The sequence below is a fragment of the Carassius carassius genome, chromosome 32, assembly GCF_963082965.1.
Source record: "Carassius carassius chromosome 32, fCarCar2.1, whole genome shotgun sequence".
Lineage (NCBI taxonomy): Eukaryota > Metazoa > Chordata > Actinopteri > Cypriniformes > Cyprinidae > Carassius > Carassius carassius.
Window position 1 is genome coordinate 2886744 of NC_081786.1, and position 247775 is coordinate 3134518.

Genomic DNA, 247775 nt, shown 5'->3' on the forward strand with positions numbered 1-247775 from the left:
AGCCTTAAGACTGCAAACACTAGCCTGTTTTAACACAGAAGTGCCATGAACTATGTGCTTGGATCTAAAGAGCATCTGTAAATGTTATTACAAGATCTTTGATACAAGCACAGAAGAATGATTAATCAAGTGCAAATGGTTCTGCATTACTGAAATGAAGACAAGAAAAGTTATTTGTTTTTGTGACATTAAGTTGTGAATAATGATTCAATGACATTTAATAATAGTATTTGGTCGGAGAGAAAAGGCTATATATTGGAATATTATATATAGGAAATGTAATTGTATGTCTTCAAACTGAAAGAAAAGAAAATACTGGCGAAAATTTAATTATAATAATTCAGTATTAAATATTCTATCTGTCTGTATACGACATTGCATACATGCATACATACATATGTATATAAAATTTACAAGATTTTTTGTAAATATCTAGAAAATACATATTAGAAAATATAATCATATATACATATACATACATACATACATACATACATCGTAAAAGTATTTAAAATTTAAAATCTGAATACTTACAATTCCCACCACGTAAAAAATAGGATTTACAAAAAAAATCAACTGCTGAATATTAAAAGACTTTGAATGTAGGTTATAAGATATGTGTATAAAGCTGAAAACAGAAACTAAAAGAAAATATATAGTTGTAAAAATAGATTAAAAAATAAGCAATCAATGAATTAGCAGTACGTCACGTCACTTACTTTTCTGTTCAGTCTGGTCTCTTCAGAAGTTCATTTGTTGTAACCTTTTTTAACCCAAAGCCATTGTGATGAACAGAGATGTGCAGGTTCCTTTAGTAAGACATCAGTGAAAGAGTTAAACTAACATTTGCATAATTAATTATTCTAAACTTTATTGCAATGCATTGCTTTAATAAAGTCAATTAACTGAAACAGTCATAGTGGCAGTAAATGCATTCTCTGTCAGAATGAATTCTGTGTAATTTAGCTGTCTCGTTATATTACGTTAAGTATGATATGATGTTTTAATATTTCAGCTGGACTTTAATCACAAGCTTTCTAGTTCTTGCATGCAGATCAAAGGATACATTATTGTTTATAAACTAAGCTAATTTATCAGCACATAAATGCCTTTTTTATATATATAAAGGTAGGGATTTTGTATTAACCATAATCACCGTTTTAACAGCTTGCTTTTTTAATATTACAGAATTTGTGTGAATTTTTTTTCTTATAATTCTAAAAGTTAAATAAAAGCAATGTCCAAACAACTGGCAAATACTCATCTGGTACACGTATCAGTTCTTTATAATATAAATCCATCCGGGAATATAAAGGAACCGAACCGGAACCTCAGTTTCATCTGTTAAGCTTCGTCTCTATTGTTTGCAATATGAATGTAAGATTAAATCACATAATAAATTCATTGAGGCTGAATTAACACATAAGAGCAAAGCTAGAGCTCAAAGAAATCTCTCATGTCACTGGAAATAATTACACCAGCACACGTAAATGAAAAAAAAGAAGAAATAAAAACCCGCCTCACTTATTACCGTCTTTTGAATGAATGTAATTAAAACTAACCACCTGAGCTTAATAGCTCCTAAAAACACAAAGATAATTACAGATTTTGAAAAAACACTTTATACTCAAGATTGAAAGGAAATACACAGGGAATCCACTAACTGCTTGGTAATTACTACTGACATGATGACGTGTTTTAGGATAAATGGACATAGAAATGGACTTGTGAAGAGCCGAGGGTGTTTTTGAGTGACCACACTAAGAGGTCGGACATCAGGTCTGAGCATCACATTCACGTATTTTCAGAGCCAACAGCATATAATGACATCCTGGATAATAATCTGTTGAGACAAGCTAGTGGTGCATTTCTAGAATGGAAATCAGAAGCAAGAATCAGTATACTGTCACTCATACATTTGAACACAATACCACATTCTCAATACTGACAAACACCTGAGCATCTGTGAACATGAATGAAGCCTTAAATCATGTACTGTATGTTGTTGATGAGAGCTGTGTTGTTAAATGATCGAAATTACGATTTGAATAATCCAACACTTCTGATCTTTTGATCCTAATCTCTGTGAAGCAACTGCTCTGGTAACCATTTCAGAGAACATAAAAATCTATTCGTATCATTGCAAAATGAACAGCCATATTAAAGGAATAATTCACCCAAAAAATGAAACTTTGCTGAAAATATACTTACCTCCTGCACATCCAAAATGTAGATGAGTTTGTTTCTCCATCAGAAGGGATTTGGAGGAATCACTTGCTCAGTAATGCATGCTCTGCAGTGAATGGGTGCCGTCAGAATGAGAGTTCAAGCAGCTGATAAAAACATAACAATAATCCACACCACTTAAGTCCACCAGTTAACATCTTGTGGAGCAAAAAGCTGTTTGTAAGAAATAAAACCACCAAGAATTTTAACTTTAAACCATCACTTCTGTCCAAAATACGAGTTCTTAATCCATGATAACATTTTCTCTAGTGTCTCCTCTGAATCAGGAGAGAAACATGCATAGATCAATACTGTTTACAAGTGAAAAGAGGACAACAGGTGATGGGCTTTTTCACTGGAGGAAGAGTTATTTACATTTATCAGACACTTTTATCCAAAGTGTCTTACACTCCATTCAGGCTATAATTATTATTATTTTTTTTTAACCAGTATGTGTGTTTTCTTGGAATTGAACCCATGACCTTTTGCACTGCTAACGCAATGCTCTACCACTGAGCCACAGGAACACTATGTAATAACTATCCGTTATGATGGATTATGGTCTCCTATTTTTGCCAGAAGCAAAATTTTAAATTTTTGTAAGATATTTACTGATGGACTGGAGTGGTGTGGATTATTGTGATGTTTTTATCAGCTGGACTCTCATTCTGACGGCACCCATTCACTTCAGAAGATCCACTGGTGAGCAAGTGATGAAATGCTACATTTGTCAAAATCCACTACAATGAGGAAACAAACTCATTTACGTCTTGTGAGTTAACTCTCGGGCCAATTCACACCACACTGACAGACGCTAACAAACATCAATTGTCATGGCCCTCAAATCTGCTATCTCCATGCATCACCTGTGGGACTGAGCATTTTGACCTGGTTTAGTTTGTCCCTTGTGCACAATAATCCTTGCGATCAGAAGACCCTGGAGTATCAGCAGAATCACTTGATGGAGCATCTGTCTGTCTGTATCCTTCATCTGATGAATATGAAGGGATACTGTCAAACAACCTACCAATCTGAAAGTGAAATTATTTTTATTTATTTTTTCATATTCTGAACAATATGTGGGCATCACAATGACTTTATAACTAGGCAAAGCAAATTTATTTCCAAAGCACTTTTTACAATACACACTATTTCAAAGCAGCTTTATAAAAACTCATGATGATAATAGTTTACATTTTGTGATGACACAAACAATGAAGTAGATTTGCTATATTTTATATATGGTTTTACGTGATGTGAGAATACTCTATATGCAGATGAAGTTGGATGTACTATACAGTATGCAACCTTTAATATATCAGTTGCATATAATATAATTCACATGTTGAATGTGAATAGCTACATATTTTAATGGTTTTGTTTGGTTAAATGAATGCAGATTTAAAGGTGCCATGTGCAAAAATTGAGGTAAAAATATCCAAAAAATGACCTACACGCATCAAAAGAATGAGAAGAAATAAGGGCGATGATGTCATTAAAAAAATGTCAAGTTATAGTGCTGCAGAGATATCAACCTTAATTAGCATTAGCATTACTAGCCCCGGCCCGACAGGTGTCGTAATATCAGTTTCGGCCATGGGAGGCGATATGCGGGCAACATAACCACCAGCCAACCTGCAATACACAAATAACTTGCACGGCTTGTGGGCGTACTTATACCTGATGTCAATCGTGTGGAAAGTACAGCCCACTACTTCATTTCAGTTCAGGGAAGAGAGCGGAAGGATGACTGAAGCCCTTGGCAAGAGACCACCACCCGCTACAGGGAAACACAGGGAATCACAAATCAAATCCGATAAGAAAAGGAGCCGAACCAGAGTAAACATCGGCACTGCTTTCAATCGCTGGAGACAACTGATGGACCTGAAAGAAATGAGGTCCGACACCGAACTTGCAACATTTCTTTTGGATTGGTAAGTTAGATGCTGTTAGTATTTCGCTAGAAGTTTGTTTTATATGTTTGTGTATTTTTTTTTCGGGAAGTTATAACATAGAAATGTATCGAAGGCTGTTCTATAAACGTGCTAATGTTAGCGATGGCTAATCGTAGCTGCGTTTGATAATTAGCTAGCTATAACTTACCCATTTTTTTATATCATAAGTAACCTGCTCTGTCTAGTCTGTTGGTCTCCATGTCCTCTTTGCTTCGTGGTTTTTCTGTACGTGAGAAAATTGATGTGTGGCGTGAAAGCGTGTGAAAAGAGTCAATTGCGTGTGTCTCACGGTGAATGCTTGAGAGTTGGCAGCTCTGGTTACGTTGGTTGGCGCTAGCTTGGTCATCAGCTGTCTGATGTTGACCAATGATGTTGACAGAATGCTGTCTGTCAAATTAATTTAATTCAAATAATGTGTATATACAACTCAATGTAATATGAACAAAACGAATATGAACATATTCACTGGTAAAGGTGAAGGGGAGTAGCTTGAAGATGTCATGTTTCAAAATCACTTGACATCACCCAACGTTCCTCTTGAGGCAAAACGTCCTCTTATAGCAGTGGTTCTCAATTCCAGTCCTCGCGCCCCACTGCTCTGCATATTTTGCACGTTTCTCTTTGTTAACACACCTGATTCAGATAATCAGCTCGTTAGAAATTAACTCCGTGCATGAACTGTGTTCCAATTGTTCATTGCTCCCTACTCTCTGAGCAGGGGAAATCTGTTGAAGTTTACCTCACATCGAAACATTCATTCACTGATTTGTGCTGTGCAGCGTCTTTAAACATGGACAACTGTGACATCATATACCTCTGTAAATCAATACAATTTAAATTCACATCTTGCACACTTCAATGCACTTTGATTGGAACATATAGCTACGTTCGATTCGAACTGGAATCATGGCTGAATATCCTGTGATGTCCACTTCGCAGGGCACTTATGTTCGAATAGAACAAATGTCTGAAGCGCTAAGAGAAACGTTCAAAATGTGCAGAGCAGTGGGGCGCGAGGACAGCAATTGAGAATCGCTGTCTTATAGGCTTCGGCTATGCTCTAGGGTTGCTGTGAAGGTAGGGGCGGAGCATAGAGACTATGCCGTTTCTCGTTTGTTACTCTAGAGTAGACCAATTCACTTTATTGAGGCATACTGCCCTCATCTGGTATGGAATGTGGAGTATGACTTGATTTTTTTGCCAGACATGACAGATGGCACCTTTAATGGATATCACATGTAAATGTGTATCCGACAGTTAACTTGCATATGCAAATTTATAAAAAATTGCATATTTGGTAGATGCTTTTATCTAAAGCAAACTGTAGTCAAGGTATACATTTTACCGTGTGCATTTTTCTGGAAAAATCAAACCCATGACACAGCAGTTACTGTATATATTCACAGAAACTGTACATCTAAATATTTATAATTGACATGTATTTAAAAAAAAATCATACCAATAACATGTGATGCTATCTTAAAGGCAAAATAAAGCAACGTTTAGGTGTTAAGGTGGCATTTTCAGACAGTTTGAGGGTACTTTTTAAAAAAATAATCTGAAAACTGATCAATAAATTAAACATCCATGCTAATTGGGAAGCATTTAAACTTCAAAAATATTCTATCGTTACCTAAATTTGCCTAAAACCCTTGCTGAATGTGAGTATGGTTAATAATTAAAAGTGCATAATATCTAACCAGAAATTATAAGTATATCTCTAAGTGAGTTTTCAAAGCAGAGACCTAATTCAAATCTTAGCAAACAGGAATGATGTCTAAACACATTCTCTGTGCTCTTGAGAGTTTAGACTACGGCTAAATGAAGGGAGCACGACTGTCCCTTTAGAAAACAGCGAGTCGTTTGTTACTGCAGAAATGACCCCTTCGTATATGAAATCATTTATTTTTTCAAATGAAGCAGTCGCAGCGGTTCTAGAGCTGCTCTCACTGCACTCCATTAAGAAACAGTGATCTCAGGTCAAGGCAATCAGTCTGCTTTAACAAAGAGAGCGTCTGAAGGACAAGACGCAGTGACTGTAATCACAGCTCCTCCTCGGGAAATACCACACTAGTTAACAGAAGATGCTTTAAGAGTTTAGGTTTATTGATGAAAATACAATGTATTAAAGCTGAAAATCAGCTAATGACTAATAGGTAGGGCATCACTGATAAAATTATGCTCAGCAAGGTTGCATTTACTTGAAAAATACAATAAAAAAAAAGCAAAAATGTGAAATATTATTCCACTTTGAAATAAGTGGTTTTTATTTAAATAGATTTAAAATGTAATTTATTCCTGTGATCAAATCAGAATTTTCAGCATCATTACTCCAGTCTTCAGTGTCACATGATCTTCAGAAATCATTCTAATATACTGATTTGATGCTCAAGAAGCATTTCTAAGAGTTGTGCTGCTTCATATTTTTTAAGATTCTTTGATCAAAAGACCAAAATGTATTTAAAAGAAGAAACATTTTGATCCTTTGCTTTCACTTTTTATCGGTTTGATGCATATTTGTTGAAGAAAAGTTTTTAAAGAAATTCAAATTGACCGATTATTAATCAAATATGATAGCATATAACATTAAATGAGAAATAAAACAAATCGAATACACAAAATCCATAAAGGTTTGCTTTATGTTTTTAGAACTGACAGACAGTGAGTAGAAATGACACTTCTGTTAAATTCAATTCTGAAATAAACTTATTGACTGGTGCCACTAATCAAAAAATGGCCAATTAGAGTAATTGTTCAGGCCGAAATATCAATGTTTGTAGCAAACAATATACAATTAATGATTCTTGTAAAGCAGTATTGATTCAGTTTATTACAAGGCAAAGGAATATTTATTGGTTTTATTTTGCAAAGCAAGCTGTTAATAAAAACAATCCATAATAAAATGTGACATTCATCAATATTACATTAAAAAAGGCAGTGGCTATTTACACTAAGTGCAAATAGTGACAGATGCTGTTCACACAAAATGTAAATATGAGTTTATTTGAGATCTTAAAAATGTCTGTTCATCATTACATTGTATTATAAAAGACATCATATAAAAAGCACTGGATTACATGACAATGGTTTATTGTTATGCAATCAGCAAGCATGGATATTAGTGCACTTGAGCCTTTGTTAAATCAAGATCATGCTCTCATAACTTGGGATGAACAGGGATAGAAGCTTTCTGGTGAATTTCCTTCAGCCAGGAGATGAGGATTTGATTGAGCTCTGCAGGTCTGAAGAGAGAAGAGGAAGAGGTCTGATCATGTGATATAACCTCAAACAACTGTGCCATTAAAATTATTAGTGATGCTTTCTATTATTATGACTCACGATGAGAGTTAAGAGAGCTGAACAAATCATTAACCTTATAAAGCTCGCTGGATCTAGGCCTCGAAATGATCATCATGGTCAAAACTTTGCTGAAAAACTTTGTCTTTTTTAGCAAGTAAAGGTCTTTTAGTATCATTGTAAAAACATCCACCTTCAGCTTGTGGTTCATGCGTCTTTCCTGCTAAATCTTTACTGATATTTATAAGTAACCATAAGTATAAGTATTGAAAAGTAACCATAAGAATAACTTTTATATTGTAATATTTCAAGATGAACAGTGACCAATTAAAGCCACTTCAGTGTTACTTCAGGATCCTTAGTGTACTAAACTAGTTTTTGTTAAGTTTCAGAATTTCTTTTTTTATATTTTCTGCTTTAATTTTAGCTAAAGATTTATTCGTTTTGTTTTTGACAATTTTATTAGTCTCTTTTAATCTCTACATTGTTAATTTTAGTTTTTGTTATTTTAGTGCTCTGATTTAAAATAAATGACAAAAAAATGTTATATATAAAAGAAAAAAATATATATATAGATAGATAGATAGACAGATAGATAGATATAGATATAATCATTTTGTTATTAATTAATAATAACCCTGACTTAGGTTGGCAATCATAATAATAATAATTATTATTATCATACAAAAATCTAGTTCAAATGTGTCAAATATGATCATCAGGCTTTTCATCATTGCATTATGTTTTGAATAAAATTAAATGTCATTTAACTAAGACATTATCGGCAGATTTAGAGCTACGACTGATATATAATTTTATTTAAGTATCTGCTAGACTCAACATTTAAATATCATCTGCATAGTGTTTCTCAGTTTGAACATATGAATAAAACTCTTCCACCATATTCTCATTAGATCCTACTACTTAAGCCATAAAAGTCTGATTTATCAAGTGCAATACTCAATAAAAATACTGTAGATATGCAAACCTTTTTTGGATTTTGACAAAGTTCAATAAACTAATCTTTAAAAAAAGCTTTTTCTGACTATTGTTGCTTTACATGGTTAGTAAAGCACCTCAGCATGACTCATGATTTGAGGAATCAATCATATCTGGAGCTCAGACACTGCAGAATGAGGCACACACTAAACTTTAATACTTGATTTTTCAAATCCTGTTTGAATCTCATCACATTTAACAAACCCCGGTTAACACTTTTCTTATCTTTTTTACGAAAGGTTGTACCACAAACCAGCTTCACAACAGAAAAACCACTCTGACCCATGTGTAAGTTCAGAGCTGTATAAAAATCTTCCTCACTTAGGGTCTTACAGGGTCATGTCTCGTGTCCTGTCTTGGAAATGAAGCCAGGTGTTTTTTGACAGGTTCAGAATGTCAGCGTCCATCTATTGATTGCTGAAGTTCAGCGGAGGGTGGAGAGGTGATGGAGGTGAAAGGGTCAAGAGACGTTAAAATCATTTACAGCCGCAGGGGTCGTGTTATCGACGCTCGGGTCAGTGCGCAGACTCTGCTAATAACAGAACATTAACCACACGACAAGGACATACTGATGAGCTTCGAGAATCATTTAAATACATTTTTCGTCATGTATTCCAGCACAAACATCTAAACGTTTCTAATTCAGGAAACACTGACCAGTGACATTTTATTAGGATGAATTTAATCTTAAAACAAGAAAAATCTGCCAATGTGGTAAGAAAAATTGTGGTTTTGCTTTTAAATAAGTTTATTTTTTAAAGATGTGTGAGGGTGTGTGTGTGTGTGTGCTCTTGTTTTTGTATCATATCAGGACTCAACTCTGTATAATGACATGGGTATGACACAGGTATTACAAGGAGAGGGTGACTTATGAGGACATAACCCATGTCCCCATTTTTCAAAACGTTTATAAATCATACAGAATGAGTTTTTTTGAGAAAGTAAAAATGCACAAAGTTTTCTGTGAGGGTTAGGGTTAGGTGTAGGGTTGGTGTAGGGCCATAGAATATACAGTTTGTACAGTATAAAAACCATTACGCCTATGGGATGAACCCACTTTTCAGAAAAACAAACGTGTGTGTGTGTGTGTGTGTGTGTATTTAATTTTAGTAAACATGTATACTTCAAAAAAAAAATTGTAAATAAAATTGAGCTTTAGTTAATGATACCAACCCTGACTAGGGTTTACTTAAGTTTACTTAAGATGATTATTTTTATTATTATTTATTTTTATTATTATTGTATATTATTGTTATTGTATTATTGTATATACTCCTCAAATAAATGTAATAGTTTTAGATATATGTGCTGAAAAATAAGACAAAAAAAAAAAAGAGTAAGAAATATATATAATATATATTATATATAGTTTTTTTTTTTTTTTTTTAAATGCAGTGACACTGAGATTTTGGCTGAAAGTTTTACACAGCCAAGTATATGTCAAGTAAATCTGCTGATTTTCTGAGCTGTATCTGAAGCAGCCAGTTTACCAGAATACAGCTCTGAAATGCCCCGTGACCTGAATGGAAAGAGCCGTTGGTGGTGTGAGATATGCATCAGGTGGGTTTGGTTTCCATTTTTATCTTATCTGACAGCATCTGCCAACAGTTTCATGCCATCTTTCACACTTTAAAGAATATGTAAGGTACTCTTCAGACTTCAGCCAACACTGTGGGTCATTCTTAGTAAAGCGGTTTCACAAAAACCAAGTTCATTTTGCAATATGCAAATGAAATGGGCTGTGGACCACTGTGAACAACTACAGTTCCTGGAAAAGCACTGGAAACGGGACACATATTTACAAACAAATGCTAAACTTCCTCTTCTAGTATAATACGCAATCTGTTGATTAGTGGGTGAAATGTGATCTGGATGCCTTCTTGAGCAGATTCTGTGAGATTCCTCCTGCTTTATCAGAAGGGAGTTGTAGTGTTTTTGGGTTGTATTTTTTAAATGCATGTTTTTCTCTGTACGGTGGTTTGACCTTGAGGTGAGCTGGATCTTTCTGTCAGTGTCACATTTCTGTTATTTATGTGATTTGCTGCTTGACCGAGGTGATGGTGTTGCACAATCACTGCCCTGACCCCGGGTTCAATGATCTGAGCAATCCTTCATTTAAAACTGAACGCTCACACCGGTCCTGATGGTAAACGCTCCTCTCTGTAACATGTGCTGCTCTCAAAGGCTTATAAATGACAATGAACAACAGTCTGTCGGGAAATAAGAGTCTGTTGAGTTGACACAAGTATCCTGAACATGCTTTCAATATGATGCAATTCGCTGCTACATTTAAAAGATTTTAACACGTCTGGGTCAATGTCTTTCATCCAAATAAAAAGGGTTTTTTATTTTTTATGTCACAGCATCTCAGAGATACTAAAAACTGTTATATATTTTTATGAAGAAGGAAGATGCACATGTTTTGGAAAATCTAAGACTCAACCATGCATTGTAGGCTGTATTTTACGCAATCTATGAGCATTTAATCCAGCTAACCTGACCTGACATCGTATTAACCTATTTCATTATATCAATTATTACACTCCCCATATAACAACAGTCAAGTTAAGTACTAAAGGTCAGACAGTCCGTCAATTATTTTTTTTCTCCAATTTCCTGGAAACCAAGTGATACCTTGCTGACATTTAAGCAACACCATGTAATTTTAAAGCCATTCAGACATGTAAATTGTCGCTATATGAGTTTTTGATTAAGTTTAATGTCAATATAATGAATCAATCTTCATTCTTTCATGTCCACATCATATATATATATATATATATATATATATATATATATATATATATATATATATATATATATATATATATATATACAATGTCAGCTTATAAGGATGCAAATCATATTAGTTTTTTCCCAATGTCAAAATTAAGTCAACATGGGGTGAATATTAAATAATGTCACTATTTTGGTTTAAGATGTGATATTTTTAAAATAAACGCAAAAAAAGATGAAAAGTTATTTTCTTTCCTAAAATAAAATATTTCAAGTAAAACCTCTTCTTGGGAATATTATTTAACATATTGTTTCCCTGTATTCTTAATTTCACTTTCTAAAGTCTTTTGTTAAAGTGCCTGTTGCCAGTTTCTCAATGACATCATCCTTCACAAAGTGGCATTATCATTTTGGAGGGAAAACATTGGCACAAACATCAGTTTCCAGTGACTCTTACCTCTCCATCTGAGTCCAGTGTCCACACTCCTCGATGTGGCCTCTGGTGAGGTTAGGGACCTTCAGACCGAAACATACAACACCAGTTCACATCAGGTCAGCTTGCATGGACAATGCTATAGTACCACATTACAAACATAATCTCATACTCTGTTTATGTAAAGTATCTGAATAACTGCAATTTACATCTACAGTAATTTAAACTCAAAATTTTAAACTCACAATTGATCAGCTAAACATTTGTAAGGATGCTTTATTCCACCACAGATTACAAAAATTGACTGCAACTTTATATCTCACAAACGTCTGACTTTTTTTATTAGAATCTTGAGACTCAGAATTCTGAGGGGGAAGAAAATGTAATTAAAAAAGTCTTTCACAATTCTGACTCCTCTCAAAATGTTTTTCTCAGAATTATGAGAATTCTCATTAACGTTAATCTGTGTGATAAAAAAGTCACTTTTTTATTCCGCACCGTAAATACGTTTCCATATATCTGTGAGTCTGGGGATGTGAACAACTCAAGTCAAAATCTCCAAGTCGTTATTGTGGTAATTATAACACGAGGTGAATGCAGCATTAACATAATGGAAGAAGAACAGAGTCGTTTCTCACCAGGTTCTCCATCCCTGTGGCAAAGGCTGGCAGAAGAACAGGGTCCTTTCCTGCGGTCACCATTAAAGCTGGCATCATGATCTGTGACGGCAGAAGCACTGCATTGTACTTTCAACTAATCAAATCAGTTCTGACAGTTTTAAGGAACTAACTAATAATGCAACAAGATAAGGTATTTAACATATTCGATTTTTGAAAATAATGTCAAAAGTGTTATTTTAGTATCGGCATGAAATAACATTTAACAGCATCAATTAATTCATCTGCATCAGTATTTTTAAAAAAGTGCAACTGATTTTAAAGAAGAACCAGTTATTGATGTCCATTCCATGTAAAGACACATTTATGAGTGAAGCAGCCAGAGTTACAGCACTTCAGCTGGAGATGGAGGAGCAGATGTTGGGGCAGAGGGAACAGACACCATCTGCTCCGCTCAGGCTGAAGGACTGTGCTAGATGTGCTGTTGAATTGCTGGAATAAGCGACACTTGGGTATTTCTGACAGTGATGGTGTCAGAGAGCGGGAGCGCTGTGAGGACACTTGCCTTGCCCCTCGGCCTGGAACACATCCAATGCCAGTTCCTCTGCCCATTACGATACCAGTTCAGAGGACCCCTGAGACAAAACCAGACCCTCAGTCACAACATGTCATCAATGCACTTTGCATGAGCATGCATTCATTATCAGTGCCTCACGTTTAAAGGCTTAGTTCACATAAACATTCTGTCGTGTCAGACTGTTTATCCTGTGGAAGAACAGACCACAAGAATAGTCCTAATTACTTACAAATTATATTTAAAAGATAGCTTTGTGTGCTGAAAATCTCATTTGCACTTTAATATATTCATCCATCATGTAACACTTTCAATTACATGAAGATTCATCAAAACTATTGATGTAGCATAAAAACATTCTGACCATGTACCTGTGTGATTAAAATAAATGCATGCATTATACACTGTGTGTGTGTGTGTGTGTGCATACAATAAAACAAAATAGATAAATAAAAACACTGTATATTAAATATGAAATAAAAAATGTTAAATACAGAACAGATGCATATGCAAATACTGTACACACACACACAAAAGGATATATATATATATAAATTAAGTAAATTTAATTAAGTAAAATTAAGTAACAAAGTATAAAATCTTAATGGTCCTAATTATTTCATTTAAAAATATATATTTTATCATCATACAAATCATACAGGTTTAAAATGAACATGATGTGTAAATAATGACTTGATGAAATGATGAATAAAAAAAGATTTTTATTTTAGGGTGAACTACTGTTATGAAGAGATTTAACTTTTTTTTTTACATTTCCTTTTTTAAATAAATATTTAAAAGTTTAACAAATATAAAACACTTTTTGAAGAAATATTAAGCCATAGCACAACATGAGTCAGTCCAGCAGGACAGCTGCCTGAAACAACAACCTTTTGGACCTGAAACAACACGGATATCAAGCAGAACTCACACTTAAAATCAGAAGGAAAGGATAGTTTGGTGCGACTTAAAAACTGCACGCCAAAAATGAAAATATTGTTCCAGTAACAACATGTCCTACTTGAGCACATCACGATGCATATGAATGCACAAAAATAAGATGCACTTTTTGCCCATTTGCTCAGTGTACCTGAAGCCGCTCTTGGTGAACTGCTGAACGTAATACTGCAGCGCAGACTCGCTCAGAATAGCACTGCGGGGCGGATCTTCAGGTGACCCCACAAACAATCCACCTGATAAACAAAAGAGCAGCCAAGGAAAACAAAACCATAAGGCCAGCGCAGTCATGCAGTCTTTTGAGGCTCGGAGCACAAACAGTTTGTATCGTTGTTCTCGAGTGTGACTCAAATCCCACATTCATTCATTCTTCAATACAAAACACTGAACTAAATCAGAAGCTGACTACATAAAAGAAGCTATTTGAATTGCTGTTGATCAAATAATAAAAAGCAGAAAAAACTACATTCTTACCTCTCTGGCAGACTCCTGCGGTGCTAGGAAATGATTTCTGCAGATTATAATAAAATGTTTTAGGTGGTTGCCAGTGTTATTTTAGTATTATTTATATACTATTATAGTATTTATTAATATTTTGAATTAGTTGTTTTATATTTTCAGTTTTAAATTTTAATTTAGTTTAAATTTCTTGTAGTTTTTATATATTTTAAAATATTTTTATCTCTAATTTCAATTTCAGGTTTAGGTTTAGTAGTTTTAATAGTTTAACTTAAGTGAAATTAAATAGAAATATTGCCAATGGTGACTAAAATAAATAAATACAAGAAAAATATATACAATGAAATATAACAATGAAACCTAATAATAAAAATATTAATAAATACCATATTTAAATATTTAGATTTAGCTTATATTTTAATTTTTTATTTTATTATGCTTTCACTTATGTTAGTTTTTTTTATTAGTTAATTTCTGTTTATCTGAAGAAATGTTGCCTTTGCAATTAATGAACTGAAAAAAACTAAAATGTAAAAATAAAAGCCAATTCAAAAATATTAATAATTACTATCATTTTAGATTAAAAATATTATTATTATTTAATATTTTGAATTAGCTTTTATTTTTACAAAAATATATATATATTATTATATATTTTTTTTATAAATTTCGTTTTTGTAATTTTAGTAATTACAAAAAGTAATTTTATGTTTTATATTTAGTTTTTTAATTCTGTTTATCTTTCATTTTTATTTCAGTTTCAGTTTATTAATTTTAGTAATTCGTCTTACAAAAAAAATTAACATTTTCTTTGGCAACTAACTGAAATTTAAAAACAAATAAGTTAAAGTCATCTAATATTTCTGCTTTATTTATTTCAATTTACAAAAATGCATTTGCTAATGTATTCTGAGTGTTTTATTTTTTTTAGCACATTACCATCCGATTTCTACTGTGTTTTTTCCATGACAGTCTGGTTATTAAATGTTTTTTTATACAGTCCTTCCTTTATAATAAAAGACTACAAGTCCTTTCCTTTTTAAACGGTGCTGCTATGTAGTAAGCATTAATTATACCTACAAAACTGTGCAGCTGCTTGGGAAAATCTGTGCAATTACTTCTAATCGATCAGACATACGATTTTCTCCTGGTGGACCATACAATTGGCTAAAAAAGTCCCAGAATCAAATATAATGAGGCCAAAATATCACAGAGACTAATCAACCACATTTATAACAACACCAAAATACAAAATACAAAAATACTTGATATTCCCACTGAAATTAAAAATGAAAGTTATTCACAGTTTTCCTTCAAATGACTGTTGTATAAATAATGTGCTCCTTTGTTGGATAAATGGCACAGAAACATGTGAATGCAATTAGTGGCTTGTGTCTCCCCTCCTCATGGTGATTTCCAGATGTTATCAGAAGAAGAGGATTGTGTCTGCCCCATTAAGATGCAGTGTGTGGCTACCAGAGGCTGAGCGATGGCCTGTCGTTTATGTTTCATTAGTTCCGGATGGGAGCCCTTTAAGTTGCCCTCATTAAGATGCTGGGTCATTCAGCACCAACTGCTCACGCCTCGCCTCTATGATCTCCATCAGCGCTGGCTTTTGATGCCGAAGATAAGCAATGTAAATATCTAACAGATAACCGTGTCACTTCAGATGAAGGGAGGATTTTACTCACGGATAAGGTTCCTGCTCTCTCAAAATGTTTGCTAGTGCAACATGAATTATCACTATTTCACTATTTTATTGAATGACATTTTAAAATGCATGCATGATTATGATCTTGAGGAAATCTTGGTCATCAATTAACTTCATAAATACTCACAAGTGACCAAGAACCCCATTTAAAGAATCATTTAATCCTACTGACGCAAAGCTATCATAATGCTTTAGAAAACATTAAATATAGTGCAAATGTCTTATATACCAGAATCCTTTCATGGTGTTTTTCCCATTCTGAGCTTGACAGACAAGGTCAATATGAACTGTCATTGTATGAAAAGAAGAGCTGTTTCTTTCTCAGCTTTGCATCTAACTCTAATGAAATTCAATGAATAAATGTAAAGTTAAACTCAGAAAACTTACAGGATCATTACTTGCATTGAACATCAGTTTGAAGGTTCTGTCAAGGTTTTTCTCCAGTTCAGCCTCTGCAACACCCTGAAACAACAGACAATTATATATATATATATATATATATATATATATATATATATATGTATATATATATATATATTAGGGATGGGACGATAACCGGTTTTATTGATAACCGTGATAAAATGTGCTGAAGGTTAGTAATATCGTTTTAAAAATGAATTATCATTAAAACCGTGTTTGATTATCGCGGTTTTAATAACTCACTATTAAATCATGTCCAGACAGCAACAGTCTGACGCAAGCGCAGCGCACAATGTTTTTTTTGTTTTTTTTCGAGAAAGTCAGTGACTTTTCTATGCTTTTCTATGCTTCTACACTTTTCATTGTAAGGAAGGAAATGCCACAGAATTTAATCTTTCTTTAAATTAAGTGCATAGAGTTGCTTGTTTTATTAGTTGTTTGTTGATTATTAAATATAAAACTTGCTGAAATGTTTTCAGTGTGAGCATCAACTATTTTTGAACACTTTCATCTCGTTTCAACAAAACCGTGATAATATTGATAATCGTGATAATTTTAGTCACTATAATCGTGATATTAAATTTTCATACCGTCCCATCCCTAATATATATATATATACAGTATGTGTGTGTATAAATGGTAATGATAATCACTCACAGGCTTCTGGAAATAGATCTGGTAATCAAAGATCGGCAAGGTCTTGAGTTTCTCCATTGGATTTGTTTTTGGATCCACAGGAAAAATAGGTGTGTTGAGAGACGCCACGGCCCTGCATGTTGAAATAAAATGATTAACATGGGAAGAAAAAGTGTACATTTCTGTGCATGGTGCATAACAGACATCAAACTAAACCAACACACATGACACTCCTGAATCATTTTGTTAATGGTTCTCTCTGAAATGCAATACCTCACTCTCTCAGGATGGAACTGTGCCATGTTCCACACCAGAGAACCGCCCCAGTCATGACCCACCAGAGTGACCTGTGGGATGCCCTGCGAAGCAGAAAGACACAATTATAATCTACAACCAGGAAATTTCATGACATGGGAAATCATATTTCAGTTCAAAATCAAAAGAAATCTCAGAAATATAATACACTGTTTTAGGACTAACATTGTAGATTTTTTTTCATAGTAATAAATGCATGTACTTTCATCATAATTTTTAATTAAGCTCTTATTTTCAATAGTTTTTCCTACAGTATTCAAATTGCTGAAGACAATAAACCAAAAACCAAGGTATAAAACTACCTGAAGTTCACAGGAACATTTCATGACATAGAAATTATATTTCAGTACAAAATCAAAAGAGACCCATGGAAAATAAAACTATATATGTGACCCTGGAGCACAAAAGCAGTCTTAAGTCACTGGGGTATATCTGTAGCAATAGCCAAAAAAAAAAAAAAACCCTGCATGGGTCGAAATTTTTGATATTTCTTTTATGCCAAAAATTTTAAGATATTAAGTAAAGATCATGTTCCGTGAAGATATTTTGTACATTTCATACCGTAACTACATCAAAACTTAATTTTCGATTAATAATATGCATTGTTAAGAATTAATTTGGACAACTTTAAAGGTGATTTTCTCAGTATTTTACTAGATAAAGTACTTTTATCCTTTGCAAAAACCTGTTCCCTTAAGTTACGATCGCCACTCTCACACCAAACATCATGTTCTCATGCGGTGAAATGTATATTTCACGGAACAGTGACAGACAAGACAGAGCAGATTCCTTTTGGTATGAAACAAAGTGATTTTATCATTTTTTCAAAGAAATTTTCAACAGTAAATACCATTTTGTAGCTCGTCGTGACAGATCACTGTAGCATCTCAGTTCAAGTGCATGTGAACCGATCATCTTTCCACATTTACTTAAAGCATGAAATAAACATGAATGAACATCAGAAGGTATCTTGTTTCAACCGTGGAAAGACATCAGTGCACACCATTTTTCAAGTTCAAGTCCACCAAGGTTAATCTATTCTCTTGTCAAATTTGTTCGTCTGACCAATTGACAGATTCTGCCTTATGATTGGTCAGATCGCTTGTCAATCAAACTCCCAGTGAAGGCTCAATTAACATCATTCTAACATCACATAAGATTCTAATGCCTTACACGTCACATTGTAAAATTCTTAATTATGATTGTTGCAAAGAGTTGCAAGGTGAATATATGTAGAATAACTAGAATATGACTAAAAGCATTTCATTTATGATAAATTAATTGCATCAAAGCAGCTTCTACTCTTCTTGGAAAACTTTCCAAAAGACGTTGACCAGAAATACAGTGATTTGTCCTATTCTGATACACGACAATATATATATATATATATATATATATATATATATATATATATATATATATATATATATATATATATATATGAAACTATAAGCCAAAATACTCTAATAATAATCTAGCAAGCAGCATAACTTTTTATATTTACTGTCAGAGGTCATAAAGCATCATATGTTGAAAGTCCATGGCCAGCACCTCAAAATAAATGGGACCAAAGACACTCTGATGTACTTCATGAGGCCTACAGGACGAAATCTCTCTGCACATCACTGACAAAGAAATGAAGCACGCTCATCTAGTCTGGTTAACTTAAGACTGGTCATTACAAATGCATGCATTTTGCATGCATGCATGCAATAAACAAACAAACAAACAAATGCATGCATTTTAGGACAAATGCACTTAACCGTTGCACCACTCTTGTGTTTTATTCCCCTAACCAAATGCAAATCATGTGTTATCTGCACTGCAGAATCTGCTGGTCTAACTGTGGACCAACTAGATATGGATAAACAGAGTTTCAAAAACAGTCCCTTATCTGTTTGAGGTCTCGACGTCTCAGTTCTGTTTCCACACATGGTTTTGTGATGCTTTTAATTAACATGGAAAATAATGTGCAACGCCACCATAACACTTCTGTGTTCACACATTCATTAAAGAATCACAACAGAACAGATTAAACATTTTTATCATACAATCATTTGGCAAGTGATGTAGTTTGTCCTGATAGACTAAAAAGGGTTGGTGTTGGCGCAGTGGATAAGTCACATGCCTTTGGTGTGAGAGACCCGGGTTCGAATCCACTGTGAGACACCAATGTGTCCCTGAGCAAGACACTTAACACCTAGTTGCTCCAGAGGCGTGCGACCTCTGACATATATAGCAATTGTAAGTCGCTTTGGATAAAAGCGTCAGCTAAATGTAAATGTAAAAAGAGCATTGTATTCTTATGAAATGGCTTGAAAAGGGGAAACTTCTCTCATGTTTTAGATAGAATTTAGCTTCAGTACAGTACTACTTTGAGATGTGCAAAAGAGCAGACAGAGATGGGTTGTCTGATAATGAACAAAACTGAAAATGTACAATATGGTTAAAGTGGAGGACCAGTAAATCTTATTACTTTGTTCTTTCTGCAATGCAAAAGCATACAGATGCTCAAAAACTTCTAACATGAACATCATCCGGTTGCAGTATTTTTTAAAGCAAACCTGTTAATAATAAGAGACTGTTCTTGAGTCCCAACTCTAATTATTTCTTACAAGACGGAGGCTAAAATATTAGCAATGCATCTTATGTTTTTCAATATTATGCAATATCATAAATCAGCCGTTCAGAAATCCTGTAATCATGTGCATGTGTGAAAGTAAAAAACTTGTACATACCATTTTATCCAAAAATGTCCCCAGATCCTAAAAAGCCAGGAGAGGGATGACAGAATTGTATGCAATATTAATACATTTTGTTAAAAATATAGATGGATAATTAAATTCACATGGATTAGTTTTAATTACCAGCATGATTTGTTCTTGAGAATACTCCTCAATCTCTGCAGAAAAAGGTGGGAATAAAACAGAGCTTTTTCTATGTTCTGTATCTTTTCACAGGTCAATAATAATACGATTTTTCTAATTATATACAGTATATGTATCAGCTTTAATGTACATATCAAAATAACATGTCAAATGTGTTTGAAAATGTAGTATTAAAAAATGTTTAATTTACAATTTGCAACAAGTGGAAAATGTTTAAATACTCCATTTAATGTCTTTAATAATTTTACAAAGCAAGCTTTTTCTCCACAACAGTTTTCTGTCACTGTTTGAATGCAGTAAAGCATGATGTAGCAGAAAACATCTGGCTCTTGTTTGCATTTTCTTCCATTACCAGTCTTATATGATTAAAACCTTGAAATCAAGATTAGGCTTAAAAATAATGTCTTTAGAATCATTTGAAACTTGAACAAATAACTGTAATCTGACTCAGATACATGGCAATTTTTCTGCTGATTAAAGGATAATACATGAATTCCTATGATAGCCACCTTACAAATGGTTACCAAAAGCAAAAATGCTACAATGCATTATATTTTGTGAGAAGGTTTGATATGCTAGGAGAAATGCTAGGATTTTAGCAGTCCAATATTCATACGAAACAAGTAGTGGCTTTCATTCGTCAAATTTGATGCAGGCCTTGAGGTCATGCTATATTTAATATATATTCAAAATACAGCACAGCCTCTCATAACTTATTGCTGAAAACATGCACTGTCACTCCACACACAGATCATTATATACACTTCAGATCCCATCACAGAAGTGACCTGATGTACATACTAAAGAGCAGTGCTTTTCATTTACATTCTCAGCATGATGCCGCAGCGATAACATGGGAACTGGAGTGCCTGGAATCCGCATTTATTTCAGTTACCTGGAAATTCATGCTGCTTTTAAAGCTAAAGCATGACATTTGAGCAAGCAGCGCACACACACACATTTAAAACATACTCTCTGCAGCAGATTTTAGGATCTCTCACTCATGCATTGACTTAAGTATAATTCACAGACATAGTGGCTATTGAACAGGCTTTAATGCTATTGCCAACTAAGTCAAAGCATCCTGTTCTGCAAACTTATCAATAGTAATGAAAATTACTGTTGGTCATCTTAAAAACGTAGCTGACGTCAAAGGAAAAAAAAACAAGCTGTTCTCAAAAATGTTCCTTTAGTTGAAGTAACCTATTATACATTACTACTTATGCTTATAAGGCAATACAATTTCCAGAAAGAATTTCTTATTTACTGTATCTTTAAGTGTCCTTGATCACAGGATGCAATTAAAAAAAAAACCTTTAACACGTTACCTTGTGAAACTTCCTGCGAAAGACTATGCATTTTTAATCTACAATGAGCAAAAATGAAGTATCCATCTAAAAAACAACCTATGCACTGATTCTGGAGATTGCAGTAGTAGTTGTCATAGGTTAAGAATCTTATGAAACACAACTAAGGGGTTTATATTTTTCACTCTGGGCTTTTTAATCCCAGGTTAAGGCCATTTAAATCCTGTGTTTAGCAATGCTATTTAATTTTTCATTTTGAAAGGGGAATAACACTGCTTTTAACAAGGACAGTATTTAAAGTCATGTTGAAACGCAAGTAGACAGATCGTGTTAGATCTGAGTATAACAAATGTATGGCCTTGACTTGGTTCTATGCATCAGTTGTTGATGAGATTTTAATCATGTTGCCATTGCACTCAAAATTGGAGGCAGATGAACGCAAGAGTTTTGATGACTAAATGACTGAAGATGTCCTTGTTTATCACCAGAGAGAAGTCTAAACATTTTAAATTTTAACATGCACAGATAAATTCTTCACAATAAGATCTCTAGTGTGCGTAGAATATAGCTAGTGTGAACAGATACATTAACACTCAAGTGACTGAAAAAGTGACACCTTTTTGTGCTTTCATGCAAAGAGCCACTCCCCAAAACCTTCACCCTCACTGTTCCTCTCTGGTGGAATGAGCTGTCAACATCCACCCAAAACTGCTGAAATAATCATATCTTTCAGGAAGCAGCTGAAGATCGCTTTTGTAACCACCCCACAATCTCGAACCAAAGCACTTATACCCTCACAAAAAAGTTCTCCTCTTCTCTAGCTTTCTTCCTAATCTATTTGTCAAACATTGTATTGTATATCATGCATATTGTTGGCTTCTTGATGAAGCACGTTTGTTCCTCTTTGCTTCTGTTCCTCTTTAATTCATCGCTTTAGATAAAAGCATGTAAATGTAACGTCAAAGAAAACACAAAGCACTTATAATTATACTGTATATAATTATAACTGACCTGGTGGAGCAGTGGAGTCACCGTAACCTTTCATGTCAAGAGCTAGAACCCTGAATCCAGCATTGGCCAAAGCCGGAATCTGTTGAGAAACAATAAGCAAAAAACAATAACACCTGAAGGATATAGTACTTGAGCGGCGCTTGTGTTCTATGATAGCTTTGCTATGAGGTTGTTAAGATGTTCCGAGTGTTATTAATGCATTGCTACAAGGTTGATAGGATGTTAGGTTAATTCTTACTGACTCAAAGAAATCATCCCAAAGTCTCTATGATAGGCTTTGTTCAAGCCCCTAATCCCAAGTGAGATACATAATAATAATAAGCACTAAAGTGCCACAGAAGAGTAATTTAGAATGCTTAAAAAACTCTTGCATCCCATTTCCAGGTCAAAACAGTTGGGTAAACTTCACTACAATAAATTATTTTTTGCATTTCTATTTGCTCCAATGGCAAATAAAAAAAAAAACATTAAAGTTTATATGACTTTCCAAAAGAGAAAGAACTAAAGAAAGATTGATTATGATGGTCAGAAGACAAAAATATGAGAAATGTGCCCTCACTAGAAACACTCACTCAGCAGCATTAACCAATTTTCCCTAATTTAATACCAAAGTAATAAAACACAGAGTGTTATAATTATACATTAAATATTTTAAAAATGAAACTACAAAAAAAGTTGTTAGATTACATAATAAATCACAGTCTGTGAAAAGGATCCATTCTTCTTTTCATTATCCAAAGCAACTCACATTATCCCAGTTCCCCTGGAGCCGTATCAAAGGTATAACAGTGAATCACTGCTTTTGGCGTTTAAACCCAATACCCGTGGGTTACCAGCCCTGATCTTTGACTACTAAGCTATGAGACTCACTATAATCCCAGTACCTTCAAAGGCCTGTATTCCAGTTGAATCAGATGAAAGATTTGAGGTTCCTCACCTGATACCTCCATGAAAACCAACTCTCAGGGAAGCCATGGCACAGGAGAACAGGCGGTCCGTCTCCAAATTCCACATAGTGGATCCGCACGCCAGGCTGATAAACAGAGAAACACAGTTTTTATGACCCTTGCTAAACATAACAAACTGCCAGTGAACTCTGGCACAATTAAAACAGAGATAAGCATTAGAAATTACCTTAATGTTCACATATCCATGAGAGACATTTTCAGGATCACAAGAGGGTGGCTGGAGATCACCGGTGACCTGTCAAGTTATCCATTAAATGACAAAGGTCATTTATGTTTTTTATGAAAATTATAAGATGACTTATTGTTTTTAACTTCTAAAAACAGTCAATTTAACAGTATTACAGTTACAGTTTTATTATATATATAATAAGGGAACCTGTGCTGTTAACCAATTAACTGTATTTTTACTGTAGACCTTTTGCAGCTTATACTATAAAAAAATTTTTTTACAGTGTATCAATGGAATTACGAGGTTTAGGGTCAGAATTCCTCACCTCTATTTCTGTAAGCTTCTGGATTTCCTTAAGAGCCTCAGTGATGTCCTTGACTTGAACAGCCGTCATTCCCAAACCTTCAGCTGCCTTGATACTTTCTTCATCCACATCCAGCCAGACTGCCTTAAACAAGTCAATTATAAGAGCATTTGGTTACATCCTAAGCTAGCAGGTTTTGAATCCATCTCGTTCCAATTGGAGAGCTTCTGAAATTATTTACTGCTCTTACTTCTTGAGGTTTAAGCGCAAGTTTTTCAAGGGCACTGGTAAAGATGTCTGGCTCTGGGATTCTGACACTGTCATAGCAAGATCTCACAACCAGGTTGAAATGGCTTTCCAAAACGGAGAGAATCCTAGCGACACCATCTCTCTGATCAGTGTCATCCACCCAGATATTGGCCAGGACGCCGGTAGAGATGCCTATAAGGAAAAGTTCAACCAAAAATGTAAATTTGTTGAGAATTTTGTCACCATCAGGGCATCCCAGATCCCAGAAATGAGTTTGTTTCTTCACCGGAAAAAAATAAAAATAGGAGAAATGTAATATTACATTACTTTCTCATCAATGGATGCTCTGCAGTGAATGGGTGCCGTCAGAATGAGAGTCCAAACAGCTGATAAAAACATCATAATAATCCACAAGTAATCCACACCACTCCAGTCCATCAATGAATGTCTTGTGAAACAAAAAGCTGTGTGTTTGTAAGAAACAAAACCATCATTAAGACATTTTTAACTTTAAACTATTGGCTCTGGCTAAAGTATGAGTCTTCTGTCCATAACACTGCTTTCCCCAGTGAAAAAGTCATCTTGTCTGAATCAGGAGAGAAATATGCACAGATCAAAGACAGTTAAAAACAAATATGTTGATGGATTTTGCTGTGAGAGGACATTAGGAGCTGGACTTTTTCACTGGCGGAAGGGTAATTATGAATAATGAACTCACGGCTTTTCAGTTAACAAGACATTAACTGATGGACTGGAGTGATGTGGATTAATTGTGGATTACTGTGATGTTTTTATCAGCTGTTTCGACTCTCATTTTGACGGCACCCATTCACTGCATTTCTCCAAATCTGTTCTGATGAAGAAACAATCCAATCTAAATATTGGATGGCCTAAGAGTGAGTAAAGTTTTAGCAAATTTTCATATTTGGGTGAAATACTTCTTTAAAGCGGTCATTTGATGTGATTTCAATTTTTCCTTTCTCCTTGGAAGGTAACAAGCTCTTGGGGCATAAAGAAGATCTGTAAAGTTGCAAAGACTAAAGTCTTAAATCCAAAGAGATTCTTTTTATCAAGGTTAAGACTCTGCCACACCCCCCTAAAACGCCTCGTTTAAACACGCCCCACATATCTACATCACTATGTGGAAATATTTGCGTAATGCCGCCCAAATGTTCATGCAAAAAAATAATCCATGGTTTCAGTAACACAGTAGTAAGTGTTGAAGCAGTCATGTCAGAGAGATACTGTGTGTATCTAGGAGAAAGCAAAAGCACTTTTTGGCCTCCCAAAGTAGATGCATTTAAGAATCTATAAGGTTACTTACAACAGAACAGCAATGCATTTTATGGACGACCTTTTCGTGAACCTATAGGAGGAGTTTATTCTGACTTTGCTACGACAATCTGGCTACTGTAAGAATGTTTTGCTATTAGTTGAAGTATTTGCTATTGAATGTTCAAATGCTGAGTTTTGCAAGTCGCATGTGTGTGTGTTTGTGTGTGTGTGTGTGTGTGTGTGAGAGAGAGAGAGAGAGAGAGAGAGAGAGAGAGAATAGATTTTTTAAGAGATGAATCAACAATTCAACAGAAAAGGATAAAAATGTTTATTCAAAACCTTGCAAAACAAAAGCAACGTACCATGGCGATGGAGGACAGCTGCAGCATCAAGAACAGGCTTGTTGAATTCTACTTGACCAATGTCACTGAAAAGCTTCTGAGCTGAGAATTGTGCAGGTAAAGAAAGTCCCTGATCAGCTGCAACCTTCTGGCACTCAGCTTCAAGCTCAGGAATCATCTGATATGTGAAACCAGTTATACAAGAGTAAAAATTTTTGTTGCACTGCTGGCATGTCGTGTCATGTCATATGCATGAATACATTTGGTGAAAAAATGAAAATAACCTGAGTTAAGCTGATTTTTCCTTTCTCCAGGCGATACAGTGCATTCTCACTGCCAAGATTTGCAATTACATTCTTTATGAAACCCCTAGAGCAAAATAGTATTGGTAATTAAATATAATAATAAATGAAAAAAAGCTAAGCATACAAAAAAATATATATATAAACAAATGTATTACATTTTTATTTGACATAAAATAGAAATAATAAATATACATTTATGATAAATTATTATTTTTTTATTTTATATAAAACATTTTATATAAAATAAAGTCACATACCTCGAAATACCAGAAGTTTCCTCAAACTTCTGAAAGATCTGGGCAAGGGAGGGTGTAACAGCAACACCCCACAGGCTAAAGAGCACTGCCTTCTTCATTGGAAACTAGTTTTATTTTATTTTATTCAAAACGAAAGTCTGGGCAAAAAGGAAACAAAGGGCAGAAAACATAACACGACTTATAAGTTACTTGCTTGCCACTTCTGCCAGGACAAATACACACAGTACAAAGTTCATTGCGAAATGCAAAAAAAGTTTAACTCGGTGAACTTTTATGTTTACCTGAAGTGCAGATTCTGAATTCTGGACGAAGAAACTGGAAGATCGATGTACTATAGGGCACTCCCCGTTTTATTTGCCTCTGGCGTAAATACCAGGAGTTCTACTTATGACAGAGGAATAGCTAATGAATATTAATCGCATTTTCCTCACGTTCACCAAATACTCGTACCTCATTGGCCGAAAGGCAGACGACAGTAAAGTAAAGGGCGCGATAAACAGATGGCGCGTTTAGAATCCTGCGAGTCAAGCTCCAGGAATGTGGCCAAACTACGTCAACAAGACCTATTTAATATTCATAAGCCAAGCCTTCACTACAGTAGTTTAAAGAACTGAAAAGTCAAGAAAGTTATGTTAATCTCAAACTTTATAAACGTTTGTAAATACTTTATTATTAACAATTATTTAATGTAAAATGCTTTCAGACTGAATAAGCTCTTTTGCACTACAGTCATTATATCTTCAGTGTTTACTTCACTGGTTTGCACTATATCTGCCATGTGCCTTTTGCTGCTCTCCTTATCTTTCTTTTACATGACCTATGTGTACAGTTGTACTTTATTTTATCATCTGTGTTTTTAATGTTCTACTGTTAGTGTTATCTGCATGCACCAAGGGTCTGACAGTAATGCAATTTTAATTATCTGTACTGTCTGAATTGACAATAAAGCAGTCTTGACTTATTTTTTTAACTTGCAATATGACAAGTAAATATAAATGATTATTTAATAATATATAATATATTAAAGAAATATTAATATATAATATTTAAAACATATTCAAATATGATAAAAAGACGTGTATCATAATGCACAAAGCATTATTTAATAAGTAAATAATTAAATGTAAACTATTTTTGTTATTTTATAATATGCATTTTCACAAAACAGTGTTTAGAAAAATATAACATCATAATCATATGAAAAATCTAAAAATAGTTTTTATTTACATTTACATTGGTTTCATTTAGCAGACGCGACTTACAATTGGGGAATAAATCAACAATTCATCTTAAAGAGGCTAATAGACACTTGAAGTGCTTGTAATACCAAGTTTTTAAAGTATTGTTCAAATAAGTACAAGCTAGACTGGGAATTAAGTAAAGAGAAGCAAGATTGCTTGTTGTTGTTGTTTGTTTACATTTTATTTATTTTTTATTATCATTCCACCAGCTAAGAACGGTGAAAGAAAATGTTCTGGTAGTGATTTTGTGCCTCTCTGTGATTGTATTACTAGGCGTCGCACACTAGCGGATCTCAGACTTCTGGAGGGGATGTAGATTCATAATAGTGAATGAAAGTAGGTGGGTGCTGAGCCTGTGGCTGTATACACAAGCACCAATGTCTTGAACTTGTGGTAGCCAGTGCAAGGAGATAAAGAGAGGTGTGACATGGGCTCTTTCTGGCTCATTGAAGACCAGTCGTGCCGCTGCATTATGAATCATTTGTAGAGGTTTGTATCTGGTTAAATAGAGATAGAGCTCTATCATCACTGTCATTAACTGTTTCAGCAGTGGTAGAAGAAACCATGTGTATATTGGGACCAAGTGATGTAGTATATATGGAAAGAGGAGGGAACCTAGAACTGATCCCTGAGGAACCCCGGGGAGCAGTTGGGGGCTCGGTGCCTTGAAAAAAATACATGTAGTACGTAAAAAGTTAAATGATACAATTAAATGTACTAATTTATTTTTCAGTATTTAAATTTATAGACAACAATTATTATTTTATAATATGCCTTTTCACACTGTTAATATGTCTAAAACACTTGAAAATGCTTTAAAAATCATAACAAACGTCATAACAAAAAACGTAATTATTTTATATATTAGAATGTAATATTTATAATATTATAAACAATAAAATATAATAGAAATACGTTTATTATATGTAATGAATAACAAATTATTTACTGTAATAAGCCCTTAATTAATTGTACAGATTTAATTTGCTATGTGATGAATTGTATTCAAAGTAGGCTGTGATTATCGCTGATTGGCTAATTCTAAAACAAATTATGTCATGTAAACATTTATTTATTTATATCTAATAAATAATAATAATTAAAATTTTGAGTATTTGGTACTTTGTAGTACCGAACTGGCTTATTTTACAATGTAAACCCCTCCCACTGATCCTCAATGGAGGCGCACATCATCATCATTGGCTCGTAGTCCGTCAGAGCCGCTCAGTGAGTCTGATGCTGATCCAGAGCAGCACTACCATAACCACTGCATGATCAGCACATACAGCAATCATGACAGAGCGTTTCACACGCTTCTAGACTTCCTTGGATGGACATGGAGCAAAATCATTTCAAATTATTTTTGAAGAATCTGCCGCTGTTCTTCCTTATCGTGGAACACGTTAAACCGGGTAAGTGCACAGTTCTTTTTAATTAGTGAAATAAATGATATTTTATGGAATGATTATTCAGTTCATTTGCGTGTTTCAAATCATATTTGTGAATGAAACACTTACAGTGTCATGCAAAGTATAATTAAAACGTTTTATATCTTAATATCTTAATATCAGTGGAACAGGTAAGATAAATCCATATTAACAACATTTCAACCACGATTTTCCTTCAGAAAATCTACGTGGATCATATTTAATGTTATATCCTATTTTAATATAACATTTCAGTGCTTATTCTTAGGCTACAGTGGGATCTAAAAGTCTCAGATCACATTGTATTAAAGCTCATTAACTGGAACATTCTTAAATCAAGTGAACAGTCTGAAATTACTATTCATTTTAAATTCAAGAATGAAAATAGAAGCATTTTCAAATTTGTTGAGCCCACTCTGACACTCTGTGTTTTTCTGTGTGACTCCTCTCAGCTTTCTAATCTGAAGTTTCAACCCTCTAAGAAAAAAACATCTCAAATCACTGGACAGCTGCATTAATTAGAGCTGACTGCAGTGATTAAGGAACGAATAGTAATGACAGTGAGGAGGCGGCTCTTATTTTACACAGCCATAACTCAGTTAGTGTGAGTGACCTCAGCTGTGAACTATTCAGTCCTGTACATCTTCTAAAGTACATTTCCAAAACATTTATGAGACTCTTTGTAATCAGTTACAGTTCTGAATTAATCAGTTGTCATAGGGGTGTGCAGCGGATCTCTATCAGCAGTGAGTGGGACTTGAAATGGAAGTATGTTGAATTACACAAAAACAAAAATTTATGGAATGATAGCAACACCTTTTTCCAGTGGTGGAATTTTTTTTCTAGCAATTCTGAGGAAAAAATAGGCAGAATTATAATTATAATGGCAAGGAGAAAAGTCATAATTTTAACATTCAAGGTTGCAAGAAAAACAGTCTTACATTTTTATTTATTATTATTATTTATTTTAGGTTGAAACACACTTCGATAAAAATAAATGTTAAATAAAAGCAATTTTTCTTCTTTCTTTTTTTTTCTTTAATTTATTTCATATTGTTTTTTTCCAGAGGGTCTTCGCGTATCAAGTTTTGTCAGGACAATCATCCACAACTTCAAATAAGAGGACTCCATATAAAATAGCTTAGAGAACATGGAAGTTGAAAAAATATATATTAGTTGTTGAAAACTGTTTACAACTTTTACTTTGCCTAATATAAATACAAATCTGAGCAAATTATAAAAAATACATAAATTACAGACCGACTCCATGACTCTAAGACTGAAAAGCATATTGTGTATCATATTGCACAAGGTTTAACATTTATACAGACATATCAAACTGTAGAAGATGCATATGATTTTGTATCTTAATTGTTGCTGAAAGTTGCAATAGCACAGAGTAAAATAAAGTTGCATGATCAAGACCCATCAGAAACTCTCTCTTTGTCTATGAATATCTCGTGCAGCATTATCAGATGGTTGGATCCATGCACACGCAGAAGATAAACTCTTTAAAAAACTCTTCATCGGTTACAATAAGTGGTCCAGACCTGTGCGGAACATCAGTGATGTTGTTATCATCAAATTTGGCCTCTCGATCGCTCAGCTTATTGATGTGGTAAGTTGATATTTTGCATGTTTTTGATGCTTTCCTTGAAAACGTTACAAGAAAGAGTCCTCGGCTAAAACAAGTTTACCAAATAAGCCAGGTTTATTGTTAGTTGATTTGGTTCAAAATAAGCCTGGCTTATTTAGTAAACCTGTTTTATGAAACAGGCCCCAAGTTATAATTGAGTGGGGAAAATGCAATTCAAATACACCAATAAAACCATCATGAGTGCATTCAATCAGGGAAATTAATAATTTATGATTTTTACATGAACATGATTTTTACATTTCTGATGAAAATATAAGTGGTGCTTCAGCTTCAATCACTTCTCCATAAGTCTGTGTGATTTATTCATCTACCAGACCAAAAGTATTTATTTTTGATGCTTATTTCTTACTCTAATTTTCTGCAGGACGAGAAGAATCAAATGATGACAACAAATGTTTGGCTGAAACAGGTGAAGTCTTAATATTTAATATTTTAATTAATAATTTATATTGTGGTCAAAGCCCAACTGATATAATTCATGAACCCTTCAGGGGTGCGTTCTCCGATAACGTTGTCTCTTAGCGCGCTACGAATACTCAAAAGGTACACCTTAACTACAGGTATACCTTTGCTACGTGTGTTCTCCGAACTATACCTTAGGATGTAGCTTAAGGTAAACCTTCTTAAGTTTGACCTTAGCAGTTGCTGTCCATGGTGGAGGCGCTGAATAGGTTGATATCGACGCCTCGATGATCGATTGTGCGCTCTTTCCTTCACAGCGGTATAGGTAAAGTATTGAGAAAACAATGTTCTTTATAAAGAAGCGTTTTAGAAATAGTACAAACTGCATTTATCGGGGCTTATTGAAATACGTACATGCAGAAATAAATATGAGTATGTGTTTATAATTTAGCAAGTGTACAATCCCAAACCCTCACGGCCATAAGTGTGTTAATGTTCTCCACAACGTATGCTGATTATCCACCAGCCGTATCACATTATTGGCGTAAATCGCTCATTTGTGTAATTGGATGATTTCCTCAATAAAAGCGCAAACATGAGAGACATACGACATTCACTATGTCGGGGAAAAAAGTCCGCAAAAAGAGATCGCCCAGCCACACTGAGGTCTTACTCAGCCCATAACCATCCCCAACAACCTCCAGAAAACTCCCAACAGCATAAAAACGAAGAGCCGCCAGCAGCTGAATTTCGGGGCTGAGGGGGTAGCTCCGTCGAGTTTGTCTTGACAAATCTGGGCCAACAAGATGCAAGAGCTGCAGAATTTGCTCCCGTGGCAGGCAAATTTTTTTTACAATGGTCTCTTCTGACATGGTAGTCCGTGGACTAAAATGTTCTCTTATAAAGTAGTTGACATACACTAACTGGCTCCGCGGACGCCGCCGTCTTTGATTTAAAACAAGTACTCGCTGTCTCGCTGCCATAGCTATAAAGTTTGTGTAAACTCATCTTTCTTTATATAGACTCCTAAGCCTTTTCTGTCAAATGGTTCGCCAGCTGATGTGCCTTAGGATAGTAATTAAAAAAGCTAACAACCATTAGTGTATGGAAACTTTATTAATGAAAACACTTCCATACACTGGGTGTAGGCTATAACAACTTAAGTATTTTATGTGTATAATTTTAAAGTAAAGTAAAAATGTAATTTTAATTCTAAATCAGATTTTATATTAAAAGTTCATATAAAATTTTCTATGTGTAATTAAACTGCGATGTAAAAAATCTTTTTGCGTAGTGGTGGCCACTAGCGGTATGAACCGTAAGCAGCGATAAGGTATAGCTAAGAGCGCTCCAGACCAACCTTACGAACGCATGACTTACAGAAGGTATACTTAACTAAGAAGGTTTCGGAAACCACGTATTAACGATAAGGTACTTCTTAAGGTACAACTTAAGAACGACGTAGCGTTAAGGTAGTTTCGGAGAACGCACCCCAGATAATTATATGTGTCCCTGGAGCACAAAAGCAGTCTTAAGTGGCTGGGGTATAATTGTAGCAATAGCCAATAAAAAAAAAAAAAAAAACATTGTATGGGTCAAAATTATCTATTTTTATTTATGCCAAAAATCATTAGGATATTTAGTAAAGATCATGTTCCATTAAGATATTTTGTAAATTTCCTGTCATAAATAAATCAAAACTTCATTTTTGATTAGTATGCATTATTAACTTAATTTGGACAACTTTAAAGGCGATTTTCTCAGTATTTTCATTTGTTGCACCCTCAGATTCCAGATGGAAAGACTATTTCTTCAGCTTTCAGATGATGTATAAATCTCAATTTCACTCAATTCAATGTACACTTAAGACTGGTTTTGTGGTCCAGGGTCACATTTATTGAAAACAAATGCAATAATTATGCTCTATATATTATAAAAAGCCCATTAAATCTCAAGAGTAACTTCAGCGGCACTTACGTATACACCAAATTTAGTTTTATTCCTAACTATATTCGAAAGATTTTTTACAGAGGGTTTTGTACATATGTAATTTACCTGGTTTTATACAACATATTATACATTTGTCATTTGGCTATACCTGTATATAATTATATGGCCAAATGTGACTGTTTGACCTCTGCAGGAATGGAACGATTATAAACTGCGCTGGAATCCATCTGAGTTTGATAATGTGACGTCTATTAGAGTCCCGTCAGAGATGATTTGGGTGCCTGACATTGTTTTATACAATAAGTAAGTATTGATGTAAAAGGTTGTAACACACACAACATATGCAGTAAAACTTGGTCAAGGTGGTCCTGGCAATTTGGACATTAAACTTTCACTTTCACTTTTCACTTTAATCTAACACAGTGTCCTGTTAAAATTATGGCAGAAAGAGGATGGTCCAAGTCCTAATTGCTCTATTAATATCTGCAGGCCATAGATCTGATGCTCTGGTGTTTCTGTAACATTAATATGTCAAATTAAACAGACACAGCGTGAAATAAGATGTTAAGCACTGCTGTAGTTGATTGCAAAAGGTGCATGTTTTAATCTCCTAATGAAATGTTAAATGACTCGACTATTTTGAGAAACACCAGGTCGATCTTTATCTAGGAGGCATATTTGATCTCGACAAATGAGAAATTGAGGTCCTCTTGCATCATCAGATACCCGGAGCAAAAAACTGTAGTGCTGAGATTTAAAGTAATTAATGCAATTGTCATGGTACATCTTCCCCGAGTGATAAATTTTGTAGCCCACATCAAAGACACTTGCTATAATTCATCCATATTTTACAGAAAGCTCTTTTTTAAAAGGTTCATACAGTATGAGATCCAGTTAAAATGTTTGTATTTATTTTTTATAAAAACAAAATTTGCATTAAAAAATACATAATTAAATATTTGATGGTCCTTAGAATTTTGGCTGCTATCACTTTAAGACTTGCATCATTGCTTTTATAAAAAAAAAAATAGAAATGCAACTGCTTAAGTTATGATTCTGACATACAAAGTCATAGTTATGAGAAAAATATTATTATTAGACAAAAGGGTGAAATTATAACAGTCAAAATTATGAGATGAAATCATATTTATGGCATACTAAGTCAAAACTATTAGATAAAAAGTAATTACTACTAAAAAAAAAAGGTAAAAATTATGACATTAAAAAGCTGAAATGAGATAAATTAAAATTATGATTTACTAAATCAGAATTGAGATAGAAAGTCATAACGAGATAAAAAAGACATTAAAGTTTAAATAATTAATTTGAAAATGATTTGTAACGAATTAAACCTTTATAATCATCGGGAAGAAGGAGGCGGGAACCGGCGGACAATCAAATGATATTTTAATGATCAAAATAAACACAAAACAGCGCGTCAGCCCCCCACGGACGACTGACGCACACAAATAAAAATCAATGTTTCAATCAAGCAGCCAATTCCCCTGTGCGCCTCAGCACTAAAAAAGCATTTCCTAAAAAGCAAATTTCTCTAAAAGTGCTTCAGGGGTGCGTCTTTGTAAAGACGACGGATCGTCCTTATAAGGACTTTCGTGTCTTCACGAAAGTCACGGAGGCAGGTCTCGTTCCTCTCAGAGAGCAGGGTGTTCGCATTCTCAACTACTTAGACGATTGGCTGATACTAGCACAGTCTCGAGATCAGTTTTGCGAGCACAGGGATGTGAGCCTGTTAGGCCTTCAAGTCAGCTGGGAAAAGAGCAAACTCTCGCCGTGGCAGAGGATCTCTTTTCTCGGTATGGAGATGGATTCGGTCGAACAGAACAGAGGAACATGCGCGGTCGGTGCTAGCCTGCTTGAATACGTTCAAGAGCAGGACAGCGGTCCCACTTTAACTCTTTCAGAGGCTCCTGGGGCATATGGCGGCTGCGGCGGCACTTACACTGCTCGGCCTATTACTATATGAGACCGCTCCAGCACTGGCTTTATGGCCGAGTCCCGAGGTGGGCGTGGAAGCGCGGCACTCACCAGGTCCAAGTTACACCGGCCTGTCGCCAAACCCTTACTCTGTGGTCAGATCTTGCATTTCTCTGGGCAGGGGTGCCCCTAGAGCAGATCTCCAGGCATGCTGTGGTTTACACGGATGCCTCCACCACCGGCTGGGGGGCCACGTACAACGGGCATGCAGTCTCAGGGGTTTGGACGGGCCCGCAGCTGCAGTGGTACATCAATTGCCTAGAGTTGTTAGCAGCGCACATTGCCTTGGACCATCTCAAAGGTCTCTTACGAGGTAAGCATGTGCTGGTCCGAATGAACAACACTGCGACTGTTGCGTACATCAACCGACAAGGTGGTCTGCGCTCTCGTCGCATGTCGCAACTCGCCCGCCACCTCCTCCTTTGGAGTCAGAAGGTTCTGAGGTCACTTCGTGCCGTTCACATTCCAGGCCTGCTCAGTCGTACAACCAACGAGCTGTCTCAAGCAATGCTCCCGGGAGAATGGCGACTACATCCCCTGATGGTCCAGCTGATTTGGAGGCGGTTCAGAGCCGCTCAGGTAGACCGGTTTGCTTCTCCAGAGACCTCTCACTGCCAGTTGTTCTACTCCCTGACCGAGGGAACTCTCGGCACGGACGTATTGGCACACAGCTGGCCGCGAGACCTACGCAAGTATGCGTTTCCCCCAGTGAGCCTTCTCGCACAGACACTGTGCAAAGTCCAGGAGGACGAGGAGCAAGTCTTGCTAGTAGCGCCATATTGGCCCACGTGGACCTGGTTCCCCGAACTAGTGCTCCTTGCGACAGCCCCTCCTTGGCCAATTCCTCTGACGAAGGATCTACTGAATCAGAGATGGGGCACCATTTGGCACCCGCGTCCAGACCCTTGGAAACTCCATGTCTGGTCCCTGGATAGGACGCGGAGGTTCTAGGTGATCTACCCCAAGAGGTAGCGAACACCATCACTTCGGTAAGAGCACCGTCTACGAGACACACTTACGCCTTGAAGTGGAACCTGTTCGTCGAGTGGTGATCTTCTCGCCGAGAAGACCCCCGAAGATGCCCGATTGTAGTCATGCTGTCCTTTCTGCAGCGAGGGCTGGAGCGAAGGCTGTCTCCTTCCACCCTCAAAGTCCAGGTTGCTGCTATTGCTGCGTACCATGACCGCGTGAATGGGAAGTCTTTGGGTAAGCATGACCTCATCATCAGGTTCCTTAGACTGGCCAGGAGGTTAAATCCATCCCGGCCCCACTGTATACCCTCTTGGGACCTGTCTCTAGAGCTTAAATCACTACAGCAGGGCCCATTCAAGCATTTGCATTCAGTTGAGCTAAAGTCTCTTTCATCGAAAACTATGCTCTTGCTTGCACTGGCCTCCATCAAGAGGGTAGGGGACCTGCATGCATTTTCGGTCGACGATTCATGTCTAGAGTTCGGGCCGGCTGACTCCCAGGTAATCCTGAGGCCACGGCCTGGCTACGTGCCCAAGGTTCCCACTACACCCTTCAAAGACCAAGTGGTGAACCTGCAAGTGCTGCCCCTGGAGGAGGCAGACCCAGCCCTGGCTTTGCTTTGTCCCGTCCGAGTATTAAGGTGCTACGTAGACCGGACACAAAGCTTCAGGAACTCAGACCAGCTCTTTGTCTGTTACGGAGGCCGGTAGAAGGGGAGTGCCATCTCTAAACAGAGGATGGCCCACTGGATTGTGGATTCCATAACCCTGGCTTATCAGGCTCAGGATGTGCCCTGCCCATTCAGGTTGCGAGCTCACTCAACTAGAAGTGTTGCATCCTCCTGGGCGCTGTCTTGTGGAGCCTCGCTGACAGATATTTGTAGAGCTGCGGGCTGGGCAACCCCTAACACGTTCGCTAGGTTCTATAGCCTTCGTGTAGAGCCAGTATCCTCCTGTGTTCTCACCTCAAACGTGTGGTGGCACTGAGAGGCCCCGGTTAGTGTCGGCTTGCTTAAACTGCTCAAGAGTGTCCGTACTGTAGAGCCTGTTGAGATCCTCCATCACCCTAAGCAGCTGGACGCGGTGGAATGTCCGGCGCCAGGCCTTCATGATGTATCCGTTAGAACCATGGAAGGGTGGGTTCCATATTGAGACCTAAGCGGTACTCGTATGTGTATAGTCCACGGTATAGTCTTAGAGCCCGTGTTTCCCCGGCAGACTTCTGCCTTCCCAAGAGGGTTTTTAATCACCTCAAATTTCTCTGTATACTCCTAAACGGATGCTATATGTGTATTTGCCTCCGAGACCTCCTTCCGGAAGGATGGGGTTTCCACAGCGTCCCGGTTCCAAGCGGACCGGGTACGTTTTCCCAGTGTTATCCAATCTCACCCAGTGAGGTAGTGCTTTGACAACGGTGAGTGGAGCTACTTGTTCTGAGCCCCGGCCTACACCTAATAGGGGCGCAGGCAGCCCGCACAGGGCACTGGAAGGGGCAGCACCCATGGCGCTTTGATAGGGATCCCATATTCGTCGGTCACCAACGTGGTGTCGAGAGTGACCGACTGAAAGGGAACGTCTCGGTTACTTATGGTAACCCTCATTCCCTGAAGGAGGGAAAGGAGACGCCACGTCCAGTAGCCATGGCTGCTGTACCGCCGCTGAGCTGTCAGGTCCCCGGCTCGGCTCCTCAGCGAAAAACTGGAATGCATTGCACCTGCTGTTGCCTTATACTCACGCAGTGATCAGCGGCAGCTGGTCACCGACGTGGCGTCTCCGTTCCCTCCTTCAGGGAACGAGGGTTACCATACATAACCGAGACGGTCATAGTTATGAGATAAAAAGTGAATATGCAATAAAAAAACTAAGTCAAAATTCTGACAAAAGGTTGAAATTCTGCTATAGTTATATTTACAATATTGAAAAGTCAAAATGTTTAGTCATAGATATTAGATAAAGACGTTCCTAGAGTGAGATAAAAATTCAACTATGAGATAAAGTCAAACTTATGGCATGTTTCTAAGATTTTATTTTTAACTATGAGACCAAGGGATGAAATTCTGACACTAATTTGATAAAATTATGTTGTGTGAAATTCTGAGTCATAACTATGAGATAAAATTTACACATCATGAGAATAAAAAATTCAATTATAAGATCAAAACAAAAAAATTATGACACTAAGTCATAATTATAAGATAAATTAAATTGTTACATGACTTAATTTATTAGTTTAATAATAATAAAGTAATTAATGACTCGGTAAGTCACAATTATGAGATAAAGTAGATATTAGGGGTGTAAGGATACGCGTATTTGTATTGAACCGTTCGGTACGAGGCTTTCGGTTCGGTACGCGGTACGCATTATGGACCGAACGGTTCGTTGGACTAATTAATTATATTTGGAAAATAAATAAAAAAATTGTGAAATATAATGATATGCGTTCAACAAGGTAGCCCAATAACCCAAACGACGTAACAGGCAACGCCCCTGACACCCCCGAAGAAGAAAAAAACACCAACTTATAAGTTTATGTTAGGCTACTCAGTCAGGCGCTCGCTCACTCAGTACGCGCTGAAGGCTCGTTGCAAAATGGCCAATGCGTTTAACAGACCAGAAATAGAAGATCCTCCAATAACCAACAGGTCTGGTGTTTGGGTGCACTTTGGATTTCCTGTAAGTGAGCGAGCGCCTTTATGGGCCTTTCACACAGGACGCGGTATGCGCGGCGCTGCACTATAAAGCCCATTCATCTCAATTGCTTGCTCCGCGCAAGGACGTTTTGTTGCTGCGTCGACCAAAAGCGCAAGCGCAGCGGTGCGCATCATTTGCGTGCTTGCGCGCACGCCGCGGTCAAAGTTCAAAATAGTTCAACTTTTGCCGCTGCGCTCTGTGACGATTACCAGCGCGACCAATAGGATCCAAAACAAGCACGGAAATCAAAATGAATGAACGGCTAGTACAGTACTGTGTGTGTCAGAATTTCCTGAGCTGTACGATACAAGTTTGAGGTAGTATAGGGACATCGTCAGGAAAGCTGTGTCATGTAGACACATCTCCATTCAAGGAACAACAGACTATGATAGAGCTCCCGCTAAAAGTTTTTAAAACTCCACCTACGCCATAGCGCAGCGCAAATCGCGTTGTATCTGAAGGGCAACGCTGAACCCAGCGGCAAGCGCCGCACATACCGCGTCCTGTGTGAAAGGCCCACTCTGTAGTGGAAAACGTAGGTTTTAAGAACATGCTTAATGTAATTGAGCCCCGTTACAATATTCCTTCACGAGCCCATTTCAGACAGACCGTAATTCCTGCTTTGTTCCAAAAAACATAAGCCCTATAGAGAACCAATTGAGTAAAAACACACTAAATATAAAGAGTTATAGAGTTCCATTTAAAAAGTTACATCTTTGTATTTGTTCATAACTACTACAATAATATAACATTTTCTTTTTTTATAAGGAGCTGTTTTTGTTTTATACATTATGCTGCTAAGAAAACACTATAGAAGATCGGTAAAGGGAAGTCGTGGCCTAATGGTTAGAGAGTCGGACTCCCAATCGAAAGGTTGTGAGTTCGAGTCCCGGGCCGGCAGGAATTGTGGGTGGGGGGAGTGCATGTACAGTTCTCTCTCCACCTTCAATACCACGACTTAGGTGCCCTTGAGCAAGGCATCGAACCCCCAACTGCTCCCCGGGCGCCGCAGCATAAATGGCTGCCCACTGCTCCGGGTGTGTGCTCACAGTGTGTGTGTGTGTATTCACTGCTCTGTGTGCGTGCATTTCGGATGGGTTAAATGCAGAGCACAAATTCTGAGTATGGGTCACCGTACTTGGCTGAATGTCACTTCACTTTCACTTTCACTAAAGAATAGCTCCATCGTTGTTCAATGTAAAAAAAAACCTACTTGGTTAGTTTTAATAAATAAAACATTTTTTAAAAATCAAGGAAATTTATCTCCCAATTTTTTCTTTTTGCTGTATCTAAAACGTACCGAACCGTACCGAACCAAACCGTGACACCAGTGTATCGTATCGAACCGAACCCTGAATTTTGTGAACCGTTACACCCCTAGTAGATATGCATTAAAAAGTTTAAATTATGACAAGCAATTATAAGTGAAAATGAATACAAAAAATGTCAAATTATGAGATATATACATAATTATGATTAAAAGGTAGAAATCATAAGTTGAAACTGAGATAAATGTCAAACCTGACATATAATCAAAAATAGGAAGTTGACAATATACTAAGTGAAAATTCTGAGATGAAAAGACAAAATTGTCAAAAGCTTGCATTTATACCTATTTGTCTCATTTATCACATAACAAAATTACTAAAAGCTAACACTGATTACTGAAAAAATAAAAATACTAAAATAACCTGCTATGCAATGCAATTCTAAGATATAAAGTTGCATGAATGCTAAATAAAATAATAAAATACATTAAAAAATATTTAAAAAAATGAGATAGACATGATTTGTGGAAAACAAGTTGTAGTTCAAAATAACATTTCTAATAATTATCTATTCTTACAATTACCCTTTTAAAAAGTTTAAAGTGGAAATGGGCTGATTAATAAAATGCTAAACCCTTTGGTGTGAATATTATCTCATGTTTCCTCACTAACTACATTGATAGTCTACTATCCTGTTTCAATGCCACTGCCCTCATTACGCTATTCACATGACATTATTCACTTTAGTTTTCCTGCTCTGACCACTTTTGAATCGCACTGTGTGTTTGCTTTTGGACAGGTCAAGGAGGACTGGAAATATGTGGCAATGGTGATTGACCGTATCTTTCTGTGGATGTTCATCATCGTGTGCCTGCTGGGGACGGTCGGCCTCTTCTTACCTCCCTGGATATCAGGAATGATCTGAATGATCGCTTCAAGAGCCGAGATACAGACCGACATCAAGAGCTCCGATAAGGACTTCCCCGATGGAAGCCAAGGCCTTTTCCGGAGACCATTACAAACATTTGTTATATTAAAAAAAGTATTTTTATTGAATCTCTTCCTTTGATGAGAGATACCCGCTCGTTCAGGGATTATTTGAGAATGCGGTTCATTGTTACAAAGCAGGAAACACATGTCACCTCTCGCTGAATGCCTGACATTTACCACTATCAAACTGCGCCCGAGTCCTGTCGTCTCCATGCATAAAGAGCAGGACCGTCAACACCGCAATATGCAAAATTAACCTTTGGGAAAGAGGCAAAGCTTATGTGTCCCTGATGGGTGGCAGTTCAATTCAGTTCACTCTTTAACCTTCATCCAACTGTTCAATGAATCGTAGATTGCATTTTGTGCCGCTTTCAACAGCAATTATCTCTAAGGTCAGAAGGCCACTCCTATTTATTAAAAACTTTCTCAAGTCTTTGAAAACACAATGCTTTCGATATTGCGGAGGTAGTGCAATTATGCAAGTTGGGTCTGTGAACCATATGGGTTGATTACTTTTAAATGGGACCTAAGAGAAAAACGACATTTACTACTTGAAATGACCACTGAACTAAAATAGTGTTTTGCCAAACATGAAAAGAAATTAAAGCCAAAATGTTAGATAACAACTAGAATGAGCCTTTATCTGCTGCAATCAGGAATGAATCCTTACGTTAAAATGCCTCAGTTGTTTACTTAGTAATTAATAAACTGACTGTATCTGACACACATATCCCTTAATAGCTTCAATTTACAGCTGTGTATTAGGTCCTTAAAGGAACACGCCACTATTTTTAAAAATAGGCACATTTTTCAGCTCCACAATAGTTAAACAGTTGTGTTTTACCATTTTCGAATCCATTTTTATTTATTTGAAATGTGCAAATAAATACAAATTATTAAAAAAATAAATAGCCATTTAAACCTTAAAGCTCAAATTTACATTTTCAGAAGAATATTTGATCAAAATGTTAACAGATATTATTAAAATATATGTTAACATATTATAATAAAATATTGGTCAAAATGTGAAGTCTAAATAAATGTTCAAAATATACAGTAGGTCTAATGAAAATATATTGAATTTTTAATATATTTTAATAAAAAAAATTGTTTATAATTTATAGAGACCAATCCAGATTTTGTCTAGCAATTTTGAGTAAAAAAACAATGTGGATTGCGAAATGTTCACTTGCAATTATAAGAAAACAATTCTAAAAACAAGAAATTAAATAGTTAATTCAAACGTATTATCTGATAAATCTGACTTTCTCACAATTAAAGAGTTTATATCTTTCAATTATGACTTTCATAATTTAACAAATCTTTATTTAATAATCCAAACTGACTTGACATGGTATTTCAGTGGTCAAATGGTGAACTCAATGAAATTTCAAAATATATTGAAAACATAGTTTTTTTTAAATGCGCAAGATTCATAATTCATATAGGTTCCGAAAACACAAAGCGTTTAAAATATTTTAGTGATTCTAAATCAGTTGCACTGCATAGAAATACAAATTATATTGATGTTGCATTTATTTTCTATAAAAACATGCTTGTAAAGTTTAGAGAATTAAATAAGTTACTGCTCTGACATGACAAAACTGTATTTATTTCCTCCCACAAACTGTCCTGAGAATAAACATCTTTGAAAACAATTACTAGCAAACACTTGTTAAAAATACATCTGCAAACATTCAATGTCGAAAGCACTGCTTTCATGATCATCCAGAAGCATAAATAAAGCAAGCTAGTTCAGTTCATCCTCCAGCTTTCTCAATGGATGAAACAATCAGGGGTCAGATCTAGGGTGTGCTGGGTTTGGCCACATTGGCTCGCACTCGGGCCTGGTCCACAGCGTCCAGCAGGTTTTTGGAGTCCATGGCCAGTGTGTGAGCGGCCGCCAGCATCTGTTTCTTACACTCGTCCTTCAGAGACGTGACAGCGTTCTGCTGAGCCAGACGCATCTTACTGATCAGCTCGGCCAGATCCTTGTTCAGCAACTTCTGAGTTCCTTCAATCTGACAAACAGAGAGCAACCAGAACAAAACTTCATACTTTCTAATGTATAGAAATAGTCACATCGTTTTCCATCACAGAAAAATTTTTAGAATTCTGACTTTTTATTTCAAATTTTTTTTATCTTGCAATTCTGTAGTGAGAAAAAGTCAGAATTGTGAGATGTTAACGAATGATCTTACAATTCTGAACTTTTTCTTTCTAAAAAGATGTTAACTCACATTTGGAATTCAAAAATGTGGTTATAGCCAGGCATCTATAGCCTACACTACCATTCTTTTACTATAATAAAACCATGGTTAATTTTCTTAAGGCATATCCGTGTATACTTTATGTTCCTTTGTTTTGTTTTTATATCTGGACTGCTTTAATGGTTTGATGTTTTGTACCATTTCATTAAAAAAGAAAGAAAGAAAGAAAGAAAGAAAGAAAGAAAGAAAGAAAGAAAGAAAGAAAGAAAGAAAGAAAGAAAGAAAGAAAAAAGATTCGCTATACATGCTCAGAAGTACCGATCTGAATCAAATGATTCCCGATAAGCACTCTATCTGAAGCCCGATCTAACTGAAATGATTCACAATATGGGCTTTGAAGTCCCGATCTGAATAATAATGAATAAAGCCACACCAAAGTACCGATATGAATCATATAATTCGCAATAAGCACTCTGAAGCCCAATCTACAGTAATTCAAGTGATCAAGTGATACAGGCTTTGAAGTCCCGATCTGAATCAAATGACTCGAGATAAGCGCTCCGAAGTCCTAATCTAATTCAAATAATTAGCAATAAGTCCTTATGAATAAGTGATGACTAAATTCTAAAATGAATGACTCTACTGATCTGGGTTTTAGAAGTGAGTTTGAATCAATCGGAGTAAATGACTCACTCAATTGAATCATTTTGTCTTTTCCTCTGGTTTTCTTTTCGCCCTCAGCCATGTTTACATTAACACTCAGTACTGCTACTCGCTAAGCTAGCTAGTTTAATGAATTTAACTGAAATAATTGCAAAAATTATTTAGTTTACAAATAAAATATCCAGATTTCCATTGCAAAAATAACATCCAACACAAATACGAACACATTCAGGAGATGTAACCAGTTTACTGCTAACTAGTAATTATTGCTAGGGACAATTTAGTCATTTATAAATATTGCTAGAGACATGTCTCTAGTGTCCCTACTAAATTCTACGCCCTTGATTGTCATAATGTATCTCACAATTTGAGAGAATCTTACAATCTAATTGAAATAAAAAGTAACAGTTTCCTTTTTTTGGAAAAAAGCATTGAGAATGTATAGCTCAAGTTGAGTAATTGACAATAGCTTTAGTTTCACGATGTTTTACCTCCGTTCTGATGGACTCGTGTAGAGTCGGGAGGATGTCGTCCACACTGCGGATCAGACTGCGCAACGTTATTCCTACCGACTGCCAAATAAGAGAATAATGAGCTTACTGAACACAGAAACATGACTCAGTACATCAGCATTCAAAGAAATAGAAAGTCATCCTACCTTCACCACAGTGACATACTCTGAGGCTGGTAATGTGTTGACATCATTCTTCAGCTGGACCACGACCTTCACCATCTCCATAACGCTATGGTAGACCATGTCATCCGTGCGGTCCATTTCTGCTGTTGGCGCTGGCTGTGATGGACAAAACAAGTCAGTGTTAACTTTATACATGCAGCAAATCATTGCATTAATGTTCATGCATGGATGTTATTAGAACAAATAATGAGAATCTTTCTTGAATTGTGATTTAAACCATGTATGTGTTGCTGCAGTATTAAGATAATTTTAGCAGTTTTTGTTGATGTAAAGAATTAGCTTTTATTTCTATGCTTTCATTTTTTTGTTGTCTTCAAATAATACTAATGCATTTTCTTAAACTGATTGTTCAAGGTTTGAAACAGATTTATTCTATTTTCATAAATATATTTCATGCATATATTTTTAAACAGAGTTTTTATATTTTAAATTTTCATTTTAAATTTAGTTAATGATTTAGACATTTTGTTTTATCATTATTAAATATTTCTATTTAGCTTTTTTAGTTTTAGTTATTTTATTACTTCAATTTAGACTTATTTCAGTTAGTTGCCAAGATATAATTTCTCATTTTCGTTTTTTAAGTTCAAGTTTTTAATCTAATCTAATTTATATATATATATTAACTGTATTTTAATTAACATTTTTAATATTGAAGTTTTAGTTTTAATTAATGATAACAACACTGGTGCAATATTTTTACTTTTAACAGGCTGTAAATGTACAAATAATTTAAATAATTCAAAGATAATCAAACTTTTTCAGAAGTATTCTTAGCATTTTAATGGCCTTAATTATAACAGACATGAAATAAAAGCTGTTTTTATTATTATTTTTAAAAACTGTTTATAACTGCTATGGGCTTTTTATTACATTTTAAATTATTTTATTATTTATTTCAGTTATATTTGTATTTTTTTAGAACATTAACTTAAATGAAAATGAGAAATTTTGGCAACGAGCTGAATAAAAAGAATAAAAAACATTTATTTCACTTTTATTTCAGTTAGTTTGTTTATTTAAGTTAATTTTTTTATTAAATTATATATATATAACGCTGAACCATGTTGAACTTCTTTTAAAAATAAAAATTCTCTCAATCTAGTCAATACTCAATTGTATTTATTCCCCAAAGGCATTTTTACTCTCCTTCGGTGCTGCTGACCAAATCTACTATTAGCCACTGCACACAGCAGCTCGAAGAAAGGAGATCGCTTTCATTTCAGCTTCACCGAGGCTGAAGTCTGAAGATTGGTGGGGAGAGAGAATCTACTGAGACATTATCAAGGTGTGCTCACAAGGCCCAAAGCTCATCAGGTTTTAGTCACAGAGCTCCGCTTTGATTGCTGCTCGTCTGGAAACATCCAAAGGACGGCTGACACCTTTACTGAGCGGCTTCAAAAAGAGATCAGAAGTGTCTGCCGGCTTTCAGCCCGTCCCTAACCACATTAAAACCACAATTACCTGAGCGGACACCCGCGGCGGCTTCTCTGGAGGAGCCTGGGAAGAAGCTGAGAGAAACGCAGCAAAACACAGTCAAAAGACAGCAGAAGATGATATGAAGTGTTCATTAGGATAACAATGGTTACTGACTGAAATAAGAAAATAATAGTTCAAGAATAGGTGCATCAGTTCCACTGTTGCTTTTGTTAACTACAACCCGAATTCCGGAAAAGTTGGGACGTTTTTTATATTTTAATAAAATGAAAACTAAAAGACTTTCAAATCACACGAGCCAATATTTTATTCACAATAGAACATAGATAACATAGCAAATGTTTAAACTGAGAAAGTTTACAATTTTATGCACAAAATGAGCTCATTTCAATTTTGATTTCTGCTACAGGTCTCAAAATAGTTGGGACGGGGCATGTTTACCATGGTGTAGCATCTCCTTTTCTTTTCAAAACAGTTTGAAGACGTCTGGGCATTGAGGCTATGAGTTGCTGGAGTTTTGCTGTTGGAATTTGGTCCCATTCTTGCCTTATATAGATTTCCAGCTGCTGAAGAGTTCGTGGTCGTCTTTGACGTATTTTTCGTTTAATGATGCGCCAAATGTTCTCTATAGGTGAAAGATCTGGACTGCAGGCAGGCCAGGTTAGCACCCGGACTCTTCTACGACGAAGCCATGCTGTTGTTATAGCTGCAGTATGTGGTTTTGCATTGTCCTGCTGAAATAAACAAGGCCTTCCCTGAAATAGACGTTGTTTGGAGGGAAGCATATGTTGCTCTAAAACCTTTATATACCTTTCAGCATTCACAGAGCTTCCAAAACATGCAAGCTGCCCATACCGTATGCACTTATGCACCCCCATACCATCACAGATGCTGGCTTTTGAACTGAACGCTGATAACATGCTGGAAGGTCTCCCTCCTCTTTAGCCCGGAGGACACGGCGTCCGTGATTTCCAACAAGAATGTCAAATTTGGACTCGTCTGACCATAAAACACTATTCCACTTTGAAATAGTCCATTTTAAATGAGCCTTGGCCCACAGGACACGACGGCGCTTCTGGACCATGTTCACATATGGCTTCCTTTTTGCATGATAGAGCTTTAGTTGGCATCTGCTGATGGCACGGCGGATTGTGTTTACCGACAGTGGTTTCTGAAAGTATTCCTGGGCCCATTTAGTAATGTCATTGACACAATCATGCCGATGAGTGATGCAGTGTCGTCTGAGAGCCCGAAGACCACGGGCATCCAATAAAGGTCTCCGGCCTTGTCCCTTACGCACAGAGATTTCTCCAGTTTCTCTGAATCTTTTGATGATGTTATGCACTGTAGATGATGAGATTTGCAAAGCCTTTGCAATTTGACGTTGAGGAACATTGTTTTTAAAGTTTTCCACAATTTTTTTACGCAGTCTTTCACAGATTGGAGAGCCTCTGCCCATCTTTACTTCTGAGAGACTCTGCTTCTCTAAGACAAAGCTTTTATAGCTAATCATGTTACAGACCTGATATCAATTAACTTAATTAATCACTAGATGTTCTCCCAGCTGAATATTTTCAAAACTGCTTGCTTTTTTAGCCATTTGTTGCCCCCGTGCCAACTTTTTTGAGACCTGTAGCAGGCATTAAATTTTAAATGAGCTAATTAAGTGGATAAAAGTGCAAAATTTCTCAGTTTAAACATTTGCTACGTTATCTATGTTCTATTGTGAATAAAATATTGGCTCATGTGATTTGAAATTCCTTTAGTTTTCATTTTATTAAAATTTAAAAAACGTCCCAACTTTTCCGGAATTCGGGTTGTAAAACTACAATTTTCGGTAAGTGAAATAAAATTAAAATTAAATTAAATGCCACTATTAGAGGAAAAACTAACTTTAAAAACTTAAATTAAAATGAAAAATGTTGTCTTGGCGAGTAAAATAGAAATATTTAAAAGATTAAAAATAAAAAGCTAAATAAAATCTATAACAGTACATAAATATTACTAAAATAATAATCAATGCTAAGAAATAACAGCACACACGTTTTATAGATGTAGGCGAGTAAATGATAACTATTGTAATTTTGGGTTATATCTGTTTATCGATCTGTGTTTATATAGTTTCAGGTAAGTGTGTGTGTTAAAATGAACTGACCTTGGCTTTTCTCATTTTCTGACATCTAAAATAAAAAAGAGAAAAGGATGTTAATGTTGAATAATAATAGTGCATAACAGTGGAAGACAAACGTCAAGATGGTACAAGATTATAAAAATGAGTCTTCTATTTAAATAAAAAATATTTAATACATAGTATTAAAGTATATTTTACCACTTTACCACTTGTGCCATCATTGGCAAATGGATCCTGAAAGAGAAACATAAAGTCAACATGAAATGATGAAACCCATTTTACTTTCATAATGTTAGATATTTCAAGATGAATAAGATAAAATATAAGACAGAAATCCATAGAGACAAGAAAAATAAAAGGAAAGTCATTTCAGTGGAGGAGCAAGTCATTACTTTTTGATCAAAGATTAGAAAGACTAATATTGTCTTCTTCTGAATAACATGCACTGATTAATTAAACATAATATAATCAGCAGCCTGTGAATAATATCAATTTGGACTTTATGTTAACTTTAATCTATTTTTATATAACTGTCTCTTCAAGCTCCAGTCAGCTGAGCAAATGCATTTTAATTGTTACTCTAAACTTAAACTCATTGTAATGATCCCAGCGAGGATTGCACATTGCCACAGTTTTAACGAGAGAGAGATGCTACTGATGACTAACCAGAAGCTTCTCTTCTTTCTCCAGCCACTTGTTGTCCTCCAGCATTTCCTGTTTCTGCCTCCTTAAAGTGTCCTGCATGCACTGCCTCTCCATTTCCCACAGCCTCTGAGCGTCCTCCTTACTGCTGGGCTCCTGGAAACATTGTTCCTTCACATACACACACACACACACACACACACACACGCTGATATGTACTGCGGATGAGGAAAGCAATCATACAAGGAAATAATTTGACCTCGTGAAATAAACTGGAGTTTGGCAGCTTTTGTTCATAAATATGCTAAGTGTAAGTACTCTTAAAATGTATGCATTTACACCTGACAATTGTAGTAAGGAAACTGGGCCAAAAGTTAGTGTTGTTATCGTTAATTAAAACTTATTAAATATTATTTAACTGAAATTAAATGTAATATAGTAAAAAAAAAAAAAAAAACTCGATAAAGGCTATTATAGTAAATAAATAATACTAAAATTACACTGATCAACACACTAAAAAATAAAATTACTAAAATGAATTTAAATTAAAGCTACATATAAATATTTAATAAAAATAACAAAAGTATTAAACTAAAAAAATTTAAATATAAAAATAAAAGCTAATTCAAAATATTAATAAAGACTATAGTAAATAAATTAACTGAAATAACACTGATCAATGCACCATTGATCAATAACAAAGCAAAATTACTCCAATTAATATAAAACTAAACAGACATATTTAATAACATAAAGTTATTAAACGTTCACCTTAAATTAAAATGAAAACTTACAAAAAAAAAAAGTATAATAAATTAAATTGCCCTTTCAGCATTGAAAGGGCCCTTGCATCCGGGGTGACTTTAGGCAAACATTGAACAGTGGACAATATGCTTTTAAAGCGGTCAATATAAGAGGAATATGTGAAAGTCATTTATATGTGTCAAACTTCCAGCTACCAGCCGGTGGCTCTATAATTATAACTGAATAGTGATGTGTATATTTCTTCAGGCCAGGATTTTTATCAAAAATATGAAGTTTAACACGGCAAAGGCCTTTAGAGTAGACTGACCAAATATAATGATGATGTCATTAAATCTCTAGGAGGACTTCAACGAAAGGAAATGAACAAATTTTGTGTTGAACTGTTTAAATCTCTCGGGAAGTTCATTTGACACAATGCCTGAAAATGGCAAAATTGGCACAAAATGCCAATTTTTTGTAGGTATTGGTGTGTTACACGAGTCTACTGATTTTCATGCATGTATATAAAACAGCTCGAGGGGCACTTTATAGGTGGCACTTTTTTGAAGCTATTTTGCCACAACCACTTCTGAGACCCATATCATTTTTGCCACTTCTGTTGCGTGTGAAGTTTCATGAGTTTTCGAGCATCATTATGCCTTCGAAAATTCATTTTGGAGAAATGCATTCAGTGCCCTAAAAACGTGATTCAGAATATTAACAGATACTATATTACAACCCGAATTCCGGAAAAGTTGGGACGTTTTTTAAATTTTAATAAAATGAAAACTAAAGGAATTTCAAATCACATGAGCCAATATTTTATTCACAATAGAACATAGATAACGTAGCAAATGTTTAAACTGAGAAATTTTACACTTTTATCCACTTAATTAGCTCATTTAAAATTTAATGCCTGCTACAGGTCTCAAAAAAGTTGGCACGGGGGCAACAAATGGCTAAAAAAGCAAGCAGTTTTGAAAAGATTCAGCTGGGAGAACATCTAGTGATTAATTAAGTTAATTGATATCAGGTCTGTAACATGATTAGCTATAAAAGCTTTGTCTTAGAGAAGCAGAGTCTCTCAGAAGTAAAGATGGGCAGAGGCTCTCCAATCTGTGAAAGACTGCGTAAAAAAATTGTGGAAAACTTTAAAAACAATGTTCCTCAACGTCAAATTGCAAAGGCTTTGCAAATCTCATCATCTACAGTGCATAACATCATCAAAAGATTCAGAGAAACTGGAGAAATCTCTGTGCGTAAGGGACAAGGCCGGAGACCTTTATTGGATGCCCGTGGTCTTCGGACTCTCAGACGACACTGCATCACTCATCGGCATGATTGTGTCAATGACATTACTAAATGGGCCCAGGAATACTTTCAGAAACCACTGTCGGTAAACACAATCCACCGTGCCATCAGCAGATGCCAACTAAAGCTCTATCATGCAAAAAGGAAGCCATATGTGAACATGGTCCAGAAGCGCCGTCGTGTCCTGTGGGCCAAGGCTCATTTAAAATGGACTATTTCAAAGTGGAATAGTGTTTTATGGTCAGACGAGTCCAAATTTGACATTCTTGTTGGAAATCACGGACGCCGTGTCCTCCGGGCTAAAGAGGAGGGAGACCTTCCAGCATGTTATCAGCGTTCAGTTCAAAAGCCAGCATCTCTGATGGTATGGGGGTGCATAAGTGCATACGGTATGGGCAGCTTGCATGTTTTGGAAGGCTCTGTGAATGCTGAAAGGTATATAAAGGTTTTAGAGCAATATATGCTTTCCTCCAAACAACGTCTATTTCAGGGAAGGCCTTGTTTATTTCAGCAGGACAATGCAAAACCACATACTGCAGCTATAACAACAGCATGGCTTCGTCGTAGAAGAGTCCGGGTGCTAACCTGGCCTGCCTGCAGTCCAGATCTTTCACCTATAGAGAACATTTGGCGCATCATTAAACGAAAAATACGTCAAAGACGACCACGAACTCTTCAGCAGCTGGAAATCTATATAAGGCAAGAATGGGACCAAATTCCAACAGCAAAACTCCAGCAACTCATAGCCTCAATGCCCAGACGTCTTCAAACTGTTTTGAAAAGAAAAGGAGATGCTACACCATGGTAAACATGCCCCGTCCCAACTATTTTGAGACCTGTAGCAGAAATCAAAATTGAAATGAGCTCATTTTGTGCATAAAATTTTAAACTTTCTCAGTTTAAACATTTGCTATGTTATCTATGTTCTATTGTGAATAAAATATTGGCTCATGTGATTTGAAAGTCTTTTAGTTTTCATTTTATTCAAATTTAAAAAACGTCCCAACTTTTCTGGAATTCGGGTTGTAGTATATAAATAATAAATAAATAAAAACTCAGGTCAATGCATCAAGTTTTAGTTGAAGCACTAAAATAAAAAAATGTTATACATATTTAAGCTAAATAGAAATATTTATTCGGGTAATCACTTGCAGTAGCGTTTAAAAAATGTCTTTTCATATACAGCTGTGATCAGCTGTTCCTTCATCTTGGCTGAGCTTTCAATGTTGTTACAGGAAAGGATGAAGCTGATTGGTTGGTTCTTGTCACATGACCCGCGGTGCGCTTGCGGCATTCTGAAACGTTGAAATGCTTTTATCTCGATGCGGCGTGACCACGCCTGGACAAAATTAGAGCGTCTTCATTTGAAATAACGAACTTGAATGTGCATAAGATGCGATATGTGAACGGCCCCTGACCTGTAGATCAACCACTAGTAAACTGATGTACCTTGAATGCAATTTGATAAGAAATCTTTGCAAAATGCATAGATATAAATGCTAATGTAGTAAATCAGAATGTCCCTCTCTCTGAATCATTGCAGGTAGCAAATCAAGGTTCATCGGTGCGTCTTCTGTTATGATAACATTCATAATATATAATTCACGATTTCCTTTCTCAGCCATGAATAGTCTGCAAAGGAAGTGGCTGAAATTCATTCATTGCGAAAGTCTGTTTTCGTCTGTCCACAAGCTGTTGCTGGTGGTTTTGACAGACTGTGATGTAAACTAATGGCTCTTGGCTACTTAAAAGAAAAAACACGAACCCTTTAATGTGTACCCACCCTAACTTCTTGTTTCAACAAGAAATACATCAACACAGGAAATAAAACTCATTAGGTGGTTTTCGACAGTGTTTAGTCTGTGAGTACAATGCATGTTTCATTTTTGGCATTTTAAAGACTTATTTCAAGGAGTAGTTCATTTGCTGAAAATTTACTCCCCCAAGATGTAGATGATTTTGTTTCTTCATCAGAACAGATTTGGAGAAATGTAGCATTCCATCACTTGTTCACCAACAAATCCTCTGCAGTGAATGGGTGCCGTCAGAATGAGAGTCCAAACAGCTGATAAAAACATCACAGTAATCCACTCCGATCCAGTTCATCAGTTAACAGTTGTGCTTGTAAGAAACAAATCCATCATTTAGATGTTTTTAACTTCAACTGGTGCTTCCGGCTGAATATGACTCTTCTATCCATAATATCCATACTATTGTCTCATCTGAATCAGGAGAGAAATCTGTTCACTCTTTACAAGCAAAATCTGCTCTAAACAAATAAGTGGGAGGATTTTGACATGAGAGGACAATGGGAGATGAACTTTTTACTGGAGGAAGCATGGATTATTATAGATATTTTAGCCAAAAGTGACGGATTAAAGATAAAACGCCTTAATGCATTTGTTTCTTACAAACATGCAGCTTTTCACTTCACCAGATGTTAACTGATGGACTGCAGTGGTGTGGATAACTTTTATCATGTGTTTGGACTCTCATTCTGACAGCACCCATTTACTGCAAATGATCAACTGGTGAGCAAGTGATGTAATCCAAACCTGTTCATCTCGGATGCCTTAAGGGTGAGTAAACTGTCAGCAAATGTACATTTTTGGGTGAACTACTCCTTTAAACACACAGGAGCGTGCTTGCAGTAATGTAGGCAGGTGGCTCTCTTACCATACCGCCACGGCGAGGGGACGGCGGCAGGGTCAGCGTGCAGCCGGACACGAGCACAGGGCAAGAGTCTGGTGGCCTGGCAAGAGCTGGCGAACTAAAGCACAGAGACTCGGGCAGCTGGAAAGTTGGGAGTGCAAGCAAGAACACAGACAAACACAGCTAAACCACATGTTAAAACATATTCACACAGTGACATGCATAACATGGCGGTTTTAAACGCAAATGCAGAAAAGCAGGCAGAAACCACAGCTGCTGGAAATGGTGTGACTTGACCTAGATAGACGTGACCAACATGAAGCTGCTGTATAGTTTATAGTTATGGTCTACCAATTTTAATAGCATCACCCACTGAGTAAAATATACTGCTCAGAAATTTGTTTAGGAGACATAATAGAAGTTTTACTTAAATATCAACTTGGGAAAATTTGATGAGAAAAGTTCTACTTATCACTACAAAGAAGCTGCATTTTGTGCAATTAAAACAACTACAGAATTAATAGGAGGAAAAATCACCTGGAGATGTAGACGTGGATTGAGAGTACTAAAACCAGATGGTTTCACTCTTGAAGGCTGTAGATGATGCATGAAGGTGATGCATGAAGATGAACAGAAAAGGAGTGAGTATCATTCATAGTACGAGAATAACAGTGTGAGAAAAAGACAGTCACCTTCGGTGGAGCATCAGTAAATGGGGTTATACTTCTGGAGCGAGTTCTGGTTCGCAGCTCCTCCATCTCCACTTCTTTCTCCATATTATGAACATCACTGTGGGAAGCAAATAGAAAAATCTCATGTTACAGTTTGTATTGTTTTTATTGTTGTCTTTTATGTTTTTTGTATTCTTTAAAAAATATATTTTATATATGTATTAGATTTTTTTTATATGATTTAATTGAATTTATATAGATTGTAGTTTTATTATATATTTAAAACAATTTTTATTTTTATGATTTACCTTTTTTAAATATAAATCTTTCCCAACAATGTCCACTTACAGTGTTAGCCAGTTTGTCTTTATTATTATTATTATTATTATTATATTTATTTTATTTTAAAAATATTTTAGCAGTATTTACATCATTTATTGTTTTAAATATTTTATATTTTTTTATATTTTCATATTTTTTATATTATTTTTCTTACATTTTGATTAAATTTTCCCTATTCACTTTTCTCTCAAAATCCACTTACATTGTTAGTAAGTTTGCATTGTTATTTATTATTATTAATATTTATTTTTTATATATTTTATATTTATATTTTTATTACATTTACATTTTTATTTTATGTTTAATATTTTTAATATTATTAATTTACATTATTTATTTATTTATTTATTAAATCAATTACTTTTTTTTTTAATGTTGGATTATTGTTTACATTTTACATTTTAAAGTTTTAAAGCTATTTTTTCCCCTTAATGTCTGATTACAGTATTAGTCAAGAACATAATTCGGTTTTTAGTAGCGCTGTCAAATGATTAATAGTGATTAATCTCATCCAAAATAAAAGTTTTTGTTTACATAATACATGTGTGCATACTGTACATACAAACACATGCATGCATATATTTAGAAAAATATGTTATGCTTATAAATTAAATATATGTATATCCAATATAAAATATAAGAATATAAATATATAAAAGCATATACATGTAAGTATTTCCAAAATATATACTGTATGTGTGTGTATTTATATATACCTAATAAATATACACAGTACACACACATACCTGTATATTATATAAACAAAAACCTTTATTTTGGATGCAATTAATCGTTTGACTGCACTAGTTTTTAATGGTAAGTTTCTGATGAGTCAACAGGTACTGTTGATGTATACTTTAAGTAATTTGCAGAAAATCCCAATAAACTGTTTTAACAGCTGTTTTTTTAATAAAAGCTCTGTTTTGGGTTACGGTTAGTGCTCTGCTTTGAGCTCTGAAATGCACACTTATGACTCGTTTAATGTTTCAAACTGACAACCCTTTACGTCTTTGATGACTAGGGCAGCAGTGTTGTACCTCAGCTTGCACACGAGCTCTGCGAAGCTGGGTCTCTCGCCGGGGCTGTAGGCCCAGCAGCGGGTCATGAGGGAGTAGAGGGTCGGCGGGCACTGCTCAGGTTTGGGCAGACGGACCCCCTGCTCCAGCTGGTTTATCACATCCTTGTTCTCCAGCCAGAAGAACGGCTGCTGACCTCCACTCATGATCTCCCACATGCACACAGCTGAAAGGAGAAGCACAGGAAACCGCCAAGAATCAGGAACCATAAACTTCTTAAGAAATTCATTGCAAAAAAGTCTCATGGCATTGTGAAAGATGTGGCTCTTCACAGGAATCAAACAGACTCAATCGATCATGATTACAGCTTGAAAAATCCTCATGATTACGTTGATCTGTTGTCCAATGTGGTCAGAACAGTGACTGAGCTTTGAAAAGACTGCATTACACTTTGCAGAAATGACACATGTTTAAATGCATTGATCTCTCGTCGCGCTTCAAACTCACTAACCAAACATCCAGACATCACTCGCCGAGGTAAAGCGTCTGAAGTTGATGGACTCCGGCGCCATCCATTTGATAGGTAATCGACTCACAGAGGCTTCAGAGAGAAAACAAACAGTGTCATGTGACAGCATTAGGCATAATAAAACAGAGTGACATATTAGACTCCAACTGCATGATACGTTTAAACAGACTAGACAGCCTTAGTCATGCCTTTGTAATACTCCTCCTCTTCTATGTATCGGGACAAGCCGAAGTCTCCCAGCTTCACACAGTCTGGTTTGGCAACCAGCACGTTTCTCACAGCGATGTCCCTGATGGAAAAACACTGAACTGAATAACTTGATTATGCACCACTAAAATAGTTTCCTGTTCAACCACAGGCATGAGATACAGATGATTATCAAAAAGGAGAAGTGAAGACACCAACAAGCAAATGCATTTGTGTTATAGAAAGGCAATTTATAATTCTGTGTCCTAAATTTAATATACAGTATGCGTGTATATATTTTGGGTTCAATAAGATGATTCGTTTTTTATTATTTTATTTCTCTACAGGAACAAGATTCCCCATAGCTGAAGAAACACTAGACGTGCAATGCAACATAAGCGGTTGTGCAGCTGCCCCATATAAAGGGCCCCATGTAATTTTCCCTACCTATGACCTTGATTTTTTACCTTCTGCTTTCTGCAAAATTTTTACTCGTGTCTGAAACTCTTCTGAAGCTGAGACAAAGTAAGTGAAAAGTCAAGAGGAAGAGCTGTTTATGAGCAGCCTTTCTGTTTCTTCATACTTTTAGAGATACTGTATAACCAAACCAGACCAAATCCTTAAAATTTCAAACCAAATGGGTAATGATTAGTTATAGCATAAACTGTTGGTCAGAAGGTGAATTGATGTACCTGTGTACCATGTTAATGCCCTCTAGGTAAGCAAGAGCTTTACTGATCTGAAGACTGAACAGGATCAGTGTGACAGAGGTTAATTTGTGCTTGTTCTCCATGAGGTAATTTCCTAGCTGTAGAAAAACAGAGAAACCAGGATAATAACCACAATAAAGTCTGATTAACAATCCTGCATAATGTACTAATATGAGTCGGATTTACCCCTTATTGTGACATAGGCAAGAGTGATTGTTGAAGGAAAAGGTTCATCTAAAAATAATAATAAGCTAATAATGTACTCACCTATCCAAGATGTAGATGAGTTTGTTTCGTCATCAGATTTGAAGAAATGTAGCATTGCATCACTTGGTCACCAATGGATCCTCTGCAGTGAATGGGTGCCATCAGAATGAGAATTCAAACAGCTGATAAAAACCATCATAATAATCCACAAGTGGTGTAATCTAAAACATTGTAGTCCATTTTGACGGCACCCATTCACTGCAGAGGATCCATTGGTGAGCAAGTGATGCAATGCTACATTTCTCCAAATCTGATTGAGAAACAAACTCAGGTACATCTGGGATTGCCTGAGGGTGAGTCATTTAATAGACATTAAAAAAACTGAATTCTTGAGTAGTTTTATCTGAATTTCCTTGCTACCAATTTTCTTGGATATGAACAAACCTGGACAAGCTTGAAATGATTCAAATGAAAGAATCTCACCTCTCCATACTGGTAAAGCTCCATGACAATCCACACGGGATCTTCCTCGATAATTCCTACAAGTCGCACAATGTGCGGATGGTCCAGTTTCTTCATGATCACTGCATGAAAACAGTGATTTTGATCATTCTATTCAGGCATCTATCTGATTCTACAGAGGGAAGGTGAATCATCTTACTAGCTTCACTCATGAACTTCTCCTTCACATCAGCTGAGCAGTCCTTGCATGTCTTTACAGCCACATTCACTCGCTCTCCTGTCTGGAAGAAGACACAAGATTCATCAGCTTGAATAAGTTTCTAGTGATTTCTACTAAATCCTTGTGATCTGTTTCGCTTAATATTTGGGCCTGTAGGTGTGTGACTGAAGCACTAACCTTGTTTTTATAGATCCCATCATGCACCTCGCCAAAGAAACCTTCACCCAGAATCCGTCCGAGGACAATGTCGTTTCGTGAGATGCTGAATCTAGTTGCTGGAAAACAAGTGTTTGAGATAAAAATGACCAATTAATCTGTCTCTTAAAATATTATTTGGTTCTTACTTGGAACTGGTGTATCTTCTGGTATTTCTGCATAAATATCTGAATCTGTGGAGGGGGGGGGACATAGTGGAATAGCATTTAGGATTAACCTATCTTTATATTATAGGCAGTATTTTTGCAATATATATATATTTTTGATTTACATACTTTTGCTTTCCTTGTCAGATCTGGTGTTTTCCATACTGTTTAACAATATAAGATCAGACAAGGTTAATAAGACAGGACAGTTTTAATTATCATATATGAATAAATGTGTGTGTAATAGTTATAATCATAGATTATATTATTACTTTTATATATAATTTTAACATATTAAAACTACTTAAGTACAGAATACTTTTTTTCATCAAATCAGCATATTAGGATGATTTCTGAAGGATCATGTGACACTAAAGACTGGAGTAATGATGTTGAAATTTCAGCTTTGATCAAAGGAATAAATTACACCTTAAACACAGTAAATTAGAAAATTGGAACTTTAGATTTGATATATATATGTATGTGTATATATATATGTATGTATGTATGTATGTATGTATGTATGTAGATATAGAAACATCAGTGCTCACCGGCTGGGTAAAGAAGGTAGAGAGATTCTAGATTCTCTGTCTGGTAAACATAAGCAGTTGTTTGTTATTAGTATGGTGGCAAACACAGCAAACACTGTGTTTCTACACTAGTTATGGTCAAGCACTGATTAGGCAAATCAAAAACTGTTTAAACAGAGGAAGTCCTTGAATTGGTTTCATTAGTGGATAATTAATTGGATTAGTGGATCTCAATTTAAGATACATGATGATGTTGGTTTCATGTCCTAGTAATACAAAATAATAAAACCCACACACCTTTGGCCCGTACTATTAAAGTTGTCTCTTTTCCGTGTTCCAAACGACAGTAACCATCAATTAAATCGGCCATGTTCTCTGCGATGGCCAGAGAGGCTATACTGATGGACAAAGGCTGAAAATGACAACAGGAAGATCAAATCTTTTTAACATGCATAATTATAATCTTCATGAGAAAAGGTAAACTAAACTGACGTTAATTATTAATCAAGCATTAACCTTCTAACGCATACGATCACACCGGTGTGAATAGAACATTCAGTGTGTCACGTCATCAACTGCTGAATTCAAATCTCTCTGGTTACTAACATAACCTTGGTTCCCTGAGATAATGGAACAAGTGTTGTGTATGGGGAAAACTCCTATTTTACTCTGTACTGAAGCCTGATTTGTTCACATTTGTGTAGCTGCACAAACCAATGGCGCTTTAGCCCACCAGAAAGGGTGGAGCCAACCTGTATATAAGACGTCTCGCAGCACCATTCATCAGATCATTCGACTGAAGCGGCAGTCATCACTTGGCACAGCTTACAGCGCGGCTATTGACACAGCACTCATTCCCTTATCACAGGGAACCGAGGTTACGTCAGTAACCGGCACATTCCATTTTGAACGTTAAAGGGATAGTTCACCCAAAAAGGAAAATTATGTCATTAATGACTCACCCTCATGTCGTTCCAAACCCGTAAGACCTCCATTTATCTTCAGAACACAGTTTAAGATATTTTAGATTTAGTCCGAGAGCTTTCTGTCCCTCCATTGAAACTGTGTGTATGGTATACTGTCCATGTCCAGAAAGGTAAGAAAAACATCATCAAAGTAGTCCATGTGACATCAGAGGGTCAGTTAGAATTTGTTGAAGCATCGAAAATACATTTTGGTCCAAAAATAACAAAAACCGACGACTTTATTCAGCATTGTCTTCTCTTCCGTGTCTGTTGTGTGAGAATTCACTGCAGTGTAGTGATATCTGGTTTGTGAACGAATCACTCGATGTAAGCGGATCTTCTTGAACCAGTTCACAAAATCGAACTGAATTGTTTGAAACGGTTCGCGTCTCCAATACGCATTAATCCACAAATGACTTAAGCTGTTAACTTTTTTAATGTGGCTGACACTCCCTCTGAGTTAAAACAAACCAATATCCCGGAGTAATTAATTTACTCAAAACTGTACACTGACTGAACTGCTGTGAAGAGAAAATTGAAGATGAACACCGAGCCGAGCCAGATAACGAACGAACAATTGACTCGTCTTGAACTGGTTCAAGAAGATCCGGTTACATCGGGTGATTCGTTCGCGAACCGGATATCACTACACTGCAGTGAACGTGCTCACAACAGACCCGGAAGAGAAGACAATGCTGAATAAAGTCATAGTTTTTGTTATTTTTGGACCAAAATGTATTTTCGATGCTTCAACAAATTCTAACTGACCTCTTATGTCACATGGACTACTTTGAAGATGTTTTTATTACCTTTCTGGACATGGACAGTATACCGTACACACACTTTCAATGGAGGGACAGAAGGCTCTCAGACTAAATCTAAAAATATCTTAAACTGTAATCTCATAAATGACATAATTTTCCTTTTTGGGTGAACTGTCCCTTTAACTTCACGTTGCGTGTATGGGGAACGCATCCAATTGCAGATAGATGAGCAGATACAGGATCTCCAGCTCTGCGAGCCCAGTCTCGGAGCACTACCAAGGACCCCTAAAAAATTCCAAGCTGGTAGCTGAGAGCTCTAATATAATCCCTTTTCCCAAGGGGAAGAGTGGAACATCAAACAGACAGAACATGCGCCTGCAAACCAGGCATGTCTAAGTTATAAAATCTGGAAAATGTGGATGGCGACGACTAGCTGGTGTCTGGACAGATCTCACTTATAGATAATCTGCTGGACCACGCCCAGGAGGAGGCCATCCCTCTTGTGGAATGGGCCCTCACACCCATAGGGTATTGCAAACCTTATGATGCATAAGCCAGGACTATCACATCAACCATCCACAAAGAAAGTGGCTGCTTTGTTGCTGGTAGTCCTTTATGGTGGCCACCGAAGTAAACGAACAACTGCTCAGACTGCCTAAACAGACTAGAGCGCTCCGGGTATAATCTCTGAAGCCTCACTGGGCAGAGCATGTTTGGACCCTGCTCACCATCCGTAATGGGGAGCACCAAACGGGAGATCACCTGAGCTCTGAATGGACCTTAGGAATGTAACATGTCTTTTCCATGTCATGCCCAAACTCAAGACAGGAGGCAAGGCTGATCTACAATGCTTGCAAGTCCCCACTTGCTTAAACGATGCCAAGGCAAGGGGGAGGGCCCTTTTAAACGATAAGGGCCACAAACTGGCCGAGCTGAGTGACTATAGAAAAGCCCCAAGATGGCACGGTCTGAGGGCGAGGAGTATTATGCCTCTGTGTACCTTTCAGGAACTTGACAATCAGGTCATTCAGGTCATGTCGATTGAATGTCCAGCCTTGAGAGAATGGTTCACTGCGATAGCTGGCACATTTACTTTGAGTGTGGAGGGGGTGCGCCCCTTATCCAGCAGCTCTTGCAAAAAGGTTAGCACGTAGGACACCACATGATATCAGCGCCAAACTGCAGAACAACCATTTAAGGAAGACTGACCATTTTTGGCTGTAAAGCTGTTTTGCAGACAGCGCTCTCGCTTCCAAAAAGGTATTGCTTAATCTCACTGGGAGCTTACATGAAGGCTCCACAGATCCAGACGGGGATGCCAAATCATGCCTTTTGCCTGTGAGAGAAGGAATCAGGGCGATCAGGGGAAATGTGTATAGGTGAGCACTGGGCAATCAGGGGATCTGAGCATCTCACCGTATCGAGAAGTATGCTGGGCAGTGAGAGTTGTCTTCTGAGGCAAAGAGGTCAACCTCTGCCCTGACCAAGATGTGGTGCCCTTTCAAGGCTGAAAGGGAGGTTTTCAGGGCTAAGGAAACTGCCAAAATGTCTAGGCAGTTGATATGCAGGTGTTGCGCCGGGGCTGACCAGGAGGGAAAGGGGAAGCATTTCGCCATATCGGAGTGCTGTTGCAGCCCAGGCTCAGATTTGCATTGGGGCCTGCGATGTATTCTGAGTTTTCGAAAACCTCTCTGCAAACCCGTCCACAGCGGGGCTGAACAGACTCTTCAGTGAGACCGTTAAAGGGTATTTTCTCAGGGTCCCTGATCTCAATGAGGTTCAACCATAGGTGGCACACCAGCACCACCAAAACCAGAACTGTTGCTGTGCGCAGCTATTAGAAAGCCTTCTGGTGTTCTTGGCCAGACTCGTCCATGCTGCAGAGAAGCTTAGCTAGAAACACCTGGAGAACCGCCATTGTATACAGCACCAACACTTGCTGTATCCCTTGTCATCAGTGCCATTAATGGTGATGAGAGCTGCTGCTGTAGAGGGATTTATTCAGGCCAAGTAAGGGGCACACCACGTCTTGGAGACTTACTTTAATGTCTTTTGGGAGGAGAGGATGAATTTACGTGTTGTAAATCCCACAGCACGGATTGAGCCAAGACTTAACATGGCGGTGCCCATCACCCGGTATAGATCAACTAACACTGTCATAATTAAGTATTTAACAGACCAAATACATTTACTTGCACAGATAATTCATAAAATAGTGAGTATGTTTATGAATATAATGGGTCTATGGGTGAGACTTCCAGTTCATTAGCTGATATAGGTAAATAACGAGGAGAATAACAATGTGCAGTAAACTGTAAAACTGTTTGCAGTACAAACCAGTGTGTTTTTTAATTAAGATAACAGATTAAAATAATATGATAGGACACAACAATTGTCAATATTAAGCAGCAAAACAAACTGTTTTGTACAGCTAACAATAGCTGGAAGAAAATGAGACCGGAAGCTAGACCCATAGAATTTACAAATGGTGCGCCAATTTTTATGTCAGGAAAAAGGTGGATACATTCTAAAATAATGGTCGCCTAAAAAAACTCACCCTGTGGGCTCAGGTACAATATTTTAAACTGAATGGGTTAATTTCAAGAAGACGTGTGGATCCATTTACCTGTTTAGCTCCTTCTATATCTATATGTAGCAGCGTCTTTTCATCATTCTCAGGCGTGCATTTAATACTTCGAATTTGTGCAAATGTGGCTAGACAGACTGGCTAATGAGGACATAGCAAGACAAAAAAAAAAAAAAAAAAAAACATGTTAATATACATGAGCATATAACAGGGTTATTATATTTAAGTATATACACACACACACACACACACACACATACAAATATATCTGGTTTCAGCTACACTGAACAAAACTGGTTGTTGAAAACATTTTTTACTCAGAAATAACTAGTAAATCTCACAATTAAATAAAAAAAGAGGCAATAACATTTTAAATGTGACATTTTGATGTGGAAAGATATTTTCTTGAAGATATTTTCTTGTACTTTCATATAAAACATTCTTAGTTTACTGTAGCTTCATGTACTAAAATAACCAACACTAAACCTAGAATAAAAATGAATAAACACTATACAGACATATTAAAAACACTGAAAAAAAAGAAAACTAACAATAAGATTCAAATTAAAATGAAAACAGAATATATAAGAATAAATATTAAAGGGGTCATACAATGCAATTTAAATTTTTCCTTTTTCTTTGGAGTGTTACAAGATCTTGGTGCATAAAGAAGATCTGTAAAGTTGCAAAGACTAAGGTCTCAAATACAAAGAGATATTCTTTATGAAAGTTAAGACTGTCATGCCCCCCTAAAACGGCTCATTCAAACACGCCCCCACATGTCTACATCAATGTGTGGAAATACTTGTGTAATGCCGCCCAAATGTTCAATGTTGGCAAAGAAAGAAGGCGTGGTTTCAGTCAAGGACGTCATTAGGCCTATTTTAGGGGGGCTGAAGCCACACAAAATGTTCCTAAGCCCCCACTAAATGATAAGAACAACAGTCAACAACAATTCGATTTATCAATAACTGTATCCTCATTCATATTTAGACGCAACCAATGAGATATATCCAGCTACAAAAAATAGCCAAAAAGTCGAAAGTTGGACAGAAGTACAGAGTCATTGTGCTATCAAGATGATGCACCGCACCGTCACGTTGAATCGGTGTGAACTGGCAGCTTTCAGAGCGCTGCAAGTAACTGGAGGTACTGCCGCACGAGCGCGAGCTCTCTCTCCCAGCTCTCTGTTCAGCGAGCGCAGAGAGGAGCAGCACTTTCAGCTAAAAAAGACAGCGTTTCAGTCATTATAATATTCATTCCGTCGTCTGACACCAGAAACATTAAAATATAGTAATAAAAACAGTTTTATTGAGAATTTGCCTGCATTAAAATGCAGTACATGAGCACAGGGAGGCAAGACAATGCGACGCACTTACATTATGAATATGCTAATTAGCGTATGACGTCATCTAATGACATTTAGCAACTTTTCAAGCGGGCTTTAGCTACTTTCCATTGAAAGAAGTCGGCAATACCGATACACACGCCAATGGTGAAAGGAAGATTGGTAAATATCGTGATACAGAGTTAAAGGATTGTTTTGTTTTCTTCTAACAATAAGCATTTGTTGGCAGGTCAAGGCACTATGCATAGCCTAAACTAAATTATTGCATTATATTTATTATGACAGCTATATTCTGAGTCTAGGGCTGAGTCAATTATAATCGTGATTAATCGCATCCAAAATAAAAGTTTGTATTTACATAATAAATGTGTGTGTACTCTCACTGTGTATAGTTATATATATATATATATATATATGGTTTCTTTATTTTCATGACTATGAAAATTGTAGAGTCACACTGAAGGCATCAAGGGCTATTTGACCAAGAAGGACATTCACATACACTAATTCACTTTGCACTACATGGTTAATACTTTTTATATATTTTATTATTACTATAATTCTTTTTCTTTCTGTAAATACATATGTGCACTATTTGTAAGCAGCCCAGCTGCAACTGCTTTGGCAATACAAATGTACAGTTTTTGCCATGCCAATAAAGCACACCTAAATTGAAATTGAGTGATGGGGTGCTGCGCCAGATGACCTGGCCTCCACAGTCACCGGACCTGAACCCAATCGAGATGGTTTAGGGGTGAGCTGGACCACAGACAGAAGGCAAAAGGGCCAACAAGTGCTAAGCATCTCTCGGGGAACTCCTTCAAGACTGTTGGAAGACCATTTCAGGTGACTACCTCTTGAAGCTCATCAAGAGAATGCCAAGAGTGTGCAAAGCAGTAATCAAAGCAAAAGGTGGCTACTTTGAAGAACCTAGAATATGGCATATTTTCACACGTTTTTGTTATATATATAATTCCACGTGTTAATTCATAGTTTTGATGCCTTCAGTGTAAATCTACAATTTTCATAGTCATGAAAATAAAGAAAACTCTTTGAATGAGAAGGTGTGCCCAAACTTTTGGTCTGTACTGTATATATATATATATATATATACCCTGGGGGCTAAGCCCCCCCTGTCTTCCAATCCTAGTGACGTCCCTGGTTTCAGTGAAGCAGCCATGTCAGGGAGATGCTGAGTATATCTAGCCAAAAGCACTTTATTTGGCCTTCTGAATGTAGATGCATTTAGGAATCTTTAAGATTATTTACAACAGAAAAATAATGTGTTCTTTGAACATTAAAGCATGTCAACATATTCTGTTACACCAAATACACAAAATAATGATCTTTAAAAAAACATCACATGACCCCTTCAATTCTTAATATTAATAAAAACTATAATGTATCTCAATAGTATTAGTATGCCAGTGATACTAAAATAACACTGCTGCATGATTTGTCACCAACAGCTATTGGCGGATGCAACATTTTTCCATTGTGGTTAATTGACAAAACAGAAGTGGTTATTGAGTGCTGCATTTGAGAGAATAGATCAAGCGGTGCACTTATGTGAGGGGATCTTCTTACCACAGAGCTTTTGTCTGTACGCTGCCGAATACCTTTGGGCCCGATGACCAGATCCACAGAGACGCTCCATCCTTGCTACAGGAGAATATACTGTTACACTGAGCAACAACTGCAGCTTTAACACAACAACTGCTACTTGATAAACATCTGTAGAACACACTTAAACCACATTCATATCAATGTCACACGTTAGATAACAAAATAGCACAGCAACATGCTATCAGTGCTGTAGAAAGATAAAACAAGAAGGAATTTCCAGTAAAACACTTTGTAGAAGACGTTTGTTGGGTTTTATATGGTATAATGGAAAATAAACAGATAAAGAACTGAAAATGAAGATGAAAAGTACTGAAATTGGACTTCATAGTCACTGGAAAAGTTTTTGCTGGATTTAATTGCTAGTTGCTTCTCTTTTAATGCAGTGAGTTTCACACGATTGCATACATGCCCAACGTGCCTAAAGACATTTTGGGACACTGTCCAACCACAACTAGTCCTCACACTTCTTCAGAGAATAAAGAACACCACTGAAGGAAGAGTTCATCCAAAATTACATATTTGCTGAATGGGTGCCATCAAAAACAGCTAAAAACATCACAATAATCCACACGATCCCAGTACATCAGTTTACATCGTATAAAGCGAAAACCTCCATGTTCAAGGAAAAAATCTATTTTTTATTATAGGACAGTATAGAGACAGGAAGCCAAGTGGGAGAGAGAGAGGGGCGGGATTGGGAAAGGTCCTTGAGCCAAAGAATCTACCCACATATATAACTGTTTTGACTTGTAAACGGTGCTTGATCTGTGCAGATTTCTCTCCTGATTCAGAGGAGATTACTTTTTGCTGAAAAAAGCATTTATGGATTTGTTTCTTGCAAACATGCAGCTTTTCATTTTATCAGATGTTAACTGATGGTCTGGAGTGGTGTGGATTATTGTGATGTTTTTATCAGCTGCTTGGACTCTCATTCTGACGGCACCCATTCACTGCAAAAGATCCACTGGTGAGCAAGTGATCCTTAATTTTCTTCAAATCTACAGTATTCCCATGAAACATGCTTTAACATGGCTGTAACTTAAAAACAAGTTGATGAGATCTTACCACCAGCTCACAAGAAAAAACCTCTTCATCAAAACTGGAAAAGATAGATAATGTCTCAAAGAACTTGATGATGCACTGCTCCTCCTTCAGAAACGCATACTGCTGGAATGTTTGCTGGATCAGTTTCCGCAGATGCTTTGGCTGTTTCATACCAGACACATATGAACAATATTTCATCGTTAGTTATCATAAATTACAAAAGCTGTCAGTTTGTATTGGATTGCTATGCTGCTTTATTCTCAAAGAGGTCAAGAAAATGTTTTCACCTTCATACTGTCGATTAATTCTTGAGGAAAGAACAAATCCAGACCAACTTCTTTCCTGAAAGGAGCAGAAATGCCATTGATGCATTGTGTATATTCTTGAGTAAATCTATCTAAAGCACGATACAAACCACTTACTCCAGCAGATCAAAGTTAGATTTTTTCTCCAGGCCGCTGGCATTCATGTCTTTATAAAACCTCCTGTCATTAAAGGAAAAATGAAAGGCATGTAATTAGAACATCATTTTTTAAAGCATTCTGTGTATTGTGTACATACATTTTATCTTGACTTTTATTATCACTTTGTTTGAATTTTATCTTCTTTTACTATCATTATAAATTAGGTTTCCTTTTGAAGAAATCTAAGATGTATTTGAGTTTAATTTTCCGACAGACTTGGAGAAATTTTGCATTGCTCACCAATGGATCCTCTGCAGTGAATGGGTGCCGTCAGAATAAGAGTCCAAACAAACATCACAATAATCTACAAGTAATCTACACAACTCCAGTCCATCAGTTACCATCTTGTGAAGCCAAAAGTTAAGTGTTTGTAAGAAAAAATATAAATGAAGATATTTTTAACTTGTGTATTATAGCGATGTTTTTATCAGATGTTTGGACTCTTATTCTGACGGCACCCATTCACTGCAGAAGATCCACTGGTGAGCAAGTGATGGAATGTTACATTTATCCACAGATCTGTTGTGATAAAAAAATAAACTCATCCACATCTTAGATGGTCTTAAGTAAATTTTCAGTACATTTTTATTTTTAGGTGAATAATGGCATTTTAACTTCATGTGAAGTACTTGGTGCTTACTGTAATGCTTTTTTTTATTATAAAGCAATTTGAGCTGCATTTCTTGGTAGGTGCTATACAAACAAATGTTATTATTATTATCAGTTCATCTTTATAAATATACCTAATCTCCAGACAGCCCAACTGCAGCGCCATCCCTTCACTTACTCTTCTCGCGCTGTGCTGCATATAGTCACTGCGAACCTGCGTAACGATAATAATAACACACCTTCATTCGCCTTTTAGATGTGCAAACCACCATTAACACTTCAGTGCTACATCAAACATCCACAACGCCTCGTTGCAAATGGCGTGACTCACTTTTCTGCGCAGTTTCAGGATATGGAGTGCTTAATGTGAAGAAACACTCTCTATGTGACAGGTACTGACCTGCTGGTAGAAGTAGAGCATTGTAGTTTTGTCATCCTTTAACTTCTCCAGGAAATTAGGAGGAATGTAACGGATCCTCAAGTCATATCTGATCATGACAGCAGAACAAAAACAGGATTAGAAACCTATACAAAATTGTTTTAGAGCACTGTAAAAACCCCATGAACTACAGGGCAAAATATAGTTTAAATGTGATATCATTAAAATGAAAAGGAACAGTAAACGGTAGCATTATTTATTTATTTTTTGATGGGTGCCGACAACTTTTTAGTTACAAACACTGTTCAAAATATCTTTTTTTGATCACAACAAAATAAAGACACTCATACAGGTTTGGAAAAACTTCAGAGTAAGTAAATGATGACAGAATTTAAATTTGGGGGTGATTTATCCCTTTAAATATCAATTTCAAATAGAAAATATATTTTATATTTACATTCAAGTATATTACAAAATGAATTTTGGATAAATGCAAAATGCCTTTTTTAATATATTTTAGACGATATACACTGTCACTGCCTTAGGATGCAGTTTCCTCATCCAAATTAAGATGCACAACTGTCTTTAATTGTTTTTGAGCAGCAAATCAGCTATGAGAATGATTTCTGAAGGATCATGTGACACTGAAGACTGGAGTAATGATGCTGAAAATTCAGCTTTGATCACAGCAATAAATTCCATTTTAGAATATTTGCAAATACAAATAGAATATTAAAATTGCAACAACATTTTGAAATTTTACTGTATTTTCGATTCAATGAATAGAGCCTTAGTGAGCAGAAGAGACTTCATTCAAAAACATAAAAAAATCTTGCAGATTCCAAACTTTTGAACAGTTGTGTTAATATATTTAGACTGAAAATATACTAAAAATGGCCTAAACTTAGATCAAATAAGAGAATAATGAAAATATATTATTGCAAATATAGTTTAAAATTAGCAATACATTTAAAAAATATAGTTTTGCCATGTGGCACACACACACACACACCTCCACTCCGCCTCGACGTGCTGCTGTTCATATTTCTGCTCCACCTCTGCTACGGTGAGGTTGGGGTGCAGCCAGTGAACCTCGTCTGATTTGAGGTGTTTGAGCAGCAGACCGTAGCATTCTGAGAACTTGATGTTAGGACCAAGTCGCCCGCTGTCCAGGATGGACTGAATAATTCTCTGCAAAATGAAATCATCCTTCAAATCAAGCATTTATACATTTGTGGATTTATTTCACCCCAAAAAGAAATAAGAAATTATGTTTAAGACTATACGTTTTAAGCTTTTTTGCATTACTTTAATTTTACCCATCACTGTCATGAAAGGAATGTCTTACTAATGAAAGAAAGACCTTTTGATTTTATTTAACATTCATTATGAAATCAATACAAAAAAGCTTAACTCAAAGTGATCCTTCATTATAACAACAGGAAGTTATGCTGATGATGGGCATGATAATGTGCTTCGTATTGCAGTCATGATTAATGTGTGACAATGCACGTTCTTCTTCTCACCCTGATATTCCAGGAACTTTCACATTTGACCAGTTTGAAGGTTTTGCCCAGGTTGGCGCTGTTGCTGATGAAGCACACTTTGAGGATTTTCACCGGCCCTGTGCATTTATTCTCCACGGCACTGGTGTGTACCTGCGTTGGACTGGGAGGAGGAGGTTTCCATGATAACGTACTGGTGTCACCTGACATCTCTACATAGGCTTTCTGTCATGAGATGGATCTCCTCAACTGACTATTAGCTGTGTGGTGAGATGGAGGAGAAATAATACATTCAAGATCACGCAGGTACATTACGCAGCCAAAAGAAATCAATGAATGATTCAATAATAAACTATGAGAACATGAAAACTTTGAAATCCGGGGATGAATAATTTCCTGATGTGTGACCGTGGACCACAAAACCAGTAATATGAGTCAATTTCGCTGAATAAATAAGTTTCCATAGATGTATGGCTTGTTACGATAGGACAATATTTGGCAAAGATATAACTATTTGAAAAAATGGAATCTGAGGGTGCAATAAATAAATAAATAAATACTGAGAAAATCGCCTTTAAAGTTGTCCAAATTAAGTTCTTATCAATGCATATTACTAATTAAAAATTAGGTGTTGATATTTACAATAGGAAATTAAAAAAATATCTTCAAGGAACATGATCTTTACTTAATATCTTAAAGAAATTTGGGCCTAAAAGAAAATCATATTTGAACCATACAATGTTTGGTTTTTTTTTTTTTGGCTATTGCTACAAATATACCCCAGCAACTTAAGACTGGTTTTGTGCTCCAGGGACAAATATATGTTAATCAAAGTCAGAGAAAATAATCTGGGAATTTTAAACTGGGAAATAATCAAAAATAGTCATTTGAACATTTTTAAAAACAAAGAAATGTTATAAAGTAAAACAAAAAATTAATTTGATGCACAGCAGATTAACATACAGTTAAAAAATATAATAATAATAATAATAATAATAATAATAATAATAATAATAATAATAATGCGGGATTTTATTATTATTATCCTTATTAGACAGTGCTTGGCATTAAAATACAAATACTGTTGTTTTAAAACTGTAAAAAAAATATATGAAAAATCATTATTATTATTCTTGTTGTTATCATTAATAATTATTAGAATTATATAAATCCTAGCGCTGCCTGAAAGTAAGTTTGTCTTAAAAAAAAGCTTAAAACAAATAATAGTAAATAAATTAGTAATAATAATAAACAACCTGCATTCAATTATTATTATTAGAGTCTGTTGATCAAAACAAATAAAATAAAAATAAAAATAAAAAATAAAAAAGATTATAATTATATACATTTATCTGACTGTACGCATAACTGTCTTGGGAACCACTTAAATGTAGCTTTATTCAATACATTCAGAGCTTAAATAATTCATAATAATAATAATAATACAATAGCATTCGGTCACATTTCATACATAAATTCTAATATTACAGACAGCAGTAGTAAAAGCACATGACATTCATGACCAAACACACTGTATTTTAACAAGCCAGCACACAAGAAACTAATGCAACATCCTACCTGAACATACTCCATGACTGATGTGTGAACCACTTTACTCCTGTATTACCATATGATCTGTGTGTCACAGGACAGTCATCACGACAGGCTAAAATAATGACGAGATTCACAGAAATGGTGTCATGCACAAGCAATGGCCTTTTTCAATATCTCCAAGAAAATAGGAAGTGAAATGTAGCTTGGTTAAGCTTCGCTAAGAGAAGCCAACTAGAAAACGTTGACTATACTAAACATTGACTATCAACTACTATATGTCTCTTAAATGCATCGAAACCATCTACCACAACTTTGGTTTCCTGTCATGTGGTAGCAGGTTCAGAGATGTTAAAGAATGTGTTGGAAATAGTGAAGGTGTTAAACATTCACACTTTGCCATGATACAAAATGTTTTGAAGAGCAAATAAGTATTGCTGAAGTTTATTAAACTTCCAAATCAAATCAAATGGCAAAATATTTACCATGTTTTTATGGCATCAGCTCAAATTCATGAATCATGATGACAACGATCATCCGGCAACATCCATATAAACCCACATCACGTAATATCAGACGATGCTTCACATTTTTGACTCTTTCTGCCAACAATGCCATTAAAATAGAGTCAACTGAAAATGGAAACATCTGATGATATTTGCAACACATCAGCATCTACTGAACTTCCTTTTTAATGCTACACTGTGACTGCAAGGTTTGAAATGTTCAGACTTGCTTACAGAAATAAGAAAATGTAAATGTGTCACAGACCTGAGCATGAGCTCCTTCTCGTCTGGTGTTTGTTTAATTCATACGAATCCAAACTGACAGTGTGAGCTGAAGTCCTGACATAAGTGTTTTGGACACACCCCACACATGCCACTGACTTCCTTAAACTTCACACCACTTCATCAGAGCCGCTGCTGCAAAAACACACGCACACACAGATCAGAGAAACTACATTACAAACACTATTTGTGAGGTCCTCCTCCTTTCTTACGAATGTCCTTTAAAGTTGTTTTTTTACTATATTTTTGAGGATATTTTTCTTAATCAATTTCCTCTAAATTTGGTTTTCAACATTTCGCTATATTTGTGATTATATTTTTCATTATGAATGTCCTCAAAAGCTGTTTTTTGACATTTTACTATATTTTTAAGGATATTTTGTCCTCAAAAGTTGGTCATGAACATTTTACTATAATTGTGATATGTTCCATTATGAATGTTCTCAAAAGCATTTTTATGACATTTTACTATATTTTTAAGTATATTTTGTCCTCAAAAGTTGGTCATCAACATTTTACTATAATTGTGATATTTTTCATTATGAATGTCCTCAAAAGCTGTTTTTTGAAATTTTACTATATTTCTAAGGATATTTTGTCCCCAAAAGTTGGTCTTCAACACTTTACCATAATTGTGATGATATTTTTCATTATGAATGTCCTCAAAAGCATTTTTTTTGACATTTTAGTATATTTTTAAGGATATTCTGTCCTCAAAAGTTGGTCTTCAACATTTTACTATAATTGTGAAGATATTGTTTTCTCACGAATGTCATCAAAAGTTAGTTTTCATCATTTTACTATAATTATAAGAATATTTTTATTCACGAATTTCCTCAAAAGTTGGTTTTTAATATTTTAATATAACTGTGATGGTATTTTCTGTCATGAATGTCAAAAGAAGTCGTGAGAATATTTTTCTTCATGAATGTCCTCAAAAGTTGGTTTTCAAACTTTTACTATAATTGTGAAGATATTTTTTCCTCATGAATGTCATCAAAAGTTGTTGTTTTTATCAGTTCACTATATAATTTTAAGAATATTTTTCTTCAGGAATGTCCTCAAACCTGGATTTTCAACATTTCACTATATCTGTGAGGATATTTTTCCTTAGGTGTCCTCAAAAGTTGAATTAATAATTTGACCCCACTAAATGCTATAAAATTCTCTTAAAAACAAAAACAAATTATTTGATTGAAATCCTTAAACTTGTCATGAATGAAGAAAGAAATCAATAAAATAAACATAATATTATTAGTATGTTTATTATATTAATTTTTTCAATGTACATACAGTTCTTGCACAAAACAAAAAATAATCATAATAAAAAAGTGTGGTTTTAAAAATTCTGTCACTTTATATTTTATAATACATGTTTTTTTAATTTTTTTTGTATGAGAACTTATATAATGAGCATAATAATAATATATTTTATTATATGGATTTCCTCTGTTATTATTATTATTTAGCTCAAAAGGTAAATAGCAACAACACTTCTTTTGTATAAAGTAAAAACAAACAAATAAACTCTTATGTTAAAATTTGGTGGTTTTGATCAGAAAAAGTGTCAATGTGTGATAGTGAAACTGTGTTTAGAGGATGTCGATACGGAAGTGTGTTTTACAGCAGAGGGCACTGCTGACGTTCACTGCAGATCTCTTCGCGAATTATAACTTTACATATGGACTTAGTGCTTGGAAACTGAGCTGCTATTTGGAAACAAAAAAGTTTTTAGAGCTGATGGCAGCGTGTGTGTGTGTTTGTGTATGTCATGTGATCATTGGATCCTTCACCTGAAAGATGAAGCATGAATTTTATTCAGAGCTTCATCATCTCTCCTTTCACTTTCTAAAAAGGTAAGTACTTTTCCTTTCTACAGCAGTTTTTTTTTCTAAACCTCAAACACTATATTTAATGGTCAAAAATGGAAGCAGGTTATGAGAGTCTGTTGATTTAAATATCCTTTAAGCTAATAAAAATATCATTTTATAAAATTTGCTCTGATTAGAGTGTTATCAAATAATTCTGCTAATTATATTCCTTCCTGTAATTCAATATTATTGAATATTTTCTATTTTAAACTTCTAATTTGCACTAAACTGCAGTAGTTTGAGTATTTAACTGCAGATGGAAACAGAAGTTTTCAGTTAACAGGTGCAACTTTATGATCAGATAAAATGTTGATGATGAAAACCCCACTGCAAGTAAAAAGTGTTTCATTATTTTGAAGTTGAAGACAAATGTTTTAATTAATGAAGCCTAGTTGTGGAATCTTAGGTAAGAAGTTTAAAAGGTTTGGTGCTGCACAATAAATTGATGTTTAATTCAAATCTTATTGAAAACATTGAAGGACATGACAAGACAGAAAATATCTTTAAATTAATAACACTTGTAGCTAATTGTGAATTTAACAGAGACCTAGTTTGCATATACATAATTCACACATTATAGAAAACGGGTTGCTTACAAAACCATATAATGACCTAATTCTGATTAATACTGGAAAACTCTCATGCATGCAAACACAGTCAGTTCCTGTTTTAATTAATGCCACTTATTTATAACACAAATGGCTCTGACCATATATAAATAAGACCATGCGTGCAAGATTCCTGCGACATCGCATTTGCGATCAGTTACAGATGGATGTGGCGGGTATTTATCTAAAGATTTTATACTTGTATGCATTGTATATTTGTAACCTAGTGGTTTGATATGGAGATTAGGAAGATGGCACAGCAAGTCTTCTGTTCTCTGGACATCAACCAGACTACAAGGAAGCACAAACATAAAAAGAATAATATAAACTTTATATTCAGTTACACATACATGATTTATTCACATTTAAAGCACACAGAATTCTTTAAAGTAAGATTTTTTTTTCTGCGTGTTTTGGCGTAAAAATAAGAGTTGTTTTTGGCTTTGGACTAAAACAAAAAGCAGAAGGGCTTATTGAAAAATGCAGATTCATTCTCTCTTCATTCTTTCTCTTTTCACCAAGATTGTACCCATTTCCCCGGTAACCACAGTAAACAAAGCAGCACAGCACCTGATTTTGCAACTTGCAGTGCTCATATTTAATCAGTTAAACTATAGCCTATTGAAATTTAAGCTATATCATAATTTTTCACCAGAACACCACCACAGTCTTCTCCTAGCGTCCCATCAGTGATTCTTTCCTTCCCGCAGTAGACATCGCTGTTGTAGGTTGCCAAGTTGAGGGGACAAATTGTTTGAAATTTGTATGTGTTGATTGTGCGAGAAGGATGCGTTGCCTCCAAGATCTGGCAACCTTGGAATTTGATGACGTGATCATATAATGAGGTTTGGGCCATACAAATTACGGGAGTTTTACCACAGGCGAATGTAGCAAACATACAAAATATGCCCAGTGGGATTTTTTCTGTAGAAAGATTACAAATATGTGAGAAACGTGCATATTTAAATGGGATGACAGCGGGATCCACAGGTGAGCAAGTGATAGAATGCTACATTTCTCTAAATTTGTTCCCATGAAAAAACAAACTCATCTACATCTTGGATAGCCTGAGGGTGAGTTCATTTCAGCAAATCTTCAGTTTTGCATGAACTATTACTTTAAACGAGACTATGACCTCATATCATAGCATAAATGGCTGCCCACTGCTCCGGGTGTGTGCTCACAGTGTGTGTTCACTGCTCTGTGTGTGTGCATTTCGGATGGGTTAAATGCAGAGCACAAATTCTGAGTATGGGTCACCATACTTGGCTGAATGTCACTTCACTCACTCATACATTCACTTCATATCATTCATTCACTATGAAACTGTTGATGGCAGCAAATCTCTGCTAGTATGCGCTCACCACAGCACACATTCACAGAAACAGTGACCTTTCTTAACATGTGAACAAAGAATTGTGGCCAAGCTGGCAATACATGCTAAAACAAGAATAAGGCAACCATAATTTACATTTACATTTGTTTAGACGCACTGTGCAATATACAACGTACTACAACACTGTCATTATGGACTGCCATTACATCTGAGAGTTCTATGCAAAATTTGACACCGAAAAACTCTCTTTTTTCCTCTTTCACTTTACAGCTAACGAATGTATGAGACAAATAATAGCAGGTTGAGAAAATAGCTTGTGGTTAAACCCCGGAAGTCTCTCGGCTTAAAGAGAAAGATGATATTTCCTGAACTTCCTTGAACCCTCTCAGGCCTTTAGACACTTGCTGTAGCTATGAGAGGACACAGGCATAATTCCTTAGTCAGCAGTATGAACTGAACTTACTTCCTACTTCTGGTTTGCCTTTGAGTTATTGTTTTTTATCCGCGGTTCAGTTTGACTCGTCTATGTTTGTAATGATATCCAGAGCGTCTTATATAGTATTCAGTGCATCTTGATGGGTCAGTTTGAGAAAGCAAACTTTTCTAGAAAAATGCATTTCGGACATAAAGAAATGAGAGGTAAGCATTACTATTTGTCATCATCACACTTTCAATCACAAACATGCATGCAGCATGTGCATCTTCAAAAGATGTCAAGACCAATTTAAACACAGACAGCGAATTGAATTAATAAGTCATACTGTCAGACTACATGGTGTTGCATGCATTGACCTTAGCGGGGTTCCGGATTGATTTTGTAAGCTTTGATATTGTCTAAAGAACTCAACCATTGCGAATACTGACATGGTTACGAGTCTCTGTTGAGCCATATATGTAAGCTGCATTTTCTAAAAATGGTTGTAACTGAAAACACATCACATGGGTTTTTTTATAGCCAACTTTACTGTTATGAATACTAGGTAAGCTGGGTTTACCTCAAGAGTGGATAAAGTTCAGATAGCTCATAAATGCAACCGTTGAGATGCAACTCAACATGTTGCTTAACTAATGTTGAAATGAACAAATAACAGTCATATATGTTAGAAAAAAGATATGATTTTTGTCATCTCATTTGTGCCTAGGCACGCACATGAATTGACGCAATTTTAAATTTAATTCAAAGTATTCTTATATGAAAATGTCTAATTAAAGATGTTGTTCAGTACATATTTTATTTATGCAGATGTCAGGATAAATGTGTAGAGTCACCCATAATTTTATGCTTAGAAAAAGGCAATAACAAATGTCACTTTTGAACTGTAAAAATAATTTGATACTGCTGTTGAATTTTCTTCATCGTGATATATTCCAGTTTGACAGAGAACAAGTTCCAACTGGACTCAAAACTAAAGACTATTTTTTAAACTTGATGATATTAGTGAATCAACTGTTGCAACTACAGTACTCTAATAAATAAAACGGGGGTAAAAAAAATAATTAAAAAAATATATAAAATTAAATAAAATTCAAATTAAAACCTTCATTTGCAAGTGAATATCCTAATTTGGACAAAAGCCTCTGCTAAATGAATAAATGCAAATGTAAATATACTTGGCACTAACTCAAAGGTTGATTAGCTAATCATTAAAAAAACAGATGAGGGTTGAGTTGATGTTGTGCCTCAGTAGCATCATTTTTAGAGATAGTACAGATCTTTGTTTGTTGCTACAAACACAAATTGCTTTTACGTTTATTTCTAAAGGTCTAACAGTTGTCTTGTTCCACTCACTGGTCAGAGTCTGACGGCTTCACACACTCACTAAACAGAGTAAAGCGAAGATGGAAACTTTCGAAACCACAGAGCGCACTTGAGCCTTTGACACAGAGATGCTGTGTTAATCTGATTCAGAGAGGTGAACCAATGATCTGTCTGCAGACTTCTTTCTTTCAAACAACACACTCGATACTTTGCCTTTCTAAAGCACACATGGGTAAAAGTACATGCATTTTTGCATGCTGTTTTGGAAAACACACCTCAGATTGGTAATACTTTAGAGGTGAAAAATGTTTCTGCAAGTACATTTTTAAGGTATTTAAACACCATAGTTTTGCTTTGAGATTTATTCAATTCACCCCGTGATGAATTTATGAGAAAAAGTTTCTACATGAAAATGATTTTTAGGACAGCAGCATCTTTCAAAGAACTTAGATAATGATCAAACTGGCGTCCTATGTTATAGGCAGACCATGTGACAGGAAGTGATAAGATGGTGTCTAAACTTCATATTCTAGATGTGAGAGGAAGCCTCAGACTGAGTCATGGTGTGAATTTACTGTATCCTCTGTGGGTGGAAAAATAAGATATTATTAGTTTGTTAAAGACATTCCTTTCTGTATGAAAAATGAACAAAATAGTCTTAGACATGACCTAGATTTTGGCAAGTGTTTGATTTTTTATTTAATTTTTTTATTGCAATAAACTGTGAACAATTTATTTTAAAGTGAACACAAAATACACATTTCCACTTAAAGGTTTGGGGTTGGTAAGATGTTTTAAATGATTGTGAAGTCTTTTGTGCTCACCAAGGCTGCATTTATTTGATTAAAAATACAGTATTGTCACATGTATGATCTGTTTTGATTTAGTTTTCTGTGTTTCCGTTCTCCTGCCTTGTTTGTTTCCATGGTTTTTGATATAATTAGCCCTTACCTGTTTTAGTTCTCCCAATCAAGTTTCTATTACTTAAGTCTATGTTCCCCTATGTTCCTTTGTAACAGAATAGCAGAACAACAAAGTGAGTAAGATTAGCAGTATTTTTCTTTCTTTCTTGTTTTGTTTTTCCTCTCTCTGGGAATGGCTATCCCAGCAGTTCAACTGTGCCTGGAGCAACAGCACCATTCGCTGGAGGACCATACCAGGGACTTTTTCGATATGACGTGCCTTATGCACTATACGTGTATGCTTTTGTGGAGTTGGTGCTGGAGAATAACAATTCACCATTCACTGTCTGCCCCCCTGAGGAGGATATCCTCCAGTCCCACTCCCAAACCAGAGACCAGAAAATGCCTGAGCCCATTGTGACTGAGCCGATCATCGACAACAGAGCTGGAACCTCGAGCATCGTCTGACCAAGTGTGTGAGCCGGCAACATTGTCCGTTCCTGATGGAGTTTTAGTGGAGATCGAGGGCTTGGGGGGAAGCCCTGCCCACACTCCCACCGCAAAGGGTGAGCTGCAACTGGTCACTGGACCACATTATGAGGAAATTATGGATTGTTTAAAGTGGACATAATAGACTGGATTGGAGGAGTATTACCCTGTTCTCCTGTACCTCTGCTTGTCCCGCCCAGCCCTGAAACTCCTGCTCCATCCTGGACTCCAACTGTCACATGTGTGATCTGTTTTGGTTTAGTTTTCTGTTCTCCTGCATGGTTGTTTCCGTGGACTTTTTTATTTTTATTAATTAGCTCAGTTCTCCCAATTAAGTTTCTATTACTTAAGTCTGTGTTCCCCTATGTCTGCTATCATTTGGATTTGTGTTTGGTTGTGCCCATTCTCTCCTGTGAAATATTAAAATAACTATTTTGCTATACTCCTTTGTGTGCTTTGTTTTGCACACCAACACATAACGAGTATAAAAGGTAATCTCATGAAATATTATTGGAATTTAAAATTACTGTTTTCTATTGTAATATACCATAAAATTGATCAATTCAATGCACCCTTGCTGGATAAAACTATTTGTCTCTTTAAAATATTTTTACCAACCTCAAACATTTGAATGACACCATACATATTGACACAGGTTTAAATGGTGTAGGTTATTCCTAAAAGACAAAAAATTATTGTCTTTGTACATTTTCAGCCAAGTATAACAACTTGTTCTCTCATTTTACAGGAAAAACCTATTCTTGAAATCAGCCGAACAATTTGAGAGACTAAACAACAAATGATGGAAAAAGCATTCAACTCTTTTATAAGTGCCATTCAAACCAGTATGTAACCACGTCGCCTCAAGCTATTAGTTTAACAATAGAGAAGTTTCATTTGAATCTTTCTGAAGATGACAGAAAACTTGTACGAGACGAATCAATTTACAAACCACACCAACGGGACCTATTTGTTCCAGCACAGCCCAAGCACATTGGGTGCACCTCACTATGGTGTACCAAACATAAACTCGATCCAATCATCTCCAATGTCTCCTCGACTCAGCCATGAGTCGCTAACATCTCCTGGCACTCCAGGACATGAACTTTCTCCATTGCTTGAGATGCCAAACAGTGGTGGGACTTGGGAATATAATCAGTTTGGAAGGACATCATCATGGGGTTCTTCTTCTCACGAAGAACTACCAGAGACGTCTCGAATCTATCCGTTTAACATCACGTGTCAGAACATCTCATCAATGACCTGCAAAGACAACGGTAGTATTTCTCATCCTCAAAGGCTAGACTCGTTCTCAAAGGCCTTCCCTACTAAAAACGTTCAACTTCTCTTTGACGATAGCAACAGGACAAATGATAAGCACCCAGAAAATCACATTTCAGGGGTTTTGCACATGCCTCAAAGTCTCCCAGAAGGATCGGACAGGCAACCTTTGGAGTCTCCAGTTTTTAACCCGATGGTCATTCAAGGTCAATGTGATCAGACCGGCTTCCATCCAACAGAAAGCCAAAACTCGATGCACAGCCTTTACCCGAACCATCAACAGTTTCATTATGGATACCAGCAACACAAGCAGAAATTAAACAACATGGAGCAGGTAAACAGGAGCCTCCAAAAACCACAGAGCTCTTGGCATGGCTATCAAAGCCACCCAATGCCATATCCAATGGCCTTGAATCAACAACAAAGAGGGATTTTTGCACACAAAACTTACCTGGACTCTCAAGAACCTGCTCAATCGCCAACCTATGACCACCGTCAAGACTTCAAAGTCCCGGAGCAGCAGATTTTCCATTACCAAGACCAACAACATCTGCGTTCGCTTTCCCAACCCAGCAATCCTTACCTCGCGCAAGATCACGTCCAATCAATCCCTGCAAAGCAAAATAACATGTTTAGCGATGCTCGTCACTCTTCACCCAACACACCGGTGTTCTCGAGTCCCAAAGAAGATCAATCTGGTTTCAACTTCCCCCACCGAAATGAAGACCTCTGCAGTCCGCTCTACCAAAACAAGAGCTCAGGGGTTTGTAAAACTCTTCCACAGATGACTATGAGGGGAGATATTTTTCATCATGTCACTGCACATGCTCCTCAGTGGTCAAAGGTACTGTAATTTTTATTTTATTACTTCATTATAGACTCATTTGCATTTAAGTTAAAAGTTTCTCATGAATACCTTGCAGGCTCCTTCACCAGATTTTCAAGATGAGTCCATTTCACCTCATTTCAGGTTTGACTCCAACCCTACTTGTATCCATTTAGTCAAGATCTAATTTATTTGAATAGAGCATGTTCTAAATACAAATTTCAAAGCAGCTTTACAGAAAGTTGTGATGTCAATGTTGATAATGTCAGTACATTAATGCCTTATCACATTTAGCAGGTTAGAGCTGGGTGATAATATAGTTGAAATTTTGCAGCAAATAAACAAGTATTTTGCTATATAGATAGCCCTACGTGATATATATATATATATATATATATATATATATATATATATATACCCTACTTTATATAAAGAGCTGGATATTAACATAGTTACATTTTGCGACAAAAAGTTGGATATAATATATAAGAAAATGTAAAGGTTGGGTATACTTGTGGTAACACTTTACTTAAAGCCTTTACATATAATGCATTATAAAGTGTTATTAAAGGGTATAATGCATTATAATTATTCATAATGTGCATTGTAATACATTATATCTTGTTTAAGATTACCAATGACCACATTTTAAATTAATAGTATAACAATTGAATTGATAAGTGTTATAACGTGGAACTATGGTCACAATTATTCATGTGATCCTAATGCATTGAAATGTGCATTACAAGGCATAATTAATGCATTTAAACAACTTTTATAATGCATTATGCATAAAGGCTTTAAGTGCTACAGTAATTGTATAATTCATTATTAATTCATCATCTGGTGATATTGAGAAATATGAAAGCTGAGGTCTTGTTACACAATTGTTATTCGATTTATAAAAACTACTATTTGGTCATGTGTAGTATGTTTAAGAAAATACTATTTCAGTTTTTCTGTGTCAAAATTTCACTCATGCTACTTGATACCTTTTGTATTTTTTGTTTTTATTGTTGTAAAATTTACTAGCAGTGTCTGGGTGAAAACTGTTTCTACACCATTTTTTTTAGTGTAATACATAATATCACTAGTCCTCTAGTATGCAAGCAAAGGCAACTGTGGCAAAACCCCCCGAAAAACTCAATGCTCCACTCATATTCTTGATATATAATATAGTATCTGGATTTCTGTAGATTAGAACCAGAGTTGTCGAGAGAGGATGGATCTCATGCAAAGATGAGATGCACTGTTTGCCACAGGGAGTTCAAAAGTCTCCCGGCTCTGAATGGTCACATGCGCTCTCATGGAGGACTGCGGACACACCCCACATCCCTCAAAATGGTATGAACCAGTCATTTTGATCATCAGTGGTTTTTGAAAACTTGCATGCTGATTTGCCCCATTGGTTGGTATTTCTTTCTTTGTTTTAACAGAGAGACGGGCACATTCTGTCTGAGGCTGCTCAAAGCAACCCCATCATCTTACCAGTGTCAGTACCTGTCAAGGACTACCAGACCCCAACCAAACTCCCGCTCAGCCTTCTGTGCCAGCAGAAAAATGAGGAACCGAGCGGTTTAATTAAGACTGGTGCACAGTCACCCCTCCTGTCGGTACGAAACCACCCTTCCTGTGTGAGTTTCTGGCATATAGTTATTTTTAAAACCTGTTGAGAAATTTATAAGCTCGAAAGAATTTATAGACTGCAGATGCTCAAAGTATTTTTTAAATGTAAAACTTCACTCTTATGCTGTCTTTTTGATAAAAAATTACAAGGTTTAATAGGAAATGCATAATTAAAAAGTGCTTCACAAACGGATTTACAAGGTATTTGATACTGCAAATAGTGAAAAATGGGAACATAAAGACTGTCCAATTCGATGTGATCCATATTATTTGTGATCTACACAGTAAAATTATATTTCTCTTCTAAACGTGATTTCTTTGTTTTCAGTTAATGTAAACCTCTAAAAGGAATGAAGTAGGGCGAATGTGAACCAATCAAACATCTGTTAATTGTTTTTGATGTTGGCCGAACTGAAACGGTTTGCTTTGCACAGGATTTAATGGAGAGAGTAGAATGGGTTACACATTATTTTTAAAGTGTCCTTGTTACAGTGTAATTATACATACATTTAAGTACTGAGTAATATTCATTAATTATATGTATTACTATATGGTTAGGTTTAGGATCAGGGTTTGGATTAGGGGTTACTTGCTTATAACAATGCATAAATTGTTGTTATTATAATAGTAGGTACATGTAACAAGTACACCTTTAAACCAAGTGTTAAAGTAAAATGTTAAAATTAACTATTATTTTTAGTATTTCTGAACAAAATGACAACAGGAGTCTTGATAGTGTTTAAAGTTAGAATTTGAAATGTTGGAATTTAGAACCGTTTCAATTACATTGGGTTACCATTGTGGCGAAGAATTGGAGCAGACTTAGCATTTAGCATGCTAAAATGTGCTATGGCTCATTAACAAAACAACTCGATGATATAGAAGTTATGAGAACATATTAAGTTTGTGTTTCTTAAAGGGATAGTTCAATAATAATTTACTCACCCTCCATAGCCAATGACTTTTAAAGTATTTTTTCCCCATACTATTAAAGCCGATGGTTACCAACTTTCCTTTGTCATTTTCATTTTTGGGTGAACTATCCCTTTAACTGATTCATGTTATTCTGACCAATTTTAATGTTAACCTCACCCCCCCACATAACACATTCTAGATAAAGAGATCTGTCTCAGATGGAGGATGTGCACAAAAGCAGGTGAAAAAGAGGTACCGCCACTGTCTGGTCCCGTTGATGATTCCCTCGCCCAGCTCCGGTCAGGAGTCCAGAGGCGCAGTGCTCTTCCGCAGTCAGCTCAAGACGGCAAGCAGCATTGGGGATGACGTGCCGTACACCCCTCCACCCATGCTCAGCCCCGTGCGCCCGGGATCAGGCCTCTTCAACGCCATCAATGGAAGAGCCAAGAGCAGCGGGGTCGAATATGCTGCAGATGGGGCTGGTTAGTTAATGCAGTCAAAGTCCTTGGCATGACAATAGCGAAGATTAAAGAGTTGTTATTACTTAATTATTTTAGATGCATTGTTACAGTAGCTGTATTTTTCTAATTATAATATGCATTATCCATGTTTGTCTATAACAGGTGATTTGGATGACTCTGGTGAGACTGCAAGGGAGAAAGTGGTTAATGTAACACCGTAAGCATTTTAATGTGTTTACAAAAGATATGTCACATGTCAAATGTGTTAGATTTTCTCAAGAAAATGTAAGTGGTGCCCATGATGTGTTGTGGTCTGTTGCTAGGGTGTTGATCATGTAGGTAGTTGTTTATTGGCAAAAAATATGAAATGGAAAAATCTTTTATATTTGGATGCTTTTGTTCTCCCGAGAAAGTTTGCATTTGCATTTGAAAAATGTTGTGTTCTCACAATACTTTTACCAGTGAATGCAGTTTCTCGGAGACAACCAAATTTTTTCCAGCAAATGAAAAAGCTTTGAAACACCATACTCCCTCTCGTTTCATTTTTTAAAAGTGAGTTTATTCACTAAAGTAATATCACACTTCCTCTCAATAAAACCACATGATCTGAAGGTTTCATTTTCACAAGTGTTTCGAAACATAACACTCTTCACCTTAAAGCTACACCAGCAAAACAATGTTATTGCACATCATTTAACTGTCAACTGCTACTTGATTTATTAAATAATTAAATTATATTTAAATATACAATAAATTAATAATCAATAACTGTCTTGATTTCTTTATAGCCGGATAAATGTTGGCGAGGAATTTCAAGCAAAGATCCCAGACATTAAGAGTCAAACCCTCACAGAGGAAGAATCCCATAATGCTGTTCTTTTGTGGTCGCCCACCCAAGACCTGGATGCCCCTGATAACCAGCAGAAAGGTAGCTAAAATCACTTTCAACACAAATAACATTGAGTTAAATGTAGCACCTAGGAGACATGCAGTGATTTTATAATGCAGGAGGTATGATGCAAAGAAAATCATTCTTCAGCCAAGTAATTAAGTTCACTATACACTGGAAAATATGGTTTTTGAAAAATTACTTGAGTACATTTTGAAAGAAAATGCTATTTTATTCTTTCCACTTACAAACTTCATGCTCAATTCAATGTGTAACTCGCAGGTTCTCTTCTGAGTGAAATTTCTTTTAAATTTCTGAATCTATTTTGTTTTCAGTGCAGGCTAACAATGCAACACAAAATAGAAATGTGCCCCATTAATATGATGTGCAAGTTTTTAGAGTCTAAAATACCCATTTTTAAATGTTTAATTTATTTTTGTGCACATGAAGGAAAAAGAAACCACCAATATCTGATTACTGTTGACTTTTTCCCCCTTTCTAGTGGACAATCTTTTGAAAATGGCTTGGTCTAGTGTGCTACCAGGCGGTGGAGCAAACACAGAATATGTCCTGCACTGTCTTTTTGAGTGCAGAGGAGATATTATGGTTAGTATTTTGCATATTATCGCTTCCTGACACTAAAGTTGTTCTATAAAAAGCCTTAAAACAACTATCATGTTCCAGAATACTCTTGAAAAGCTTCTCCTGCCAACACCGCCGAGAAACACATCCAGCCCCAAAACAGACTATCATTATGCAGGTGCGTAACATTTTGGGCCCTCAGAAAATACTATTTTCGTCTCTCTTTTACTGTGGTCTTCTTATATGCAAGTATTCCTTCCTGAGGAAATATATAAAAGAGTACCTATTAAGCGCCAGATTTTGCACAAATCCTCTTTTGGCATTAAACAACTACACTGTCAGGATTTTCTAAAAACGCGCAGCAAAGTTTAGCGCTGAAAGGATATGGAGACAGTCATTTTTGTGGCTGATCTTATCGCATATGCATTTGTGGGAGTTTCTCTTTCAGATCCAAAATTAATGGGAGGAAAGTACTGTATCTAAATGAATCATACAACATGATTTACTAAGGTTTGCGCAAGTCAATTTACTGGTATTTGTCCTATTGTTTCCAGCCCCAAAAAAGACACTATTTTGAGCTGTTCTTGGTAGATTGCATTGGCCATTACAGAACAGATCTGTGTCTTGTCTGTGTTCTTTAATCTGCGTACTGTCAGCCGCAGAACTTTCCACTCCTATAGATGCTCGGTTTGGGCTCTCACGCTATAATTTGACCTGTTTAGTAAATCTGGCCCTAAATACTCGAATTACTGAATGCACCACATCACAGCTTTTCTTCTTCTCTTCTCATCAACTAGGATCAGACAGATGGACGCTTCAGGAAAAACGCCAGCTGAACAAAGCACTTCTAAGTCATCACAAAGATTTCTTTCTTGTCCAGAAAATGGTATTTGTGGTCAGTTAATATTAAAAGGTTTGTGCAGGTTTTATGAAGGTACGTTTAAGACTTTTTTCAAGACCAAGTAAAGATAATTTAAGAAATAAATTGAATGGAACATAATGCACCAATACTGTTTGTTCTCAAAATGTAAATGTCTTGTATTAGCAACACTTCAAAACAAATCTCCATTACTTTATAATTCATTTAACACAGAAATACGGTACCACTTTATTTTAAGGTGTCCTTGTTACATTTTATTACACACAATTAATTGTGCATTATTACTGTACATGCATGTGACCCTAAGCCAAACCCTAACCATTAAGTAATATTACTCAGAACTAAAATGTATAATTATGTTGTAACAAGGACACCTTAAAATAAAGAGTAACCAGAAATACTTTAAGTCTCGAATAGCTCTGCTAATCCACTGGAATATGGAAATAGCTTTTACTAATCACAGAGCACAAAAAGTATTTTTATCTTGTTTTCCAGTGCAAAAGATTCTTATATCAAGAAACATTTACTTGTCAACTAATCATCAAAATATAGCGAGTTGATGATTAAAATAACAAAAATCTGCCAGTGGGATCAGAAAAAACAGCTTATTTCAAAAAATAAACAGAACCCACTGACAGATATTTGTCCTTTTTTAAGCATAAACCCATTTAATTGTTACATTTCCAATATTTCTAACATTGTAAATGTTTCTATATTTAAGGATGTTTAGATATTTGTCTAGGAGAACAAAACAAATATTGAGGAACATATTTTTTTTTTGCCGTAGCATTTGGGTGATGATTTTCTGCTATGAATTTTAAGTCTTAACTTGTGTAAGGAAGAATTTAGACTTTTTAAGACCTGCAGAAACCTTTTATTCATTTAATCTTTTGTTATCCATTAATATATTAGCATTCATTTGCGACCCTGTGGTGTCGTGACTGTGAGAATGTGTTCTTTTATTATTTAGGTCAAGACAAAGTCAGTGTCTCAGTGTGTCGAATACTATTACACATGGAAAAAGCGTTTGCGTTTGGGTACGAGAGTCAGTTCGGCTCTGTCTACACCTGTTCAAGACCCGCGGGTGAGTTACAGCACAGTTTTACTGGTCATACTCATCTAAAGCTCATGTCACCTATTTTGCCAGCCAGTATTTGGACAATTAACACAATTAATCATTGCATTAGAAAAGAAAACATTATTAAAAAAAAAAAAAACACTTAATTTAATGGCAAGACATTCAGGAATTTTTATTGTGATTTATCATTACATTATATTGTGACTTTCAAATATTTTTTCATGCATTGCCTGTATATTTCATGAAATAGGGAGACTGGCTGATAAACACCACCGCAGAATCAAAAAAAGAAGCCAACAGCAAAACCAGGGAGCCTGAAATATCAGAAAACTCCAGTGCCGTGTTTGTCTGTGAAGTGTCAAACTCAGTGAGTATCTGTGAACCGGTGTACATACTGAAACCTCTAGGTGCTTTCTCCACTTCCTGTCATTTACTAGTATGCTCACACCTTTTCTCTCAAATATGCTTTAGACTGCCTCTGCAGTCTTGTCAAATGTGTACTATATTAATCTAGAGAATGTGATTGTGTAGCAATCTGTAGCCTAACAATGTCTTCATTATTAGAAACATATTACAAAAGCCAATGTGACATGTTTCTAATAATGGAGAAGACACTATGATCACTAGGATTCAAACTAAAAAACAAATCTCCTTACATACTGATTTGACAATAATAATCCAAAATGACGTTGTATTATTATTTATTATTTACTCACCTTCAAGCTGTTCCAAATCTGCTTACTTGGACTGGATGTACACTTGTAGTGAACTTAAAATTTTCGAAGTATATTTATATTAACAAAAATTATATTACTAAATTAAATAAAAGACCACATGAGTGTACTTTTAGGGAAACTTTTATAACTATGTTTCTTAACACACTTAAGCATACTTTAAGAATTGCAGTTTACAATAATGTCAAATTAAAAGTTACTTAAAAGTACATTGCAAATTATTATGTTCTAATAATTTTTGTCAATTTATTATAATTTTTAAATTTAGTGCGTAATTAATATTACATGTAAAGTTAATAAATTTTAACTTGAAATTTAAGCATATTTTAATTTACCGTAAGTGCTTGTCAGTAACCATATATTAAAGACTAATGAATTAGTTAGAACAATTACAAAGATGAACTTAAGTCCTAAGTGTGTCAAAAACACTCTTAATTTCAACTAATTGCATTTAATTTAATTTAAACTATAATCAATTTTCATTTATTTTAATTGTAAGAAACATGCCATTAAGTTAACATTATATTTAGTTAACACTCAAATGTATCCTTTTAAAATACATTATTTCAATAACAAGTACTCATTTGGAAGGTATTCTAAGGTGTACTTTTTCATACAACGACTTCTGTCAATCTCCAAAAAACATATCAAAAACACGTTAAAAGCACCAGTTCCAAAAGATAATCTTCAAGGTTTACAATTACAATCTGATCAACTATTATATGGCTTCGGAAGACCAGTGCATGAGTAGCATGGATGTTAAAGGGGTTATATGACGTTGCTAAAAATAACAGTATTTTGTGTATTTGGTGTAATGCAATGTGTTTATGCAGTTAAAGGTTCAAAAAACATTATTTTCCACATAATGTACATTTTTATTTCTCCTCTGCCCTGCCGTTCTGAATTGTGTGGAGTTTTACAAAGATCATCGTTCTGAAAAGCGAGGTGTATGCTGATTGGCCAGCTATCTAGTGCGTTGCGATTGGCTGAATACCTCATGGATGTGACAGAAATGTTATGCCCTTACTATACTGTGATGCCGCGTGTCCCGGAGTGCTGAGACCAAAAACATTAAAACCCATTATAAATTAGCCCTTTTTTGCATCCAGTGGGGACATAATTACCGATTATAATGACTTACACTGTCTTTTTATGTGTTGCGTATCACGCCGCATAAACAAAAAACCATGTCTGCATTTGCGATCTGAGAAACGACAAACAACAAGCTCTACTCTACACTGCTAAAAACTCGCGTTTTAATCATCAGTGGAAAATTCTTTACATATGTAAACACACGTACAGACTGTGAGTCAGAAGCGCCAGACTGTTCATGCAAAGTTGGAATTACCCAACTTTATAGAAATAATCTTAGTGCACAGAACCTGGATCTGTCCACATCCTCTGTAAAATGCACTGCACACATCTGAATATTTGGGTTGAACTGTTCTGGAACAGTGTTGTAAACACAACTTAATCACTGATTACTTGTGTCCTCTTTTCGAAGACCAAACAAAGTAGACACACAGCGTCTCCACGACATGTAGGCGACAGCAACAGCGAGAGTAAAGATGACGCTTTCTTTCATTGCATGAACATTTGGGCAGCGTTATGCAGATCTTCCCACATCGTGATGTAGACGTGTCGGGGCATGTTAGAACGAACCATTTCAGGAGAGCGTGGTTGACTCTTAACTTTTATAAAGAATATCTCTTTGGATTTGAGACTTTAGTCTTTGGAACTTTACAGATCTTCTTTAAGCACCAAGAGCTTGTAACACTCCAAAGAGAAAGGAACAATTGAAATCGCATCATATGACACCTTTAAAATTTAGGGTGTTCCCTTGGTCTTTTTGCAACTTATTAACCACTGTCCTATGGAAAAATGGATTTGGAACAAATAAGTAATAACAGAACTTTTGTTTCTGGGTAAAATGACTATGTTTCTCACAGCAAATGAAAGAAGAAATGTGGACCCAGACCAATCTCCGGCTGCTCTGTAGCTCTCCGGCCGAAAGCAGAACGTCCACGCTGACCCTGCCTTTGGGTTCGGCTTCTGTGAGGAGTTCTCCCTCCAGCACCACCAGCGGAGACACTGATTCAGCCGTCGTCTTTCCCTGCAACGAGTGTGGAAAGTAAGCCACGTCCTGAGTCAAACACAGAAACATATTCTTCATACTGTTATGAATCACAGTGGTTGCGGTCTGATTCACGATTGTCTCGTTTCATAGGGTGTTTTTAAAGGTGAAAAGTCGAAATGCCCACATGAAGACACACCGGCAGCAGGAAGACATTCAGTTGTGGCAGCTGTCAAGGGTTCCTGAGCAAGATCGTGTGATGGCGACACCTGAATCCCATCCCGTTACACCACTAAAACCACCCATGAACATTCATTCTTTAAAATGTGACGTGAAAACATCCATAAATGACATGTGCAGTGAGTCAGTGCAGGAAATGAATTGTCCTCTGAAGACACTTCCTGTCCTGCAGAGTCCTCTGGACTATATTCCAAGTTAGAAGATGAATAAGTAAATTCTTTTTAGACTAGAATTTTCTCCTTCATGTAAATAGCACAGATTTATGTACATTGAAACTAAGGCTAAGGCACAATTTGTGTAAAAAGTATGTAATGTTCTTTGTTTTATCTGAAACTGATATTCTATTATGTATTATCTGGTTTTGTATCTTATTTCTTTTGTAATAAACCACTTTGTTTGTGTGATTATCAAACACTCAAATTCACAACAGATTAAACTCACAATGCAGTCGACTTTAGAAAAAACGCTTTTTGTAAGCGGTGTGACTCTACTCAGCCAACAACGTGTTCTGAATGTTATGAAACTTTACTTCTGAATGTTCAATAGACATTCAAAACATCCAGGATTAAAAACATGTTTTCATGGTTATGAGAACGTTAAAGGGACAACAGTTCACCCAAAATGAAAACGTCATCATTTACTCATCCTCATCTTGTTCCACACTTGTATGAATTATTTTTTTCTGTTGAAGACAAAAGAAGAAACTTTGAAGAATGTTGGTAATTGTATTTTCCATACTATGGAAGTCAATGGCTACCAGCAAGCATTATGGGAATGTTACTTTTTTTAAATTAAGTTGTAAAAAAAAAAAAAAAACTTGGACAAACGTCCAACGAAAAAGAAATAATAACATGAGGATGGAGGAGTGTTTAAATATTATCCTAAATATTGCTTTTTTGATATTATGGGAAATGTATGGGAAATACTTTTTATTTATTAGAAAGTTCATAGTTTATAGGAAACACAGATTTTTTTTGAGTCGGACTACTCATACTTTAGACTGGTGTGTTTTTGAGAGCACACCAAAATTTTATGAAAAATGGTGAATCGATTTTTAATAAATTCATGATGCCAAGAATGGATATGAATCGAAATGTGAGGTTTCCACCACTACAACACAGTTGGGTGCATAAGTGCTTAGTCTACAAGTGCTTCATTTGGGATGCAACTATTATTAATGTTTGAACAAACAAACATTCTAATAAAACTTTGAGAGAACGTCTGCAGAACCTCGTTCCAAACCCATAAAATCTTCGTTCGCCTTCGGAAAACAAATGAAGATATTAAACACGCATTTGCGTTGTTTACATGAAGCGGAAGCAAGCGCATGCATCATAATACTCTTCCTATTCATTGTGTCATTCCAAAGAAGCACAAAATCACTTTCACTTACTTTTTCATTAAATGTTCCCTCCTGGTGGAATGACCTGCACAACTCAATCCAAGCAGCTGAGACCTTAGCCATCTTCAAGAATCGGCTAAAAACACATCTCTTCCATCATCACTTGACCCACGAGCAATCTCTTTTCTAATTCTTTTTACACACACACACACACACACACACACACACACACACATATATATATATATATATATATATATATATATATATAAAACTAGCTCCTTTTAGACTTTTAAATATGACTTTTAGACTATATTAATTTACTAACTGCTTGTTTTCTTTACAAAAAAAAAACGATTAACGACTAGCTTGCTCTATTCTTTTTTTATATTCTACCTGTTGTCTTTTTATTTATTATATAATTAAAGAACACAAACCTTGCTACATGTACTTTTGCATCATTGCTCTTTTGTTGATTTTGATTGCGTCCATTGTCCTCATTTGTAATTCGCTTTTATCCAAAGCGTCTGCTAAATAACTAAATTTAAACGTAACGAGTGACTTTATCTAGTCAAACAACTTTTTTTAAGATTATGGAAACCGGTATGGATGGAACAATATTTTTATTTTCGAAAAGAAATATCTCACACGTTTGTGAACTCGCTGCTCTTGTTTAATGTGCACACTCAAGTACGCATACTGCGTGTTGCAAAAGTAGTATGCTGTCACTGACCATATGCGAGAAAATATGAGATTAACGCAAGATCTAGTTGTTTAACCTGCATAAAAACGATATGCTTGTCAGAAGTGGGATTCGAACCCACGCCTCCAGAGGAGACTGCGACCTGAACGCAGCGCCTTAGACCGCTCGGCCATCCTGACATGCTACAAGCTAATTTTATGCTAGTATGCTAGTAAATCATAACATTTGATGACATTTTGAACATTTGAGCGTATGAATTGTGCTTTAATGCATTGTATCAATGCTACAAACCTTTTCTGACACGATCGTCTTTGATCGCCCCAGTGAAAAGACCGTTAAACCACAGAAGTACACTGCGCCGTAGCATTAGCTATTAGCATGAGACGCTCCGTTAAAAACAAATCAACGTTTAGTAATGTTTTCAGGTACTACGATTCTAAAGATAGATTCCCCTATTTTAGCTGGTCGAATTTATTTCTAGTTCAATGACTGATAAAGTCTTCCTGTGTAGTTTATCAGGTGTTTTTTTTTTGTAAACTAATGTTACCATCGCGTGCCACCCAATGGTCAAACTCGACAGCTGCTTCAGTTCCAACTGAACAGCATGTACCGAACAGTGTTGCCAGATTGGAAATGTCCAAGTATCGTACCAGAAGTTCAAAATTGTCGTATTTGGAAGAAAATTATCGTACACGAGTCAAAAGAGTTATTTATCTATTCTAAACCAACAACATTTTGATATCGACCTGCAAATTACCATAATAGATAACAAGGCTTATTGTTGGACGGAAGCAGTGAGACAAAATACTATCCTTTTATTTTCAGTAACTGTCTGCGACGCGGCGCATATTAAAACATATTAAAATGCTTTTTAAGACTTGCTTAGTCGTGTCCAGTGAAGAAGGAATTTATCTGTTGCTGCGTGGTGCAGTTAACTCCACATCCGAGCCGCTGTCATCGGAATCCTGCGTGTTGCCAGATGTTGAAGGGGTTCTTGCTGTCATGGACCGCAACAGTGCTCGTTGGCTTTAAAGCAGGGCACTCTCCTGCATTCTTAACACACCCTCAGGTGCACACGAACGCATTTAGAGTGTCTGTAATGAGCCGATTTCGTGTATGAGAAAAGAAGCCCTATGTCTGCAACTACCATCATTTAAATTTTCATAAAATTCTGAGATTATCGTACATTACGGGATTTTTTTCATTATTGATCGTACATCGTACAGAGGTAAAAATTATCGTACAAATACGATAATTATCGTACGTCTGGCAACACTGGTACCGAACCACCGTATTCAGTTCCAGAGAGCTAATTTATTTCTGCATTGTATTAGCTACAATATATTAACGAATGCATGTGTATTTAGAGAAAATGAGCACCGTGTGATTATCAGGGTGTTCAGACGAGAACCGTGTAGTGCTGATATTAGTGATGGGTCATGCGCAAAAGATGCGGCTCTGAGAGCCGATGCTTTGTAGTGAATCAGAAGAGCCGGCTCACATCGATTGAGAGCCGGCTCCCAGTTTTTTTCCTTTCGCTGCTTAGCTCAAGGCAGAACTTTGTTTTGATTGGTCAGCAATCGCATCACGGCCAATTAGATGTGAGTATATGAGATCATAACATTATGTAAAAACAGAGAGGGGGTTGAAGTGAAGCGGCACTCCACTGCAAGTTAACGAGTGGTAACAACGTTAATGGAGGGGAGACTGTGTATTGTGGCAACATCGGTTCCTTCAGAGAGAATCTTCTCAAAAACAGAGCAGATAATCACAGAAAAAAGAAATATGATAGGTCCATCAAAGCTGTGGCATCTGATTTTTTTGAATGCCAATCTTCACTGAGGACATTAATACTGTTTGCTTGAGTTTGGTTCTAGTTCTGTAGATTTATTTGCGGTTTTGTTAGTAATTTGTGCAATAAAATGTTTGATTAAAATATTAAACAAAATAATGGTTTTGTAACAAAATAAATGCACAAAATTAGGCAATTATAAGGATTCTCATAAAAACACTGCACATGAAAGGCTTTTCAACACACAAAACATAAATTTTCGCAAAGTTATGGTAAAATAAAGGCCTACAAAAAAATCCTAAATTAAGAGCCATTCAGGAGTCGAAAGTGCCGGCTCTTCTTTGGGAGCTGAGCTAAAAGAGCCGGCTCTCGAACTTCCCATCACTAGCTGATATATGGACCACGTCGAGAAAACACTGAACTAAACAAGGTACAGAGCAAATTATTTGCATTTGCAATCAACATGCTTGATTAATTTACCCCACAGGCCTGTAGAGGATACAGTGTAGACCACAAACATAATATAATGTTGTTGTTTTTTAAACCCAGTGATATTTTAGTATAATTTATATGTGGTATTTTTTTTATTAATATTTTGTGATTTTTAAAGGTTTAAAAACATATGAAATATTTCATACATACCTTAATATTTTATTTTAGTTTACATTTATTTCAAGTAACAGTTGTTTATTTATTTAAAATTGGTTTTAGGTTTGGATTTTAATTATATTATATTCATGAATTTCAGTAGGCCTAAATATTAGACAGTTGTTCCTTCATGTTGCAGAAATGCTGTTCTTAACTGGTAAATTATGTTTTAAATCAGAAAGCTATGGCTTCGGCACAGCCTCCAAACTTCTCCTGGGTGGATCCTGGTAAGGTTGCGGGGCTGGCAATGCCCCGGACGACGGCCCACTATCAGTATCTGCTGAACAACGGCATTAAACATCTGGTGACCCTGAGCGAGCGCAAACCTCCTTACCACGACACCTGTCCAGACCTGACCCTTCACCAAATCAGGATTCACGACTTCTGCGCGCCAACGTTTGATCAGATCAACAGATTCCTGTCCATAGTGGAGGAGGCCAATGCTAGAGGACAGGTAAAACAGGCCATTTAATTATGTTAATTCTATGTTTTTCAAATATTTATTAAAGCTACATAATCGCAGCTTAGAAATATTTTGCTAACTTTTCTGTTATGAAAGTGATTTTTTGTGAATTGTTTAAATATATACATTGAGGAACATTCCATTTGATCATTTTGCAAATATTACGGGAATGTTACTTCTAAACATTTCGAAACTTTTTGAAACAAGCAGTAAAATGTAAAAAATGTTAGACAAATGTCTAACTAAAAGGTTTCAGAAAAAAACAATTCATGAACCATGAATAAATCATGTTTTTGTGTTTAAACAGGAACCAAATTTAAATAATGATGAAGTACATCACAAAAAAAAAACATCTTCCAAACTTTGTTTTTACCTTATTTTAAGTCACTATGGTAAGTTACAGTACTTTTTAGAGTTGTCGGGATGGATTTCCCTGGAAAAAGCTTTTATCATTCATCTTCACATACTGTAATAACATCAGAGCTGATGAATTCATTAAAGAATTATTAATAATTAAAGAAGGCCAGGCTAATACTCAAGGGCGTAGGTTTGATTTTGACATTGGAGGGGACATAACAGCAGACAACAACCTTCTCTTGCATTTATGATTGACTTTTGACCAGTTTTTAATGTCATCTAAAGTCTTTATTTATAGTTATGATAGCTAATATACAGTACTCTAATTCATAACGAGAGCTTTTAATGTTACCATATTCATCAGATAAAAAATACACAATTTTGATTATGTAAAACAAACATTACAGCAGTATTGTTAAGATGTTTTTGTTAGATTGATTGAATACTCAAAACAGAATACAGCAAAATATAATAATTAATTTGTGTGATCACAAAAAAAGTATATGCAGTGAGCATCTTCAACCGACTGAACCTTGAACCGAAAGCAAAAAGTGAATGCCGCTGGCACAAAACCGAATCCCTAAACCAGGTAGTATTTGGTCTGTTTGCCTTTAAATAGTTATATATATATATATATAGAAATATATATTATAGTTTACATCGTTATTAGATGTAAGAACAGCTATCATTCTGATGTAACATTTGTAACCTTATTTTAAAACTACTGACTTTAAAAACAACAGCAAATAACACGAGACGACATCACAATATAGTAAGGGGTGTAACCTTTCCGTCACACGCTTGATGCATTCGGCCAATCACAATGCACAAAATAGCTGGCCAATCAGAGCACACCTCGCTTTTTCAGAACGATGAGCTTTGTAAAAATAAACATGTTTCAGCAAAGACGGGGCATAGAGGAGAAACAATCATGTATATTATGTGGGAAATAATGTGTTTTTTAACCTTGAACCACATAAAAACATTGCATTACACCAAATACACAAAATATTGTTATTTTTAGAAACGTCATATAACCCCTTTAAGCATGTGTATGCTGAAGTGTTTGTCTTCGGCAGGCTGTTGCGGTGCACTGTTTGCATGGTTTTGGGCGGACGGGTACGATGCTGGCCTGTTACCTGGTGAAGAGCAGGAAAATCACTGGAATCGATGCCATTAATGAGATAAGAAGCATACGCCGAGGGTCCATTGAAACCAGAGAGCAGGAACAAATGGTGGTGCAGTTTTATCAACAAAATAAGGTGTAAAATAAAGCAATAAAAGCTCTAATCAGCCGTGGTTTATAGAGAATTTATAACTTAAAACCCCCTTAGCTGTTATAAATTCACTGTAAACCACAGCTTCACTGGGTTTATAGCTTTTAAAAAACGGTTATTCCATATACGTAGTAAGGTTTCACAGAATAAAAACCAAGCAATAGAGAATTATTTATTTCCAATGTTTGATTTTATTTTTGAAGACTTATAAGTTGCTATCACCTAAATATCTGTTAAAGTCACTACAACAATCCTATTTCCAACATAGATTAATTCCTAAAGTATATTTTTTATGACGCTATGTGAAAAATACTGGTGAATTCAGATAAAGTGGGTCATCTGTAGTCACAGAAATGAAAAAGTGGCCCAGTTACCTCATGAGGGTATAGAAACAAATCATGAAATATTAAACCTTGTTTATCCTTTAAGACACTATTGTCTGAAAGATTTGGAGTCTCTGAGGCTCGCCTTTTCATCAGGACACTTTGACTTTACTTGAAGTGACCATTGCCAAAGAAAACAGCTGCTGACGCTCCTTAAAGGACAGATTCTCTGGGGATCGTCGAGTTTTGAAACTTTTGTGATCTACTTCACTGGAAGAATATGGATACAAAAACACCTGATTACAATTAAATACTACAAGTTTCTCTAAACATCCAGTATGTGAAATGGGAAAAAAAATTATCACAAAGGCTATATTAGAAGAATGGTCCTTTTTAAATTATGATGAATTTTGGTGCATTCCGTTCTCGAGATCAAAATTCCAACACCATCATATATTATTTTGTATAACTTATGAGTAATAATTAAAAGCAAACACCAACATACATTAAGACAAAAGTGAGCAATTTAATAAGACTAGGTTCTATGATAATATAATATTAATATTGCAGCATTCCTGCAGCATCGAACAAAGGAGACAAATGAAGGTTTTTGACTGGTGCCTTCAATTTTTTATATATACAGTATGTATATAAACATAAATTATCAAAATATTAGAATATATAATTCATTACAGGATTTATTGTCCATTATTTATTAGCTAATGTTTGTGCTTCATAATTGCTTATGTAGTTAAATTGAGCTGAAAAGCCATTAAAATACCATTTAATATAAATAAAGTATAGGCTGAAGGAAAAATTTGATGATAAACCCATTCATAGTTGAGACTTACCCAGAACAGAGCTTCTCGGATGACGTTTTGTCATATCCTGTAGATTCACATTTGACTCCATCTGCAGTTCAATAAACCAACATTAGACAAACTGATCAGGCCTGAGATGATATTAATCAGCGATTGATTATGAAATATCATCCAGTACCTTTCAAACCGGCTTCTTTAGTAAAGTGGCTTTCCTTTTGCTGGTAAGCGGGGGTTTCAGTGTTTTCACAGTTCTGCTAGAATGACAAAATGATTTATAAAAGCATGCATACAAGTGATCATTGTGATGTTTCAGTGCACACTCAACAACTCACCACTACATCACTTCCTGTCTGAAACCACTTCTGTCCTGTCCCCGAATCACTGTCATAATCATCATCCTCTTCACCATTCTGCTGGAACTCCTCCAGTCTCTTCTGGAACTGCAGCTCTAGAGAGAGTCTGCGCAGACGTTCACTCTCCTCTATGCTGTGCTGCACTTTAGTCTGCAGCTGTTGTACTTCCTGCTGCAGTAGGTCTGCAGTCTGTTGCTTATCTTGAGCATCCCGCTTCCACGAATCTCCAACAGAGAGCTTTTTGATTTTATCGGGCCCTTTGTGATGAGGGTTCGCGCTTAGACGAGAGGCTGAGTTATTCTGCAATGCCTGCACAGTTGATTGGAAGACAACAGTTTTTTTCTTGCAAGCCTGCTGTGGTCTTTGAGATGGTGATGCATTGCTCTGATGGCGATGGTGTGCTGGAGACATCATTTGGGTCTCCTCAGGCTGGCGGAATGTGCTGAATGAAAGACTGTTGGGTGGTGTGTATGGGACGTCCATTCGTTTCGGCTGTGATAGAGGCACGGACTGGGCTGTTGTCGGGATCTTCCAGAGTCCCAGGCTGGATAAACTGGAATCCATTGGGCTTATGGTTGCAATGCTGTTCCATTTGCTCAGATCTGACTGCTTCTTCAAATACCTCGGTCTGCCCACTAGAGGACCTCCTTTCTCTTCACTCCAGAGATTGTCTTGAGAAAGTGCTTGTTTCTACAGTAAAAAGAAAATGGATAAAGCCACTTCAATATCTAATTTATATATTTTTTATATAAAATGTGATCTTAGTCTTATCCTAGACTAAAATAATAGAAATCTGTCAGGATCTTAATGCTCCATGGGGCCTGTAATGAATACATTTATAGTCAATAAGCTGTTATATAATTTCATTTCATGTAGTTAATTCACTTGAAACTATTATTATAGTCAATCTGTTGGCAAAAAATATACATTTGGTATGTTTTTGTATATATCCCTTTACTACCATTTCCAGATTTTAAGGGCCAGTAACAGTTCACAAGCTTTTTTCTGTCAAGACTATGTTTGTGTCTATACAGAAACCTTGAGTAATATTCAGTGGAGTAAAATGTGTGACAGCTAACCCCGGCTTCCCCTATTTGGTGATTGTGCTTTCAAACAAACTCATGCAAAGCTTATGGAAGCATAAATATCAAACACAGCAATACAACAGACAGAACAAAGATGCAACACACAAATACCATGAAGTTGCTCTTTTGCAGATCCCTGGAGAATGGAGCAATACGTGGAGGATGTTCGGTAGTTTTTGTTGTTTTATTGCCGTGCGGTTTTGATGTTGGCAGGGTCAGATATTCTCTGTGAAAAGTCTCTGCATTTGAAAGAGTGTTTCTTTGTTTCCCCTGGGGTGACAAGTGAAATAATGAGGTCAATAGTTAAAAAAAAAAACATGGGAATGTTCATCTTAATAAACAAACAAAAAAGTTTACTTACAGAATCCGTGAGATTTTCAATGGAGAAGGATAATGTCTTCTTTTCAGGAGCAACCGAATCAACAGGCATTTCCTGGTTATCTGATGAAGATTGAATGAAAAAGATCTTAACAAACCAAAAACAAACAGAAAACGAAGTGTGAATATAAACACTCACATGCCAGGTTGGGATTGGAACGATAATCCAGTTTCTGCCTGAGCCATTTCTGGTTTTGTTTCGTGTTCACTCTGCTGATTGTGTGCTGGTTTCTAAAGGTTTCTAATGGTCTTGATGGACCAGAAACAGATGCTTCGGCACTGTCATTAAGATCAGAGACACTGGACTTCTGCTTGGATGGTCCACAGTTATCATGATCTAACAAATGTGCAACAAGCACGCATATGATCAAAGCCATAGCTTATATATTGGCTATACAAATATTGAGTGAACTGAAGTATTTCAAAAGGTTCACACTGCAAAATAGGATTTTCATTCTCAGTACTTTGTCTTGTTTTGCAGCACAAATACCTAAACATTCTAAAATCTGAATACATTACCTTGAGAAGCTAAATGACTTAAGTAAATGATATTAAGCTTTGTTTTCCAAAAATATATCAAAATGAAACGAATTTGAGCTTAAAACAAGAAAAAAAAATTATGTAATTAATGACTCACCCTCATGTCGTTCCAAACCCGTGAGACCTCCGTTCATCTTCAGAACACAGTTTAAGATATTTTAGATTTACCCCCGGTTTCAGAGACAAGGCTTAAGCCTAGTCCTAGACTAAAATGTAAATCAGTTGAAAGAAACTGACACTGATTGATCTTTAAAACATCTCAGTGCCTTTGTTTTGTCTTAAGATGGACACCAGTAATGCTATTTTCTATGGTATGTTTATAAAAATTATTTAAACGTCTTTATTGAACTATGGCTTAATCCTGGTTTAGGCTAGAAGAGAAGAGAAGAGAAGACAATGCTGAATAAAGTCATAGTTTTTGTTATTTTTGGACCAAAATGTATTTTCAATGCGTCAATATATTCTGACTGACCCTCTGATGTCACATGGACTACTTTGATGATGTTTTTCTTACCTTTCTGGACATGGACAGTAGACCGTACACACAGCTTCAATGGAGGGACTGAGAGCTCTCGGACTAAATCTAAAATATCTTAAACTGTGTCCCGAAGATGAACGAGGTCTCATGGGTCATTAATGACATAATTTTAATATTTGGGTGAACTAACCCTTTAATTTCACTTAATTTTGATCAATTTTTCAGAAAAAAAAGACTTAATATCTTGCAAGACTAAATACGTGCAATGCATATATTATAATGTTGTGTGCTCAGCATTCACTACCTTTACATGTTGTTTGTGGCGACTGGGTAAATACTCCCTCAAAACCATAATATACGGCTGCTGACTTGACAATTTCCAGTGACACAACCGAGCCAGTGTGCATCATTACCTCGGCAGCCCTGAATAGGATCAGTAAAATCAGTTTTACTTCCAAACGTGCAACAGATCTAGCCATGCTCAAAAACACTAAATGACTAAATTATATTAAGATGATTTCACCTTTCCTGTGACACTCCCACAAGGCTTTTGCCATCCACACTCAGTAACTGATCTCCTGGATTCAGTCTGCCATCCTTCATCAAAACACAACAGTGTTTATATAATATGATGCAAACAGGCACATTATAACAGACTTTTCTTAATGATACTGACCTCATTTGCTGCTCCTCCCTGGACAACAGATTTGATAAAAATGCCAAGTTTATCCTGTCCTGCCCTCTGAGAGATATAATAAATAAATTTGATTACAGACAATTGCAAAATAAGTTCTGAAATTGTATTATAAAAGGACACTAACACTTTATAACAAGATCTAATTTGTTACTAAGCTAACATAAACTAAAAATGAGAGCTATATTTCTTGCAGCATGTATTCATCTTTGCTAATGTATTTGATTGATAGTTGGCAGTGCATGAAACAATATTAAAACAACTATTATTTGTTTATATTTAAATGCTGAAATTCACATAAACTAAGACTACTGAATGCTGTAGAAGTATTCTTTAGTGTAAATTCATGTTAACTAATGTAAATAAACGCACCTTGGCTGCTACAATGCTCACTCCCATTCCACCGTGCAAAGGTTTCTTTAGAGTTATTTTCATTGGTTCAGGTTTCTATATAGACAAAATAAAATTACAGTTGTGTTCAGTGTTAAAACATGTCTGCTTAAATATAATGAGTGTATAGAGAGGATGAACTCAGTAGAGCTTTAATAGTAAAATGAACCAGATGTGCCTTGGCTGTTTTATGGGAATGAATAACTTTAATCTGTAAATTACCAACTTACCCAAGTTGAACCCTTTGGGGAGTGATCGGATTGGATAAAGAAAATAGTCCATGTCCCAACACAGTTGGAATGGGGAATTAATTTACAGAGACCTAGAGAATTACAGATACATGTGTCTTTAACTATTGATTTTAAGTCTATATATTGACTTTGCACTATCAAAAGAAGAACAGATAATGCACCTTTGTACCTTTGCGACAGATGGGTTCTAAAAACTCCTGAAATCCCTTAGGAATGCCACGCATGGAATCACTTGAATATCCATCCTCAGGCAACAGGAAAGGCAAGTGAAGGTCCAGTTCTTCTTCCAATCGGATCTCTCCACCCTCTCCTCTCAGAACATCTGTTGTGTTTTCTGCTAAAGCAGCTACACGCTCTATCAGTGCCTATGAATGAAAAACACTAAGTAGACTGCATCTTTCGGCATCTTTTTTTTAAATGATTTTCTTCCTCAGTATTATTGACATTTTACAGCACAAATATCTAAACATTCTTATATCAAGATACAGTTAGTTATGAAACTATAGGATAGTGTTAAGTCTTGTTCTCTGAAAAATGAATCAAAATGAAGTGAGTTAAATGAGAATAAAATATCTGCCAATGGGGAAAGAAAATAAAATTGATTAAAAGCGAAAACAAGTATATATATATATATATATATATATATATATATATATATACATTTTTTATTTTCTTTTTTTTAAGGCAAAATGCTCTTGATTTTTATACATTTTTTAGAAAACAAGACATTATCTTAAGTCAATTTGTTTCTGAAGTTAATGTATGTAGATTCAAGAATGTTTAGATATTTGTAATGGAAAATAAGACAAAAACAGTCTAAACATTCTCAAATCAAGATACATTTATACAGTAAAAAAAAATTAATGTGTTTTTAAATTAATGTGTTTTAATGTGTTTATAATTTTTAAGCCAAAAACAAGAAAAAAGTTTAAACTCACTTAAGTTATCTTCATTAATTCATTTCCTTTCAGTTTAATGCTTATTTATTTTATGGACAAAAGGCATTAAAAATATTAAGTTGGTGGGAAACAATTTTATTTTTTGGAGCATAGTTTTCCATCCATCATATTGTTTTCTTGTTTTAAACTCAATTTGATACATGTGTCATTTTGCTTGTTATTTTTAAGCATCTTTATGTAAGAATATTTAGATTTAGATAGATTTGTACTGGATGATAAGAAAAAAATAATAATTTGTAGCCGTTTTGATTTTGGTGAGCATTCATTTTTTTCATGCACTTACGGCTGAAAAGTGGGGTTGATTTGGGCTGTAGGGATGTTTGCTCATCAGTGCTCTCAGCTGTAGTGAGTTCAGCTTGTAGCATGTGGACTGAATCACCTGGGCGTCGCGTGTAGAGGAAGAGGTCATGGTTAGAAGCATCGTCGCCTGAAGGGAGCAACATTTTTAAGGAAATAACCACGGATGAGTCAAATCTTTTGATGTTGATAAATATCTAAATAATATTGTTCAAAACAGCAGTTACATCATTTTGCATGCTGTATTCCTTATCATCTTTCTAAAAACACTACCTGGATTATACGACTGAGATGGCAGTCAACGGCCAGCTCCAGCCCTTGTCTTTCTGCCCAGGCCTCCACGTGCATCAGACGCTGCTGTAGAGTTTTGCCCCAGTAATTCGAGCACAGCCTGGATCCTGGCACGGTGAGTCGGTTCAAGATCCAGGCCCCCATGAAGTGAAAGAGCTGAGAAAAAAGCTGGATGCTCAGAGCAGGGTTGACCCGACACCTTCGGAGCAAACTCATGGTCTTCATGAAAGTGTTCAAGACGCCTTCTAAGAAACAAATTCAAAACAGATTCTTAATTTGCAACACTACACACATCACCATCTTTAATCCAGATGTTTTATCATCTGAAGCAACTTAAAGGAATAGTTCATGCAAAAATGAACATTTACTCATTTATTTAGTTTCTTTGTGGAAACAGATTTGGAGAAATGTACAGTAGCATTACATCACTTACATCACAATAATCCACAATTAATACACACCATACACTTGTGACAGCTGCATATTTGTTAGACAAAATCCATAACTGCATTTAACTTTAAATCATTGCTTTTATAAAAATATAAGAACATAACCTATAATAATGTGGAAAATGTGGATAAAGTCTATCTCCAACACAACCGATTTAGACTATTTTCACTTGTAAACAATGGGAAACAATGTTATTTTTCTGACCCAATAGCATATTATATATATATGTTATTAATTATTATTTTATGAATTTAATTTGGATGCATCTTTCAGAAAACAAGACCTGATATCTTGTCATTTTGCATTATGTTTAGATATTTGTACTGGAAAACATGACAAAAATACTGAGTATAAATATAAATATATTTTGGCAGTTAATGCTGATGTAATGAAACAATTTCTTTTCACATGCCATTGAATTCAGGTAAATCTGAATTTGATGTAGTAGATCATTAAAATGCATTCAAAATACCCCATAGCAGTCAATTTGAACCGTTGTACAAAAACACTGAAAACTATTTATTATTACTAAACACTTTACCTATTTCTTTTTCCTGAGCCATTTCTTTTTTTACATCAGCAAAGAATGCAGGTAATTGATTTTCAAGATCAACCTGAAGCCGATGTGACAGGTACCTGAGGAAACATTAACGCCTGATTAAACCCTCAAAATACATCGCCCTTCCTGCAAACATCACAATGCAATCATGCTTTTATCATACCTGAAAGCCTGCTGCACAAGTTGAGTGAGAGTATTTTGAGCCTGGAGCGTGATGGCACACAGATCCCTGTCCCGTCTGATGAAGTTCAGGAGCTCAGATGTGTTGGCCATCCAGAAGGCAAGAGCCACTGCGATGTTCCTCTGTTTCTAAATGGGAAGGAAATTATCAAGGACTTAACTTGTGACTTCCAGGCCAAAAAAAATATCAAATTTCGAGGTCAGGGAGTATATCACATTTTTCTTATTACAGTCTTCAATCTACCTGAATGACGCCTTGAATCAAGTGCACAATCTTGTCAAATATCTCGCAGACCTTCTGTTCAGACTGCAGAGGTTTATGGCTGGTTAAAAATCGCCCAACCAGATAAAACACATAAGCAGGCGAGAGCTTAAAGTGAATCGTAGAGCTGTTAATGTCATTTATCACAGCAAGCAAGAAAGACTCCTCATCTGAAATCAAAGACAAAATGTAAATTACCTTAGAGCAGAGAGAACTGTATAATTGTGCTGACTGAAAGATTTTATTAAGCCAGGATCAACAACTGTACCTTTTTCCTTTAAAGAAATGCTGAGTGGGAGATTCCAATTTACTTCCAAGTAGTCTTGTGTCAGCCTTTAGTCAGGAGAAAAAATATACTTTTATAATAAACTTTTATTCTACCATCAAGACATTATACTTTTAAAAATATACTATTTACTAAATATTATATAAAAAATATATGTTATTGATATACTTACTTAATGTTGCTTTGTATTGCATGCAAGATTTTGAAACAAATTTTTGGAAAGCATATGCCAAATTTTGCCCAAAAAAGCAGTCAACTATGAATGTGTTAATTAATTATGATTTTATATGACCTTCAACTACTACAGTAAATGAACAAGTGACAAATTACCTGTATTGTAATTTACAATACAATAAAAATGTCACTTTAAAGGGTTAGTTCACCCCAGCACATCTTCCAGATCCCACAGTCAGCGGAAGTGAGAAAAATAAACAAATAGTGTTTATTACATTTGAAATCCGGATATTTATCTTACAAAAATGCTTGGATTCGCTACGGGGGCCTTTATTCATTGAGGGTCATTTTATTACAGATGCACGCACTTTATTTCACGTCTTCTGAACCGTTGACAACAAACACCTGCTTATTGCTCATTGAAAGGCTTGGAAGAGCAAGGACAATATATAATATAACTTCGATTGGATTATTCTGAAAGAGGAAAGTCACATACACTTAGGATGCTTTGAGGGTGAGTAGAAGATGGACCAATTTTCCAAAATTCTCAGGTGAACTAACTCTTTAGTATGCTGTTATATTATGTTTTATTACATGCAGACACTTAATTTTTTATGATTAATTTACATACTTTTATGTAAAGAACTCTGAATTAAATACATTGTGTATGAAATGTGCTATATAAATAAACTTGCCTTACCATGCCTTAATATAGATTTTTTTAAAGATACAGTATTTCTGGTATTATGGTTTTTTGAGAATCTTTTTTTTTCCTTGACATTTGTGTTTTGTGTATATATATATTTGAATTTTTATTTAAATATACCAGCAAGAGTTCCCAACCAATTCATTCACATTGAAGTAAAAACAAAGGCTAAGACATTTTCACTGGTGCCTACATAGCATGTGCTATAATATTTGCATACTCAAACATTAGATGTCTGACTTTCTTTTTAAAAATTGACTAGTGGTTTAAGTCACAATAAACCCTTTAGGGTTCTATATAGCATTACATTTAATTTTAACAGTTCTCCACTGTTACGTCCCAGGACATATATGTGGGAGTGTCCTCTAGTGGGATTCCTCTTGTTTCATATCCCGGACGAGCCCCCAGTTTATTACATACCTGCACCACTTTCTTTGTTACTCCTTCCCAACCCTAGACTGAGAAGGTATGGGATACCACCTCAAAAACCTCTCTTTAATAAATAAATCTTTCATCACAGGCTTCTGGGCACAAAAATCTCTTTTAGGTTAAGATTGTCTTTCTATGTCCATTAAAAAAAAGTGATTACCTACCTGTTTGCTTTACTGTCAGAGACACTGTGACTGCTAGAAACGTTTTTCGTCTTTTTACTTTTCTTCTCTTTTTTTGATAATGTCCTCTTGAAATGTTCAATTACTCCAACTTTTTCCTTATTTTCCACACAGCCATCCTAAAAAAAATTTTTTAGTTCACTCCAAAATTATTTTATTTAACTTACTTGATTTAGTAGAATGATAGGGATGTCACACACATGTAAAGTTACACAACCGTCATTCCTCAAGACAAATCTGCCATCTGTGTCTTTATTCCAGTTGAGTTGAACCACCAAGGGCTTTTCTGAAAGGTCCAGTTTTCTTTCTTCTAAATGGCAAAAACACAGAACATTAAGTCATTTATGACAAGGACTGAGAACAGAAGTGTGTCTTCAACCACAAGTTTAATTCAGTCCTGCTCTCACCTTGATTTTTTAAGACCTCATACAATGAGTATGAGAAAGGCAGAGAGGTCCCATCATGTTGAAACTTCTCCACCAGCGTTTCAATGACCTCTTGTGTGGTTGAAACACTTGAGATACAAATGCATTTTGTGGCACAGTTCCCTGAAATATGGTCTTGGAGGTGGAAACGAATAACTCCATGAAATACAGAATCCTAAAGATAAAAAAGATTATTACATTGTGAAGACAGAAAGAGAGATAAAAAAAAAAAATCTAAATTAATCCTACCAGCAATGAGAGTAAATAGAAAATGTAAAATGCAAACTAAATTAAATAAAAAAATATAATTTCTTTAATATCATATTTTTTTTGCTAGACAGCAATTAAATTAAACGAAAACATTAAATGCAAATTAACTAAATCAAAAATTAAAATCAAATATGAAATTTCTTTAATATCCCAATCTTGAATCCTAGATAGCAATGAGATTAAATAGAAAATGTAAACAAAGCAAATTAAATAAATAAATAATTATAAAGAAATATAATTTCTTTAAAATCTCCATTTTTTTATACTAGCAGCAATAGAATGGAAAACATGAAACACAACCTAAATTAAAAAATAAATAAAGCATGCAATTTTTCTTCTGTAACATATCAGTTCTTTATCTTTGAAAGCAATGAGATTCCACGAAAAAATTTGAAAAAAAACAATTATTACAAATGGAATTTATTTAATATTTTATTTATTCTAGACAGAATCAAACGAACAGTCTGAACTGTTGTTAATGTAAAATTGTAGCCCTAACATTACTAAACCTACTAGTAAAAGTCTAATCTTTAAAAAGTAGAGTTTTACCTCATCAGGTTCAGTGATCTCAAACAGACTGAGTCGGTTTGAATTCCACTGTTGGATGTTTTTCTGAAGTCTCCTGCGCTCCTCTGGATTCATCTTAGAATAATGATCCGAATAAAGAGCATTTCTTTGTATTTGCTTCATATCTTGATGAGCTTATCAGATATTGATTTTTATTTTTAAATAATAATCCACCAACTTGGTATCAAAATGAAGCAGTCAGAGCTGCGGAGGCTCACTAAACTTCACATTATTCTCACGGCAAATGCCTGCATGGCACTGATTTGTTCCAGCCTGATTAACATTCAGTTTAATGGTTGATTGTTTGAGTTTGTCTGACCCATTAACACACAGCAGTTCAAAGGCTAACCTCATTTCCCATGATGGCTACAGTAACACTAAAGAATAAAATAGGGATGGCCATACTTAGCCCACTCGAGCCTAATTTAAAGGAAATGCTCACTTTTTAGCATCCATTTCATTGTAAATTGATTGTTTTTGTCCAATATATTCATTAAGATGACTAAACATGCTCTGATGAACTGGAATGACTCGATTGGGTGTTGCTGAATGTGCCCAAAATAAGGAATACAATGAATGTACCCTTCTGTTCAGACTCAGACACTAACGTATAACATAATAAAAGAACATTTACAGGTCACTACACGGTAATTAACATAAACTATTGTGTGTCACTACAAGGATTTCATTAAAAGTGAGTTTCATGGATGGCTGGATGTGAGTTATGACCATGAATATAAAACAGGCTACATCAGCCAGAATGTGAACAATAATAAAAATAAAAAATACATATAGACACATTAGATATTAAATATGAAGAGACACATTTAATGAACAAAAGAAATATAGTCAACAAATAAGCAAATAAAGCATTAAAAAAGTCATTAAAATGTTTAAAATAATGAATGCACCTATACTGTTTTCTTTTAGATGCATATTGCATCAGTACTGGGATATACAATAAACCATAAATGTTCTGATTACATTTATTGTTTGTAAAGGAATTAATTTCTAGGATGTACTCTCAGTTGCTTTCATTGTTTCAATGTTAATTTCAGGAAATGAAGGCCCATCTTTTTCCTTGTGTTTGCGCCTGCTTAAGAACATACAACATTATTAACAGACTAAATTAACAACTATATTAACTATAAGAACTAAAAACACCTACCTTCTCATATTTTCCACATCATCCACAGTTTCTGGCAGATCAACACCTCTCATTTCTGGCAAAAGCATCACAAGTCCACTGTACAGAACTGACATGGCCCCTGTGTATGGGGACAGAGAGAAACATGAGTCAAAAAGAAACACAAGGAAATGATGATTTATGAAACTGAAATGACTTCTCACCATAGACAAAGAGGGGAAGCTCTTGCCAAATACTAGCTAATCTGTACAGAATAAATGGAGCAACAATTGCCCCAATGTCACTGGCTGACGAGCACACAGATACGCCTAAGTTTCTGCAACACACAATAAAATAAATAAATTAGTTACAAAACCGAGAAACATTTTATGCCTATTTAAAGAAATACTCATCTAGAAAAGGAAGACAAACTTCGAGGCGATGCTCAGTTGTTTAAAACATTAATACAGGTGCAATACATAAAAAATATGGTAACTAGTTTAGGGACCAATTCTCACTATTAACTAGTTGCTTATTACCATGCATATTAGAAGCATATTGGCCGATTATTGGAAGCACATGTTAATACCTTATTCTGCATGACCATATTTTAGGGTGCTTTCACACTAGCACTTTTGGTGCGCACCCGGGTTCGATTGACGTCAGAGTTCAGTTCGTTTGGATGATGTGAACGCTATCTTCCGTACTCCTAATGTTGTGCATTTGCCGCCTTCTCCTGCGCTGTCGTTACCAAGCAACGGGGTAAACAGCTTCTGGCTTGATGACGCAAGCGATCCGCGGTTCAGACTCAAATATTATAATATGAACACAGTCCAGCGGGGGCAGGGGGAGGGGGGAGCAACCGAACTCGGGTTTGGAGCAGGCAAGTGAACCAAGTGTGAAAGCACCCTTAGATCCCTTAATCCTAGTACCTATACTTAAACTTAACTACCACCTATTAATAAGCAACAAACTTAAATAATAGTGACAGTTGATCCCCAAACTAAAGTGTGACTTTAATTTTAGTGGATTATGTGATTAAAAACAGCATTAACACACTTTCTGTAGTCATTGATAAAAGACTGATAAATACCTGAGTGGTGTTGGATACAGTTCTGCATTAGCAAAATTCACAGTCTCATTCCCAATAGCAACAGCCAGTCTGCCAATTATCGCAATGGTTCTTTTCAGCCACGAAATGTCTTGAAAAACAGATATGATGAACACTATAAATGAAACATTTAAACATTTACAAAAAAATGCTAAAAACATGTCTAGGGGTGTACTGTAGCTTACTCGGCGGAATAAATGGCACAGCCAAACAAGCGGCCCCTCCAATAAAGTTGACTGTTGCCATGAGAGGGCGTCTACCAATTCGGTCAACTAAGAAATAAAATATAATTCCAGTTGGAAGCTCCACCACAGCTGAAATGAGAAAATCCAGGAAAACATTGTCTCCTGTGATTCCTAAACGTAACACCAAACCCTGGAACACTACCGCACCGGTAAACCTGCAGGAAGAGGATGCAACAAAAACAATAAACCTCACACTGTGTATATAGTGCATTTGATCGAATAAGGTAAAAGTGGTTTTGATTATTTTGATACTTATACTGTTAAACAGTTGCATAAAAAGAAGTATTTCAAGACACATACAGAAAGCTCACCATGCATATATCAAGATGAGGGTGTGTTTCCTCATTTCAGGAGTCTTAAATAAATCTTTATATGAAGGGCGAACAATTTCCTCTTGTTTTTCTATCAGCAGATCGATCTAAAAAATCAATAGTCAATATTTGATGTACAATATAATGTCATATTTTACTTCCATTTTCTAAACTATAGCAAATAAACTGTGATAATGTGAGAATATATATATATATGTCTGTCTGTTTATAAAGCCAGAAGTCTTGCACAACAAAACTACCTTTTGCAAATGTGTCTATAGCAGCATAGAAATGATCACATTAATGATCAAATATTTTAGAATCAATTACACACTTATTGCAAAAAAACGTAATGCTTAATGTAATGAAAAACGTTTCATTGGTTATACTGCAGCATCGAGTTTGATGAATAGTCTTATTACCTCTTGAAAGTCTTCAGGAAGTGATCTTTTATTGCACTTGGCGATGCTCTCAACAATTTGTATAGCTTCTTTTGTCTTCCTTTGTGACAGTAACCATCTGGGAGACTCTGGAATAACCCTGTTACAACATTAATGTCTGCCATATCCAGCAAATGATATATGATAGAATCTTACATAAAGATCCATTTGGAATGGGATCAATCATAAATATGTTATTATTACCAGTGATAGATCAGAAAGATGAATGTTGGTAGAGTCATTGCCAGCTGTAGGTTTTTCCATGAAGGAATGTAATACGCCAGAGCAGGAAGGAGCACCAGACCCAGTGAGTACATAGTACGGGACATAACAGAGACAAATTTCCTGTTGTTTGATCCAAAGAATTCGATAACTGTTTCGAATAAGGAAAATATATCAAGAGAACATTCCTGTAGCACACAGGGCAGAGCACGGTGCTAGCAAATCCAAGATCATAAGTTTGGTTCCCAATGAATGCATGAACTGATAAAATGCATAGCTTGTATGCAATGCAAGTTGCTTTGGATAAAAGTGTCTGGCAAATGCATGAATGCTTTATACGTAACACAAGTTTGCAATCTTAAAGCTCTGGAGCTTAAAGCACTTGAACCTCAAAACTGGATTGGTGATCCAATTCTCAGATGTTAATGACCAAGTAGTTATATTTAACTAATTTAGAGGTCTAGTCTGATGTTAATTCACGTACTCGACCAATAACAGCTATTGTATGACATCTTATGTACCCACCCAACACATATGTGGCTGTCCATGCACCTTTGGCGAAAAAGCCTTGCAAACATCGAAAAAACAGGAGGAGGGGGTAATATGGTGAAAAAATAATGCATATCCCAGAAACTGCAAGGCCAAATATTGATGCAATAAAACAAGATTTTCTCCCAAACCTGTAAAGAAAAATTTTATTATTTCAAGTCTTGAATGTATTTATATCATGATAGTAATGCAACTCGGTTTTCTTATGCACTTTGAATATAACATGCTGATACATGAAAAATGAAAAATACCTGTCTGCTAGGTATCCAGTCACCAGGGCACCTATAAAAAACCCTCCAGCTAACGATACCTGGTTCAGGTCTGCAAGCCAAGAGTCTTCGCAAACCAATGAAAACTGGGATACATGAGGACAACATTCAGATTAGGGCAAGTAAATAATGCTCTGACTGCAAAACTAATAAAATAAATAAATAAATAAAAAACGTGCATGTACATGTCACTACTCATAATTAAAGAGATTAATCTATATTTAGTCACTATATCAAGGAATAGTGTCAAACGATTAGTTGCATCCAAAACAAAAGTTTTTGTTTATATGTACGTGTGTACTCTGTATATTTATTATGTACATATAAATACACACACACGCACACACACACACACACACACACACACACACACACACACACAAGGTATATAGTTTGAAAATATTAACAGGTATATATTATATTAATATAATTTATTATATATATATATATATATATATATATATATATATATATATATATATATATATATATATATATATATATATATATACATATATTATTATTTTTTCTTAAATATATACATGCATGTGTGTATTTATATTTACTATATTTATTTGCACAGTACAAGCATACACATATTATGTAAACTTTTATTTTGCATGCGATTAATCGTTTGACAGAAGTAAAGCTGTGCTCAAGTTTAAACACTGATCAGTTACATTTTAAAGCCTGCATTCCCAAAGCAAGCAATTGCATGTTAATGATTTGTTACTTTCACTTCAGTTTGAAGTCAAAGCTGGTACAATAACAACTCTCACCTCTGTTACAATGGTGCTCCGGTTCTCATTAAAGGCCCAGCCTTCATTACAAGAGGATAGATGTGTGCTGTTGTTGGTAAAAGTGGACCGGTCAATGGAGATATTACATGTAAGCGCGCTCCCGTTCCAAAGCGCGTCAAACTTCGCGCATTTACTGAAGGCGCCGCGCGACCCCGTGCGGGGAACCGTCAGATCGCGGACCTGCTGCTCCGAGAAACCGCATTTCTCCCGGAGACCTGAAGTTATACACCAGTGATCTGGTGTGTATCCTAAGAATACGACTCCTATCAGCACAAACGAGAGTAGCAAAATAGGCAAAGACCCCAGGAGAGAGATCCTCTTCTGATACAACCCGAAGTCTCCAGCTTGTTTTAAAAGTTGGTCAAAACTAGACATCTTTATAAGGGTTGGTGGAAGCGCTTTCTATAGTAAGCGCTGTTTTATCAGGCAGTCTGACGTTGACACTTCAGGTTGGACGTTTGGTGTGGTTTACTGCAGATACTGTAGAGTAAAGTCACGTGGAGGAGGAGTTATGAAACCATAAGAACCTGTTCAAAGTTCCTCCACGTCAGTCATTGTGAGGAATCAACAGCCAGAATTGATTTGAGATGTCTGGAACCTGTATAAAGTGTTAAAGAAAGGCGATGTGTTATTTTTTTTTCTAAATACTACACCCTTATGAAAAAGTAGTATACTTCATGATTATTTTACTAAGTATACTTAAGTAAAGTTCAAGTATATTTTTAAGTATACTTCATGTAGCAAGTATACAAATATCAGTGTTCTAGTAGTATACTTGTAAGTGTACTGTTTCAATACTCCTTGGGACTAAATTGGCCCACTTTCTAGTATATAAACGTATACTTTAATTATAACAGTAGCAAACTTTGAGTACACAACTAGTTTACCTTTATGCTTGTAGTTTGTACTGAAATTATACTAAAAGTTAACTTATAGATAAACTGATAGTTTACTAATTAAATACTTTGTACACTTTGAAGTATAGTCTCAGTAAACTACTAGTTTAGTAGTTTTATACTGCAAGTATACTCAAAAGTTTTCTTTAAGTGAGCTTTACATCATACTTTAAGTATACTACTATGTCCCTATTTAGGTTTTAATTTGTATATATTTTGCTGTATGAATATCTGAACATACAAAACATCCAAAGAAAGAACAGGGTATCTGCTTGAAAACAAAAACATTTTATTCTAGCTTCACGCATTCTTTTTTAAACACTTGAATGTGTTTCATAAAAAATAAAGAAATAACATTTTGAAGAAAAAGCTGAAAAAAGACTATGAATTGGATTCAGAATGATAATGAAAATGTAGATGGAGCCGATCAACACCCCAAAGCTTGACTGTAATTATTACCTCTTCATCTGTCATTTTATTTCATAACTTTACAGTTTCATGTCAGATGAGCATGTTAGATTACATGTGTTAGTATCTGGTGTTTCTTTTTTCTTCCTCACTTGTGTTTTTTTTTTTTGGTAAATTCTGTGCGAAAGATGTGTACTAGCGCCCTCTAGCGTATAATAATGGAAACACGGATTCTAGGAGTATAGCTGAATTTTGGAAAATGGGGGGAAATTTCGCCTTTAGGTGGCTCTTATTGTGGGGAATTTTTTATGACGCTGCTGATGTATTTTCAGGTGCATCCAATAACAAAGATAACATATCAGCTGCATCGTACGTCATCAGCGTCAATGCAGCGTCGTGAACGCGCTCACAACAGACCCAGAAGAGAAGACAATGCTGAATAAAGTCCCTCTGATGTCACATGGACTACTTTGATTATGTTTTTCTTACCTTTCTGGACATGGACAGTATACCGCACACACAGTTTCAATGGAGGGACAGAAAGCTCTCAGACTAAATGTTGTTTCTTTTGCTCAAATAGCATTATAAAAACCTTATTTCTCAGGCTGTTGAAGTGCTGACTTTATATGCTGGAGGCCCTCCTTTTTTAGCTAATCACAAGAACACGTTCGCAGTGATCAGATTGGCTGGCATAAATTTGGAGGCAGGTTTTTGGAAGAAAGGCTGTGGAATTGGTTGAAATTGCTGGTTGGAATTGGTTGAAAAAATGCATATAGCTAAAAATTGCCAAGATATTCTTGCATTCTTGACCACTTTTTAGACCAAATTTGCCACTCCCAAAAAAGCAATTAATAAGTAAGTGACATGACATTCAGCCAAGTATGGTGACCCATACTCAGAATTCGTGCTCTGCATTTAACCCATCCAAAGTGCACACACACAGAGCAGTGAACACACACACACACTGTGAACACACACCCGGAGCAGTGGGCAGCCATTTATACAGTAGTCTACTTGTTTGTAGTTTCACTATACAGACCAACGCCCACAATAATTACAAATGAATAATGAATTCCTTCCGTAACTGTCAAATCCTGAAGTGACTTTTTACATTGTAGCAGCTAAAACATTCTTTACATAGGCTATGAAAACAGTGAAATGAAGATTAATTTTGAAGTAATTTTATTCTCAGTTTTGTGTCTTTTTTTGTATTTGTAAATATTGAAATAAGTGCAAACAAGGACACTGGCATCGCGGTGCAGGTTCACAGGTTAAGACCTCTAAAATGATTTGACCAATTAAAAGTTTTATTCAAAATCAAAGCAACCGTATCGTATGATGTTATGATCTATGATTTATAATTTTTGGATGATGTTTATACATCTGCTTTGGTCCTAATACTTTGTTATTGGTTCTTGTAACATGATATGTACTTCACATGGGTTTCTAATTATACTCAGGGGTCGAATTGAGGGGGATGCTGGGGGGGATGGTATCTCCCATTCAGGCAAGAATATTTTTTTCTACCAGTGCTAGTGGGGGGGGGGGTAAACCAATATGTGGGGGTGCTAAGAAAATTTATGCTATTGATGACGCCAGAGTTACTTCATAAAGAAATGGGGCTAAACCGGGGATATTAAAAATTCTGACGTTAGCAAAACCACTGAGACACTGCTATTAGTTTTATACAATAGTGCAGTGCAATACAGTGTTTCATTGCTTGAATGAATCTGTTTTTGAAATAATCGAGTGAGCCAATGGTCCATTCAGATGGACTAACCGTTATGTTTCTAATTGAATCAGCCATTTTGAATGAATCATTTGATTTGAATAATTCAATAAATCATTTATTAAACTGGGGATTTTATTTATTTATCCATGACACACCTAAACTAGCCAAGGTGCCAGGACAAAAACACATTCAACAAAATATTAATCATCAACATTGACCAAAATTACTCAATTTCAGGCCCCAGGAAGGGAAAAAAAGCTTATAAATAATAGTTAATTTAATAAGTTTAATTTTAATTGAGCAAAATTTACTTCAAGATACCCCCCGCAACAACCAAAGATATTGACCACACCATCCCCCAGAAATGTTTTCAAAATTCGACCACTGATTATACTCACCAATGTTCATCCACAGGTTCTCATCTCCCAACTCGAAAAACAATTTCATTTGTTTCAACAATTGGAAATAACTGGCTGTAGGCTTTAGCTTGAGGAGTTAATAATACATCAAATATAAAAAGCAAATAAATGATTACGTATCTATTATTTCCAACAGTTGCAATAAAGTTTCTCCAATGTATGCAACATAAATAACCATTTTTTGTATAACTTCACATCTTTTATATATAATACTACATGAATGCATGCTGTCAGAGTTCAAACAAGCGTGATACACATGGATGTAGTTGTATAAAGTTTATTTGTGAATGGGACAAACTGACATTGAGATTAGTCTGTCTAATCGACCGATTGCATGTCTTTGTCTCTGAGATCTTGTTGTTCTTCGGACAGTGTGTCTGTGACCGTCTCCTCTGTGAAGTTGAACTCTGTGTCACCCTGTTGCTCACCCTGAGCGTCGTCTGCGCTCTCAACGCAGATGTTCGAGTCCTCGTAGGCCTCTGGCGGCAGATGGCGGTGGATGGTGAACGCTGTCGAGAGTTCCTGTAGCCGAGCTTTCTCTGCCTTCAGGTTGGCAAGCTCTTTGGCCAGCGGCGTCACATCTGCGGGAGACTTACAGGTGTTTGCATCTTCAGTGACCGCTTCTGTTGGGCCTGTCACTTCCTCTTTATTAACTGCCACTTCCTCTGTAGTTTCCTCAGTAGTCATTGGCTCGCTAGCAGCAGCCGAGTTTTCAGCTCCAGGCTGTTGGGACCCATGGAGCTTCTCATACAGGGTTTTCCTCTCATCCTGAAGCGCTCTACACAGATTCTCCAGTTTCTGGGTCTTCAGGGTGATGAGTTCAAACTCCTTCTCCTTCAGCGCTTTCTGCGTGAGAAATTCTTGATGATATTAATCTGTATCTACTATAAAGACTCAGCAGCACTATTTAAGTGAAGATTCATTCTCTTAATTCTCATTGTACAGATAGTTGATAAATCCTTAAAGTGCCCCTATTATGCCATTTCCAATATTGCCTTTCATGCAGTGTGTAATGTAGCTGTATGTGAATGTAAACAATCTGCAAAGTTGTAAAACTAAAAGTGCACGGTAAATAAAGTTATTGTCTCCCAAAAATAAAAAATCAACTCTGAACAACTGAAATGAGTCGTTAGTAATTCGAATCCCACTTTGGGTAACACATTTGCATAATGCAAGCCTATTGTTACATCATTCTACCGATGACTGCTTGTCTAATCTCTGTGAGCTCAACGCGGGATTTACAAAACACTTGCAATTGGGCGATGGATCAGTATCCTGTTTATTTGGACCAGCTGCTACACTGTATCACAACCTTCACTCATGTATGATAAATAATATATGTTTATATTTTCTATAGAGCATTTCAGATACAGAATTATTGAAAAAGGCGTATTGTTTCAGGAACGCGTTGTACGCGGTAGACCAACCACAACTGCCTAGGCCAATCAGAGCATTAGAGGACTTTAGAGAAACTGGATCTTTGAACTGCTTCGAATGAATCGTTTGAGAAACGCTGGAGAATGAGGTGATATTAAATGCATATTTTGAGAAAACAAAAGGGTTTTGTGACCTTGCATGCATGTAATCCTATTGTAGGAGACTCCCAAAACAATATTAGGATTCATAAAAATGGCATAATTGGGGTTAACTTTAAAAATGTTTACATGTTTACAACTTTGTTGGCGTCTATGGTTCAATGAAGAGCTTTTAACATGCATGGAACCATTGCACAAAAGTTTCTTTACAGTGAAAAAAATGGTTAAAAAGGGTTCTTATAAGAGCTAATTACTATAAGGTTCTTTGGAGAACCTAATATGTTTACCTGATGTCAGCCATATTGATGCATGATTGATATATAACCTGAGCAACTTACATCTGCAACCATATCAATGAGACCTTTATTGCAGCCATCAAAACGGGATTTCCAGGCCACTGCCTCCTTCTCCAACTTCTTCATCTTCTTTGCCATCTGTAAGACAATCAGCATCTTACAGTGTACATCAGACAGACAGCAAGCTGCTTAGTGTTTTTAATGTAAGACTCTTAAACAAGTTTTGACAGGTTTGAAAGGTTTTCTATATGGGACCTATCCACATTTCTGAAAGGTATGTGCTGAAGTTTCAATAATATATACATAATTAGTTTGGAGGGGTTGGGAATGTGAGGATTGTATATAAAAAACAGATTTTATTATTTCAGAGATATACACCTTGTCCATGTCCTGTTTGAAGCTGGCATACACATTGTGGCTCTTAGACACCGTTCCTTGGAATTCATCAAACTTCTCAGAATATACTGCAAGCTGACAGAATAGAAATTTGTTAATTTCAGAACAAATTTGAGAGAACAATAGTGATGTGTATTATTCATTAAAAATGTACCTGAGCCTTCATGTCAGTCTCTTGTTCTTTCAGAAGTTTAACCTGTAATTTGGCCTCTGCAGTCTGCTTCAGTAACTGGAGAACAATTATAGATCGGAAGTAAAAAAATCCCAGAAAACAACAGTAAACTTATTTCAGGAGTTACCTGCATTGAACAATGGCAGTAATGCATTTATACTTCACTGGACTCAAACTAGCAGAAATATAATTTGTGCAATAAAAATATGTTTTATTATATGAAATCATGGGATGTTTTACTCACATGTTCCTTTTGCAGCTTGTGTTTCTCTTCAGCTTCTTTGAGCATCATGTTGGCCTGTGTGAGTTTTGTCTCCAGTAATTTCTGCTGCAGGTCTCTGTGCTTGAACACTTTTTCAAGATTCTTGAAACACAAAACCCAACCTCTCAGTTTTTATTAAATGATTTTATTGATATCCACATAATATTTAAAGGAATATTTTACACAAAAATATAAATTTGATAAAAGATTTTTTACTCATCCTGTAGGTGAGCTTGTTTCTTCAACTGGAAAGGTTTGGAGATTTGTAGCATTACATTACTTGCTCACCAATGGATCCTCTGCAGTGAATGGGTGCCGTCAGAATGAGAGTCCAAACCGCTGATTAAAAACATAAAAATAATCCACACATAATCCACACCACTCCAAGTCCATCAATTAAAATCTTGTGAGATGAAAAGCTGCGTGTTTGTAAGAAACAAATCCATTATTAAGATGAATCATCTAGACATCTTACATTTTAACTAATGCTTCTTGCAAAAATAGTCCATAATCCATGATAATGCTTCCTCCAGTGAAAAATTCATCCTGTTTTTCTCTCTCACATCAAAATCTACCCATATGTGCTTAGAATAATTTTGGATTGTTTTTACTTGTAAACAGTGCTTGCCTTGATCTTTGCATATTTCTCTCCTGATTCAACAGTTTGAAGTTGTTGAAAAACATCATAATGTTGGATATGTTTCTTAAAAAAACATGCAGCTTTTTGCTTCTCAAGATGCTAACTGATGAACTGGAGTGGTGTAGATTGCTTGTGGATTATTGTGATGTTTTTATCAGCTGTTTGGACTCTCATTCCGACGGCACCCATTCACTGCAGAGGATCCATTGGTGAGGGATTTATTGTTAATGCTAAATTTTTCTAAATCTGTTCAGATAAAGAAACACACTCATCTACATTTTGGACAAATTTACCATCATGTTATAACATAACTAATACTGAAATAAAAATTAATAAAAAACTGGACTAGTTTTCCCTCACCGCCTCTCGCTGGTCATATTTAGATATGAGGTCCTTGAGTTTCTCAGCCAGGTCACTGTTCTCTTGACACAGTTTGTTGTTTCGGCTGCTGTGCTCCTCGATCTGGGCCTGGATGTCCGTCAGCGTGCTCTGGAAATGCGTGGTGATTTCCTTCCGCTTCAGGTCATCCTCACGGCACCGCTGTAGAGTTTCCTCCTGCACCAAAATATGAGGTATTTGTCAATGTTTTATAGTTTTAGTAAAAACAAATGTTTTTATTATTAGAGTATGAAGTCTTTCTCCTTTAAATTTTTTATGTTAAATTCAATGCATTACTTGTTATTTGTGAATGTATTAGCAGTTTCGGAGTGACATTTTTTAGAGTAAACCCTACAAACAATTTGTTTCAGTGTATTGTGATTTTGCAGTAAAAAAACTGTGGTTTCAGTACGAGTTCTCAACATTGATACAATGTTTAAAATCTAAGAACGTTTCAAAATGGAAAACACGACACACTTTTGCTTTTTAATATTGATTGCAGATTCAAACAAGCTCAGATGTTTTAACACAAGCATATGCATGATATTGTCACCTTTAGCGTCTTGTTGTGTCTCTGCAGCTCTCTGCACAGGCCTTCTAGTTTGCTGCGGGCCAGAACGGCTCGGCTGTGTTCGCTCTGAAGCTGATCCTTCTCCTTCAGCACCTGGAGAAGTTTCTTCTGCAGGACCTTCAGCTGTTTCTGGTCCGAGCGGTGCTCCTCCAACTGCAGGTACACAAAATATAATTATGATCTCTTATATTTAAGAGAAAGCCATCTTAATATAATATAGCAGAAAAGAAAGCTTAAAAAGTTTTATGGAAATTACTTGTAATATTTTTTATATAATTTATTTATTTATGTGTTTGTTTCATCTATCTATCTATCTATCTATCTATCTATCTATCTATCTATCTATCTATCTATCTATCTATCTATCTATCTATCTATCTATCTATCTATCTATCTATCTATCTATCTATCTATCTATCTATCTGTCTGTCTGTCTGTCTGTCTATCTATCTATCTATCTATCTATCTATCTATCTATCCATCCATCCATCCATCCATCCATCCATCATTAATTAATTAATTAATTAATTAAATGGAAATGTACAAGACAGCCTGATATAGGATAACCCTAAACAAAAAAGTCTTTCTATTTTTTTATTTGCTTAATATACTTAAGATTATACTTAACAGTATATTAAGTCACAAAAGTATAAACATAAGGTTTTATATAGTTAATATAGTATATAAATAAATAGTATTTATTTATTAAGATGATTTTTTAAATGAAAATTGTATTTTATTATTTATTTATATTTAGAAATGATTTATTTGAAATGTGTAAGATGGTTTACTATAGGACAATCCAAAACAAAACAAAAGAGTTTTAACATAGAAGGATGCAAAGTCTTTCTTTTTCTTAATATACTTGAAATGTTTTCACAAAGTCAATTTACCTTTTTTCATTTAACTAGTATTTTCAATGAGGTAGCTTGTTAAAAAGTGTCATTTCTTTTTATGTTTCAAAGGCAAAACATTGTTGATGATTGTACTCACCAGTTCAGCGTGTTTTTTAATGAGAGCCTCCAGTTTCTTCTCGGGGCTTCCCAGTTTATTCAGGCTCTGCATGAGCTGCATGGCTTCCTTCCCTGTGATTAGTTATACAATGTTGTTTGGTCACACAGTTTGATAGCATTAAGTGAGACAATAATTTGATTTAATTGATCACTAATGACATTTCAGATAGAGTAACATGGGGTTAAATGTCTTGCATGTGACTCACCGAGGCCTTTCAGCATCTTCTTCTCCATTTTCTGGTCTTTGGTTTTGTCTTGAACGGACTCTTCCTCAACATCCTCAGCCTCACCTGGCTGTTCGCTCACCTGATAGGTGCTGATGATGTCCTCCAGCTGCTGACTCAGATCCTCGGTGAGGTCATGGGTCACTTCAGCCTTGGTGTCACCATTTGTAGACTGGGAACAGCTCTCCATTCTGATGGAAATCTGCTTCTGAGAAAGGATAGAGATGATGAGATAAATCTGTTCGCTTTTAGATTGAAAAACAGAGCCATTCACAGCACAGGATTTGATTCCGATGATCCTGTTAGTAGTTGGCGTGATTATTTTCCTTTTTTTCACTTTGAAACAATTTTCACTCAGAAATTGCTAATAATTTCACAAACAATTCAACAATTCAAGACACACTGAAATAAACAAGAAATTTTGTTTTCTAAAATGTACTCCAGTAATCTTTAATGTATTTTCAACTTAGAAAAATCATTTTTATACAGTGTGCTTGACATTACATAAAATGAAAAATGTATCAATCTTTTATACTGTTTAATGTGATGGTAATTATTTCTCTTTTTGGAGAAAAACGTTCAAGATTTATTTAGAAGTTAGTCTACTTTGATTCATAAAATACAAAGAAATACATCTTTTTAATATTTTATATAAACGAATAATAGAAATTCATAATTTGAATACTATTTGAAAAAAAAAATTAAACCATTTTGCATGATCCCAGCAAAAAATAATAATAAATTATTTTTATTTTTAATGTTCCCATTATGTTATGAAAATATTATTCGTAAATGTTCTCTGGACATTCAAACCATTGAGTTTTTTAAATGCAACAAATATTTTTCTTAGTTATGAGAATGTTAACGAACATTCCATTTTTTCATTTCGGAAAGATTATGAGGATGTTACGTTTGAATGTGAATCTGAAGATTCTGAAACAAGTAACAACATTTAAAAAAAAAATAGAGATGAACATCCAACTAAAACAATTTAGGAAAAAAAACATTCCATGAGTGATGTAAATGCAGTTTTTGTGCTAACGTTTAAGAACATTATTAAAGACCACATCATTTTGAATGAACATGCTATTCCTGTTCCTGGAAAAACCTTAGTTCAGAACTTTCTGAGAACGTTCCCTATAATGAAATGTAGTAACAGAGAAAGCAATTTTTGCTTCTAAACTAATGAACAAATTGTAAACATATATACCCAAAGATATTGTGAAATAGAATTTCCATGATTGTATCACACTATTCAGAAATTATTTTAAATTAGACATACTTTAAACTTTACAACTAGAGCTTTAAAGGAATCTTTCATAGAAAGGTTCTTATAGAATCACTTGAAAATCATCCATATACAGTATGTTTAAAAGTGACACAGTCAGATCAGATCATGAAGTGCGAAGACTGCTTTATGTGTATTTGCTCTAAATTATTGTAAAGAGCTGTTTGGGGTTGTTTGTCCTCTGACTGTCTGTTTACCCCGTTCTTCAAGTTAAATTTAGCCGCTCTGTCCGGGCTGATGACTCCCTCTTTCACAAGAACAGCACATGGCACCTGTTCATGGCCTGGAGTCTATTTCAAGAGACTCTCAATATGGTCAGCTTGTCTGTTTATTCTCCAGCATGTCACCATTCATGAGTGTTCAAATGAGTGTAAAACTGCATTGCACATTTAATTTAATAAAAAATGTAATAAAAAAATATATATATATACATATACATATATATATATATATATATATTATTATTTTTTTTTAATGCAAAATAGTTTAATATTTCAGAATGTTTTTTCTGCCTTCCAGTTGACCTACACTGAACTTTCATGCATTTGAATATATTTCCATTCCTCTTGCTCCTATATATTCAAGGATTCAACAGACACACAAGACTTTTACACAGAAATTGAGTCTAAAAACACACGCTGTGTTAACACTGAAACATGCGGAGCACGTCGATATATATATTTACCTTAACCGTATGACAAACATGCAGTCAAACCAGTTCACGTTTTAAAAGCTATAAAGACAGTATATGAGATGTTGGGTAAAGTTCAGGAGACGTGAGGAAACACTTACCAGCAGGAGCAGTGAGGGAATGAGTGAGTGAGAGGAGCAGAAGCTCTCAGGACAAACGCTGCAGCTGCTGGAGGAGGACAGACCTTAAAATAATCAGGAGGGATCGTCCAACACGCTGACACTCAAACCATGCTCTGAAGATTGAGAATATCTGCGTGGATTCTGTCAAACACTGTCTGATCATTGTGAAATCTGTAGACATGAAAGACAAAGGCAAAAATGTTTCAAAACAAATCAGAGCATTTAAGAAACTGAATATTATAATATGAAATTGAGAATCTCATGAAATATCAGGAGAGTTTTACTTTTTGTTTTTGCTGCTGCTGCTGTTGTTGTTGTTGTTTTTTTGTTTCTGCATTGTGATATTTGTAATTTACTATAAATTAAGCACATTTTCTGGCAATTTCTCACTCTAATAGCTGGTAATTGGTTGGTTGTATTTGTGTGTGCTTCTTTTTTTGTTTTTGTTTTGTTTTTTTTGTACAAGAAAAACATACAAATACATTATTTAAAAAAAAAATAATAATAATATTAATATTGTTAGGATCACAATATTGTTACCAGTCATGTATGCTACAAAAACATTCTTTAATTTCACAAATGCTTTGTGTTTTAAAAACATCTAGCCAATATTATATAGTTACAGTTAATCATAACTAATAATTTATGCATATTTAAATTATATTGTAATATGACATTGTGAATCTCATGAAATGTCAAGCATATGTCATTTTACACTTTATTGATTGATTGGTTGAATGTTTTTTTTTTTTTTTTGTATTGTGGGATTTGTTTCATGACAGCTTAGTATATTTTCTTGCCTTTCCCCATTACTGTCATGTAATAAAAAAACAAATTCTCATGAATTAATCATGAAAAAAATATAAATTAAATTGTAAATTGTATAAAAAGTATTTGTGAAGCATGTTTGTATTCATGGTACTACCTTCAGTCTATGCTGATTTCAAGTTAAAAATTACTATTCTGCAGTAATGTGCTTAATCATAATGAAATAATGAAACAAATGCAACAATTCAATTCAAAAATTCAATTATTTTAAAAAGACCACATTATTTTAAAAGTATGCATGCACAGTAAGCATACAACTCCAATATTTACTTCAAAAGTTCTTCATTATACAGTCCACTGCAGTTCTTCTAGTAACCAATACTTTGACCAAGCCTCCATTCATCTCGGTGTGAATAAAAGTCTATCAGCAGAGCGGCACGTTTTCAGGATTGCATGGTATGAGCTTCTGTTTGCATGGAATTATACAGATTGCATACGAAAGCCACATGGATAAATGCTGATCTTTTCACTAGTAGCTTCATCAGCTTTGATATGTGACAATGCTGGGACAGAATTATTTCCCATGAAGTCTAGCTTTATGCTTGGTTAAATGTGGAGGACAAACTGTTTACTTGGGATCAGCCTGGTAAGTTTACAAAAATAATAAAAATGAATTTATTTCTTGTTTGTTCATTCTGGTTATGCTTTTTAAATCAAACTCAAAAATGCTACATGCAAAGATGACTAAGTATGCATGTATGTTTGCAATGCATGCAACTTCCAAAAAAAAAAAAAGGCATAAGCAATATTTTAAAAGTATTTACAAGCTTGTTTTGAAAACATCAGCTGTTGCATTTGTTCCAAATGTACATTTCTTTAATTTAATTTTAAGCCTTACATTTGTTGTAGTTTTGTCAGCTATTTTTTGTGCCTCAAAGGCCTGTTTTTTCTTTTTCTTTTTTCTGCTGATATACGTATGTGTGGACCACGTCCAGTACCTTTGTTTTTCCCTTTTTGTTGTCTTTTTGTACCTCTGGAATTAATGGAGGAAGGTTTTATTTGATTTTTTCTGATGTTTCACTATTTTTGTGGCACAAACAAGAAATCATATTATTAGGTTTTCTGCATTAATGGATGCTTCAAACTAGCGACAACATTAAGTCAACAGATTTCAACAGTTTTATTTTGTCTATTTTATTTTCTCTCCCTCTTTTTTTCTTTTTCAAGAAAGGTTTACAAAGCTATTTACTATTTACAAAAAAAATGCACCTACCTTACAAAATAATTAATTGTGGAAAACTTTTGTTTTTGCAGGTGTTGCGGGCCCTGCAGCTACAGTAGTGACGGTTCTTGTTCCAGGGGCCGTATTCCATCTGTATGCGGCATTTAAAAACATAGACCAAGAGGATATTCTAGAACGACCAACATACAAAGTGGTCTCATTTCTGTACTGTTACACATCGTCCTGGAGGTGGCAGCATTCTGGATCCAGAGTTGTCTCTTTGGATTCCTGGTTCATTGGCTGTACTTCTCTGATGCCAGTTCACTGGACAAGACATTCAACTTCACCAAGTGTGTGGTACCTGAGCACTTTGAAAAGACCATCTTCTTCAGTGCAATGTACATTTTCACAATTATCACCATGATTTTGTATATGGCAGAGATTTTTGAAATCCTCTGCAGAAGGCTGGGCTATTTAACACATCAGTGACCAGCTTAAAAATAAAGAATGCAATGTATAATAGACATTTTTCATTGATTCAAACTGCATTCCTTCCATCCAGGTTTTACAATTATTTTCTAACTCACTGTGAAACACTGTAAAAGGCAGAAATAAGTGCTTGTAAATATTTTGCACAATAATAATGTAGTGTTCACCTGACTTATTCTCTAAAATAATCAATGACTTGTTTTGTAATGAAATGTCACTGTCTTGTTTATTATTGTAGATGTATGTTTCATTATAAATATTAAACTTTTTGCTGAAATCGTTATGCTTCCTATAAAATTTCGATTTCGAAAAATACAAAATAATGCAAAAAAAAAAGCATATAATTATGTGCTAAGTAATCTGGATATTTAAAACATTAGAGATGAATATATATGTATTTCGCTGGTTTGTTTATATATTTCATATGTGCATATTTCATTTTGAGGTAAGAACACTGTGAACACGTTTTTATAATAGAACTTTAATTTCATTTGTTTTTCTAAAGGACATCTTGTAATCAGAGTAAAACAAAAACAATCAATTAAATAAGAAGAAATCAGCTGCCATTATGGGCAAAACAAAATAAATATTCATGAACTTCTATAAATGATGACCATGTACCAGTCCATAAGATAAATATCAGCTGTAATTTCTAAAATACCATAAATTCAACCTAGATACCTCAAAACCTTTAATATGTAATACTGTAAACATGACATGAAAGTTCCTTCAGTATAAACTCAGTTTAACTTCATCTCAGCATTTTTAAATACTCAAGACTATTCATATAAATACCATAAACTGACTGCTACTTCATATGATATGTGTATATTTAATATGAGATAGCACTTATACCTTCTTTAAAGACATTTAAAACGACAGGCTAAAAATACATACATTCAATCAGTCAGACAGTTTCACCAAACAAGAACCCTTCATATGATGCCAAGAAAAACCTGAAAAAGCAACTATCCCTTCAAATATACAATTCATGTTTGCTTACTTCAACACAAGCCACTCTTCAAAAGTAATTACAGTACATGATAGCAATTATGTGTTTGTATTTGTGTAAATACTTGTGTGCGTATATATGTGTGTGCACATATAGTTGACTTAACAGTGACTGGAATGTGTGAGCCATAATTCAATGAAAAATCATTTAAAAGAGCTTCAATATTGAGGACACGGCATTCAGTCTATCAGCTCGTTAGAAAGTGCTTTGAATAGTCAACTTTATGCATGATACTTACCGCTTTTTATATATTAATATGATGTCATATGCAGGTCTATATTAAAAATGCCTTGTAATGACATTTCTTTACTTAAGTGAAGAAAAATCTAAAGATTAAATAAGAAAACGAGGTATGATACATTTAGAAAAATACTATACGGTGGAGGTGGTTTAAACTGTTTAAAGAATTTATCAACACTTTTGGGTTTATAATCTTGAATCATAATGCAGTTAAGTTATAAAGATGCTAGCAAAAATATACAACAGCATACAAGGCAATGTCATAGCAGAGCTTAATGCAAACTTTAACGCACGTAATAAATGCAATCTCAAAAAGCAACCACGGTACTTCATATTAGTTCAACTTAATGACTACCACTATTGTTAAGTGCATAAACATGGTACATCAAATAACTTTCTCTCATCGAGGGATATGCAAACATCTTCTTAAAAGGCACAAGCAAAAGTCAATGACAATTTCAGTGAGAACGGCGATACTTGGGACGCAAAGGATGTACTTCCAGTCCTGTGAAACTCAGAACTAAAGTTTTCATGAAATATTGATACAATTTCTTTTGCATGTATTGTTGAAAGCTTGCACATGTTTATATTTGTAACTGATATTGCAGGAGAATATGGCATGAGCACTGAACATAAATGCAAGATGCTGTACATATTCTGTGTATTATGTTTCTGCCTACGTTACCAAAACTCCTTTGTCAGACTCTAAGGCCAAAAACACACTCTAATCAAGTTTGATTTTGCGCATCTTGGTCTTCTGAAATATGTCAGATTGCAAGGGGGCGCTAAGGGTCAACTACTGAGCAAGTTAGTTAAAGTTTGTTAAACTTGGCATGTTTACAGCAGCTACCTGAATAATAAAACATCCGGGATAATAGCACAGACACTTATAGGTAACTCTATCGCCCCCTATTACTCTATTACCCACGTAATGTATGTTGAACACAATGACTGAATACTTGCATAAAATACGTTTCTGGTCTGAGCTTGAATTATAGTCTTACTTCTGAATGCAGTTATATAGTGCTTATAAAGTCAGCTATCAGGCGTTTTATCAGCGGCATCTTCAGATGTGATTCTGAGGGACGCAATAGCTTTTGCACAGATGTAGACGCTCTCCTCTTTCTTATCATCGTTGCTAGGAAGGCCAGTGGAAGAGGTTGCTATTTCTCCACTGGAGGCAACTCCAGGATCTAGGACAGGGGCTGAGGTCCAGCCAGACCTAGCAGTTTCTAATATGTTCCCCTGTGGATTTGACGGGAGCAAATTTCTCTCCCCAGCAGCGCCAGATGTTGACATTGTGGACATTCTTAACCCCCCAATAGGGTTCATCGGAACAGGTGTTGGCACCTGTCCTTGAGAGTGCAAAGGCAAATGGCTGAAGATGTCGGGCTGCAGGTTTGTGGACAGACCTTGACGGCTGCATAGGCCGACAGGAACATACAGATTCGGAGTATCCCCTTGATCCTGAAAAAAAGTGATGTTGTTCATGATGCTGACCAATTCATTCTGATTTTCAGAGAATTAAAGTCATTGGGCTTGGTGTGAATTGTTTTTTAAATATATTTATTCTGTTATGCCATTAAGGCTTGGCACCAGAATTGACTGTATAGCAATGTTTGAATGCATGAATTCTTTATGCAGATTTTATTTAGGGATGTAGCGATTAACCACGAGCGGGTTGAAAACCAATTGAAATATGTGAAGATTCAAAATGGTTGAAGCAAAACAAATCGCGATTCAATTAGGGGTAGGAGTTTATTTGAATGTATGTCTGAGGGGAACTAACTGTCTTTAGAAAAGTTTAGATGGTATTTTGTCTTTTTATCCTGCCTCTGTATAATGCATGTTAAAGTTCATAAGTGCAGTGCTGCTGTGTTTACAGCGAAACCAAGGAAATACTTTAAGCGCGAACTGCTGTCAGAGAGTGAATCTGTGTTTCATTTAGCTCATCTGCTCTTTATTTTCATGCAGATATTTTCTATGCATACTTTCACAGACAAAGCCTTGTGTTGTTTATATAAAGATATATTTTTTATTTGTGTTACTTATTTGATTTGGGGCTTGTTATTTACATTTACATTATATTTAAATTTTGTTATTTAGCAGACACTTTTATCCCAAATATAATTTGCCTTAAATATATAATAATAATAATAGTTGTGAATCGATTCGAAGAGTGAAATCAAAATCGGGAATCAAATTGAATCGCAGTGAATCGTTACATCCCTATATTCTATCATAAAAATTTTAATTATACAAAAAAAATTTAATGATCACGGCTGTCAAAAAGAACCGAAAACACTATAAAAAGGAAACAAATTGGTGCCAGGTTTGATGCGATTGATGCCAAAAGGTTTCAATATGAACAAAATTATATATTAACAGTTAATAGTTTACATCTTACGAGGTACACTTTGTTTCCAAAAGCAACGTGTAAAATGCAACATGCTTTCCTGTAACTAAGGATGCTTTCACACTAGCACTTTTGGTGCGCACCTGAGTTCGACTGACGTCAGAGTTCAAATCGTTTGGATGATATAAACGCTGTCTTCTGAACTCTTCTGCGCACTTGGGAACCTTACCCAGGTCCACTTAAAAAGGGTGGTCTGGAGTACGGTTCATGTGAACTCTGGTACGGTTCGCTGCTAATGTGAATGCAGTTGTACCAAATTGCGGAAGTGAATGACGTATTGTAGCTGTACATCTCATTTCTGTTCGCCTTCAGCGTTCTTTAGATAATTTGCAGTACATTCGTAAGACAGACGTAAGTGCTGTTATGTACCGAAGCATTGTAAACGAAACAAACGGTTACAAAATGTAAATATATAAAAGTGCAGAGAGCAATGTTATGCATTTGCCGCCGCCTTCTGCGCTGCTGTTGCTAAGCAACAGGGTAAACAGCTACTGAATTGATGATGCAAATGATCCATGGTTTGGACCCAAATAAAATAATATGAATGCAGTCCAGTGGGGGCATGGGGGGGGGGACAATCGAACTCAAGTTCAGACCAGGCAAGCGAACCAAGTGTGAAAGCACACTAAATCAGTAGAGCATGGTGCTAGCAATGCCAAGGTAATAGGTTCAGTTCCCTGGGAATGCAAGAATTGATTGTGTATGATGAATTCAATATATGTCATACTGGATAAAAGCATGCATAAATGTAAATCTTAAAGCATACCATTCCGGTGTCTGTTCGCACTCCGATCACCGGTCGAAGGGAAGAATCTTGAAATCTCACACTCCTTCCCGGATCCATGAGGGTCCTGTGCTGATAAGACCCCCTCCGTGGGGACACTGTCCTGAGCACCCCTTTTTGTTGACCCAGCGGAGACTGCACTCGCTGCCCTGATGGGTCCGAACCTGTAGGCCTAACAGGTGACAGCTGCCGGATAGGTGAAAAATCCCCTCTGATGCTCAGATCTCTCCTTGGGGAAACTGCCCTTAAAGGATATGAATCACGGCTTGACAACAGGTGACGTTGTGGTGAGAGATCTCCTCTTGGGGACATGTACCTCTGGCAAGGTGAATCCCAACAAGGTGACAACAGCTGAGGTGGGCAAGGCTCAGAGGAACTGCTTGACTGCTCAAAGGTCAGATCATCATCAATAATCCGTGAAGAAACTCCAAGCTGTTCCTTCGGTGGATTGTGGCTTGGGTCAAAGAGTTTAGGGAGACAGCCAGACAGACATGGCTTGTTGACTGCATAGGACTGAGGACTTGTGCTTCTGGACAATGTTTTTGGTGTAGAATCACCATCACATTCATCATCTTCATCATCATCTGGTTCATCCTCATCGATGCCATCAGAATCTTCTGCATCTGAGAACTGATGTTTAATGGTTGTTTCCACTGACATGATGCCTAAGGACTTCTGTGTGTCATCTACAAGGGGAGTAAGAGCAGAAAAAATGAAATTAGTGCTTCTAACATTCTCCTTACATTTAGAACCTTGATGGAACTAGTTTGGGGTGCTTAAGGCTCTTAAAAATAAACTAAGCTAGATACTCTAAATCTGTACATCTGCATGAAAAAGTAGTACAAAAAAGTTTCCTACCAGCATCCTCTGTATTGTCCATAGCTGTGGGTGAAACTCCAAGTTCAAGGCATTTTTTCACGTGAGCTTTTGACTTCATATGCTTGGTGAGATTCCCTAAATAAAATAGGGGTTATTTTTCTATCCCAATCTTTTGCAATCACGCTTGAATGTAAATGTGGTAAAGCCAACCTTTAGTTTTGAAAGCAAAGTTGCAGCACTTGCAGATGTAGGGTCTCACATCTGTGTGTGTTCGAATGTGTTTCTTGAGCATGCTTGGCTTCTTACAACGAATACCACACTCTTCACATATATACTTTCCCCGACCACGGCCTCTCACATACACATATTCCTCATTGGACTTATACCTGATAGAGAAAATACAACAATATTTTTTTTCATTTCGATGCGTTACTACAGTCACATATGAACATCAGCATGATCAAATTACATATTCATACCCTCCTTCAAAAATCTTCACGCGGACTGGCTCTGCTTGTCGTATGGTAGATGCCACATCTTCTCGTAAATATTTGCACCTCTGGCTAATGTCTCTTAGCCTCACAGCTTGCTTTGTATCTTCCTCTCTGTAGTCCAGCGATACCTGCAATAGTGCAACAGACCTTATGGAACAGATGGCTAAATAATGTACAGTTAAATATAGCACAGCAGCAAGTGGTAAATCAGCAAAAACCAACAACAGACAACATACTTGTTCTTGCTTCGGTCTCCAGGGGGTTGAGGTCACTAGCAGTCCAGGTTGATAAATGCTGGCGACTGAATAAATAGAATCCTGCCTCCTCTGTTTGGATCGGAGTAGAGCAAGAACCATACCAGTGCTAAGATCAGGTGGGTTAGGGTTACGGCATCTCACAAACCAATAGGCATACTCTGAAAAATGTGCTGCTGTTTGGGTACTATTTGGCTTAGTGGAGTTGAGATAGCACCAGCTCACACATGTAGTAGTGTGAAGACCTGGAAACTTGGAGAACATTAAAGCACCTGTGATTGACAAGGGCACTGCACCTATACTCGAACCAGGATGATTACTGGCCATTATGAGTTCAGGTGTTGGTTTTTGTTCCATCATAGCAGTATCTTGAGGAATTCTGGCAGTAGATTGTAACTCTGCATTGCTGTAAATGTCTTGGCTGGGCTCATCCATATCTATCTCCTCAGCGGGCTCACATGTCTCTGGTGTGCTTCCTGATTTGAAAGCTTTCTTGGTACTTTCCCTTTCACCTTCAAGATGTCCTAACTCCACAGCACTAAGCTCTTCAACAATCTGTCCATAAATGTTCTCATCTTTGACTCGTTTTTGTTGCTTCGCTTCAATGAAAAGTTCAATGCTACTTGCAGGTGAGAGCATGCGTTTGCTTGCTCCACCACTGGGGGCCTCTGTAGTTGAGATGGTTTTGGAGGTCAAGGATAGAGGTATGCCTGTATTTAGCTTTGCTGGTGATGCCTGTGGGCTGCGAAGTAGTCGCCTAGGGTGCCCTGATCCTGAAGATAGTTCACAACCTGGGTTATTTTGTGACATGACAATGGCAAGACTTTGACAGGGGGATGGTGCTTTGTGTTCTATGTATGACATAGGATTCTGTGTTTGAGAATCCAGAATATGAGATATACTAGTGTACGTTACATTCCCATAAGATGGTACTTGCATCTGAATTCTAACAGGAACTAGCAAACCGGACATACTTTGACTGGCTAATACTTGCTGAGCTTGTGAAAGCACTGCTATTGTGGACAAAACATTGCCTAAACTCTGGGAACAATCTTCTTGGGTGTTCCTTAAGCTAATATAAGATTCAGCTACCTTGGATTCTTCAGGTTCCTTCTTTATAAAATGCATTACACTATCCATGTCATAAACACTGCAAACATTGGGTTTAGCATACTGAGATGAGGCTTGCACTGGGCAATATTGTTTGTGTTGGGGAGAAGGACAACCAGAAATCAAAGAATACCTAATTTTCTCAATGGATCCCTCAAGTGTAAACGGTTTGCTTGGTGACGTTGATCTCTTGCTCATTTCATCTGAGATGGTGCCGCCTTTCATCTCAGGTTCACCACTTAATGTTGCCTGCCTAACTAAGAATGCCCTTCTACACACTGTAACCTCTTCTTGCCTAGATTTAGAAGGAGAAAGACTACCATAATCGAAAGACTTGCTTCGATATCCTGGAAACTCTGAGGGTAAATTATAAGTTGACTGCTCTGAAGCAGAACGTATCATCTCTCTGTGATGACTCTGTAAACGTCCTGGAACAGATAAGAACTCCAAAGGCTTATTAAACTCATCTGGGTTGGTTAGAGACACAAGGTTAATGGTCTCCTCTCTGTCGAGGGACAGGGAAAAACTTGAGCTGTGAGATAAATTGCTATCTTGACTTGGGCTTCTGGAGAGACTTGTGCAAGCAGATTCAAAACTAGATTCCCCAGAAGAACATTCCATTTCTGCTAATCTCAAGCGTTTCTTTTTGGGTGGTAGCTTTTCCATTGGAAACTGTGATAGAGTCTCACTCCTCTGTGGCCACTGGAACTCTTCAGCATGCTTATCCCCTTGCTTGACCCCTACTTCCAGAACCTTTTCCGACCTGTCAGGTTCCACGGTTACTCTAATCTCTGGAACGTGGATAGTAGGCTGAGATGTTGGTTGCTTACTTATATTAAGTTTTTGGTGCAGAAAACCACTGCATCCCCATTGCCAGTCTGCTCCTTCTGTTCTGTGACCCTCCATACTATGCTTCTTCTCCATGAATCTGTAAATGGCAGTTTTGTCAAAGGGATATGATCTAACATCACTTGACTTTTCTGGAGAGTTTAGTCGGTTTAATGAATTTGTGTGCTGAATGACAGAGATAACATTGCTACCAGCCCTTTTCTCAGTGTCAGAAAAGGCAGTATCTAAAATAGTTGGCTTTGTCTCATTGTCCTCCGAGTGTCCAGAAGGCTTGTCTTGCACATGAAAGTCCTCTTCCTCCATGACATTTTTGTCCTTTCTTCGTTTCCTTGTGGAAGTTTCTGATAAATGGCTTGGAAATATGGAACACAACTCAGTTTCTTGATACTTTAAAGCACCCATTTTCGGATCATCTATGCTGTGAATTTTCAAGTCTGATTTTAAGCTACAAGCCAGATGAGCATAGCAGTCAGATTCAGCATGTCCTTCAGTAGCGGAGTGCTCAAACGCAGCTTGCCGCATGAGTTTTCTCATACCCATTGTGCCCCGGTTGGTGACATCAGCACCTGCCATTCTCTCATCAAATGAGTTACTGCTTCTTAGCCCTTGTGGGGCATTCAGATTTGAATTAGATGAGGTTGGAAGAGAATTACTGCGCAAGAATACACTACTCTCTGAAGCTGTTTCCAGAAGGTCAGAGCTAGAGATTTGACATGCTTGGTAATCTTCCTTTTGGAAGGACTCAGAATCAATTTTTATTGATCGCACTAGGTCTTTTTTGCTTTTGTGGATTGAGGAGTGAGTGTCACCTGGAATTATGCCTTTGTTCAATGTAATCATGAAGCTGGATGTCGCTTCATTTATGTCTGTCATGCAGGTTTGTACAGTGATTGATTGCTTTGGCCTGGTTGTTGGCCTATAACATTTACCGAACATAATTTCTTGATACGATTTGGCACTTGTGCTCGACTGATTGAATTGTTGCTCAGCACTCTCAGAACGCGAGAAATATCCTGAATCAGTGCTGCCTTTACTGTATGAACTAGGCAGAGAAAGAGACTGATCAGAGTCTTGATTTTTCTTCTCCGAAAGCCGAAGTGCCAGTCTTTGCTTGATGGTGGAGAACTCAACCATGTGGTCCACCTGAGCAATAGTTGCAGGTGCCTTCATTTCCTGGAATTGCCATAAAGATACTTTTCCTGATGAGTCCATTTCCTTTTTGAGTGACGTGTGAGCAGATAAAGTAGTGTCCTTTTTTGCCAATATACTCCCTTTTTCTTGCACAAAACCCTCTGTTTCTTTGATATGGCTTGTTGTATACAAGGATAAATCTTCCACAACTTCTTCATCTGTGTCACTGCTCTGCTCAGCATCAGAATGCATCTCGCCTTCTGCCACCGCCAACTCCTCATCCATATGCTTGCTGTCTTGTTCTGAAAATGAAAACAATCCTGCTTTCACAGCATGGGTGTGGGACTTTCTGTGTTTGTACAGGTTGCTCTTAGTTTTAAAGGAGAAACCACAAGGAATACACGGATATGGTCGTTCACCAGTATGAGAACGGATGTGCTTCTTCAGTACACTGGGTTTGGCACAAGCTCTGCCACAAAACTGGCATACATACTTCCCAGTCTTAACCGACTTCTGCTCCTTTTTGAGAAGGCCCTCTGACAGCAGCTCATATTCCGATTGAAGATATCGTTTGTTTGGGAGAGAAACGTTCTTCCTCCTGAGCTGGATGTGACACTGTTCTCTAGATTTTGAGGTAAGAATATTTCCTAAAGCAAGGACCTGTGACTCCATACCAGGAGATGGACTTACAGCTGGAGTCTGGGGTTGCTCCGCAAGTCTTATTTTGTCCTCTGTGCCAGAGGATTGGCCTTTTTGGGTCATCTCGGATGGCAAGTGTTTTTCGTCTTCTTTGAAACCAGTAATCTGTTTGGAACATTCCACATCATCTGAGGTATTAGCAGCCTCCATGATAAGTATTTGCTATCTACAATTGCTACATTGCCCTTGGTTTTGACACAATGAACATCACCACACTGAACATCGAAAAGTTTCTCTTTTAATGTGGATGGTTTAATCCTTCAGTGGTTTAAACAGTTCCCTGTGATTGTACAGCAGTCAGTCCAACAGCATAATTTTCAAAACATTGAAATAATAATTTCCATATGTTCAGTCAATGCATGTTCAATCTATATACATTTAAGCCTGGGCACCAAATCCAAATTGTCTGCAAACAGAAAAAACAAATTCAAAATGTTTTAAGCAAAGAAGAATAACTTGAAGAGTACAATATATTTCTGAGGCAATTATTTAAGTGGAAAAGCCATACATCTTCAAGACAAATGGCCCATAAACTCACCATGCCCTGAGTAGAGTGTTTCTGAAGGCAGTTTGCCAGCACCATCTCTTTGTCTTTCTGACGTTTGTGATTGATGTGAAGGTCGTCTCAAACTGTAAGGTCAGGAATCCCTCCATTAGAGAATTAACCAAACTACACGTACTACAAGTACATGGCTGTGCAAGCATAATTTATCTCTGTAACACCATCATTCATTCTGCACTCTAATCTCTATTAGGAATGTCTTGCTATTCAAAGGAAAACTCTTGCATTTAAAAAATAAAAACAATATCTATCTATCTATCTATATATAAATCTATATATCTATATATGTATATATATATATATATATATATATATATATATATATATTAGTGCTAATCCTGGAATATGAATGAAGATCAACTGAATAATATTGACTACCGTTCAAAAGTTTGAAATCATCACATTTAAAAAAATAAATAAATACTACTTTTTTATTTCCCAAGGATACATTAAATTGAAAGTGACAGTAAGACATTTACAATGTTACAAAATATTTTTATTTAAAATAAATGCTGCTCTTTTGAACTTTCTATTCATTCAATCCTGAAAACAAAATGTATCATGACATAATTTTAACATCATCAAATGTTAAGAAGCACAACTGTTTTCAACATTGCTAATAATAAAAAATGTTTCTTGAGCACCAAATCAGCATACTGTATTACAATGATTTCTGAAGGATCATGTAAGACTGAAGACTGGATAATGATGCTGAAAATTTAGCTTTGCCATTACCTGAATAAACTATATTTTAAAATACATTCAAATAGAACAGTTGTTTTAAATGATAATAATATTTTTACTGTGTTTTTTATTAAATAAAAGCAGCATTTGTGAGCTTTTAATATTTTTTTCAAAAACATTAAAATAACTTATCAACTCCAATGTATTGAATCTTGTTTCATCTTCAGAAGAACAATAAATAACATTCACAGGGAATTAACATATTTTTTTCTTAGTGCATTACAAAAGTTACAAATTGAAGGAACATTTGTGTTGAATCTGCAAAAAAAAAAAAATTAAAATACAAGGGCAAATTCTTCCAAATGATTTCATACTGGGTATTTGCCACTAAAGAAACCTCATCAAAAAAACAAATACATATTAGGTACTGTACCTTGTAAAGTAAAGTACCCTGTAAAGAGAGTCTAAAGATTAGTGAATGAACCACTGAATTCACATCCGTAATACAACACAAATGTGTGACCAGCTACATTACAGTTTAAATTTTATTGGTCAAATAATTAAAAAAGTAGTGCCACAATTTTAAACAATAATATTGGTAACTAACACCACCTCTGCCTGCACTCTTTGAATGGAAATGCAACTAGGTGTATCTCAATAAATTAGAATGTCATGGAAAAGTTAATTTATTTCAGTAATTCAACTCAAATTGTGAAACTTGTGTATTAAATAAATTCAATGCACATAGACTGAAGTAGTCTTTGGCAGCTCCGTTAATGAGCACCAGCTGCAACTCATTTGCGCTGCCTTTAAGTTTTGCTGGTTTCCTGTTCGTGTTGTTGGTTCATTGATTTCTCGTCTGTCTCTCTTGTCTTGTTGTGCTCTGTTCCTCGAGTTGGATTATTTCTCTGGACCTTACTCCTTGCTCGCCTGAGATTCCTGCACTGGGTTTGAGTTACTGCAGCTTGAGCGATCTGGACCCTATTCCTCGCCCGCATAGGATTCCTGCACTGGGTTTGAGATTACTGCTCCTTGAGTGGTCTGGACGTGATTCATCTGGGGTCATGCCATCTTCTTCCTACGTTCTCATTGCTTACTATCTGAGCTACAAATAAAGCATTTTTACCTCGCACTTGGATCTCGTGACTCGATCATTGTGACAACTAGGCTACACAATCATGGGGAAGACTGCTGATCTGACAGTTGTCCACAAGACAATCATTGACACCCTTCACAAGGATGGTAAGCCATAAACATTCATTGCCAGAGAAGGTGGCTGTTCACAGAGTGCTGTATCCAAGCATGTAAATAGAAAGTTGAGTGGAAGGAAAAATTGTGGAAGAAAAAGATGCACAACGCAATTTGAGTGAACTTCACAAGGAATGGACTGTGGCTGGGGTCTGTTCAGATGAGAGCAAGTGTTGTATTTCATTTGGAAACCAAGGTCCTAGAGTCTTGATGAAGGGTGGAGAAGCTCATAGCCCAAGTTGCTTGAAGCCCAGTGTTAAGTTTCCACAGTCTGGGATGATTTGGGGTGCAATGTCATCTGCTGGTGTTTGTCTATTGTGTTTTTTTGAAAACCAAAGTCACTGCACCTGTTTACCAAGAAATTTTGGAGCACTTTATGCTTCCGGAGGAAGTTGTGCCCGGTGTGTATTTGTTCACTGCTGTGTTTGTGTGCCCTTTGGATGGGTTAAATGCAGAGCACGAATTCTGAGTATGTGTCACCATACTTGGCTGTATGTCACGTCACTTTCCTTCTGCTGACCTGCTTTTTGAAGATGCTGATTTCATTTTCCAGCAGGATTTGGCACCACATTGCCAAAAGCACCAAAAGTTGGTTAAATGACCATGATGTTGGTGTGCTTGATTGGCCAGCAAACTCACCAGACCTGAACCCCAGAGAGAATCTATGGGCTATATTGTCAAGAGGAAGATGAGAAACAAGAGACCAAACAGTGCAGATGAGCTGAAGGCCACTGTCAAAGAAACCTGGGCTTCCATACCACCTCAGCAGTGCCACAAACTGATCACCTCCATGCTACTCCAAATTGAGGCAGTAATTAAAGCAAAAGGAGCCCCTACCAAGTATTGAGTACATGTACAGTAAATTAACATACTTTCCAGAAGGCCAACAAGTCACAAAAAATTAAGTATTCTAATTTGTTGAGACAGTGAATTGGTGGGTTTTTGTTAAATGTGAGCCAAAATCATCACAATTAAAAGAACCAAAGACTTAAACTACTTCAGTCTGTGTGCACTGAATTTATTTAATACATGAGTTTCACAATTTGAGTTGAATTCCCTAAATAAATGAACTTTTCCACGACATTCTAATTTATTGAGATTTACCTGTAATTACCATCTGCATACATCAGAGTTTGTATAATGAGGTTACATAAGGTTATCTGGTTCAAACCTCTTAACTAGGACATTCAAACTCGTCGCAATCAGAGAAGAAATATCAAGCTCCACCAGGCTATAAAATCTACAACCAAATCTTGACATGGTCTACAACGAAGTCAAACGTTTCCCATGGGTCGAGTAAGTATCTAAACAGCCTTTCAGTCTGGAGATAGCAACCAGATGAGAGCGTTGATGTAGGAATGACAAAACACAGCGATCAGATATGCTTTTTTCAAGGTCAATCTCAATCCTGTCCAGTCCTCAACACATTGGAGGAGAAATATGGTGGATAAACCTGCCAGAGGCTAAATGAACCTCTTAAAACTGGGCTGACAAGTTAAATGTGTCAGTGGTGTTCGGTATTCAGACACGAGACAATAAACGTATCAAATCTGTCCAAGTTGCATGATGTGATTTCATCGATTAAGGACAACATCGAAAGACTATAAGTATCCAAGTTTGACCTTCGATCATCTATTGAATGAGCAGACAAGCATCTGTGTTAACACATCTACAACAACAACAACCAGCGCAACATGTCAAAGCCAGAGGCGGGAAAATATAACCAGACTTGAAAGAATGTCATTACGTCATATATCAGCCCCCCTTGGCATCACTACCTGGTGGGATACCTGGCATCTCATGAAATACAGCTGTGCTGCATCTTAAAACTACAAAAGGAACAAAATGTCCACAGAAGAGCTTATCGTGCTTCAAAAAGCAGAGCAGTCAAGGACTGACTTTGACGAGTCACCTGCTTTTGAGTCCCAGTAAGACGTACAACACAGTGATTGCTATCAATCTACAAACCTGGTGTCCAAATTCATCCTTGTACAATGTCTCCAATCAAATGCAGCTGTTCTCATAATTCCTTCTTCCTGTATCGCTGTACATCACCTACAAAAAAAGACAAATGTGCCAGAAATAAGTCTCAACAGTCATCAATGTCTTGCTCAATGAGAGTACATTAGAAGAGCTACAGATGTATGCGAGTCACCACAGAAAATACCTCATTGAGACCCGTATCCAGGAACAAAAATAGAAAAGGGGCCCAGAGAAGGGTTATGCAACGGCCCACATTCAGGGCCACTTTTGCATCAGCACAGGGAGAAGTGAATGGCCATGCTAACTGAGGAAAGGAGTTGGAATCAGAAAGGTTTGGATTAGAATAAAGAATAAAACCTAAACTTCACTGAAATTAAAAGGTTTAATCTGTGTATAGGATTGTGATATGCTTAAAAGCAACATGAGTTACTGGCTTTATTTTACATGATTTAGTGTTGTGCATTATTCCAGAACAAAGTTGGTGTTTTCATCATAATCAGGTGCCACTTTTTCAGCAGCGCTGTTTCCTGAAGTATTCTTCCCTTTCATTTTTCCCATAGGGCTTTTTAAAAAGTCTTAGTTTGAGAGTTAAAAGCCATGAATTAAAACAAACAACTATGAGGAGAATCACAACATAAACTTTGACTTAAAGCAAAAAAAAAAATATGAAAAGTCTGACAAAATCAAATAAAAACAATGGTGAAGTATAAAATAACTCATTTACAGAAGAATATTTTTTTTATATTGAAACTATTTATTATAGGTTTGCTTTGTTTTTTGTGTTTTTGTTGTTGTTGTTGTTGTTGTTATTTGAGAGTTTATTTCATTCACATTTCATAATTGAAGTTGGCGGTTATTTTGCTTGCCGTGATTCTCTGATTGGTGGGGATTCTTTTGCAGAATCATGGGTAGTGTAGTTTTTCACAGGAATTAAGCAGTTAGATGATTATTTAAAAATAAGTTGGCTTCGACATAAGTTGGCAAGTTCGACAAGTTGCCCCCCCCCCTTAAATATCCTTACATAATAAATAATTAAATAATACACTCAAGATTTTTGTGAAGGATATATCTCGTCCACACATGGATGTTGACATTTTACTGCCATTTTTTAAGTAAATAAGTAACTGAAATCAAGCCCTGTTCAGGGGGGTAAATCCTCACTACTTCTCAATTGGCCTGTAACCTTGACCTATCAATACAATACAATTTACACGGCTAAAAATGTTTGACCTGCTGTGACCATCATCTGAAGTTACAGTGGGAGAAGACAACTGGGTGCTGCATTAGAGGTGCGGAGGGGTCAGGATAACATGATACAGTATACAGATACCGTCAGTGTGTTGTAGTCATAGTCTGTTAAGTAACAATAGAGCCTTCAGGTATAACAAAAGCAAGCAAGCAACCATCACTATTACTACTGCTCATATTGCTCAAAGCTAGTGTTTTGATCAAACCCCATTACATTTTGCCAAGATTTTATATCGTGAAATCTTGAATCTTAACAATTACCTTGCATTGCAAAAAAATAAAAAAAATACTTCCTCAATATTTTGTCTTGTTTTCAAGTACAAATATCAAATTCTTAAATCAAGATGCATTAACTTAAGAAGCACATATGACAGATATAAAGGCATGTTTTATAAAAAAATTAGTTTGGGCTTAAATCAAGGGAAAAATACCTGCCAACTGGGTAAGAAAAGTCTTTGTTTTCCCTTTGAATTAGATTTCTTTTTCTGACCCCATGCATTTGGAGATATTTTTCTCTTTTACCTAAGATTTAACAAATTTAATTTTGAATTAAAAAAAGGGGGGGGGGGGGGGGGGAATTCCAACTTTTTTTTCCTCCCCATTTTTATAAGCTTGAATGCACTTCATTTTGATTTAGATTTTTAGCTTTTAAAGCAAAATGAGATATTGAGTGGTTTTAATCTAAAAAACACGAATGTTAACTCAAATCATAACTTACAATTCAAAAAAAAAAAAATCTTAGTACTTTTGACTTTTTCCAGTACAAACATCTAAATATTCTGAAATTAAGATGCATTAAGAAGCACATTTACAAACTTATCTTGAAAATTTAAGTAAATAAGTCTTGATTTAAGAATGTAATGTATAGATATTTGTATGAGAAAACAAGCCAAAATACTTGCTAAGAAAGTGTACGGTTGTCATCTGGTGGACAATAAAACAAGGCTAAGAAATCCCATAAACACGCACTGAAGAAAGGAACCATTATAGAAAAGTGCTGCAGAATTCGTCAGAAACAGCACAGAGATATCCATGGATAGTGCAGCATACACAGGTGCTTGAATAATGATGTTATGCTGAGTCTGGAAAGCTGTGTGGATGTCTGGTTTATCAGATATGTTCTAGTACAGAAGCAGTCCTGGAGATCACTTTATTTACTTTCACAGAAAGCAGTAATGCATCATAATGACACGGGCAGCCAGCGGCGGAGGAACGTTTGCACAATCTCAAATCACATGCAAATGTGCAGAATTCTGCTGGTCAGCGAACGTGTGTGCCTTAGACAGTGGAAAAGCCGAGCAGTGTTATGGAGCACCCGCTGGGACAGACCATCATATTTATAGAGAGACTTGACCTTCAATGCTTGTGGATGATCAGCCATTTCAGGGCCTTTCCACAGTATACTTAATGTAGAAAGCTGCAGTGCCTTGTGCTCCCTCTCTCTCTCTCTCTCTCTCTCTCTCTCTCTCTCTCTATATATATATATATATATATATATATATATACAGCCTGTCTGTGCATGTCAGAGTCTGTTATGAGAGTCATAAACCAGAGGATTGACCCCCGTGTTTACTTCACCCTTAGTTTGCACTGTTGTGCTTATTAACTATGCCAGTGTTTTGGTTGAACTAGCCTTTTAGCCCAAAGGTCAAAGGTGTTCATATACAATACAATGCCATTAAATATGTTGGGATTGGTTACAAAAAAAATTCAGATGATCTGAAGGTTCACAAAGGCTTAATTTATTGGTTAAACAAACAAACAAACAAACAGTAATAACAGTAATACAGAGAAATATTATTACAATTGAAAATATTTGTTTTCCATTTAAATGTGTTTTGAATGTGCATGAGTCCGAGCTGAATTTTCAGCATCATTACTCTAGTGTTCACATGACCCTTCAGATATCATTCTAATATGCAGATATGCTGATTTGTATTTATTATCAATGATGAAAACAGATGTGCTGCTTAATATCTTTTGGAAAACATAATTAATATTTTTCATGATTCCTTGATGAATTAGACAGTTCAGAAGAACATAATTAATTTGAAATCTTTTGTAATGGTATGAATATCTCTACTGTCACTTTTGAACAAATTAATGCATCCTTGTTGAATAAAAATATTCATTTACATTTTTTTATATATGATTTATTTTGTACACGTGATACTTACATATTTAAAAATCGAATATCCTGTGATTAACTGACTAATCATCATGATTATCTAGTATGTGCAGATTCCTGTTAAGACAGGTTTGATAATGGCACTAAATTGTGCCATACGCAAATGGCCTTGATCTGGAAATTATACTGTAAATGCCACTCACCACGCATGTGCTGTGCAGAAATGAGGAATGTTCCCATGGCAACCAAACGACTATTCCTGCTGCATTCACGTTCTTTGTCTCACATAAGTGGATATTGAATAGGCCAACAGGCATCCTCAAGTAACCCTCCTGCACCTGTGACATCACATGCTCCGCTAGAGCCCCTTACATACATACAATCACTGCACACAACAGATGGGAGTGAGGAAAATCACAATCATCTTTTACAGGTAACCTACAAATGTGTCGAGTTTGATACAAGGAACATTTTTAATTATTTGTACTGTAGAAAGGAATTGTTTACCTAAAAATTTTAATTGTATCTATATTTATTTCCATATAGTTCTGAACCTGAATGCTGCTATATTTTCTATGGAACACCTAAAGTAAATTATTTTAAGAATGTTCAATATTTTGTGCGCTTCAGTTCTCACTGTGCATCTTCCCACTCTTTCTCCGACTAGATAAGGTCACGAGCTTCAGATTTAAAATAAATCCCTTGAGTTTCTAAGAGTTAGATGAACAGTGTTCTCTGATCACCATGGCAACACATTCTAAGTGCTTTTTCACAGTGAAAACTAACAATGAACAAGCTTCAATTCAAGTGTGTGAGAAAGACTAGAATCTCTAGGACATCATACTGTGCATCATCACGATCAGAAGCATTATAACATGTCTAGAGTTAATGCTTGTTCAGACATGCCCATTCAAGCTCTGCTGACCAAAGCCAACTCAAGTTACCAGTATATAATATATACTCAAAATTCACTTTGAATATACATAAACACAAAATCCAAAGGCGGTCTGTAGATTTCTGACAGTTTTGGCTTATACTACACTCTTCAAAATACAGTTCTTTCATTAGTTTCACAGAAGAACCATTTTTCATTCCCCAAAAAACCTTTCAGTAAATAGCTCTTAAAAGTAGTTATTTGTGGTATGGGAATGTTTCATGGATTTTAAAGTGATAGTTCTCCCAAAAATGAACATTCAGTCGTCATTTACTCACCTTAATGTTGTTCCAAAGCAATAATGGATTTCTTTCTTCTGTTGAACACCAAAGAAGATATTTTGAAGAATGCTGGTAACCAAAAAAGCTGTCACTGGGCTGGTACCTTTGTATTTAAATGGTCCCTATTGGTAGCTGAAAGGAACATATTAGTACCTAAAGTGTACATAATAATACCTAAAGCATAAAGTGTACCTTTTTTTCAGAAAGTGAATGGTATGAAAAATAAATAACTTATGGAAGTTAATGGCTATCAGCAACTTTTTGTTTATCAGCATTTTCCAAAATATCTTCTTTTTTGTTTAACAGAAGAAAGTAATTTATACAGGTTTGGAACAAGTGTAAGAATTTTCCTTTTTGGGTGAACTATCCCTTTAAAGCTTAAACAATTCCAATGAAGAATCCTTAATTTTGAGAATGTAACCAGCTCAAAATTTCATCATGGTGCTCAATTAAACACACTTATTGGCAGAATGTTGGCTTAAAGACAACTATGAGAGAGATGGTCACAAAAAAAGACCCAATACTCAATGAAAACCTTCATATCTCTTCTACAAGGTCTCCAGAGCATACAAGATGTGACCACCAAATACAACCAAAAGACCAATCCAATAACCACATGCCAGGATAAAACTCCTTCACACTGCCATTTCATTACCATGTTCAGGTCATAATTTAGATCAAACTCTCTTACCTGGCCAGATCTTCTCCCTGAAAGCCACTGCTCTCCTTCAGGTCAGGTTAAACAGTGCAGTTCCCATCCTCAGTGTGTGACTGCCAAGACTCCCATTTTACACAGACTTCTCTCCATTAGGCACAGCTACAGCACCTTACTTACTCACAAGAGCAGTGGGAAGTAAGTGGAAAATGATCATGTTTCTTGGCATAAACATTTGCGTGTTGATTGGCTGAGGGCTGATGTCCATCACCGTGACAACACCCTGCTGGCAACATATACTCAGGGACAGAAATAGATTTCTGCTCACTCTGGAGTGCCACGATCCCAGCGCAGAGGAAGGGAGGGAAAGCCGGAGGGAATCTGAGATGGAAGATGAACACAGACATAAGAAAGCAAGGACATTAGCTTAGAATATCACACCTGCAGCATGCCATAGTGCTCAAAGTGGGGGCAGATTTATTAGCACGGCCTCAACATAAAGTATGAATGATAAACTAGATTTATACATTTCCAGAAGATAATGTAGTGCTTGCATGCGCAGAAAAATGTTAATCCTGATCTAGAACTAACTAACGTTATACCTTTTAGTATAAGTGTAAAAGCTTCTCACTTCGGTTTGTGGTACATGTGTCTTTATTCTGTGAGATTTTTTTATAAAGTAAATGTAAGAATGACTTTTTTATTATTAACATTTTAAGATGTACACTTACTGGACTGAAGCAACTTAAGTTTACTTGATTATACTTTTTTTTTTTTTTTTTTTTTTAGAAAAATCATGAGTGAGTATCAAATATGCTTGTCTTGATTTTTGTTTAAAAAAATGAAGCATGTTTATTATCTTTCAATCATCATTGGATTGCATTGCATTATGTTTTAATCATAACACTAAGCATTTAAATATCACGTTAAGACATTATTGAAGATACAGAGTAACAACTGATAGTTATATGATTTTATGTAAGTAGTATATTGTCAAAAAGATCTCAATGATTTACAATATAAGCTATTAGAATTTCATCTTACATTTTGTTCATTAAAATATCAGCATCAGCAAAACATTTGTTTTTGCCCAGTTTTGATTATCTACAATTAATGGAAAAACTGTACATTCATCAATAAGTTAACAGTAAAAATCAACATGACTTTCTACAACTCACGTGATTTGAGACATTCATTAATGTCTATAACATAAAAGCTTAGGTTTCCCGATACAAATAACATGTTGTTCGAAATCACAAACCACAACATACACAGTGAAAAAAAAGAGCAGTAAAATTTGCAGTAAAAAAAAAATGGCAGCTGTGGTTTCCGGAATTTTGCAGTAAAAAAAAATGGCAGCTGTGGTTTCCGGAATTTTGCAGTAAAAAAAAAATATGGTAGCAACATTTTAGGTCTTATTGTTTTAACTAAAATTTACAGTTAAATACTGTAATTTCATTAACTGATTTAATGTTAATATACAAAGCTATTGAAGTACTGAAATGTTTAGTACCTTTGTAATAGACTGATTACCACCAAATGCAGGTGGTGATGAGAAAGCCATGATGAACCAAAGCTCATCACAAGCAGCTTTTATGGTATCATGGTATCATGGTCATCATGGTGACACACATGAAACTCAAATAATGCAATAAACATTAATTTAACAACATTAGGTGTAACATACAACCCTAATATAAAAGTTATAATCTAATAGTTATTTCAACAACAACAAAAAAAAAACATCAAATTTGAACTTGCACTTGCAAAACAATATACTACCGTAAAATTACATGTAATGTCCAATACAGTTTTTCACCGTATATCGTAAGGAAATTTACCGTTAACCATTTAACAGGTTTTTACTGTAGCATTTTTACAGTCTTTTACCGTTAAATTCACTGTCATTTTTTACAGTGTATGAGCAACACACTGTAAAAAATTACTGTAAAAACAGTGCTGCAGCTTCTGTGCATCGGAAGGTATCTGAAATCTACAAAGTGCTTGTCATGACCACCCATTTTAAAATATATCATATTTTTGAGTGAAGCATGATAATTATGTAAATATCAAGACTGGATGTTACTGTTATGTAAGAATGGAGTGAGGACTAGTTAGGAATAAGAGATGATGTTTTTGTCATTTCAGAGGCAGAGGCAATCCCTTTGCAAAAATGTTGCTGCAATTCAAAATTGGTTGAGATAACAAATATCTAACTTAACCAAAACTAAACTTATACTTAAAGATGAAAAAACGCACTATTACTTACTATTTTAATGTTGAATTTTAGGTTGTAATGATAACTAATTTTTTCAGTGTTTCGGTTATAAAGACATGACAATTATTTTATTAAAATGTCCTTTACAGGGAAATTTACAATATTTTTGCGTTGACTTTAGAGGTTTGTTTTAAATAAAATTACATTTCTTGCCATAATTTTAGAACATCTTTTCAACGTTATTTTTTACTATTATAGTTTGTGTTAATGTTTAGAATTTGTTTTTTTTTCAATGTTTTTTGCATGTCTATATAGTTTTTAGTTTGTATTAATTTTAATTTGGATTTAATTATTTTAGGTATTCAAGCTTAAGTAAAAAAAAAAGTGAAGTGTTGCCTTTGCTGAAATAAAATGATTCTCTTTTCTCTTTTTTTTCATTATTTATTTTATTTCACTTTTTTTTTTGTTAACTTAGCAAAGTTTCCAATTGTAATCAAATAATTAAAACAATAGAGGAATAGTCATGGTAAGTAACTATTAAAAAATATATATATTTAAGACTGAACTTTAAAAATAATCCAAAATGCATCCCGTTATGACATATTATATGATTTGTTAAGCTACCAGAATAACATTTCTGTAAATCTAATGTCACTGCATCTAACACAGAAAAACTGTCACTGGGGTCGAGGCCTATCAAAGGGTAAGAATATGAACTTTTAAATAGTACTAATATGTACCATTTAGGAGTAAATAAAGTACAAAAATGTAGCTTTTAGATTTTGATACTTGATACTTGGGAGTACCAACCTTTGATAGTTTGTACTTTTTTTTTCTGAGAGTGAAGCAAATTAAGCGCACATGCAAAAAGCAGGACGAAATCCCCTCGCAGACCCCCTCATTCTGTCGTACTACACGTAATGGAAGATTGGCTCTGGAAGCCCAAAGGTCCTTCCTACTTTACCTCCCAGCAGCAGGCTCACCCCACTCAGACCAGACACCCGAACACCTGCCAAAACACACACACACACAAACACACACACACACACACACACACACACACACACACACACACACACATTTGGAAAACATGATGAAAGATGGAAAAGACCAAAAAGGGAATCTCACATATGTGAGGAACCTTGTATTGCTAATTGTGAATTTCCCCCCTGCAGAGTGAGTCAAAGCGGCTGTGATGTTCATAAACAGTGCAGGACTATTCTTGGCACAGCTGCCCTGAATAACTCAGATAGGGAGTTTCTGATATGGGAGCAGTGGCACGTGTGTCTGAAAGCAGCATGTGATGCTCTCCGGTTCCAAAGACGGCCATGAGCAGAGCATTATGGGTAGCTCAGGCTGCCACACAGTGCTCTATTGAAACAAACATGTCTCTGTGTCAAAGAGAACACATTTCACTTCCTTTACTTTTTACGTAACTTAAACTTAAAAGTCAATATGCTAGTAAAGAAAGAAAGACTGTTATAGTTAACTACTGTTAACAAAAATTATTTGAATTTATTTTATTTTTTTTTACATTTAACTGTATACAAAATTTAATAAATCTAAAAATTGATTAAAATGTATTACATTTTGCCTTGGCAACAAACTGAAATAAAATAAATTGAAATTTAAGTGATGGAATAAAGCTGAATTTTCATCATCCTTACTCTGGTCTTCTGTCAGATGTTGATTTGATTCTCAACAATTATTATTTTGCATATAAAAAAAATAATTTAAATCTATTATAAATGTCTTTACTGTCACTTTTGATCAATTTAATATCTCTTTGCTGAATAAAAGTAATCTTTATTTTTATTTTTTTAACTGTTAGGGTAGGGCTGGTTGCTAATGTTTTACGGGGCTTAGTCAATAATCAATTCTTCAATAATTATTTTAATAAACATACCTATGTCTTAGATGATGATACAACTGGGTCGCTCAGAACAATATAACCATCAGCGGGCCATGAAAGGAAAATAGCATAGATTACATTCTTCTGATTCCACATATACCTGTTATGACAAAACAAGACCATACTTTCATTTAAAAGCAAATAAAGGTGAAAAAGATAATGTATGAAATGAAACACAAGAACTCTCCATGCGCTGCTGCTGTAAAAGGCCTATTTTTATTAAATAAATACTGTTATTCAGCAATGTGACAGTAAAGTGACAGTAAATACATTTATATTGTTACAAAAGATCAACAAAGAATCCTGAAACTGTTTAAAATATTATTAAGCAGCACAACTATTTGTTGAAAAGCACATCAGAATATTAGAATGATTTCTGAAGATCATGTGACGCTTCAGTCTGGAGTAATGATGCTGAAAATTCAGCTTTGATCACAGGAATAAATAAAATTTTAAGATATATTCAAATAGAAAGCAATTATTTAAAATTCTAAAATAAATTCCCAATATTACAGTATTTTTTGATCAAATAAATGCAGCCCTGGTGAACAAAAAAGAGCTTTGAACATTGGCGCACTGTATGTGAATGTACTTTCTAATCTTTTATTTCATTTTAAAATAGTATTAAAAGTTGATTCTTATATTGTTCTAATAGATAAAACCATGTCACCCGCGTTTCGATGATGTTTTGATACCCACAGTATACTCACAAGCCATTTGAAATATAAGCAATAATTATGATGTTTCTAATAATAATCACACGGATATTACTTTCTTATTGTCCTTGTAGTGCCTCTTACAGCATGTTACAGTAAAATTACCTCAACTGTACTAATTACTTTCCTCAGTACATCACAATTACATAAAAAATTCAAATCTACTGTAGGTAGATCAAGAAAGAAACTGCTTGCTGCAGCATTCTTCACGTCTAAGTCACTTGCCCTCTTGACTTCTGGTCAATGGTCATGCAGTTCTCTCACTTGTGTTTCAGCAGGTGTCCAGGGTTGTAGTGATCTGAGCAGGTGTAATATCCACAAATTAATTAATACAGTGTCATATCCCAGCGGTCACAACAGTGTCACGCACATGGCTGAAAACACACACTGGCCATTAGTTAGGCTACACGACGTCAAAGACAAAGTTTCCATTCTCTGAGATTATACTATTATTTAGCAAATTTACAAAGCAAGATCCAGGATAAAATCACAACTGAGGATCATTCAGCTTAGTTTCCAGTTCATCTACATGATAGTGGACTCTTGTTGACTATAGCTTGCCACAACTACTCTATTCTGCATTGTTCTCCAGAAATAGCCATGTTTTCTGACAAAATAATAATAATTGCAAAACATAATGATTTTATAGCAGATGTTTTATCAGTGATTGATTTTTCTGAGGCCATGCTCTAGTGAGCATTTTAAAACAGGATAATGTTTTATAAATTATATAAATTATATAAATACAAAAACAAGTAACGATACGAATAAATTTTTGAGATACAATCTACAAATCAGAATGGATGAAGTAGTATTTCCATAATGTCTAAATACTGTATATATCCAAATACAATGCACAAATCTAGTACAAGTCATTCTAAAATTACATAAATATAATTCATAGGGCCATACAGGCATCTAGAGGTTATACCACAGTATTACATGTGATTTTCTTTATTTTATTCCCATTAATCTGCTTTCAATGCAATGGGTTTTAAATACCTTTGCTGACTATTTTTTTTTTACTTAAACACTGTACTAATTAAAAATAATATTAATTTGTTTTCGAATATTTGTATTATTTTATATAGAAATAAATGGTGCATAATTCAGAGGTGAATATCATCTAGTACCATGAAATCCTCTCGAAAATGTTCCACTTATTGCCTATGGTCTGTTTTGACCACGAGGGTCACAATTACATCAGAATACCAGTGGGTTAAAGAATGAAATAGACTTTGAATATTTTTCTCTATCTGTTGTCTTCTCAGTTTCAACCTCAACCAAAACATTTCTTAACATGTGGCTTTACTGTAGCTCTGGTTATTAAGCTGAGTTCCACGTCCACCAGTAAGTACTTCGAGCCCCATAATGTAAAACCTGAGGAACTGAAAAAAAAAAAGAAATAATAATTTGTGAGTGAATCTCACAAAACCATATTTGGGTTATATCTGTCAAAAAGCATTTAACATTTAGCATTTAAAAACAATTAAATATTTTTCAATTTAAGAAGATTTTAGCATTGTTATATTATTGTTCATTCATGACGAAAAATTATATTGTATCTTTTCTCTATATCTTTTCGTATTATTATTAATAACTGATTGACTCATTGAAATGTCAATAAGTTGTCAGTAGTCCGTAGTATTTACTTCCAAAAAAAATTTTATTTGTATAAATATTATTTTTTCTTGCATTTGTGTTTCTTTTGATTTAGTGGTGGTTTGATTTCATGTTTTTCATTCAAAACTTTTGTTGCAGTTACACTCTGATTCCATATGAGGGCGCTCACAGGACGAGTGCAGAATGAATCGAGGTCAATGCCCCTTTTCTCAAGATATAATTTTTTGTCTAGTAATTTGAATGTTGTATTCGAAAGGAGATGCAAAGAAATTACACATTGCTGGGTGTTAGATTTTTTACAGTCACTTATTTGCTTTAAAAAGTCTTTTAAAATGTCAATGACGTCATACACATTCACATTCATTAGCAGAATGCTAGCGTGTTATGGGCAACAACAACTCAACCTGTAAGAAATCGAAAGGACATAAGTACTCGTTCATTCAACTTTCGACCTATACCCCGTGTTGAACTTGCAAAACCTACAATCAGATCTGAGATTTCTCAACGGCAATCGGGTGAAAGGGACAAATTTAGCCGTCTACCCCCATGGACTCCCATTCATTTTGCACTCATGACGATCGCCCCCAGTGGAACTCTGGTGGTACTGCAACCAAAATTCGGTACAATAGGACTTAATAGGGAGTGGGAAAGCTCTCCGTAGACAGGCTCTGGTAACAGGGTTAAATTTATCGTCACATCCGGTTCTGCTGTTGCTGATCCACGTGTGGACTGTCGTTATAAACGATCTGAAACAAATATAAACTCATGCAGGGATATATCGACTGTCACTGTCATATATCTGCCGAGGATTTTGACAGCGTAAGCGATATAGGTGCAAGGTTTATTAATTAATATGAAACTGATATAATCTGAGGAGTACTTAAATGATGTTTTATATTTTAGGACATTGACGATGTCATTCAGGAGTCTAAAAAGGTAACGTTAGCTCTGTTTTATTCTGCTGTCAGGGTGCTGTCATATTAAGAATGCAATAATATTGACGGTTTCGTTTTTAGGCTGGGCTTGTTGCCCTTCTTGCAGTAGCAGAGCATGCTGGTGAATTTGAGAAAATTATACAGCTCTCACAAAGGTATATCTGACATCTTACCACATAATATTTTTAGCAAACTCAGTATCAAATGGCTTTAATATTCTATAGGTTCCCAGGATTCGTTATTCCATGTCTTGGAGTTCATCCTGTCCAAGATCCAGCACAACCCAGGGGTGCTTTACTTGAGGTCTGATATATGTGCATATAAAGATACGATTTATTTCATTTACTGTCTTAGAGCTGACACAGTTTTCTTCTTTTCTGCCCCACAGGATCTAGACGCAGCATTACCACTGATCTACAAATACAAAGATGATATTGTGGCTATTGGTGAGGTTAGACGTATATTGTATTTCTAACTAGTTATTCTTTTGGGTTACAGGTAAAGAATGGACTGTAGATATGGGTTATACAGTTACAGGTGCTTCTCAATAAATTAGAATGTCGTGGAAAAGTTCATTTATTTCAGTAATTCAACTCAAATTGTGAAACTTTTGTATTAAATAAATTCAATGCACACAGACTGAAGTAGTTTAAGTCTTTGGTTATTTTAATTGTGATGATTTTGGCTCACATTTAACAAAAACCCAACAAATCTAAACAAATTAGAATACTTCATAAGACCAATAAAAAAAACATTTAGTGAATTGTTGGCCTTTGTGAAAGTATGTTCATTTGCTGTACATGTACTCAATACTTGGTAGGGGCTCCTTTTGCTTTAATTACTGCCTCAATTTGGAGTAGCATGGAGGTGATCAGTTTGTGGCACTGCTGAGGTGGTATGGAAGCCCAGGTTTCTTTGACAGTGGCCTTCAGCTCATCTGCACTGTTTGGTCTCTTGTTTCTCATCTTCCTCTTGACAATAGCCCATAGATTCTCTCTGGGGTTCAGGTCTGGTGAGTCAAGCACACCAACACCATGGTCATGTAACCAACTTTTGGTGCGTTTGGTAATGTGGGCAGGTGCCAAATCCTGCTGGAAAATGAAATCAGCATCTTCAAAAAGCAGGTCAGCAGAAGGAAGCATGAAGTGCTCCAAAATTTCTCGGTAAACGGGTGCAGTGACTGGTTTTCAAAAAACACAATGGACCCACACCAGCAGAGGACATTGCATTACTACTTCAGTCTGTGTGCATTAAATTTATTTAATACACGAGTTTCACTGTTTGAGCTGAATTACTGAAATAAAAGATCTTTTCCACGACATTCTAATTTATTGAGATGCACCTGTGTTTTATGGAAGCATATGGGTAGCATTATTCAATTTGGGATGTAATATGCAAAATGACAATGCAATATGTAAAATGACAATGCATTTCTGTATTTACATTTACCAATACATTTGTGCAACGTTTGGTGCAAAATGAAAATCAAAATTAAATTACATAATTTTCATTTCATACACCAGTTTTAATATGTAAAATGAATACTAATTTTAACGCTTTATAAGTTGCAAAATGAAAATGTATTACAGAAATGATTAGATATGTCTAACATGTTCAAGCAAAAACTGTGGCGAAATGAATATTTAAATGCTATTTTTCTTAAATGCATTAACACTCACAGTCAAGACACTTACGATTGCATTTTTATTCAGTGTCCTGCAATGAATGTAGCAAAATTCAATGTGCACATTGAAAATGCATTCCGAGCCGATCACGTCTCCGCCCCCTCCCAGCATGTCAATCACTGCGTGAACAAGGCGGGGCTTGGAGAAGGTCAGAGACTCAAATCTCAAGAAGAGGATTCAAGGTAGAGAACATGGACAAGACCGTTGGTCCGTGTACGTTTTGATCATTTCGGTTTATGGCTTCAATATTTCATTCGCACTTGTGGGCGGAGCTGAAATGCTGCTTTCATCTGATTGGTCGAATCGCTCCAGCTCGGTCTTTTCATTCTTTCAGGCAGAATAAGAGTCAGTGGGAGTGAAGCACTGTAATGTCTGAAACTACACTCACTGTTAATTAGCATAATATTTGAATCAGATGTAGCTGGGCACATAATTCGTGCTGCTGCGACTTGCAAGTGACCCCCTTAAATTATTTCTAGGTTGTATACTGTATTGTATAAATATTGTCCCACTGATAAAAACAGTGCAAATAGTTTTGTCTCCTTGGATAAAAGTGAAGTGGAAATAAATATAGTTAAATTTAGAAAATAAAATAGGATTTCTTGGGAAGGTAAGTCTGGCCAGTTAAATTAAATTATTTCTAGGTTATAGTATTGTATTAATATTGTCCCACTGATAAAAACAGTGCAACTATTTCTGTCTCCTTGGATAACAGTGAAGTGGAAATAAATATAGTTAAATTTATGAAATAAAATAAAATAGGATTTCTTGGGAAGGTAAGTCTGGCCAGTTAAATTAAATTATTTCTAGGTTATAGAATTGTATTAATATTGTCCCACTGATAAAAACAGTGCAACTATTTCTGTCTCCTTGGATAACAGTGACATGGAAATAAATATAGTTAAAAAAAACACATATAAGTCGCACTGGACTATTAAGTTGCATTTATTCAGAACCAAGAAAAAACATTACCGTCTACAGCCGCGAGAGGGCGCTCTGGGGTAGGCTACAGGAGCACTGAGCAGCATAGAGCTAATTTGACTATTTTTATTTAGAAATGTAACAATATTAATTTTTACAATTATTTATTAATGTCACACACACATACCTAGTGCCTTATGACTTAAAATATGAGAGTGGTAGGCTAAATGTTACAGACATGGAACTGTTCAGTCTATTATTGATTTTTATTTCCACTTCACTTTTTTCCAAAGAGACAGAACTATTTGCACTGTATTTATCAGTGGGACAATATTCATACAATACTACAACCTAGAAATAATTTGCAGGTCGCAGCAGCATGAATTATGTGCCCAGCTACATCTGATTCAAATATTATGCTAATTAACAGTGAGTGTAGTTTCAGACATTACAGTGCTTCACTCCCACTGACTCTTATTCTGCCTGAAAGAATGAAAAGACCGAGCTGGAGCGATTCGACCAATCAGATGAAAGCAGCGTTTCAGCTCCGCCCACAAGTGCGAATGAAATATTGAAGCCATAAACCGAAATGATCAAAACGTACACGGACCAACGGTCTTGTCCATGTTCTCTCACTTGAATCCTCTTCTTGAGATTTGAGTCTCTGACCTTCTGCAAGCCCCGCCTTGTTCACGCAGTGATTGACATGCTGGGAGGGGGCGGAGACGTGATCGGCTCGGAATGCATTTTCAATGTGCACATTGAATTTTGCTACATTCATTGCGGGACACTGAATGAAAATGCAATCGTAAGTGTCTTGACTGTGAGTGTTAATGCATTATTTGAAAACTACATGATATATGTGCTGGAGCAGGGTTAGAACTAAACTCTGCAGGGCTATGGCCCTCCAGGAACTGAGTTTGACACCCCTGGGATAGGTCTATTAATCTCAAACTAGTTGTTTTTAATTAAAGGAATCAGTTATTTAGAATAATAAAACATTTGGGCTGTTACCAGGCAAATCAGTATCAACAAACTCATCTTTTAATGCAGAGGAAATGCAGAAGATTCATTGGAAGTGGCATTTAGATGTATTTACACACTGTTTAGTGCAGGACAAGAATGCATTTAACCTGCAGTTACCAATGCATGAATAATGTTTTGATATACAAGACATAAAATGTTGAATACTCATTTGAAATGATAAGAAATTAATTATTTAAAAAAATCAAAAGATACTTTAAATGTGAAATTAAAATAGCCAGTATGTGTCAGCAAGTCACTGTTAATAAGTGAGTCATTGCGATTGAACCGAGTCATTTAAACGGTTGATTCATTCAGGAACGAAACACTGTCACGTTGCTCAGAGACGCAAAACTGTGCTTTGGTGGCTGTGTTTGGAATTATTTTCTGTTGTAGAAATAGAGCTAAAAAGGCAATATGGTGTCTAAAACGCAAGTCTCTTAATTAACTTGTTTACTGAACTGTTATATATATGTATGTATATATTCATGATGATTTTTGGAGGAAACGATGGCATTCTTTGTGTGATTTTGATTTAATATATGAAATTATGTAATTATGTGAATTTTCTGCCCCTATATCTTCAATTTTTGTGATCATTCTAAATGCATTTTAGGAGACTGAATCACACAGTGAAAGAACGCACTATAAATGCGCGCGCACATCATTAAAACAAAAATAGCACACTCCTCACCACGGTCTTTTTAGCTAATTTGTGCAAACCTCTTGCTAAAATGTCAAAGCTTCATTTTAACCACCAATGCAACGATGCAATTATTTAGCTTACCTCTACATTCTTGCGCAGGGTTGATGTTTTGTCGAGATTTTATAAGCTGCTAGTTTGGTCTTCCTAGGCAAGTACAGCTTACACTGCATAATAGAGCATACATATGACCAGGGGTTCACTTCATTTCCTTCGAGTTCAACTTCAGAATATGACGGGGTTTCGTTTTCAGCGGTGTCTGCACCACTAACGCCTGTTTTGTCCGTCTGCATCTTTCTTGTGATTTTAGCGCCAGTTTGCCCTCCTGCCCATTATTTACTGACGTAGTTTCCAGGGAGCGTTTTTGTTTTCTTTTTTTTTGTTTTTTTTTTTTTACTCAGTAATTAATGTGTTTCAAAATGTAGCGAAGTACAATACTTCAAACAAAATATACTTAAGTAAAAGTAAAATTACAGATTTAAAAAATTACTTTACAAAAGTATTAGTACACAAAAAAGCTACTCAATTACAGTAACGCGAGTAAATGTAATTCGTTACTTTCCACCTCTGAAAATTAGTATTCATTTTACATATTAAAACTGGTGTATGAAATGGCAAATGAAAATAATGTAATTTAATTTTCATTTTCATTTTGCACCAAACGTTGCACAAATGTATTGGAAAATGCAAATGTAAATACAGAAATGCATTGTCATTTTGAATATTACATCCCAAATTGAATAATGCTACCCATATGCTTCCATAGTGTTTGTCATGTGCACTTAATCCCTTAGAGGAATAGTTCAGCAAAAAATGAAAATTTGTTGACAGTTTACTGTCAGGCCACTCAAGATGTACAGTAGAAGATGAATTTTTCTTCATTCTGAAAAGATACGGAGAAATTTAGCATCACTTGCTCACCAATGGATCCTCTAATGTCAGTCCAGGTTTTTAGTGTTATGAAGTCATCAGTTCATACAGTTCATAAGTGTGTCATCACATACAGGTCGGTCTGGATTTCACACCACGTGTAGTCAACAATGACGCTGGGAAAGACAGTCAGAGACAGGTGCTCATTCGACAGGCTGAAATCGCAAAAATGCTGAATCTGCCTCTGTATGTGTCGCTCTTCTGGATTTGTATTTTTCAGGAAATAATATTATGATCTTTCATATAGCACTGCATTTGGTCTATTAGGAATGTACACTCAAGATCTGCTGGAAGACCAACAATCCATCTTCTGAAGGAGTTGGGTATGCAATGCGTACAGCAACAAAGCATGCATAGACATAGTGTTTATTCATAAACTGTTAGCTTTTCATGATTATGCCATTTCAATCAGGTGTAGAGAATGCTCTTCTTCATGCATTTGACGGAAAACCTTCGGTTGCGATGGAGGGTGTAAAAGCTGGTTATTTTTTCTCAATACCTCCATCCATTGTCAGAAGTGATCAGGTAAATCTAAACTATAACATTTTACTTCTCGTGCCAATATTTGCAAGGTCTGTTTACAGTATGTGCTCAACTATCAGACATTCTACCAATCAGAAATAATGCACAGTATCAAATTAAAACTCTTCTATTTGAGCTTCTTCAACTTCAGACAACCTAATTCATGAGGTTTTTGATTTTAGTTGGGTTAATTAGTGCAGATATGTATATATACTGTAAATGACAAAATGCTTGTCTACAAACTGATTAAAAAGGGAGCTGTACAAGAAAATCTCCTGATAAACATGTTGACACTCAAGTGTGTCCAAACTTGTCATTGGAAGTGTATATCCGTATGTGGGAAATCTATACAATTAAATACAGTTTCTTAAGTCACACATTACATGTTTGTCCCCCTTTTATAAGAAGCAGAAGCTGGTGAAGCAGGTTCCTCTGGAGAGCATGTGTTTAGAGACGGATGCTCCTGCACTTGGGCCTGAAAAACAGGTGCAGTGGATTTTATTTTTTGTCATAAACATGAAATGTTGCTGAAACGTATTTACAACTGTGCCTTTACTTTAGGTGAGGAATGTACCAAGGAATATCAGCATCAGTGCAGAATATATTGCCAAAATCAAAGGTGTTCCCTTGGAGAAGGTGATGGAGGTCACTACCCAGAATGCCCTGCGCCTCTTCCCCAAATTAAAAGCATTTATCAAAGCCTGATATTAAAAGGGACTTATGCAAAGCTGCTGTTTTTAACAAATGTGTTTTGTTGTGCAACAAATTGTGATCAAGAATTTTTTTATTAGAGCATAAATGGACACCAACTGGTTTTAATTTATTGAATCCTTTCAATAAATAGTGCTCGTAATTACAGGACAGATTATATTCTCAAGATGTTTTAAGAAGTGCAAATAAAAATGTGTAGAATGTTTTGTAGATAAACGAAAATGAAATTTAAAGTTTGCAGTTGCTCTAAAGCCATATGTTTCACATACTGCTGCTATAAGATAGCAGAAAATTGTGTGGGTGCATGTTTAGATTTTTAAAAACTAGAGATGAAGAAAAAACATATGCTCACATTTACACATCCCAGCTAACAGGAAAGCTCAGAACAGGTAAGGTTCGTCGCGAACGAACGCTCTTCAAGTAACACATTCACAGAATGTTCGTTCAAAGTGATCTGGTCTCTAATAATGTTATTAACATAAAAACACTTTATATATCTATGGAACGTTTTTGTCAAACATGTCATTTAGATGTTTGCCTATGTTATTCATGTTACTACTCGTTACAGAAGATTTAGACAACATTAAAAAGTAACATTCCCATAATGTTTGCAAAATAAAATTTAAAAAACCCCTAGTGTTTTTTTTTTGTATTCAAATCCAATAAAAACCTTTTGAACAATCTGAGAATATTTAGAATTAACATTCTAAAAGCTTATTTTATTTAGATTTTATTGTTGTACATATTCATATAAACTGACATAAAAAGCTTGAGTAGAGATACAGTAATCAACTACATTTATTAATCTTTCATAATTTCACATAGAAATCATATAATTTCAATTATAAACAAAACGTTTTCATCTTAGACAAAAGCACCCCTGAGGCTGTGCAATGTTACCACGATAAACGAAACATTCACCTGCAAATTAGCAGCTTTATCACCAGTGAGGCACGATTACAGTGGTCCTTTAAACTCTGAACCCCGGCTATAATGATCATATTGCATAATGTTCATTATTTATATACATTCATTTGAATCGTCTAATCTTCAGCATCATACCAAATTATTGTGTGTCATAAAATAGTTAAGTTATTTCAATGTTCACTTGCAATGGTGGCAAAAGAAACCACATATAGTTGTCTGTTAGATAAAATATCAATGTTTCTGTGCATTTACAGATAAGAAAAGACTTGGTTTTGTATTGGAGCCTCAAAGACTCCACATTGTATAAATACAGCATTAATAATACAAACGTTTGATCTTAAGAATTACTGTAATAAAAAGCACACAAGTGCATATATTAGATTTCAATGGAAAAGCATGGTTTACCTTTTCCACAATGTACGAATTAAAGATTATAAATAGAACATTTTATTTTGCACAAATGAATTCTTCTGGTGTTGATATATAATATAAACAGAAAATTTTTGTGGTATTACTTCAGGTTGAATTTGTTGTGCAAGATATATTTGATTGTACTCTAGAGGTCATTTAAAGCAACTCTATGAACATTTTTACCTTGTAGTATCAAAATCATTCTGACGTCTAATACGAAATTCCGGGTATGAAAACTACATAGCTGCTTTAAATGAAGCATTACAAAATAAAGTGTTTCTGCAAAAAATATCAAAAGACATTCAAGCAACCAAAAGGCAATTATAATAAAATAATGTAAACAGAAATAGCATTATGTGTGGAGATCAACCGCACAGGCACTGTGTAATACAAACCACTGATGCTCAAACACATTTCTACAGCAGTGTCCTCATTTCTACAACCAGAAACAGGAGTGAATCAGTCTTCCTAATAAGTCTGGAGGTGCTAGTTTGCTCTACTCCTGTGCCACATGTGAGTCTCCATCTGCAGGAGAACACAGCAAAATAAATAAACTCTGAATCTGAATTTAAACATCTTTTCTTTTTTTTTGCATCACATCACACGGAATATAAGGTTCTAATGCTAATAACTAATGCTGATATTCACCTGAGTGGGCAGGAATGGGCATTCCTACAATCACAGTGTTTCCTGTTAAACAACACAAAGAAAGTAATAGTTAAGTAATAGAAAATAAAACAAGAACAGCTTTTTTTTTCTTGTGTCCTTGCTGTATGAAAGCATTAGAAAAACTCTTTACTGTTTTCTATCTATCTATTAAAAATGTGCATCTGTTGTTCACCTGAATTTCCGGGTGCTGGACTGGGAATAGGCTGTCCTGTTATTACTGTGTCATTGCCTATAAACCACAAAATGCAGTGATTTACATGATTTACAATTGGGGGCCCAGGCAGAATCTGGGAAGCTTGTGATGCGGGCTCCAGAGCTGAAAACATGAGTCCTGCTCCTCACCTCTATTCTGCTCCTCTGACATCTCCGCCTCCAGCTCATCTGGATCCACATAATGAAAATGATTTTCGTTCTCTGAACCGCCACATTTACCGCAACAGCAACAACAGCAGCAAAGGCAGCAGCAACATGTGAAGATCATTCCCAATGCCAGAAGTGCCTGAACCAAAATCAGAAAACAATTACTTGTTTTTCTTGTTCATTTTTGCTTTCAACATCCATTTGTAAGGTGAAGACGTTTTGTACGGTTGGCTAATTAACAGTAAAGACATGATTCCTGTCTTCCTCTGAGCCACATTATAACCACTTCCTCAATTCAACATGAATGATTTTGTAGACATTGTAATGGCTAATCTTGATTTTAAGGTTAAAATCATGCCCAAGGCCAGATGTTTTCCACTACATCTGTGGATATTTTACTGCATCCAAACAGCAACAGAAAATGACATGTTGTGAAAAAAAATCTTATTTTTCAGTCTCAGTTTCAAGTCCTTTAACATTAAATGGAGTGTTTTTTTTTTTTTGGAGTGTTTTTTTTCTAAGTGCATTAAAGTGGATACATATAATTAGAAAAATCTTCATTCTTATTTGGTCAAAAATAAACTGTACGCCATCATGGTGTTATGGGGTGAACGAGACATGCAGATCCACATGCAAGGCTTTTTTTTCAAGTTTATTATATAACAGGCTGGGGTCAAACAATGGCAAACAGGTACAACACAGGCAAGACAAAGCGTAATCCTAGGACAAGTGTGGGTCTTCGATCGGGAAACGAATTCCAGAGGACTATGACAAAAGGCGAAATCCAATAACACCAGCAATAGTACAGGCAAGGTACAAACACAGTCCGAAACAGAAGACAAAGGGTTAATCCAAGATAAAGAGGCAAGAATCAGGACATGAGCTCACAGACAAGGCAAGACTAAGAAACTTGGCTCCAAAAAGTAGCCATCACAGACTAGCGATAAGTGCAAACAAAACTCAGCCCTGAGAAAGCGGCAGTCTGTAGCTTAAGTAGCATATCAGATTGGATTCAGCTGTGTGTGCAATCAGTGCAATGGATGATGGGAACTGTAGTCCAGGATGACGTGCAACAGTGTGTGTGGTGCAAGAGTCCATATGAACATTGGGCTTTTTGTTTTTTCAAATTATCAGATTTTTTCAAGATGCAGTGCCATGACTTTTATTATGTACATTGAATATAAACATAGAAATAAAAAATATATAAACATAGACGCAAACTACTCACCTTAAACCAGCATTTGGACATGAGGAAGTAGTATTTAACGCCATCCTCTCCAAACTGGTCCGCGGCGTAGAGGCCCATGGAGCCATATTCGTCGTAGATCTGTCGTTTAGTGTCGTCGTTTAGGATGGTGTTGGCATTGTTGATCTCTTTGAACTTCTCCACTGCTTCAGGGTTGTTAGGGTTCTTGTCTGGGTGATACTTCAGTGCCAGTTTCCTTAAGGTGGGGAATTACAACACAAAGCCTTTATAGGGATGCTGCATTTGTGATTTCTTGATTACTATAAGCTATAAACCAGAATACCTGTATGCTTTCTTAATATCCTCAGATGAAGCTCCTTTCGGCAAGCCTAATATCTGGTATAAACTCTCTCCAGCTCGGGACAGCTTGCGCTGAGGGCGGCTTGTATCTGCCATTGTCAAATTCTGCTAAAGCACTAAAGACTGAAGAACACAAATGGAGACAGTCATTATGCCATCCTTTCAATCTTCTCTACTCTTATATAAAAGCATTTGGGTGCCACAATAACGGATGCCATTCCATTAGATAACAGCATGTCAAAGCAAAGTGGACACCTGTGTGAACGAACATTATATATCCACTAATAACCACCAAGTCACTAGCTGATTAAACCACATTGAGCAATTATAATAAAGAAAAAATAACAATGTCATTCATAAATTTAAAATGTGTCCTTAAGGTTCCAAACAGGACATACATGACCAAACACAACCAAGAAATACAACCAAACAAAACAAGAAATAACGTAATATTATCAATATTCTTTATCCATTTAAAAATATATTAAGTGTAAAGAAATATCCAGAGTTAGTTATTCATCCACAAAACGACTATGGACACCTACATAACTAATTTCGTTAATGTTTCCGCTTTTTTTACGAAAGCATTTGACATTTTTGTTTTGAGTAAGTTAGACTGGCGCTGATTTGAGCTCAGGCCTGTCAGAGATCCTCACCTGACTGCCAACTAATAATTAATGAAAGCGATCACTTACCGTTTATGAAAAGTAGTCGATTTGTAATCAAGTTACTCGTGTATTCATTTCTACTTATATGTATAGCGTTTAAAAGGCGAAAAGTGAAGTGGAGCCATTGGGCTTGGGCAGAGTTTAGACCAGGAAGTAGGAAATAAAGATCTACGTCAAGCACGAAAGCTCATGGACAGAGAGCAGCGGTGAAGAGTGAAAGTAACTCCTCTGTCTGAGAGTTTGAAAAACCCGGCCAACAGAAAACGTATTCAGAACATTGGCTAACGTTCTCTCAAAGTTCTGAACAAACGTTCTTCCAGTAAAAGAAAAAATAAATAAATAAATAAATATATAAAATAAATAAATAAAAAAAAAAAAAAAAAAAAAAAAAAAAAAAAATATATATATATATATATATATATATATATATATATAAATGCTCTTTATGTATAATTCGTGAAACGTTTTTTTAACTTACATTTTTTTAAATGTAACCAGTTTCAGAATTTTCAGAGAACATACAGTATAAAAGTAACGTTTCAATAATGTTTGCAAAATTATAAAGAACGTTATGAAATTATTGTTTCCTTAACTGGACGTTTCAAACAACTTCAGCAAAGTATTATTAATTTATTTATAAAATTATAATATAAATTATAATAATAATTTAATAATAATCATAAATCATATGAAAAATAGTCATCAAAATTTCCAAAAAAATTATTTAAAATATTTTTAGATTTACAGTTTTGAAATGTCAGCTAAAGTACTTTAAAGTACAAATGTTTATTATACATGTTAAAGTAAAACCGATAACCCTCATTTGTAGCCATATTGTAAGACTATTTAGAGATTTCTTAACTATCCTAAGTCATAGATTAAACTAGACAGCAGTTTAAAGTAATGAACATAATTAGGAGAACAGATGATATGAAGATTTAAACCAAGAATGAAATTTGTGGATGCAGTGGTGTGGATTACTTGTGGATTATTGTGATGTTATTATCAGCTGTTTGGACTCTCATTCTGACGGCACCCATTCACTGCAGAGGATCCATTGGTGAGCAAGTGATGTAAAGCTAAATTTCTCAAAATCGGTTCCGATGAACAAACAAATGATCTAACCATCACCTATCTTAGGCCTGAAGGTGAGTAAATTTGGGGTGAACTATTCATTTATGGAACCCCTTTTTATAACATTAATTTCTAAGAGTGTGGTTGTGTTTTTCTCTTTAAGGCAGTATCACTGGGATGGTTGGAGGCCGCTGTTCAGTCTGTTCTGTCGCGGCATCTTTTTCCCTTGTGTAAATAGCATCGTAAGCTCCTTCCTTCCATTCATCAATCCATTCATAAGTCCACCCACATGAATAAGGAAGCAGGACTTGCTGCAGGACTTGTCATGGCTTTCTGGATTGGCATTAATGGCTTTTTGTTCCAGATGCCCAGTTCTGTACATGTTCTTCCACTTAACTCTACTAACATCGTACCAGCTGCCTCTGAGAACATCACAGCCGTGCCTGCCGTCATAGATACTGCCATGTGACTTGTAGATCAGTACTAGCATGCACTGTATAGTATATGCTTAGGGAAATAATTAAATGCTTATCCTCATCTTCCAGCAAACCTGTAGGGCTGAATGGGTTATATTCTCTGTACAGCTCCTCCTGAGTCAAAGTCAAAGTCACCTTTATTAAATAGCGCTTTAAACAAAAAAAATTGCTTCAAAGCAACTGAACAACATTCATTAGGAAAACAGTGTCAATAATGCAAAAATGATAGTTAAAGGCAGTTCATCATTGAATTCAGTGATGTCATCTCTGTTCAGTTAAATAGTGTCTGTGCATTTATTTGCAATCATGTCAACAATATCGCTGTAGATGAAGTGACCCCAACTAAGCAAGCCAGAGGCTGAGCACATGGTAAGATGGTCCTATGGCTTTACAATAAAATGCATTGCTGCTTTGGCTGATTTTATTGTAGTAAACCTGCTTCTAACAGCTCTAAATTAATGGAACCGTAAAGGAGGATGCTGGAACAGAGGAAGAGTGCTAGTGTCACATCCAGTGTTTCACGTGGAGCATATAGAAATAAAAATAAGAACGGGTTATCATGCACGCTGAGTATTATAAATATGATGTATGCTGATGATGTCAGTAATGCTAATTACAGAGATGTGTTCCTGTAATTATTTCACCAAGGTGTGCATTTTTGTAATAGACTGTATGCTTCTGTAACATTTGTATTGTTTTGTATGAGTAGCTGCTGTACATAAAACCAAAGAAAACTATATTTACATGTGCTAAAAGTTTAACGTCTGATGTAAAGGACAAATCCAAATGACAAAGAGAATGTTCAGCAAATCAATTTTAGTAAAAGCAGGTGTGCATCATGTGTTAATGCTGTTGTGGCCCTTGTGGGTGAATCTCACAAGTTTGGCTCATATTTCACCCCAGAATAAAAACAGGGACATTTAACTTTTGCAATTAAATGTTATTAAAATAAGAATAAACAACACTATCAAAATAATACTTTTCTGTTTTTGCAGAATTGTAATGGGAATTGTGGAAAGAAAATGTGTATAAAAATAATGATACTATGCAAACAATCTAAGGAATGTTTGGGTGATGCATGACCTTGGACATGCATGATCTTCACATGTTTCATTAAATTAAGATGCAAAATTAATATGCATTTAAATTGAAACACACATGTGCATATGCATACATGTATTTATGTTAATATTCTATATAATATAAATAAAAAAATAAGTGATGTATACATAAGATATATACTTATTTTTATTTATTTATATTATATATGCATTAATATATAGCCAACCTTTGTTTTGGTTATGCCCACATATGTCCAGCAGATGTCACTAATGCGCAAAACACACTTAGGCCCTAAATGTCCACAATACTTCAATTCTAAAATGAAAGCATACCAAATAAAACATTTGTGGTTCCTGTGGTGCTACACAAGTGCAACATCTAGACCCATTTTCAAGAGAAATGGTTCGAAGTAAAAATATCAGGCTAATGCTGTGCTTTATTAAAGCAGTTTGGGTGAGATGATTTCAGGGTCAGGTGCTCAGCTGAGATGTCATAAATGCAACTTTATAAACAGACAAATGTCATGCTGACATTTCAGAGTGCTATTACTTGGCTAAATGTCAGTTCTTTAACTGAGATATGGTGAGTCAACCGTACAAAGACAGATGAATGGCATTAAAGTGTAGCCAGTGGGAACTTTTTGCTAAATGAAGCTTTCAGCAGAACTTTCTGATCCAATAAGGGCACCTATTTATAAATCCATAGAGAGCAGAAAATGATACTGACTTGAGTAGGGGCTCTTTTAACTTACAGCAACCAGAGATGAGAGCCTTTACAGTTCAACCTCAATGATTCTGATTAAAATGCAATTCCAAAAATGTTTAAAGTGTGCTCCATTATGTATTGTAACTACAATGATACATTTTTTACAATGTAGTCACAGCAGATGATATACTGTGATGTAACAGTATACAGTGTGCCATTCATTCAGATTAGATTTTATTGCATTTCGTTACTCTCTGATAGATTTGCTTTGTAAAATAGATGTTTGCTGTGATGATGCTATGTTTGCATGAGCATATTCTAAGCAATCCACACTCGCTTAATCTTCTTAATTTAAATTTGTTTTAATTTTGCAACAGAGCAAGCAACAATTAGATGTTTCGGCATCAAGCCTTCTTCAGTGAATTATAGTGTCATTTCCTACAAGAGTTCATAAAATAGAAATGAAGTCCAAAGATCACCCAGTGAAAAGTCACATAACAGGTGTCAGTGATCACGAACTTAATTAACCAATCATGTAAATAAATGGGCATGGACATTTTAACATGTAAAGATAGCCTAGAGCAGGTAATTAAACAGTTAATGTAAATCGCTTTACTAGAATGTTCATCACTGAATTGATTAGGTTTTGTTAACGATGAGTAGGCAGCACAATAGGGAAAAACACGTTTATAAATGTTTTAATCTTGTCAGTATGAATATCAGATTTTTATTGCCAATATTATTAGATCTTTTGAAAATAAAAAATAAAATAATTACCTAAAGAAGGTTCAGTTGAAAGAATATTCCAATATTTTGTTATAATTTCCTTGATCTGTTAAGAGTGTTCGCTAAAAGTCAGCACACATTTAACTAAAAAAAAAAAAAAAAACATTAGTTTTTTATATTAGCTTTATGTAATAATTGTTGCCTATCTAACACTTTGCCGACTGAAGCCAAGTGTGTTGATATCCACGAGCTTCGAACTGTATGCGAGATTGTTCCTCAAAACTTCCTTCCGAATTCTTTTCTTCCACAGATTCAACATATTCGATTAAAAAATTTACTCAGCGGCAAATCCTTTTTAACGATAGAGCATGAAAACTATCCGCAGCAAGAGTTATGTTTCTATCTTTTTATTTCCGGAAGACCTTTACAATTTAAACTTCGAAAAAATGGATAGTGTTTTGGTAATAGTAGTCTATACGAAGTTAATAATTTTACATATTTTGAAAAAAAAGGATTTTTTATCAAAGGAAGTTTTTATCAAAAACAAACAATCATCTCAATGATAAATTAGACAGGTTTTTCAGAATTATTGGAATTTATTTAGAAAAGTAGACTAATAGATTCTAAACCATGAGGACTTGAACCTTCTTGTTTTCTTTAAGTAAAAATTAAAACGTTAACCCTTTATTGTTTGATATGATACGGACTAATGAACGGCTCTTTGATTTATGCTGATGGTTTGATGTCCATTTCTTATTTTTATTTCTCGTAGATTATTTCTGAATGGATTATTTGTGTTGTTTGCTTTCCTTCTGTGTCCATTTTATAATATTTTTATGTGTAGAGTGTTTTGGAATGATCTTTGTTTGTTTGTCCTGAAATTGCTTGATTGATTGGTTAATTAAGTTCATGATCACTAACACCTGTTCTGTGACTTTTCACCGGGTGATCTTTGGACTTCATTTCTTTTTTATGAACGCTTGTAAGAAATGTCACTGTATGATTCACTGAAGAAGGCTTGATGTTCAAACATCTGAGTGTTGTTTGCTCTTGCAAATTAAAGTGATTAAGAAGATTAAGCAGAACCCTTACTGGAATATGATGTGCTGATTGATCTACGCACCCAAGAAGTTCAGCGTAGTGAACTATTATTTTTATTTTATTTTTTTATGTTTGCATTATCAAGCTTACAGGAAATTCATCTTTGAAATAGCCTAGAAGAAGAAATAAAAAGCAAAGTCTTGTGCTGTTAAAATGAGGGAAGTCGTGGCCTGGTGGTTAGAGAATCGGACTCCCAATCGAAGGGTTGTGGGTTCGAGTCCCGGGCCGGCAGGAATTGTGGGTGGGGGGAGTGCATGTACAGTTCTCTCACCACCTTCAATACCACGACTTAGGTGCCCTTGAGCAAGGCATCGAACCCCCAACTGCTCCCTGGGTGCCGCAGCATAAATGGCTGCCCACTGCTCTGGGTGTGTGTTCACTGCTCTGTGTGTGTGCACTTCGGATGGGTTAAGTGTGCACTTCGGATGGGTTAAATGCAGAGCACAAGTTCTGAGTATGGGTCACCATACTTGGCTGAATGTCACTTCACTTCATTTTTCACAAATGAGTTTGTTTCTTCATAATGACAGATTTGGAGAAATGCAGCATTCCATCATTTTCAATCCAATGCAGAGAATGGGTGCCATCAGAACAAAAGTCCAAACAGCTGATAAAAACATCACAATATTCCAGAGGAAATCCACATGTCTTCAGTCCATCAGTTAACGTCATGTGAAGGGAAAAGTTGCATGTTTGTAATCCATCAAGACATTTTTAACATCAATATAAATCGAATATATAATAACATGTCCTTTGTGGATTATTGTGATGTTTTTGTCAGCTGTTTGGACTCTAATTCTGACGGCACACATTCACTGCAGAGAATTCATTGGTGAGCAAGTGATGCAATGCTACATTTATCTAAACATCTGTTCCCGAAGAATTTTAATCAGAAAAGTGAGATTGATGGTTTCTTGGCTAACCTCAAACTAGTTCTTAAGACAAGAGTCTTAACATAATGCCAGAAAACCATTAACAGATTGTTCAGTTGTTGAAATGAACTAATCTACATGGGGACTCAAAGGGGTGTGGCATATACTGTAATATAGGCTACAATATTAAGTAGTATACAGAAATGAGAATAAATTATCACAGAAAAGCAAAAGTCAGTAGTTATCATTCCATAAAAATTAGGCCATGCAAAGTAAAATGCAAATAGAGTAGTGCTATTTTGAGTATTTTTGTTACTAGCGACTGTAGGTACTTTTTTTTTATTCAGTGTAAATGAATGAGCCTGCTGTTGACAGGATCTGCTTCCTTGAGGCTTGGTTCCCCAAACGCAGGATTTTACTGATAGTCAAACTAGCATCTGGGGGATGGTCATTCTTGAACATTCTGTGCTGTTCAATGCAGTTTTTTTAATATATATACCATAACTTTGTACACAATGTTTCTTTCGATCAACAAAAAAAGCGTTTGATCTTAAGCTTCCGCTTTAAATCTTGAAATATGTTTTGTATATACACAAATAGCACTTACATACAGAATGTTTTTCTATTGTACTCATTTGTAAGTTGCTTTGGATAAAAGTGTCTAAACGTGAATGTAAATGTATGGAAATTGAAATGAGCTGGATATGTTTTGATAAATAGTCAAAACATAATCCCCTCTGGTTTCACAGACGAGGCTTAAGCCTAGTCCTAGACTAAAATGAAAGTCTGAGCTGTTTCAACTGAAAGAAACTTCTACTGACTGATCATAAAACATGTCAGAGCCTTTGTTTGGTCTTAAGATGCACAGAAGTAATGATTGAATAATATATAACATTCATTTCCTCAACTGTGCACTGTAGCCAAAGAACTGAAGCAAACAAAACCTTTCATAAAGTTTGACGAGTTCAGAGCAGATAAGGTTTATAACATGAACATGTGGAGCACATGTTGCTTGTAAGCAAAATAAATGCAAATGAAGAAGGCAGTATTGGAGACACAAGATAAGCAGAGTCATTTGTGGGTTTTATAATACAGGAATATGTCTTCAGTAAATACATATTTACATTCTAACAAATCAGATGACGCAAATGACCAAAACGTCTACAATGGTGGTGTTTGCAGCTGAAAAAACACCACAATGCTGATCTCTTGTTCGGGGGGGGGGGGGGGGTTGTGTGTTTTCTTATTGTCTTGTGTGACAAAAAGTCCAGCACCCTATCTAAGTTTGACTAAATGTGCATCTTTGGAATTTTCTTCACCTGTTTTATGGTGAAAATGGTGCATCTGGTTACTTAAAATAATCTGGTTACTTAACTATCTACAAGACCTTGAGGACAGATTTAAGGATACATACACATTGAATTTTTACCTCTATGTTATACATGCTGCTTCTTTACAATCATTCGTGAGATTTATTAGAAGTTTTTTTTTTCTGAACCCAGTGTGCTGTATTTATGAAAATACAAACAAACAAACAAAAAAAGAATAACAACAACCTAACTATGGTGTTCTTTTTATGAAACATCAAAAATTCTTTTGATGTATGGACTTCAGCTAGAAAGAATATATATTTTTAAGTGGAACTGTTGTATCCTGTACAGTAGGCTATATTTTAAGTCATGTGACTGAAATAATGCAAATCAGGATGGTTATTGGAAATATTCTTTGAGCAGGTTATCATTCCATTTTCTCACATGGTCTGTAAAGCCGCTTGCAGCTTTTTATGAAAGTGATCACAGCAATAAAATTGCATCCTGAATCCACTGCTGACAGGACTGGGAAGGAAGAGAGGTATGTTGACGTTTAATGGATTCTAGCTAGTGTTCTTCATATAAGCTTTTATTATCCCTTTGGGGAAGTTTTGTTTCAGTGAGTTTCCACGAGTGTAAAAACTTTTTTTAGGCTTCTTTGATGAGTAGAAACTTTAATAAATTGCATTTATTTGACATCTTCTGTAACATTATACATATCTTTAACATCATTTTTTAAATGGAAATTGAAAAGAAATTTATAGTTTTATTCAGCAAGAAACAATAAACTGATGCTTACCCTAAACTTTTGAATGGTACTCTATGACCATTTCCATAAAAATATGAAGCACACTTTAAAAAAAAAGCCTAAAAGTTTAAGGCATCCAGCTTCAGGAGATTTCTGTTTTCTCAACTTGTTGTTGCATAAATTGAACACAAGGAGTTAAGAAAACTCACAAATGTCCTGAAGTTGGCTGCCTTAAACTTTTAGGTTTTCTTAACTTTTGAACTTTTACAGTGCAGCACATCAGCTTTACATGACAGGAATACATTACTTATTCAAATATATTCAAATAGAAAACAGTTATAAAATATTTTACAATGTTAATGTTTTTACTGTATTTCTGACCAAATAAATGCAGCATTGGTCACAATACCGGAAAATAAAAACCTTTTTCCAGTATTGTATATAAATTAATGTAGTTGTGTTTTCAGTGGGTGAGTGGGGGGCTGAAGCGTGAATCCGTATTCAGAAAAGCAAGGAAAACAATTAACGTTTACATTACTGTACGCAAAATTTTGCTTACATAAAGTTAGTATGAGAGATGACTGAGGACGATGGCAAATTATTTGCAGATTCTATGCACCACTGACAAAACAAAAAATTGAATGTAAAATGTGTGGAAATACTGCTGGTCAAGTATAAACAGCATAGTGTGATCACGAATCTCGAAAGTGAAGCTAAAAAGCAGTTTCAATGCATAACAGCGACTCCTTTATATAGTCCTACAGTGATTAACAATTACCCACAAAACAAAATCAAGACTTTGGAAAAGAGCAGACCTCTTTAAATGTTTGTATTCATTTCTTGTGTCTAATGTCTCTTTAAAATGAATCAAATTAAAAAATTGAAATTGTATTATTGATGTCACTGATGGAAAGCATATGCACATATTCATATAAATGACTGCGCTCTGTTCCATCCACCAGAAATTGATGGCACAAAAATGAAATTGTCTAGAGTCATCATTCTCCTTTTTCTGGGAGAGTTTTTTAAGGTGGGATAATATGTAATTATTATAAAAGTTATTCAGTTATATATATAAACAGTATGTATATATACAGTTATGCATATATACAGAATTTATTACATTTAGCATTAACTCTTTAACGCTTTTCTTTGATAGGTTGCTGTGGCAGGTATAGGTTGCTCATTATCAATGTATGGAATAAAAAATATGTATTTTTCCATTAATTGTCTGCATGTTAGACTGAATACTGTCACAATGCTACATTTCAGATAGTTCCACACAGGTGTACTGGTTAGAGCTTGAAATCGAGTCATCGGTGTATGACAACATCACTAATTATCTGAAAACACTGCCAATAATATACATAACTGATGCATCTGTAACAGACATCACCATCACAACAGGTAAACAAACATATAATGCTTGAATTTACACTTCAACATATCTCACACTTTAAAAAATACAATAAAGTAATGTAAAATAAAATAAAATTTGAAAAATGTGTCATTTTCTGCCAGTACAAAATGTGTAAATTTGATGGACTTTCCTTTAACCCAAAACATCACACAACGCAAAGTGTAATTCAAAAATCCTTCATGTTAACACCCTATTTTTAGAGTACAAAGAATGCAAATAAAATATAAATTGTGGCTTCCCTGTTGAGCATTAGAAAGTTTAAGAATAAATGCGCTTGCTTAAAAGATATTTACACAAAAAAAAAGAAAAGAAAAATCCAAAATGACAAAACATTATTTTAATAGTTAAAAATGACACATTGATTCCCAATTAAAATAAATTTCCCAAGAATACAAACTGCTTTGAAGATTTTATTGAAGGAAGGATTTGGAAGGTTTCAATTGTAGTTAAAAAGAGCAAATGTTTCTAAATCAGTTTGTTAGTTTTTAATTTTTATTTTTAGTTAAATTCACCCCATGTTTACCTGATATTTAGGAAAGCTAATACAGTTTATTTATAAGGTATGATAATTGATCAAATATATGATGGGAACATGAAAATGTACTGCATAAGGGAACTGACCCATGGGTTTAAGAAAAATAGAAATTATGGGCAGTTGCTACATCTCTGAGTAATCTTTAATTGATTGTCCAAAAAAAAAAAAAACATATAATGTGTTTGTTTGCAGATTGCAAACTGGATGAGATGTATAAAGATTGTTCATGCATGGTGAACTACACATACAGTGAGGAAATGTGCAAAACATATGGCTGCTGCAATGACACCTGCAGGCAGAAAGTTAATGACATTGCTGTGTGTTTGCCTAAATCAAGAGGTAGAGTATTGTTTGATATGGGCACAGGATTTCTTGAGAAAAAATAAATAAATGAATACATAAATATATAAATACTGGTCATTAAATGCTACAATTCGTATTCTTTCCAGTAAGCATCAATGGATTTACTACATTTGCAAACGAGTCTTGCATACTTTTATGTGACCCGAGCAAACAAAATACTAAAGAGTACCAGGATAACAACGAGAAAATAATCAAAATGGTATGTACTGCTGAAAATCAGTGCAAAAAAAAAAAATTCCTAAAGTCATTTTTAAAGTAAATTGATAAATATTTGCATACTAACCAAAGAGACTCTTTGACGCATATTCCATTGTCTCCAGAGACAGACGGATGCCAACAACAACATTGTTTTTATTATATTTTTTCAATATGGTGTTTGATGTTTAACATTTTATGTTGTTTAATTAATTCATTATATTCTATCTAGCTATTATTTGAACAAATACAAATTTTATGTCAGCATTAGTTTTTGCCTCCTGTGGGCAAAAAGGAAATTACAGTATATGAACTGTAAAATATACAGGCACCGTATTGTCAAGTGCAATGCTTAAAAACTGTCACTGTATTGTTGGTTTTTATTAACTTTATCAACTCCAGTAATATTTGCACTGTTTGTATATACCTAACCGGTATATTTCAATTTCTTTTAGCTTGCAGAAAAATACAGCACATTGAAAAATTTTGATTCTCTGATTATCAACAGTTACAGGTAATCATGATAACAAGAACCTCTGGCAGCTACCGTTTACTGTTCTATCTACACACATAAAAATTGCATGAAATGTAGTAACGTTTCCCATTTGATTTAAAGGAGTGGCAGTGTGATCGTAAATTATACGGTGCAGGTAATGGGCTCAGTTACGCTTAATCAGTTGGAGAACGTTACCAACAGTCTGCCTGCTTCTGATCTGAAAACAACAGGTAACTTAGTCATTCATTCATTGGGTGAACTATTCCTTTAACTTTTATTATTAGTAGTATTATTATTTACAATGCTTATAATGGTTTGCTATAAAGAGAGGTTTATTGCACAATCACACCTTGTTATTATTTCCAAAGGCTTCGTCGTTATTGAAGGTCCTCATGATCCGATTGATATCGACTCCTCGGTAAATATAATTTGTCGTCCGAAAGAAGTGATGGGAGAGGTAAGGTGGTACTTAATAGATGAGTGGAATAAAAAAAAAACTGAGATCACAACAGGACAAGAGGCAGACTTTAAATACAACTTTTTGGAGGACATTGTTCAGCTAAATCATATTTCAGGCAGCTGGAAAGGTAAGTTTCTGCATGCATACACAATTAGGATAACTGCATGACTGAATCTGAATCAAATAACTGAATCTATCTATCTATCTATCTATCTTAAGGATCAATTCAGTGCGTGTATGCAAAAGGGTCCATACAACACACAGCAAGTACAGTGTTGGACATAGCACTTCTGCCAGAAATACAGGCTAAGAGCACTCCCCAGTTTTCTGATTGTAGAAATAACCAATTCAAAAAGGCTACCATTGAATGTAAAATTTCAAAAAGTACAGAAAATTACACGGTTACTTGGAATACTGCTCTTAGTTTCACAGAAATAGGACCAGGTGAGCATCTCATTACCACTTTTGCTCTCTCAATGCAATCAGCCAGCGTAACCAATGTGATTGAAAGATAAATATTTATTTATTTATAATTTTTTACATTGTGATAAACGATTTTCATATCCCTGCATTTTCTAGAAATCCAGGACAATGTTTTAACTTACAAAGCAGAGGCGATCATAAATTGTGAATCGTATAATATAAATAGGAATGAGACACTGAATGTTGCATGCATATTCACCAACAAAAGAGCCAAGTACAACCAAAATAAAACCCAAAAAGTGGAGATCCCAGCCATTCTTTGTAAGTTTTGCTGTTGTTTACCTCTTTGTCTCTTTGAAAAATTGTGGAAGACACTCTGGGTGATCTATTTCATGTGGAAATGTGGCCCCATATGATAAAGTCATTATTCACTGCCAGTCTTCCTCTCTGTTGAAGCTCTTAATTGGAAAGCAAAAACACAGACTACAAAATGACTTTTGAGAGCTGCAGTGGAAGATGAACAATGAATGATTGTATTTTATGATTTGGAATGACATTTGTGGTGCATTTTTCTTTTTAAAAATGTTAATTTGTGATGAAAAAAAAAGCCATTCAGGTTTGGAATGGGATGATAGTGAGTAAAGGGGGAGAGTGAAGTAAAGTTTTTGGATGTGGGCGAATAGCTGAATAACTTTATTCCTTCCAAACTGATGAGTATTAGACTTAATAAACACTAGTAAATATTTTTTTATTGGAATTATAAAAACACAAATGATGAGAAAAACAAATCAATAGTACTGTATATTATTCTGTAATACAGCCAGTTCAAAATTCTGCGAAGGAGATGGTGTGTGGCCCATTACAAAAAACAACTATACAGCCATTTTACCCTGTGAGAACTCTGCTGTTGGTTCACAAATGAAACTGTGCAATGAAGGATGGAAAGAAGAATTCTCTACTTGTGTGAATTTGGAACTAAACAGCATTAAAAAGGATATAGAGGTATCATTCTTTTGTATTCATTTACTGATGTTATTGCTGGACAGATTTAAACGTAGCACTAAATTCTTTTAACTTTTTTTAATTGTTTTGCTGTCATAATAACAGATATTAAATAAAGGCATTGGCCTTATTAAGAATGATGCAGACGGACTTTTCGTTCGAATAAAGGATTCAACCACTGTGGAGACATTCAACTCATATGCAAATATTAACGCATCTGTGGGTATTTTTGAAGCCTTGAACAAAGTGTCTAAACAGCAGTCGAATCAATGGAATGATACTGTCATGCCTGTACGTATGTTTTCTCTTCCGTTTCTTTGTGACATTGTGTGTTGACCCTCTTATAAACATCTTTAAAATCTTCAGTGATATTGGGTTCGGGAACAGGGTTGTTGTTTTTTTGTTTGTTTTTTTTTTTAGCTCTATTGCAATAGTTTGATGAGTGGTTGTTATAAAAACATGAAAAAATTTACTCCAAGTAATAATCAGTGTTTAATCGCATTTCACTTTACATTGCAGAACTTTGTCAGTGCTATAAGCAACGCTTTGAATAAAACAGATTCCTGGAACAATCCTGAAACTAAAAACACTTATTTATCTGTAACGTATCTACAGACTATTGAGAACATTATACGCAACTCAAATCTGACTATGAGTCAGCCTCAAAAATCAAATAATGTTAAACTGGAAGTCTGTAATAAGACCGGAGACGCACATTGCAGCAACTTTAATGCCAGCATCAGCACAGACAATAGGGTCGTTGTCGTTGCATTCCGGAACCTTCACGAAATTTTACCCAAGTATGAAACAAGGCCCTTAGAGACCACCATCTTGTCAGTCACCACTGTAAACAATAAGACCAATCCTATCTCTGTCCAGATGATGTTCGATCATGGTGAAGACAGACTTCGGAATCATGAAATGTATTGTCTTTTCTGGGATGAACATAACAATACTTGGTCTAAAGATGGTTGTACGTGGGGTGGAGCGGAAAATCAAAAGTTGTGCACATGTACACACAACTCTGCCTTCACCATAATGATGTCCAAGAATGCAGAAACCCTTCCGTATATGAAGGAACTGACCTACGCTGGCTTAGGGGTATCCATCGTCTCACTTGTTCTGTGTTTAATCATTGAGTTTTTGGTGTGGGATACAGTTGTAAAGTCAGACATCTCCAATTTTCGGCACGTGGCCTTAGTCAACATCTCTTTCTGCTTGCTGATGGCACACTGTGGATTTTTAGCAACGTCTGATCCAACAGTAATCCACTCAAACTGGTGCTCCATCCTCACAGTATTCAAACACTTTTTTTTCCTTGCCGTCTTCTTCTGGATGCTGTGCTTAAGTGTCGTGCTTCTTCACCAAATGATATTTGTCTTTGACCAGCTGAGGAAAAAGGTTTTTTTGGTATTGTCTATCACTGTTGGTTACGTATGCCCTTTAATATGTGTGGCAACAACCTTCATTACATTTGAGAACGGTCAAGAAGATAAATACTATTCCAAAGAGACTTGCTGGCTCATATATCGGGGTGTGCTGAAGGGCTCTCTCTTTTCCTTTGTAATTCCTGCCTTAACTATCGTGATGGTAAACCTTTTCACACTGGTTGTGGTGATCATGAAGATAGTAACTCCTACTGTGTCGGATTCAAAGGCGCGGGACAACAAGGACGTTGCCAAGGGTATGATTAAGACAATAGTTTTCCTAAGCCCTGTCCTTGGAATAACTTGGCTCCTCGGGATTTTAGTGCTGTACCTTGATCTTACACAAAAACCTTTTGCCCAAATTGTGAGCTACGCATTTACATTATTCAATTCGCTGCAGGTAAGGATCAAGCATCAAACACTTTATCTGTTTATATACTCGTTCGTTCATTTACATTCAAATATTTTCCTGCAGGGCTTTTTGATACTGCTGACAAACTGCTTGGTAGAGAAAAAGGTACCTATGCCTACAACACATGCCCTCTGTATGACTGATGAAGGAATTTAGACTGAAAATTAGCATTTATTTGCATCAGCTGATTATTACTGATCACATTTGTAAGGTTTTAGTTTGTAGAAACTTTACAGTCAAGCCCATTATAATCATATTTAATTTTCCCCAAAGGTTCGTGATGCACTTCAGAAGCGTTTCCAATCCAAGGTTAGTATGTACGAGAGAAATACATGCTTTTATAGATTCGAAATGCATTACGAACACATGCAATAACACAGCTCGTGTTCCCACGTTTTCTTATATCAGCAATCAGTGAATGCTAAAAGTGAAAGCTCGGGCAAAGCGACATCTTCAGTTATGATGAAATAAAGATTGGACAGATTAAAAGTAAGTTCCATTTGTGCTCTATAGAATATTTTATTAAGTGTCTACGTGTTTTGTTCTAATGTTGTTTTTATTCCAAATCCGCATGTGAATCATTTAGTCTGTGCCTTCTAAGAGCACTGGAAGAGAAGACATGAGACTCGAGGGAAAATTCAATTCTGTCACATTGAACAGCTCTAAAACATATTTTTTCTAGAAAACTGTACAATATCTGGTGATATTCTAGCTCAGAGGATAACAATATATGTGAACCTGGAGCACAAAACCAGTCAGGTATATGTATAGCAATAGCCAAAAATACATAGTATGTTTCAAAATTATCGATTTTTCTTTTATGACAAAAATTGTTAGAATGTTAAGTAAAGATCATGTCCCATGAAGATATATTATACATTTCCTACCATAAATATATCAAAACTTAATTTTTGATAAAGAATAAGCATTGCTAAGAACTTCATTTGGACATCTTTAAAGGAAATTATCTCATTTTTGCACTCTCAGATTCCAGATTCCACAACATTTTCAAATAGTTGTATCTCGGCTAAATATTGTCCAATCCTAACAATCCATAATCAACGGAAAGCTTATTTATTCAAATGATGTATAAATCTCAGTTTTGAAAAACTGACACTTGAGACTGGTTTTGTGGTCACATATAGATATAGTCATGTTAGTCATATTATGGTTTTGTTTTAGATTTCTGCCGGGTTGACTGAGTTCATTTTTTCTTTTTCTTTTTTCGTTTTGTGTAAGTATAATTATGCTTGTATGTCTACTCTGTGTTACTCAAAACTGGTGCAAACTATAGATCATTATGATTTTTGGAAAATAATTTAGTTAATATATTAGTGTTACTATCTGAAAATGGTTTATTCAGTTTTGTGTATATTCATGTAAGTATAATTATGCCCTTTATAGCTTATACTTAAAACGGTTGAAAGTCAAAGATTAATATTAATTCAGGCATACAATTTAGTGAATGAAATCTTTTTATTTTTGAAAATTGTTTATTATATTTGACATATATTAATGTAATTATATTTATGCTTATGTATATCCAATAGTCAGAACTTGTAAAAGTCGTAGATGAATATGAATTTTGGCATGAAATAGGTGAATGAGTAATTTGTTTTTCTTAAATGGTTTATTCAGTTTTATGTAGATTAATGTATGTATATTTATGCTTGTATGTCGATATATAGCCTACTTGGTATTACTCTTAATTATTGACAGTCATGAATATTAATTCTGTTTGTCCACCAAGCTTTGTTTTATATTTTACTATCTGTACTATATTCATTTCAGTTAGACATGCAACAAAAATTGCAGATGTTGCCAATAAGCATCCATTAGTTTGTATTTTGCTATCATGTCCTGATAAAACCTACTTTTTAATGACTTGTTTTTTGGCTTCTTTTCTCTCCTGTTCCCATTCTTCATCAGTATCGTCTAAGGGCAGCCCATTTATCTTTGCCATTTGCCTGTAGTTTCTGCTCTCAATCTCTGCCCTGAAAGTAGAAAACACCGTTATTGAACATTTTGGATCACACTGCCACTTCTTTGACTAAACAGCCTTAATCAGTAAGAACTGATTATTTCACAAACGTGATTCAGAAAACAGAACAACAGATTCAGCTTACTTTTTAAGAAAATGAACACAATCTTCCTGTCCATAGATTTCAGCAATCCTGACAGGTTTATCGCCGGAGGAATCCTCTTTGTCTACAGGTGCATGTAGAGAATGAAGGAGTCGAAGTACTGCTAGTTTTCCGGACTCTGCTGCAAAATGTGCGGGTGTCCATCCATTATCCGTCCTCAAACAAGCCCTGGCTCCATTTTCAATTAATATCCGAACCATCTCTGTTTGGCCTTAAACGAGATCAGGGGTTAAATGGCATTAGCATCACACAAGAATCCCAGGCGGAAAAAAAGTGAACTTCCATAATGTACTTAAAGTGCTCTATTTTTGTACTTAATATAATAAAAGTTCAGTTTTAGTTTTTCTAACATCTAAGTGAAATGTGCTATTTTGAGACACGGTGTTGTTTTTAAAATGTATTTACCACGTGTAGTACACTTGAACTCACTAGTGTTTGAGAGATTGGTTCAAGTGTACTTTAATACAGAGATAGTATGTTAAAAGCCCATTTTAGTTCAAATACACGGTCTCTCCAACATTTTAGAACACTTAGATGATAGAAGTACTAAAAAATAACTTTTAGTATATGAAGTACAAAAATAGTGTGTGGAAATAGAGCACGTTAAGTTGCTTATTGAAGTGCACTTTTTCCACCTTGGAAGACAAATGTCCAGGTCACATTTTTAACATCAAGCTACATGAATATGTCATTTGTGACAGATTATTAAGCTATAATAATGATCTTTTTTATATATACATTTTGAATAAAACAGCACTTTTTGGTCCAGAAAGTAGGCTTTAACCTGCCTTTGGATGCTGCCCAATGCAACGGGGTCTTCTTGTTCCAGTCTAAGTCTCTCTGATTAGGGTCACACGATTTTTTTTCCACAATTTCTTCCACTAGATCATAATCTCCAGAAGCTGCTGCCTGATGCAACTCTGTCATCTTTTTTTAATCAGTAACATTAGAACTGAAACCCTTCGGTTTGTTGCTTTTCTCGCTTGACTTGTTACCACAGCAACTCGACAGAAACAAAAAATAAATAAACATCTAAATATTTTTTTTTTCTTTTAAACAAATATTCACAATATATATTTTCAATTTAATGTCTATTTTAAGTTCGTGCTACACTACTGTACAGAATAACTATCGCCGCTTATAGACAGTGTTGTCACGTGACAAGAGTTACTTTTCTCAGCGTGGTTCATCATGGACCAATCACTTGTGACAATTAAGGAATTTTTAAGATGGAGATTGTTTGGACGGATTTACATTAGCATGTCAGGTACCACTCCGCTGAATTTATATATATATATATATATATATATATATATATATATATATATATATATATGCATTGTAATGTAAAATGTTTTAGTACAGATGAAAAATAAAACAGCCATTAGATTTGAAAAGGTTTTTGTGCCGCTGTGCTCCCCCTTGAGAAAGAACTTTGTACTGCATATTGTACTGTGATACTATAGAAATCCTGAAACACACATATATTCAGGAGATTCGCTTACATAGTTTCCAGTACATTTATTTTCGAGTGTCATGACTGGAGATTGATGTATTCATTGAAACCCAGCAAATCATAGCAGTAGAGAGTGAGAAAATTAGAATAAACACCATGTATTAGGAAAACTTCTCAACTAAATTGTCAAGTACACATATCCAATTTAAATGTAAGAATTTTCCACCTTTAAAATTTTTGAATCAACCACAACAACACAAACCAATTATATGAACAGATTTTATTCCAACAAATTATTCAAACACCTCCAAATAAAGAAAAATAACTACACACTATTGCACAATAAGGAGAAACTTCACCACACACTTCAGTGAAGGAAGAGCAGAACTGTGCAATGAAACACTTGTACTTTGATCAATCTCAACAATTCAAACAGTCTGTTTGAAACAAATATGTGTCAGTTTAAATTCATTCTCCCTATGAAAAACTATTTGTACCTTTTCACAATAAATAACATTTAAAATTCTGTTCATTTGAAGATGCACTTAACAGAGTCACAGGAATCTTCAGTGCAAACCTACAAAATAACAATAAAAAATACAGTTACTACTTTAAAAAGATTACTCGTTAAAAACCCACATGCCAAAAAAAAAAAGGCAAATACCATGGATAACATTGGATTTTGTAAACCAGCTACCCAATCTGTATGTCTGCTGGTCATCCTCAGGTTGTCATCTGAAAAATAGATAAGCATTGTGAGCAAAATACGCCTGTAACTAATTATCACCAAATTGATCCCATATGAAGAATAATCAAGTACAGAAACACACACAAACCTTTTTCAGATCCTCCATCTTCTACATCTTTTATATTTTCTTCTGTGTTCAGCAGCATTTGCTCAGCTGATAAAACAGGAACTCCATCATCAGATTCATGACAGACTTCATGCATTTCTAAATCTGAAAGAATTCCTGTAGGATCATCAGTAGTGACATCAGAATTTGTTTCAGCAGCAATCACATCTGCTCCATCAAGCTGATCATCCACCTTCTTTTCAGGTACACCATGCAAGGCACCTTTTACTTCTAATGCTGCAATCTGATTAGCTCCATGTTGTTCTGCACCATGAGATTCAATTGTGTGCATATCCTCTGTAGAAACTGCAAGGCTCACCCTTGGTTTATCCTCTGAAACAAGTTGATCAGATGTTGATATATTTAATTTTTCACAGGATTCAATCACCTCAGAAGAGTTCTGATCATTTTGTGCAGAACCGCTCCAAAATTTTGTCATCAGCTCATTTACAAGATATTGTGAAGACTCAGCATTAACATAATATGGAGGGCTGTTAGGATCAGTTGAAGTGTCAATGCACTGCACAGTCAGTTTCAGAGGTTTATCCACTAAAAGCTCGTAGAAGGTGTCAACAGCTGCACCGTGCCAAGATCCCTTGGAAGGATCAAACCCTTCCAACCTGCACAGAAAAGCTTGAGGTGGACTTTCCAGCAAATCACAAGGCAGTGCCTTAACAGAGTCTTCACTGGTTTCAGACTCGTTTCCGAAGTCAACAAAAAGGACAGATACAGTGTTTGTGCATTTATTAATAACCTGCGCACGATACCACATCTGATCGTCACAGAAAAGAGCCAGGCACGGGCTTCCAGGATCCAAATCATCCAGCTTAATCTGAGGTCTTTCACTCGAGTTTCCATATTCTTGGGCAACAAGGGTGATTTGGTCAAGTATTTCAGAGTTTGAAAACTGGCACCAGAAGTAATCTGGTCCAACAATACTTGATGCAAAGGCTTCTACTGTCTGCCCCAAAGAGACATCTGGTTTCTTGAAGAGCAGCTGGAATGTTTCCTTCACAGGTTCAGATACTACCGATGATGCATTTAAGTCTAAACTATCCAATTTCTCACTTGAATCAGATGTGATGCCATAGGGAGTCAGTTTAACTTCCCAAGTGATGCCATCTTCTTTGATAAACTTGCAAGACAGCGTGTTCTCACCAGGTTCACCAAATAATTTTTTGAAGAGAAATATCTGCTCTGTCATTCCCTTCTGTGCCTTGAATCGATCATCTAGACTGCAGCTGCAATGAATGCTGAACCTCGGGTAAGACAGTAGTTGCTCATCAAGTCGGCGAATTTGAAGGAGAGAAACAGTCGCCTCATTTCCAAAATCTATGAACTCTACCTGGATCGTGCCATTTTCAGTCATGTCCTTTATGACAGCACGGTACCAGGAATCATCTTCAGGAAACATGGCCTTCACCAAACTTCCTTGTTGAACACTGGTTGCATGAATTTCATTCTTCTCTGACGGCTGATGGGAATTCAGTAGCTCGGTGAGGGTGAATAATGTATTCTCATCTTCTACCAGTTGAACAAAAAAACTTGTCAGGCTGTTGATGTGCGAAACATAAACTTCAGACACCTTGCCTGGTTCTACCATACATAGAGGAAGATCTACAGCTTGAGGTAAACACTGCAGTGATACTTCAGGAACCATCATATTTCCAACTACTGTGGTCAATGTTGGGCATGTAATGCTTTGCTCTTGGGTCTCGGCTGCAAATAATTTGTTTGGTGAAATTTGAGGGACAAAGCTATGAAGTTCAGGGTTTACATCATTTGATGCACCACCATTTAACTTTCCAGAGTTGAGAACGTTATCTTTTTGAACAGTTTCAGAGCTTGTTACACCAAAACTTTCCTTCCCTGCAGTGGGTTTCGTTTTAGCATCCATTGTCACTTCACAACAAACTTGAGATTTGGGATCACACCAGTAATCTTTCATAAGATCATTAACACTTAGCCCATTACATTCAACAAGTACACTATACTGAGGACAGTCTGGAAGGTCAGAGGACATTACTTTATTCTGAATAGTCAGTTTTAAAGGATCATCCACCAGAAGCTCAAAGAATTTGTCAGTTGCAGCATCACTCCAAGTTACATCTACGGACCCCAAAGCTTCTAACTGACAAAGAAATGCTTGTGGGGGGATTTCCAAAAGCTTGGTGGGAAGGGATTTAACCAGGTTTAGGTCAATTTCAGACTCATTGCCATAATCTATAAAAAGAACAGAGACCGTTTTAGAATGTGTATTGATAACCTGTGCACGGTACCACAGCTGGTCAGAAAAGAGTGCCAGGCATGGTCCCTGACATAACTGATCTGGCTGAGTGCGCTTTGCTTGACTAGAGTTTCCCATTTCTTGTGCAAGCAGGGAGATTTTGTCAAGATCCTCTGAGTTTTTGAACTGGCACCAGAAATAATTTGGTCCAACTATAGATGAAGCATATGCGTCCACAATTTGTCCTTGAGTAACAGCTGGTTCCTTGAATGCTAACAGCTGGGTTTCTCCATTGTAGTGCATTTGGGATTTGGTTTGAGCACCTGGTTTGAGAGTAGCATTTAACAAAGGCCCTTCCTCGAGATCTAAACTGACAATCCAAGCAGATACGTCCCCTCGGATGAACTTGCATCGAATTTTCTTCTCACCACTTTCACCTGCTGCTTTTTTGAAAGTCATTATCTCTTCCTGAGTCCAATCTCTTTTTCCCCTTCTACCATCTTCAAGTGTGCACTGAATACTGAACCTGGGGGTGCTGAGGAACTGCTTGCCCAGTTGCCTAATTTTAAGGGGCAAGAGTATTGCCTCATTGCCAAAGTCAATAAACTGCACATGAACCAAGCCACTTTTCTTGTTCTGAACAACAGCACGATACCAGGCCTCATCAGCAGGGTATTCAGCTACCACCAGGTCACCTGATCGCAACAGGTCTAGTTCAACTTGTGCATCACTTAAAGGAGCAGAATTAAGTGCGTCAAGAAGGGAAAATATTTCATCTTCATCACTTGTCAATTGTACAAAGAAACTTGATGGACTATTACAATGTGAAACATAGATGTCTGAAACATATCCTGCATTCAACATTTTCGAGGGAAGATCACTGAGCTTTGGATAATGACATGACACTTGCTGCTGTAAAACATTAGGCCTAGCTGTACTGTGTCCAGTCGTGTGACTAGTAACAGCCTGGAATTTTTGGTCCAGTGTGCCTTGAACAGCTGGTTTTGGGACTTTCTTAGAGGTCTTCTCATGTGCTTGTGATGTAGTGTTGAAATTGCGTCTCACAGCACTAGACTCCATGCCTTCTGAAGACTTGTTGAAATGATGAGCCTTTTCCATTCCTCTGCTGATGTTAGACCCATTTCTTTTAGACTTTTGGTTCCACTGCTCTTTAATTTTTGAGTTGAGGTTTGTTTTCTCATCATACATCTCCACTGATAATTTGCCTGAAGAATTATGTTTCACAATCACAGTGAACATGCGGTCTGTAGTGTTGTTTTTAAACCACTCATTAAGCTCACACTGGTCAGGTAATGTTACATTGAAAAGTTCAAACTGAACAGCCTGAATGGGAATGGATGCAATTGCACTAGCTTTTGGAGCAAGTGGCAAAATTTCAGATTTCTCCAAAACCACCAGGTCACCATAGTCTACGAATTGGACGAGTATTTTTGGATGTGTCGATTCAATTCGTCCTCTGTGCCAAAGCCCATCAGCGTATTTAGCAAGACACATCATCTTAGGGTAAACTGAAAACTTTTCTTGTGGTGGCTTGCAGCAGAGTTGTTGGATATCTTTGGTAATTTTCCTAACTGTATCAGTATTTTCAGCAAAATGGCCATAGAACTGGTTTACACTTTGGACACAGGTTATTTGAACCTGCTCATTTGCACCCACTATAGTTTTGGGTGGTGAAACAACATATGATTCGTTCTGAAAAGGTGGAGCTGCAGCACCATTTGATGAACGACGTCCCTCTGCCGGCTGTAGGTTTTTTCCCATTTTGGAAGGTCTGGCTACATTGCCATCTTCAAGAGAATCAGAGCACTTGGCTAAAGCGGTTGAATTAAGAGAACATACAGGCTCATTTCTCTCATACATATATTTGTGTGCCACTTTGTTTAGAGTCTCGAGAGTTTGGTCATCACAAATCCTCTCAGTTACTGACAAACACTGCTCTCTTTGGCCAAAAGTGTCATTCACATTCCCATTGTCATTTCCATAAAGCGTTATATAATAGACACCCTCGTTCACACTGTGATGCTCAAATTTCCCAACAAGGATTTGATCCAACACAACAGACTTCAGATAATCTATCTGTTCGGTCCTCCATCCAATGCCTTTGTCAATGACACCATGTAGAGAGCATGCATAGGTGACAACTGGCAATTTGAAGAACCTTGGAGATAAAGGTCTGATATTGCAAAGTTTAACAAAATCTCCAATTCCATAATCCACATGAAAGACCTTAACAACATCGGAGACAGTGCTCTGCTGAAGTACAGATCGATACCACTTGCCATCACTGCCTTTGGTTGCACATGGAGACCCATCATACAGCAGCATTGGCATCTGAGCAGAGAAGGAATGTGCATAGTATTCATGGAGCTGATCGTTTAATTTATTTAGCTCTAATGAAAAGACACGCAATTTGCAATAGATTTTCAATGGATGAATAACTTGTGTCACAGTTACGATCTCAATTGTTCCAGGCAACAACTCAGGATACAAGTATTGATGCAACTTTTCAGGGTCACTGGCATGCTCTTGCTGACCATTTGTAGCATCAAGGTCAGTCTGTATGAAAGGGTTTCTTCTTGGAAAATGCAGTGAATGGATTACAAGGCTTCTGAAGTCTTCATTAGGCGTCTTTCTAGCAAATCCAAGTTCATACATTTGTTTGGATATGCTTGGAATGTCAAGAATGATGATTCTGGAAGGCATTAACACATCGTGAACACACCCAGAGATATCTTTCCCACACAAAGATCTGATGAACTTTGAAGCAGCCACAGACCATGCACTTTCAAGACACAAGGGCGATACATTGGCCAGTATGCAAAGTTCTACTTTGGGAGGTGGACTGCAAAGGTTGCTTGGACATTTTGTCAAAACTTCACTTGAGGCCCAAAGCAATTTACCATCGTCAATTAGGAACAACTTGTATTCATGTTCAGACTTTGAAAGTATCCTTGCTCTGTGCCAAGTTCTGTCTTCATACACTAAGCAAACTTCTCCAGGTTTGCCTTCAAAAGTATGCTGGCGCTTCCTAGGGACTTCAATGTCTTTTTTAAGTTGTTGATATGCTTCCCTGGTCTCTTGCCCATTATTTAAACTCCCTCCAAATTGTACCAAGACAGTTTGTTGGTTTAAATTGACTCTTGTGATCTGAACAGTCATACTGGATCCAATTTTTGGCAAACTGGGAATTGAACACATCTTGGTTGAGAATCTGACCTCTCAAAAATGTTAAAGAGCAGAATTATAAGGAGAATCTAGACAGAGAGAGAAAAGAGACAATAATAACAATTGAACAGTAATTTACTCATCCTGTTACTTTTTTAAAAATGAAAAAATCTTCACTTGGGCTTCTTTCCAACATTAGATAAAGCCGTATTTTGTGTATTTTACTAAAAAATAAGACAAAAATAATAATTGAAGGTTATGTAAACAAATAAATACTCATTCAGTGAAGACAGTGATGTTTAACAGAAACTATTCAGGAAGAGCCTTTATGCAAACATTAAATACTGGCAAGGATATAGGCTTACAGTAAACTATAATTTATTTGTCTATCAAACCCGTTGGACAGTACACGTACACTAACTTTTAAAGCACATGGCAAGACACATTAGCTTTGTTTGGACTTTGTACACAGACTCAACTAGTCAAACTGATATTTGTTGTCGCTTTATTTCCTTATAGCATTTAATCAATTTATGTCATCTGTCAGTACACACATGGTCACTAGATGAAAGTCAATAAAACCAAAATGATGTCAGGGCAGGCAGATCTTAACTTCCATATTGTGACATGCATTTTAGTGTAACATTATTTCAAAAGAAAAACAGAAACAAAACATTGGACGAGGACTTAATGAAACATGCATGGATGAATTGTTAATCAGATCTAAAGCATGCATTTAAAAATATATGATGACTTCAACTGTCATTATGTGAAAAAGAGAAAGACATTGATATTTTGTTCAATAAAAAAATAACGGCATGGGCTTGGACATGAGGTTAAGTACAGTAAATTAGAATTGTTTTATTAACAAATGAGTCCTTAAAGGCACTCATTACATTAAATTATTCATTTTAAAGTCAATTAAAGATAGAAATAAACACAGCCCAAAGCACCAAATGTTTATTAACCTGTTGACAAGTGCAGATGAAAATAAATAAAATTGCGTTATTAAGCAGTGGAACAGAAATCTAACGTTAGCTTAGATTGACAAACCAAATAGGAAAAAAAAGTAATCAAAAACTAAGCGAGAAGTCAAAGTACAATCTATAGGCTACAATAAAGGGAAGCCACACATCTGTACCTGCCATCGAGAAGAAGAAAAAAACAGACAAAGAAGCTAGAAATTAAATTTACTAATTTAGCTACAGCCCTTGTCCAGAGCTAGAGATGTGTGGCTTATTCAACGGCTCATGAACCAAGCCCTTAGCGTTTGAACCCAAAATCCGTTTAAACTAGTGGATTCGTCCTCCAGCTCTAAACAAACGATAAATTCGTCAACGAAAACTTACCAACGTGAACTTCTCCCCATCATATACACAAATGATTTTACATGACTAATGTTACAGCGCTTATAAAGTTAACTAAACACAAACGCACTTCAAAAAAACTCAAACGGATGTTTAAACGATTCAATCTGGTCTACGTCAGTTAAGAGCGCGGTCACGTGAGGAACGCACGATTTCAATCATTTAAACGTACTTTTACAAAAAGTTACATTAGCCACAACTTTCATGGACAGTTTAAAATAAATAAATAATTATAATGACTTAACTAATGTGTGTAGGAAATTCACTAGTGAAATTTACTTGTGAGTATAACTTTCCATGTGTTGTCTTTTAAACAGTACGTTTAAATAGGCATGATCATGTTAAAAAAAAAGTGGTTTACAATTAATTAATTAAAATAAGCCAATACAAAGTTTTTTTTAATTAATTTTTTTACATTTTGAATTTAATTTTTTTTTTTTTTTTACAAAAAGTTACATTAGCCACAACTTTCATGGAAAGTTTAAAATAAATAAATAATTATAATGACTTAACTAATGTGTGTAGGAAATTCACTTGTGACTGTAAAGAACTAAAAATGAGTTTGAAAAAAAAAGATTAATTTGGTAATTTGCGATCAGAATATTCTACAAAGGACGTTCATAGACACTATGCATCATAAATAAGCACTGCTCTGAAGTTTTACAGTCATAGCAGGAGGGTGGAGTTTGTTGAAGTTGTGCGCCATCAGTCAACCAGGAAGTCCTCAAGAAGACGCATTCACTTTCCAGACGCAGAGGAATATGTAAGCACAATCATATATACATGATTAATGTAATACAACTTACTTTTATTACTCTCGGTACACCTGTTCATCTATGTCAGCAGAGTGCTGTCATGTTTGCATGTTCGCGATAGTATCTGTAGTATTATTCCTCTCTGCGATGCAGCATCTGTGCTTAATAATGCATCTCAGTGACGGCTTCTGGCATCAAATGCGAACTTTCTTGCTTGAAATATCATGTTTCATAAAACTCTGAATAAGTGAAACAGATAAACTGTTTGACAGCACGTTAGAAACGCTTCAAGTTGCATACGGGTGTTTCTGTGCTCCTTTCTTCTAGGCTGGGCATCTTTCAGTTATGAGTAAGAGGAAGTCTTGTGCCCACAGTGTTGTAAAACCTTCTAAGACTCCTAGGACAGATGGCAAAACACATGTTCTGGATGATGAGGAGGATGAAGTTCAGCAAGATCAGTCACTCTCTGCTTCGGTCAGTTTAGTGATTTCATGAATGCATAACATAACATCACTAAATGTTGTAGAGTCAGTTCTGGTTCAGATAACATCTTGTGCTGTTCCAGAGTGTGGGAGACATCGGCGTGATAGAAAGTATCACTTTGAGGAACTTTATGAGCCACCATTTGCTCGGACCTTTCGAATTTGGACCAAACGTAAACTTCATTGTTGGGAACAATGGAAGTAAGTTTTTTTATTATTATTATAATTCTTTTTAATTGGATTGAATTAATAAAACATTCATGATTTAAACTACCAGTCAAACACAATTTTGGAACTCTTGAAAGCATTTAAAAATCATTTGTGCCTACATATGAGATGTTTAATTAAAAAAATGGTCTTGGGATCAAATTAAAAAAATGACCTACAATTTGACAAAAATCAACACTATAAAAAAACACTGAAGATTCATCTGAAAATAGGAAACCTCTATGCTAGCTTGTCCTATACTAAAATATAATTCACATCTGTTTTTATTGTGTTATACATCAATTATCGTGTTAGGGGGCACAAAATGTAAAAAATTTTGTCACGACTACTTGTAGCAACTATATGTACACTGAGATGGAATTAACTACATGTGTAAATAGTATTTAACACTATAGTTTAAATAGGCTAGTATTTATTTCTATATGTTCTTTATTTTTAATATAGCTTTTTCTTTAAAAAAAATGATAAAATGAGTTTTTCACACTGCTTTTCAGTCTAGTTATTCAGATGCTAGATAAACTAGACAAAGAAAGAGTGCATTTTCCTCGCATGATTCATAAGATGACCCCGTAAAGTTGAACTCCCACCTTTCTCAATTTATTTAATTTCTCATGTATTTATATTTTAGTGTTTGACAAGTTACAGTAAAAGTTAGGGTTTTTTTGGTCATGCAAATTGCATGGAAAAAATGAGGGTCAGATTGTGAATTTATACAGCCATTCCTGTTCACAAAATTTAATGCATAAATAAATAGTTTAACCAGTAGTTCAAGCAGTTTGAAAATTGAGTGTACGTCAAATTGACCCCAACACAAAAATGGCTGTTGTTTGGCTGGATACTGATGGAAAAGTAAACAGAACACTATCGCAAAATAATTACAGCAAATAATGGGTCAATGTGTCCAAAAGTCTGACTGCTAGTGTATAAATAAATGTTTCTCAACATTTTTGACTTCAAGAGCCCTTCTATCTAAGCTGATTTACACCTCGGGTACTCCAGTTTAATAAAAATAAAACTATTCATTAAATAAACAATAAATACGATGTCAGTTTAATGGTGCACTTCTTTATTTTGTAGCATTGTAATTTAGATTATGGTAATATAACTAAATTCAAATCGCTGTAAGATGATTTTTAGTACTAGTTGAGAACTACAGGTATGAAAACATGGAAGTATTAACAACGTGGGTCATTACTCTTTTCTCAATGTACTGTATGCATTTTTTTTATGCTAATCTAAGCTGGGAAAAGTGCTATTCTCACAGCTCTTATAGTGGGTCTTGGTGGAAAAGCAACTATAACCAACAGAGGAACATCTCTGAAGGGCTTTGTGAAATATAAAGAGAGGTTCGTATATTTTAGAATGCACTAGTATCTCTTCATAAGATAATTTCTTTTTCATAAGATCCTTTTGTTTACAGTTTTGCAGACATTAAAGTGAAATTAAAAAACAGAGGGAACGACTCCTATAAAGGTGACATTTATGGAGACAGCATCTGCATTGAGCATCGGATCACAAGTGACGGTTGCAGGACTTGTAAAATCAAGAATAAAACTGGTAATATCAAGACTTACTCTCAGGTCTCAGATAATTTCAGAAATAGGACTTCCTCGTATATATTTAGACTCTCTATTTCTAGGTCATGTCGTTTCCACAAAGAAGGAAGAGTTAACTGCTATACTGGACCATTTCGGCATCCAGGTACTATTGGTGAAAAACTAAGTAAAGATATAAGCTCTTATGACTTGCATGCTTTTAAGTGCAATCTTTTAGTTATTGAGAAGTAATTATTTTATCTAGTTGTTTTAGTATTCATGTTGTATAAAGTAAACCAAAACATATAATCGATTTATTTCTGTTTCTGGATTAATGTCATATTACAGGTTGACAATCCCGTTTCAGTACTCAATCAAGAAATGAGCAAACAATTCCTGCATTCAAAAAGTGAAGCAGACAAGTACAAGGTGATTTATTTTTCTTATATGTGACACAAAAGCAGTCTAAAGTGGCTGGAGTATATTTATAGCAATAGCCAAAAATACATTGTATGGGTCAAAATTACTGATTTTTCTTTTATGCCAAAAATCATTAGGATATTAAGTAAAGATCATGTTCCTTGAAGATATTTTTTAAATTTCTTACTGTAAACATAAATTTTTTGATTAGTAAAATGCATTGCTAAGAACTTAATTGGGACGACTTTAAAGGCGATTTTCTCAGTATTTAGATTATTGTGCACCCTTAGATTTCAGATTTCGGCCAAATATTATCCTATCCTAATCATACATCAATCGAAAGCTTATTTATTAAGATGATGTATAAATCTCAGTCCTGGATAACACGCATGTCATCAATAACTGAAGCAGTGTTGTATGGCTTTGAACTGTTTTCACACTTTTTTTCATGAAGTTTTTCATGAAAGCAACTCTTCTGGAGCAAATGAAGAGAGACTACATTCACATCAAGCAGACTAAAGCCTTGACTCGCGAACAGGTGGAAAGACAAGAGGAGGTGATTTGTGAATTCATATTCAAGCATCTTTATTAGTGTTTCTCATACTTAACCACCCATAATGCCTGTTTTACACAGGCACTCAACACTAACATCACACATCTTTATACTTTTAGTGTCTTAGAGATCTCAGGCAGTTGTTTTTGCAAAAGAAAGAAAGATATGAATGCTTGTCATCGCTTGACAATATGAGACAGACTCTAGAGGACCTGAAAAAGAAGATGGCATGGTGTCTGGTACGTGATTTAGTGCTTCATGCAGACGTGTGAAAAGTCGCTTGCGTTAGAGAGTCTTTGTTCAGCAGTGTGTCTGTTTGTTTTAGGTGAGAGAGAAGGAGAGGCTTGTTGAACAAATGATGGAACAAATTGAAAAAGAAGAGTCTGATCATAAACATGAAGAAAAGCTGCAGCTCTGTCAGGTCTGTGTGATCAGCATGTTTTTATTATGGTACATTAAAACTTTTTGTTGGGGTTGAAAGATGTGTCTAATGCTCAGCAAAGCTGCATTTATTTGATCAAAAATTTAAGTTACTTGAACTATTTTCTCATTTAATTATTTTTTTTATTTAAATATATTCCTGTGATGTGCAGCTGAATTTTCAGCATCATTACTCCTGTTTTCAGTCTCACATGATCCTTCAGAAATAATTTTAATATGCTTACATGGACAAGCAGACATCTTTCAAAAACAATATAAATCATAATTATTATATGTTTTTGAGCGGCAGTGTAAAGTTTTTAACAGAACGACACGACTGATAGTGTCATATATGGTTTTTAGTAGCAGTTAAACATCATTAGGTGAAGTGTGTATCGTCCAGATGTAACATTAGTCGATCTGACTTAAAAAATTATTTGCTTTTAAGAACAAAGTTAACGCTGCTGAAAAGAGATTGCAGGACATTCGGAAGAAGGTTTTCATGCTTAAACAAGAACAGGAGCATTTGGCCGAGGAGAGCTGTAAGATGAAGGAAGAGATTAAAGTCAAAACGAAAGCACAGAAAAATCAGGAGGTGAGATTTCTTTGTTTGCTCTTTCTGTTAGTTACTGTTACTGAGTTTTTGCTCCTGCTCACAAATGTACTTTAATATCTTGAGCTATGTAATTTTAAATGAAAACATGAATATCTCTTCAGTTCAGCTCTTTACACGTGAGCAACATTCGCTTGTTTGCAGCATTATATTATTATTAAAGGAATGTCACCCAAAATTTTGAATTTTGAAGAGCGTTTGTGCTTCTCTTCCCCAAGCAGTTGAAGGCATTAAGTGACCAGAGGTTATCATGCACGAGGACAAAAAATCTGCATAAAACAGGATGATTCAACTTTTCCGGAACTGATAAAGTAAATAATGACAGAAGACTTAAAATATAACTTACACATTTTGTGCAGATTGTTTGTCAGCTCCAGTCATTTGCTATGATTGAATGGAAAAGAGAAGTGTGAACCATCTCATTTTGGGTTGCATGGAAGAAAGAAAATCATATGGGTTTTAGAAAGACCTGATGGAGAGTAAATGATTGCATGGTTTTAATTTCTAAGTGAGCTACTGCTTTAAGTTAGCTAATTTTATAAAGAGGGTTGATTTCTAAAGAGTTTGTTTAGATTTTTAAAGTGCCAGTTTTTCAGGTGGTTTACTTCCGCGCTGAGAATAAGTTGAAAAACTTAGAAAAGGAGCAATGCCTTCTTCAGGAGCGATTTCAGAAAATAAGTCCTGGGTGAGTCCTTTTATTGAGGGAACACCTCTAATTTTAGGCTGTTTATGTTAATAAGTTGTTTAACATCATGCTGTGTGTTTGACTTGGTTGAAAACGTGATTTTAGCAGTGGCAGAAGAAGCCATGAGTCTGAGCAAGCACAGCATCAAGAAAAAATATCTGCCTTCACAAAGCAGCTGGAAAAGCTTGAGAAAGAGTCCAGCGCTCTGAATCAAGAGATCAAGGACAAACAACAAGCTCTGCTTAAAGGAAGAGAGGAATATGATAAACTGAGGTAAAGTCTGGCAACTTTATTTCTTATGGCAGGGACACAAGGTGTATGCAAACATGCTTTGCCATAAACACGATGGCTTTAATGTCATGTGGCACGGCTTTGACTTGAAATTTAGCTAAAATAAAATAAAAAATAGTACTGTCCAATGATTATTCGCTTCCAAAATAAAAGTTTTTGTTTACATAATATATTTATGTGTACTGTGTTTATTATTATGTTTATATAAATACACACACACACAGTATATATTTTGAAAATATTTACATGTGTATGCTTCTATATATATAATATATAAACATAACATATTTTTCTTAAATATAAACATGCATGTGTTTGTATTATGTATTAAGAAATAGTGTTATGTATTTAAAAGCGTTTATTTTGGATGCGATTAATCGTGATTAATTGATTGACAGCACTAATTTTTTGACACAAGTTTTCCTTTTTCTGTAAAGAATATTTAGCATTTTGAAAACTGTTGCAAAACCAGTTGTTAATGATGAGAGTAAAATGTAATAACTTTAAATATAGACCCATCTGTACATAATCTTGCTTTCGATACATTACAGTTTAAGAGTTTTTATAATTTTTTTTAGCATGGAGGAAAAGGGCATCCAGGTCTCTCTGGAGTCCAGACTGAAGAGAAAGAAGCAGCTAATGGCCAGCAGATCCAACAGACTGAGACGCTTCGGCGATCACATGCCAGAATTGTTGGAGACCATCAACAAAGCCTTCTCTCAGGGCCGATTCATCAAGAAACCTGTGGGACCTATAGGTGAGAGGCCTTCCGTATCTTCAGATTATTCACACCGTCTTTCAAAGAATTACTCCTAATCTTGTTTTCAATCATCACCAGGTGCATGCATCAGCCTAAAGGATCCCAGTTTAGCCGTGGCTGTGGAGAGTTGCTTACGAGGTTTAATTAAAAGCTTTTGCTGTGATAATTACAGGGACGAAAAAGTCCTGCAAGGACTGATGTCCTCATACTTCCCCAGAGGCGGCAGGCCTCAGATAATCGTGTGTCCATTCACGGACAGAGTTTATAACCTGCAAGGCCGGTAAGAAATGTCCAGAAATGGATCCAGAGGTCTTATAAGGGTACAGTAAACATGATGTTTCTATGTGTTCTTGTCAGTGGAGTCCAGCATCCTGAGTTTCCATCTGTGCTGGACTGCCTCAATATCGAGAACCCTGTGATAACAAACTGTCTGATTGACATGAGGGGCATTGAGAGCATTCTGATTATCAAAGTAAGTTGTAAGTAATAGTAATAAGTAAAAGCATTTATAATAATGTGTAACACAGGGTGCAAACGTCTAAATAAAAGACCTTGTTTGCATTCAGCTGATTAAGAATTGAGTAAATCTATCTGTTTTTCACTACAGTTTAAATGTTCGAAAGTTTGGGATTTTTAAGGCCAGATTTACTACACAGGGCAAATTGAAAAAGTGAAAAAGAACAGCGTTTGTTTAAAATAGAAATCTTTTGTAACCAACAACACTACAGTTAAAAAAGTGGGGTCCATACATTTTTATTAAACGTATTTATTATTATAATTTTATTAAATGAATTAATTATTTTATTCTGCATTGATATGTTCAATAAAATAAAAAGTGATCGTAAAGACTTATACTCTTAACTCTTTATTCGTTAAAGAGTTCTGAAAAAAGTATCACAGGCTAAAAAAAAAAAAAAGAATGGCACAGCCTTTTCCAATATGAATAATAAATCAGCATATGAGAATGATTTCTGAAGGATCATGTGAAGCTGAAGACTGTAGTAATGATGCTGAAAATTCACAGGAATAGGTTATAGTTTATGTTAAAGTATATATAAAAAGATGAAATGCAGTCTATGTATTTAATTTTTAGATATTATTTCAATATTTAAAATGTTTATTGTTTTTGTTTTTAAATAGGAGAACTCTCGTGCGAGGAAGGTCATGCAGGGGTCGCGACCCCCAAAGAATTGTCGTGAGGCCTTCACTGCAGATGGTGATCAGGTCTACACCAATCGCTATTACACAGCTGAACATGAAGTACTGGCCCAGTATCTTGGTGGAGACCCAGAGGCAGAAATACGGCAAGTGTCTCTGTTTGTACCTGGAGCAAGTTAAAGCTGGCACAGTGATGATAATTCATGCAAACCCTTGTGGAGCCCAGTTCTTTAAGGCATGATCCGAGGCAATTATACCTGAATGTATGTGTTTATCTCTACTGATTTCCAGTCTAGTGGACTCAGAGCTGGAGAACAATCGGGCTCAGCTTTCACGGTTCCAGCTTCACTTGGGCTCTGTGAAGAAAGACATTCAGTTCATGGAGGAGAAGCTGCGGAGTGTCATCATGGCCTGCAAAAAGAATCAGGTATTGAACTCCACAGGCTACACCATCATATAGTCTAGATTCATGTCCAAACATATCTGAATACAGTAGTTGATGCTGGCTTAAATTGTTTTTTTTAGGATAGTATAAACAATGTTAAAGCTTCCATAACCGAACTTAAGAACATTGAAGAGGCGCAGGCTGAAGACATCAGCTCCCTGGTGACTTCTCCATCAATTTTACCAGGCAAACGTTGATGTTTATTGTTTTTTGACATGGAATAATAGCGAATGTCAAATGTACAGGAAGAAGAAGCACAAGAAAATGAACAGAAGATGGAATCGGAGAGGAGAAATGTGAAAGAGGCCCAGGATGAGTTAAAGAAACATGAGATGGCACTTATGAATATTAATCAGAAATATAATGATGTGAAAACTAAAGTGGAGCAGCTCTCAGATGAGACGGAACAACTGAAGGTGAGAGACAGCGCTGGACGATCAGTACGCTCAGCTCAGATTAAATATTTTACATTTGAGATTTAAAAATGCACATTTTTTGGTTTCTTAAAAAAAACTGTCAGCGGTATCAACTACTACAGGATTCCCACAAATTCATGGAAAACCTGGACATTTTAGAATTGTCATTTTATGCTATATATACAGTATATACCAGTCAAAAGTTTTTAAACATTAAGATTTTTAATGGGTTTTTAGAGAATTCTCTTTTGCTCACCAAGCCTGCATTTATTTGATCCCAAATACTGTACAGCAAAAACAGTAATATTGTTAAATATGTTTTATTATTTATAATAACTGCTTTATATTTTAATATATTTTAAAATGTGATTTATTCCTGTTGCACAGCTGAATTTTTATCATCATTACTCTAGTCTATCAGTGTCACATGATCCTTCAGAAATTATTCTAACATCCTGATTCGCTGTTCAAGAAACATCTATTATTATTATTAGTAGTAGTAGTAGTAATAATAATAATAATAATATTTAAAACAGTTGAGTACATTTTTTTCCAGGATTCTTTGATGAATAGAAAGATCCAAAGATCAGCATTTATCTAAGATAAAAAGCTTTTATTAAAGTCATACACTATACCATTCAAAAGCTTGGATTTTTTTTTGGAGGGGGGGCTATAGAAATGTATACTTTCATTTATAAATAAAAGTATAATGTATAAGTATATATTTTATAAATAAAAATACAATAAAGTAATAATAAAGACATTTATATTGTAACAAAATATTTCTGTTTCAGAAAAATATTCATCAAAGAAACCTGAAAAAATTATTCTCTGCTGTTTTCAACATGATGACGATAATGAATTCTTTTTTTTTTTTTTTTTTTTTTACCAGCAAAGAATATAAGAATGATTTCTGAAGGATAGTTTGACTGGAGAATTGATGCTAAAATTCAGCTTTGAAATCACGGAAATAACAAATAGAAAACAGTTATTTTAAATAGCAAAAATATTTCAAAATTGTACTGTTTTTGCTGTACTGTGGATCAAATAAATGCAGGCTTGGTGGGCAGAAAAGTCTTCTTTAAGACACATTCAAAACACATACGCATAGTGTTTATTGAAAGATGGATCTGTCTTGAATAGGAGGAGCAAGTTAAGACAGAGGCTGAGTGCAGTAAACTTGATCAAACCTTGAAGATCTTGGAGAAGAAACTTGAGGATCATCAGGCTACTGTTCAGGCCATGAAAGAAGATCTGTCACTCAGAGAGGAAGAAACACAGGCAATCACTCCTTTTCATATCATATAATGTCATATAGAAAACTCTTTATAATAAGAAAATGTGCATATTGTTTTCATCCAAAGAGCATTATGATGAAATCTTCCACTTGCTCATTGTTTGTTGCTTTGTAGGATTGTGAAGCCAAAGCCAGAGCCATCTGTCCTGTGCGACAGCAGGTATATCAGAGTGCCAGAGGCATTGATGCTGAAATCACACGCTTGCGACAAAAGATCAGTACAGAAGAGAGCAGCCACGGAGACAAGGAACAAGTTATCAGGTGTGCACAGCTGTTTTTATTCTACTTCATTTTTAAGAAATAGTTTAGACTTGGCCCAGTTGTTATTATATTTTAAGATGTTATATTTTATTTTAAGAAGGTAGTTTTGACTGTTAGCTTATTTCATGTGATATTTTTTTACTATGTTTTTTATTAATACATTTAATTACTTTTTTTCCGCTCATTTTGACTCAGTTTGGAAGTAGCATGTTAGAGATTTAAAAAGCATATATGTGAAGCCTATATTTAATATAGCTGAAATAAATGACTGAAGAATGTATTTTTTCAGAGAGTACGCAGAGGCTCACAGTAATTACAAAAGCAAGTCCAGCCAGCTGAGGGATCTCAGGAAGTTTATTGATCGTCTGGACCTCATCATGATTGACCGTCAGGACCGATACAAATCAATGCGACGGTAACTTAGTGTAACACTGTTACGTCACAGTTGTGTTTCTATTTAAAAGGTTTCCACTCCTGTTCTTCAAGTTTGAACAGTCTGTTTTAAACCGTGTTTCCAGGTCACTTTCTGTGAGGTGCAAGCTGTACTTCAACAACTTCATGATGCAGCTGAACTGCTGTGGCTCGATGATGTTCGATCACAACAATGAAACTCTGTCCATTTCTGTAAGTTACCTTTGGCAGCAAGTTATATTTTGACTTCGGTTTGCTCAAATGTTCGACACAATCAACTAATGGGATGAAAATATCTCTTGGGTCATATAATATCTTGAAAATGTTTTGATCGAGGCTGCATTTATTTTATCATAAACACAGTTAAAATAATAATATTATGAAATATTATTTCAAATGCTGATTTGCCGCTGAAAAAACATTATTATCAGTTCTGACAACAGTTGTGCTGATTAATATTGTTGTGTAAATTGTGAATATATTTTCAGGATTCTGATGTGTACCTAGCGTTAAGTGAATACACAACATCCTTGGTTCTTTTGTGATGTATGTTGCTTGTTTCGGCTCAGGTGAAACCCCCCGGTCAGGAAAAAAACAAGGTCAATGACATGCGTTCCCTGTCGGGAGGCGAGCGCTCCTTCTCCACCGTCTGCTTCATTCTGGCACTCTGGGAGATTACAGAGTCGCCCTTCCGGTGCCTCGATGAATTTGATGTATTTATGGTGTGTACTCTTGCCTATGTGATTACTTTACTGAAGACATTTGGCATGTCAAACATTAGTATTTTACATATGAAGTATTTTTTTTTTCTTTTTAAGGATATGCACAATCGCAGCATTTCAATGAACATGCTTGTGGAACTTTCAGAACGTCAGCATCAGCGACAGTTCATCTTCATCACCCCTCAGTCCACCAGGTAGAATATACAAGTTATTACACGTTTTATGATAAAACTCACTGAAACCTGTCTAACTGACCCTAGTGGGGGGAAAAACTAAAATGTGTATTTTCATACCCTGCATCTGTGCATTTGTTAAACTATTGTTAAAAGTATTTTTAATGTGAACAACTATTTTTGGACCTAATGCACTTTAATTGTGCAGAAGTAGTGCTGAGGTTCAAATAAAGATACGCTTAAGTATATTTGATTTTGCTAAAGTGGAACTATTGCAAGTAAACTTTAAATCTTGCTTTTAAAGACTGATATTTTACAGAGATCATGTAATCATCAATGGTGATATTAAAACACATTTAGGCAAAAAATTAAGAAATGTGCATTGTGAAAAAAAAAATTTAAATACTACAAAATAAAGTGTACTATGTAATATGTCGATTTGAAGTATACTTAGTTTGAAATAAACGTATTTTAAATTATGGCATAGTTTTTTGTTGTTGTTATTGTTGTCGTTTTTAATTATGGGAAACTCCAAAAGCCAAACAAAAATGATAGTTAACATTTTTTGTAAATGAAAGTCATCGCCATCCACAGTGTTGTTTTCTGACATTTGTATTTAAAAATAATTTTTAAGAAATTAAAATGTGTGAATGATTCCCGTTTTAGGACCATTACTGTGTTTGAATTGTGATAATTAAAGAAAAACGTTTGTTCCTCAAATTTTCATTACTGTAATCTGGACACTTGTGGTAAATTTCCTTCCTTTCTTTTTTTTTAATGCAAATGTGCATAAATTCAGTAAAACAAAAGTTATCATTATGTATACTTATAATTTTGTGCTAAAATATGACCAAACTTGAACGTTTTTTTGTTTTGTGAGATACCAGATGTTACTCAGAGTAACCGCATTCGTTTATGAACCGCTTCTCCTGTCCTCATAATCACATTTATTCAGGAAGGAAATGCAAATGGTTTGTAGACCACACACCCCAAAGCAGCTTTCTTATTGACTCGCTGAACTAGTGCTTCATTTGCAGACATTAGTTGATCAAATGCTAAATTGTAAACCAAGTAAAAGAGAACCCGTTCTTTGAAGTGTTGATCTTTGCCCAGGGCCTTGTTTGTTAAGGTGTTAAGTCAGAGATCCAACACACTGTATCCTCACACAGCACTGAATTATAGAGTTAATGTTTTTGGATATATACACATTGATGTTTCTTTGCATTATCTTTCAGCCATCTTTCTGATAGTCCCCATATAACGATCCACCAGCTTCAGGATCCAGAGAGAGAAGCGGAGGAGGAGTGAGATGTGTGTTAGGTACGGACATTGCCTGGAGAGACTGTACTCAAAGTGTGTAAAGTTTACATCTTTATTATGCATGCATGTGCTTTTATTTATTTTTTTAAAAAGTTTTATGCTTCTAGTTCCTCTGCGAAGGATGTTTTAAAAGCACAAAGTGTGCGCCTTATTTGTGTTATTGTGAAGTCCACGCCATTTCATCAAGTTAATGTGTTCTTTAAAAAAAAATAAAAAGGAGGCTCAAGGAATAATTCACTTGAAAATGAAAATTTGCTGCAAATGTAATAAGGCCATCCAATAATTGGATGAGTTTGTTTCTTCATCGGAACAGATTTGGAGAAATTTTGCATCACATCAGTTGCTCACCAAAGGATCGTCTGCAGTGAATGGGTGCCGTCAGTAATCCACACAACTCTGGTACATCAATTAACGATTGTAAAGTGAGAAGTTGTGTGTTTGTGGGAAACAAGCACATTAAGACATTTTTAACTTCAAACTTTGCTTCAGCTAAAATATGGGGAAGTCGTGGGGAAGTCGTGGCCTAATGGTTAGAGAGTCGGACTCCCAATTGAAAGGTTATGAGTTCGAGTCCCGGGCCGGCAGGAATTGTGGGTGGGGGGAGTGCATGTACAGTTCTCTCTCCACCTTCAATAACATGACTTAGGTGCCCTTGAGCAAGGCATCGAACCCCCAACTGCTCCCCGGGCGCCGCAGCATAAATGGCTGCCCACTGCTCCGGGTGTGTGCTCACAGTGTGTGTGTGTGTGTTCACTGCTCTGTGTGTGTGCACTTTGGATGGGTTAAATGCAGAGCACAAATTCCGAGTATGGGTCACCATACTTGGCTGAATGTCACTTCACTTCACTTCACTTCATATGAGTCCTCTGTACATACTGTAATATTGATTTCTTAAGTGAAAAAGTCTGAATCAGGAAAGAAATATACACCGATCAAGCAAGGTTTACAAGTGAAAACAGTCCAAAACAAACAGTTCTAAACCAATATGTTGGTGGATTTTGACATGAGAGGACAACAGGAGATGGACTTTCTCACTGAAGGAAGCATTATTATGGACTCATGTTTTGAACAGAATTGATGGTTTGAAATTAAAACACCCTAATGATGGATTTGTTTCTTATAAACACACATCTTTTGAGATATTAATTGATGGATTCATTGCCTGGATCACCATTGTTTTGATGTTTTTATCAGCTGGTTTGACTCTCATTCTGACGGCACCCATTCACTGCAGAGCATCCATTGGTGAGCAAATGATGCAATGCTACATTTCTTCAAATCTGTTCTGATGAAGAAACAAACTCATCAACATCTTGGATGTCCTGAGGGTGAGTAACTTTCCATTTTGGGGTAAAATGTTCCTTTCGGTTTCCAGCTGTTAGCATCTGCTCATGACAGTTTCAGCATGTTCAGAATTGGTATTTGTCAGTTTGAACCAGCATCTCTTGTAATAAACCACAATGCTTTTCCTAGATATCACTAACCATCTGATTTTGTGCACGACCAGGCACCTACGTTCTGAAAACAACCCATAGATAGTTTATTGATTTTAATCACAATGTCGTCAGTGCAACTGTTACATACCAAGTTGAAGACATGCCACAAATAAAACACATACCTCTTATAACACAATTAAAGGACTGCTTCAGTTTGGCTTTACCGTAATAGGTACAAATATTTACAGGGCAAACATATACACTATTTATTGGGCAGGTGCATTTTACAAAGATGTGCCTCGTTCTCCACCAAAGGGACTGTCACCATCCTGAATGTCACAAGATGTGAAAGTAGGAGATCTGGAATGCCATATTTTTTAAGTCTCAGGAGAACATAACACACGGAGGATACAAAATGTAGGGACTAACGTAACGAGGGTACTGGAAAATAATTGAAAAGTTGCTTCTGAGGGATGCAGCTGAAATCCATGGGTGCTGGAGTAGAAATACTGTTTTACAAAAGAACGCTTGAATAAGAAGTGGATCCTTTACCAAATGCCCTCCAAGGGAAAATTTGCTTAAAATGTTATATTGCCCTTTCTGTATTATTACTAAAATGAATTTACAGGCAACCATTCATGCATGTGCACAAAGGGAAAAAAAATGATGTCAGCGGTGGTCTTTTAATGTTAAGAAAAATAATGGTTGGTTATTTCTGGATATTAGGAGTCAGTGCAAAATAGGGTGAAACCAGCATCAGCCAATGGCAGATGCAAATCATGCCGGAGGCGGCTGGAACGTGTGCCTTACAGAAAGCTTTTACCACACACATGGTACGTCTTTAAACGTGAGGAAACATGCACCCGAGGGAGGACATCTAATGGACAGATGAGGAACGAATGTAAATCACACATTAGCATTGTTATTGATACTATCATTTATATAAGGCCTCCCTTGCATTATTTGTCAAGGTTGCCGAAATGAAGAGAGAGTAGGTTTTTACACTTAGGACATGCATGCAAATAACTTACATTTATATTCTCAAGTACAAGCACGTTTGGACCTTTGATAAGCCGCTCTCCTTAACGTCCAGTATTGAAGTTCGACAGACTGATTTCATCGTAATATTTAGTGTGACGCGCTTCCCGAATAACCGCGTGAAGCACGGCAGTCAACGTAGTGTGTGTGATCGGAAGTATTGCGGCTAGAAATGAAATACGGCGGAGCACTTCACTGACGATGGATGCGACTCGTTTGATTTACACGTCTCACATTGTTGCATGTTGGAAATTAAACGGATATACTCTAAACTCTTTAGCGGTTAACGTTCTCATGCATACTAGTTGTTCGATCACACAAAGAAAGTTCGTTTAAAAGTTTAGTCCAGACATGTTACTCTTGTGGAAATGAGAGTGGAAACGGATGACTGGTTCAGTCCGGAGCATGCCTCACTTCTGCATGTCGCACTGCAAGAGCAGTACGATGGACGGGTCGCTCTTGGCGGCTTCTTTGAACTCGTCTAGACTGATCTGGTCGTCGTTGTTTTTATCCATCTTGCTGAAGATCCGATCCACTCTCTGCTCTGGTGTCAGACCGTCCTCGTTCATCTTCATCATTATCACCGTGCCCACCATTTTATAAATAGCCTTCACACAAAGAGGAGAAAAGATGGCTTTAATGACACGAGGCGGCGCTGAGATTGCCAGTATTCGTGCTGAAATGTCCTTATTATTTTATTTTATTTTTTCAGTTTTGCCATTGGCACTTTCCATAAATATGACGCATGTTAATTTTAAATGAAGTTGAAGTGTGTGAATTCTGTGCCACTAGCATCACCAAGCAAATCACGTCCAGGTCCGTTGGGTCACTCTGATATACAGATCGCAACTCTGTTCGATGCTGTTAGTGGTGCAAACGTCACACACCTTTAACACCTTTAAACAAGTCCATATGAAACTAAATAAGGATGGATCTGCAAACTTGCTACTCAATCTGACATTTATTTATTATTTCATGTGTGAACCAAAAGCAGTCTCTGGGGTATATTTGTAGCAATAGCCAACAATACATTGTTTGTGTCAAAATTATTTTACTTTTATGACTAAAATCATTAGGATATTAAGTAAAGATCATGTTCCATGAAGATATTTTGTAAATGTTCTACTATATTAAAACTTAATTAATTTGATTAGTAATATGCATTGCTAAGAACTTCATTTGGACAACTTTAAAGGCGATTTTTTTTGACAAATATTGTCAGGTCATAACACATACATCAATGGAAAGCTTATTTATTCAGCTGTATAAATCTCAATTTCTTAAAGGGTTAGTTCACCCAGATAGCAAAATTATGTAATTAATAACTTACCCTCATGTTGTTCCAAACCCGTGAGACCTCCGTTTATCTTCAGAACACAGTTTAAGATATTTTCGATTTAGTCCGAGAGCTCATAGGACTAAAGATGTCCAGAAAGATGAATACCTTTCTGGACATGGACAGTATACCGTACACACAGCTTCAATGGAGAGACAGAAAGCTATAAAGGTAAATCAGTAGCAAAACTCGAGAGGTTGAAGATCTGATGTGAGAACTTGTCATATTAATATTTGTATTTGTAAGTTAAAATTTACACTCACAGCTTTGATGTGAAAAGCTGAATCTTTCAATTTGCACACACAGACAATGATCAAAACACCCGTGTTTTGAATTGGAAGTTGTAGATTAATAGTCACAAATGTGTAGAATGGCATTCACACAAAGAAAATGACATACACACATGTTTACGACATATTTACTTTTGCACTTTACTTCAGTTTCGCAGCACAACGTCAAGTCGGCACTTACAACCTCTCAGATCTGAGGTACAAGTTCAAATCCTAGCGCTCTGACTTTTGCTCCTCTTTTTGCGGTATTCTGTTGCAAAACTCACTTGTGCACTTGTATATGCAGATGTGAGAGAGCAGAGCTGGGGGCGGGGCTTTGGTGCGAATGAAGACATTTTATTGGTCGATGCCCGACCAATGAACAACGCCAATTGTTTTCACTGAATATCCTTAGCTTTGACAGGATTTTAAGACACTGCATTCATTTTGCCATTCAGGTATTATCTGGTATACAAATAATGCAACATATTTTATGTTTATCCCACTGCATATCACTCTACCAGAGTTGCAATATAATGCTGTTTTTATTATTTTTATGTTTTGTAAAAATAATTTTAACATCTTCATTGGGTTAAATTCCTAATTTGCTTGTCAGTAATGAACCTTTTTAAATGCAACATTATTATTATTTTTTTTAAATAAAAATCGAGTGTCTAAATGTACATTAAACAGCAAAACCTAAAAAATAAGCACTTATGACCAGAAATACTGTTTTGAGCAACTAGTACAGCTAAATACATGTATTCATTACACATCAACAAGGCCATCTAGTGTTTAAGCAATGGAATTGCATATGAATATTATCTTTCTGGCCACCAAATGCCTCTAATTTAAAGCGTGCCTCTTTGCACTGGAATTTAAACCTAAATACTACAGTTATTGTAGTTTAAATAATAACCATATTAGAAATTATGTTATATTTCAAATGGTCATTCATGGATCATAATTATTGCGCATATTATTTAGTACCATGATCTCTTCAAATTAACTAAACAGGACTGAGTTAACATTTAGTACAGTTATTTTATTGGTTAAAAGTTACACTTAATTGTTTAGTCACATTTAACTGCCAAGGAGGAGTATGAGAACATAATGCTGTTCCATTTTCCAGTATAAAATGCTATTATAACGCATAGTCATTAATCAACACAGTTATCCATGCATAATCAATGCACTTTATGTGTTACAAATTACTAGAAATCGCTGCAAATATAATGAAAGTGCTGTCTATCCCAATTAATGTATTTCAAGCATATTTACAAATCGATTAGTTTAGTACTATTGATAGCTCCATGAACCACGTGACCGCGTGGCGGTGAGATCAAAGCATGTTCTGGTACAGCGAGTTTACTCTGTAATATGCAGTGGGATATACATATAAAATATGTTGCATTATTTGTCTACTAGATAATACCTGAATGGCAAAATGAATGCAGTGTCTTAAAATCCTGTCAAAGCTAAGGATATTCAGTGAAAACAATTGGCGTTGTTCATTGGTCGGGCATCGCACCAAAGCCCCGCCCCCAGCTCTGCTCTCTCACATCTGCATATACAAGTGCACAAGTGAGTTTTGCAACAGAATACCGCAAAAAGAGTAGCAAAAGTCAGAGCGCTAGGATTTGAACTTGTACTTCCAGATCTGAGAGGTTGTAAGTGCCGAATTGACGTTGTGCTGCGAAACTGAAGTAAAGTGCAAAAGTAAATATGTCGTAAACATGTGTGTATGTCATTTTCTTTGTGTGAATGTCATTCTACACATTTGTGACTATTAATCTACAACTTCCAATTCAAAACACGGGTGTTTTGATCATTGTCTGTGTGTGCAAATTGAAAGATTCAGCTTTTCACATCAAAGCTGTGAGTGTAAATTTTAACTTACAAATACAAATATTAATATGACAAGTTCTCACATTCATATCTTCAACCCCAGTTTAGCTACTGATTTACCTCCATAGAAAGCTCTCGGACTAAATCTAAAATATCTTAAACTGTGTTCAGAAGATAAACGGAAGTCTTACGGGTTTGGAACAACATGAGGGTGAGTCATTAATTACATAATTTTGCTATCTGGGTGAACTAACCCTTTAAAATGTACCCTTATGACTGGTTTTGTGGACCAGGGACACAAATATCAAAATAAATTAAAAAATTGCAGTGTCTCTGTTCAGAGGTGTCCTAAAATAAAAAGGTATCAAATTAATTCTCACATTAATTGGATATAAACACACTAATTAAAGATTAATCTGGGTCTCCGTTTTTGGCTGCAAAAACTGCAAACTTCATGTACAATGACAAAGAAATCTATTGAAAATAAAAGCATTATTTGAGGATGATTCTTTAACCTTTTTGCTTATTCTGATGTTTTAATTTATTGTATTTTGTTAAATCATATTTATTGCTAAGAAATAAAAATAACAGTGTCTCTGTTCAGATGTTTCTTAAAATTAAATGGTAATACATCAAATTAATAGAAAATAAAACTTTAGTAACATTTTCAGTTATGAGAACTTATTGGAAATAAACATAGTAATTAAAGATTAAACTCCCTATTTGTATTAATTGTATTCATTATTTAATATTTATTTATCAAAAAATCTAAATCTCAGGGTCTCTGTTATAACATTCTAATTTTTGGCAAAAAAAAACTGAGTAAAACTGAAAAGATCTTCTTCAAAGCATTGGAAGCATTTTATTGTGTTATGAGAACTATTAGATATGATCATATAAATAGTTTTCTTCAATTTATTATAAATAATAAATCTTCAACCTTGTTGCTCATTCCGACATTTATTGAATTTATTTATTACCTCATATTTATTGCTCAAATATCAAAATCACATGGTATTTGTTCAGACATCCTAAATCTTGCTTGAAAAAATTGCAGAGCTTATATAAAATTATTTGAAAATAAATTGGATTCATCTTTAATACAAATTGTTAACATCAAGTTATTGGAATGAAGGCATAATAGTTTAGAATAAAAATAACATGAATCTCCAACCTTGTTACTCATTCATAAATGTTTTTATTAATCGTATATATTATATGTTTATTATTTTATACTTTTATTTTGGGTTTCCCCTAAAACAAGCAGTTTTCTACAGTCTTTTGGAAATAAAACCACTAATTTAGGATGAATCTTCAACCTTTTTACTTATGCTTATTTATTTTAATATTTTATTTGATTATTTATTGCTCAAATATCAAAATCTCAAGGTGTTTTGATGCATAGACAAAATTCTGGTCGCAGATATTACAAACCCGAGATAAAATAATTGCAATATTTTTAGTTTGACTTTCTGGTGCCGTTTTGTACCCTATTTGTGGAAAGTGCTTTTTTAATCAGATGTATCCAGTGGCATTCATTTCAAGCATATAAAGGGGTTTTCTGTACCTCTATAATCTCCAGCATCTCCACTCGAGTGATCTTGCCGTCTCCATCCAGATCGTACATGTTGAAGGCCCAGTTGAGCTTCTGCTCGAAGCTTCCCCGTGACGTGATGGACAGGGCGCAGATGAACTCTCTGAAGTCGATAGTACCGTCACTATTCTTATCAAAGGTCCTGAACGCATGCTGCGCAAACTTCGACGCGTCACCATAAGGGAAGAACTGCAGGAAAAAGACATTTGTAGAGATTTGTCAATATTTTCATGTCTGAATATTTCTACAGCAGCCACAGTGGGTTCTGTTCTTTGCTTCTGGTTCATTCCTTGGCAGTTCATTGAAAAAAATGAGTGGGCACTGCGCAGTGGGTACAAGTATATCTAACAGCGTGTTTTCACTGAGGTCCTCACATCTCACAGTCGTTCTATGAATACAATTTCACAGATGGCCGCTTTTACTAGTTTGTGCTTCTCTGCAGTAAAATCTATAACCCTACTGTCTAACATTGAACATACTTTGACACTTACTTTCTTTTTTGTAGCTCTTTTCCTTTTCTGACCCTTTCATTAAATCCATCTACATTTTTAATTTTTTTACTTGCATGGTTATTTTCAATAATCCTCGAAGTAGGATTTTATATTTACTGGTTGCTAAGGTCTTCTGAATCAATGCCACGTCTGAATAATTTTTTCAGGCTCTGTTTTTATTTATTTTTTCAAATGTCTTCTTTTTTCCTGACTTTTTTTTTTAATTAAACCAGTTTTATTTCTTCAAAACAAAGAACAATTTCATATTATTTAAAAAAAAATTAACAGTCCCAGCTTTTTTTTTTTTTTGACCTTTTGCTGACCTTTTTATTAAATATATATTTTTGCATGGTTGCATGGTTAATTTAAATAATCTTCAAAGTGAAATTTCAAATTATTTCAAATTTAGTGGCTGTCAAAGTTGCAATGCAATTAAAAGTGAGTCCTGAACGGTTGCCGGATATTTCTTGTTTATTTTTTTGTTTTATGCTTTTTTACAGGCCCCAAAAATGTTTAGCTCTTTTTTTTTATTATTAAATCTTTATTTTTTCAAAGCTTGCATGGTTGTATGGTTACTATCAATAAATCCTCAAAGTAGAGATATCTATATCTATATATAATGTAATGTATAATGTTTGTTTGTTTGTTTGTTTTTCAACAGAAGTCAAACAGGTTAGCAAAGGGGAAGTCGTGGCCTAATGGTTAGAGAGTCGGACTCCCAATCGAAAGGTTGTGAGTTCGAGTCCCGGGCCGGCAGGAATTGTGGGTGGGAGGAGTGCATGTACAGTTCTCTCTCCACCTACAATACCACGACTTAGGTGCCCTTGAGCAAGGCATCGAACCCCCAACTGCTCCCCGGGCGCCGCAGCATAAATGGCTGCCCACTGCTCCGGGTGTGTGCTCACAGTGTGTGTTCACTGCTCTGTGTGTGTGCATTTCAGATGGGTTAAATGCAGAGCACAAATTCTGAGTATGGGTCACCATACTTGGCTGAATGTCACTTCACTTTCACTTTTTTCACTTTCAACAACATGAGAGAAAACTATGAAAGATTCATTTCTGGGTGAACTATCCTATTAGTAAAAGCCCCAGTTAGGAGGTAATAGTGGTAATGGTGATTTTTGAATTGAGTTCAAATCCATAGATTGTCACCTTAACATAGAGCTGCTGGAACTCATCCAGGTTTAGTCGACCGCTGGGACAGTCTTTCAGGAAGCCCTTGTACCACTGCTTGAGCTCATGTTCATTAAACTCAGTGTTCTTCACAAGGTCCTCCATCACCTCAGGGGTCAGTTTGCTGTTCTGTTTTCCCATGATTACTACATGAGAAAGACAGAAATAATATGGTTATAGAATGTTCTTCCAGGTATCTAATAAGAGATGTGGGTGTAGATTTGAAATCCATGTATAGACACTGATATCAATATATAGAGCTACAACATAAACTGTCACAAAATAATCTTGTTTAAAGTTTTAGTTTTTGTGGTTGGTCACACGGTTTAAAAGCTAGTGCTGATAATCTGTATGAGCTTTAGCCATTAAAAACCATGTATTGGTAGGAGGTTGGTGGATATATACAAAATACAAATCAATAATAGCAAATATATTTACACTGTAAAATATACAGTATATATATATATTTCAAAGTTGTAAGATTATTGAAGTACTTTTACAAGACAGTATTTTTTTTAAATTTTCTACTTCAGAATGTCATATTTAATGTAGTGTGTACTTGTTAATTTGTAATTATTTGTGAAATTCACTAGTATTTTTTGAGTAATAATTGTTTCTACATCATTTTTGAGTACACAAATTTGCTGAAATAATGCTAATTCTACACAATATTTATGTTTTAAAAATAATCACTCTTAAACATTTTATAAATTATTATAAAATATGTGTTGTCCAAAGATTTTAGATACATAGCCTACTCTTGACAATGTTGATTTTTTTTTTTTAATTATACATTACATTATTAGCCAATAAGGCCGGGACCCAATTGCAAGAAATTTTTTTTAATTTACATATGTGACCCTGGAGCACAAAACTAGTCATAAGTCTCTGGGGTATATTTGTAGCAATAGCCGAAATTACTTTGTATGGGTCAAAATTATCGATTTTTCTTTTATGACAAAAATCATTAGGATATTAAGTAAAGATCATGTTCCATAAAGATATTTTGTAAATTTCCAACTGTAAATATATTAAAACTTAATTTTTGATCAGTAATATGCAATACTAAGAATTCATTTGGACGACTTTAAAGATGATTTTCTCAGTATTTAGATTTTTTTTGCATCCTCAGATTCCAGATTTTATCAAATAGTTGTATCTCAAACAAATATTGTCAAATCATAACAAACCATACATCAATGGAAAACATATTTATTCAGCATTTATTCACACACACACACACACATATATATATATATAGAAAGATATAATGAAAAGTGCATTGTCATTTGAGGTTTTCTCAATGTAAGATCTTTCTTGCAACTGCAGGCCTATATTTTGTTACTTTTGAAATATGAAATTGAAGTTATTGCATCAGCCAATAATTGGGCTAATGGACAATAAACAGAAGTAATGGTCTGTCAGTTCCAAAAATATTACAATATAACACATTGGAAATTTCATTTTCACAGAAAATACTTCCGCATTGCAAAATAAGCTAGATTTATAAAGAAGGAGCAATTTGATGTCAAGCATATTCTATTATTTCAAATATGAATGCAAATGTATAGGCTATTTACAACTATCTCCGCAATATAATGCACATAAAGTAGGTTATTATTAAATGATGAACACAATGATGTCAAGTGTGATCTGCTCATCTCAAGCGGCCTGACTGTTGTGCTTCTCGAAATAGATCAAAGTCACAAGAGTTTGTGTGTAAATGGGCATCAGGTAAAATAGGCTCCAAACGGGGAAGGAGGGGTTGGAGAGGAGCTCTTTATTTCCATCTGGAGCATCTGTCTGTGTTTGCAGCCTCTCCTGCATCAAACATGAGCGTGAAAAACAGCAGCCTCGAACACATTTGATAAGAACGCGGCTTTAATTACAGACAGTCAGGAATTATTACCCAAGACCCAATCTCATGTCACTCTTATGTAATAGTGCTGAGGCTTTTTCAAGCACCAATGGCTGAACGAATGACCTTGAGAAGGGAAACCAGTGGGAAGTGATGCAGAATAACTATCCGTGATCTTTAACGGAGGAATTTTTGGACTTCACGACTTGAAGATCCGTTGAAGAGCATCCTGTCACCATCTGTGCGTTTGCTTTAGATGCTGTTTATACATCACGAGCCTTTTGGTGTGACAGAATATGGGTAGAACAGCATTTGCATATACGTGCATAACCGAGCCTACTAACATTTACCATCCCAAACGGGCATTTTCGTGTGTTTTTATTGATGCACCAGTGTGAATCTGCACCATTCTGTCGGAGCCGCAGAGAAAAGACGCAGTAGGCTTGTGCATTGCACTGCGCTCATATCACATCAGAAATCTCTAATCTCAAGTGAGGCTGAGAAACATCAGTGCATCTCTCAAATGCATCACACAATACCAAAGGTTCGTCTCTGAGCGAACTGGCAGTAACAAGCAACCAGTGAGCTTTTGTCGCCAAATGCATCACATATACCTACTAAAGCTTAATACACCTTTAACCTGCGCAAAGTGCTCAAATCAGGCCACGCAGGCTAGTTATAATGCATGCGAGTGAACGTTCTCACTCAGTCACTCGTGCATGCATTCATTCATTCACACGTTCACCCATTCACCACTGACGCCTGTTAGATCGTTTCGCTGCATTAAACGGCAAAAGCAAAAAAAAGAAACACACATGACTGCGACGCTCATAAATGTTTCACAGCCGCACATGCACGCATGCATCGCCTCTTACCTTCAAGTAACGCGTTGGAGGCTGATGGAAACGTGCTGGTGCTCGCAAAACGTCCGGTTTCGCGTGTGTCGAACCCAAATTCCTGGGATTCGTCGCGTTTACTGAACGCCAAATAATGTGTAAAGGTGATTCCAAGCTGACACGAGCCCGCTTCCGTCTGTGTGTGTGCGCTATGCGACGCGAGACATGCGGCATGCAGCGAGCATCACCACCACGCTATGCTGCTTCTCGCCTGCGTTTGCGCAAATTGGATGCTTGCAACCCTGCTCTTAGGGAGCTCGTGACAGTAAACAGTCGATTAACCACAGAATGCATGCTTTACTACGTGCGAATCTGTTGCACGGTCTTTATTACTACCTATTGCGAATACTCAAAGACTCCAATGCGATATGTGAGGGAATAAACCAGTTTATTTGAAATCAGCTTCATTTTCTGTAAATGTGTTCATCTGACCTATAGTTCAATTCCAGCACACAGACAGTATTCTTCTTTTTTCGTATTCAAAGCCGCATGCACTTTACATGATTTTAGAAATTATTTTTATTGAGAACCAGATATTTTCTATGTGTAGAAAATATCTGGTTCTCAATAAAAATAATTTCTAAAATCATGTAAAGTTCATGTTTGGTTATGTGTAACCAAACATGCAGGGGAATAAAGACATGACAGAAAAATGTGTATCCTAAACGATTGCATTGCTTTCTGGTTTTTACTTTTAGGCATTAGACAAAGATGTTCAAACAGAAATGTTTAAATTTTGGGTCAGTTTGAGCCCAGAATATTCGGTTAAAGAAGTGAAAGAAAACAGCTGGTAAATGTGTTCGAACCTTAGGCTGTTGAAACACTGCACAACTTTTTGGACAATATTGCCATCAACGGGCGACCAGGTGAGACACAGGCCCACGACCGATGTAAAGTATCCAGATAGAAATTTGTTACCCATTCTCATTGGGAAAGTGCTCAAGCAACATTGCTCAGGAAGTTGCCTCGTCTATCATCAGCAGCCTTAGAATGTTTAAATGCTCTGAATTCTAAACATCCTGGTTTGTAGTGCAAATATTTACTGTTTACATAAAAAAAAAAAATTAACAACATGATTATGAGGCTTATTTAAATGATTTTCTAGTGACTTCTAGAAGACTACGAGAGCAGAGATATTGTATGTGTGGTTTTAAACAGATTCTGTTTGAAGGATGGTTAAAGAAGGATATCTTTAATCACTTACGAATGTAGTCTGCTTCCTGTTTGAGTCTTAAACTCAACAGCTGTACCAGCCAATTAAGTGGTTAGAAAACGGTTGTATATTTATATGATTTTGCTCACATTTATTTTAATTGGCTTCAGCCTTTTAGTCATTTTAGTGGAAACACAAGACCTACTTCTGTTTTGCACTATCCTGTAGCAGAAGAGAGCAAGAGAGTTTTATATAAACTATAAATCATCTCTGTTTTGGCTCAAAAAAATATACATATTGACACATTTAGAAGATGCTTTTATCCAAGGTGACTTACAGCTGATGAGCAAAAGCAATTCATCACATTATAATAATGATTTCACTGACAAAGCAGAACATCTGTTACCAAAAGTGTTTCACAGTTGAAAGCATTGTGTTGGACTACTTTGTATATAAATACAAACATGCATTTTTAAATGGCAATTTATAATTGAGTCAGAAACAATATATATGTAAAAATATGACACGTTTATTTGTTTCCCTCAATGTGACAGTAGAACTTAGATTCTCATTTCTGTCCCATTTATTTGATGTGTATACCAGTCCTCAAAGCATTGACATCAGTCTCCTGTGAGAAAAACAGAAAAAAAAACATTACATTCATAAAGAGTTAAATATCTTACAAATGCATTGAAAACTATTAATGCTTCATCAACACTTACATATAAGCATCTTTGATGTACCAAACATCTTGTACCAATCATGTGGGCTCTGTGGAGTTCTGACGTCAACATTTGGAGGAAAAAAAGGAAAGAATGAGATCATTTTCCACTCTGATGTAACACGGCCCATATTCCATTATGCTTCTATTCCTGTAGATGAAGCAGGGTTTCCTTTTTACCTGCTGTGATGTTTTGTGGGCAGTGATGTGGGTTGAAGTGAATGAGTGAAATCAGGATGTGAGTGAATCACTGGGGTTCACTGAACATGATGGCGGTGCAGAATAATCCTCGGGATCCGGTGACTCAGCTGGGTTTAGTGAAGTCAAGAGGAATCAAGTTTAGTGAAGAGTACAGTGCTTGAATGATGAAAAGACTCGTGCATTACAGCATCAACATATTTCACATAACTTTCTATTTTCTGTCAGTGGATTCAAGTGTGGGTTTGATGTCATTGCCTTTCAAAATATCTTTGTTCCAAGAAAGAAAGAGAGTATAGAACATCAGAAAAAGATTTTTTTAAATCATTGTAATGAAAAACTTGTGCTTCATTTGTTATAGTATTAACACTTGAGAGAAAGAATATGTACCAGATGTTTTCTCTTAATTACAACTAATTGTGTTGACAGTATTTAACTTATTTTAGATAAACATGGCTTATCAGGTATGAAAACGTACTCTACCGTTCAAAAGTTTGAGGTCAGAAATATTTCTCTGAAACAACTAATACTTTTATTTAGCAAGTTTAGACAGTAAAGACATTTATGATGTTATAAAAGTTTTATAAATCAAATAAATGCTGTTCTTTTGAACTTCTGAAATGCTGAACTTGAACTTTGAAGATTAAAAAAAGTTTTCACAAATATATAAAGCAGCAAAACTTTTCAACATTACTAAGAATCAAAAATGGTTCTTGAGCGGCAAATCAGCATATTAAAATTATTTCTGAAGGACACATTAATGATGCTGAAAATTCAGCTTTACATCACAAGAATAAATTCCATTTTAAAATATATTCAAATAGAAAGATGTTATTCTAAATTGTAGAACTTTTTCACAATATTTCTGTTTTAATCAAATCATTTTGATCTATATATGATGATGAGCGTGAGATACTTCTTTTGAAAACATCTGAACATTTTAAAGACAACATTTTGAACGGTAGTCTATATATCTGCAAATAAATAGACATAATTAGTCATGTTTTTTTTATCTATTAATGTAACCCCTGTTTTAAACTAATGAAACACTGCGGTTGTGTGGGTGTTGAATTTCTTAGAATTGTAATTCAGTTAATTCCTCTTCCTGCCATTGCAATTTAAATAAATCTCTATCTCTTGAACTGAGTGGCATTTAAATTCATTACCTCAAATAAAATAGCCAAGTTTTTTGAACAAATTAAAACAAAACATTATTTTGAGATCGAACGTTCTATTAAAATCGACAGTGCTGAGCTGACACAGGAACAATGCGTCTGGAGGTGACATCATCACCATTCCTGGCTTCAGCTGCCAATGGGAGAACAAGCTTTCAGTAGGCCTATACAGCCATAATGTCTAATTATAACTAAAAAAGATAATCCGCCAGGTCAGCTGACATTTAATCAATAACAGACGTGATGGATGAATGCAACAGCTGCTTTAAAGGGCAGTGCGGAGAATAGAAAGAGAGTGATAAATAGATAATAGAATTCACTGTAGCCACATACATGGGATTTAGAAGGGGCTGACCTTAAATCTGGTTCTCGCCTTTTCTTTGCATATTCATTGTGGGAGGCTGAGGATAGTGATTCGAAAGATCTGTGTCCTCGTGAAGGGCCCGGTATATTCCTGTCTGTCTGGGGCCGAATGAGCCGCTCAAATGAAGCTGATTGCATTTCACTCCTGTTCGGCCTTTGTGCCACATCCACAAGAGCACACGTTAGATCTCTAGACAACAGAGAATATTGACATGGCAATACCTGGCACATGGCACTCTCAAAATGTGCTACTAATTACATTTTTAGAGTGGGGTACATCCGTGGTTTCTAACATGATTAACAGGCCTGAAAAAAGTATTGGAAGTTAGGCACAAAACTGTCACTGGGGTGATACCCTTTCAAACAGTATAATATACCTTTAAAGTGCTAAAATACCTTTTGCCACCTCAGTGACAGTTTTAGAACTTTTTTTTCTGTAAGTGTACTGTAAAATATTTTATGAGTGTTCAAACTGCTCTTTGTGAGTACAGTCATAAAAAAGTGCATGTACAGTGATCACAAGCAACTTAAGGAAAATACTTGGTGTAAGAATGCTGTAATCATAAACATCAACATGTTTTAATTCAAACTGTTTGGAAGGATGCTTGTTTGTATTTCATAAAATAAAAGTAAATAATAAAATATAATTTTTAAGTAGATTTTTATTGTACGATTATTAGTTAAAATGTTTACTGAAGTAGACGACTAATGAATTTATGTTTTTTTTTTTCAGAAATTGAAATTGCTAAATTTCACAAATAATTACAAAGACATGTCATTTGATGCATTCAATAAAAAAAATGTTGGTATTTTTTTTGTTTGTTTGAAGTTTTCTCCACCTGTTAATTGGGTTGACATTATTACATTTATTTTAGATCAATATGCCTGATCAGGTATATCAGAAAATATGCTTTTATATTTCAATTCTTTTAATCAGCGAGGATGCATCAAAAGATCTATATTTTTTTAATAATGTCATTCCTTTAAAGTGAAAGTGACGTGACATTCAGCCAAGTATGGTGACACATACTCAGAATTCATGCTCTGCATTTAACCCATCCAAAGTGCACACACACAGAGCAGTGAACACAAACACACACACTGTGAACACACACCCGGAGCAGTGGGCATTTATGCAGCGGCGCCCGGGGAGCAGTTGGGGGTTCGGTGCCTTGCTCAAGGGCACCTAAGTCGTGGTATTGAGGGTGGAGAGAGAACTGTACATGCACTCCCCCCACCCACAATTCCTGCCAGCCCGAGACTGGAACTCACAACCCTTCGATTGCAAGTCCAACTCTCTAACCATTAGGCCACGATTCTTAATAAAAGAATCCTAGGGCAAAAAGACTGACACTGTATCTTCCTTCAGTTTTTTTTATATTGTTATACAGCCTTTTTATTATTAAAATTAAATTAAAGTTTTGTTACTCAAATGTACAGTAGATACACATTCACTATGCAATATGACAATTTTTATGAAGAAGATTTTCTTTCCCAGTTGTATTTTCAGACTCTTATTAGCCCTCATTAACAAGGCAGTTAATTATAGCTGCTGTTGTCCTTTTGTTTCAGATATGTGTATTATTCTTCACCTTCACCGAATGCATGTCTAGATCTATAGAAGTCTGAGTCTTCACACACAGGTTCAGTCCTCTCATTAGACTAAAGCATTGAGTGCAGGAGAAGACAAGTGCTTTTGCCATGGATACACACACATTAACATCCATCTCCCTCACACCATTCAGCAAGAGTCTGCATTAAGCAGCTATAGACACTGAATGAAAGCACTACACATAATCAAATACAATGAGCACAACTAAATAATGCTAACGTTCTCACCTTACGTTCCAGTCAAAGCCAAAGCAAAAAAGAATATGTCAAAAGCACGCAGGAAATCTTCAGTATAGTTGCTGCTCTCATCATCCACAGCATGTCATGAAACCAAAGCGTGCGTTTCAGAGTTCATGATGCTGCCCAGTCCTTGTTGTCATGGAAACAGGCATCCAGATCCTGGGCTGCTTCCAATCACATGTTCATAAAACATTCTTTCATAAAGCTAATATGTCTTAGGAGGACGAGGAGATGGGATTATGGCTAGGCTCCTGGCTGTAATTATATATGTCAACAGTAACTCTGTTATTTAATGAGAACATCTGGCTGACTCATTATCAAATGCTTCCTTACCTGACTTTACATGGATGCACACATTTAAGGGGAAGTCGTGGCCTAATGGTTAGAGAGTTGGACTCCCAATCGAAAGGTTGTGAGTTCGAGTCCCGGGCTGGCAGGAATTGTGGGTGGGGGGAGTGCATGTACAGTTCTCTCTCCACCCTCAATACCACGACTTAGGTGCCCTTGAGCAAGGCATCGAACCCCCAACTGCTCCCCGGGCGCCGCAGCATAAATGGCTGCCCACTGCTCCGGGTGTGTGCTCACAGTGTGTGTGTGTGTGTGTGTGTTCACTGCTCTGTGTGTGTGCATTTCGGATGGGTTAAATGCAGAGCACAAATTCTGAGTATGGGTCACCATACTTGGCTGAATGTCACTTCACTTCACTCATTAGACTAACATGGGTAGTATTAGTTGCAAAGAAACTGCATTGCATCGAAATGGAAACAACATAAAATAAAGAAGGAAAGAAAAAATACAAACAGAAAATATACAAAATATACAAAAAATACAAACATGCACCACTGAACTATGAACCCCCCCCCCCCCCCCCACGAATATACGATGACATGCACCAGTCACTTTGTGCACCATTGGTCTGCTCACTACCTCATTCTCCATGGAACTGACATCATTCCACTACCTCATCAGTCAGTTAAATAAAATAACTGCTCTTGAGCCCTTTGACACTTTAATCAGACTTAATAAGCTTTTGTTTTTGCACTAAAAAACCTTTTATCTGCACTGTTGTTTACTTCATTAATTTGCACTATCTGCCTTTTGCCTTGCGCTGCTTTATTTAACTTTATTTTTAATTTTATTATATGTCTTTTTTTTAACATTCCCTTATTGTATAGTTGTATCTACATTTTATATTTTGATCTAGATTTTTAGGCTTTAATGTTATCTGTGTGCACCGGGGGTCTGAGAGTAATGCAATTTCGATTCTCTGTATGTAAGTACTGTACATGTGGAAGAATTGACAATAAAGCAGACTTGAATTTGAATTTGAATAAACCAAGGACAAGTTAATGAGGGAGAATGGTTTCATTGTGTTGTTGTTATTATTATTATTATTATTTAGACATTTTAAGATATTTTACAGTATTGAAAATCTCAGCGAGAAATACTCAAGTCTTTGCAAAGGGTTAAGAAATTTGTTCTTGTGAATAAGAAACAGAAATGTTGAACTGTTCAACAGCATGGACACTGCCAGAAAAAAAAGAAAGAAAGAAAAATAAATTAAGTTTTGATCACACTTTATAAAATAAGATCTATATCAACTTAATTTTTCACAATTTTTTAATACATTTTAGCAAATATATTTTGTGTTTTTTATCCATAGCCTATATGGATTGGGGGCTGGATCCTGTGCTTATCTGTCAGACAAGCAGTATTTTCCAGTGAGTATTAATGCAGTCAATACTGTCCAAAATTGTTTTATTAATATTAACATCAAAATGGGTTATAAAACACCCTATAAGCGATATTACCTTATTTTACTTTCAAAACAAAACTATAATTTAAAGAACGATAAAAATGTTTTTTTGATGGAACTCTTCCAGGGTTTAATGTCTGCATTTGAATGCATTTGAACGCATTTGTAGTTTGACAGTGGAAGGTCGTTTATACTGTTAAGCCACGCCTAGCTTCTCAATATTCATGAGGGAGAGTGCATATAAATTAAGTAATTCTGACGTTGTTTGCTAACTGGAGCGGAGAGGCACGTCAGATAATTAATATTCATGAGTCATCGCTCCCTTGTAAAAAGACCACGCCCACCCGCTCAGTGCACTTTCAACAAAGCTTCCGCAGTTTGAATCAACATGGCTCTTACTCCGGTTCTGTGTGAAAAATAAGCTTCTGCTGAAGCCAGCTCTGCCTTGTACTGTCAGCTGTATTAAAAGAGGTAATTGCTTTACATGACCCTTGAATGACTTTGCGTCATTTTGTGTCTTTGACACTGACATTCCAGACCGTTTAACCCATAATCTGTGTCTCATATTGACGCTAGAGGGTGCCATATGCGTAGGATGTTGACGAAATGTCAAGAGGGTCAGTATATGACGCCTTGGGATGAGAATGCGTTAGACATTCTGGCAAGACAAAAAGAGAAATGTTTTAAATGTCTAGAATAAATATCAATATATATAAAAAAGTTTTATCTTAAAATAGAACAGTTTTTTATTTCCTTTTTCTCTTGACTCTTGTCTTTAATGTATGTCAGTGGTTCAACCGCTATTACAGAATTTATGATAATATTGTAATTTTAGTTCGTGGGCAGTATTTACATAAATGGTCATCAGTTTTGATCGAGGTATTTAAACATACATATAAAACCACTGCTAGAGAGCACAAGCCTTGTTAAAACTGAGCTCTTGATGCAAAAACGTATAGCTTGTGACAGGGGTGTAGCCATCTTTTCAGTAGTGAGGGGGGCAGAAATGATATATATATATATATATATATATATATATATATATATATATATATATATATATATATATATATATACACCCACACATTACAATATAATATAATATTTTATGTTTTTAAAGAAGTCTCTTCTGCTCACCAAGCCTGCATTTATTTTATCCAAAGTACAGCAAAAGTTTTAAAAGTTTTTACTATTTAAAATAACTATTTTCTATTTGAAAATATTTTAAAATGTAATTTATTCCTGTGATCAAAGGTGAATGTTCAGCATCATTACTCCAGTCTAGTGTCACATCCTTAAGAAATCAATCATTCTAATATGCTGATTTGCTGATTATCAATATTTAAAACATGAGTACATTTCTTTCAGCATTCTTTGATGAATAGAAGGATCCAAAGATCAGCATTTATGTGAAATAAAATGCCTTTGCAACATTATATCATTCAAAAAACTTTTTTTTTTTGGAAAATAAATTATAGATATGAATACTTTTTTTTAGCAAGCTTTAAAATCTCAATAAATAAAATTTTGAAATATATTCAAATTGAAAACAGATATTTTAAATAGTCTAGTAAAAATATTTCAGTTCACTGTTTTGCTGTACTTTGGATCAAATAAATGCAGGCTTGGTAAACAAAAGTGACTTGACTGGTAGTGGATACTATAGGCAACTTAAATTATTCTCTCATTTCTAGCTTTTAATTTGCTTAGAAGTCTATAACTGCTTGACAATAACAAATAATATATATTTTTAATATACTACAAACACTTATTTATCACATAATAAGGCAGAATATTTTCTGTAATAAATCTATGTCAATTAGCACTGTTTTGTTGATATACTGTATTTATCACCTGCAGGAGATGACTTGAAAAACCATATACTGTCGCAATCGTATATTAATGTCTTCGTGTTTCAAAAGTTCATTTCTTCTGTCAAAACAACTGTTTTCATATAGCGATAGCTGGACGCTTTTGCCCATATTAGGAGTTTCCTGATATGACTTTCTGCGCGAGAGCGCGCTCCGGCTTCGAGGATGAATGAAACACCCACTGCAGGAGAGTTTAGCGCTTCTGGGTCCGAATAAAATATCAGGTCATGCGCAGACTATCCTGCTGCTTTGGAAAAACTGGATCAGATGCAGATCAGGGTACAGCAATGAACACTTAACGCTTTTCTCAAAGGTAAACTGTAAAAAGTTGTGTGGCATAAAGCAGGCAAAAATTATGCTGCAGATATTAACAAATTCATACGACTTTTATCTCTGCAACAGTTGTTATTCTAGAGAAAACCACCGAAAGGTTATTACATACTGTACATGGAGATATTATATGATAAGTTCTGTGGCATCATGTTGTGGCTCAGCCCCAGGCAGACTTTGTTGTCTTGTTATTGAAATAAACTGCTCAGTTCTGTGCTTATAAATGCTTATTTTATAATTTTTCTCATTCTCTCAGGCACAGGAAAAACTATGGTTATGGACATGTTTTATGATCGTGTGGAGACAGCAAAGAAAAAAATGTTGGATGTACATAAACGTAAGTCAGTTATGATTTATGATTATATTTATTTATTAAGATGCTGTAAATATACCCTTTATTGTTGTTTGTGCACTGATAATTCTTAGGTTTTGGTATTTTTTTCATTAATTGACTGATATTTATTTTATTTATTTATACTGTACTGAACTATTAGTTCAATTGAATTTGTTACAAACTCATTACATTTGGTAAGTATTAGACCATCAACACATTCGATTTTTTTCATTGTTTTGTGATATGGGCAGTGCACTGTTTATCTTCAGTACTTTTTACACTTAAGACAGAAATTGGCTTGAAAGTGCATTACTTACCATCTGAGTGACTGAAGTATTCCCAGAGCCCAAAAATGACCTATATAGGAATTTAAGTTCTGTAAATCAATTATAAACCAATGCCAAAATGAGTAAAGTTGCCATTATTTGCTTTTACTCAGATAGAGTCATGTTTATATAGGAATCAATCGGGTCAATTAGTAAATTAGTTCCTTCAAAGTGACCACCAGTGACTGCGCAACACTACAGAAAATTTCGATAATAGTTGTAATTAAATTATTGGAGTATGTTTTGAAAGAAAATACTATTTCAGTCTTTGTTTCATTTTAATGTTTAATTCAATGTTATTTGCCTTTACCTTGTAACTTTTTTTATGATGTTTACCAGCAATATCTGAGTGGAAATTGTTTTAAAGTAAATCATGCACCATTTTTTTTTCTTTTGAGTGTAGCCATCACACAATGTGCAGTTTCTTTCAGTAGCTCTTGGCTTCCAAATCCCAGTTTGTTTTGAGCACAATATCTTGTTTTACAGATCTGTACAAAAATGGATTACAGAGGGTGAACTTTGTGCCCTTAATCGCCGTGCTAAAGGTAAGCACTTTTATTAGATTATTAGTGCAGTGTTTACTGGTGTTATGTAGTGTGCTTAAAGGAATAGTTCACCCCAAAATGAAAATTTGCTGAAACTTTACTTACCCTCAGGTCGTCCAAGAGTTTGTTTCTTCATCAGAACAGATTTGGAGAAATGCAGCATTCCATCACTTGCTCGAGAATAGATCCTCTGCAGTGAATGGGTGCCGTCAGAATGAGAGTCCCATCAGCTGATTACATCACAGTAACCCACAAGTAATCCAAACCACTCCAGCACACCAATTATTGTCTTGTGAAGCCTTTTTTTTATTGTAATGTTTTTAATCAGCAGTTTGGACTCTCATTCTGATGGCACCCATTCACTACTGAGGATCAATTGGTGAGCAAGTGATGATATTCTCAATTTCTCCAAATCTGTTCTAATGAAGAAACCAACTCATCTACAGTTTTGATGGCCTAAGGGTGAGCAATTTATTTAATGCTCTTGTTGTACTTTTGGGAATAAGGTCAAAACAGTGATAATGCGTGTTAAATTACTTTGTTATAAGTGCTGCAAATAAAGCAGCAGTCAAATGTCTTGAAAACAGGAGTATTGGACTCTGGAATAGATTATCGGAGAAGAAATCACACTGCAGCTGGGAAACTCTTCTACCTGTAAGAAAATTCATTAGGTTGTACAAAATAGATGTTGCTGTATTAGTGATCCACTTTTAATCAAAAGTGAAAGTGAAAAAAAGTGAAAGTGAAGTGACATTCAGCCAAGTATGGTGACCCATACTCAGAATTTGTGCTCTGCATTTAACCCATCCGAAATGCACACACACAGAGCAGTGAACACACACACACACTGTGAGCACACACCCGGAGCAGTGGGCAGCCATTTATGCTGCGGCGCCCGGGGAGCAGTTGGGGGTTCGATGCCTTGCTCAAGGGCACCTAAGTCGTGGTATTGAAGGTGGAGAGAGAACTGTACATGCACTCCCCCCACCCACAATTCCTGCCGGCCCGGGACTCGAACTCACAACCTTTCGATTGGGAGTCCGACTCTCTAACCATTAGGCCACGACTTCCCCACAAATGTTTCACCATGACTTAAACTTTGTGCTCATAGAGTGCGTCAATGAGAGTTATGAAGCATCTGGCTTGCGTCTTCTTGTTTAAGATGAGCAAAGGAATGTTTCGAGTGAAAACAAACACAGCCGAGATCTCCAGGTATCTCCAGGCTCCTATCGGCTAACTGTAAAAAACAACACATTACTCACTAATACTGTTCATTTCAATGGAGGATGGTGAAACAAACAGGAAACAGACTTACTCGATCACACAGCTCCTCAAAAATGCAGTCTGCTATGTTCCCACATGCTTTGCAAGTGTCAGTATCCTACCATGTACCAAATTTGCATAAAATATCAAATTAAAACACAATTAAATTCTCAACTCACAGAATTTTGGATGCATAACATAATGGTCACCTACATTCACATCTGTAGCAATATGTTATCTAACAAGCTGCATTCTACAAATATGGAAATATATTCAAATATGGAAGTTGACTACTTTCTTCAATCAAATACCTGCATCTTAAAAAGTATTCCTGAAGTGTTAAAAGCTGGAGTGTAAAATTTCTGCACCACTAATGCTACCAAAAAGTCACTGATGCTTAGGCAAGACAGGGTGTGCCATGTTTTGAATATCATCATGTGATTTGCTTCTGTCATCCTTTATTAAGATGGGGCAATAAAAATCATTTAAACATACAAAACATGAAATGCTTTGCTTAAACAGTTAATGTTAGTGCTTTGACCAGGTATGAGTAAAAAAAAAACAAAAAAAAACATTGTATTATGAAGTGATGAATTATTTATTAAATATTTTTTAATCTAGTTCCAGTGAACCTGATGTTGATGTAACACTCGAGAAGCTGTTCGATGTCATTCAAACAGAAGTTGGCTGCTAATGTGTTTGCTAAATAACAAAACACTAATTTAATTAGCTGATGGTTTATCAGTAAATAGAATTTCAATGCAGCTTGTTAGATAACATATTGCTACAGATGTGAATGTAGGTGACCATTATGTTATGCATCCAAAATTCTGTGAGTTGAGAATTTAATTGTGTTTTAATTTGATATTTTATGCAAATTTGGTACATGGTAGGATACTGACACTTGCAAAGCATGTGGGAACATAGCAGACTGCATTTTTGAGGAGCTGTGTGATCGAGTAAGTCTGTTTCCTGTTTGTTTCACCATCCTCCATTGAAATGAACAGTATTAGTGAGTAATGTGTTGTTTTTTACAGTTAGCCGATAGGAGCCTGGAGATACCTGGAGATCTCGGCTGTGTTTGTTTTCACTCGAAACATTCCTTTGCTCATCTTAAACAAGAAGACGCAAGCCAGATGCTTCATAACTCTCATTGACGCACTCTATGAGCACAAAGTTTAAGTCATGGTGAAACATTTGTGATTTCTGTTGGAAGGTCTTAAAGGAACCTCTCACAGTTCGGGGAATATCTCCACAGGTTTGAGTCGTGCTGCAGGCCGAAGCTCCATTAGATGATCTGTTTGTTCAAGAACATCACGACCATCATGACACTCATGTTTTATTGGATGATCTGGGCATTTCAAGGGTAAGTTACAAACGGTTTCCTATTCATATTCTTTGAGAATTAAATAAGGAACCTTTTTGTTGCAAGCTGAAATTTGGGGGTTGGTACGATTTTTTATTTTATTTAATTAATTTATTTTTTTATAGTAAATTTTGTGCAATATTATTACATCTAAACAGAACTGTTTTGTATTTGAATTTTAAAATGCAAATTATTCCTGTGATCAAAGCTGAATGTTTAAGCTTAATCTTTCTGCAATTCATGATTCTTTGATGAAAGAAAGTTCAAAAGGACAGCATTTGTTTGAAATCTTTTGGAACATAAATGTCTTCATTGTCAATTTTGATTACTTTATTGTATCCTTGTTGAATAAAAGTTCTAATATCTTTGATTAAAAAGTCTTACTAACCTCAAACTTTGGATATACAGTAGTAGGGTACTGGCCAAAATGAGAGTAATGAATTGAGAATATTCGGTTTCATTATAGTGGGTGGGATGTGCTTAATTGTCATGAAAATAAAATGCTCAATTAATACTGCAAAATAAAACTCTTTACTCGTCTTAAAAAAATAAACTAGTTTGCTCAAAAAATATAATTTGATGAAACTTTACTCAAACTCAGGCCATCCAAGAAGTAGAGGAGTTTGTTGCTCATCAGAACTGTTTTGGAGAAATGTAGCATTGCATCACTTGTTCATCAATGGATGCTCTGCAGTGAATGGGTGCCATCAGAATGAGTCCAATCAGTTGATAAAAAATATCACAATAATACACAAGTAATCTACACCACTCCACGCCAGTCCACCAGTTAACATCTTGTTATTAAGCCAAAAACTGTGTTTTTTTTAACTTGAGACTGTTGCCTCTGGCTAAAATACATGTCCATAATCCATAATATTGCTTTCTCTATTGAAAACAAACTCATCTGCATCTTGGATGATCTGAGGGGGAGTCAGTTTTTAGGTGAAGTATAACTATAAAAATCTTTAGATTTTTATCCTTGGTGTGTTAATGATCTCTTCACATTGATGGGTGGCAGTGATTTGATTTTCTCTTTTAATGCATCAGGATACAGGCAGCTCACTGGCCATCTTTACAGGAGAAGAGGAGGTGTTCGCCTTCCAGAGGACAGTATCTCACCTTACTAAGATGCAAACAGAGGAGTACTGGGTTGCAGGAGATCGGAGCTCTAAGTAGCTTTTATCATTACTAACTCCATATACAGTGGCCATCTCAACTATCTTAAGACTCAGCCTCTCATGAGGTTCTGGGATCAACTCCATTTTGATTTGGTGAGGATTGTATTTTAATCAGAACTGTATGGAATAATGCTGCACTTTATAAACGCACATGCAAACATGAACGACAGACTAGCCTCTTTTTGAGGTTTGGTCTTGAATTATAAGTTGTTTTGTTGGAAGGATGAGGATCTGCCAAAGATGTGTTTTGAAATCAGGCTGCCTTTCTGGTTATTTAAATGGTTTGTGGAAGATTTTATTGACAACCTATAGTTGTCAGATAATGGATATGCAACCTATTTAAAATTGTTTGCATTAAAATAATTTTTTACTTTTATTGATGTCTGATTGTTCTGAAGCTTTCTCTAGTGCTTCTGTTTACAGGTAGGTTTACATGGTTTATTCATCTTTATTTTTGTCCAAGACATAATATGAAAATATTAGTCATGCATATTTAAGTATAATGAAGGAGACATGGTCGGACCTTTGCTAAATTAATCTCATACTTAGGATGAAGAATTTGTTCAAACACTAAATTTTACTAAATATTACACTGTGGCACTAAATATTACATTGTGGCAGGTATCTTGTCTGTAGCAGACATTGTTCATGAGTGATGCCACAAATCTGTCAGAGTAAAGTTACTTTTCTACACTATTTTATTTTATTGTTCTTAGAGTTATTTTTATGTAATATTCCTATTAATATATATATAAAAAAAATCCTTAATTAAAAAATTCCTCTACTAAAAAATATGTAGGTTATGTATGTTCGAGGGAGTGTATTAAAGAATAGCTCTTGGGATGGCATATTTGTGTAATGTGAAGAAGACGTGTGTGGCAGTGGATGGTGAGCTCCAGTGTGCTGCTCTCCGGCCCTTTAAGAAGCAGTTCCTCTGTCTGGCTCCAGGGGGCGCATGATCTTTGTGTTGCTGTTCTTCTCTGCTGTTTGTAGCGGAGCAGCAGTGCTGGATTGCCCGGGAAGCGGGACGCAACGTCCTGCTCCGACATGGAAGAGGGATCATGGAAGTTTATTGGGGGAAATCCTGTGTGTGTTAGGACTCATTCGTGCTGATTTGTAGCGGGACGGCTGTGGAGGTATGGCTTGATCGTTTGAGGACACTTTCGCGCACGTACAGCCCTTCTGATCGCTTTCAATCAGCGATTTTAAAAGGCGGCAGCTGCTGCGTTCTGAAACAATGTAACATTCGCATTATGATGTAATGTTACAATGTAACACATTCGCAGTGCGACGTCGTGCAACAATAGTTACAAATCCGACCGTCCGCTATGTTCCTTTCTTGATGCTTTTAAACCGCGGAAGCTTCATTAAACGACTCGAATGGGGAAATTTTCGCTCGTTTTGTCGTTTATTTAACGCTTAGAACTAACCAAAAACGAGCGAGATTCATAAACGAATCCTTCGGTGTGCTGGAAGTGGCCATGAGCGCATTTGGAGATATTCCTGAACATCTCACGATATCAGTTCGATCCCTGAAGTGTCCCGCATGAAATGTGGACTCTAGATGGCATGCACGAGGCCACTGCTGCTGTTGTGTTCAGAAAAGCCGTCCATACATCATTCATTTGAAGGAGTCCGGGAAATATGGCAGAGGAGATAGATAAGCCCTTGGCTGTGGACGTGGATGTCGACATAGACCCTGATTTTGAGCCCCAAAAAAGGCCCAGGTCCTGCACCTGGCCTCTGCCCAGACCAGAGTCCAATGGTGAGAAAGCAGAACCAGCAGATGTGGGAATCATTCCTGAGGAAGAGGTAGATGAAAATGGCACTGACGATGATGCACAAGCATCTAGTGGCATTACAGGCTCATCAAAGCCCGTCAGTGTGACAGAAGGAAACCAGGCTCGTGCTGCTGCTCCTGCTATAGAAACCAGTGCTGCCATCAGTGATAAAGACTCCTACGGCTCTCCTCTATCTTCCCAAAATGCTCTGCCCGCATGCAACGACTCCAGCATAAACGGTCTGATTCCTCAGCAGCCCAGAAAATCCTCTGCCCGCAGGAACGCCTGGGGAAACTATTCCTACGCGGATCTCATCACACAAGCCATCGAGAGCTCGCCCGAGAAACGGCTGACATTGGCCCAGATTTATGATTGGATGGTCCGGAATGTGCCATACTTCAAGGACAAAGGTGACAGCAACAGCTCTGCAGGATGGAAGGTACGTCAGGTCAAAGAGACGGGCTGGTTTTTAACCTTTTAAACCTTGCTTTACGTGCATATCTGCGACTGTTAATGTTCTTTAAATCCATTTTGTTGCAGCTAATAGGGTGAATTCAGTTTCATTGGGACATCTCAATAGCAAAAAGTGTCCCAGTTTACTAGAATTTACCCCCCATATTTGTGCTTATATTCTTACAGGGTGCCACACGGAGAATGAAAATGTGTGGTTTGCTGATGAAGTGCATGCAGTTGTGGTCATGCCAAAGGGCGTAATGCAGCAGATTAACTTTTGAAAGTGCCCTGATAACAAGCTTTTAAATGCCCCTGCTTTCCTCATAATTTCCTCAAAGTACTGAAGCATGATCAAAAGAATGAGATGTACTGTAGCAATATCTAAAACATTTTCACGAATCACTCTTTGTATTATCAATATGATTGCACCTTTTTCGTTGAAAATAAACTCCAACAATATAGGGCTTTTATATGCTCGCTTCTCTCATCCCTGTTTGATTCGAGGGATTAGCTTGGCCTGGAAAAGCAATTTATCCAACATGGAATCAAGTCTAATGAATGCTCTCGTTATAGCTGGATTTGATTTAGAGAAAAACCTCAGGAAATCCCTGTGCAATCCTGCAGATGTAAGGCTGCTGTGCAGATATTAGATGTAAAAAGATGATTTGGTACCTTCCCGAACAAGCCATTAAAATCGCAGATTGTGTCAAAGCAGCATTCCAGTATTAAATAGGGAAATAGAATAATGAATTTATAATTTGTTGTTTAATATTTTAATTAATTTGATTAACTTTTGCCCTTTTTGCATAATCATTGAGAAATTTAAGAGTCAATGTATGTTTTGCAGATCATAATGATAGCAGTCCACAGTAACATTGAGGTTAGTTGCCAGATTGGTTGTTTAAATCCTGTGTTTGCTAAAACAGACATTGGTGATTCTGTCATGAGATTGTAGGAACAGTCAGCGTACTCAGTGCAGATAAAGCCATCCTGCAGAGCGTTTGCATCTGCCTGCCACTGAAGGAGGCAAAAAAGAGAAACCATGGGCATATTGTCACTGCCAGGGTTGCTATTGGCTGTTTTGTCCCCACCTCCACTTCTGATTGGCTCTCGGCTACAGCATAAGAAGCAATCAGCTGACTGGAAACTATGTAGGTCAGTGTGTAGCAACGTGTGAAGAGCTTTGGTGTTTGACTCCGAGAGACAGCATTTTGTGCAAACTGGCAGCGCTCCAGTGCTGTTCTGAGTGGTGCTTTGCTCAAAAGGGACTGCATCATGGCTTTCAGATGATTTCAGCCCCTCTTTCCATCTATTATATTTCTTTTTCATGGCCCTGTGTAGATTTAATTCAATAGAAAGCAGCACCACACAATCTTTAAAATGATTTGCATTGCTACATTCACATAATCTGACACTTTATTTAATGCAGTGGTTTACTTATGCAAATTTTATGAATCTCATGAAAACTATCGAGAACAAACCTAGGTTTTGGATTGAAAAACATTAGGATATAATAAACATAAAGAACATATGTCAAATATGCTCTTCAGTTGCAATTGCTATTGTAATTGCAGATAGAGCAAACATGAATAAATTAAATATTCAAACTGGTTTGAACCCTGGTTGAATTTGTCATTGAAGATATTGCTCTTATTGGAAGTCTAGTTGGTAATGATATAGCTATGCATGTCAACAAACAATCTGATGGATGTGTCTTAGATTAGATTCGGTTGAGTAAGCAGTTTAACAAAGCAAAAAATGTAAAGCTGCTTTAAGAATAAGTTGGGAAACTTCTTAGAGAGTAGAAAGTTCTGTTTTAGATTAAATCCAGTAATAGGCTTGAAGCAAAGGCATTAATGGAAGTGAAGTGTTATGAGGTCAGCCCATTCACTCTTTGAGAGGTTCAAAGGATATGGACAGTGTTGAGCAATGTCGAGTCCAGCTTTCTACAAGACGTAGCAGACACTGCATTTGGTAAATTCACACTATTTTTAGACTCTGTCTGCTTGACTATTCATGAAAGAGGAAAACCATGTCTCGCTCGTGAATTTTATCACATCCCTTTATGCTGCATTATGGATTGCGGAACCTTCTGTGCTGCAGTCCACATTAATTCAGCTTTACTGCACTGCACTCTTAAACTTTGTACACGATTGAGGAAGTCTCCATGAATCTTTCAGATTTCTCTGCAGTTGGAAAAATTTTAGATGGTTGTGTGTTGACTAGTATTATGGGGTAGTATTCTCATAAGAAAATCCTGGTAACCAAATGGGATGTTTCATTAGTGATTACACTGGTGTGCCTAAAATTGCCTGTTTTCTGTTGCAAACGTGAAATCCCAAAAACCGAGCACCCGTTACCCAGCTGAATTTGAGAGCACAGATCAATTATCTGCACACCCCATTGAACAGCGTAGAATGGGTTGATTTACTTGTAGATTGGTCTTGACCACAGAGACCAAAACAATTTGAACGGTGTGTGAGAAATTCAAATGAGAACAGTACTTTCTTTTTTTTCTATAAAGCTGCTTTGGAATATTGTATACTTTAAAAGTGTTATGCAAGTTTAGTTGAAATTCAGCACTGTCCTTTTGAAATTCAACCTCAATGGGAACCAAAAATACCTACTTGTTATATATATAATTTTAATTTAAAGTTTAATTTACTTATTTGTTTGTTTATATTAGGGTTGTCCTCGACTAAGGATTTTTCCGGTCTTATAGTAGTCGTTCTTTTGAAGCATTAGTCAGCTAATCGCACATTTATTAATAAATCATTTAAATCATTATAATGAGCCTTTACTTGCCTACATAGCCTAATAAGCGATCAAGTGCACAAACTTGCCACAGCACACCGGCAGAAGGGATAATTATGAATGTGCCAGGGAATAACAGTAAGGAGACTGTATTAACATTTTAATATTTTGATAAACTAGTGCTTTCTTTGTTCTTGGTTTAAGAGATGAAGTCGGCAAAACGGTCATCATTTCCGCAGTTGTGATGCACATGTATGCAGGTTTCATACAGATTGCATAATCTGAGAATATTTGTTTTACATTTGAATTGGTTCATTTGAAAGTAGACTTTCATTCTCTATAGATATATTTTTATGTCTGTAAGGTAAAGAAATACACAGTGTTTCACGCTCAAGTAGGCCTGTCACAATAACAACTTTTTGTTGTGCGATATATTGCCCCAGAAATAATTGCAAAATCAATATTATTGTCCATTTTAAAGATCATTTTATGCCAAAATCATAATGTAACAGCATAAGGCCTACACACTTTCAAATGACAACTAACTTTTAATATTTGAGAATATTTAGATCGTGGAAATTAAGTATCCAAATATTAGATTCCTTAAAAACCTTAATAAATGGTAAAAAAGAAGCATGTTTTAAATTTGTTTAAAATAAGCTCCTCACGACTACACCATTATGTACGAGAAGCTGCAAAAGTAGAATGTACAAAACATGGTGACATAAATTTTTAAGTAAATATAATGGCCGATATATTGTCACCAAAAATTATTGAGGTCATGTTATATAGATTAGTTTACAGACTGAGACGGCAGAAAGTGCATCTAGTTTACTAACGATTAGTCGACTATTAAAGGGCATCCTTAGTTTATATCCTTATTAACTAATCAGTTGATCAAGGTCTTCTTAAGGATCACTTGAAAAAACACAAGCAGGTGCGCTAAAGTGGGTTGGAAATGTATAGCTGCACGATAAATCGCATGCGATATTTAATGCGCATCTTGTCAGTAAAGCCGGTTCTGTAATCAGCGGTAAATCTCCATCACCTTGGTGCTTTCAAATGGAGCAGAATTAACCACACAGAGCCGTTGCTCACTGAAAAGCTGTGCAAAAACACGACCATATTTTGCACGTTTTGCCTAGCTTGTCAGTTAACAATGCCTCTGTGTAGTTAATTCTGCTCCATGTGAAAGCGCGCAGGTGATGGAGATTTACCGTTGATTGCAGAATCGGCTTTACTGACAAGATGCGCATTAAATACTGCATGCGATTTATCGTGCAGTCCTACAGGACAGTGGTACCCAGCTGCAGGGGTTGAAGACCTAGGCTTTAAATTCTTGACCTACACAAATGGACTCTATTAGTCAGAGGGGTCACATGACCCTTCAATCTCTGTTTAAAGCAATCAAGTCAGAGTGGCATTGTTCGTCACTCAGTATTGTGCACTGTAGAGTTCAAGATTATTTTGCTTGAACATGAGGGCATTATTCTAATTCTTAATGGCCAGATTGTTAACATATCGAGCTGAGGAATCTAAAGCAAGAAGCATATGAATGTTTCAAGCATGTCTTATGATGCACCGCTCATTATCTACTTTTCTCTTTTTGCAGAACTCAATACGACATAACCTGTCACTCCACAGTCGCTTTGTCCGGGTCCAAAATGAAGGAACAGGAAAAAGTTCATGGTGGATGGTTAACCCTGATGGCGGAAAAGGGGGTAAAGCTCCACGAAGACGTGCTGTTTCAATGGACAACAGTAATAAGCTCATCAAGAGCGCCCGTGGCCGTGCCGCAAAGAAGAAGGCTGCTCTTCAGGCCACTCAGGACGGAAGCTCTGAGAGTTCCTCCAGCCTGTCCAAATGGACCGGCAGCCCGACCTCCCGCAGTAGCGACGAGCTTGACGCTTGGACGGATTTCCGTTCCCGCACTAATTCTAATGCCAGCACCCTAAGCGGACGCCTTTCCCCAATTCTGGCCAACCTTGAGGTGGATGAAGTTCCCGATGATGACTCCCCACTGTCGCCCATGCTGTACTCGAGCCCTAGTAGTATGTCTCCATCCACTGGACTAATAGAACTACCCCGTCTAGCTGATCTTGCAGGAACCATGAACCTTAATGATGGCGTCTCCGACAACCTAATGGACGACCTTCTAGATAACATCAGCCTGACAGCTTCCCAATCTCCGAGCAAAGACGAGAGTGGGTCCAACCTACAGGGAAGCCCGGTGTTTACCTTCAGCTGCTCTGGGAGCAGTCTGGCAATTCCCTCTGGCAGCTATGGCACAAACTCCATGTTTAGCCCTCCATCCGTCACTGGTCTGAGGCAATCTCCAATGCAAACAATCCAGGAAAACAAGCAGGCCACGTTCTCCTGCGGTTCCCTCTTTAGCGATCAGAGTCTTCAGGACTTGCTTAGCTCAGAGTCCAACAATCGCAGCGATGTCCTTCTTACCCAATCTGATCCACTTATGTCACAAGCCAGTGCCTCCCTTTCCTCCCAGAATGCCCGTCGCAGTGTCCTGTTGCTGCGTAATGACCCTATGATTTCCAACCTGGCTGGGCCTGTAGGACAAGTGGGGCTCAAGAAGGTGTCGCCATCTGGATGGCAGATGAACTGTGTCTCGAGCAGTGAGTCAGACTACCAAAGCTTGATGAAGCAACATCTCCAACAGTCTCCCTTCAGAAGCACATCTATGCAGTTCAACTCGTCTGATTCGTTGTTGGCAGGTCTCAACGGCAGCATGACCTCCATCCAGTCGGTGTCTCAGGACCAATTCCCATCTGACTTGGATCTTGAGGTGTTAAGTGGCAGTTTCGATTGCGACATGGACGCCATCACCCGCAACGATCTGATGGATGCAGAGGGCCTGGAGTTCAGCTTCGATTCGCATCTCATCTCTTCTCAGAATGCTAACCTGACTTCAGGGAGCTTCTCCACTTCTAAACGAACCTCCTCCCAAAGCTGGGTGCCAGGTTGATGCAGCCAGGCCCAGGAATGTAGTGAAGAGGCCGAACTCTGCATTTGAGCCAACTGTCCACTGTAAAGCAACTGTACATTATGCTGTAGAAAAGCTATTTGACATCTGTTGGAATGAGTTTGAGTCAATGTCAATGATTTACCCAGTCGGTGTTGTAGTTTTGTGGCTGTATGTTTTGTATCGTCATGATTGAGGCTGGCTTGATGGACATTGTGAAGAGTTTCAACACATTTAACCTTGAAGTGCTTGCAGGTTATTCTAAATGCCAATGACTAGGTATTGAACTGAACCTGCTGGAATACAGTAAGTGGAGTACCGTAGAGGGTAAATTGTTTATGCGTATATGAAGGCTTGGCCAACAGTACTTCCCTTAGTCCATCTAGAATACAAAATTTGAAAGCATTTAGGAGTGTGGAAAGAGTGGAGTCAGTTTGAAAGCTTGAAATCTTGAATACTCATTAATAAAGTGGTCTCTATGACAAGTGGAGCACTGTGGAGAGAAGGTTGTCAAAATATAAAGGTTTGGGCAGCTGTTCTTCCTTTAGTCCACTTAGAATATAAAATCCCCAAAACTTACCATTGCATACAAAACCTACACACTAGAAAAACTAACTCTAAATCATTTGGGTATGTGGAAGTCAGTTTTCTCAAGACGTGATTGGTCAACTGGTCCCTACGATAAGTGTATGATCATAGAGTGAAGGTTTTCTATATATGAAAGCATGGGCAATTTAACTTTCCTTGGTTCGTGTAGAAAAGAAAAATTTCCCAAATCCACCTCTGCGTACAGGGGTCTCTACAAACTAGAGAAGTCTGTCATTAAAGCAATTGGGAATGTGGAAAGAGTCGCTCAGTCAGAACACCAACTGATAATCTTGAATTTGTATTGGTCAGCTGGTACCTAAATGGAGGATCATAGAGAGAAGATCACAAGTGAACCTCCTTTGGTTAATCTAGAAAAACGAAACCCCTAAAACCCACCACTGCATATGAGGGTGCCTACACCGTAAGAATCTCTTATGAAAGCATTTGGGAGGGTGGAAAAAGTTGGGTCAGTTTGAAAACCAAGCAAGAATTTGAGTTCCCATTAGTCAATGTACTTATGACAGATTGCACTGCAGACAGTTAAAATATTGTCAATTTATGGTGGTCAAATTGGCAAATCCTTTGCATTTGCTTCGACGTTATTGTAATACTTTATCCCCATTGAAATCAAGTAAACTCTAGTCTGTAGGTGCCCTTAGGTTGTTGTAGTTTCTTGTAATTGTGATTGAGATTAATAGATTTCTAGTCCTCGAAACAAAATACTAGCCTTTTGCCAAACTAGTCCTCAGGACAATTGAAGAAATGGCCTGTTTACAACACAAACCTTTTGAGAATGTTTCTGTTGTCCGAAAAAAAAAACGGCCATGAAAAATCCATCTTTTTCTCCAACTTTCTTTTCTTCGTGAAACTGAAAAAGGGAAGAGGTTGTGATTTTGTGAAACCAGTGAACATGATGTATCCTTGACTCCTTTTACAGAAAAGTGAACTATGATATAATGATAAGCTATATATTTAGTGTTCTGCTGTATGAAACTAACTTCTCAGTGTTTCCCATGGATTTCGTAACACAACCTGTGCATTTATCTTTCTCAGAATTCTTGAACCTGAGAATCTCCGTCACCTCTATGCTGTGTTCATTTATGAAGTCAACCATCAACTAGTAGATTATGAGCTATATAGTCGTATTTCTGTTTGTATACACACAAACACACACACACACACAGGACCTCATTCATGATGTCATTGTTGTATAAATTGTTTGTAAAATCAATGGTTTTATGAACAATTTACACATCTTTAAACAGTTCTTAAATGGTTGCATTTGATTCTATTTAGTGTTTTTGTGCATTTACTGTACATTGACATGCATGCAACCATATACACAAGAATGGCTTTACAAAATTCTCTGCAAACCATTAATTTCTGTTGTGCTTGTATTTCATGAATGAGGCCCGTAGTGCTTATGTGTATATGTGCTGTGCACTTAATATGTATGTGTGTGTCTCTATACACAAAAATATTGGATTCATTCTAGAGATAAGGTATATTAACAGTTACAAATTCTGGAGTGCTAATTAAGGACCACTAGATGTTTGTAAATTTGTAGCAGGGAAAAAAAATTAAGCTAAAGAGCATTTGGTGCTAAGTGAAATTGTGTCGGGTCAGTTCATAAGGATGACATGTCACATTCTTAGCATTTATGTGTATATTTCTACACAATGGCTGGTACTAATAGAAAGTGCGTATCAGTTGTGATGCCAGTGTGCTTTAAGCATCCTAATAGTTTTAAAATGAAAGGCAGCCACATTGTAGTTTTACAGCCTGTACGGATAAGCTATGTGACAGCACCTATGTTGTACTGTATTTCATTGTTGAGCTTGAACATGCCAGACATCCAAATTCAAGGCTGATGAGAAATAATGCAACTACTCAGTAGTGCCATTCAGGGACATCTTGCAGATGTTTCAGTAGTTACACATAATTTTGTTTTAACATCAGTCGAATGTACGTTTTCTTAAGTTCAGCTTCACATCCAAAATGTTCATAAGCTTCTTAAGCACTGATTTTTTATAATCTGCTTTTGATAATCAGCTGGAGTCACAGAATTTAAGGCGACTATAAAAAGTTGATTGTGTTGTTTACTTAGTTTTAAATTGTGTAATACATTTTCAGCATCATAATTTGCTTCCTTCACATGCTTTTAATTCTGATATTTTTCATGTTGTTTTGGGTAGGATAATTGTACTTCTCAAAAGAACTGCTACAATCTTCATTCATTTTGAAGTTTAATTGTAAAGAGGGAATTAACAAATTGAGAACGTTATCTGCTTGTGTACCACCTTTCACCACAATTGGCTGTTAGTTACTATCCACTCAGTGTTTGCTTGACTTTACCGGTGTATTTCAATTTTGGATAATGTAAACCAGGTAGTGCAAGGCAAGGTGCATGTAAATAAAGCTTGTACAACACAATGCGTTTCTGTAGTCTTTATTTTAATTTGTTTTAAAATAAGCAAGTGATATAGTTCACCAAATTTACTTTAGGGTGTTTCTTCATAGGAACAGGTTTGGAGAAATTTAGCATTACATCACTTGCTCACCAGTGGATCCTCTGCAGTGAATGGGTGCCAGCAGAATAAGTGCCTGAATGGCTGATAAAAACAATTTCACAATAATCTACACCATTGCCGTCCAACTATTAACATCTTGTGAAGCATCGTTGCATGTAAGAATCCAACCACGTATTTGTTTAGAACTGAATTGGTTTCCTTTTGTAATTGACGCTTGATTTGTGCATGTTTCTCAGATGATTCATGAGACAACTTTTGCACTGGAGGGAGCAGCGTTATAGATTATGGACTCATATTTTTAGCTGGAAGCAAAGGTTTGAAGTTAAAAATGGTTGAATGATGGCTTTTTATAAACATGCAGCTTTTTACTTCACATGATGTTAACTGATGGTCTGGAGTGGTGTGGATTATTGTGATGTTTTTAACAACTGTCTGGACATTCTGACGGCACCCATTCACTGCAGAGGATCCATTGTTGAGCAAGTAAAGGAATGCTAAATTTCTACTTTCCTCAACATCTTGGATGACCTGAGGATGAGTACACTACAGCAAATTTTTTTATTTAATTTATTTTTTTAAGTTAACTTCCTTTAAAGGGGTCATAAAAAGTGATTTCAACTTCTCCTTTCTCTTTGGAGTGTTACAAGCTCTTGGTGCATAAAGAAGTTCTGTAAAGTTTCAAAGACTAAAGTCTCAAATCCAAATAGATAATCTTTATAAAAGTTAAGAGTCAACCATGCTTACCTAAAATGGCTCATTCTAACTTGCCCCCACATGTCTATGTCACGATGCGGGAGAATTTGCATAACACCACCCAAATGTTCACACAAATAAATGGGGCATAACCTTTATTCTGCTGTTTTTTGCTGCTGCCATGTTGTGGAGATGTTGTTGTGCCATTGATGATTTAAACGCGAGTTTTAAGCAGTATAGAGTAGTACTTGTTGTTTGTTGTTTCTCTAAACACAAATGGAGACATGGTTTTATGGTTATGCAGCGCGAGTCAACTCAATGGGGAAGAAGACAGTATATTGTGATTGTAATCAGTAATTATGTCCCCAATGGATGCAACAAATGCCTCATTTATAATGGGTTTTAATGTTTTTGTATCAGTGCTCGGGGACACAAGGCATCACAGTATAGTAAGGGCTTTTCTGCCACGCGCTTCAGCCAATCAAAACACACTGGATAGCTGGCCAATCAGAGCACACCTCGCTTTTCAGAACGATGAGCTTTGTACAAATCTACAAAGGTGGGGCATAAAGGAGAAACAATAATGTACAGTATTTGGAAAATAATGTGTTTTTAAACTTAAACTTCATAAACCCATTTCATTAAACCAAATATGAAAAATTATGTTCTTTTTCACACTGTTTACCTGATTGGAAAATGTAATGCTTTTAAACCATTATTTGCATAAATGCAAACAATATGCAATGAGGTCTAAGAGTCAGTTGACAAACATCCTCTCATTTATTTGATTTAAGTGGCACAGTTTTATGTGGATAATGAATGCACAGACTTAATTGAATGAAAACCTTGTTTACTCTCCAGGCCATCCTTCATCTAAAATACACTTTTAAAAACAGAACAGGGTTCTATAAATACTCCACAAGTGATGTGGCTTAAAAGATTATATTTTTAAGCATGTTTAATAGGCCATAAATTTATCTTTGTTTTTTCAGCTCATATTTGCTCAAACATCACTAACATTCAAATTTCTTACCTCTTTTTTCTTCCTGTTATACTTGTTTTGTCACTTTAAACACAACTACAGAGCATGATGTTGCCATTACTGTTCTTGACAGTGAAAATGATGCGTGTGTTTGGGTTCAGTCTCATCAGACTATAGGTTTCGTCACATGGCTTCTAACCACTTTCCCAAACTGACCAAGTCTGTGATGGCCCAAAGAGACTTGCAAGAAGGTTCGAACCTTTGCCAAGTCTTTTCTTGTCCTAGTTTGTGAAGGGCGTCCAGGTTGTCTATGGTTACCAATGAGACGTGTCTTATGAAAATGTATGAAATGTTAACGGAGTAAGTGTGTGTGATGGCTGATATTTCTCCAAAATTATTGTTTATTTATGCACACGTAGCAATCACGCGCTCATTCATATGCGCCGTACAATCAGTGGGATTGATTGTGTTAAGAAAATCATTCATAATGTTTTACTGCTCTCTGCAGGGAGGAAAACAACCCCCTAGGGACAATAGCTGTAAAATGTGCCCCGTGTTCTTGTGCACTCATTGGTGGGACAGCACCTTGGTGAGGACCTCTGATTGGCTATCGGCTGCTTTTGCCACGAACCAATCGGTGCTTCTGTATCCAAGTCAACTTGGAATGTTGAGCTATTTAAATCCAGAGAAGATGGATCTAAATTATTGACTTTTACATTGGATATCGTTTGATTGAAAAGTTCATCGCTGTATATGTTTAAGGTGAGTATTCTTTACAAAAATATATTTGATTTCCGGCATATTTCCATCTCACACAAAGACTTGACTACCTAGGTTAAAATAAGATGTTTGAGGTCTTGCATTTTATAAGATCAGTATAATAACTCTTTTATGTGAAACATAACTAATAAAAAAAGATCTTTATGATGACTTAAAGTATACATTATGCTTTGAGACAGGTCTGTCCTCTTTGCTTGTGTCGGCACAATAAAATGAAGTCACTTGAGTGAGTTTTCATCGCCCTCTGCAGGTTCAAAGAACAGGCGTGTAAGGGTTCAAATACCTTCACTTGCTGTATAATGTAACAGTGCGACATTTACACTGCTAAATTTCAATTTTGTGTGTGTGTGTTAAAAATAATACAAGTGTCTAAAGGAATGCCACTGGAATTTCTGTGATCATTAAGCACCAATCCAAACAAAAATAAAACCATTAAATTATTTTGACAGCCGTTAATTGTATTTTAACCTATGCTATGTAACTTCTTGCGCCTATTAATGTGATCTTTTGAACGCGCTGTTTGTAGACTGCTCTACACACAACTAATACAGCCTACTATTGTAGTGGGTTCTTGTTACAGATATTGGGTGACGTCCAGCCCAGTGTTTCTTTACCCTCTGATGTTTGTCCAAAGGGGCTGAACTGTGGGACATCCAGCGACGGATTGACTCATGTGAGCCCAGAAGTTCAGAGACTCCACAGGGACGTGCTCCTGATGAGCTTAACACCGCAGTGAGCTACATGATCAGGTGCTGCTAAATTACAGATCTCACAGTATTCGAGCCAACGACAACGATGTTACAGAGGAGAGAGTTTTTGAAAAATCAAAATCGAAATTTTCAGTTTTTTTATTTTTATTTCAAATTTCTTTTGATTAAATATGATTATATAGGCCTATGTGTGTACTGTGTATGCATTATGTAGCCTATCACACACACACACACACGCACACACACACGGTATATATTTTTAAAATATTTCCATGTATATATTTATATTCATATAACTTATATATATAAATATATCTAATATATAAAAATATATTTAATATACAGTACAGACCAAAAGTTTGGACACACCTTCTCATTCAAAGAGTTTTCTTTATGAAAGTGAAAATTGTAGATTCACACTGAAGGCATCAAAACTATGAATTAACACATGTGGAATTATATATGGGATTATATACATAACAAAAAAGTGTGAAACAACTGAAAATATGTCATATTCTTCAAAGTAGCCACCTTTTGCTTTGATTACTGCTTTGCACACTCTTGGCATTCTCTTGATGAGCTTCAAGAGGTAGTCACCTGAAATGGTCTTCCAACAGTCTTGAAGGAGTTCCCCGAGAGATGCTTAGCACTTGTTAGCCCTTTTGCCTTCTGTCTGTGGTCCAGCTCACCCCTAAACCATCTCGATTGGGTTCAGGTCCGGTGACTGTGGAGGCCAGGTCATCTGGTGCAGCACCCCATCACTCTCCTTCTTGGTCAAATAGCCCTTGATGCCTTCAGTGTGACTCTACAATTTTCATAGTCATGAAAATAAAGAAAACTCTTTGAATGAGAAGGTGTGTCCAAAATTTTGGTCTGTACTGTACATGCATGTGTGTGTGTATTTATATATACATTATAAATATGCACAGTACACACTCATATATTATGTAAAAAAAAAAAAAAACTTTAATTTGGGATGCGATTAATCGCAATAAAATTAATCGTTTGACAGCACTAGTAGAAAATATTATTTTCTACTACACATAGTACTCTTTTTGTCTCTCCACAAGGGAGGTATTCCGCCCCTGGAAACCTCTCGGCCTATCAGAGCGTGAGTGAAAACATGAGCCACGCCCTCCCTCTCTTGAGTGACAACATGATAGGAGGAGCCAGTATCCTTTCTGTTCCTGAGCCGCAAGAACCAGCCAGTTTTCAGGTGAGGAACCACCAGGCCTGTCCAGCATTCAGCAAACAGGATGCACCTGTTAGGTAGTACTGTATGTCTTGTATCTTTTTGAGGATTCTTAAATACTTTTTTGTTTCAAATCAAATTTAGTAATCAGTTGACCTCATTGCTGGTTGTTTGTTTCATGGCTTTAAACTTATTAACAAATAATTTTTTAAAAATCCCTATGAAAAAAATTAATAGAAAAAAATACCTGAAAAAAGTGAGAACTAACTACTACACTCATTTAACCCAAACACAGCGAGAAGTTAAAGTTCGAATGACAGGAAAATAAATTTACTGGTTTCCAATTAAAAAAAAAAAAAAAATTACATTTTGTGACAAAATAGGTTTGATCTTAAAGTTTGTTTTGCATTTCTGTAACTTGAGAGTATGGATTCATAGTGTGTTCATATTTATCTCATTGCCATTTAAACTAAATACTAAACAAAAATTAAATTAAGCTAAACGAAAATGATATATGTTGCCTGGACAAATAACCCAAATTAAATTACTAATGGACTACAATAAACGGAACTAAAAACTAAAACTGAAATAAAAACAATTTAATCCTAAATAGTATTATTTAAGAAAAATGAATGTGACAAAATGAAAATGACAAAAGCATAAAATAAACTAAAATAAAAAAGAAAATATTAAAACTAAAATAGCATATAATTTATAAATTATAATAGTATGTTAAGTTTAAGTTAAAGCTTTAAAATTAACTAGAAATAAAAACTAAATCTGAAATTAAAAAAAACAAACATTTTTTTTTTGCAATGAAACGAGTGTTATTTAAAAAGAAAAAACTAATTAAAATGGCAAAAGTACATAACAAAATGAATAAAAAATATAGGAACATTAAAATGAAAACATTACATGAAAACAAAAATTAAGCTAATTCAATATTTTAATAAAATGTATAAATTATATAATATATGAAAAACTGAAATAAAAAGAACAAAACAAACTTGTATAAAAAACCCCTAGTAAAAAGATTTACAAAAGCACGCACACACACACACACACACACACACAAACTAAACTAAAATTTTAATTAAAATGAAAACTATCGAATATAAAAATAAAATCTAATTCAAAATAAAATAAAAACTATAATAGTATACTAAAATAACACTGATGTTTACCTGGTTTTATTTACAAACACTAGGATCTGTAAAGGAAAGATCTGTACAATCATCAAATCAATATGCTTTATGACTGCAAAACTAAATTAAGTGATGCAGTTTTGAGGAATATTCATTGCAAATGTTTAAGTCTTACCACCACAATGCTCTAGTGATATCAGAGCGCTCGCGGCATGACACGCAGCTCCCTGCAGTTACCCAGCATCCTCTTCTCCTGCAGGAACCCAGAGGAGATCAAAGAGCACGATGGGAGCATGGCGCTGGGCCTGATTCTCTCTGCAGGCTGTCATTAGAAAGCCAATAAACTTCACCACAGCTAGTCTCTTATATTTAGGATATTGATTTTC

The 247775-nt window shown here is 35.8% G+C and overlaps 17 protein-coding genes, 2 long non-coding RNA genes, 1 other non-coding gene and 1 pseudogene across 31 annotated transcripts; 9 read left to right on the plus strand and 12 right to left on the minus strand.

The window, feature by feature from the left end:
• Positions 1–6802: 6802 nt before the first annotated feature.
• On the minus strand, positions 6803–26569 carry LOC132112393 (bifunctional epoxide hydrolase 2-like). The gene is made up of 19 exons (XM_059519845.1): positions 26410–26569; positions 26132–26216; positions 25869–26025; positions 24233–24423; positions 24004–24126; positions 23676–23744; positions 23479–23574; positions 22542–22620; positions 20203–20237; positions 20074–20100; positions 17294–17379; positions 17042–17153; positions 16352–16426; positions 14269–14305; positions 13928–14030; positions 12829–12898; positions 12285–12365; positions 11671–11729; positions 6803–7423 (listed from the first exon to the last, which is right to left on the minus strand). Exons 1-19 carry the CDS (start codon positions 26505–26507, stop codon positions 7339–7341), a joined length of 1668 nt encoding a protein of 555 aa, XP_059375828.1. The 5' UTR covers positions 26508–26569; the 3' UTR covers positions 6803–7338.
• Positions 26570–28885: 2316 nt separating this feature from the next.
• Positions 28886–33393, plus strand: LOC132113356 (neuronal acetylcholine receptor subunit alpha-2). The gene is made up of 4 exons (XM_059521151.1): positions 28886–29062; positions 30544–30695; positions 31099–31143; positions 33280–33393. The coding sequence occupies exons 1-4, from the start codon at positions 28981–28983 to the stop codon at positions 33391–33393; spliced, it is 393 nt and encodes a 130-aa protein (XP_059377134.1). The 5' UTR covers positions 28886–28980.
• A 9009-nt stretch (positions 33394–42402) lies between these two features.
• On the minus strand, positions 42403–71771 carry LOC132112394 (protein-tyrosine kinase 2-beta-like). Its single transcript, XM_059519846.1, has 30 exons — positions 71596–71771; positions 70039–70277; positions 69525–69703; positions 68534–68621; positions 68268–68347; positions 67483–67545; positions 67348–67402; positions 67082–67222; positions 65978–66052; positions 63082–63183; positions 59024–59138; positions 58748–58787; positions 58326–58360; positions 58179–58223; positions 58012–58109; positions 57814–57895; positions 57636–57736; positions 56928–57043; positions 56238–56338; positions 56032–56121; positions 55542–55746; positions 54184–54280; positions 54029–54085; positions 48809–48955; positions 48341–48376; positions 48167–48191; positions 46039–46085; positions 44536–44670; positions 44369–44449; positions 42403–43025 (listed from the first exon to the last, which is right to left on the minus strand). The coding sequence occupies exons 2-30, from the start codon at positions 70225–70227 to the stop codon at positions 42810–42812; spliced, it is 2841 nt and encodes a 946-aa protein (XP_059375829.1). The 5' UTR covers positions 70228–70277; positions 71596–71771; the 3' UTR covers positions 42403–42809.
• Positions 71772–72356: 585 nt separating this feature from the next.
• On the minus strand, positions 72357–84342 carry LOC132112396 (uncharacterized). Its single transcript, XR_009424941.1, has 3 exons — positions 84226–84342; positions 81054–81213; positions 72357–72491 (listed from the first exon to the last, which is right to left on the minus strand). It is a non-coding gene; the product is annotated as an uncharacterized LOC132112396 (long non-coding RNA).
• On the plus strand, positions 74061–91343 carry LOC132112395 (transcriptional-regulating factor 1). Of its 3 annotated transcripts, XM_059519849.1 has the most exons (15): positions 74062–74212; positions 80070–81446; positions 81526–81572; positions 82625–82772; positions 82865–83062; positions 84169–84451; positions 84593–84647; positions 85219–85358; positions 85822–85925; positions 86004–86079; positions 86699–86787; positions 87752–87865; positions 88110–88226; positions 90543–90724; positions 90821–91343. In XM_059519849.1, exons 2-15 carry the CDS (start codon positions 80235–80237, stop codon positions 91104–91106), a joined length of 3051 nt encoding a protein of 1016 aa, XP_059375832.1. In that variant the 5' UTR covers positions 74062–74212; positions 80070–80234; the 3' UTR covers positions 91107–91343. The 3 variants fall into 3 exon arrangements, with proteins under 3 accessions (XP_059375831.1, XP_059375832.1, XP_059375830.1); XM_059519848.1 differs by lacking the exons at positions 88110–88226; positions 90543–90724; positions 90821–91343 and having other exon boundaries at positions 74061–74212; positions 82865–83041; positions 87752–87929; XM_059519847.1 differs by lacking the exons at positions 74062–74212; positions 88110–88226; positions 90543–90724; positions 90821–91343 and adding an exon at positions 76798–76810 and having other exon boundaries at positions 87752–87953.
• Positions 91344–93048: 1705 nt separating this feature from the next.
• On the minus strand, positions 93049–93131 carry trnal-cag (transfer RNA leucine (anticodon CAG)). The gene has a single exon. It is a non-coding gene; the product is annotated as a tRNA-Leu (tRNA).
• Positions 93132–94236: 1105 nt separating this feature from the next.
• On the plus strand, positions 94237–97644 carry dusp23b (dual specificity phosphatase 23b). The gene is made up of 4 exons (XM_059519850.1): positions 94237–94371; positions 95132–95174; positions 95571–95846; positions 97292–97644. Exons 3-4 carry the CDS (start codon positions 95577–95579, stop codon positions 97478–97480), a joined length of 459 nt encoding a protein of 152 aa, XP_059375833.1. The 5' UTR covers positions 94237–94371; positions 95132–95174; positions 95571–95576; the 3' UTR covers positions 97481–97644.
• A 13-nt stretch (positions 97645–97657) lies between these two features.
• Positions 97658–109344, minus strand: LOC132112399 (afadin). Of its 3 annotated transcripts, none has more exons than XM_059519853.1 (23): positions 108822–109344; positions 107985–108177; positions 107778–107887; positions 107560–107696; positions 106069–106133; positions 105783–105970; positions 105522–105667; positions 105341–105435; positions 104332–104594; positions 104045–104140; positions 102972–103167; positions 102782–102873; positions 102534–102608; positions 102144–102209; positions 101991–102064; positions 101772–101890; positions 100589–100786; positions 100433–100512; positions 100183–100341; positions 98966–99676; positions 98812–98887; positions 98664–98724; positions 97658–98082 (listed from the first exon to the last, which is right to left on the minus strand). In XM_059519853.1, the coding sequence occupies exons 1-23, from the start codon at positions 108960–108962 to the stop codon at positions 97965–97967; spliced, it is 3459 nt and encodes a 1152-aa protein (XP_059375836.1). In that variant the 5' UTR covers positions 108963–109344; the 3' UTR covers positions 97658–97964. The 3 variants fall into 3 exon arrangements, with proteins under 3 accessions (XP_059375836.1, XP_059375835.1, XP_059375834.1); XM_059519852.1 differs by having other exon boundaries at positions 98812–98884; positions 104045–104188; XM_059519851.1 differs by having other exon boundaries at positions 104045–104188.
• Positions 109345–109788: 444 nt separating this feature from the next.
• On the minus strand, positions 109789–114520 carry slc22a3 (solute carrier family 22 member 3). 2 transcript variants are annotated; one of them, XM_059519854.1, is made up of 11 exons: positions 113892–114520; positions 113095–113198; positions 112820–112974; positions 112277–112445; positions 112055–112172; positions 111633–111739; positions 111262–111476; positions 111059–111167; positions 110190–110302; positions 110008–110107; positions 109789–109935 (listed from the first exon to the last, which is right to left on the minus strand). In XM_059519854.1, exons 1-11 carry the CDS (start codon positions 114285–114287, stop codon positions 109851–109853), a joined length of 1671 nt encoding a protein of 556 aa, XP_059375837.1. In that variant the 5' UTR covers positions 114288–114520; the 3' UTR covers positions 109789–109850. The 2 variants fall into 2 exon arrangements, with proteins under 2 accessions (XP_059375837.1, XP_059375838.1); XM_059519855.1 differs by having other exon boundaries at positions 109789–109932; positions 113892–114519.
• A 3108-nt stretch (positions 114521–117628) lies between these two features.
• Positions 117629–125080, minus strand: LOC132112401 (beta-taxilin-like). The gene is made up of 10 exons (XM_059519856.1): positions 124935–125080; positions 122837–123062; positions 122611–122702; positions 121600–121770; positions 121029–121223; positions 120011–120130; positions 119749–119823; positions 119577–119669; positions 119241–119336; positions 117629–118213 (listed from the first exon to the last, which is right to left on the minus strand). Exons 2-10 carry the CDS (start codon positions 123042–123044, stop codon positions 117686–117688), a joined length of 1578 nt encoding a protein of 525 aa, XP_059375839.1. The 5' UTR covers positions 123045–123062; positions 124935–125080; the 3' UTR covers positions 117629–117685.
• Positions 125081–129614: 4534 nt separating this feature from the next.
• Positions 129615–151689, minus strand: LOC132112402 (transcription factor HIVEP2-like). Of its 3 annotated transcripts, none has more exons than XM_059519859.1 (11): positions 151090–151689; positions 149994–150192; positions 147002–147346; positions 141705–141791; positions 137781–137872; positions 133436–137347; positions 133185–133327; positions 132916–133091; positions 132745–132840; positions 131869–132572; positions 129615–130153 (listed from the first exon to the last, which is right to left on the minus strand). In XM_059519859.1, exons 5-11 carry the CDS (start codon positions 137823–137825, stop codon positions 129722–129724), a joined length of 5508 nt encoding a protein of 1835 aa, XP_059375842.1. In that variant the 5' UTR covers positions 137826–137872; positions 141705–141791; positions 147002–147346; positions 149994–150192; positions 151090–151689; the 3' UTR covers positions 129615–129721. The 3 variants fall into 3 exon arrangements, with proteins under 3 accessions (XP_059375842.1, XP_059375840.1, XP_059375841.1); XM_059519857.1 differs by having other exon boundaries at positions 133436–137648; XM_059519858.1 differs by lacking the exon at positions 151090–151689 and adding an exon at positions 150851–150898 and having other exon boundaries at positions 133436–137648.
• Positions 151690–154111: 2422 nt separating this feature from the next.
• On the plus strand, positions 154112–160880 carry LOC132112404 (putative deoxyribonuclease TATDN3). 3 transcript variants are annotated; one of them, XM_059519860.1, is made up of 10 exons: positions 154112–154253; positions 154338–154370; positions 154451–154524; positions 154594–154672; positions 154758–154820; positions 159708–159817; positions 159899–159954; positions 160044–160156; positions 160559–160639; positions 160715–160880. In XM_059519860.1, exons 1-10 carry the CDS (start codon positions 154200–154202, stop codon positions 160856–160858), a joined length of 807 nt encoding a protein of 268 aa, XP_059375843.1. In that variant the 5' UTR covers positions 154112–154199; the 3' UTR covers positions 160859–160880. The 3 variants fall into 3 exon arrangements, with proteins under 3 accessions (XP_059375843.1, XP_059375845.1, XP_059375844.1); XM_059519862.1 differs by having other exon boundaries at positions 160565–160639; XM_059519861.1 differs by having other exon boundaries at positions 154113–154253; positions 160562–160639.
• Positions 160881–161578: 698 nt separating this feature from the next.
• LOC132112405 (dnaJ homolog subfamily C member 5-like) lies at positions 161579–165611 on the minus strand. The gene is made up of 7 exons (XM_059519863.1): positions 165473–165611; positions 164761–164900; positions 164460–164673; positions 163214–163370; positions 163044–163100; positions 162851–162892; positions 161579–162727 (listed from the first exon to the last, which is right to left on the minus strand). The coding sequence occupies exons 2-7, from the start codon at positions 164871–164873 to the stop codon at positions 162699–162701; spliced, it is 612 nt and encodes a 203-aa protein (XP_059375846.1). The 5' UTR covers positions 164874–164900; positions 165473–165611; the 3' UTR covers positions 161579–162698.
• A 24-nt stretch (positions 165612–165635) lies between these two features.
• LOC132112406 (uncharacterized) lies at positions 165636–167446 on the plus strand. The gene is made up of 4 exons (XR_009424944.1): positions 165636–165764; positions 166455–166593; positions 166683–167125; positions 167370–167446. It is a non-coding gene; the product is annotated as an uncharacterized LOC132112406 (long non-coding RNA).
• A 7259-nt stretch (positions 167447–174705) lies between these two features.
• Positions 174706–180894, plus strand: LOC132113152 (adhesion G protein-coupled receptor F4-like). Its single transcript, XM_059520971.1, has 15 exons — positions 174706–174926; positions 175667–175813; positions 175924–176036; positions 176488–176546; positions 176649–176758; positions 176897–177115; positions 177208–177432; positions 177568–177732; positions 178232–178413; positions 178519–178704; positions 178933–180240; positions 180316–180357; positions 180526–180561; positions 180661–180741; positions 180839–180894. Exons 2-14 carry the CDS (start codon positions 175684–175686, stop codon positions 180721–180723), a joined length of 2838 nt encoding a protein of 945 aa, XP_059376954.1. The 5' UTR covers positions 174706–174926; positions 175667–175683; the 3' UTR covers positions 180724–180741; positions 180839–180894.
• A 936-nt stretch (positions 180895–181830) lies between these two features.
• LOC132113153 (ankyrin repeat domain-containing protein 66) lies at positions 181831–183384 on the minus strand. The gene is made up of 3 exons (XM_059520972.1): positions 183185–183384; positions 182379–182607; positions 181831–182246 (listed from the first exon to the last, which is right to left on the minus strand). Exons 1-3 carry the CDS (start codon positions 183321–183323, stop codon positions 182123–182125), a joined length of 492 nt encoding a protein of 163 aa, XP_059376955.1. The 5' UTR covers positions 183324–183384; the 3' UTR covers positions 181831–182122.
• Positions 183385–184117: 733 nt separating this feature from the next.
• LOC132112407 (tudor domain-containing 6-like) lies at positions 184118–191604 on the minus strand. Of its 3 annotated transcripts, XM_059519865.1 has the most exons (5): positions 191469–191604; positions 189855–190208; positions 184689–185039; positions 184517–184587; positions 184118–184429 (listed from the first exon to the last, which is right to left on the minus strand). In XM_059519865.1, exons 2-5 carry the CDS (start codon positions 190150–190152, stop codon positions 184382–184384), a joined length of 768 nt encoding a protein of 255 aa, XP_059375848.1. In that variant the 5' UTR covers positions 190153–190208; positions 191469–191604; the 3' UTR covers positions 184118–184381. The 3 variants fall into 3 exon arrangements, with proteins under 3 accessions (XP_059375848.1, XP_059375847.1, XP_059375849.1); XM_059519864.1 differs by having other exon boundaries at positions 184689–190208; XM_059519866.1 differs by lacking the exon at positions 189855–190208 and having other exon boundaries at positions 191469–191576.
• On the plus strand, positions 190938–204924 carry LOC132113357 (structural maintenance of chromosomes protein 6-like). Its single transcript, XM_059521152.1, has 27 exons — positions 190938–190964; positions 192569–192715; positions 192807–192924; positions 194192–194297; positions 194372–194508; positions 194591–194652; positions 194835–194915; positions 195361–195462; positions 195579–195698; positions 195785–195880; positions 196328–196474; positions 197089–197177; positions 197283–197450; positions 198047–198225; positions 198307–198508; positions 198586–198700; positions 199369–199532; positions 199678–199813; positions 199912–199992; positions 200077–200247; positions 201391–201528; positions 201660–201805; positions 202095–202220; positions 202324–202429; positions 202786–202938; positions 203035–203132; positions 204347–204924. Exons 1-27 carry the CDS (start codon positions 190938–190940, stop codon positions 204417–204419), a joined length of 3288 nt encoding a protein of 1095 aa, XP_059377135.1. The 3' UTR covers positions 204420–204924.
• A 1023-nt stretch (positions 204925–205947) lies between these two features.
• LOC132112409 (visinin-like protein 1) lies at positions 205948–216606 on the minus strand. Its single transcript, XM_059519867.1, has 4 exons — positions 216350–216606; positions 213596–213762; positions 211926–212141; positions 205948–207513 (listed from the first exon to the last, which is right to left on the minus strand). The coding sequence occupies exons 2-4, from the start codon at positions 213755–213757 to the stop codon at positions 207316–207318; spliced, it is 576 nt and encodes a 191-aa protein (XP_059375850.1). The 5' UTR covers positions 213758–213762; positions 216350–216606; the 3' UTR covers positions 205948–207315.
• Positions 216607–218894: 2288 nt separating this feature from the next.
• On the plus strand, positions 218895–231237 carry LOC132113359 (AFG1-like ATPase; annotated as a pseudogene).
• Positions 231238–231709: 472 nt separating this feature from the next.
• LOC132112410 (forkhead box protein O3-like) lies at positions 231710–241789 on the plus strand. Its single transcript, XM_059519868.1, has 2 exons — positions 231710–233020; positions 237401–241789. Exons 1-2 carry the CDS (start codon positions 232445–232447, stop codon positions 238769–238771), a joined length of 1947 nt encoding a protein of 648 aa, XP_059375851.1. The 5' UTR covers positions 231710–232444; the 3' UTR covers positions 238772–241789.
• Positions 241790–247775: the final 5986 nt, after the last annotated feature.

Excerpts from the sequence above, each read along its gene's own strand:
- LOC132112393 (XM_059519845.1), bottom strand. The coding sequence starts at position 26,507 with ATGAAGAAGGCAGTGCTCTTTAGCCTGTGGGGTGTTGCTGTTACACCC. Across the intron at positions 17,380-20,073 it reads GGACATTTTTGGATAAAATG|GGCATCCCACAGGTCACTCT; the intron begins GTATGTACAAGT and ends TCTGCTTCGCAG. Across the intron at positions 17,154-17,293 it reads TTCCATCCTGAGAGAGTGAG|GGCCGTGGCGTCTCTCAACA; the intron begins GTATTGCATTTC and ends TTCAACATGCAG.
- LOC132113356 (XM_059521151.1), top strand. The coding sequence starts at position 28,981 with ATGGACATGGAGCAAAATCATTTCAAATTATTTTTGAAGAATCTGCCG. Across the intron at positions 29,063-30,543 it reads CGTGGAACACGTTAAACCGG|CATTATCAGATGGTTGGATC; the intron begins GTAAGTGCACAG and ends TATCTCGTGCAG. Across the intron at positions 31,144-33,279 it reads CAAATGTTTGGCTGAAACAG|GAATGGAACGATTATAAACT; the intron begins GTGAAGTCTTAA and ends TGACCTCTGCAG.
- LOC132112394 (XM_059519846.1), bottom strand. The coding sequence starts at position 70,227 with ATGTCAGGTGACACCAGTACGTTATCATGGAAACCTCCTCCTCCCAGT. Across the intron at positions 57,737-57,813 it reads GAAGTTCATGAGTGAAGCTA|TGATCATGAAGAAACTGGAC; the intron begins GTAAGATGATTC and ends GTTTTCATGCAG. Across the intron at positions 44,450-44,535 it reads AGTATGTCACTGTGGTGAAG|TCGGTAGGAATAACGTTGCG; the intron begins GTAGGATGACTT and ends CTTATTTGGCAG.
- LOC132112395 (XM_059519849.1), top strand. The coding sequence starts at position 80,235 with ATGACAGAAAACTTGTACGAGACGAATCAATTTACAAACCACACCAAC. Across the intron at positions 83,063-84,168 it reads TACGAAACCACCCTTCCTGT|ATAAAGAGATCTGTCTCAGA; the intron begins GTGAGTTTCTGG and ends AACACATTCTAG. Across the intron at positions 86,788-87,751 it reads TCTTTCTTGTCCAGAAAATG|GTCAAGACAAAGTCAGTGTC; the intron begins GTATTTGTGGTC and ends TTTATTATTTAG.
- dusp23b (XM_059519850.1), top strand. The coding sequence starts at position 95,577 with ATGGCTTCGGCACAGCCTCCAAACTTCTCCTGGGTGGATCCTGGTAAG. Across the intron at positions 95,847-97,291 it reads AGGCCAATGCTAGAGGACAG|GCTGTTGCGGTGCACTGTTT; the intron begins GTAAAACAGGCC and ends TGTCTTCGGCAG.
- LOC132112399 (XM_059519851.1), bottom strand. The coding sequence starts at position 108,962 with ATGAAGCAAATACAAAGAAATGCTCTTTATTCGGATCATTATTCTAAG. Across the intron at positions 104,595-105,340 it reads GGCTCAGGAAAAAGAAATAG|AAGGCGTCTTGAACACTTTC; the intron begins GTAAAGTGTTTA and ends TTTGTTTCTTAG. Across the intron at positions 98,888-98,965 it reads AGACAGGAAGTGATGTAGTG|CAGAACTGTGAAAACACTGA; the intron begins GTGAGTTGTTGA and ends TTGTCATTCTAG.
- slc22a3 (XM_059519854.1), bottom strand. The coding sequence starts at position 114,287 with ATGTCTAGTTTTGACCAACTTTTAAAACAAGCTGGAGACTTCGGGTTG. Across the intron at positions 111,477-111,632 it reads CTCATCTTGATATATGCATG|GTTTACCGGTGCGGTAGTGT; the intron begins GTGAGCTTTCTG and ends CTCTTCCTGCAG. Across the intron at positions 111,168-111,261 it reads TGTGCCATTTATTCCGCCGA|ACATTTCGTGGCTGAAAAGA; the intron begins GTAAGCTACAGT and ends CTGTTTTTCAAG.
- LOC132112401 (XM_059519856.1), bottom strand. The coding sequence starts at position 123,044 with ATGGAGAGCTGTTCCCAGTCTACAAATGGTGACACCAAGGCTGAAGTG. Across the intron at positions 120,131-121,028 it reads AATATGACCAGCGAGAGGCG|AATCTTGAAAAAGTGTTCAA; the intron begins GTGAGGGAAAAC and ends TTGTGTTTCAAG. Across the intron at positions 119,670-119,748 it reads AGACTGACATGAAGGCTCAG|CTTGCAGTATATTCTGAGAA; the intron begins GTACATTTTTAA and ends CTATTCTGTCAG.
- LOC132112402 (XM_059519859.1), bottom strand. The coding sequence starts at position 137,825 with ATGGTGCTGGCAAACTGCCTTCAGAAACACTCTACTCAGGGCATG. Across the intron at positions 137,348-137,780 it reads AACACTCTACTCAGGGCATG|ATTACTGGTTTCAAAGAAGA; the intron begins GTGAGTTTATGG and ends TGTTCCAAACAG. Across the intron at positions 130,154-131,868 it reads TGCGAACAGACACCGGAATG|GATCAAGGGGATACTCCGAA; the intron begins GTATGCTTTAAG and ends ACTTTTTTTCAG.
- LOC132112404 (XM_059519860.1), top strand. The coding sequence starts at position 154,200 with ATGCAGGGATATATCGACTGTCACTGTCATATATCTGCCGAGGATTTT. Across the intron at positions 154,673-154,757 it reads CCAGGGGTGCTTTACTTGAG|GATCTAGACGCAGCATTACC; the intron begins GTCTGATATATG and ends TCTGCCCCACAG. Across the intron at positions 159,955-160,043 it reads CCATCTTCTGAAGGAGTTGG|GTGTAGAGAATGCTCTTCTT; the intron begins GTATGCAATGCG and ends CATTTCAATCAG.
- LOC132112405 (XM_059519863.1), bottom strand. The coding sequence starts at position 164,873 with ATGGCAGATACAAGCCGCCCTCAGCGCAAGCTGTCCCGAGCTGGAGAG. Across the intron at positions 163,371-164,459 it reads TGTCCAAATGCTGGTTTAAG|GCACTTCTGGCATTGGGAAT; the intron begins GTGAGTAGTTTG and ends ATTTTGGTTCAG. Across the intron at positions 163,101-163,213 it reads GTCAGAGGAGCAGAATAGAG|GCAATGACACAGTAATAACA; the intron begins GTGAGGAGCAGG and ends TGTGGTTTATAG.
- LOC132113152 (XM_059520971.1), top strand. The coding sequence starts at position 175,684 with ATGTATAAAGATTGTTCATGCATGGTGAACTACACATACAGTGAGGAA. Across the intron at positions 175,814-175,923 it reads GTGTTTGCCTAAATCAAGAG|TAAGCATCAATGGATTTACT; the intron begins GTAGAGTATTGT and ends TATTCTTTCCAG. Across the intron at positions 176,037-176,487 it reads ACGAGAAAATAATCAAAATG|CTTGCAGAAAAATACAGCAC; the intron begins GTATGTACTGCT and ends AATTTCTTTTAG.
- LOC132113153 (XM_059520972.1), bottom strand. The coding sequence starts at position 183,323 with ATGACAGAGTTGCATCAGGCAGCAGCTTCTGGAGATTATGATCTAGTG. Across the intron at positions 182,608-183,184 it reads GCATTGGGCAGCATCCAAAG|GCCAAACAGAGATGGTTCGG; the intron begins GCAGGTTAAAGC and ends ATCTCGTTTAAG. Across the intron at positions 182,247-182,378 it reads TGTGTTCATTTTCTTAAAAA|GGCAGAGATTGAGAGCAGAA; the intron begins GTAAGCTGAATC and ends TTCTACTTTCAG.
- LOC132112407 (XM_059519864.1), bottom strand. The coding sequence starts at position 190,152 with ATGTGTTCAATTCCCAGTTTGCCAAAAATTGGATCCAGTATGACTGTT. Across the intron at positions 184,588-184,688 it reads AGATGGAGGATCTGAAAAAG|ATGACAACCTGAGGATGACC; the intron begins GTTTGTGTGTGT and ends TCTATTTTTCAG. Across the intron at positions 184,430-184,516 it reads AAAATCCAATGTTATCCATG|GTTTGCACTGAAGATTCCTG; the intron begins GTATTTGCCTTT and ends GTTATTTTGTAG.
- LOC132113357 (XM_059521152.1), top strand. The coding sequence starts at position 190,938 with ATGGGCTTGGACATGAGGTTAAGTACA. Across the intron at positions 194,298-194,371 it reads TTTGTGAAATATAAAGAGAG|TTTTGCAGACATTAAAGTGA; the intron begins GTTCGTATATTT and ends TTTTGTTTACAG. Across the intron at positions 202,939-203,034 it reads ATGAATTTGATGTATTTATG|GATATGCACAATCGCAGCAT; the intron begins GTGTGTACTCTT and ends TTTCTTTTTAAG.
- LOC132112409 (XM_059519867.1), bottom strand. The coding sequence starts at position 213,757 with ATGGGAAAACAGAACAGCAAACTGACCCCTGAGGTGATGGAGGACCTT. Across the intron at positions 212,142-213,595 it reads TCCAGCAGCTCTATGTTAAG|TTCTTCCCTTATGGTGACGC; the intron begins GTGACAATCTAT and ends TTTTTCCTGCAG. Across the intron at positions 207,514-211,925 it reads AGATGCTGGAGATTATAGAG|GCTATTTATAAAATGGTGGG; the intron begins GTACAGAAAACC and ends CTTTGTGTGAAG.
- LOC132112410 (XM_059519868.1), top strand. The coding sequence starts at position 232,445 with ATGGCAGAGGAGATAGATAAGCCCTTGGCTGTGGACGTGGATGTCGAC. Across the intron at positions 233,021-237,400 it reads ACAGCTCTGCAGGATGGAAG|AACTCAATACGACATAACCT; the intron begins GTACGTCAGGTC and ends CTCTTTTTGCAG.